The 288358-nt window shown below is 40.5% G+C and overlaps 7 protein-coding genes across 12 annotated transcripts; 5 read left to right on the top strand and 2 right to left on the bottom strand.

Moving 5' to 3' along the window:
- Positions 1-78608: 78608 nt before the first annotated feature.
- On the bottom strand, positions 78609-84069 carry LOC103464878 (protein FAM72A). Its single transcript, XM_008409254.3, has 4 exons — positions 83514-84069; positions 83248-83325; positions 82707-82831; positions 78609-81383 (listed from the first exon to the last, which is right to left on the bottom strand). Exons 1-4 carry the CDS (start codon positions 83663-83665, stop codon positions 81289-81291), a joined length of 450 nt encoding a protein of 149 aa, XP_008407476.1. The 5' UTR covers positions 83666-84069; the 3' UTR covers positions 78609-81288.
- A 2715-nt stretch (positions 84070-86784) lies between these two features.
- Positions 86785-148745, top strand: srgap2 (SLIT-ROBO Rho GTPase activating protein 2). Of its 3 annotated transcripts, none has more exons than XM_081607261.1 (23): positions 86785-87508; positions 116987-117179; positions 126415-126577; positions 130631-130693; positions 131937-132152; positions 132428-132556; positions 134755-134976; positions 135086-135187; positions 135304-135501; positions 136052-136136; positions 136701-136728; positions 136968-136998; positions 137635-137695; positions 138483-138560; positions 138650-138784; positions 138873-138978; positions 141143-141367; positions 142481-142560; positions 142836-143016; positions 144251-144385; positions 144495-144708; positions 145014-145124; positions 145210-148745. In XM_081607261.1, exons 1-23 carry the CDS (start codon positions 87442-87444, stop codon positions 145762-145764), a joined length of 3378 nt encoding a protein of 1125 aa, XP_081463387.1. In that variant the 5' UTR covers positions 86785-87441; the 3' UTR covers positions 145765-148745. The 3 variants fall into 3 exon arrangements, with proteins under 3 accessions (XP_081463387.1, XP_081463386.1, XP_008407473.2); XM_081607260.1 differs by having other exon boundaries at positions 142818-143016; XM_008409251.3 differs by lacking the exon at positions 86785-87508 and adding an exon at positions 115557-115792 and having other exon boundaries at positions 142818-143016.
- Positions 148746-150603: 1858 nt separating this feature from the next.
- Positions 150604-163958, top strand: ikbke (inhibitor of nuclear factor kappa B kinase subunit epsilon). The gene is made up of 21 exons (XM_008409250.3): positions 150604-150993; positions 152638-152737; positions 152937-153074; positions 153644-153773; positions 153849-154030; positions 155273-155433; positions 155524-155634; positions 155736-155915; positions 156853-157049; positions 157269-157327; positions 157433-157524; positions 157618-157719; positions 157916-157976; positions 158940-159052; positions 159136-159212; positions 160318-160357; positions 160469-160570; positions 161819-161915; positions 162106-162197; positions 163195-163266; positions 163337-163958. Exons 1-21 carry the CDS (start codon positions 150956-150958, stop codon positions 163398-163400), a joined length of 2208 nt encoding a protein of 735 aa, XP_008407472.2. The 5' UTR covers positions 150604-150955; the 3' UTR covers positions 163401-163958.
- A 2349-nt stretch (positions 163959-166307) lies between these two features.
- Positions 166308-199754, top strand: rassf5 (Ras association domain family member 5). 3 transcript variants are annotated; one of them, XM_008409249.3, is made up of 6 exons: positions 166308-167310; positions 184646-184785; positions 196059-196175; positions 196951-197242; positions 197343-197458; positions 197897-199754. In XM_008409249.3, exons 1-6 carry the CDS (start codon positions 166515-166517, stop codon positions 198038-198040), a joined length of 1605 nt encoding a protein of 534 aa, XP_008407471.1. In that variant the 5' UTR covers positions 166308-166514; the 3' UTR covers positions 198041-199754. The 3 variants fall into 3 exon arrangements, with proteins under 3 accessions (XP_008407471.1, XP_081463384.1, XP_081463385.1); XM_081607258.1 differs by lacking the exon at positions 166308-167310 and adding an exon at positions 174349-175651; XM_081607259.1 differs by lacking the exons at positions 166308-167310; positions 184646-184785 and adding an exon at positions 188950-189896.
- Positions 199755-203161: 3407 nt separating this feature from the next.
- On the top strand, positions 203162-217785 carry dyrk3 (dual specificity tyrosine phosphorylation regulated kinase 3). 2 transcript variants are annotated; one of them, XM_008409247.3, is made up of 6 exons: positions 203162-204166; positions 206824-206933; positions 211775-211977; positions 212066-212360; positions 213112-213528; positions 214511-217785. In XM_008409247.3, the coding sequence occupies exons 1-6, from the start codon at positions 204124-204126 to the stop codon at positions 215240-215242; spliced, it is 1800 nt and encodes a 599-aa protein (XP_008407469.1). In that variant the 5' UTR covers positions 203162-204123; the 3' UTR covers positions 215243-217785. The 2 variants fall into 2 exon arrangements, with proteins under 2 accessions (XP_008407469.1, XP_008407470.1); XM_008409248.3 differs by lacking the exon at positions 203162-204166 and adding an exon at positions 204197-204309.
- A 23350-nt stretch (positions 217786-241135) lies between these two features.
- mapkapk2a (MAPK activated protein kinase 2a) lies at positions 241136-270995 on the top strand. Its single transcript, XM_008409246.3, has 10 exons — positions 241136-241905; positions 257197-257336; positions 265256-265320; positions 265467-265546; positions 265652-265778; positions 266333-266408; positions 266498-266622; positions 267992-268077; positions 268202-268282; positions 269269-270995. Exons 1-10 carry the CDS (start codon positions 241693-241695, stop codon positions 269404-269406), a joined length of 1131 nt encoding a protein of 376 aa, XP_008407468.1. The 5' UTR covers positions 241136-241692; the 3' UTR covers positions 269407-270995.
- A 9254-nt stretch (positions 270996-280249) lies between these two features.
- On the bottom strand, positions 280250-282846 carry il10 (interleukin 10). The gene is made up of 5 exons (XM_008409245.3): positions 282228-282846; positions 282041-282100; positions 281369-281530; positions 280789-280851; positions 280250-280680 (listed from the first exon to the last, which is right to left on the bottom strand). Exons 1-5 carry the CDS (start codon positions 282528-282530, stop codon positions 280579-280581), a joined length of 690 nt encoding a protein of 229 aa, XP_008407467.2. The 5' UTR covers positions 282531-282846; the 3' UTR covers positions 280250-280578.
- Positions 282847-288358: the final 5512 nt, after the last annotated feature.

The raw sequence follows: 288358 nt of genomic DNA, 5'->3' as shown, positions 1-288358 counted from the left end.
ACTATTAGCTTCAGTATGAAACTGTAATAAACTCAACTCTCAGAAACCTCTTTATACATATATGCAAATATCCTTCAAGGCCTTCATCGTGACATTACGTTTAGATGTAATATTTTTTTTATTATTCTAAAGAGAGGCTGTCAAAAATTGCAATTTTTTTGACCCTGGAACTGCTATGAGAAAAAAAGTTTGTTAAAATGCAGGTTAATACATGTCGAAGTATGTTTTATATTCTGCCGACTTACAGCTCACTAAGATTTTTACATAAACGTTTACCACCTTTTTTTCCTCTTAATTGGTGTCTCAGACCAGTAATTAGCTTGAGTTAAAGAAATATTATCATTAAGTGTTTTATGACTGTCTCATTGTGATGGGATGTTTCTTAAGTTCCTATTCCGTGGTGCCATTACAGAGGGTAACTTGTTTGAGGTGTTTGATGTTGGTTCAGGGTCAGCCTCGCACAGTCAAACACCATTTCACCGTACATAGATGAGCTCTGTCGTCTGTCTCAGAGGTGACATCAGGGGCGTCAGAAGCATGTGTAGTGCTGGGGGGGTACATTGGCTAGGGTAGAAGTGCCGAATGCACGCGGCTCTTGTCTCTCCTGTGCAGCTCACGGCAACTTGACTGATTTGTCAAGACTCTCATTTCAATCGCATTTTGTGGAGTATGTTTTTTTTAAGAATAATATTTTACATCCACTTAATTACTGTGACAAATATTGGTAACATTCTTATGTTTCTTACGCAAGTTTTGATTTGTGAAGTTCTGACAAGCTTTGTTTAACTTCACTAAAATTCAAAGCAGAAGTCAAAGTCAGCTTTTCCAGAGGAACTTTCATCTTGTATTGATCAAACTTAAAGGCCAGTTTCTGAAGAAACCGACAGCCAATGTGAGGATGACCGAACACACTAAAAAACACTGTACAACATCCCAGTAGGCTATGTTACAAGCTGGAGTTTCCAAGCTGGATCTCTGAGCTTCAGGTTCACTTTACCACAGAACTTTAACAGTCTGATTCTGGACCGACATAAGGTCTTATAAATTAGCAGTTCAGTTGTGTTTAGTTGGAGCTCATTTATTTTTGTACTCTCTGATAAACATTTCCCTCCAACTTAATTCAGGCAACAAAAATCCAAATTCTGTATCTGTATAATAATTTATTTTAAGCTTCTAAGTGACACAGATGGAACTTTTTTTTTTATATAGAGAAAAGTTAGATCTCAATGTTTATTTCACTTTGACTTTCAGATTCAATGTCTCTTCATGTTGCTTTGTATTTTACTTTTGTTTGCTTTCTTACTCAATAAAGAAAACAGTGTAGTATTGGTAGCGCAATTCCTAATAGCTTAATACTTGATTCTGTTGTCTAACTCAATAACATGATTCAGATGCTTCCAGAACAATGAAAACTTATGGGCCTTTATCTTAGAAACAAAAGAGCACCAAAGGTCCAGGATTGCATAAAACATAAATCGAAAATTGTGCTCAGTCACTCCATCTGACATTTATGGTAATCTCAGTCAGAAGTCTTAATAATCTCTTTTATGTTCACTCTCACTGATTCTTAATATTAATGTGCTCATCTTACTGTCCATATGGGTAAAGAGTCATAAATATTGAGCTGATAGGACTTTAACAGCACCAGTGCTGGCCTTGACGCTGTCCCATAAAGGCACAGACACACACACTCACACACACACACACACTAAAGAGTCCAGTAAAAACAGTCCGGGGGGAAACGGACAGTCGAGTGCTCTTCTGCCAACGGAACACTTTGTTCCTCCAGAACGTAAACATACTGATTTATCTCAACAGCTCTCTTCAAACACCGCTGCCTCTCTTCCTCCCCTTCTCTGCCGCTCTCCTCTTCAACCTCTCTTTCTCTTCAGCTCGGTGCCCTGCTGCACCCCGCTGCCCTCCGCTCATTGGGAGCTTGTGATGTCTGTGTCAACGCTCGCTGACCTCACCTCTTACTTGTTTTCTCTCTCTTTCTGTCTCTGCATCACATGAAAAAAAGAAAAATGTATAAAAAGAAGAAAAAAAAATTAAAATGAAGAGCCTTCCTTCTCAAACAATCCACCGTTCCTGTCCCGGCAGGAGAAAGGAGGCGCCGTTTTGGTGTAAAAATGACAAACTAAATCCTTCAAACTCAGACAGACCACTCTCTTTACCAGATATTTTCCCGATGCTGCCCTTTCATTTTCCTCCACTATTGCCTTTTACAGTTGCATTAAATACATGCCACCTTACCCTCTTTTTTTTCCCCCAGCCTTTTTTTTTTCCTAAGGACAGAAGCTTGATGGCTTCAGCTGATTTGGACGTAGCCGTCAGACTGACAGTTGACATTCTCTTTTTTTTTTAAAAACCTGTCCTGTCCCTTTATTTTCCTCGCTCTTCTCAGATTGCCAGACTATTGTCAGACATATAGTTCGGAGGGGGAGCAGGGACGAAGGGTTGGGGACAGATAGCTGCTTTCAAAGTCTTTTGATTGTGTGATTTCACAGGTAAGTTAAGAAAATGCTTAAATACCGAATATTTTTCAGACAGACCAAAAGAGGCAAAGGTAACAACCAGAAGCAATAACATTTAGAGATTATTTGCTTTGTTTGATGTGTCAATGGTTATTTTTATTTTAAGAAATAGTAAAGGAATGACAGCTCAGCTAGAGATCTAAACCTGTTAAGACTAACCTTTTCCTAGACCTGTGGCTTTTCCTCTGTAAAACTTTTACATCACTTCTAACTTCTCTGCTCGGATTTTTTGTCTCTTTTTTTCTCCAACATTAAATAGTTTCCACCACTAATGATGCCATTATTGCAATTGAGTTTGTCCATGTGGAAAAAAAAAAAAAAACTTGATGCCTTGTATTTTGTATACATGTCAGATTGTATGATAGTAGATTTAAACTGGTTGCTGCTTGTGGGGGGATCGAGAACTCTAATAGAGCGAGAGAGAATCTGAGTGAAGAGGGAACATTTTGAGAAAATTAGGCCTCAATATTTAAATGTGTTACATGTAGAACGAATGCTTCGGTTTTATCTTTTGAAATGGTAATTGTATTTGCACCAAAAAACTTTCAAAAAAAAAAAAAACATCTGAGCAGCGATGGAAAGTACAGTCACTCCATTTTAACTCTTCCAGGGCTCCATTGCAGGTTGTTTACTATTGTTTGTGAGATTTATGCTGGAGAACCACTCAGAAATCAGCTGGTGACTGAGAACGTCACTTTTTTTTTTTTTTTTTACAGGTACTGTCCAGTTAGTAACTCAAAATTCAAATCTTGTATTTTTATTATATCTCATACAACACTAAGCGCTACCAGGTTGCACTGACAGAAGTGCTGCTACTGTATACTTTGAAGTTGTTAATGGATTAAAAGGACTTGCATTTGGCTGTTCTCGGGTATAAGTGCTGCAATTTAGTATTTATAATGACATCAATTCAGGTTTGGGAGAGGGAGAGAGAGCTCAAGATTTTCAGCAAACAGCAGGAAGGCTAAACAGAGTAATGAGAAGCTGCTCTATGTTAAAAGGTTAATCAGCAATGTGACTTTCAGCTCCATAATAATTTTAGTTGTTTTATATCTGCTTGAAAAAAGTGGTTACTCACTCACACACATGATGTGTTGTCAGCTCTGCTCTTAATTACAGGAACACAGGAAGGTTAGAAAAAACAATCTAAGTTGTTTTTATATCTCCTTGCATTTTAGTTAATGAAGAGTAATTAAAATCCTTTAAATTTGATATTGGCAGCTTAACGTATTATGAAAGGTGGAGATCTGGACTTATTTTGTTTATGGGACTATAAGACTAATTTTACCTAGATTTATTTTCTTAAACACAGAAATAAAAAAAAAATAGTCAATGTAAACTCCTGTTGATTTTATTAATGGATGTTACAGCGATTGAAAATAACAGCTGATAAAAGGAAGAAGCTATACTGCATCTTTTAAGTAATATGTCATAATAAAAACAAACAGAACAAATTTAACTTTAAAATCAACTCAGAAAAGACCCCTCTAAATGTTATATCTATATTTACATTCTGCACAAAGTAGATTTGTTTTCTAGATGAAGGGAAAGCACTTAATAAAAGGTTTTAGTTGCTAGAACACAGTTCTGAGAGATCAAAATATTGTCATATTCTATACCAGATAAATGAGAATAGCAGAAAAGAACGACTCAGTTAGGAATTTGTTTTTAACCCTCTAATGTTGATTATTTTGTCCTGCTCTGTTCAAGTTTGTGAAGAAAACAACAACCAAGTCACCAGGTGATCTCACTGCAAATAGCAAGGAAACCAAAAATGAGCTTGAATTTATAGATGTGCCATACATTCACAAACCCATATGGACTGCCAAAAATTGTACCGAGTTGCCAAGTTGTACTTCTGGAGTCATGTCAGTTTCTAAAGTCCAACTCTTGAGGAAAATCAAATGGAGTTTAAACAACGGTTTAAACTACAGACACTTTTAGAGCAATAAACTGCTGTTTAAGAAAAGCTATTGAACACTACCAAATTTGACATGAGGAGGGAGCACAATGCTTTAAATTGAGATAAAGAAAGAAAACTACTAAGCTGACATTTTGAGCTACACAGGTGCAAAAAAATCTACATGATCGCCTGACATCATTTGAATGTCGGATGACGTTTTGCTTTCTTGGTGAAGTAAAATCGACGTGCAATATTGTGCATTGGATGCCATTACGTTATTGCACAAAGGAATGTGAAAATACTTTAAGTTTTAACTTGTATAAAATGAATTAAAGGTTATGTCCAATTTTTAAACCAGCAGAAGAAACAAAACGTTTGTCCTTCCTTTATTGAGTGGCATTGTGCCTTGACTGAAAGGTACATAAAGTATCATTTAAGGTGTCAATCTTTTTTTTATGAAGCAACACAATATTTTTTTTATAAATAATGTTTGCAAAGAATTGATTTGCATTACAGCTAAGAAAAGTCTGAAAGTATTATTTATCACCTTCTGTAGAAGCAACAAGGGAAATAATGTTTAGCCCCATTTTTATTGAGCAGACTCAGTAATATTTGATTGCACTGATAATAATTATTAATTATTATTATTAGTAGTAATAGTATTATTACTACAACCAAAAGAATCAGTACTTGGAACAAAAAAGTTGCATTTTACCTTTCACAATCAAGGTCAAAATTATGCATTTTCTTTTAAAGTCCTTTTTTCCACTTTTTTTCATTTGGTTGAAACTAATTATTGATGATGATTTAACAGAGGATAACTAAATGTACAAGACGAATTGGTAGAAAAATATGATTTGAAAAATAAAATAGTTTAAAGGAAGGAAACCACTCCTCAGTCCCCTTTTTTTTTATTAAAGAAACATCTCTCAACCCCTCAATCCTGCTTTCCTTTCTCTGCCACTCATCCGTCTTTGTGATGTGTTTAAGCCAATCCCATAATAAAGGATGCGGTCATACATATTCATGATAGAAATCTAGTAATTAGTAAACCCCCCTCATGCACGTACATACACACGAATGCTCAAAGAAAGGCTTCATGCATATGTATGTTCTTAGCAAACAAAGGCAGCTTGCAGCGCGGGGCATTCTCTATTAACACACACATCCACATATGATGGCACAGATAGCAGACCTGCCACTCACTCACACATGCACATGTGCAAACCCATCCATCTGCATGTGCGCACACATTAAGAAGTGGTAGGGTTGGGATGGGAGGGCTTTTCCTCCCACATGAATAGAGAAGCTATAATTTCCCCTAGTTTGGGAAGGAAAAAAAAAAAAAAAAAAACCCTGCTCAGATCAGTGCTGACTCCTAACTCCTCACCTATTCACTGCCTGACACACAACATGAACACACACTGACAGCACTGCATCACTGTTGCATCATATCTAACAAAAGACAGGGAGGCATGTTAAGAATCCATCCCTGGTGGGATGCTGCCTCTTTAACTCCCATCACTGGCAAACACAATAACTCCCTCCCTGAATGTTATCTCTCACCGAACAAAAATCGCCTGAATGCAAGGGAGAATTGGAACAATAAGTGCAAAAGGGTTGCATCATGTGAAGTGCGTCTTCTGCTTTGAACCTGAAGGGTTGGTGGATTTGTGGAAAGGAGGTTTTATGCCATCTGACATCCCGAGCCTTCCAGTAGATAAGTTTTGTTCGGTGTTTTGCTGATTTGGATGATAGAGGAGTGAGTTAGGGCGGAGAATACAGAAATATGTTTTTGTCGGTACTGAAGAGAAACCGGTGTTTGAATTATGCATTCTGAAATTTCATCATGAGCTCCAAAAAAAAAAAATAAAAAAATTCAGTAAGACGCAAGATTTCTAGCACTCTTCACCGAAAACGATTTAACTCTTCCAACTTATATTTTGCTAATAAAGCTTCATGAAGCCACAGCTGATTGCAATCACAAATTCATAAGTGAGCAAACGGATTAACGTAAATTACTAATTCGAGAATTGGTAAATTACGGAGGGATGCAGGTTCATTTTTAAGGGTGTTGTGTGAACCATACCGGGTCAAAATGAAACATGGAGGCTTACAGATAAATACGCAACCCAACCCATTAGAAATTAGCATGCTTCTGTTATACAAATTTATATTTGGTCAATCTTTTTCATCCGAAATACAGGGCTAATTAATATTAGTTTGTTTTCTGACACAGACCTGGCCAGTCAGGGTTTTTCAAAACCTTTAATCCTGATATATCCGGTGCTTTTTATCATAGCCGTCCTTCTATAAAAAGGCAGCGATACATTTCAGTGATGTCTGAAGCTGTCAGTTTTGTGGATGGCAAAATGGTGCTCCAAAAGTTTCCAGAGAGCTGAAACTTGGCCACAAACGCAGATCTAATCTGGATCTGGAATAAAAGCAGACAAAAAAACCCTGACCTTAAAAATGTGTGGACTGTGCTCAAAAGCCAAGTCTGTGCTAGAAAACTGAATTGTTGAAATTTAACTCTACGAAGTGTCAGATTCCCTCCCAGATTTATGACAAAAGCTGACAATGTTTGCAAAAAGTTACTTTACGACATATTAGGAACATTTAACCAAACATTACTGGAGATGTATGGTTTATCTGATTTTTTTCTTTTTTTTTCTTCTTTTGGTGCATTGTAGGAAAGCCACAATAAAAAAAAATTAATTGAATTTCCAATAAACCATTAAGAACCCAGAATTAACATGAGATTCATGCCCATGATGAATGCACGCTAACTTAAGATGAGCCCCATGCACAGATGTGAATACAATGAGAACAAAAGAAGCATACCTTAATAAGGTTTCAAAACACCCACCACATTATGTGGATCATATTGGGCATTATAATGCCTCTATTTTTCCTCAGCGCTCTGCTGCTGCTGCTCTAAAGTATCTGAGGTAGAATCACAAAATTGTAGCTGATATTAAAAAGAGATGATCTGACCTTGAGCTCTGCAGGAAAAAAATAAAAATAAGTCATGCATAACATTGTGGGTCTCATTATTACTTTCCCCCCACCTTTAATTAATAATTCTTATCACGCTGTTCATAAAGCACATAGCAGGTTCACCACAGGCCTGGACTCGTGTGCTTTATTTTCCTATCAAAATCACAGAGAGAATCTTTTTCTCCATCATGATTTCAACTCCTAGTGAGGAAATGCTGTAATTTGAATCCCTATACTTCAATAATTTAGGACAATCTGATATAATCCAGACCATAACATTCTGGCAATTAATTTGCTACCAAACACAGAACATGATATGCTAATAATTAATACAATCAATAATATTTTTTCACACAAATGTACAGGTATACATCTCAAAAAAAATTTGAAGGTTTCACTAATTTCAGAGAGTGAAACTCAGATCCATTACACAGAGTGAAAATTTCCAAGCCCTTTAGTTTGTTTTTGACTATGGGTCACAAATAATGAAACGCCAAACTTCCATGTCTCAGACAATTAAAATATTACATAAGAACAAAGAATACCTTAGACAAAAATGTCAGGCTTTTTAAAACTGTTTATATCTAGGTGCTTTGATGCATGTATCAGTAGTTGATTAGTGTTTCTGCTGAGGTGTGGTGGAACCCCCCGTTACTTTGATGGCGCCCTTCACACCATCTGAAAAACTTTGTGTTTTTTGCTAAAGTTTTTGCTCCAAGATGAGCAAAAATGTGTGTATTTTGTATTGAAATCGGTGTATTTCACTAAACCGCAAAGAAAACAATTATTCCGCACCGCATGAGTCACGCCAGTTTGCATTAAAGCAGCAACATTCGCCGGCCTCCTTGGACAACGTGCAGCTGGCTCCAGCAGAGGTCTCTCAGCATCGCACAGCTCATCAAAAGTTGAGTTTGTCACTCGAAAGCATTGAATCCAAAGCGCTTCCGTAAAAATCGCTGACTACAGTTTCCCCAAAACGTCCCAGCAAAAGGCGCTTGTAGCTCCACGACCTAAATAAGATAAGAAAGTCCTCTCTGACAGATGATGATGAGAGCTAGTGCTGTGGCTGAAATACAAATATATTTCATTAAAGTGTTTACATCCGTCGCTGCCCTGTTTTTAATGAGTTCTTGTGTGAACAAATTATTCAGATGTGATTTTATTTGCATCTTATTGAACGGAAAGACAATTGTGTTTTCTCTACATTAGCAGAATATGCAAAAATTATGCACACATTTGTCTTTGTCGCTTGGATATTTCAGTTCAGTAGTCTTTCCAATGATTGATTAGCATACTGTTTTTAAACAGACCATTTAGATGTTCTGGAAACCTCTGAATGTGTTGAATATGGTGTGACACCATCGGTTTAAAGTATTCAACTTTTTCACAATAGTCTTATTTTCTGAGACACAGAACTTAGACTTGTTATTGTCTGCAAAAAAACAATTGTTAAAATTACAAGAAATAAAGGCCTGGAAATTTTCAATCTATATGTAATAAATATATGTAGGAGTTTAACTTGTTGAAAAGATTCACCAAAAATATTTGAACTTTTTCCACAATACTCAAATTGTTTTTACAGATGTGCCTCTACACGTCAATATTTTCCCATAGTGATTAAAACGAATGTTCTGTTTGACATTTTAACTAAATAAGTAAATCTTTAAGATTTATCAAATGAGTTAAATGTCAAACATCAGATGTTTCGCAGCCATTCTGCTCTTACTGTTGATGGGTCAGAACCAAAATAACTCCAAAGATACAACAGCTACAACAGTCACAGCACACGCAAGATGTCAAGGACGACGATGGATGAAGTAAAATGGTTATCTTCCTTTGTTGCATATTTGAATGCAGAATAATCAGATTTTCTGCTTTCGCTTTGCAAAATCTGCCGAAAATGACGATCGCGCTCAGCAAGTTTCTATAGTTTCATTTTTGGTTCAAATATTTGTTTCTTTTCCGTCTGAAGATGAGACATCCGTGTTCATTCATTCTGAATTGACCTTATTCAGGTTACAAACTGTGTACATCGTCTTTCAATTTGAAGCTTTTAGGAAGACTTTTATTCAGCTGAATCGCGACAAAGCAGAAGTTTTAATAATTAAAATAGTAATATTACTAACCTCTTTAGAGAAAGAACCAGAACGTAGATTTGGTTAATGTAAAAATCTTCACATATGCTGGGTTCTAGTTTAAGTTTTTTATTGAGACTGTGAGAATGTTCCCAAGATATTTTAACTCCTTTTGGTAATCAAGATTATTTCGTCCTAATTTAACCCTATTTTAATTGTAATTTTGTTGCACTTTGATTTTAATCTGATTCTTCAAAGTGTTATTATACTTAATTCTTTCTTTTTAAAATTCTGCAATTAGTGAGCCTGTTTGAATTGGAGGTATTAGTGTCCATATTGTCATATCTTTGTGACATTTGTATTTTGTCTTTGTACCTGCATGAGTTTTGATCTTTTAAGTGACTAAAGACAAGCATGTTTGGTAAAAAAAGAAAAAAAATGTTTTTAAAACTGAGTCTGAGGATGTGTTTGGTTGTCTGTGAAGGTGTACTCTGCTCCACTTCAGCTATAGCATCCTAACCCTCAACCATTGTCTACATGCAATGTAGGATTATTGTTGATCTAAATGTTTATCACTCCATTATATGTGAGGACATATAAAATTAACAAAGTATAGTATAATGAGTTTCATTAAAGCTCCAAACTGCCTTAGTCTAGCGTCATGTTTAAAAAAAAAAGTTTGCTTTTAAGTCAGAATTAGCTTCACCTAGAGGTTAAATGCGTTGTGTGATGCAAATAACACACATGGGCCCTTTACCAAGGTCTGAAAAATAGCTGGATTAGATTCCTGATACCTGAGGGTATTTGCTCAAGGTTTGCTCAGCAGAGGCTGTTCTGTTTACATCTTCTTTAATCTTTTTCTTGTTCCGGCTTTAATTTTCGTCTCTTTTTGAGTTCACTACGGTTCTCCTCCTGAAGAAAACACAATGACATTGCTCTACACTTAGTCTAGTTTGGGAAGGTGTTTAAAGAGGCTAGTCATGGACACATCAATATAAACAACCACTGGACTTTGTCAGTTTATGTCCTTGGCATGTTATTTGAACTGATCCCGTGACACTGTTGTCAAAGCTACCTTTCATACAGTTCTCACGCAATTTCATTTATTTCACGAGTGACCTTTATTTATTAGTAGTTGGACAGGACTTTTGTGTATTTCTCAAAACTGCCATGGAAACCATTTATTCACATCATGCCAGTTTTTATACAGCAACAACAAACTTACACTGGCCTCATTGGACAACGCGTAGTTGGCTCCACCAGATGTCTCACAGTATCACACAGTTCGTTAAAAGTTGAGTTTGACATTGGAATAAGTTGAATCCATAGCATTTAAGTGAAATCTCCAACTACAATGTCCCCAAAATGACAAATATATACGTAGCCTCTCCAAAGTATGACAGACTTGTCACTCCAACGCCTGAATAAGACTCCAACGTCTCCTTTGATGGCAGATGACGAGCACTCTACTCATTATATTTCAGTGCCGTGGCTAAAATATTAATTCCTTCACAGATACTATGTCAGATAACACAGGTATTGTAGGATATGTAATTACAATGTCTAGAATTCCCTCCAAATATGGAAAGTTTCTGTTCCTCCATCATCAGTTTCAGCCTTGTTTTGGAGGACCTAGAGCTCTTTGTATCTTCTTGTGCTTATAAGCCATATGTGAGGATCAAGGTCTCTGGGTTTTCTGTCCAGTGCACCACAGGACCTAGCTTTTCTGGACATTAAGTTCACTGCAGTGCAGCGCTTTGTCCCATATGTCTTGATGAGTATAATCAGAACAAATCTCATAGATTACTGAAGAAATAATTGTGTTTTTACAAATGATCGCAAGTTAATTTCACTGAGACTCTGGATCTCAAATTTGCTTTAATGAGTGCTTCAACATTTATTTTATTTTATAGACTGCCAGAACTGCTCATTGTGCTTTTTCTTTTTCTGTCTTCTCCACCTAACTTCAATGCCAGAGCTTCTCTTTCACAGCTTGACAGACAGTCAGTCTGAAAAGCTCATAGCTTTCTCCAGTATTCCAGTACCCATCTTTTGCACATTATGGAGGTTTGGGCCCTTCTCTCTAATCTCTATGCTAGCCCAGAGTAGGTGTGGTTAAGTTGTTACCCTGGCATTAGGCCAGCCTGGTAATCTTTCAAATTCTCTAAGGATCAAGCCATGTCGATTCTGCAACCAGCCTATTCCCTTTTATTGTAGCCAGGATATACGACGTCCTTTCAAAATCTTAAGACTAAGATAACCAGAATTAATACCAAGTGCATTTTTCAAATAACAATTTAATGTATTAAGGGATGAAACTATCTAAACCAACTAAAAAACAATATTTGCTCCCCAAGCTTAACTGCTTGTCCCACCCTTGGTTGGAATAAATATCGAGCATTTGTTTTAGATGGCAATAAGTCTTCTTTAAGTCTGGCAAACAACGTCTTTGAAAAGTTATTTTAATTCAACACATTGAAAGGTTTTTAGAAAGAAGGGCATGTTCAGGTCAAGGCCGGCCCTATAGATACTTATGGTGTGTGCCTCGGGCGAGATTTTAATTCATCTTCGCTCTAATATTTGATAGAAATGATTTTGATGATGGCATTTAAGAAAATGCATTGTTTGTTGCTCTCAACTGGTTATTGTGTTGTCCTTTTTAATCATGTAAAGCTCTTTGAACTGCCTGGTTGCTGAAATGACTTGACTACATATTGATTAGCGCCGTTTTTGGCTAGTTAGCTGCTACCGTTCAACATCAAATTAGGAAGTCGGTCATTTAGCATAGTGTAGCACTAAGTCAAACGTCAAATTCATCACATTAGTTTTACTGCTCCTCTGTCTCGTTTTTCCCACTCTTATTCTTTTCTCTTTTGCGTCTTTGGGCACCAGACAATTTGGGACGTTTTGATAATATGCTTTCCAAGGTCAGTCCATTAAAAAGATCACCCCCCATCCCCCCCCAGAGCACGACTGCGAACAGCACCGGAGCTCTGAGGGCAGGAGGGGCACACGGGGTCTAGGGGGGAAGCTAAGAAGATATCATTATTACTAGACGTAGTATTTTATATTCTTTGCAATGCAGCTAAGTTAACAGGATGCACAACTTCCAAAAATTATTTGTCTCATCAGTCCTCTCCTCTCCCAGATGCCAAAGTTGTGTGGTTTTTCTGTGTCCTCCATATTAATTTAGTTTTTATTATGTTCAATCAAAATAATCTGTTCTGTAAATTTCTTTATTATAAATTTTTAAAGGTCTACATGACGGTATTTCTTCCCAGGTTGGAGCACCTATGTTTTTCTAAACCCAAGGCTGATGCCTTTTATTAGCTCGAATTTGTTTACAGTCCTGACATTCATCTTTCACTGTTGCAGTTTGATGCAATATGAGAAAATAAAACACTTTTAAAGCCTTTCTGACAGAAAGCTCATGCACAAAGTCAGATGGCAGGAGAGCAAGAGGTGAGGAATGAGGATACAGAATGCAGCAAGAAAACATTTTTTACTTCTAACACCATTTTCTAGCTTCTTTTTCCAAGTTAAGAGTGTTAATGCCTTTGGTTCTCAAGGCATTAAAGCTCTTGCACTGAAGGAATTAGATTATTAAGCCCATGGTTACTTGACAGTAAGAGACTGCCAGATCATACAATAAACCTGGATATTTCTCTGGAAGCCAAGAATGAATCTATATTAAAAATTATGACTAATTTGCTTTCTTATTTATTAAAATTAATCAAATTTACAAGGCATATTTAAACAGTAACATGTTTTAGAGCCAATTAAAACTCACAGAGTGGCCTAATTAAGGAAGTAATTTATTAAAACAGCGTTGTTTTATAAAAACTCACTTTTTGACTCACCTGCCAGGTGAAAAAGAACCTATTTGCCAAAGACAAAAGCTACAAATTTACTTTTTTATAATTGCAGAAAGGAGAAGGTAGCAGAGAGTGGAAAAGGCAGAAAAAGTAGGTCAGAAGAACTGCAATGCAGCACACAAGAGACAAATGGATTATTTCCTCACTTTGTAAATGGGGAGAAAAAAAGACAGGTAGCTGATGAACGAATTACAGAAAATTAATTGAAACATCTTGCAAAGAGTTGGTATGCCTGTTTTCTTTTACTATGGGACTAATATTATAGAATGTGGAGCTAAATTCAGAACAAAACAAAAAAAATCGCTCCCAACCGATTCCTCCAAAGCTGTCACTCTTAATGCCTTGTTTCCACAGTTAAACACAATGTGGATAAACTCTTTCAACTTTCACCATTTTCATTCCCTCACTCTGAAGGTCATATAATCTGTGCTCCTCAGGAGAGACATTATAAACCAAAGGCTAAAAAGTTTGGGTCAGGAGGTTTTGCCAGAGCACTTATTATGTCATGTGTTCAGGTAGCAACAGTCCAACAAAAGTGTTAGAACAGCTGAGAAAGCTCCCTGTCCTTATTATCACATTGTACTTTCACTCACAAACACACACACACACATGCACACAGAGACATAGCCCCTCTGGGGAGACACATCTGAAGTTGCAACAGGTCTGGCATAAAGGGCTATTTTTTGTGTGTCAATCAAAAAAAACGGTGAAAGCCTATGAGCATGTGGAGAAAATGAGAGGTTTGCCACAAAGAAGCATTCAGGCCCCTAAAACAATACAGCTGAATATCCATTCAAAAGACTTACTTTTATCCTAGTGACGAATAAAGTTTCTAACAGTCGAGAGACATTTAGGTTAGATAGAAGACAGAAAAGAGTAAAAACTAAGAGTAGGTACAGAGTCAATGTTCAGGTATTTTCTTGGTTTCCTGCACGTTGGTGCACCTGCAGCCTCTGCTGGCTGCATCCAACACATAACACATTTCCCATTTTATATGTTGGGTAATCTTTTTAAAGGGTCTTAAAAGCCCATTTTTCACACCACGCATACAATGACAGACCCCCGCTGCTCCGAGTTTGTGGTTAGTGAAGTAAATAAAGCCGGAAGAAGCAATGGGTAGGAAAGAGAGAGAAAAAAAGAAAGAAAAAAAGATGTGAGGGCGAGGAAAAGGAGGAGGAGCAGGAAATGAACTAAACTCTGGTAAACTGCACCTGCAGGGATCTCCTCCTGTGTATAATGAGAGTGCTTAATGAGCACACACCGCTTAATGCTGCTGTGCTTCTATGCTGTGTGTGTGTGCATGTGTGTGTGAATGTGTGCGTGCGTGCATGCACGCGAGTGAGTGTGGTAATTGAAAAGAGATCGGGTCTTCATTCCAGCCCCCAGCGCCCACACAGGGAAAATAACTCATGAATGCGTTTTGCATGCCAGTTAGTTATTCCTGTTGTTCGAGCGGCGCTCTTTAGTTTGCGATGATGAGTGTGCTCATTCACAAAACGGAGAATAATGTTTAAGTGGGCTAATGAAAACTGGAAATATGAGTAGTTAAAACATGTTAGCTCATCTACAGTGCCTCGCAAAGTATTTGTATTCCTTGTACCTTTTCTCACTTTGTCACAAACCTCAATAAATGTTACATTGGGATCTTAGGTGACAGAACAACACAAGATGGCACAATAACTAAGTGGATGGGTGGAGGACAGACTTCAAGACCGTTTAAAAATTAAAATATGAAAAATGTGGCGTATGTTGTATGCAGTCCCTTTTACTCTGAAGCCTCTAAATAAAATGCTTGTCTATTAACAGGTAGTAGAAAGTATAGTTCAACGGTATCAGTAGAAATGTGGCTGTTCCGTTTGGAAAATAACTTCAAAGCTCTAAACATCCTCCTAAATTGACCGGCCGGGCAAGAAGAACATCAAACACAGAAGGAGTCCAGAGGAGCTGGAGAGATCCGGAGATTAGGTGAGAGAATCTATAGAGAGGACAACCTTTGGTTGTGTATTTCACAAATCTGGTTATTACAAAAGTGCAGACACTTTTAAAACATGGAACGACACCCTCTGGTCAGATAAGAACAAAATAAAACTTCTTACGTCAATCTGTCGGATATTATTTGCGGTGGTAACACACAGTCCGCCCAGTGAAATATGGTGGTAGCACCATCATGCAGTGGGAAAAAGCATCTTTACCAGGATCAGGGAAACTGGTCAGAGTTGTTGGGGGGGGAGTTAGCTGAGATACATTCCTAAGCAAAATGGTCAAACATTTCAGTCGGTACATGTGTAAATGTGGCACAGACATCACCCAAAGGAGGCAAAAGGTGTTTCTACAAAGTTTTAACTCATGACAATTGAATACAATTGCACATCACAGTTTTTCAGATTTTTATTTAAAAAGGAAAATTGAAAATCATATAAAATTTTAATTCCGCTTCACAATTATGTTTCACTCTGAGTTGAGTCTGCCTGAAAGAGATTGAAATTTGCAGCTACATTATGGCAAACTGTGAAAAGTTCTGGGAATGTAATGCCTTTTGTAAGAAACTGTTAATGCAGGTTGAATATAGCAGCAGGTTTCTTTCGTAAGCCAGTACGAAAGAAACCTGCAGAGACATTTTTAAGGGATCCATATTACAGCTTCCATGTATATTAAAGAAAAAACTATAAAATACACTGTCCCATGTTTTTTTTGTTTGTTTTTTTTTGTCATGGGACAAAAAAAGCATAAGGGAGAAGTGGCAGAAAAAGAAGATAAATAATTAGAGGTAATGAGTTGTTTATTGTGTGGAAGAGACCAGTATTTAAAAAAAAAAAAAAAAAGTAGCAGCGACAGAGAGACAAATAGCCAAAGCAGCAAAGCGAGCAGGAGAGAAGAGGTGGTGGGAAAGATGAGCAATTTATCAAATTCCTTTGCTAGAGGAGAGACTAATTAATTTGTTTCTGTGATTGCTTTTCCAGTCAGTGCACGCTCTCTCTCACACACACACTCGTGCACATCCCACTGTCACCTAACTGACAGATCCTTGTGCACACAGACAAAAAAAAGGAAAATCTCTTTCTTCATTTGCAGTCTCGTAATATTTAGGGCGCCAACAAGATCACATACTTCGCACATGCATCTTTTGGCCTTTTAGTCGTCTTCTGTGAATGCATGCGTTTTCATGCCAAATTTAACTGCTTATTAATCCTCCTAGTCTTTGTGTCACTTCTTGTGCTGCAGACAGTTGTTAATTAAATTGTATTTAGGTGGTTTTCACCGTGATTCATGACAAAAAGCGCAACCAGTCAAAACAAAAGCTTGAGGTGTTCCTTTGCACACACAAAGAAAAATAAAAAACCTGCAGAGGCGGAAAAAGAGCAAGGAGGAAGGAGATTGTTAGACTGATGTATTTGGTTGGTTCTTTGCTACAGCATGAAGTTAATATCTGCCAATGAATTAAGACACAGAATTAGCCATTTGGTATTAATCAAATAAACATAAAAATGGACCTAAGCGGCCAGGATCTAGAACACAGATTATAAGCATTGCAGATGTTTCGTTTTGGTGTTTCCTCAAATTTAAATACCGTATTTTCCGCACTATAAGGCGCACCTAAAAACCTTCAATTTCCTCAAAAGCTTACAGTGCGCCTTATAATCCGGTGCGCCTTTTATATGGACCAATATTGAGCCACAACAGGTCTAGCAACTACGGTAAGCAGCCGCCGACTTCATTTTCCCCCGTAGAAGAAGAAGTGCGCGGTGCATGCTGGGACAGTTGTCAGAACGCTGGTTTGTTAATAAAGTTTGATAATACATTTAAAGCCAGTGGGGGCGGGGGAAGAGAGACAGACTGTGGCGGCACCGTGTCGGTTGGTCTGTGTTACCCAGAAAGCAGTTGGGCACAATAGGGTAACAACACCAACACCGTGAGTGAAACAATGACTGGGGCAGCCTACTATATAAAGTACTCAGGGACCATTTCTTTACAATGTGGATGTGTAATAATAAGAAATTGGCAACCCAAACTGAAGCGTCTATTCAATGCGCCTTATAATGCATAGAATAGGCCATTCATTGAATGTGCATCTTATAATCCAGTGCGCCTTATAGTGCGGAAAATACGGTACTCTTAAACTGTTTTAAAGAATAATTGAGCAGCAGAGAACTTATCAGCCCACGTCAATGTTTTATATTTTAAACAAGATTATTAAATCTGCAGTATGCAACTTTTATTTTTAAAAAAATTATAAAATTTGATTTTATTATAAGGCACACAGAATAGACGCTGCTGTTAGGGTTGCCACCCATCCTGTATTGAACCTATACAGGACACGATTTGTTCCGTACTCCACAAATGTGGATGTGTAATAATAAAGAAGTGGTCCCCGAGTACTTTATATAGTAGGCTGCCCCAGTCATTGTTTCACTCACGGTGTTGGTGTTGCGATATTGTGCCCAACTGCTTTCTGGGTAACACAGACCAACCGACACGCTGCCGCCGCAGTCTCTGTCTCTCTTCCCCCGCACTCCCAGGCTTTAAATGTATAGGGGCTGGTCCCTTGGTAACCCTAGTCGAAGCACCCTGGATGAATATCTAAAGCCACTTTGTTGACATAAAGAATGTCAACAAAACAGTTCGACTCGGGTCGGTGAGGAGAGCCTTCCGCGACAGGGCTGGGGCGTGGCCGGACGATGGTCACCCTTCTCCGTTTGCGCACAGCATGTTCGTGGAGAACGTGGTGCTAAATGACCTACAGACAACCTGATTATCAGATCGGTAGGTAGATAGGTCAGTCAAACTTTATTAACAAACCAGCGTTCTGACAACTATCCCAGCATGCACCACACGCTTCTTCTTCTACGGGCGAAAATTAAGTCGGTGGCTGCTAACCGTAGTTGCTAGACCAGTTGTGGCTCAATATTGGTCCATATATAAGGCGCACCGGATTATAAGGCGTACAAAATTGAAGGTTTTTAGGTGCGCCTTATAGTGCGGAAAATACGATAGTTATACGTTTTGACTTTAGTTTAGCCCAGGGGTCACCAACTCCAGTCCTCAAGGGCTACCATCCTGCAACTTTTAGATTCACCTATGCTCCAAAATGTCTGAATTTCCTCACCAGCATTTATTCCTCTCTGCAATAGGCTGGAAATGAGCAGTTTATTTGATCCAGGTGTGTTTGAGCAGAGACACATCTAAAAGTTGCAGGACGGTAGCCCTCGAGGACTGGAGTTGGTGACCCCTGGTTAGCCCAACTAGCTAGCCAACATCTACACTTTTATTCACAATGAAGTTTTTTTTTCTGTTTCCTAAACTGCTTGATCAGCACTTTTGCTGATAAATAAAGACTGCTTGTCATTTAACAAGTCTGGGCAAACTTGAAAAAAGAAGTAGGAGTCATAATGGAATGGTACAAATATGCACATATGCTTGCACCTGTTTGAATGAGCTTTGGAAGTTCTTTGGCCTCTGGTCACACTTTAATTAAACTCATCATCTTTAAGTTTCACACAGATTTTCAACCAAAAATGTGGAAAAAAAAAGACCAACTCTGTACATCTAAATATGGTATGGTATGTGTTTATTTGTTTCTGTGTACAATAAAAGCCCTCATTTCCTCCACTTTGCACAATTCTAACATGCTATATCTTGCTGCCTGAACGCCAAAGTGCAGAAGTTTCTTCTTTTTTCTCTCCCTCTCTTTTTCTCTCATGAGGATTTTCCTGCAGAGCGGAGCAGCTTGTCTTCCACTGCTGGTTTGGAACTGGCAGGTCACACTAGGAGACTAAAACCTCCCAACCTCTACTTCAGATGGGCCACTTTTTTATCCTGACCTTCTGGATGCTCATCGAAGGATAGGTCACAGCTCACAGCAGTCTGAGAAGCAGCCAATTTAAAACAAGTCACTGTATGTATGCGAGTCTACGATGTCTAACGCCCAGTGCCAAGACCTCGACACCCGTCCTATGCGAGGAGATGTTATTTAATGAAAACAGCAGCGTTATCTCAGATCACACAAACAGGAAACAGTTGCAACCGTCACTTTTATCTTTTAAATGGTCAGAGAAGCATAAAGGCCTCTGGATCACCTGGCTCACAGCCACAAACAAACCGGGTTTAAACACACACTTTCAACATCACACACTTGGAGCCAGCGGTGCCTGGGTGAACTAGAGGGACAATAATTGAAAGTTGGCTCGCTTCAGGGAGCATGACACAAAACCAAGAGGGGAACCAGGAGTGGCTTTGCTCCGTTTTTATGCTGGAGTTAGTAAGTACTTGGGATAGGTCAGAGGGGATGATGGGCCCTGCCCAATGGCCAGACTCAGGGGTGGGGTAAGCAGCGCAGAGAGGGCAGCGAGAGGGTTAAGTCCTGGCTGCCATGGCTAATGCTTCAATCTTCTTGCCCCCCTTGCTACAACAACACAGGATCAACAAAGACAGGATCAACAAAGCTCCAGCCAAAATCCTCTGACGCACTGAAACAGAAAATTCCCAGTACTCCCTAGGCCGCAAAGGGAACGGCAAACACACAATTACACACACAGACACACACAGATGCACATATCTCCGACTGCTTAGGGAACAACAAACAATGGTTGTAAATACAGCTGCAGACGACTGGGCAGATAAGGGCCAATCCCCAGGAACCGACTTGTTCTGTGGCTCAGTGGCTACTGACTGCCCTCTGCAGCTCGATGCCTTAGCCATGCCTTTTAAACAGCACAAACACCTGCTGCTCAATGCTCTGAAGCATTCAACTAAAGCAGAATTTAAAATAAAAAAAAGTTTTTTTTTTTTTTTTTCTCTTTTGGTTATGTCAAACTTCTTTCCAGGTGAATCTATGAACATATAGAACCTTGGAAAAGTGTTAATACCCCTTGTTTGGGAGGTAATGTGGTAGACCAACACAATTCATATTTGTTAAAAATTAGAAGGGAAATGAAATACGAATTTCAAAAATATTTGCAAATAAAAATTGTCATTCGTTTTCCACTTCCTAAATTATGAAGTCCAATGACTACAACGCTACATTTAGTCATTCATTCTTACATGCGTGCAAACATTTGCACGGATGTAAGGTCAAAAGCTACTGGATGTGCAGAAGTGTGAAGATAAAGTGGATAGAGGACTGATACTGTTAAAATTTGCCACAATGAATAAATGACTCAATAAAGTAATGAGACAAATATTGCATCCAAAAATAAAAACTTTCCAAATGCATTTGATTACAGAGTGACATAAAGTAGTATTTTGTTATTTTCTACATCACTTTAAATTGATTTTTAACAATTTTATTTTTTTGTTAGATTCCCATTTTATTTTTAGTTTTTTATATTCTAAATTTATTTGGTACAATGCGTTTACTGCCACATTTCATTTAGTTATTTGTAATTTTTTTCATTTTCTGTATTATTATTTTACTGATACTTTTTTAATAAAACATTGATTCATTTTGTCCCCTAATATTTCCTCTATGGCTGCACAGTGGCGCAGTTGGTAGAGCTGTTGCCTTGCAGCACGAAGGTTCTGGGTTCAATTCCCGGCCCGGTCTTTCTGCATGGAGTTTGCATGTGCATGCGTGGGTTTTCTCTGGGTACTCCGGTTTCCTCCCACAGTCCAAAAAACATTAATTGGCCTTTCCAAATTGCCCCTAGGTGTGAGTGTGTGTGTGTACCTCACCCGGAACGTTAGCTGGAGATGGCCACCAGCAACCCTCCCGACCCCACTGAGGGACAAGGGTGAAAGAAAATGGATGGAATATTTCCTCTTTGAAATTGTTTTTGTTTATCCATTTGCCATTTATTTACATTTTTATGCATTTCCATTTCTTTTCTTCACGGTCTCTTTTTCTCCCAACTGACTCTTTGTTTAAGTTAAAGGGACAATACACACAGACACACACAGATGTGTAACGAAAGTAGATTTTAGGCTCTAGAAACTTAAAACCAGATAGCATTTTTCCTTATGTTGTTCTATCACATGGGTCTTCAAATCCAGGTCTTAAGGTCCGGTTGTTCTGCAACTTTTAAATACGTCTCTGCTTCAACACACTTGAGTCAAGTAATCGGGTCATTAACAGGACTCTGGAGAACTTAAACTGTGTACTGAGGAGGTAATTCAGTCATTTGATTCAGGTATTGGAACAGAGACACATCTAATACATATACTGAAGTTTATTTAAATACATTAAAGATAGTAACGCGACAAAATGGGACAAAGTGAATTATTTTTTAAGGATTTTAAAGGTTGTTTATGTCATTCTGTATAATGCCATTAATCCAATATCTGATTTTTAAATAAAATAAAGGTAGTTTTCAGACAATATGGAGCATGATGTTTGTGTGTGTGTGTGTGTGTGTGTGTGTGTGTGTGTGTGTGTGTGTGTGTGTGTGTGTGTGTGTGTGTGTGTGTGTGTGTGTGTGTTTTTTTGATGGAAAGGTGGAGACTCACTGCAGTTAAAAACATGAAGAAAAAGAAAAGCCAAAAAAAAAGTGATCGAGAGAGGAGGAGGTGGGAGGTTTTTAGTGCTCTGGTTTTAGAGGGGTGTTTGATGTAATCCAGGAAGTTAGTTCAGTAACTCCATCCCTCCGTCCCCACACCCCAACCCCCGTCTCAGTGAAGGACAGGAGAAGGAGGGATGAAGGAGGCCCTTGTCTAGAGAGCCAGGGGTTTTCCACATCTGTCCTCCGCATTGTAGGCAGCCTCTCTAAACAGCCCGGGAGTCTGTTATGGCTGGGAGAGGCACACACACACACACGCACACGCGCGCACACACACAGCAGCTATGTCTGAGGGAGCCTTGTGGAACGCTTTAACACTGATTGCAGTTAAGCATTAAATCATCCATACTACAGTTACCAGTGAGAAAAAACACATCAGAGCACAATTCATAGTCGGGTGATGTCTGTGTTTAGTGTATGTGTGGAGGAGTGTGTTTATGAAATGCCAGTCACGCAAAACTGATCTGACTGTTTAAGGAATCCTTGTTTTTCTTCTGCTTTTCCTTTTTTTTTTCCCCTGGAATTCTCTCAAACGCCAACTTAGGTTTTCGTTCAGTAGAATATTTGAGATGCATTTTCCTCAACCCGCTCTTTGCTCAATCCCAAATAACTCATAGCCCCCCCCTGCAGATCCTTCCACTAAGAAACCGCATCATTTTGAAACTTTCACTGGATAAGTGTCGGGCTCACAGCCTCAGCTTTGTGGTGGAGATATTCAGACCTGCTTACACCTGCCCCTTGTGGTCAAAACTATTATTGAAAATAAAAAAAAACGACAATTTGAGATCTAATTGGAGTCCCAATATAAAACTCATATATATATATATATATATATATATATATATATATATATATATATATATATATATATATATATTTCATTTTCCCATAAATACAATGTTTGAATTAAATGTTGCATAAAAAAGTCTGAACTCGAACTGTAGCATTTTCTTTTTTTGCAAGTGGAAACTTCACCGTAATTGAAAACCAGTATAAAGATGGCCGTTCCTTAAAGGCATCAGCGATGTTAGACAGCATTTATGAACAAACAGCATTATTAAGACAAACAAAGACAAGAGACGTGTCAGGGAGAAAGTTGTGGAGAATTTAAAAGTAGGGTTAGGTCATAAAACAACGTCCCAAGTCGTGAATATCTCACTTTTACGCCAATCATCCAAAGACTGAAGGAATATGACACAACTACACACTCACCAAGACATGTCTGTGTAAAAAGAAACTCTGGAGGAGCAGCAGTTATTAAAAAAAATCCATAAAGATATTCATACATATGGAGCTTGCTACAAGACATCAAGGGTCATCACCATAAGCAATACTATCCCCACAGCAAGTCCTGTCAGTGGCAGCATCATACTACGTGGATGTTGCTTTTGAGCAGGAAAACTGTTCAGAGTTGATGAGATAATGGAAGGAGGTAAATACTGGGCAATCCTAGAGGAAACCCTGCTAAGGGGAATGCTAATCTGGAGCATCAAAGTGCAGCTGGTCAGTTACCATGTGTCAACTGGCACCTCCAGTGCACATTGGATGCATCTCGCTTAAGTGCGCCTAGACAGGGCGTGACATTGAACTCCAGCCTTGCATAGTTCTGTCAGAAACATTGACACTCCTCAATACAGATGTAAAAGATAAAGGTTGGCTTGGTAGTTCACAATAGATTTTAGTGTGATAGAATTTAATGGGGGTATGTCTGACGCCACCGATGTGAATTGCCCTTAAGAGGCTGCAAAAGAGGCGGAGGTTCACTTTTCAACAGTGCAACAGTCCTAAAATGAAATGTGTTAAAAAGATCCGGTCAATATCAGAACCTTAAAATGCCTGAAAATCTGGGCTCTGACTTGAAAACGAATGTACTTGGAAAACATTCATCGACAAATTTCAGCAAACGTTTCAGTCCCAATGTTTGCAAAGCTAGAAAGGACAGACCCAAAAGGACTTGTGGCTATAATTACAGTGAAAGGTAATTATAGAAAGTGAGAAAACTGACACTGGTGTGCTAAATGCAAAAGCAATGCCGCACTTTATAAATTTCCATTCATAAAAACCACTGGTTTTGTGCTGGTTTACTGTATGAAATGCATAGAAAAATACACTGAATTTTGTAGTCGTAATGCAGCATAAGTTAAAAGGTCAAAAGGGAATGGATACTTTGTGAGGCACTCTTTGTCAAATGGCAAAAGCCTGTTAAACTGAACCCTTTACAAAAAACTAGACTTTTAATTTCTTGGCCACGATTTGTTCCGTGTCGGCTCCTTAACAGTGCAGTCACTCAATGTTATTTCTTTCATTCTCTCCATTTCAACACTTTTTGCCAATCTAGGCCGGCTGACATGTCATTGTAGTGGGCGTATGACAGTCAAACACATTTCCGAGTAATTGCCACCTCATAACGTCATAATTACCATACACGCTGCACCCCTCACATCAGAGAGGCTTGACAATAATGGAAAAGCTGTAATGATAGGTGCGTATCATGACAGAGACACACACAAGCGTGCACACACACACATACACATGCAGTCATACACACATGGTCTGAAAACAACATTGTTTCCACATGTCTGCCCCAGCTCTGGCACTGACTTTTTGCCAATTCTCCTAATGTAGATATCTCCCATTTAATTCAATTAAAAATGTTAAACAACCTAATTGGAAACAACTGGCTGCAAAAATTAAATTACATAAACAACACTGCTCTGACAGATTACGTCTAATATTAGACATCTGGGCCTTATTAGGCTCCAGTAATAGCAGCTTTACCACATAGGGAGGACAGGGCAGTGAGCTATTTTCTGCCGTTTTAGCTTCGACTGGACACGCAACAAGTAGGCAGCTTGTGTGGGTCTCTGAATGCGTGCGTGTGTGTGAGAATCGCACACCCGACAACAGAGTGGTGTTTATTTATCCTCTATTAGGGAAGGAGCAGACATTAAACTGAAAAAGGACCTGCTCCCCCTGTGGATTTTCTTCTTCCCTGTTGCTGGGTCTGATGAAGAACATGTGGGAATGAGACAATGTTAAAAGGTAAAAGAGCAAGGAAGGAAAATGCCAGTGAAGTACATATGTGTTAAGAAGTGTGATATAGCTTTTCACTCGGGTTGCATTTCAATCTCGTGCCACAAGCAACATTAAAATGCCGCAATATGTCTCACCAGAGCCAGGATGTGATTTTGTCAGGTCTGATAAGCCACAGTGGCGATTGTAAGCATTGGACAGGAAAATTAGGTCTTCGAGCAAGACACACTTTTTGAGATATTAATTTCTAAGTTTACATGGAAGTAGGCCTTTAATAATTGCCCTGTTGTATGGATGGAGGTGACTCTGTGGGGGCGATCGACAACCTTAAGTTTGAAAAGCATTGAGGAATGCCTTAAGCACAATTAAATAATTTGTGATTAAATATTTTTGGCTACTCAGGTGATCAAAATGACAGTGACAGAGAGAGTAAGAACAGTTTGGAAGCACTGATGAAATACCATGAATAGCTAACCGTTACCCTCCAAATTTGGCATCTGTTTTGGAGCCTCTTCTAAGTGCTAAAAGGCTGCTTTATAGTTTTATCATGAGTCTTGATTGCATTTAATCATCGGTAGTTCAAAATCTAGAAAACCTACGCTGAACGTGCTTTTTCGACCCTCCTCCTTTGCCTCTCCAACTCATGGTCTGACCCAGTGGCGCAACTACACATTATTCAGGTGGATGCGAAAACATAGATCGGCGCCCCCCCCCCCCGAGGGAAGGAACGTCAGGGTGAAGGAGCGACGCTCACTCGCTCCCCACCCACCCCCCACCCCGAGGCGACGGTACGTGAAGGGTAAAACTCGCTACATTTACCTCGTTATGTGCGCGAGGTGAAGGAGCGTAAGGCGCGCTGAAGTGTATGGGAAAACATCATCGGCGCGCTGCCCCCTCCAGACGGGGTTTTGGCGCCCCCTCTGGTGCTGCGCCCCTATGCGTTGTATACCCACTTTTTCGGCCACTGGTCTGACCGTAGTAACCCAAAAAGAAACTCTGACCTTAGGGGGTGAGGTTATTTGTGTTTTAGTGAAACTTGGTTTTTTGATGACAAAATTCTTAAAATTTGTTAATGAGAACAGACGTTTCGGGAAGCAAAGAAATTTGGACAAAATAAAACAAATAGTAATATTTTAAATATTTCAGATAAAATATGATAAATGAGCGCAAACTAATTCATGTTAGTAGTAAACTATAAAGATCAAAAAAAGTTTTTTTACCTTGCTGACCAAAACTTTTAACTAGTTCTTGTTAATAAAGATGGGACAGAACGCTGATTACGACACCAAATTTTTTTACCGTCAGAAAAAGTTTTCAACTTCAGAGGGTTAATTTTCACTTCTTGTGCAAAGAAATCTGATTGTGCAGCGGCATCCTTAGCGGAGCATGTTTAATTTTTCCCCTAACTATTGCAGGCTGTTCTGCATGCAGACTCCAGGAAGTAGAGTGGGTTGGCGAAGAGCTTCACAGTGACTGATCTGCAACAATAGGTCCAACTTCCATTCACAATATTCTCCGAGCTGCTACTGAAGCTGCAGTCAAGGTCAGCTCCCTGCCGAAAAACCCTCTTCCCGCCAAACTTTTCCTCTGATCTCCACCTGACACCCTGACTGTGTGTCTCTCTCTGTCTGTCTGTCTGTCTATCTGTCTTTCTCTCCCACTCACTGCTCTCATTCCCCTGCTGTGGTTTCAGCCCATGTCATCACATCACAGTCGACAGCTCTAATCACTGTGCAGAGCGGACAGGCTGTAAAACATGGCAAGGACTGACAGCGAGGCTCAACACTCGCACCTTTCATCTGGTAGCAACATGTTGCCTCTCACATACGCACACACCCCACGTGTACGCACATCCATAGGTAGCATGTTAATGCTGAAATATGTAGAGTATGTTTGTGTAAAACACATGTAAGAACAAACTCTCAGGTTTAGGTACATTTAAATTTTCTGGGGTTTTATCAAACAAAGCGTGGCGTTATAGCAGTTTCCTTTTGTTATGAATTTTGTCTACTCCTGAAAACTGCTGGAACACCAGTGTATCTGTGTATAGCAAGGTGAGTTTTTAACTGTCAAACAGAGAGACTGAGAGAGTGCTGACCAAGAGGCACCTGTTCCAATCGTCTGGACAAAAGCATTCACTCTGAAATTTGAGCCATCGTCTGTACTACTATGAAGAGAACATTTCAGATCCATCATTTAAAGGCTTATGAGTGTGTTTTTACCAATTGTGGCGATATGTTTCACACACATTTTGTTCTTGTCCAAGGGTCTACGCACATTATCCTGTTCAGTCTTTCTTGAGGGCATAGCCTTGGTTTTTATAATTCTGACAAGCCCTTGTGAGATTCTTACGTTTTACATACAGCTTATAGTAAATATCAGATTAAAACTGATCGTTTCAAGCCGTTTTTGTACTTGTTCTCCCAAAAGACTCTTTTGAGGCACTGGTTGCAATATCTATTCCAAAGAGCACAGTATAAGTCATTGCTTAATAATGATTTGGAACAATAAACCCTATTTTTAAAAGAAACATTTTAACTCCTGTCCTGCGGCATGTAGATATTATATCTACATAGAGAGTAGATATAATATCTACTCTCTATGTAGATATTATAACTACATAGAGAGTAGATAAGATATCTACTCTCTATGTGAAATGAAATAATGTAAATAAACTATACCTCTACTTCAACCTCTCCATACCTATAGAACAGATTTTAAAACAGCAAATTTCTGCTGATTGGATGCTGATTGCTTTTGCCAACAGTTTTGGCACCAATCTGAAACAGTGTTTGTACAACTTTTAGCGTTTAATTTTTTTCATGTGCAAGTATAAATTTGAACCAGCACTTGTGTAGCATTAAGGATTACAGTGGTTCTTTATTATTTTTTTAATGTAATGAGTTACAGCTTGATTGGGAAAAAAATGGAACGAAGGAAGTATTGGCAAACATCAAGCTCTGTTAATGTAACTGTGAGCCTGCTAAATATAGAAGGTGAATGAAGCCAAATTATATTTGATTGGATATCATTTACTATTTACCCTCAAGTACAGGATGACTGACCGAAATTGGTTTATTATTACAGAGACACTTAATTAGAAAATAAATGAGGGGTGAAGTGGCCTAAAGAAATCCGGAACTCACCGTGTTTTCTTTTTTCTTTCTAGATGTGTCATCAAACATGTTAAGTTGAATGAATTCATCATCTAAGCACGGCGCTGCAGATAAAAACACGTTCCCGCTTAAACTGTTTCATAAGAGTTTTATATGTTTAATGTTGCTTTATTGCTGAAAGTGAAACCGTTGCTCTCTGCAGTCTTTGACAAGCTTATTGCCAAAATTGCCTCCTTCATTGTGCTCATAACATGCTGCCTATTAGTTTTTAATCAAGCATTTTGCCACCTAGATGTGAAAAATAAGACAAATTTTTCTCTACAAATCTAGTTGTTCTTTAAAAATATTTTTCTACCTATGCTCTGCAGCTTTTTATTGATGCATTTATGTGTAGCTGAAGTGATTCCTGCAAGTGTCTTCTTCACAGTTAAGACGTTAATCAAACTAAAGCCAGGAAAATTGAGCAGATCCCCTCATTCCTAAAGTCCTTACACAAGCTCCCTATAGCTAAGAGAATACACTTTAACATTATTTTGTTAAAAAAAAAAAACACTAAGTGATTTAGCACCAAAATATATTAAAGATATGCTGTCGTTATATATAAAATCTCTTAGGAGGTTTAACCTGTTAGCTTTCATGTACTCGCCTTACTGATTGGTGGCGGTAATGCACCGTATTGTTGTTTGGCAACCGCCATTAACATTTAGTTGTAGAAGAAGAACCGATGGCGCAATATGGTTTAGTGTATTATTTGTTCGAACCGGCAAGAACATACGACTAAAATGTTATTTTTTCCGCTTCCCTAAATACACAAAACTTCTTCAGAAAAATTAGAAAAAGTCAAAGAGAGAGGAGGACGTACTCACCAGTCAACAAGACGAAACGAGGAACGTATCTCAAGCATATGGGTCTGTGCTGTACACAATTACCAGAATAGATGTACCTAATGATGCACTACGTCCTCAAATTGTACATTAAAAAGGTACACAGTTCTCACCATTCTCGTTCGTTATCCGCGTCTTCATGACGGTACTGATCAACAGAATCCAAATCTGAAGCGTTTTCATTAGACTGTGGACATTTGGTTGTCAGTTCAGCATCATATTTGTATGTTTGTATATAATTTACTCCCATAAAGCCTTCCAGCATTTCTTCATATACAAAAAGACACCTTCTTCCATTTCCAGTAATAAACAACCGGACACACTAAAGTCGTTTTTTGGCTGGTTGGGGGCAGTACGTCATAAAACATGGACGGTAACTCCGCCCCCTAAAATCCTCATTTATTGACAAAAATAAAGAATAGAAAACAAATTATTTAAGTTTTGTGTCACATGAAAAGTTTTGTTAAAGCGTGTCATATTTATGCAATATTCATACTTTGAATTTTTTAAGTAAGAACAATGGGAAACTATATACATTTTGTGATTAAATTTTCTAATGATATTGATAGCATTTGAAAATGTTAATATTTGTAGCGTGACTGTTGTATTTACATCTAAAGCACATTGAATTGCCTTGTTGCTGAAATGTGCCATGCAAATAACTTGCCTTGCTTTCTCCCCATGGTTGTGGCAAACTGTAAATGGGACTTATTGTGATATTCTGTAAAAAAAAAAAAAAAAATGGAGCGTGTAAGGAGTAGTTATCCTGTCAACAGATACACTGATATGAATCTCCACAAGTACTCCAGAGTCACTAAGGGTCGCCTGGTGGTTTCCAGATTAGTGCTGTTTTTTTTTTGTTTTTTGTTTTTTTGTTAGGTTTTTTTCAACCCGGCCTATGAGTTTATGTGGACAGCCATGATTCTCGCACTTTGTATTTTGTGCTATAATCTTTTTATTTCCAGATGAAGGCTTCAGATGCAAAATGTTCAAAGCACTGCAAGGATGCTAAAACTGTTTCTCTGACTCCCACCCAACCCTGTTTACTCTACCCTGCTATATATATCTCCACAACTTTTCCCTGTCTGCTGTGTGTTTGGGTCTCCAAACTGCTGTTTCCTCACTAATGTTTTGCAACAAACCTCCAGGCCTTCACAGAACACTTGGTTTTATACAGAGATTAAATTACACACATTTGGAGTCTATTTGCTAACTATGTAAATTAAGCGGATTGGCTGTACTAGATTTGATTTACCGGTATTAAAATGGATGTGCGACCCACGTTTCTTTTTATTGTAAATATCACACCTCTTCAAAGTAATGTTCCATTTTGAGTTGATCTCTCTCATAAAAACCAATAAAATACATGGAATTTACTAGTTTTCCATTTTTCAGCCAACAGTGATGCAACAAAAGTGTGCTTATGCAGAACACAAACAGATTTTAGTTCATGTGGAATTAATTTGCAAGGACAGTGATAAAATCAAGAGATTAAACAAAGAAAAGAGGGCATTAAACTGTTCTAAGAGAACTTGTAATAATCAGCAAAGAGGAAACGTTTTTATTTTATTTTTCAAAGGATTTGATCAATATCTGCAGAGTTTATCTAACTTGTTATCAAGTTTTTTCCTCTGCTTGAATAGCCAGTGTGTTTTTCCCTTAAAGCAGTGAAGCTCTTTGTGTGCTTGCACAATCGGCAGCTTCGGTTGGTGCTTCAAAGTAAGTCAAAGCTAAAAGAACCTCCAAAAAAAATTTTCTTTCAGTGTTTGTCTTTGCAGACAAGATTTTAAAGGCGGCAATACAAATTGTTTGGGTATTTATGAATTTTGTCATTCAAAGCAGTTGAATTTCATTGAGTTATATAGGTATTCAAATTATTTTTAAGCCTGGATGAGGAGAAAGGACCAGTGCTTCTCAAGGTTGTTCTGATTGTAGCTGAAGTGTGTTGATGTCCTTGCACTGTCCAGTCCTTGTATGGTCTCTAGTGTTTAGGAGAGCATGTGTGTGAGAGAGGCAGAAGGAGAGATTGTATTTGTGCACTTCCGTGCTTGCATGCATCAACACATTAGTGAAAGAAAAAAAGAAAAAAACATTTTTTATTGGTTGCCACTGTGCTCTCAATACAAAAGGAATCTTAGCTCCAAGTCTGGAATTCATTAAGAACATTTTAGCAAAGAACAAGATCAAAAACTGAATACAGGTTGTGCGCCTTGAGAGCTTCAACAGTTTTACACAACCAAATGGAGTTCAAAACACTATTCAAGTATGCAAGCAGACACAAATAACGGCAAATTTGAAAAAAAAAAAAAAAAGCCGCTATTATCTTGTCTCAGGCGCAAGTAAATCAGAGAATACCAAATCACTTCTGTATTACATAAAAGAAAACCACTGCAAAAAGTGGAGATGGTTTAAACATCTCAAATTATTTGTCCTTGAATCTCATTAGAAGCACTGAAAAAACACGGCCCACCCATCTAAATGTAGCCATGGGGGAAGATTAAGAAGCTTAAACCACCTGAGCACAAACATTTCATACCTTTCATGTCCATGAAACTACACTGCTTTGCAAACGGATTCGTACTTGTTGAAATCATTTTGTATTTTGTCATGTTGCAACCAAAAATCTCAATACACTTGTTGGGATTTTGTGCGATAGAAACACACAAAGTTGCTCATAATTCATTGTGTGTGTGTGTATATATATATATATATATATATATATATATATATATATATATATATATATATATATATATATGTTTTTTTTTTGTTTTTTTACCCAAAAAAAATCTAATATGTGGTGTCCATATCATTTTAGCACCTTTTCCTTTGATACCCCTAATTGCAATCCAGTGCCACAAATTGCATTCAGAAGTTCCATAATTATTGAATAACAAAATTAAATGTTTTATAAATGCTACTGTGTAAACATCAGAGATTAGAGATGAGTCTACTTATGAGGAAAATCGACTGGATGGTTTTGGTTCTGTTGACCATGAGATTAAGACAAAAGCAAAAACCGTTGACTTTGTGCTGTGCCTAACATTTTCCAATATTTTAATACATCAGTGAAAACATTAAATTCAAAGTTTGTAAGAAAAAACGGATTCATCTGGATCTGACTGTACTGGCAGGCCAAATCTCTGTAACTCTTGTCTTTTAGCCAGAGGCCCCAGAACAACTATTGAGGGCTGCAAACAGACCACACTTTTATGAGACTTGAGACAGGGGTGGAAGCTCACATGTTCCGCAGGTTAACAACCCAAAGCACACTGCCAAAGCTACAGTGGAATGGTTCAGGTCAAAGCACACTAACATGTTAGGATGACCTAGTCAAAGTCCAGACCTAAATCTAAATCAGAATGTGTGGTATGACACTTGAAAGCTAATGTTCATAGACACCCTGTACAATTTGATTGAGGTTGAGCTGTTTTGAGAAGGCAAAACGTTTTAGTGTTCAGATGTAAAAATAAAAAAAGACTGATGGAGACATACTCCAACACATCTGCAGCTGTAATTGCAGTGAAAGATGGCTCTATAAAGTGCTACGTCTGGGAGGATGACTACAAACTCTCTCTTTGCTCTTCAGCTTTCACTTGCAAAGGTTTTTGAAAATCCAGTTTTATTTTCGTTGTCATTGGTCTCATTGGAAATCCCAGTGAAATACATTGAGCTGTGTGGTGGCAACATGACAAAATGGGAACAGGTCCTGAGCGCATGAATACTTTTACAAGGCACCGTTCATCTTAAACTTTAATGATTACCATGGTGAAGATGTGACTTGTGTTCCTGAGGAGTAGGGCTATGTCCCAAACGCTAACAACACTTCTCACTTCTCAGACAAAGACCAACATCCCATTAAAACACATTGATCGGAGGAACAACGATTTGTGAGCGTTGTACGTCTGCGAGAAAACTTTTAACAAGGAAGAAAAACACTTAGTTTCACCTGGCGAGTCGGGACTCTAACAGCTGTTCTGGAACGCAACACGTATATATAGGGGACAGTTTAAGTGATGAGCGTATGTTTTTCATTGCTGCCCTAAGGGTTCAGTGGTTCCGAAGGAGTGAGAGGGTGGAGCTGTGTGTGTGTGTGTGCGCGTGTGTGCGTGTGTGTGTGTGTGTTTGTCAGGAAACAGGATGGCTTCAGAAGATTTATCACTGCTTGATCAGGTTGCGAGTGAGTTACTACTGTTACCCCTCTCCTCCCTCCTCTGCCCGGAGGCCAAGGTACTATATCAGCCTATATATGACACGTTCATCACACACACACACACATGCACACGCACACACACACACACACACACACATGCGTGAGCACGCACACAGCAGAGCAGTATATCAGTGTGTCAGTGACAGTCTCTGTGTGTGTCTCTCCCATCATCTGGCCATTAGACAGTAATGGCTGGGAGAAGAGAGTAGAGTTTCCCTGTGGGCTCAATACAAGAGCATTTATTACACACAACAGAAGCACCATCCTGGCCCTGCCATTCAGTGGAGATAGAGAGAATTAGGACAAGAAGTAGGGAAGAAAAACTTGCACCTATAAAGAATGAGAAAGATCAGAGAGATTGCATACTTCTAGCTTTGTGAAGTTAATCCGAACCAGCTTTGTGCAAAGGGAGCGTTTAAAATAAAAGTTAGCAACAAAGAAGTAGAAATTTTTGTGCTTTAAAATACACGAACGCACAGAGTTTTGTCTTTTACAATATGTGTACAGGAATAAAAAAATTAAAAATAGTTTTTAGAGTTATAGAAAGATATGGAAAATGATTTTTCTTTATTGTTTATTCCTGTTTTTCAGCCTTGTGTCATCAAAACAAGTTGTGACTAGGAGAAACGTAAATGAATGAGGTAAGTGAACACGTGTTGAGAGCTGTGGGGGAAAAAGAAAGTCTTCATTCCCTTTTCTTTTTCTCAGTTTAAAACATTTTCAACCAGAAACGTTAATACATTTTTGTGGGATTTTATTTGACAAAGCAGAAAATACAGCGTAATTGTCAATGAAAGCAAGTAAACTGATTTTATGTGCTTTTTACAGATGACATCTAAAAAAAATAGTCTTTAATAATATTTTAAGAATACTGTACAGCAAATTGGTGCAGTTAATAGCTGTTTTTAAAGTGCTTTATAAATAAATTGACATTGACGCCCCAAAATAAAACTCAGTGCATTCAGGCAACACATATTTGGTAAAGAAAGTACTCTGAATAGGACTGGGTGAGTGAATCACGGAAAATGACTGAAATTGCGTTTTGTGTGGTTATCTGACATTTCCAGGCCAGTTCTAGTGAAGCACCTGTCATGTGGACATGTTCAAAGTGGAAGGTGACTTTTTGGAATGTAGCTGCCACCCAGGTGAATGTCCATAAAGTTAGCCAGTGAGTGTCCATTATAACAGACATAAACCCAGTTCATGCAGACACGCAGCGGGAGACAGAAATCAAAATATGTAAATCACCAAAGAACCATTTGTGTCTTGAGGAAACCAGTTGGTGTAGAGACAGCCTTTGGAGAATTTAATAAGAGAAGGAATCACTTTAGGATATGTTCTAGGAAAAAGTTGACTTTCTGTTTAGTAAATATATGTTTGCCTTACTTTGCTGGCGGAAGAGGGCTGGCAGAGAGAAAGAAGAGCTTGAGGTGATGGTGGTTTGAGAGCTTTCAGATTTCCTTGTTGACTCTGAAGGTGATGGTTGGAGGTTAGAAAGTCAGGTGCGTTCAGGTGCTGTGACTGACCAGAGAGGAGGGTCTGTGGTAGACTGTGCCACATAAGTCTTGTGGGTTTGGTTTTAGGTTTAAGACTTCTTCACTTGTTAGATAAGAATCAGCAAAGCTTTACCCAGAGTTCCTGACAACCTGTTTACCACTCCTGTCATTTGACAATCCGAGTGTCAAAAGACCATTTTACTGACCCTTTTATATCGCAGCCTTAATGAATGAATTGGAATGAGCAGCATAGTGGAACAGTCCCACATTATCACTCAGATTGCCAAACGTCCATGAGAGGGCATTTCAGCAAGAACGTCATCAGTTGATGTCTTCTTCATTTGAAAACATTCGACTAGTCTGAAGTTTGCACATGTGAATCTGACCAAATCACTTACGATTTAATGGAACAATGAGGATTAGCCGATCCCAGGGTTGGACGAAATCAAACACAGTGGATCAGAAGAAATTCTTCATACCAATAGATTAAGAGCAGTCTTGAAGGGGTGATGAATTAGGCCACAGGACCTGACAACTTTGCATCTTTTTATTCAAGAAAACCAGATGAAAACTCGAGGTAGAACACAAAAGCTCTGCATTCAAGGCCTTCTAAGCCTACGTTAGAACTGGAGACCTTCTTGCCTCAAGGTGCCAGTGTTAACTGATACACCCCAATGCCCACCCTTGATGTAATACTTTGGAACACAATAGCAAATTTGATGGCACATAATAGATTCCTCCTTGTGCTCCTGATACTGTTGTGACTCCCTGAGCGAGCCTCCTCTGTAACCCCCACAGCAGGATTAAGAAGCATGAAAAATAAGGTTTTCACATGCGGGACACAGGGATCTACATCGTGTCAGCGTCGCAGAAAACATGAGCGGATGGGCTGTAATTCCCCAATTTAAGTCCCTTATTTCCATTTTGTCATGTCTGAGCGCTTGTCATGCTTTTGAACAAACATTGACATAATTAAAATGCAAATGCAGTGTGGTGGTGCTGGAGACAGACCGAGATCTCTGAGCTGATATGCACACAGAAACAGACGCACAGAAGGAGAAACACACAAACACAGGCAAATCCTTGCAGAAAACACATGCAACCCAACAATGAAGGTTAAGAAGAAATCTGGTGTTGGAGGGAAATACTACAGAGGACCACGTAAGTGGGTTTTTGTTCTTCCACTCTGAGAGCACTGTTGTACATGTTGGTATGTGTGAGTACGTCCATAGGCTGACACAGGGCTCCATGGGCTGCAGGCTCCCAAGGCCCTGGCCTTTATTAAGAGCAGTTGTTTGATGAGAAAAGGAGCCGGCCTTCACTCCAGGGCCTGGCAGAAGCCTGGGGAGTGGGTAAGTGGGTTAACCCAGAGGCCCAGACAAAGCCAGAGAAATGGATAAGTGGGTCACCCACCCTCACATGAACACTCAAAGGATCCACTCTTACTCCTCTCCCTTTTATTATTAGAGTTGGTCTAATGTGTGAAGGGACCTCAAGAAGGAACACAGCACTCATCTCTGCATGAGCAAAGAGAGCTTATGTGTGTGGGTATGTGCTCAAATGGATGCATGTGTGAGTCAGTGGGCATTCTTGAGGCTAAAGCAGGAGAAAGCTGTGGTCCTTAAAGACTCTCAGAGCCGAAGCGTACCCGGTTTAAGGCTGCTGCTACACCGTCAACAAAAAAGGAGGAGACTTGAACAGAAACAGGACCTTATATCAAGAAAGTGCTACATGTAAAAGAAAAAAATTATTAATTGTGGTTCTGTTTATCAGGCTTTGGCAAATATATATATATATATATATATATATATATATATATATATATATATATATATATATATATATATATATATATATGGTAGTTTTTTTCTGGATTTTTTTTTCACTTTTTTTCCATTGTACTTACTGTGTTTCCTATAGGCTCCAGATATTAGCTGGAGAAATAGATTAATGAGAAGAAAGGTTAAATCAAGTGACAAAAATCATGAGCTACAACTTTTGGGGAGAATCTTTAGCCTAGCATTGCTTTTGTCAAGATGATGGCCATCTGCTTCTTTTGGATTTTAATGTTGTTAATGACACCATTAGTGCCACCTGCTGGTGTATCAAATGCATTTCAAAATATTGATGAGAGATTGGCAGACAATGAGGTCACAAATTGATTTATTTAAAAAAATTCAGTTTGAGTAAATACATGGAGAAGTGTAGCTGGAGTTTAAGAATTGTGCTGAAGAGTGATGTGGCATTACCAGTAAAAAAAAAAACTACAAAAAACTGATATTTTTCAGCATTGTTAAGCAAAGCAGTTCATCCAATATTAATCTAAAAAGACATTCTAATAGAACAAATAGCATACAAACTATAACTGAGTTTAATTTAATTCATTAGTGCGGCATAATAAAAAAGGCAAACAGCTACTCTTTTATCTAGCTCAATTCCCTTTGGCATTCACTTTGTCCAAACAAGTCATTGTCTGGGGATTAAGCAACTGGCAGGTATATTTGTTTGGTTAAGGTTAATTCTAGCAACATGGAGAAGGTGTCCATCAAAAAATAAACGTTTGTTGTAATATTTGTGTTCACTATGTGAACAATAATTTAAGTGAAACGTCTGAGCTCGTCTTGCATAGTAGCTGGCTAAAGTTTTGTCGATCAATATAGGACACAAAGAGAGAAAGTTAAAAAAAAGTTAGAATCTGGACAGCCAGAGTCTGAATAGAATATTGTAATCATCAGAAGACCAGGTCTCCTTGTCTTTTCCCTGTTTAGCGTTTTACAAGACCCAGAGTACCTGATTAATACCCGTACATACATTGGGAGAACTTACAAGTGAAACACCAACACCAGCGGGATTGGAACCAAATACCTTCTAATTTTGAGATGACAGCACTAATTATTGTACCACCACACACAAATTACATGATGCAGTTTTACTTTTTACTGACATGTCCAACCTTTTGACAAACTGTTGCAACTAACAAGTTCTTTATAAGAGCAGGGACATGGTGGCTGCGTCCAAACTCATCACATGAAAAAATAAAAATTGCGCCTGCAATAAGGGAGTTTTCTGCTCTAGCTTTACCTTGGACACCTCAGTTCAGTTCAGCTCTCCATGGCATTTTTTATGCCCAACCCCACTATGGACAAAGATGTGTAAAAAATAAATGGATGGATGGATGGATATACCAAACAGTGTAACAGCTCCACTGTTTGTTGAAGATTTCTTAGTAGTTAGTGGAGTTAGAAGCTCATGAAATGGAGTAACAGAAAATATGTTTCCCTTCTATTTTCTAGACCATTATATTCTACGATATGAAGTTACATAAGCTCTATATACAATTTATGATTATGGCTTTAAGAAATGGTCCTTTGAATGGTCCTTTTTCTTCAAAATCTGAAAGGACCATAGACAAATATTAATAAATAAAAAGACTTCTGTTATTAAATCAACTGATGGACCAAGGCATTAACAGACAGATGTCGCCTTGCAAGATTAGCCAGACTGTAAAAATATTCACATTTTTCATATGTGATGAACCAATACAAATCAGAACGTTATTGTGAACTGGAAGAACACACACATGGACATTTTTGAAAGAGCATCATTGGAAGTCCCATTTACAGTTTTCCGGACACTAGGAGAACAGGATCTGGTAAAAAAGAAACCTGGATCATACAATTCCCTCTGTTGAAACATGGTGTTGACGGTATGATGCCGTGGGCCTATGGAAGCTAGTCAGAGCTAATGAGAAGACAGCAGGAGGTATAAACCGACCAATCCTGGAAGAAAACCTTTTAGAGTCTTGAAACTAGGGCAGGGGGTTTACCTTCCACCTTGACAAGCCTGCACATAAAGTAGAAGGCACACTGACCTGTATAAGACTTGCAGCTGCAGCAAAAAGTATAAATTCAACAACATGAAATACAAATGCATGGCATGTTTTTGGATATTTATCTGTAAAAGAAAAAAGCTATTAAATTTCATCTCACCTGTCATAAATGCAAAAAAAAAAAAACAAGCATGTTTTTATGTCTTTTTGCAAGTATGCTAAAGTATAAAAATTTATTTCAAAGCATTACAGCTGATTAACTGAATGTGGTTGAGTTTAACTTGTTTTTTTTTTTGTTTGTTTGTTTCACTTTCAATTTTCTATTAATGTACTGGGGTAAAACTGAATAGCAATATGCGGCTGTACACAACACCATGCATACGCACATGTACACACAGGCGTACACAATCACACCACAAAAAGCAGCAGATTCCAAGAAGATCAGCAAGAGGATCAAGTGTAAAGTCTTTTGTGTAATAGAAAGGCCTTTGATGAGGAAGAACACAAACAGTGTAACCACACCGACATAACACACACACACACACACACACACACACCCCCCCCCCCCCCACACACACACACACACACACACACAGAGCCACAAATCAATTTGCTGATTTCCTGCTGACTGTAATTATGTTCTCACCACAATCGCTATAAGATTTACTTCCATGCATCTGGTAGCGTCGAGTTTCCTGACATTCGTTAGATTAATGAATGACTGTTGCTCCTCTAATTCTGAGCGACTGGCAGCATGCATGTGCATGCACAGACGCACACAGGGCAGGGTTCCCATACAAACAAACAGAGAGGCTTTTTGTATTCCGGTGCACATCGCCACAACACAGATCAACAGTCCCTAAGGTAACGGCCAAAATAAAGATCTCATTACTTCACTCTCTGCCGCGCTCTCCGTGGCTTGTCAGCTGCCAGGCCCTGACGTCTCCTTTCATGTTGGCCAGGCCTCTAAGAGGAGCTGAGAGATGCTGAGAGGCGCAGAAAGCCTCCCAGGGCTTTGAGCAACGTTTGATTCCTGCTAGATAATAGCTGGTTCACTGTCAGCCGCAGGATGATCAGTTAAATCCTTAATCACTGCCTGTCCACTTGCATGACAGTTATTTTAGGGTGCTTTTCTGGACCCTCTTCTCTCACTTTCCAAGCGCTCCACCTCACTCCCTCTCTCCCTCCCTCCTTCCTCCTGCGAGAAGGGATCCCACAAGAGAAGCAACAAAAAAAAAAACAGCTTTCTGGGGACGGGAGGACAGAAGGAGTTTGAGGGAAGCACAGAATGGAAGTTCTGTAAAATGTGTTGTTTTTTTTAGCTGTTTCTTTCAACTTTGAGAGAAGAGAGACAGACAAATGAAAAGAGCGTTGCCACCAAAACGTGAAAGGCACAAAGGAGAGAGCAAAGAGCAAAATGAGAGGAACCTGTCTTTAACCTGTCAAGTTTAAGACAAAAAGAAGGAGGACTGCTCTCGTTCTCCTCCACCATTTCCGTATCTGCCTGTTCTAAAGGACATTCAAAGGCCGGGAAGAGAGACAGTTAAGGCACTTTCTGTCAGCCAGCTCTGAACCAGTGTCACAGGTTGAGGGCTTTGCAGAGATGAGCGCTCCGTGTTCATGTCCAAATCAGGGCCTTGATCAAGGCGGCTGCATGTTAAGGCGCTGCCACCCCTGACAGCCTCCCGTCCCACCCCCACCTGTCTCTGTCTGGAAGACAGAGGCTGCTTCAGTCTGACAAAGACAAAAGTTTGGGTGTTAGGATGGCATGGATGAAGCATAGCTGATGTACAGTTTGACTGCAGACGGATCACAGAAAGTTTTGGACAGTCTGGACATTGATGGCGTATAAGAGTGAAGGTGTAAGATCTTTAAAATGTGCAAAACTTCAGAAGCAAACGGAAAACTTTTTGGGGCACTTCGAGGATATAGCAGCATATCGTCGCATTGATATATTTTAATATATATTGTAAAAGTATTTTTAAAATGTTACAGGAAATTACATGTCTTAATTATTGAATATTTATGATATCTTATGACCCAGGGCTGCACAGTGGCGCAGTTGGTAGAGCTGTTGCCTTGCAGCAAGAAGGTTCTGGGTTCAATTCCCGGCCCGGGTCTTTCTGCATGGAGTTTGCATGTTCTCCCTGTGCATGCGTGGGTTTTCTCTGGGTACTCCAGTTTCCTCCCACAATCCAAAAACATGACTGTCAGGTTAATTGGCCTCTCCAAATTGTCCCTAGATGTGAGTGTGTGTGTGCATGGTTGTTTGTCCTATTTGTCTCTGTGTTGCCCTGCGACAGACTGGCGACCTGTCCAGGGTGACCCCGTCTCTCGCCCGGAACGTTAGCTGGAGATGGGCACCAGCAACCCTCCCGACCCCACAGAGGGACAAGGGTGTAAGAAAATGGATGGATGGATCTTATGACCCTGCACAGATAACTGGATATAGATAAGGCACTCTTGTAACCTTCCTGCTAACTATGACTTCAATTAAGACACAAACAAGTAAAGTCCTACAAGGACAGCTGAACTTTATTTCAAAGTGTTCAGATTCACCGTAGTTAATGTCAGGTGTGAACTCAAAAAGAATGAATTGAGTTGAAGAAATTGAATCTAAACATGTCACAAATGATGAAGGCGGGGACGTTTCCATTTTGGGCTAACGTTATTTAACGGAAACAGAATCTGCTAAACACACACGAAAAGAAAAGCAAAACATGAATACTAGAGCATAACAGAACCCATAGAAGGCAGCACAGTGAATACAGATGAGACCAGACATGAGAATTAGAGAAGCAAGAGACTAATTGCAACAAAGGCCTAATTTAAATAATATAGAAAATGACCTAGAGAAATAAAACGTGACAATTGCGAACTCAAACTGTGAATAACATTAAACCTCCATCCATCCATTCATTTTCTTTACACCCTTGTCCCTTAGTGGGGTCGGGAGGGTTGCTGGTGCCCATCTCCATGGAGCATAAAACCGCAAACACCCAGACATCATGACAAAGCATGTTTTGACAAAATTGTAGTTTACAGTTTTATCCTCAACAGAATTTTGGGGGTTTTTTTGTGGAATCATGGAGAATATGCTTCACATTAAAAATCACCCCCCCCCACCCCCCAAAAAAATCTTATATCACAACAATCAACCATCTTAGTATTTGTTTTCGTATTTGTGAAAGATATTGCATTTATTAATTCCTATTTTAAAGTCAAGAAAATCTATTCACATCATAGTTGACTTTTAACATGGGGGGAAAAAGAAAAAACACCAGTTGAACAATATTCTGCTTTTCCAGCCTCTATCTGTCATTGTCAGTCCCACTCTTTTCTTTTCATGTGCGCCACTGTGTGTGTACAGAATGACGCCATTGTTGCTTTGCTGTAAATGGCAGACCATACTTCATTGCCTCATTTCCAAGTGTCTCAGCCTTTGACCTGTTGATTCTTACTGTCAGCCCTTTGCTTCGCAGCACAGCGAGCCTTTCAGCCAATAGAATCGGAGCGCAGCTGGAGGTCAGGGGGTCACAGACGCACCATGTATGGAATTCCATAGAGCCGAAAAGGTCGAAGGTTGCTCTCAATCACAGTCAACACAGACCAGAGCCTCATGAGGCTCCACGAGCCACAACATATCAACAACAACAGGGAGAGGGTGGAGGTGGGGGATTTTGGGCTGGAGATAAAGCAATTTAAACTGTGAGAGGATGAGGTAAATCATTAAAAGAGCTAATGAAGATAGAGAAGAGGATGCATTTGCATATAAGCAACCCCACTTATCTCACTTAAGTAGTCATTATAATTAGTTAGATCAAAAGCAAGCTTAAGAGTTTTGGCGATGACGGATGCATGTTGCCTCTGTGTGTGCTTGGTTTTGCTTTTCCTTGAATAAACCTTCTTGTTTTTTAATGAGTCTGGAGGCTGTTGCCTCCAACATGTTCATTCAACACGTAGAGCAAATATAACCGAGTGCCTGTCCGCTGTAATTAGTTATCCCCAATATGCACCGTTCCATCTGCACACATCACCAAAACACCTGCTGAGTGTTGAATGGATGTGGCTGATGAGTTTTAAAGAAGTTGTTCAATCCTGCAGATGACTTACTCATTCATTGTGACTGATGACAACGTTTCTTCCTTAAGCCACGTTTATGTGAGTTGTATAATCTCACATCAGATATAAAACAAACAAACAAAAAATCCAACCTTTAATTTGACTGAATTTATTCAGTGAGGAAAAATAATACGATGTTAAGGAATTATGAACAAAATCGCTAACATTCCATTCATTACTTTCGATCCTCTCCTTTTGCCAAATGGACAACACATATTCTTCTACTATAATAGAAATGTTAAATTGAAAGAGAGGGAACTTTTATCATTGTTCCCCTTAAGAATAATCAATGGGTTTGAAGAGATGGCATAAAAATGTGTCTTCTGACCCATTTTTTTAATACCATTTGATAACTTTTAAAAACAAATAAATGCTTGAATCGCACATACAAACCTCAGAAATAACTTGTTACTGGAGAAAGTTTATATTTCACAATTTTTGATTTCTATAAATTCCCGCTAGAGAACTTTATTTGAGTTTTAAGTCAGTAATAACAGGTGTTTGAGCATATAGCACCTTTCATTAAGATCTATATCTTATCTTAATTTCTGAGTATCTGCCCGTTGTAGTTCCACAGAAGTTTGGGAGGTGTGGGTATGTATTTGTGGTCTGATGCATGTGTGTCTGGGTCTGTGAAGAGTCCCAGAGGCGTCCTCTCTGCCTAAGCCACTTCTGCAGATCTGTTGAAAGATCATCAAGAGACTTTTTCTCAGTCTAAGTGTGTGTGTGTTTGTGTGTGTGTGTGGGTGTGTGTGTGTGTGGGTGTGTGCGTGCGTGTGTGTGCGTGCTTGTGTGTGTGTAAATGTTGTCTCTGTGGGAGCATGCTGACTGCGTCTCCTGCTTAGCACTCACTTTCATCACGCACACGCTCAGAAGTGACAGTCCCTGTCTCTACAAAGGGATTTAGACTATCACCAAGAGACCTGCCATCTTTATCCCTTTCTCTCTTTCACACGCGCGCACACAGACAAACACGTACACCGACATCCCACACGCACAAACGTTCAGAAATATCCCCGCTCGGAAGGCTACAAAGAGATTCATGATGTCACCCAGAGACGCTACTTAGTTACACATAATTTCTCATTATTCCTCCTAATGAATCTTAAAACAAGATAGCAGCTGTTAAATTACACTCCTGTTCCATTCTTCCTCACCTTTCCCGTCAGCCATGGCAAAACTCCCCTCCGTCCCATTCCCTATTGACACATATCCTTAGCACGCACAAGTAAATACCAGGCCCACAAAGGGCTGAGAGTCTCAGCTAACAACCGATACACAAAAACACAACAACAAAGCAGTTGTTGTCAGGTTGTTAAGTCCCTGCCACTGCTTCCGAGGGTCGGGGAGACGGGCGAGCAGACAGAAAAAGGGGAGAACAGGATGAGATGGGCTTTGGAGAATAAAAGCCGGCTAATCCCTGCATTTGGATATGAGAAACGCAGGCCCGCAGGAGAACGCATCAAAGCCGCGGCTAAATTAGCCTACATACAGGGGAACGAGAGGAGGAAAGAAGAAATGGAGAGAGAGAGGCCGCAGACTTGAGACGCTGCACGGAGCAATGAGAGGCGCTCTCCCAGGGCCCAGATTAGCAACACACACTCATTATTCTCCAGCTCTGCTGCTGCACAAACACACACAGTGCCATGCACACAGATTAGAAACATACACTTATTATTCTGTCTCAGTGGGACACTAAACCCTAAAATCCTGCATGCTTGCAGCTAGCACTTGCACAGAGACTCACTAACTGAATAACAGGCCCCAGCGCTGCTTATGGAACTGTGCATAGTTAGCCACACTGAGCACTAGCACTTCATACAGAGTGTGTATATTCACAACTGTGTGTGCGCGAGTGTGTGTCAGTGAGGGGCTGATGAAAGCAGGCAATTAGGACCAAAAGAGGGATGCTGGTTCATTCAGCTTCACAAGTGTACCCATCCAAAGCACATTAACTAGGAAACTTGTGCAGAGACAGTTTAGGTTAAAGCCTCTCTTTGTGAGAGTGTAGCATTTGGGAGAAAAAGAGTTGGGACAGAGGAGAAGGAGGAAGAAACAACAAAGCATGACCATAATATGAACAAATGTGCCAAAATTGAGTAGAAAGGATGCAAGTTTGACAAGAGCTCAAGTAAAACAAGTTCAGAAAGCGCTGCAAAAGTATTCATGCCCCTGATGTACCTTAACTTAATTAAGGTACATTGCAATTTCACTGTACCCTAAATGTTTGTTTTTTTTAATAATTAGAAAATAGAAGAAAAAAAATGATTTTTGGAACTTTAAATCTTCAAAATGTGGTGAGAGACAATACTTTGTAAATCCACTTTTTATGGCAATTGCAGCTTGGCGTTTTGGGGGTTGGCCAAAAAGTTTTATTTTGGTCTTATTTGACTGAGGAAAGCTCTTTTCCATGCAGAACACCCTTGGAGGGCATGTGGCAAACTTTGAACAGCACTTCTTTCAACAATGGCTTTCTTCTTTCCACTATTCCTTAAATACCACATGTCAAATATGTAGCATTAGGTTTGTTGTTGTGCCATGCATCTTACATTTACAGATGATGGATTGAATATTACTCTGTGAGATGTTCAAAAGGTAGGGGTTTTGTTTTACACCCTGATGATATTTTAATCTCGATCCTTTACTTGTCTGCTCCTTCATCCACATGATGCAGTTTGCCTCCTCGTTTTGTCTAGCAGACCTCTGAGGCCTCGAAAGAACACTTGGATTCATGGAGAAAAATAGTGAATAATGTGCTACAGGACTACGTTTGCTAATTAGGTGATTTCTAAAGGCAATCGGTTTCACTTTTGCAAGGGACTCTATTCACTTTTGACACGTTTGGTCCACTTTAAACAGACCAGAGTTTATTTCCCCTCCTTTTTGGTCTGGACCTTTTATGTCTTGTTTCACTTTCAGACGAACTCCGGTGCAGTTTACGTCTGGTGTGAAGACAGACTGGCCTCGGTCCCAATTAAATAAAGAAAATATGCGTTTTTTTTAACTTCGCAAGCCACCGTTTTTTTACCATAAAGGTAAAAATGAGCCCTTCCGTGTTGCTAACGCTAATGCACGTACTGATTGTGCTAAAATCGTACTGGATCCGCCATTTTCTGCTTTCTGCTTGTAGATTTAGGTTTTCAAATTGTGTTACACAATTTTTATTTAGTTACCTATTCATTCATTTAGTTGCTTCTTTGCTATAATTTGCTTTAAGAAATGTGTTTGTTTTCAACCAGCTTTTTTACCCTCCTCAGAGGGAAGCAGGCTGTCCCAAAAGCTGCAGTGCCGTACCTCAACTTTTCCAGTCAGTCCTTCTCAGACAGTGCACTGAACAAGCTTCCTTTTCCTTTCTATCTCTCTCATTCACACAGACACCGACACACAAGCGTTTACACACACATGCGCACACACACACACACAGTAGCAATTATGGCAATCAGCAAGCCGACCCAATTAGCGTTTCCTGCTTGTTAAGCCCCAGGGGTTGGCTGCCTGACCACCTCACTTTGCATAACTTAATCTGCAATGACAGGGTGTGACACCCAGACTTCTGACCCTACCAGCTGCTTGTTTGTGCCTGTGTGTTTGTCCATATGTGTATGTGTGAAATTTAACTAGTTGCTCGCCGCATGTGGGGTTACAATTTACATCCACCAAATTGCTCCCAGGCTAAGGCAGCTTCAGAGGGAGCGGTGAGTTCTGGATCCAGGGGGAGGAGCTCCGCATCTGGAGGCGACGCTAGAAACCTGCCTCTGCTCTCCTGAGACTTCCTGGCCTGTCTGAGCTGGTTAAAGAGTGATGGACGTGTCCAGATATAAAGGCAGCAATAAGGCAGCCGCAAACAGATGTGAACTTACCTTACTTAAACTCATCACTGAAAAAAGAAACTCCCGGTGCTACGTTTCAACTCGGCACCTCTGAGCTAGTGTCACGATAGTTAAATTTGTTTTGTGGTCAAACACTTATGCCGTTATGAAGTATCCTCCCCTCCTCGGTGAGTGGTTGCCCCGTGACACATGTTGCTAGGCATTAAACCTGACAGAAACCATGGTTACTGAACACAAAGGAACTATTGTGGAGGTGCGTTTGATCTAGGCTAGTGTGTGCATGCATGTGTGCGTGTTTGAACTCAGTGTGAACCGCGTGGAGTCTGCGGAAGCTTTCAGCGGGGGGAACAAAAGCACAGCGGAGCGTGCGAGTGTGGCCATCACCCTGATTGCCAGGAGAGGAAGAAAAACAACAACTTCTATCTCTCTCGCCTTGCAAAGTTTCCCTCTTTTAAATTCCCTGTTTTCCTGCTTTCTTTGACTAATTGTTTTGTGTGTTTTTTTTTCTTTTTTTTTTTTTTTTTTTTTGCGGTGGAGTTCAAAACTGGCAGAAGCGAGGAAAGCATAGCGGGGTGTGTTTGTGCGAGTATCTCTCCGGTGCCTTTTCCATTAAAGGCAGACTGATAAACAGGCTAGGATAATTAAAGGGGAGTGATAAATAGTTCTCCCTTAATTAAAGGGGAGTGATGAGGACACGTGTCGAAATGTTTTGTTAGCGGGCCGACGGACAGATGAAGGAGGAGAGTAATTGCTTTGGATTAATTATTTGGATACGGGCAGCGAGAGGGTACACACATCTCTCGAGGGCTCCTTCAGGAGGAAAAGATGGAGAGGAGGGGTAGAAGAAGAAGAGAGAGGGTTCATTTCTAGGAAATATTCGTTCATCTCTTAAAGTCAAGAATGGCCTTTTGGACCAACATCACCCAAGAGGGCGAGCAAATCAAAATTAATGTCATGTTTACTCATGTATTTTCATCTACATTCTCCTAGGGAAAATTGATGAGCAAACCATTTTTTAATTTTTTTTTCAGCAACACCCCCCTCACGTTTACACAAGCGCATACTTTCACACTGGGGAGATGCCCAGTTCAACCACAGACATCAACTGGTGTGTGCTGAGCAGCTGGCACAGATTAATCCCCCCCACATCTGCAGCACTTATTAAGCACATTATCTAAAGTCCATGTATTTTTTTTTTAAAACAACAAAAAAAACGTTATCCTGGTTGTTTAATATGTAAACGTATTGACAAAATTCCAATAAAATGAATTAAGTATAAAATGTTGTGGTTCATCATTTTCAGTTCAGAGTACAACATTCGATTAATGTGGAATGGAAAATCTGAGATAAAGATAAAACTATGTTGACAAATTATGTTTTGGAAAATCCACCTATTCGTAGATTTATTTATTTATTTTTTATTTTTTGTAAACTATGTAAACATGCAAACTATATTAAGCAAAATGCATTTTGGAGAGGTGAAATGCAGAGGCGCAATGCTGCCTGATACTATTGGTTGGGGTTTGCAAAGCAGTCAAGCCAATAGCGGATTTATTTTCCTTGCTGTTGATTGGCTGTACCCTCGAAAGCAGAGATAAGGAAAACCATATAGACATTAGCTTTTGCATTGGTGTAAGACAAATTCCACTCTGCGTATTAAGATATTTGAACTATTAAAATTGGCTTTTCTAAGCATTATAAGAGAGGATTTCAAGTATTGCTGATTTTAGTTATTCGTGTTCAGCTGTGATTCCCAAACCCTTACAATTACTGGGGGTCCACTGTACCTGAAGGACGGTTAAACCTCAACATCCCTCATAATTTATAGAGCAATCCAGAAAGCAATGATCAAAAAATATTGATGCACTGTTTCTCCATGTTAAACCAATCACATCTGTCTATAGAAATCAGATGGTGAAAACTCGAGTTGAAGTCAAGGAACCTTTTTATGTTTGTAAAAGCTGTATGCTATCATATAATAGCCAATATTTCTAATTCTCTTTGCTGTCATCTCAGTGGTCTAAAGATGGCTCTGAGTGCAAATAAATTACATTGATTTGGACGTTGGACACTGAATTTTTTTACATTGACTTATTGTGCTGAGAATATATAATTGTGGTATCAATGGAATTAGGCTGAACACACTTGCGCCTTTAGAAGGCATCATTGTAACCCAGAACACTGGTTGGTCAGAAACTGCTACATATTGAAAGCATACAAGTTTATCCTTTGTTTCACCTTGTTGTGTCATTGTCTTTATAACCAGTTTCAAATGAAATGTCTGTATTACAGATTTGTCCAAATGCACTCAAAACTTAGTCCAGATCTTAGAAATGAAACAGAAACGGGATACAAGTCTGGGGTACAAGTACACATGTCATTTCCAGACATGTGTCTTATAACCAGATTAGTTTTCAGATCATATATTTTTTTCATTTTATTTTAGACAAAAATGCTTTATGCACACAACTTCTATTTTTTTTCTATTGGTTCTGTTTATCATGGTTATATTATTAACCCTGATGGCTGATGAACTGTTTTCCTGGAATGGTAAGTTGTTTCTCCACCATTAAGCACGTTAGGCAGTGTGTACATGAGGTTGATTGACAGCACTGAGACCTTCCTCCTGGCTCTGATTGGTTGTTTTGACTACTGGCAGTGCATTTCTTCAAATGGCAATAGCAGCACTGGGAGAAGGTGGAAGAGCTTGATTTTTTATTTCACAGATTGTGTCTTAAACTGCAAAGACTTGGTGACAGTTTTAACAAAAATGTAAAAAAAATAAATATTTTTTGTCTAAATTCTATCGAACTATATAAAAACACCTGGAGGTCAGAAGTTGGATTGTATATTAGAGCTAAATATAAAAAAAAATCTGTATTAACTGTACTGTCCCTGCATTTACTTGGTATCATCTTGAAGTGTCGCACATCCATCATACAGAAAAGATATTTTTAAAGCGAGCACGGACAGAACAACATTCAGGAAAAAGGCAGGCTAAAAGCAATTACTCAGCAATGAACTGTTAGGAAAACTACATAAACAATGATGCAGCAATTTGTCCAAATCTGTAAACGAGTATTTTTGGAAATTGTGCTCAGACTGTTCCGTTTTTAAAATTGGGATCTATTAAGTTTTCATTTTTCCAGTGCTTTTTTTTTTCCCACAAAGGCAGGAAATCAGGCATGCATGACCTCTGCTCCCAGCAGTGTGTGCGTGGATCTCACTGCTGCCTGAACTCTGATGCCTCTTTCTTTTTAACAGCAACACTAATGCCTAAAATGGACAGCACACAGACACACAGTTGACACAATAAACTCACACACAAAAGCCCACCTCCCCACATGCAGACCCTCTCTTTGTGTGTATGTGCAGTGCAGGTAGGGCCATCTGGGATGTAGATCACAGCCAGATGTCTTTAGCTCCACCGCCAGCCAGATCACCTTACATAAATACTTTACCATGTGAGGGAATCATTTAGCCATATTAATTGATGGTAAACTTGCCCTGGAACGAAGGCCCCAGACTTTTTTTTTTACGCACACACACAGTCCTGTATCACAGGTGGGTTCCTTCACTCACAGGAGCAGTGAGTGGGTAACTGGTGGTAACCGGACTCTGATCAAAAGGAAGATTGACATAAATAAAGAGCCTGCAGGAATGCATTGTGCAAACAAAATATGAGCTGGGCCCCAAAACATTCCCTGGAGGGGAGGTTGAGAAAGAGGAGGTGAGGGGGCCGAGAGAGAACGGGGGCAGCTGAGTAGCTCTCCTTTTGTTTTTTTTATTCCCTCCTGCCTGCCTGTCTTTCATTTCCAGACATGTGTCTTAGTATTGAAAGACAGATCAAAAACAAGTGAAGGCCAGGTGAAAAAAAAAAGAAAAGAAAAAGTGCAAGCAGGATGGTATGAGACAGGTCTCAGATCTTGGCAGTAGCAAGGCTCATAAAATTTAAACTGGAGAGATTAAAACAAATGTACTTCAGGGCAGAGCAGACTGGATTTCAGCCCTCTAGTGACGGTCTAATGTTCTGCCACCTATTGTTGCAACTTCTAAACATGAGCCACAAGCCTTCTTTAGCAGGGAAGTGATACTTAATCCCTGGTGGCTGAACCTTTGATATGTTAGCCTTCACCCATAGGCCTCCAAGGTTTGTGTATGCTAAGGCACAGAGTGACACGCAGATGTACGCACACACAACAAAAACCTGTCTGGGGAACTTCCATGTGGTTTCTGGTATCTGTTTGGCTCCATGTAAGGCTTTAAAACCTGGAGGGGGAAAATAAAGTGGCATGGCCCACATGGACGTCCGCACAGAGCACTGTACAGATGGCCAATAACACTACCATAAGAGGAGTTTGTGGCTGGCACTGTAAGGTCACTTCAAACCAACGCAGAGGGGACATTTTTAGTTTTTTTCCTTCCCAAAACAGAACAAGACATTTTGTTGCAAGCAAAGATTGCAGCTAAAACAAGCTACCAACGCACACAAACAGAAACGGATACAAACCGCTGCCATTTACCAAGGAAGTTTTCTCCTCTGGGCTTATGTCATAAGATAATGACTGTACACATACATGATTGCATAGTGTTTTTCTGCCTCCGAGCCCCAAAGCGTACAGTGCCAGGAGAGAACAGGAAACGCATAAAAGGCAAAACCAGCAATCGTAAGATTGAATCACACTTGAAAGCGGGTTGCGACCTCTGCTCTGCAGGGAAAAACATGCTCTTTCTCAATGGTGCCGCAGAGACTTCGCTCGCTCATTGGGGACCGGAGATGTAACAGTTTATGTTTTGAGGTTCTGCATATGTACACACACCCCACAGCAAGGTGTACTACCCCCATAGGTAAGGGTGAAGCACCCCTCAGGTAGAGGAATGGTGTTGAGGGCAGATTCCAATTCACTTCTCTTCCCCAGGAAACAAGAAAAGACTATAAAATAATAAGAAAAGAAAAAGTTACACGACCTTGAAGAAATATTTATAGTACTATAAGTTTTTCACATTTTGTCATCTTTCAACCTTTAATGACTCTGGAACAGAAAAAGTATTAGTTGTGGACTCCACAAATTTGGCCCATCCAAAAGAGCAGCAGGAGGAAAGTCATTGTTGAAAGAAAGGCAAAGTAGTATGTTTGCTCCTTGCCACAGACCACATAGGGGACACAGCGAACATGTGACAGAAGAAGCAATAGAGAGATGAGACTATGTATTAAGGAAGACCGACCTACAGAATAGACCATTCTCACATTGCAACATGGTGGTGGCAGCATGTTTCTGTGCCAGTTATCCCATCAGCACTGACGGGAACACTGATCAAGGATGATGTCTAGATGGGCGAGGCTAAAACATGACAATGAAGAGAACCAGTTCCAGAAGACTTCTCACAGGACAGCAACTCAAAATATGAAGCAAGAAGTACAATAATGGCTTAGATAAAAGCATTTTCATGCATTATAATGCTGCAAAGTCCGGACCTAAAGCCAAATTAAAACTCTGAAAATAGATTTTCCCACTTTTTCTTTGTACAATCTGAGAGAGCCAAGAAAAATTGAGAAAATCCTAATATGTGGATCTCGGTCTGTCATGTAAAAATCTCCTAAAATTCATTGAAGTTCGTCATTGTAAGTCAAAAAAAAGAAAAAAAAGAAAGGTGGGAAAGGTTCAAACATTTGAAATACTTTGCAAGCCAGCTAAATTAAAGCAAGAAAGATTTGATCAAACCTTTGTCCTCTGCAGGTCAAGGAAAAACAACGTCGATGGAGGATAGGAAAGAAGAGGAAAGACAAGAGCTCAGTGAGAGGAAAGAAAAACACAGCAAGGTAAATCTGATTACAGAACTTCAGATAGGGCATCGCTGTTAGTTAACACTGAGATAATAAATACTGCGCCCATGCAACCACACTGCTGCTGTGTGCGCGAGAGATGTTTTTTTCCATGTGAGTGATAGAGGCCGGAGGAGGGCAGCAGGGAAAGACGAGCTCGTGTTTGTTTGTACACGGCTGTTTCTCAGGCCCTTGACCCTGGCATTCCAGAGCTTACACACAAACACACATGCCAACAATTCATAACCTGTGGAGGTCAGATCCCAGCACATTTTTCACTAACCTTTGCCCATAATGCTGCGCCCTACGGAGACGCATAAACAAGACACAGAGACATTAATTATCAGTATAAGCTTTTATTTCCATATTTAGGGTATAGTGGCAGAAACAAACCAATGAACTGGGTCCTGCATGTGCGCCTGGCCTTGACATGTTGCACATAGCATCAGCAGAGAAGGCTTAAATTGACACTACATTTTGAGAAGTAGAATTAGAGAGCTTAAGTAAGACAGGACCTTAATGCTGCGGTCACATATTAATTAACGTTGCTTTGAAAAATGACATTTCCTGCTCGTTCCCGACACGCCTGCACAATGCTTCGTGTCATATTCCTCTCTCACACTCACACTCATCCAGCCCTTGAATACTTGGATGTGCTCGCAGCAGGCTTTCCTCAGTAACACCTACCTGCTTTGTGTGTGTGTGTGTCACATGTACAGACCTCTAGTCTAACCTAAACACTTGTGAGAGGAGCTTTTTATGCAGCCAGACATTCAAAACAAACCTCTGCCTCAGCTACTATCTGTCTCCACGGACGGGCGAGATGATTTTAAAAGCCGCTTTTAACGCACCACAGAAACCCCACGTCTCGCGCACGGCGTCAATCGCGCCGTGCGCGCACGCCTACAATCAGCTGCAGCACCTCCACTGGGGAGGTCAGGATGAGGAGAAGGAGGAGGGCAACATGCCATTGTATTAGTGCACTTTTACCGTGGATGAAGAATGGCCATAAAAGGTAAAACTATCCCGCTTGGACCTGCTTACTGTAAACAAGCGGAGAGGAAAGTGCAGCGGGTGAGAGATGCCGTGTGGAGAGGTGCATAAAACGAAGAAACCAGCGAGGAGGGGACGGGGAGGCAAGCTGCAGAGAGGCACAAGTTTTTACTTTGTTCTGCATGGGTAACATTAAATTATTCTTAAAGGGTGGTAATATGTAAAATCAACTTTTTTTTATGCTATGATGCTATTCCCTCATCAAAAACATACCTAGAGTGTTGCTTTAATTCTTTCATGCGTGTTTGAGAAATCCTCAAATCACCCATGGCAACCATTCGGAGATGCCTAAAGGCTTGCTCATACAAAGCAAAGTTCTGTTTACCCAAAGTTCCTCTATAGTCGACCTTCTGGCTCACAGAGCAAACCCGCTCCACCCTGCTCCACCTTGAGGCTCCCTCACTCAGCTTTATGAGCTCTTCACAGCTCCTCAAGACTAGCAGCAGCAATTAGCAAACAATAGAGGTCATCATACGAACACTTCAATAAAAAATGGCACAATCAATGCCATTTTATAGACTATAAAAAATACAATACTCCCTTTAAAACAAGGCCTAACACTCAAAATTATGTTTTTTTTTTCCTTTATAGATAATTTTTTTATTTTATTACACATCAACTTCAGTCATATAGCTGTTCATTTCACCTTTGAAAGTCTGGTATTACATCTTAGTTTGTGTATATTTTTCGAACACCTAACAATCCAAAGTAAAGGAAACAAGCCTTGATGTTCAGGCAGACCTGAAGGAAAATCTTGTAACCGGATGGACAGCCTACGCAGATAAACTTCCATAATTCAACTGTGTTTCCTCGTCTAGGTGTTCTACTCACATTTTTTACTCAACATAAGATTTTCATCCGTCCATTCGTGATCTAAATGTGCTCTATACAACTGAAGAACTCCAGTGTGCGTTGGTCTGTGTCTTGTAAAGAGCTTAAGTGTATTTTGTGAGTTTGACCATGAGTTTATAGACTGCTTGGACCTTATACCCAAGTTCTGAAAAAACAAATACTTTTATGCTTTGTTATTCCGAACGGCCTGTTGTTGTGAGTTAGTGTGGATTAATTTGCAGCTTTATGGAGGGCCAGCGATGGATCAGTGACAAGTCCTGCATCTCACAGTACATTCAGTGCTTGGAGAGGAAAGCTTGGAGAGGAAAACATTAGCTCTACTGTGTAAATGATAAATCAACTCAAAGCTTGTGGAAATAAATCAGTAAATGTCCTACAAGTTTGTCCTTCTGGTTTCAGCTTTAAGATAAAAGTTGCTCAGTAACATTGGAGCAATTTCAGTCTCATTTTGTCCTTACATACTGTTTTATGCTCCCTTTCTTTATTTTTCCCACTCTAATTTATTGTAAAAGCAGAATATACTGTAAATGTTAAGAGCTACTTGACTTCTAGAAGAGTAATACAAATCTGAATGTCAGAGATGGTGTTTTACATTGAGACCTGAGTTCTTTCATTTGTCAGAGCACATCGATGCACTTTAATGTCAACAGGGCGCCACACAGGGCTGAAGTGAATGGAAAAGGCCAACCAAACAACACTTCTGAGAGTTTTCTGAGAAAATGCACTTCTTTGTGTCTAGTGGGCAAGTAGTGGTTTCGGATATGTGTGCTATGGCTCTTCACCAAAGGAGCCACTATGTCCAGGGGCTGCAAATCCCCTCACGTAAAATGATCTATCAGTTGCCGCCCAGAACAAATTTTCTTTTGCTTATTGGGACAGTCAGAGTGTGAAAAACTCTTTGAGTTTTGCACAATGTCAGTATTGTAACGAAATATGGCTAATACACCACAACTGCATTATGATGCGTATGATGTGTAATCATTTAACATAACTCTTTATTGGGTTAGAATTTAGTCAATATGGTTTTCAATGTTTAACCTTTCCTCCTGTCTCAGCTTCTGTAATTCGTCTCTTTTTGTCCTTAGCTGTTTTAACCTTGAAACTGGAAAAAGATTCCGCATCTCAATCAGTTCCTCCTCACTAAATAAAAACATTATTAATTAAATAACCTTACTGATGTATTAGTACTGATATGCATGTTTTTCTGTAGTTTTCCTTTGAGAAATGCCAAACTCTTCAGCACAGGAGCACTGCATTGAAATTGACATCTCATTATTGTGCCGTAAGGTGGAATAAGAGTGTGACAATTACGACCGATTTTCACAAACATTAACAAACTAGGGAAACTAACTAGAGTCAAAAGATGAATGAAATTTCAACTAAATAGTTATCAGTTGGAATAATCTGACATATTGCTCAGCAGCAGGAGTTACACTGTACTCTAAACAATAATTAGTGGCTGCTGGATGTTTGAAATCTACATTAACAATCTAGGACTATTTAAATTGGTATTTTAGTTGCTCTTTTAAGTTAAATAATCAGTTAATGGTCAGCTCTGAGAAGAATTGTGATTAACTTCACATTTGAACACATTTACTTTATTGCGAAATGGATAAATATAACCCCATTCTTTTCATTTCCCCCATCTGGGCTCCACTATTCATATTTAGAGCGATCCTGCTGTTGTAAATCCTGAAAGGCCAAGTTGGAAGCTAATTCTCTCAGCCTTGTCAGCGAAGACACCTTGTTTGCGTGCAGCCGAGTTGTGTCTCTGCTCTCCAAAAGCTCGGCCGTTCTCATTTTTCTATTTGCTTTGATGTGTCAAGTACATTATTTTGTTATTTTTATTAACCAAAAAAGCCCGGGCTCTTATGCTCTCTCACCTGCAGGAGTATGAAAATTGAATATTTCAGTTAAAAGTCAATTTCCACGATGGCATTACGCAAATCAGCCTCTCCCTGTTTTACCCTTTTTGCTTCCATTCATCTATCAGTCAGCCTCCTCCACCTTGATGTATCTCTTCATTTGCTGTGGTTTACTCTATTCATTTACAGACATCTTTTGTCAGGCTCAACACAGAGCTGTTTTTTTTTTTTTTTTTTCCCATTTTGCATTGTTACGTTGCCCCCAGCCAACCTGAGCATTTGTGTGTTTTAGTGTATGCGTGTGCGTACATATGTGTGTACATAAATACCTTGTCCGTGTCTTTTTAACTTGAGGAGGGGAAAAAAAGACAAAAGAAATCCCTAAAAGCACTCACTCTTCTAGGAAGTAATGCTTTTGGTTGATGCAATTTCACATTTAGAGGAGGTACTTATTTATTTATCTTTCTGTCTTTTCATTTGCATAGATTACCTCTAGAGGTGTGGGAAACCAGTCAAATTGCGCTTGTAAAATTAGTTCGATTTTAAGGCGCGGTCACTGTGAGGCACTCATCCCAGATTTCTTTCCTCACTTAAAGTCAGCTGACAGTGAACCATAATTAACCCAGCCTGCACAAAATTATGATTTTTTTTTTGCCAACTAATATTGGTTATTAAATCTAAAAAGTTACATCAATATAAAACTCTAAATTCAAAATATGTAATGAAATGAAATAATTTTTTTATTTTCCTTTTTAAAATATCCATCACACCAAATAACAGAAAAGCATATTATATAGGATCTTTCACAGCATCTGTGGATCTCATGGCTGTCTCCATGAAAACAAAATGCAAATTTCAAACTAACTTTTTTTTTATCAGGGTGTGCTTCAGTGGATATTTACAATATTTAGTGTCAATTTCAAAAAAAAATATTATTATGAGCAGGCACGTGCAGGGGGGGGGGTGCTGGGGGTGCTTGAGCACCTGCCCTTTTTGCTCCTTGCCCTCAAGTGCCCTTTTGGTCAATTTGTTTTTTGTTGGTTTTTTTTGTTTTGTTTTTTTGGTATTATTATTTTCTAAGCCCTCTTCTGACACATAATAACATGTACTAAAATTATTTGGTTTTTTTGTACAACATAATAAGCCCTCCGGTCACCTTGTTACCTTTGACCTTTTGCCCGTGACGCATGACGCAGTTGCCTCTCGCGCAGTGAGATAAGGCGGCTAACTGGAGCTCAATGTAACGAACGTTCCAGATTACAGAACAGTTTTTGGTGAATTAAAAAAAAATAAGTTTTTGGTGAATAAAGTGGAGGAGACTTGCTACTTGTCAGATTACGGAAAACGTTGAAGTATCGTTTCTGCTTCAGCTCGGAGTCGCGGTTTAAGCAGAGAGGTAATGAAATACAACAGACACTGACAGGCCTCTGCCTTTCTCTGAAGAACTACTGAGCAGGAGGAGACAACCAGGTGAGGAGAAACTGTTCTTATCTATCGATTCAGTATTTTTATCATACAGACATTAGGCTGTTGTTGTTGTGCTATTAGCTAGCTGCTAGCTAACGACTTTGCTAGCAAAGCTAGATAACAAAAAAGCTTCTTCCCTGTGTACGAGGCACATCGCCCATCCAAAACTTATCATCTCCATCATGGATATATGTCCGATCTTCTAAATTTCTTTGCTGCATAATGTACATTGCATTTATTCTAGCTTTAGCTAAATGTATCTTGAAGGAGAATAACACTTAAGTAAAAGTCCAACAAGGATATTCATTTAGAATTAAAAATAACTCACCCTAAATTACCATGATAGATATAAAGTGTGTAATTAATGAAGGGGAAAAAACTCAACCCAGACTTTAAGTTTAGGGTCTGGTTCGCAGAGTATGCAGTTAAAAATTTTTCCCAATTATTCAATGGGGAAAAAAAACTAACCTCAGATAATCAAAACTTTTGGAATTGTAATGATTTCTTTTTTAAAAACAAATCGTTTTGTTTAAAAAACTTTTTTTAATTAAATAAATAATTTTTGTCTTGTGAACTTAAAATGTTATTTGCCAAACATAAACTTTTATTTGCACACATCAGAAATCTTTTGCCCATGACGTCATGTGAGAATCATAAGCAAAACTTTGAGTCAAACAAAAACTTAGAATATCAAGAAAAGATTTCTGACATGAACAAATAAGCTTGTTTTGCAAAAAAAAAATCACTTCATGAGACAAATGTGTGATTTAAATGTTTAAAAAAGTTTTTTAAGAAAAACTCAGTAGGCTTTTCTCATGGTGACATGCATTAACAATTAAATATTTGCTTTTGTTTTTTTCTTTTTTCTGTAGTTCCACCTTAAAATTTGATGCAGCTCTGTTTTCCTGAATGGACCGTCTTCATCTCCACTGCAGCAAACAGGCACCTCTTTTTATAGATTACAGTCACTAAAAGGTTGCATTGTACCCTTGTTTATATTTTTAATAGTGTAATTCTGCAAAGACAAAATATGTAAATCAGAGCTAGACCACCAGCTCTGATTTACATATCTTGCTAAATTGCGAGTTTGAATATGGCAATACTTTCCTATAACAAAATAGACCTGCAGAAAGAAATTACTAATAAAATTTCTTACATATGCATAGTTGTGTGCTCTGTATAGATATTTCCCTTAGCTTTGATTGTTTATTTCACAATTTTATAATTTATCATTGTTTATTAAACTCTGAAAGCTGAGTGGCTTTGTTAATATTCTGTCCTAGAATACGGTTGGATGTGCCCTTTTTTTTTGAGCACCTGCCCCTTTAGTGGTCTCTGCACGGCCCTGATAATGAGTCCCGAAAATTGAATAGTTATATAAAAAGATACAAAATTCGCTAAAATATCTAAATAAAGAGCAGGACGATAAATCTGTTTTATTAGAATGCAAAGATAGAAGAAGTGGCAAATTAGAGGAATATGACTTTCATTTTTAATATGTTTTTCATGTTGTGTTAGCATAATATAATATAAAAGCGGTGTGGTCACATTTGAGAGGCACTTTATCCACTAAGGTGATGCTGTCGGGTAAGCCTTGACAGTGATGAAAACCAAAGTGTGATTAACCGATACGAGGGATTAAGTTGAAACGGGTGTGTCTTTGTGTTGGAGACCAAATGCATTGGAAGTGATAGGCTGCTGAAGGCTCCTGCCAGAGAACAAAAACTCAAACGCAGGTGTGCTTTAGATAGTGCACTTTCACATGCTAGAGCGAAACGCCGCAAAGAAAAATACCCACACACACCGAGGTCCCACAGCTCGAGCTGTAATCAGTGTGTTTACATGGAACGTCAAGAAACCTGGGTAGCTCTGACAAAAAGCGAGGGGCTAAATGAAGAAATGCTCAGACAAAACTCTAAATGGTGTCACCCTCATCACCAGCATCGAAACTACACACACGCAAATACACACACACACACAGTGTTGTCCAGCGCTCCTCGTTGACGAGGACTGATAGAGCAAACGGAGATGAGGACGGAGGAGTCAAACAAAGGAGTGAAATATGACGACAAGAGGAAACAGAAAGCCCAAAAAAGAGAAGAGGAAGCAGAGGAATGGAGCACAGGATGAAGATGACAGATATTAAAGCACCAGAGCTCATGGAGAGACTTTTCCCTTCCTGAGAGCTAATATACAGAGATTAGTGGGTGGGTGGAAGAACCAAATACAATGACTTTCTTAAAACTTGGAAGGGGAGGGCAGTGCTTTGCAAAAAGTGAAATATAGTAGTGTCTTTAAATATTAAGCTGCTCTTATCAGTTCAGCTCTTATCAGTCTTTCTTTTCGTCTTTTTCGTAAGATTTTCAAAGCAAACTTTTCATGCTACTTTCGCAATTGGCATTCAGTGTGCTAAACGTCAACATTATTAATACTATGAAACATGTATAGCGCTATAAATTACTGCAAATTATTAAAGTGCCATTTAAAAAAAATCTGATTCAAGTTTCTTTGAAGCACAGAAACAATAGCAAAAGTGACGCACACCAACTTCCCAGTCAGAGGTCGCTTAATGCTTCGGCAGGAAATTCGCCGTCTGTTTAAACTACAGGTGAGTGACTTGTGGGGGAGGAGGGGGGGGGGACCTGAAGCAAATTTAGGACAAACCGAACATTTGTCTTTTTTCCACACGTTTCCACACTCACTGGCTGAATAGCCTCTCCTTTCCAGCATGTGTGGAGATGGGGAGGACCGGGAGGAGAGAAGAGGCGGAGGGGGAGGAAAGTAATATTTCTCTTGAGAGAGATTGATGTGATCTGTTCGGCACTTCATTGTTTGAGGACGATTTGAGTGAACAGCCTGTTCTCAGCAGACCTGGCCACCTGAATCTGTGTGTGTGTGTGTGTGTGTGTGTGTGTGTGTGTGTGTGTGTGTGTGTGTGTGTGTGTGTGTGTGTGTGTGTGTGTGTGCGTGGTGTGTGCGCACGAGTCAAAAGTACAACGTGAGCATTAAAGGAAAGAAATTGCTCTATTATTTTAGCGACTGCAACAAATCAGTTTGTTCACCTTTGTCCCCCCTCGATTGAGCGAGCATGGACAAACTCAGGCAGCACGCGCGGGATTGCCTGCTTGTCTGCGCGCCGCGTGAGCCTCGCCGAGTCAATAGAGTCTTTCACGTCCGCTGATAAAAGGAGCGATGGACAACAAGACGTGTATACTTTACTCACGCGTAGACTTGTGGTTGATCTTGTAATCAGTTTTTAACCATCAGACACTAGTTCGCGTAGATTCGTCAAGGAATAACTGCTTTTCGTTGCACTGTTTTTTGTCTTTTCTTCGGTTATTGTCTGTTTTGAAACACGCTCTCGTGAAGCCCTTTCAGAGCTCGCGGCTACATTCGGAAAAAGTTTTGCCTGTAGAACATGCATAAAAAGTGAGGTTCCGAGATCGAAGGTCCTTTTTCCACCAGTTACCAATAAATGGAAGGTGATTGTGGATGAGGAAGATAAACCAAAAACGATCACAAAAAACAAACAAACAAGTGTTTTCTCCTTTCGGTTTTTCTACAAAAACTCACAGGACGAAGCAGCGACGAACCGCCAGATAGGAAGCGTCAGCTTCGGTAAAAGGATTAGGAGCGCTGCTGCAAGTGGAATCAGGTAGGATTTTATGTTTCAGATATAATTAGTCAAGTTTAATTATTTTAATTAACTCAGTGATGTCCCAGTCACCCCATCCCTGTATTTTCACTTAAAAATGTCAAATGCACAATTACTTTGCTCTAGGCTGATTTTAGAGCATAGAAAATGTCAAATAGATACAGATTTAAACCGTATTTATTTATTTTTTTTTATCATCCATTACGTTGCACCTGAAAAACGCCTGCTGGAAACTCGACACAGCAAATTTGCAAGTGGCAGAAGATTGCTGTTGGGACATTGCAACTTTTTCAAGGTTAATCTGATGATGTTTTTATGGGCGGTGTGTAGTGACTGAATGACGTCGCTGCATGCTGGCTCAACGTAAGGGATCGCTGTAAAGTCAATGACACAACATGAGCGATTGTCCATGTGCTCCTCCAGGAGGACTGAATATGACCCGACGCAATCTGCTGGGTTTCCTTTGATAGGAAACGTTATAAACCAGTCTGAATACTAAACTGAACCTGACTGCATTGTTTGATAACTGGGATGAATTAGAGCGTATGGATAATTGGACTGAAATGACTTTTTACTGTAAAGACGACGCGTTGAGTCGGTACGATACAAATAAACTGGATTGAATTGACTTACAAGGCAGCAATCAGCCGGTTTTTATGGAAAACAAGAGCACAGCAATTTGCCAGGTTTCTCTTCCATGTGCTTGGAAAAGTCTTGACATTTGCTGGACGTTTTAACACTGAAAGAATAAACCTTATAACGTGCAGCTGTTTAGATATTACTGTGATAAATAAACAGCTAGTTTTACATTTTGTTTCTCAGAGCTGTTTCATAATATGAGAAGCTGCAACTTGGATCCAAAAATCTTATGGTAACTCCAGCTAAAAGCAATTACAAGACAGTTTTTTTTGTTTGTTTGTTTGTTTGTTTTCAAGCAAATATAATTAGACTATAGATGCAAAAATACCACTGCCATTTCTTTTGTGTTTCCCCTTTTTATTGCCTTTTCAAACAATAAACAATGCACTTATCCCCATTTTATTGCTACTCATTGTGTTTAATCACTCTAGCGTGTCAGTAATACTCCTTGCAACACATTAAGAACAATTACGCTTTCTTTAATCCATGTGACACAACAATCCCTCCAGCCCTAAGAGGGGAAAGCATCATTCATATATATATATATATATATATATATATATATATATATATATATATATATATATATATATATATATGAACTTCTTCATCAAACAACTAACAAGTCAAGTGAGGATTGGAAACTGAATAAACGGAGGCAGGAGTCGAATAAAACATTTTCTGCAAAAATGCTGTGCAGCGAGCAGGGACGTGTGAGTCAAGGCTGCTGGAATACTTTAGTGGCAGATCAGGTTGTGTTGTCCATTAGCTGCTGAATAAAATTTACATAGTCAACAGGAGCCTGATGTGAAACAGATGTCCTTTAAAAAAGTGCCACATCTCTGACTTCAATGGACTCCCAAACTGACTCCCTTTCAAAAGCATTAGATTGCCACATAATTGCACAAACCCTCCTCTTGACGTTGTAGCTCATAAGTGAAGCTTGTTCAATAGAAAGTCCTCGCATATAAAATGTCTAAACCCAATCAATAGCATTAGCCGGCACATTAACCTCTTTTTATATATTTTAACTTAACTATTTTGCAAATAAAAATAAAACCCATCATGTCTGTCGTTCTCTCTCTGCTGAAAAGTAACATTCTTGACCTAAAGTGCGACGGCAACTTTCTTCATCTGCGCTAAGTGAAACTGACATTAGATTTGTTAGCCCTCTGAAAGCATTTCGAAAAACGTGATGTACCACTTTCCGTCAACGTCCTCGTGAGATGTGCTCATGAGGCCTGGCGACGCCGTGCGCGCGCGCGGGCGGGCGCCGCACTCCAGGCAAAGTGTTGCTACTTTGTTCTTTCCTCAAACATGTCACAATAATGAGAAGCGTCAGGTTCCATCAAGCAGAAGAGGACAGGTCCACATTACAGATGCATACATCACTGCTCTCATTTCAATGTAATAACACCTGTCAGGCCTGATGAGAGGGGAGCCGTGATGGCTTAGTCTGAACAACGGATCTACACAGACACCCTCACACGTACGAACGTGTGTGTGTTCGTACGGCTTCACGAGATAATCAAGTCAATAATGCACGCGTAACGCACTAAAGAGACACCAAATACTTGTTTACCTGCACGCCAGTGGGATTAGCGGTCAGTTCGCTGCCCAACGTCGCAAATGCACAATGAGACGCATTTGGCCAGAATGTAAAGTTTTAAGGACCTTGCATTAAAAAGCTCCAAATCAAGTTTCTCCTCCTAATGAGTTGATTGATTCCATGTAAAATTTCAAGAGAAACTTGAATTTCAGTATTTTAGTCATTCTTAAGTTTTAATATTTATCAATTTTTTTTTATTTGCATATCTGTTTAGTAGTTTTTTTTTAGTGAAGTTTGTATTCACGGTGTTAAGTTTTGGTTCATTCTCAATTTGATCTACCATTAACATTGAATACCATGTTAATCATTTTTATTGTCACTATTTTATCAACAAATCTAACATTTTTTATTTCTATTTACTGTCTGTGTCATGTTATTAAAGTACACTTGATGTTTCAGAAAAGTAGATTCAAATGTTTGTCTATAATGCTTGTAGATTTCACTGGGGGTTGCATTTTTTATGCTATGTTTGCTACTAATAATTTCTTTAATTACTTTAGAGTTCAATATGATTATTTGTATACTTTACCCTTTCTTTTTAACTTAATTACTTGAAAAGCACTTTAAAAAGTCTAATTGTCTGATTAATGATGATGATCATTTAGTATGAATCCAGGTTGCAATTGCAAATTTGTCTTTTAGTCAGTGTTGCATTGTGAAATTTTGGGTTGCCAAAGCCCACTCAATATAACAATATGTGGAAATGTCTTAGCTTTGCAATTAGTGCCCATTTGCATTACTTTTAAAGAGAGTTGTGTTTTGAAAAAAAAAAAAAAAGTTCTTATGCCAAAGCAAGAGAAAAAATGAGTCACGTTTAATTACGAAAGTCATGCAATGGCTTCTCAAGCCTGAATTCATGAAACATTTGAGCAGGACAAACCCCTTCAGCTTGGATAAATGTGGATGATTTTCTCAAAACATCCAGGATAAAAGCAAATATGTTAGATGCTCTTTAATTCTGCTGTTTTTGTGTCGACCTTCCAGATCACTCAGGTCTTCTGGTTCTGGTCTGCTCTGCAACCCAGAAGCAGAACCAAACATGGAGCAAAACTCTGGAGCAAACTTCCAGAAAACTGCAAAACAGCTGAAATCATGGCTAAAGACCTAAAAAGTAATGTTGTAGCTCTTATAATTGGTTATCATAATATGCTTTTTATGGTGTAAAGCACTTTAACTGCTTTGTTGCTGAAATATGCTACACAAATAAACTTCACTTGAATTAATTTCTAATGTTAGCCCTAAGTAAGTTTTTTTTTTTTTTTGATTCCATGTACGATCAGATAACACAGTGCAATAAGACTCTGACAAGTTAATGGCAAGTTTAACAATGCGCGTGCGTTTTTAATGTTGAAAGAGGTCGCCGAAAAGTGCACAAAGAAACATCGACGTCTGAACGACGGGAACAAAGTTCTGCTGGAAACCGAAGTCCTACGCTTCATTATTAAAAGATCAGCGCTTGCTGTGGTGAGATACAGCTCTCTAAACGGTACAAGCCAGAGTTGGTTGCTAATGGACTTCTTACTGTGGCTCATTGGTTCACAACAGTCCCACATTTCTTGATGCTGTCACACGTTTTAAGCTTTTAACCAAGCTCTGCACCACGAACCCAACCCCCCCCCCCCACACACACCTCTTCCACCCCCAGCCACAGAAACATCAGAAAGCAGAGAAAACAGTGTGCGGTACTCACTCACACCTTCCACACACGCGTGCGCGGAGTCGACGCATACGGCAGCAGCAGAACAAGGCATTACCATAAATTCATTAGAGTGGTTGGGCAGTATTTATAAACATGCAGAGATGTTGTTTACCATGTCTGACTGGATGGATTACACATCTACACAGACTAGCGAAGGAAACACTCTCGGCACACACACTGTTTACACTGGCAGAGGGAGCGAAGAGAAGGGGGGGCTGAGTGCATCGCTCCGTAACGTCCCTGAGTGGCATGTTTTACAGAGTGAAATAAACATTCAATAAAATAAACACCCCTCAGCTGTACTGCGCTGCACTCCTCCGCTGCCATATTCCGAACCGGGACGACGGAGACGGGCCTCTGTCTGCGGCGAACGTCCGCGCAGGCAGGAGGAAGCGTGTGTCCGCAGGTGGGAAAGGACAGGAGAGGCCTGCTCCGTGTGGAAAGCGTTCGTAAATTTATACGTTTTAAACCGTACATGTATTAAATGGGGGGGGGGAAGAGTTCTGCTTCTAAAACTGCATGAAAATACTAAAGGTCTTTGAGTCAATGAAACAGCGCATCTACTTGGATTTATGCAGTCCGTGAAATGAATACATTTCTTTTTTGAAATCTCTCACAGTTAATAGAGAGCGGCCACAATACTTGCACAGCACTACTCTCAGTTTCTCACCTTATTCAAGTAATCTCATAAGGTATTGTTGCATTTATATGAACATCTCTCTGTCTAAGTTTAGTCATAGCAATTTTGACTCTTTTTAGAAGTTGGTGCCCGGTTTTAAAAACTGATTCACTTGACGTTCTGGGGGTGTATCCTTACCATTAGGGGGCGCAGCATGTTGCACCAACTTACTGGTGATGCCGTGGTATCCAACTTTAGAACGTTGTGTCATTTATTGTAATTGTTTAGGTAGATGTGATTTAAAAGTGTGTACTTAATATACATAACTTCTCAAAAGTTTATACATTTGTTTTTTTTCTTCCTTTTTTAAATATTTGTGATAGGCTGAAAGAAATAGTTTGAGGAAACTTTTAACACAATGGGATGAAGCAAGGGTTCCTCCTTTTACTCCCGGATGTGTTTTCCATAAGTCCTCTTTCTGTGCAACTTCACTGCTTAATCTAAAGAATCTTTCTGTACATATCTGCCTTGTGTTTCTATTGTGTATCAAGCTTTAAGTATGAAATATCCCAACTTTCTATGATTCCAACGCTGCTACATATAAGATTTGATATCCAATGCAATGTCATATCAAACTTTTAGATGCCATACACGTCACACATGGGCCCCAGTACTATGACATCTGAACACCCTACACCCCTTTTTAGCGTTATTTTATCAGATGCTACACTATGCAGACAAGCGGTCTGCACTGACGAAGGTTCACTCGCGCAACCTGGCTAGCAAAATGTTTGGAGTGGCTCACAGTCTTCTAATAAATTTACCTGGTACTTGTTTGATCACTTGGGGGATTTTTATTGACTGTGTAAAGAGTGTTGAACTTTCAGCTCAAAAAATGTAAATGTTATTAGGCCACAAGGGCCCCACAAAGTAGTTTATTTTTTAGTGATTGACCCACATGAATATTTTTTACAGCACGACTAGTTGTGCTGTAATTTCAGGGAGGCAGACTTGTAAACTGTTTATGTTTTCAGTAATACAACACACAGTCGCAATCACATTACCATACATACTGTATGGCGTTGTGAAAAATGATAGATGTCTGATTTTTGTTTTTTTTTAGCACATATAAATGTTTCAGATCAAACTAAGTTTAGAATAAGATGACTGAGTAACTACAAAAGTTTTCAATATTGAATCTTGAACGCTTGTTCAATTGTTGAATAAGTGTCCCGGCTCCTTTCGTGATCTCCCAGATGAGTCGTCAACCTAGTCTTAAAGTAATTATGGTTACAATTCATTTGTGGATAATGTCTGTCTAAGTCTTAGAAATCACTTTGAAACTGTTTCCAGTCTGATAGTTACTAGTAACGTTGTTTTTCATCTGTTTTTGAATGTATGTCGATCAGATACGTTGTTTTTGAGGTTTTTTTTAACCTACTTCATGTTGTCAGACGGATCCAATTTGTTTGGATGTATGGCGATTCCACAACCACAGTAGAAGATAATTTTACAGGTATAAAATGCATTTTGACCTGTTAAACAAATTAGGCATAAATATGCAGTTTTGCTTGTCTGAAAGAGATTTGGACCCTGATTGCTGATGAAGAGGATGAAATCAAATTAGCAATCACTGAGAATTATATTTAAAAAACAATATCAGAGAGGTTCATAGTCACCTCTCGACAACAAAGCCAACTCACATGAAGTACCTCGCAAAACTGTGCCACGGTAAAACAAAACCAAAAAGTTTCCATCCTTCTTTTATTGAAGAATAAATTCATAATGCGCAACATCTGATCAAACGGTGTGTATTCTCTTCAAAGGCAAAGCAGCATTTTTTTTCCTGACACCAGCCATAATAAACCACAAGAGGGCAAAGGGAGGCCGAACGGATCAGCAGACGATGTGATAAGGGTGTTGACGGAGCAAAAAAGACAAAGAGATTTGGAGATTTAGAGAGAAGAGGATGAATTTATTGCTCTGTAGAGACACAGATATTGAGGGGTAGGAAAAGGGCGGGGGGATGGGAGGGCTGGAGGAGAGGGAAATCAGACAGGTTGGACTTTAAGAGCACACACAGACGCACTCTGTTTAATGTCTTGCTGACATTTCTGCTCCCCATCTCCTCCCCGCCAAGCATCTCTCACTGGAGACGAATGGGCAGAGAGGAGAAACTAGAGCGGGGGGTGCACGGAGGAGGTGCGGTCTGAAAGGATGTGCAGCGCTCAGCCTGGACCTCACTCAAGGTCACAAGCCCCAGACAAAGTCAAGGGTCGGGGTTCATGGGAGGGCCAGCCAATGAGAAGGTGGCCCAGGTCTGAGCGGGATCAGGTTTCCCTGCCAGCGGGTCTGCTAGACGGTCCTGCCCAGTTCCAGGACATCTTATCCTGTCATATTTTTCACTTTTTTTTTATTTTGTCACCTTCTTCTTGAATCTCTCTACGCACTGCTGTCTCCTTACATAAATAATGTCCTTGTTAAGAGGCCGTAGCTGTACCTCGATGTGAAAAAACATCCTGCCCTGCAGAGTTTCCCCAGGCCAGTTGAAGGGGCTACTCACTCCGAACCCTTGACGAAATTCCTTCTGGATTCCGTCACTCCATTAACTTGGCCAGTCAGCGCTACATATGTGTGTGTGTGCATCAATGAGGCCTTCGTACACTGTCACTGCTCAGTGTCTGGTGCTCGTTGGATTGCTCTAAATCAAACCATCTGCGCATTCAATGGGTGGAATGTTCTCCTTCCCACATGCTGCCGCTGCCTAAACACCTCCCATTCACTGACCCACCGCTAACTGCTGGTGTCTATATCAGCAGACGAAAGATGTCAGCTACCAACTTCCTAGTTGACCCAAACATTTACATATTAACTTATCAACCGCTTAGTTAGCAGCAGCAAGTCGATATCTGCTGTTCAAACTCGTCCAACCTCATATTAACCAAAAAAAAAGAAAGACAAAAACAATCTGATGACCAATCAGTTATCACATTGACCCTATCAATGACTTGTCAAAGTTATATATTTATTTTTTTCTAATTAGTAAATGGAGCTGCCAACAGCAGTTTACTACAGTCAAACTAAGAAAGAATAATGCTCTTCATTGTTGTGAAAGTTAAAGTTTGAAGAAGACAATAGGTTAGCTATTTTGAGAATTAGTAATATTAGTAACACTGTTAAATTTCTGACTTTCAAAAGCAAAGGCAGACAAAATGCCAAAGGAAAATGATGTTATTGTCATGCTATGCATTTGACAGGCCATTATTGGATCGCCACAGAAGAAAAACTGCTGCTGACTCTTTGGACATGTAGAATAATCCCTACGACATCATGTGCCACAGCTCTCACGCATGTGTCCATGTCAACGGGCAAAGGTGTACCTGTACCACCTTTGGTACTGAGACTCAAACGTCAGAGATGGCTGAATAATAACATAACTTAATCCTACGCTTACCCCATGTAAATGCTCTACTATCCTCGGTATGCCAGAACCTTGAAACTGAAGACAAGACCTGTTATCTAATGAATTCAGCAAATAATCATCGATTTGGGACTATTGAAAGTATTGAACTTTAATTCCCAGATGGTCAGCTGATCTCAAGTAATGAAAAAAGGCAAATCAAATAAAACAGTAGCATCACAACAAAAGTAACTTAATATGTCCTGAAGCAGCACAACAGGGGAGAGAATCAAAAGACTGATACTTTTAAAAAGTAGCAAGACAATATGGTCCACGAAATCCCCTTCATTTCCAGTAACTGGAAAATACATAATGCCAGTTATGTATAATATCAGCTATAAGAATGCTAAATATGTCAAACATGACTTAAAAGAAATTTGACTACTTGGAATTGGCCTCTGTCTCTTTAAGAAGCTCCTATTCTTTTCAACACACTGCCTTCAGTGCGGCTTCACAGCGATGCTCCTCATTTTGACGTTAACAACCGTTCTTAGGTGCGTTCCTCTCAAAAATAGTTTGTATGACGAGCTCAGCAGACTCACAGTTCCACGTGGTGTTTGTCTGCCACTAGTCTGAAGGAGTAGGGGAGTCATGAGGGAGTGGTGCTCTGTGAGGTGGAACTCGGCCGGAGAAACTAGGTGGCTGTTTGTATGGGCAAGTGTTTAGGCATTGATTACTCAAACATGCATGAAAGAATTAAAGCAACAGTCCAGGTATGTTTTGATGAGGGAATAACATCCTAGAAAGATATAAAACTCAAAAAAGTTGATTGCGCTCAATCTGGAAATGTCAACTGCCTTTTCAAAACTTCCTGACTTATCTAAAATACCCAAAGAGGCATCGAATTTTGCTCTAATTTCTAACATAAAAGATCCTAATTACTGTATAAATTGTCCACTCTAGAATCATTTCTACTTTTTCTTCTCACTGCTCTCTCTCCCTCTCGCTTCGCCCACGTCAAGTGCCCAGCGCTGGCACGATCATGTCCACCAACTTTTGCTGCTCTTCTAATGGTGACAGACCATTTCCCTCTGCTCAGCGCTCAGCACAGCTGTTTAGACAGTCCCACAGAGGTTTGACCGGGCCGGCTGGCTTGAGTCGTGCAGTGCAGAGAGCAGCGAGGACAACAGGCAGCAGTGTGTCGACTTCTGGCCAGGCCTGAGAACACTTCACTAACCTGATCAGCACCAAGACAAATAGAGAGGTGATTGCTTCCCCGTGGCCCATCTGGCTTCTCTTAAGGCAACTGGAGGGGGGGAAAACAGAGGTGGGCTTACTGTGTGTGTGTGTGCGTGCGCGTGTATGTGTGTGTCTGCTCTTAAAGGCTGCTACTTTACATAGGGTATTTCAAACGCGGCGCTGACTTGCCGACCACTTACAGCCAATCGCCGCTGTCGGTCTGACTGCTTTCACCCGTCAATAAAAACATTTTTGTTGGGCCCGTTCAGGTCTCCCTGCACCGCAGCCTGGCCCAGACAAACATCTCACCCCGGAGTTTTTGGCATTCCGAGACGCGGCCGATGGAATGCCAACACGGCGGGATTAAAGATCTTAGTAATCTAAAAGAGGAAACGAGGAGCAGGTTTTATCCTGGAGAAAGCACCGGACTGAAACAAGCTGACCACGTAGGAGGTGTGAGTGGTTATGCATAACAGATGGGGATATTTTACTTACAATAGGAGCACTTTAATCAAATCCAAGCATTATGGACCACCTTTAGTAAAAATCTGAAAGTGACCTTCTGAATCAAATGCCTGAACCTTTATGTCAGGTTTAAGAGGCCTTTTGATTCCTATATTTCTAATAGGACTATCTCCACCTACTGGCCGGTCAGAGAACAGCGACTCACAGCATCTCTGCAGCTCCAGGCCATTAACTCGAATAAATTCTGGTTCAGACTGGTTCACTTTTATTTCATACAACTTTCTCTGATGGTCAGGGTGTGTGTCTTTCTGCTTCATTTTCTACAAAGTAACTTTAATGAAAGATTCTGCTGGACGGTCACTGCAATCAGGGCAGTAATGACCATTTTGTTGAGTAAACACTTTTAGCTAGCTTCTGCTAACCCTGTATAGCTGCTCACGTGAAAAAGCAGGTGTCAGTGGCGTCACGGTCGCATTTGGTTTATTTGTAGCAATAAATTTAAACCTACCCTATAAGGTGGGACCTTCAGCAAGTATCCACCTGCAATTCCAAAAAAGTTTTTTTTTTTTTTCCTCACTCTCCCATTTCGGTTTCAGTTTCTGCATCTTCCTATGCATGTACATGTATGTGTGTGGAGAGTCAGTGGGTTTGTGCATGCATGCGCATGTGCTTAGGCTGAGTAATGCCCTGCCCGGTTAGAAAGTGGGGGCCCAAGCTGGGTGCTTTAAAGAGGGTCAGTGTGTGCCTGTGTGTGTGCGCACGCGCATGAGTGTGTGTTTGAGCCAGTGGGAGCTTAGGAAGGGGCCCTATGTTTTGTTCTGTTCCACATCAATGGGACGTCAAGCCGAGTTTGGGCCTGACAGCACCCGGATTAAAGGTTTTCTACCAGACACTCTAACCACCCACCCCCCTCTGACATTCACACACACATGCATACACTCCCAAGTGGGCTGAAAGAACGCTTTAACTCTTGGAGTACTAAATTGTGATTTGCAAAAAAGAGGATACAAGAAGGGGGACTGGTCTTCACAAATGTTAAAAAAAAAAAAAAAAAAAAAAAAGGAAGTTAAGTTACAAGTGTCTGCTTGGTTGTGTATTAACCACTACAAACAGGCACAGCTAAATATAAAAGGCAACTCTATGGTTATTAAGTAAGCGTAGTAAAAACAAAATGTTGCTTAATCCCCAGATGGTGGTTTTTATACGGCCTAAAGAAATGTTTGTCTTTCAAAAGTTATTTATATACCTTAAATGAGTTCAGATTTTTGCCACACTTTAACCATAAATGCCCTTTATTGGAAAATAATGTGGCAAAGCAGCACAAAGCAGCGCATAAATGTGGTGTAGAGAGAGAGAATGATCCATGGATGAGCAATTTTACAATTAATCTGAAAAGCATGACATTGTACACAGGCTATTTGACTGCATAACCATGGAATAAGATTTGACACAACCACCTACTCAACCAACAAAATCCACTGATGCTGGTATGAATTCAGCTGTTCTGTAAATGGTTTTAGAGTTTGCTTGAGCACCGTAAAGAACAACAACGACCAACAAACACTTCCGACAGGTCGGAGATAAAGTTGTGGAGAAGTTTAAAAGATGTGGCAGGTCAGTAGACGGACGTGTCAATCAACAGGCCGGACAAGGAGCACATTAACCTGAGAAACAACCAAGAAGTCCATAGCGACTCTGGAGGAGTTACACAGATCCACAGCTCGGGTGAGAGGATCTGTTGACAGAACAATTATTAAAGTTTTATATGGCTTCAGTGAAAGAGTAGTAAAAATAAAGTCTAATTGACAGTTTGTCAAAAAACACGCAAAAAAAAAACTAAACTAAAACGTGTCTATACAGCATTGAGTAATGTGGGTAAATAAAAATGTGTGCCACACTTCTTAAACTTTCTTTAAAAATGTGAAAAATCCATACTTTTCCTTCTATCCTCTACTAAGTCTTTGAGATAAAAATCCTAATACGACACATTTGTCATGAAAAAAAGTGAAAAGTTAAAGGGTCATAAATACTTTTGCAAGGCACTCTGACTTTTTTTCTTCATATTGTGCTCTGCTCCTGAACATGCAAATAAATGAAACAACTGCATGTGTGTGTAGGACACACTTCACCATTTTGATCATGCAAAGGCTTCGCTGAGTTTTAAATGAATCAAAACATTCTGACTCCCAAGATAAGATTATAGGCAAGTGCTCTCTATGTGAAATATAAAAGAAACAGACAGAAGTGAATGAAAGAAGGCTACGTAGGAGCTCAAAGCAGACAGGCTAGCCCAAGGACAGATTGCGAAACTAGCCCACATGAAACAAAAAAGTATGTAACGTCAACAGCCTCATCCCTCCATATACTACTAAAAAGATAGGGGACAAAAAAATGACATATCATATACTTACAACACAGAGAAGGCAGAATTCTCAAATATTTTTGCAATACAAATGTGTTAACTTCACGGTGGGTTCATTCAGCGTCTCTGCTGAGGCAGGGAAACAAACAAAAGCAGGAGCGCTTCAGTCGTACCTATTCAGAGCCGGGATCACAAGCCATCCAATTAAACACTTTTAATTATAACGTATTGAAATTATATTTAAAACTGCACGTAACTACTCTGATACTAAGGTCAGGGTCGCAGGTTCAGGTTTTTTTTTTTTTTTTTGCAGTAAATAGACTCATAAAGTACCCAATTTCTTACAAGCATGGAGTGGAAAGGACACAGTTGCAGTTATTACACCCAAAATATCACCATGCATTTACTTTTAAACGATGCAAAAGAGTAAGCTGATGTAAAAAAGAAAAAAAAAAGTTGATATTCGGTGCTGCTTTCCTGGCTGTGGCGTGCAGGCAGTGGCAGGGAGATGGAGAGAAGAAGACGGGAGGAGAATAGACAAAACGAGGGAGAGAAGCCGCACGGCTTCTGCTTCTTCTCCCAGGTGGCGGCGAAGATCCAGCGGTTCGTGCCTCTACCGGACACTCAGCTGACAATAAACACCTTTGATGCTGACTTGCTGTTGGGCTGTAAAAAAAAAAAAAGAAAAAGTTCCCAGTAAACCCCCACGGTCCGGGTGTTTGGGGCGGGAAGGGGGAGAACATCCAAGCAGACCGCCTCATATCCCCCCATGACTTAATTAGTGCACTCTGATTCCCCACATTAGTTTACTGTATAGGAACAACTTTTATCCTTAACTGTAATCAGCTTGCCCAGAAGAACTGAGCACAATAAGAAGCCCCGTTTGAAGTTTTCCCTTTGTGTTATCTTGAGCACTTCGACAAAAGCCCAGTGCAGCTAGCCTCAGCGTATAATAATGGTCCAGTAGGCAGTCTGCCTGTTGAAAACCTGCAATGTTGCATGTGCCACCTGCAGTTACTTTTCCCCAGACTAACGCAGTTGTATTTATTATCCCTTAATTGCAGCACAAGCGCTTATGGCTTCAGTGGTTCCTCGAGGATTAGATGTTTTTTTGCGGGTAAGTGATCATATTGCATATAAAATTGATTTTGTTAAATTATTTAAGAATTCCAGCAGCCTGGTCCACCAATCTCATGAAAATGCTCTCTCCTGATTAAAGGATTTATTCCTTAAGTGAATAAATTCTGCCATTTATCACCATTTGCCCTCCTCACCCGCTGGAAATAAAATTAAAAAAAATGAGAAGAATTCTTAAGGTGTCATAAATATGCATAATCAAGGAAGACTGGACATTACTCCAGCTTTTAGGTCTGTTATCAAGAGACGACCATGACAGGCTGCAGAGCGTTTACGAAGCTCCTTTTAAATCACTCTAAAGCTCAAGGTCGTTCTCTACTTTGATGGTAACCTTCATCATCTATCACGGAAAACGCACGAAAAAATTCTGTTTAGTCGCAGAGTTTAAGCGTACAAATATCTAATTTGTTTAAAATTATAAATGGCTATCAGAATCTTTTGCTTGACAAGGTGATTTGGCGTTGATCAGACAAGCAGTCTGGGCGTATTTGTATCCAGGATGTTGAGTAATCTTTTACTTTGACCAGCATGTTTCTTCTGACTAGAAATAGCAGTTTCCCAGTCAGTGGCCTGACTCAAATTTGATGCAGTCTGTGGAGGTGGCTGAAGATTAGGGCAGTAGAAAGGAGGCCTTGCGACCCCTGAGCTTTGAAGTTTCTACATCGTCAGAATACTGGAGAAAATGTGCAAAAAAGATGGCCATCAATTAGAAGAGAAGTGTTAACTGTATAATAATAAAGATTTTTTGATTTGATTATTAAGAATGTAAGTATAAAAAAAAGATTCTGAACCTTTCTGTGTTATTAAAATGTAAAAATGAACAGATTAATATTCCCCCTCTGCACCGCTCCCAAAAAATTGATAGTCTCTTAACATCGTTTTATATATTATGAGATATATCAGCGTTCCAAAAGTGTCCCAGTTAAATAATAATAAAAAAAATATATATGAATCCAACTCTGGCAGATGTATGAACATTTTGGGGCTCAACTATTGATATCTCTGATTTATCATTTAAGTCAGAGGAAGATTTCTAGAACTAAAGCGGTGAAGGCACACAGAATTAGGCTTTTTTTTTTTTAATTTAAAGACCATTTGTTTTTTTTACTGCATTAGATTTTTTTATTGCTGAGCAGGTTGTATGTGTTGCAGCCGATTCATGGAAGTCTCTATTAACAGTGCATCTGCACCATCTAGTGTGTAAAGATGAAAAAGGTACAACTTAAGACCTGTCCAGGCACACGCCTCACACACGTTGATTTGAATTATTTGTCTGGAGACCGTTTTTCTAAGTAAACCAGAGATCCATAAGACGTTCTCACCTAACTAGACTAATAAAATAAAAGATTAAACTCCATCTTGTTATCATTTGAGCAGCCAATATACATTGCATATATACTGCAATACTGCCACCATTGGAAAAACTGCATTCTAAAGCCTCTCTTCCAATAATCAAAAACACAAATAGGAAATGGTTTTACTAATTAGCCTAAAATATGTTATGTTAAAGCATACAATATTTGTTAGTACTTAACACAGATCCCATGCAAATAAATAAAGTTGATAACACTTAATGGATGTGCAAAAAGCCTTTATGTAAATGAATCTTTTATGGCATGATTTGCACAGCCACCTTTTACCAAGAGGAAAGCAGTTAGTCCAAAGCACCCAGAGTGAGGCCCTTTTAATGATTTTGCATCAGCAATGGTACAACTGTGGCCTTTCAGTACAATTAGTTTATCACATGATACTTTTTCCAATACAAGCTCTTTTAAAGACGATGCTTTCATTTGGATGTTGTTGTATAAAGGACTACAAACACTCACTCCCTCATTAAAGCCTAAGTTTGTTTTTTTCTTTTGAGACACATACACAATTTTAGCTCAACAAAAGACTCAACATTTTTGGACATTATGTTTGGCATATTGTACAGGATGAACTCGGGTTATGATTTTTTTTCACAGTGGCAAATTGCAAATATTTTCTACAAGTCCCATAACTACTGACAGTGATGAGACGTAACAAAACAGATCCAAAATGTAACTATAACCCACCGAGGTCATGGCCAGTTTTCTAAAATACATTTAATCCCAAATGATTTTATACTCCTAACATATTTAGATTTAAAGTTATTCAAACAAGTTGTTTCCTAGACAGTCATCTTCAAAGAAATAAGGTTATGATTTTATTTTTCTCTCATTGTGGAAAGGATTAGGAATAGGTACATTTGGAGTTCAAATGAATACGAATTTATTATTTAAATTTCACGTTTAATGTGCTGCATGTTTTTTTTAAGCATGTGATTGCGTGTACGATCCAGCAGAAGGCGCCACAGTCATGTTTAGAGATTTCCCCCCCCCAACCTACGTGGCAAGCGTTACACTCTGTTATAAAATTATTACACAACACACTGGGTCTGAGAATTTTTAACTCAAATGTGAAAAGCCTAAAAAACTAACAAACAAAAAAACCACCAAAATGTTGACATAAAGACATCTTTAAGTGAGCGTTTATTTCTATATTTGTTCTATATTATTCCTATAGCCTTGTTATTGGCTTTCACCTGAGGCGGTACATTTTTGGATAGAAGAGGCTTTATCAAAACATTCATGTCTTAGCAGGAGAAGCTGGTATAATGAACATCAATTATGATTCATTTTCACTGTTGCTCAACACTGTGGCTCACAAGAGCATTCATGTGGAAAAATGTGTGAGGGATGGATGCTTCAAAATGCGTTTAGGATGGAAAAATACAACAGAGACGTTTTGGCCTCGCACACTGACATTACAACATCTTCATTGATAATAGATAAAAATCACAGCAAAATTTGACATTATTGTTTTTGCAGTCTTTGTAGATTATGACACTTTATTATTCTCTACTCAGAATAAATTTGCCAAGTGCCATTGGTTGTGTCTGAACTCACAGGACTTAAATTGCTGTATTTTTTTGTAAGCTTAAGCCGTCACAGCTCTTCAACTTTTTCCAAATTTTGAGACCTTACAATAACCACCTTACAAAAGTAAATCTGAAATGTTCACACAAATAAAAAATGGCCATTTCCATAATCATTGCTTGCTGCTATAGAGCTGCAAGTCTTTTATGGCATATCTCAACTTGCTTTGCACCATATATATATATATATATGTATACATGTGTAGAATGGAAAGATTCAAGGGATGTGAATACATTTGCTGGTTCCTTTTGTGCTACATTTATTCTGTACTTTAGAAACATCTGGAAAACATCCCCAACTTTTTTTCACATGTCAAAATGCTTTGTCTTTTCTTTTTCTTCTTTTACACAGATACATTTGGTAAAACTAAACCAGCCAGCTGAAACTATATAAACTTGACTTTTATTTTATCAAGCTGCAAGAGAGACGTGCAGGAATAGCTGCGAGACACTGCTCTTTCCCCATCTTCCCGATGCCGAGCTGCATTTTACAGCATCTGACATTAAATCCCATAACATCAGTTGGATTGCTCCAAAGGAATGCCAAGCCCTGCAGCTAAGCCAAGCCAAGCCATGTGAAAACACAAGAGTACAGAGTATCAAAATTGTAATTATGTCCATCTCCTGGAACTTCACCATCCTAGCATAATTTCAATTCCCTTTATTATAATATATATATATATATATATATATGCATAAAGTGAAGAAAAGGTTTCTATTAAATTAATAATTGTCTTTTGCTTTCCAGAGATAAGGCCATAGGGTTAACAGGCCCTGCATGGAAACTCATGCAGGGTTTCTATGCCCAGCGGCGCTCTGCAGCTCATCCAGAGGGATTTTGAAGGGATTCCCAGACCAGAAGAGACATTTAATCCCCAAGTGACCTCTGGGTCTGCACCGAGGTCTCCGTCCAGCGGGACATGCCCAAAAAAGAAAAACCTCCCTAAGGAATCCTGATCAGATGGATACACTGCTTTATCTGACTAAGATGTCATGTTAGGGCTTACATAATCACAGGGGAAGAATGCTGACTGGAGAAAGTTGTCCCACAGACAGGCACTGACCTCTACGAGGTGGGTCAGCCACAAAAATATCATTGCTAAAGACGCTGGATGTTTGTAGTGGTCCACAATCTCTTACTTTGGAAATCAAGGTCTCAAGGGGATGGAGAAACGCTGGAGAGGCACAGAATCCAAAGCTGCTGTGATTTTTCCAGTCAGTGGTGATTTAGTGAGTCATTTCATCTACTGGCGTCGGTAACACTGTTTTATCGAGGTCCAGAGTCATCCGTCTCAGAGTTTTAGAGTAAACGCTGCAAATAGGTAAAAACAAACAAAACCTGATGGAAAAATAATGGCATCAAGATCATTTGGGAAAAAAAACCAGTTTATTAACTTAACAAGCATACAAAACAACAAATCAATTTTTAAACTACCAGTGCAGTTTTAGTGCAATTCCAAAATATATAGATATATGCATTTTCCATATGGGCGTTGTTAATCAACCGTCAGAAACAACCGTTTAAGTAATTTGATTATCTTTTCAACAATTATCCTAGCCAGAGGAAATTCACACGTTGTACCATCTTGAGGTAAAACTGTACACATCCAACCCTTAATGTACAAAACAAAGCACTAAAGATCGACACGTTAAATATAGAACGGAAATATTAGCACAATACAAATCAATGCATTTGTTAGACTTAAAAAAGTTAAAAAAAGGAAAAAAAACAGTACTTTTGGTTTTTGAGTTTAATAAATATATAGGTAATGCACCATTTCAAACATACAGACAGAAATTGGTCTGAAAAGATACAGACTGTCAGTTTCTATTTAAAAAATAAAAAGATTTTTCTCATTAAATGTTTTTTTTTCTGAATTAAAAGCTGCAGCATAGATGAAAATGGGGGCAAAGTGACTTATTTAGTAATTGTTTACCCTCGGCCTTCAGGTAAAAAAGAAAAAATATATATATCAATAATAAAACATTCAATGTTCGATTCCTCAACAGCGATTGCAGACACAAGTAAATTTAATTAATTTCTCACTAAATGAGAATCTTACTGTAACTTTAAGACCGGATCATAGAATTACACGGCGAAGATGCGAGAGCAAAGAGCTCAAAGACTCAAAAAAAGAACAAATACACAGGGAGTACTTGCTTTTAGTTGGGTCCTGGTCACATCCACCTTTCAAAATTTCCTACTCTTGCAAGTTTCATGCACAACTTCACCGTAAATGAAATGGAGTCGTCTTTTTAAAAGGACCAGCCAAGTATCACTTCATATCCACCAGAGAACACTTTGTACCCATTTCACAGTTAATTTTATGGTCGTTTTCCATATTTTGCCAACTTGATATTTTCTGGTTTGTGTAGGAGTCAGTCTGTCAGAACCGCAATTAGTGGAAATGGGGTGTAATTTAATGTCTTCAATAAATATAAGTAATGTAAGATATTTGGGGTTTAGCATTTTTATGATTCCTCTTCTACAGAATTAATCAATTAATTACCCAATTAATTAAACTACTGCACAATGGCCAAGTGCAGGTATGAACTGTTTGCTGACAGGTAAAAAAATATACCTGTACGAAGGGAGAAAATGGCAACATGGAGGTACGAACTGGCCAAGGAGCGATTTGACCCAGAAGCCCTTTGAGTTTGAACTCTGACCTGCTGGTTCTTTCTGTCCAACAAACAGAATCGGACTGTGCTTCATTGTCGGCAAACACAACATGAAAGAGGTTTCAACCCTAAAAGGTGTAAGCTTCACCATTCAGTGTGTCATGCTGAACAGTTTCTCTAAAGAAAACATCTGAGGAGCTCTGTAGATCGATCTATAAATTGCATGACTAAGGCCCGTTTATAAAAGGCAAATATGTTAACGATCCATGATTATCCCCCTTGGCCGACTTGTTTTTCCCTCCTCAGGTGCTGCAGGTACGATGTTGCATAAATAAACTCATCATGGAACCTGACACCCTTGCAAAGCTTATGTTTTATACATTCCCTCCTTTCAGTAAATTGGTTCCCTCTCATTTATACATATAAATAGAAATGCATGTTTTAACTCAGCAGTTAATTCAGTTTCTTTTTTTTTTCTTTTGTTCAATCACATATTCTTCAAGTTAGTATGTTAGTAAGGAAAACTGCTATGGTCTGGTTTACCTTGGAGTAAAATACTAAATACACTGCCATCACAAGTGTACAAACCAAAAAATAAAAATAAAAACAATAAAATAAATCTATGCATGGTAACATCTTCCACTTGTATACAATTTGAAATTGTATGGTACCTTAAATACTATGTGCCCTTTGAAAAAGCAAGGAACGTGTACATCATTTAATATTTGTGCCATTTCTCTAATATGTGAGATTCAAAAAGCACTCGAGGTTTCATTCAGCACCAAGCCACACAGCGAGAACACATATAGGGCCTTTAAGACACAGCTCTCAATCACAGCATGTTATCTGTACAGATTACAACTGGGTGAGCTGTGGCCATCCTTTCACAGAGTCTGAACTAAATTAAACGCCATCTTGTATCGCGTCTTCTGCTTTACTCATAACTAAACGCAAAGTAAACTCAAGGTGTCGCAAAGAGGCAAGAATCTCCGATCTCCTCGGCTATATATTTCACAATACCCTAAAGAATGTATTTATGTTTTTTTCAATCTGTGCTTTAACTTTGTAAATTGAAGAAGAGAAAGGCATGGCCACAGCTTAAAGGGTAACTCAACAAAAAAACTTTGGCGCGCCTCTGCTTCACAGCCACGCCCCAATGACGTCGCAGCAGGTGTTCTCCGCTACCCGTCAAAGACGAAACACCTGCTGCAGCATCAGTTTGACGAATGATTAGAAGCTGCAGTCACGGCCCGCACAGAGGATTACAGCAGAGCTTATCAGCCTTATGCGATTCAGTGTTCAGTTACCCTTTAATGCTTCTCTTTTTGGTCTCCTCCCAGCATAGTCTGTACACTCTTCCAGCTCCACCTCCCCCACTAATGAATGTCGTTCCACTAGGTTCCTCTTGCATTGTCCGTGTTGCACTCTACCTAATGCACTCTTCCTCTGATGGGCTTTCCGATTCTTCGTTTTCACTGTCGTCCAACTCTGGAAGATCTCCCCAAAGGAGCAGGTTCAGACCTGCACAGATATTTAGGTAAAAAAAAAAAAAATAAATAATAATAATAATGAAATATTTAACAGCAAGACACTACATGTTTACAACAGCCCACATTGGCACCCTCTGCAACGATGAGTTAACAGTTAAACTGAATTAATCTTTCACTGCAACTGCAAAATTTCACACTGAAAATGTATTTAAATATCCAATTCATTTAGTGGGGGGGGGGAACAAAACGAACAGAACAGTGGCACAATCAATACTGCCAATGCTAATCAAATTTGAATAAAATCAGATGACTTAAAAAATATCAACTCATCTGTTGATATTTTGGTTTGTTGAAACAAAACTTCAACATTAAAAGGAAGATGTCTAGGTGTATTTACACAACTTTAAAGTAGAAATTCTGGAAACAGCAAGTCCATCCATCCATTTTCTTGCACCCTTGTCCCTTAGTGGGGTAGGGAGGGGTGCTGGTGCCCAACTCCAGCTAACGTTCCGGGCGAGAGGCGGGGTACACCCTGGATAGGTCGCCAGTCTGTCGCAGGGCAACACAGAGACACACAGGACAAACAACCATGCACACACACACTCACACCTAGGGGCAATTTGGAGAGGCCAATTAACCTAACAGTCATGTTTTTGGACTGTGGGAGGAAACCGGAGTACCCGGAGAAAACCCACGCATGCACAGGGAGAACATGCAAACTCCATGCAGAAAGACCGGGGCCGGGAATCGAACCCAGAACCTTCTTGCTGCAAGGCAACAGCTCTACCAACTGCGCCACTGTGCAGCCTCGGAAACAGCAAGTCACAATGAAAAATAATCTTTTGACAAGATGTCTGTAAGGATCAGCCATTGGTATGAACAACAAGTGATTGGAGCAAAAACTGCAGGTGAAGGCCTTCTGATGAAAACATAACCACTGTGTGCGATGAAATAAATATGGATCCTCATTCTGTTGCAATCTGTGAAACAAATATTACCATCTGGGTAACATGACATTTATACCCCAAGAAAACAGATGATAATAAACTGCTAAATATAAATCCCAAGAGACGCTGAGAAATTTAATAAAGTCTAAATTTCAGCTGCATTTATTTTATCCAAATAGTTGAATGCTACCGATGAGTGATTTCTTTGCATGGTAGTTTGTCCGACTGATGGAATGAGTGAAATTTCAAAAGGTTGGATTTTTTTCAACCTTATTCTTCAGCAGTAAAAGAAACGTTTATTTTAAGGTGTTTTGCACATCTTTAACAGCGGGGCCTAAAGAAAAAAAAAAGTACTTGGTAAAAAAAAATTATAAAAGAGGAGGAGGGAGGGGGGGGCTTATACTAACCCGTAGCATCAAGTCTGTTGAGAGTGGACACAGCGTCGCTGTTGAACATCCAGAAATGGCCGTTGTTACATGACAGCAAGCAGGGTTTGCAGGGGGCAACCACATGATAACCCACAACATTGCCACTGTGAGCAGGAGTTAGAGGGAATAAAGAAGAAACCACAGGTCAGCACTTTTCCTGTGGACATGTGTGAAAAGTGCTAACTCCACTAGCGGCTGCCCATTATCTGCCAGGTGTTTGTTTTTGTATTGTGCACAACAACATCAACAAAAGACTGGGAATACAAAAGAGGCTCGAACTCTGCTGCGATGTGAATTCACCTGAAATATACAGCAATGAAACTGCTTAGCAACTATTCCGATCATTTCAAGTGGAAACTCGCGGGTATTCCACTAGTAATTCGTTCAAGTAGCAAAAGCAAGTGGGAAATTAAAGCAAGTAGCTTTTCATTTATACAAGAAAAAAACATAAACAAGCCTAATTTCCGAGTTAAAATAAAGCCTATTGATATCCTGGAAGAAAACGAGACAGTGAACATACCATTTGAGACATGCAATGTCTCTCAGTTTGCATTTGCAGCTTTCAGTCGAGTAGCAGCTGGCCACGAAGTCAACAGTTCTGACGGGAGGAAACATTCAAATAGACACATAAGGCATTAAACACCTGTATAAAAATTATATCGAGACTTGCTACACATAATACTTTCGTGGAAATACTTTACTGAACAACAGTCTTTGAAGCTAATTCCAACCCAGCTGCGGACATAAACAGAGGCTAGCAGCTAGGCTAATCCAGTTAGCACCTACCTGTTTGGAGGTATATCCGTGGAAAAGAGCTCAACTTCGGTGTCTGCAAGAAGCACAGCCTTCATCCCCCTGGTGCACAACAGACTGTCACAGAAGATGCAGTTCACCTGGGCCACGCATTTGTTCTTAAAGCTGGCGTTGGACGTGGACATTGTTGTTTAGCTAGCAAAGATAAAACCCCTCTCGCTGTTCAAGCCGGTGGTGTTAAACCAGTGTGGATCGGGTAAATAGTAGACGATTAACGTTTACTGTGGATGCGGCAACGGCGACTGGTCTAACGTCCTTGTACAAAAACGTTAGTTGTTTTGTTTTTTTCTCCCCTCAGCACTAAAACGGAAGACAGGTAACGGTACCTAAGAGGAATAGATCCAGGGAATAATCGCAAAACGACCGCTACATTGAAACCGGTTAGCTTTATTATTTAAAAATAACTAATATCGCCTTTTTATTCAGCAATTTCGAGATCCATGCAGATATACTTAACAGCTAACTCAGTAGCTGTCAGCTTTGTTTACAACTTCCTGGTGTTTAACGGCACTTCCTAAAACCACGTTTAAAAGACCCTACATCGGATTCTCATTGGATGATTGTTGCAGGAGCTAATCTTATTGGCCAGTTTCTTTACAGGACCCGAATTTGATTGGTTGAAAATCAAAGTTGAAAAGCCCTCTGTGAATAATGTACAAATCCATTTGTTAAGTGAAATGCCATTTAAATCTCATGCCACTGTTTTAGGAGCTAAAAGCTGGTCCGCATCATTTGTCAGCCAACGAGACAGAAAGTCGTGTTCCGGGTAGGCGGGGTTTGCGCAACCATTTCATCCAGTGCATCCGGGGCATAAACGTGCAGATCCATCGTTGAACTCTTCTACCTTGTTGCTGAAATATAGAATAATAAAGAACATAAAAAAGTAAGTAACACGCGAAACATCGCTCTCTGACACGGTACAAGTCAAAACAAAACAGAACAAAGTTATGATCACTTAAGCGCTTCATTAAAGTTGTTTAGTGAATGGGACTATGCACACGAGAAGAACAATTTACTGTCATCTGATGATGTTTCAATCTTAATTGGTATGGTATTGCATAGTATGATACGGTACGGTTAAAGGTCTTGGTATTTGATTTGAAGAGTTGAGATTGCATTTGGTTATCTGTTGTTTCAGAATCCTACTCATGGACCGATAAGGCAAAGGCTGAGTTACAGTGAAAAGAGAATCTCTAAAATCCATATTGTGATTTTTTTTTTCTATTGGTGTTGACAACAACAGTTAATTTTCAACGTTTCCTTGATTAGAATCACATCAGACTGGGTCAAGCCAGATAAATAAAGTCTGGACTGAGTCGTTCTACAGTGGTTGCAAGTGGTTTTAACTGATTTTGTGATTGGGAAATCCTTTGCCATTTGGGGCCTTCATAGTTGGGGGGTTTTTACGTCTTATCCAGGGTGCCACTCATGCAAGGAACATTTCTGTCCAAGCTGTTTATTAACCAAGATATTATCTCTGTTAGTTTCTGTTGCTGCTTGCTCATGTTGCCAGCAATTAATGACATGATAAACTCTGTGAAGGCGCCTGAAGACTTGCTTCCCACCAAACTTGAATCAAATTAATTAAATATCAGAATATTTATGCTGATGTGCTAAAGCTTTCTTCTGATAATGTGATTAATGTTTGAACAATCGTATCAATAATTTAAAGATAATAAATTGGGGTATTCCTAAATACTGCATGTTCAAGTTTTGTACTACATTTTGAATTTTCACATAATTTGTTTTGGAAATCCCCACATGATAAAAACAAAAACAATTGATTTTATCATTGTGTCATAAGCAAAGTTTGCTTTGTGTTTTAAATGTATGTGCCATTCAGCAGATTATGTTGGCTCGCTAAGTGACCTTTGCCAATATAATGTTCTCCAAATGTGTGGCTTTTTTTCAAACAAAACAGCTGCTAAAAAAATTGTTAGAGCACAATTTATTCAACATATTTGCGCTATTCTGATCTCACCAATCAACAAGCCACCCACTAAATGAATAAATGTTCTTAGTCATTTATTAATTTAAACCTAGTACTGTCACCCTCAGTGACTGTAGGGGGCGCTGTTTCTGCAAAGGTGTTGTGCAATGTTCACCACTGAAACAAATATGGATTGATTAAATATTATCTAAATACCTATCTGGAACACGCATCCCCACCGTGACGTCAACCAGTGAAGCATTTAGAAGTGTGTAATAAATTGAAATTTAAAGGAATAAAAATTGAAATCGACTATTTTTTTCATGAGACATTACCATCGCATGTTCAAATGTCTAAATGTAAAAGAAGAGGAAACGACACAAACACACAACTGAACGTTCTCAAAGTCAAATAATCTCCGATCACTTGGATTATTTGATGTCATCCGTGCATGTGGAAGTTTGTTAGATTTTATTTTGATTTTTTCTATTATAAACAATGTCTTACTGCAAAAGACATTGTTTATGTTTTTGTTACACAAAAAGACATAACCAATATCTTTTGCTTATGTCTGAAGACAAAAACAAAGACAAACTGGCATGTTGTTGAGTAGCAAATTGGACTGTTTAGTGAAATGCTCCCTTACAGACTTCTTCTGCTTTTGTTTTCTCGTCGCAATTAATCAATCAAATTCTCAAACTAGAGAGTGCTGAACCAAAGTGCTTCCCATTGGTGCGGTAATAATAATAATAATAATAATAATAATAATAATAATAATAATAATAATAATAATAATAATAATAATAATAATAATAATAATAATAATAATAATAATAGAGATCAGGATAAAAACAGGTGAAAACAAAACAAGCAATTAGACAACGTAGGTATAAGAACATGAAAGTGTTTTGAGATTGTTCTGGGTTGTTTGTGATGAAATGTAATAATAATAATAATAATAATAATAATAATAATAATAATAATAATAAAAACTATAATTAATCACACATAATTCATAACTCAACAACATAAAGTTATATTTTGAGATAGTTTGATTAGAATAGCTTCCCCCCCTTAATAAATCACTAAAAACTGATTGTTGATTGCTGCTCCATTACCTCAAATTTCCTTGGTTTGATATTAAAATTAGCCTGAGAATCTGAAACGTTTGTTGAAGTGTGACAACAACGCATAAACAATAAAAATCTGTAAGGGTAACATAGCTTTTCACTGCTTTGGGAACCAAAAAGAGTCTGGCGGTTAACTTAAAAAAAAAAAAAAAAAAAAACACTTTAGACTGTATTTCGTCGTGGAGGTAAGTCGTTGCTCGCTTTGCCTGTGTGAGTTCCACCCATGTGTGCATGCAGGCATCCATGCTTGTCCTGCGCAGTAGAGCTGACCAACACTCCATCACCACTTTGGTTTCCTGCCTCTTTCTCTCTCACTTCAGGAGGAGGACGAGGAAGAAGAAGAAGAAGAACAGATCAGTTGAGTTTAGACAGGCGGGCGGGCACCAACGCGAGAGTTTTTCGCCATCAGAGGAAGTTTTAGAAGAGCTTACTTATGAACTCGATGTGTTAGGGTTGATTTTTTTTTTCTTTTATGAAGGGAATGCATATTTTTCCACTTGGAAGTTTTTTTCCACCACAACCGGTTTTAAGGAGGCGGTGAGGCAGGAGCAGCAGCAGCAGCAGCAGCAGCCGCGCCAAACTCACAATGCGCCCTGAGTGAGCCGAGGCAGGGAGACAATACAGACCGCACCGAGAGGAGCTGCCGTCTCTCCACCCGGGATCTCCCCGTTTTAGTTTTTTTTTTTTTTTTTTTTTTTTTTTTTTACTTCTTCTCTCTTCTGAACCTTGTTCTTGTTCCAGAAAGACTTTTTTGTTGTTGTTGCTTCTACCCACAGCCGGTTAAGCGAGCGGTTCAGAGTGGGGGGGGGAACAAGTGGGATCTGATCTCCAAAACTCAGCCATGACGTCTCCGGCGAAATTCCGAAAGGACAAGGAGATCGTGGCCGAATATGAAACTCAAGTTAAAGGTACAACTTTTTTTTTTATTTTTTTTTTTTTTTTATGCATTTCGCTGCACAAAGTGAAGCAATGTCGCGTTAACCTCCCTCCGCTTCCTTACTATAATATTTCCTATGGATCGGCGTGTTATTTTCTCCCTCTACCTCTGCGCCCTCACCTTTCATTCCTGCTCCTTTAATTTGCGCCGATCGTTTGCGAAAAACGAATTTGTCGCCAGGCAGACGTATCAGATGTCGACTATTTAATTAATTGGAGTCATTAAAGGGTAATTATGATGTCTCCAAGCGTGTGATCGCATGGGTAAGAGGCAGCGCATATGGCTAACAAAGGCAGGGGGAGGAAGAAAAAAAAAACGCGCAGAAATCAGAGGTGTAGTCCAGATGTGGCCTCAGCGGTCTGTTATAGGGAGAGAGAGAAAAAAAGCATATGCAAAGGTGATGTGTAGTAGAAACAGGAGGTGGAGGGGGGGGGGGGTTCAACACAAGCTGGGGTGTAGGGCGTTTTCTTCCCCTCGCTGCATGTCTCCTGCTTGTCTGCCTCGCTATTCTGCATTATGCTCCTCGTTTATGGGTTAAACACACATTGCAATTAGAAAAGGGGCGGCATGCTCATGGATTACAGCTCATCTACAGGTTAGGCTGGTAAGAAAAAGGAAAAAAAGCAGATTGTACTGATTAGGTTCTCTTTGTGGCTTGGTCTATGAGAGTTAAAGTGACTGCTTATCAGATCTGTGAGGTTATGTGGTTCATACCTCAAGCTGCAGGGGGAAAAAAAGGGAAAATAAAATCAGGGGTGGCTGGTAGAGGGAAGAGGGGATGAAGGCAGGATATGATCCTCCCATTTGAAGAGCCTGTGTACTCCAAGCTTTGCCACCGGTGCTAGATCACTTGATAAGATGGTCCATCATCATCATCATCACTTCTCACCCTCCGTTTAGGACCGGTCTGATCCCTTCTTCCTACTTGCACTGTCACCCCCTTCGCCCCCCTTTCCTCAGAAAGAAACTGCTTTCCACGATCAACTTGTTTTGCCAGGGCTGGATTAGTCAGCCGCAAGGGGAAGAGGCATAAATTATGCCGTTGGACTGGAATTTCTTGTGTTAAAGTACACAAATTAAAAGGAAAACACGAGGTGAACGTTTAGGTGTGGAGCCTTCGAACACTGTTTTCCTTTGGAAAAGGTTAGAGTCTTCAGAAGATAGACGCGCCGCTCTCAGACGACTCAGACTGATGACAAGAAAGGGAAACTCGATGATCATCGGTACTGATCGTAAAGGATTGCAAACTGGACTTCGTTTGGATTGCAAGTGACTAATAAGACTAATAAACGTGCAGGGTCTTCGAAATCTTTGACTAATAAAATCTGAAAAGTGTGGGTTGCCTCCTTTACTCTCATGACCCCTAGGCCCTAGGTCGATTTGTTTTTCAAGCTCAGTTTAAGATGGCTGTTCTGGGACGACCCCGGAAGGTTCTTATCGAAGTTATGGAGACGTCTGAGTGTGAGCTGGGTTCTTGGAAGAATTTCCATCTGTGTTGGTGCAAAGTTGGCGGATAGATGCTCAAACAGACTCCCATCAGCGCAAGGTGGTCCAATGGAGTCAAATACAAAGTCATGTTAAAATTTTCAGTTTATTTTTCTTGTAAAAACATTGGAGAACCATTATGTAAAGTTAAATAAAATATATAGATTTTTTTTTTTAGGCTTTAAAGTGACAAAATGGCAAAAGACGCTGAGGAGTGTGTTTACGTTTGCAAGGCTCTGCATGTTTCTCCACATTGGTTATTTGCTTCGTTGTCTAAACTATCCGTTCTAGTATAGGTTGCTAGTTTACAGGCGTTTCCTGTAAACTGAACAAGGCCGTAGGAGAATCTTAGCTGCAGTGACTCACCTCACTGTTAACCTGCTTCCTCTCTGCCTGTTTGAAAACTCTTGTGAAGTCGCCACCACTGTACCGTCAGTGTTTGTGTCTTAATCTCCCTCTGGACGGCTGTTTGAGCCGTCTTTATCGTCGCTGCATTGTGACGGCTGCCCGCCACGCATGTCACACCGCGGACTTAATGTTTGTCCATCGACCCACTGCATCGATTTCTACAGTCATTTACTCCACTGCTGCCCCGGTGATCAGCTGCACTGATGCTCTGCCTCCACTGTTTCTCACTGTAGCACTGCACATTTTTTACACATTCGTACTTATGGAAAGGTAAACCTGCACGTCCGCATAGTTGCTTTTTTTAATGTGCTCTATGTGTGTTGATTTGTTTGCTGATAATGCGTGCAGTCTGTCTTGGTGCAGGGGCAGTTTGTCATGCCGTTTATGGTTGTGTAACCGAGGGGATACCTTTCTGAAATGATAATGCTTTGCTGCAGCAACACACTGCAGCATCACAGGGGAAATAAATGCAAATCCTTCTGTGGATTCCAGATAAGTTTGCCGCAGAAGTAGCAGCACCAAGTATGCACCGGTCCTCACAAATAGCTTTCGCATTGTAAATTGACCACCTAATGAATCTACTTAGCCTGACTATTTAAGAGTTATGCTGTGGCTGTTGCCTCTTCAGCCTGGTAGTGTTTATATCGCCCACTATCACACTTTACTGCGCTATATATGTCCAGAATGCTTTCAGTAAGAGTGAAGTCACTTCGGTTTTCACTGCTTCTTTTTTAGATTTTCTTCTAGTTTTCACTTCCTCGTTTGTGCTTTATGTAAAAAAAATAAATAAATAAAAAACCTATAAATCCAGATAAGACAGTGTTGGCTCTAACAGATATTGTTCAGTTGCAGACTGACTGAAGATTGTTGCCATTTATGCGTTCGTGCACACGGATGCTTTGGTGCCCTCATCCCTCTCTGAGTCTACTGTACTTCACACAGATGGAGTGCTGATATGGGATTCTGGCTGAGGAGAAGGAATGTTCCTACTTGCTTAGGAACAGGGTGTGTTTGTTAGTGTATGCGTATGAATGTGCGTTTGTGTGTGTGTGTGTGTGTGTGTGTGTGCGCGCGCATTTAAAGGGACACAGATAGGTAAAAGAAAAAAAAAATTTGCAGAATACAGAGAAAAAAAAGAAACAGACATGGCAAGAACGGCAGTGAGAGGGAACGAGGGGAAATCTCAAACAGGGGATAAAATACAGACGACCTGTTAGAAATGCAGCCGAAACCGTTGAGGAGTGTGGTTTTTATTTTATCTGGTATTAGGGATTTACATTTGAGTTCGTCTTTTTGAAGCATAAAAAGAAACAGATTTGATGATTTTTCTTCTTATTTTCAAAAACAACAAAAAATTGTGAGGTACTTGTGTTCAGCCCTGCCGAGTCACTTTGTTAAACCCTGAGCCACTGGACTCACAGGCTTTTGAGGTATTCCTCTAACGACTTCAACCAAAACAATTTTTAACCCGATTGCTGAAACTCAGTCCAATTGGATCCTGAGTGTATGTGTGGATATACATTTCCAAGTCTCCCCCACAAATGACCAATTGGATTTGGCTCTGGACTTTCACTGAGCCATTCTAACTGATAAATATGCCTTGACCTAAAACATTTCACTGTTGCTCCGGCTTGCTTGTTTGAAGATTGTTGTCCTGCTGGAAAACGAATCTCCGCCCCGGTGTGGAATCTGTTGTAGCCTCTCACTGGTTTTCTTCCAGAATTGCTCTGCGTTTGGCTCCATCTACCTTCCCAGTAGCTTTGTCCTTGCTGAAGAAAAGCATCCCTGCAGCATGATGCAGCCGCCACCCTTTTCGTGTGTTAGGATTTAGGATGCTTTCTCCTTCTGTGCATGTTGGTTTTCTTGCTCACGTTGCAAAAACATATTGCACCTTCTCCCACATGTTGGTTGCCGCCTTCACATGACCCGTAGCACATGGGAAACAGGACTTTTTATGGCCTTCTTTCAGCAGTGACTGTCTTGTTTCCACTCTTTCATAAAGGCCAGGCTGGTGGAGTGGACGGGTCACAGTCACCATGTGTCCAGATTGTCCCACCTGGACATCTGCAGCTCAACCAGAGTTGCCATGTAAATGGTTTGTGCACTGATGTTGTTTTTCAAATCTCTGAGGTCGTCACACAGAAGCTGGACTTACACTGAGATTAAATCACACACAAGTGGATTTCATTCACTCACTTAGCGACCTTTGAGGGCAGTCTGTCGTGTTTTGGTGAATGACATCAGAATAAATTGAGATTGTTCAATGCTTGCCATCCATTGAACATTTTGGAAACACTTAATTTGAAGCGGTGTGCATAAGACTGGAATGACACCGTCATAAAGATGACATAGCACCTGTTATGAACATGAAGGAGACTTTATGAATGTTTATGACTGTTGTTATGCAATGTCATTCAGTAAATAATAACACTTTTAAAGCAAAGTTGTAATGAAACCTCCATTAAAAGTGTCATTATTTACTGAATGATACTTTATGACAACAGTCATAAATATTCACGACGACTCCTTCATGTCATAACAGGTGTTATGTCATGTTTATGACAGTGTCATGCCAGTGCATAAGACTGGCTTGGTTACAACTGGCTAGTGTGTAACTATCCATCCATCCATTTTCTTGCACCCTTTTTCCCTCAGTGGGGTCGGGAGGGGTGCTGGTGCCCATCTCCAGCCAACGTTTCGGGCGAGAGGCGGGGTACACCCTGGACAGGTCGCCAGTCTGTCGCAGGGCAACACAGAGACACACAAGACACACAACCATGCACACACACACTCATACCTAGGGGCAATTTGGAGAGGCCAATTAACCTGACAGTCATGTTTTTGGACTGTGGGAGGAAACCGGAGTACCCGGAGAAAACCCACGCATACACAGGGAGAACATGCAAACTCCATGCAGAAAGACCCCAGGCCGGGAATCGAACCCAGAACCTTCTTGCTGCAAGGCAACAGCTCTACCAACTGCGCCACTGTGCAGCCGTCAAGTGTGTAACTAAGATTTAAAAAAAAATAATAATAATAATCAGCATTTTCCCTCCCACTTCACAACCACTGTGTTGCTCTGTCCGATTAAAATTCCTAATGTAATATATTGAAGTTTATTTTCACTGCAAATTCAGGGATGGAGTAGATTTGTTTAGGGATTAGAGCCTGAACTGTGCGTCTGCCTGCTTGTTCGTTACTGAGCTCCGTGCTGACAAGGCAGCTGTGGAAACGTATGATTTAGGATAAAAGACCGCTTTCACTGCCACACAATGGGAGAGAAGTGGTGACACAGAGTGGGACTGTGGATCCGTGTCTTCGTCTCATTGAAGCCCCGTGCTTGGGCCATACGTTGAGGCGACAGCTGTAATTCATTAAGCAAAACAACAGTGGCAAAGATGTATACAACGGCTACACGTCGGCCGCGTGCGGCTGAAAACGCGCAGCGGATTCAGGCTGTGTTCAAATCGAGGCGATTCAGAGGGGCAGCCGTAAAACACATAGCATTTACTTCCTGTAGATCTGCGCAAGTGCGCTGATTGAAACTGCTGACATAGCTCAAAATAATCAGACAGGAAGGAAGGATGTTTGTGTGAAACGGGAACACACATGGATCATACAGAAGTGTGTGAAGCTTCCTGTTTAGGCCCACGGCTTTGTGTTTGGCCAAAGGAATCATCTACCTCTCACATAACACACACACACAAGCATACACACACACACACATAAAGCTGCAGGACTTTGTGGTCTGTGAGGTTTATTTTGACCCTGCAGTTACCGTTCTTGCACCCTAAAATAAAAAGGAATAGAATGAGACAGCCAGCCTCCTCCATCCGTGGCGTGGCAAAAAAACAGTAGTCCAAACCAGGTGTCCCTCTGTCCTGTAGGATGTGTGTGTGTGTGTGTGTGCGCGTGTGTGCGTGTGTGTGTGTGTGCTGCGTCAGCACTCGACCAGGCGCTTATTGATTTCCTGCTTCCTCCGCCTGTTTGGTTTCTTATTCTTTGCTGCTCAATATGAAAATTTACTGCCGCAGCTGAGAGAAAACACGCAGTGGCGCTACATCTGCTCTCTCCGTAAGTGCTGAGGTGGCCTCCTGCAGTAGACGGCCTGCAGCCTCACGGTGCAGTGGACGGCCTGCAGCCTCACGGTGCAGTGGATGGCCTGCAGCCTCACGGTGCAGCGCGTCGTTGTTGCGGTTTGATTGAGACGTCCAATCCACCTCTGTCAGCTCCACAACTTATAGAATATGCTTGGTGGCTGAAGGATGCAACACTAATGGCCGCTGTTACCAGTTCATGCCGAAACAATAAAAATAAGAAGGATTGTGAAATATAATCTAGTAAAGAAGAAAAGTGCATTCAAGTTGTGAAAGGTCAGAGTTCATCTGCTGTGCCAGGTGTTCCAGACGTGAAATCGATTGAGCGGCAGACGTTCGGCCCGCTCCGATTGGCTAATCCCGTCACTCCGATTGGTGCCCCCTGGCCCGCCCACCTTCTCAGGTGCTCACTGTTTAACGCGCTCGTGTGTGTGTGTGTGTGTGTTGAGCTACACTCTGGTTGAATAGGTCAGCTTTTGTGCAACGTCACTCAAACACGCACAAAAACTCAAATTAGTTCATGTAAGGCACAGAGTCGCTCACAGCTGCGCTCAGCCCTGAGGGCTCGCTGGATTTGTTGTTACCTGCCGCTGGATTCAATTTTATTTTCTTTTTGCATAATGTCAACTGTCGCATTCCTCTGAGACAGTTGGTTTATGCGAGATGATAAAGTGGTGTTGCAGACGAAGTTGCTACTACATGCATGTGTTTGTATTCGCGGGCTCTACGGCTAGGATGTTACGCCGTCTTCTCAAATGATTTTTGTTTCAAGGTGTAAGGAATGTCATTTATAAAACTATTTGGATGTTTGTAAAAGGTGAAAACTGAATTTGGAAAAACTGAAGATGAACTTTCAAGAGTACGTCTATAATTCAGTTTTGCTAGCAGCGACCAGGAAAACAGACCAAATTTCCAATCAGCCGTGGCGTCGTCGTCAAGGCTGCCGATCATCTAAAAAAATATATAAAAAATCTCCATTCCTCATTTCTGCAGTTTATTTCAGTCGACATTCAGTCAAAATTCACGCCATATTGTCCTCCTTTCTCCCCACTGTGTTTTCCTCCGTGGTGTTTGTCAGTTGTCGTAAAATATGACCCTCATCCTCCTATGACAACCCTAAAACCTATAATCTGCAACCCTTGATTACAGTATACGGCTCACGTGTGTGCATGCCTCACCCTCTCCTGCTGGACACCGACTCAAAAACAAGCTGGGATGTTTAGGTGTCACCGAGTGTGTGCCGGTGGACAGCAGCACTTGTAGGAGGACACAGATCCATACAAAACCGAGCAGGGTGGAGACGAGGCCCGGCCACATCCTCTGTAAGACAATCAAATAGGTGAACAGTCACCCAACTGTAAATAAACAGAGAAGGAAAGGAGAGAAAATACAACAGAAGAAAGGTTGCATAATTTTCCCGAGGGACGCCAAAGGAAACAGGTTGTGTTTGAACAGCCTTCCGTGCTGGACGGAGAGCAGGAGAAGACATAGCGAGGGACTCTCACCAAAGGAGGAAAAAGGGCAGGGGAAAAAAAAGGACTGGAAAGAGGAGGTGGATTTGGAAAACATGTGAAAGGAAGCCAGGATAGATTTTAAAGATGCTCAGAGCCGCCTCTTAACACTCTTTGTGTTGCTCTTCTAGCAGCCGTATCTGCGTCTCTTCCTCTCTGCTTCCCCCTCCATCAGCAGTTTCTCCCGGCGCCGATGAACAGTTTGGTTGCCAGGGTTACCGAATTGCCCCATTTTTTATTTCTGGGTTTGGGAGATGCAGAAGGGAAAAATGAAAAAGAATGATGTAGATTTGACTCCCCTGCAGGCAGAGCCTGGTTAATCAGGTTAGCACCAAACACATGCTTGGTTTAAAGCCATTTAGACCTTTGTTTTTAACGGTTGTTTCCTCATTTGTGGTTTAAACTCTTATTTACATTCATACCTTAATTTCTGCTAGATGCCAGTGCTGTTGTCCTTCTTTGTCCCCTTATTTTTGAGAAAATAAGGCGAATGAGAGATGAATCAAGTAATTTTTTTTCCTGTATCCAAGATTTGGTCGTGTCTGATATTTGCTTCACTCCAAAAAAAAGGGAATTTTTTTCCATCCAGTCTATTGATGCGTTACAGACCAAGTGTGGTGGGAGTTCTGAGTTTTGATTTATTCAATGTACAAGAATGAAAAACACATTTTTTCAGAATTTAACCCGCCAATCTTTGGTAGATTTATTTGTTCATCTTTAACAGAAAGATAACAATAATAATAATAAACTCCTGCAGCTGTTTCCCCGTTTAAGTCGCCGATCCAAACTAATATTATCTGAAGCTCGATGGATTTCTGGGAGCCTGGTGTTGCATTTTGAACCCTGTAAATAATTAGCAGAGAGAAAACAGGATGTTCTGGGACCGAGGGGAGAATCTGGCTTTTGCGACAGGTTTCTCTCTGTTGGAACAGAGCAGTCGCAGCACACTGGCCCTCTCTATTCAAGTTCACACCTCTCCTAATGCTGTTTTAATGAAGCCATTCATCACCTCTTCTCGGCTGAATCTGCATCACTTTTCACACACACACAGACTCACACACACACACACACACACCAAGCTTCCTGCTTTTTCTTTCTTCTATATGTGCGAGTGTGAGAACGCTGTGTTTCTCCCCACGGCCCCCTCGCTCGTTGCCATGTTGATGCACCAGTTCTATTTTAGTTTCTCCCAGATTTTGGAGCGGCTCTGGTAGGGATCGCTCCCACTTCGCCCTCCCCAAGTATTTTTCCTGAAACAGGCTGATTTAAAGCGCTGAGTCCTACCTTTTGCTTTTAAACCCGGCTGTTATACGGGAGTGCTGCAGTTTTGCTTCCCACGGTCAGCACGCATGCGCTCGTTATCCGCAGTAGGATGATTGAAAAAACATGCCGCACATTCCCTTCAAACGACCATCCCCTGGACCGTGATCCTTAAAACAGAGAGAGCTAAGCGTCTGTGTCTTTTCCCAGATCCTGCTTTCACATCATCTGTTGTAGTGGACGCACGGTTTTTTGCATCTAGATTAAAGTGTGTCTTAAACTTTTCTTTTTAAAAAGACTAAGAAAAAAATGTTACTGCACGCATGCAGCCACCAGAAATCTTCTCAAATCAAAGTCAAGGGTTAAAAGACTGATTATTACTGGAAATATTTATCTCAGGTCTGTCGGTTTGATATGTATGAATATAAAACCTGAACACATGCAGAGTGTTGATATGTGGGAGCTGAGTGTGAAATGCAATGTTCTGTATATTTTTATACAAATCGTAGCGACTCCCAGTGATCGCTAAGCTCTACATTTGGGAATATCAAGACTTCTCCTGCAGCTACAGTGGGAATAACATGAGATTAAGATTGTTCGTGAGACTCGAGCTTCAAGCCTCGACTCCAAGTCAGGTCCAGAGTCGGAGTGTAAGTCAAATATAAAGGGTTTTTATGATTTAAATGTTATTCTGACTTGTGCCACCATTTGGACCAATAATAGACAGCGATCTAGTTGCTTTTACTTCAAAACAGAACAGCAACAATCACCCTGCTGTCTGTGAAATAACACCGATTTGAGTCGGGTTCGTCACTTCTTGGCATTTATTTTGTTCAGATCGCAATATTTTGCCAAGCTCATCGTTTATCTTGCGCGCATATGATGAACTTTACGGGAAACTTTATCTAATGTGCTCAAGATTAACTCTGGGGGTGTGCCTGTTAAAAAAAGACGCAGCTTATGGGAACATTTTTGTTACTGTCATGTTATTTTGCATATAGCGATACTATTTCAGTTTACACTTTAAACAACAAACACACAGAGACAGAAGCCATTCAGGTTTGGTGAGTTTCTGTTAAATTCAAATGAAAAGGTGGCTGCAGTTTTATACTTAAAATGAACAAAAACAAAACTTGCTCAAAGGCGGCTTAAACACAAAGCACCAACACCGTTTTCCAATTAAAGCAGTTTATGCTTTTGGGTGTGGTTGTTTTATCTCTCAAGTTTCTAAATAGATTTATGTATTTGTTTTGGAACCAACATGCCACTGTGGCCCAGTGCCACGGTGCCGAGTTTTTGACAATCCCCGCCTTAAACTGCAGTTTACCTGCAGCCTGCTGCGTTCTCCAGCTGTCGGGTTGCGCAGGCGGGGAGAACCGTACCCACGGCCTGTTATTTACCTCGCTGCAGGAGCCTGTGGGCTGATGCAGGCTCTCGGAGTGCCTCTCACTGAGAATGGCCAGAGGTGCGGCGGCACGAAGAGCAGGCTCTCTCCTGCTCCTCTCTCATGCATGTGTGAAGTGTGTCCCGAGGCTGTGGGAGATGTGCTAAACCAGCCGTCCACAAACGGGAGGGAAAGAGAGCGGATGATTGTTGTGCCGATGCATTCCACGCAGTTGCACATTCCGGGAGGTTCTTTGGTGCAATGACATCATGGTGGATATTATATAGAAGTACGCAGAGACTTGAACGAAAGCCCTGCAATAAAAGATCATTATGAATCTTTGGGGATTTTTATTTTGTCTTCACTGTTACAGTTCAGACAGACGCATGCTGAATGAGTAGATGCATATCCACATATCACTGAGATTGGAGTTTTTGGTATGCTAAGCATGAGGACGTTTGGGGTGAAGTATGATTAGTTGACTCTGGAGTCTGTGTCAGCTTTTAATAGGGGCAGCATGACCTAATAAATGAATCGCTAATAAATAAAAGCTGTTTCACTTGCATCACAAACATTTTTTTTTTTTTGCACATGTGCTGAATGGGGTATTTTGCACAAATTAAGCACTGTTAAAAACACATGCTAATGGTGGAACAACAGCTTGCTGCTTCAAGAACTTTTTTTTCTCTAACTAGCCTGAACATTCACGGCAGGCTCCATTGGCGGGGAACAAGCCGTAGCGCTGCAGCGAGCAAGAGGGAGGGTGTGAGCAGCAGGTACACAAGGATGATTGGTAACACTAAGACCCTCCTCCTTTCTCTGATTGGTTGTTTCTGACAGGGAGCGACGTATCTCTGCAGATGGCAGCAGGACTGAAGGGAGGAGGCAAAGGAGCTAAAATTTTCACAGATGATCTGTCTCACATTATGCTGCTAGGATGTAGTGACAGTTTTAACAATTAATAAATTAAACAGCATTTTTTTTTTACTGCTACTTTAAATCCCAATCCCAAGGTATAAAGTAATCCGAACAGTCAGTATTTTATTTTATTTTTTTAGTTCTTTCTGATAAGGCTGAACAATTCACACCAGTGATTTATAGAGGAGTCTTTTCCTTCGGAGTGCCTCTCTTTCAGCGTTTAGCCCACAGAAGTGCATAAAGACCATGTGCCTGCCTGCACTGTGGGATACCCCTCTCAGGTTACTAACTTCGCCCACCCCATTCCCCTCCCTTTGCTCTTCTTCTCCTCCCCCGGCAGATTCCCGACTCCGTCCATGTGCTTCAAATAGAGTGGAAACGTGAACATCCCACCCCTTATACATGCACACACACATACTCATTCCTGTTGTTCAGTGGCCCATTTAGCACAGGGGTTACAGTGTGGCGGGTGGGTTATTTCCATTACAGATAATACACTTTATGGTCCGTTACATCTAATGGATAAAAGTGGGACGTTTACTTCTGTCTGGACCTGTTCTGAGCTGAAGATCAAGGGGTTTTTCGCAGAAATAAGAAAAAAGACAACTCCCTGGTGTCAGAGGGGGTGAAGATTTTCACTAAGAGAAGAATGAAGAGTTGAAAAGGGGGGGGTGGGATGAGGCTTAGCACAAAGACAACCTCCCAATGTGATCAATCACTTCATCACATTTGTGGCATAGCTGTTTGACACATGCATGTTCTTGTGACCCTCATCACTCTTTTTTTTTTCTTTTCTCAGAATCTCTTCTCTCTCTCACTGCCCCTCTGTGCAATTTCTTTCTGTTCGAGGCAGAGTTGCGTGTTAAAGGTTGCTGCCCATGACACATCTGCATACACACACACACAGGCATTGTCTCTGTGCGCAAAGGTTGCAGTGGGAGGCAGCGGGCGAAGTGACTGGAGAGTGAGAAGAGCTCTTGTTGTAAGCCGGTGGTGTTCCCTATCAGGAATCCGTTTTGGAATGCTGGATTCCATAGCATGAACGTAAAGCATTGGGAATCATTGTGGCCCCAGTTTGCTTGCTGAATTCATGGCGTCGTCTTGTTAAGAAACTGAACGGAAGCTATGTAGGTTTCAAGGAAATCACTGTTTATTTCAGGCTGATGCATCAAACACGTCTACTTTACACATCATCACAGCAATATCCATCCATCCATCCTTTATCTAACATGGTTGTCCCTGGTGGGGGGTGGCGAGGGGTGCTGGTGCCTATCTGCAAATTCGGCAGGATGGCCGGCGCTCCGTTTGCTCTGGAAGGGTTAAAGTTAAGCCAAATATATTCAAATTTATTTTTACCAACTTGTTTCTTAGGATTGAAAGTGGTGTTGAAGTTTTAAAGTGATCTAGTCAGAGTCCTGACCTGAGCTAAAGTTTAGGGTGTTGGCAAAAAGGAGTTCCAACCTCTAAGACTTGGACATAATAAGCAGACATTATTATTATTGTGGTAATCCCAATAAAGGCTTTTTAAGTAATTACTGAGAAGAGTATAAATTACTTTTTGGCATGCCATTTTCTAATGAAATATCAGTATAAGCAGAAAAATAGCTTCTTTCAAAAGTTGTGCTCCTTTTACATTCTTTATATTATGTTTTGAGAGCTAAATATCAGAAAAATCCTCACTGGTTAAATAGAGCAGTTTGACTTTATTGAACCTAGTGTAATAAAAGAATAAACAAAGTTATATGCAAACAAAATACATTTCAAACAAAGGCAAACGAACCAAAAGAAGAACGGCAGTAAAGGCTATTTACACATTCAGTGACAATCATTTACATTTTAACATAGATGAATACATTTGGGATTGACTGTAAATTGAAATGAAATTTCAAGGTGTGGATACAAAACAGGAATATGAAGTAACCTGACGTTATCTAATGAAACTGTTTAAATACATTTGACTGACTCTGCTGGTTTTGGATGGGAACACAGCTGTTGCACCTCCACACATCATGCTAACACTTACTGCCCATTGTTTTCTGCCCCCCTGCCCCTTTAGTTACGGCAAACAGCCAGGAAAGCTTTACAGTGTGTGCGTCAGGTTCCTGGTTGTATCCCTCTCCATTGTGCCATGCTCTCCTGGGGATGACAATGATGGCCACTGTGTCCTGAATGAAATACATCGCTGACATAGCTTGCATTCTGCACGGTCCACACGCAGCCAGCACAGCTGTCCTATGCACCGCTTCTGCTGCATTTTGAGTAAACGAGTAATTTTGTTGTTTTTCTGGAGGTGAAACAGCAGAATGTGTCTGATTTCTAACAAGAGGAGGGTGTGCGGGGAGGTGAACCTGGGATTTCTGTGGAGGTATAAGGAGAGTAAGTTCCCCTATTCAGCAAGAGAGAGAGGGAGAGAGAGAAACAGAGGAGTGTTCGCTTGATGTCTGGGAGCCAGAGAGTCAGAACAGCAGGACTCTGCAAGATCAAACAGGCTTCCTCTGCGGATAAGAAAGATAGCCTGGCGGGAAGGGAGAGAAAACACGAGTTGGGATGGGATAAAGGAAAGCAGGAAGATGGCTCTCAGCAGCCTTTCAAGCTGAGCATGACTGTAAGGCAGCGAGCAGCAACAACGCCAACCGCCTCACTGTAGCCGATCAGTCAATCATCTGTTTGTTTACCTAGCCAAGTTCAGAACAGGTGCAAACCACACGGCTCCTCCTCCGGCCTGCGGCCACCTTTGACCTCTCCGAGCACAGGCTCTCCCCGAATCAGCTCACGCTTGGCACCAACACGGCGGACGGTCACTGTGTGTGTGTGTTTTCCTGACTGCTCCGCAGACGAGAGAGGGAACGTGGTAATTACCAGGAGTTTCAGCTGCACAGGGGAGTTTCGTCTTCCCAACCTGAAACTCAAAGGGAGCCATCAATAATTCAGCCGGAGATTCGTCTGAGCTGCATCGAGCGCAGACGAATCTCTCTTGTTTTTTTGTTTTTTTAAATCGCCGCATTCCTCATTGTTTATTCTCCTTTTATCCATTAGCATACTCTCGTTTGTTTTTTTTTTTTTCTGTGCTTGCTAGCGTTCCTCAGACAGATCTCCTCCAAAGCTTTAGCGTTTCTTGCGTTCCTATGTCTTCGTTTTCAAATCGGCCATATTGTTGTTTCCAGTTTTAGTCTCCCTCCTCCACTCCATTTTGTACTTGAGGAGCCAAAGAAGAGCCTACAGGGAGGATGTGGAAGGAAAAGGTGTGTCCACCCACACCGTCGTGGTCCATTGTTTTGCTCTGATTCCGTCATGTCCTCACTCTGACCAAACACACGTTTACCGTCGCACGTTCAAGGGCTGCTCTCCACGTGGAGCCGCCAACGCCTTGTCCCGCCGTTCTTGTCCCGCGTATTCTCTTGGTATCAGGGCTGTCCATTCCTGAGCACAGATAGCTTTGTTTAAAGCAGGAATGGACAGCCCTGACACAAGAAGAATACTGTCTCCAGCGTCTGGTCAGTGATCTCATGTGTTAAAAACTCACTGACCAGGCGGCATGTGTCAAAGGGTCAGGAAGCCTGGGATAACGGATCTACAAATGTACAGAGTGGTTGCATAAGCGGCTTAAAAACAGACAGACGATTCAGCAGGAAGTTAAGTTGTTTTTTTTTTTTGTTGAGAAATTGGCTGGATTACATATTTTCACTGATCGGGTCATCAGAAACTCAAAAAATCCAATTTTTACCCTGTCAGTAAACATACTATGCCATAGTGGTAAAAGGTCATGCTAACCACGTCATGCTCGGATGCTTCAGCTGCCCGTTGCTGACTGAAGACGAGTAAGAGTTAGTTATTTTCACCATCAGTGAAGTGTTTGGAAAAATAAAGTCAGAGGAGGAGCAACAGGTGTTAGAAATCTTTAGAAAGGAAGCTGCATTTTCTGTTGAGACGTGTAAAAACAGGAAGTGGGGCTTCAGCAGACGACAGAAAGTTTGAGGGTTTTTTTTCTCTTTTCACTGTAAGCCTCAGCCATGGAACATGCTGCGTTAGGAGCCTTTTGGAGTTGGGTTTAAGGGGTAAGGATCTGCATCAGTGGCCTCAAAATCCAGGACCAATTACAGGCCTGTAGTTTTTAAATGTGTTACTGGTTCTGCATTTCAATCTCTAAAGGGTTTGCTAATTTTTAATACATAAAAAAAAAATCAAAGAAAGTTCATCGGACTTTAGGAAGATGTTTCCCAACTCACCTATCCTGTATTGAACCTGACAGCAGGGAGCGTGTGTCTGAACATGCTGCCGCATGTTCTGGTGAGAAGATGAAAAAACAATCTCCACATTAAAAAAAACATTAATGAGCCTGAAGGCTCATCAGATGCCAGGAAAAAAAACAAAAAAACACCCTCTGTGTGACAGGTTATACAACTTTAGGTGAACATTTTGCAACTCTTAAGTGGATGAATCACAGAATGTAATAGAACTGCATTTGCATCTCTGTGTTTTTCCGACATCCAAATGGAGGTAAATTTGTCCATTGGGCTCATAAAGTCAAAGTTTTAGAGTTAGGTCCTGCTGTCCAGAGGTGCAGAAAGTCACAGTGTGTGTAATGTGTGTTAGGACGTCCGCAGGCTGCCTCCAGGTGACCTGGGAGGGCATCACAAACCTCTCGTCCAAGAATGAACAACATGGCAGAGATTTATGGAAGCACCCCAGACATTTAATGTCCTTCTCTGAGTGGTGTTGTTCCACTTCATTGGTCCAAATATGATTTCTTGATAAGGTCAAAGGTCTAAAACACCTAGTTGTGAGCAAATCTTTAAATTTGCTAAAACAAAATGCAGTGCTTGCCTTCAGGGTGGATTTTGATATGGTGCATGTGGGCAGTTACTCAGGGTGCTATTAAAAAAATACTTCATTACTTTTTTGTATATGCAGTGCAGTTGGCATCCTGAGCTTGCTACTGAGATTAGGGAGACCAGGCGACCCCTTCACTGGCCCTCAGAATTTTAGATTTCTTGTATTTTAGTTAGTTGGAAGGTGTCAACTAATGCCTACAGGTGTTTGTTTGTGACCGTAATATTGATCATCCTAATTGATCACTGTTGCTGCCTTTCGTTTGGAAGAAGCTTTTATGTAAATTTACTAAAATATCTTAGATTTTTGTTATTGAAAAGTAGAAGCCATGTCTGTTTGACCTTCTTTAAAGTGCAACGACGTGTGAAAAGTTTCAGATGTGCCAGCCAATTCAACTTCCTGTTCTTGTTTTGTTCTTTGTTTTGTGAGGTAATCTGTGTTGATTTGGACAATTACCCACCTCTGAGTGCATCTAAACAATTGCTTTTCTTTTACTAAAGCATGAACACATCTGTCCAAGCTCACAAAAGCAATATTAGCTAATCGCTTTCTTCTCACATCACTGCATGTAGTGCAGAAGTATCATCCCTATAAGAAGTGTGTGCTACAGCCCTGGAGACAATTATTAGCGTAATCTGTTTCCCTGTCATATTAAGCTTGTTGAAAACCAATGAACTGTCTATAATCTTATTTTCTGCCATTTTTTTTTTGTTTTACGATATCCAGAATTCTGATATATTCATCGACAGGCCAGGGTTTTTTTTTCATTGACAATTCAGAAAAGAAACCACATCTGAAATGTGCTGTAATGTGAATTTAACTTCTCATTTCCCTTTCCACTGCAACCATTTGTTGTTATCACATGATGGCTTTTTACCACGACAGCTAATGGTTCAAGTAATATCCCCCCTCTGAGTATTTCTAACAAAACCCTGTGCATGTTTTTGGTTTATTTCCCGTTTATCTGCGACTGTATCTGTACTTAAGCTGTTTCACTTCTTTAAACAATCACCTTGTGCGTGAATTGACATGATCGCCACTTTCAGTTGCAATTTGCTGTTTGTCGCACTGAGTGAGTTGTAGAGAGCAGTATAAATAAAATGATCCGCAAACTAAACCATCAGAACACATCCATTACGCCATCTGTCTCTTTTGGCGTTATAGACGACTCTGTAATGTAAACCACTTGATGCAGAGTTCATCTTTTTATCCCTAGTCATCTAAAAAAAATGAGATATGCTTTATTTGTGTGTTTTTTTTAAAATGCATACTAGAAGCAATTTTAAAGAATTACTCAAAACCTTAGCTCAAGTGTAGTACAAAATGGACAAATAGTGATTGCTTCTCTGCTTTTTGAGCCACAGGAGAGCAAAGCCACTTTGTCAGGATGAAAGCAAAAGCAAACAAATGAGAGAAAAACAACAAACACCTGTAAAGTGAATCCTGCTCTTGGTCGGGTCTCTCGCACCATCTTTGTGCTACTCTATTGCAGTGTTTTTTCCCCCACTCCCTTATTTTCTGCTGGGTTTGATTCCCTTTCCTCAGAGCTTGGCCCAGTTTCTCCTTTCTGTTCTGTGCCATTGTCCCTGCAGCGCTCAGACAGATGTTTCGGTGGATATGTGCAGAGGTGGGAATGCTGAGTGGTCTGCTTTTTTTCTTTTTTTGTACAAAAGAAGGCAAAGAGAGAACTGTGGCGCTCACTCAGGCACATTCATAACTCTTTCTGGTGAGCAGATATCGTAGGCTGGAGCTCTCAGACTCCCAGACTTTCTTTTTCTTTTATTAAACTATTCTCCAGGTGCAGGATTATTGTATCTGCATGGATAGTCTGCCTTTGAATCCCAAAATGTTATTATATTTTTGAGCTTGGTTATGGAGTCCCATAAATATTGCTCAGTATATCTGAGTTTGGGTCCCACAAGCTGATCATTTGGAGACCTCCTCCAAACATGAAGACATAAGAAGAGTCCCTGTGGGTACACACTGTCTTCCTTTAAAGTAAAAACAATAAAAGGCCCAGCAATACTGTTCTTCAATGTTGACATGGGGTTGTAAAGATGGCTCTTGCTGTGTTTTTGTGACAGACCGCTGCCACGCTATACGTAAACTGCTGCCACGATACATTGTAAAAGTATCCGACAAAAGCATTTAGACTTATACAAAAGCCGTGTAAGCTTAACGGTACGCCTTTGGTGTTCTTGGCCGGCAAGAACGAGGAAGTACAGAGGGAGGAGAAAAGAGGGCAGGTGAATGTGATCTTGCTGTACCTCACCAGCTAACACACCTTTAGCTGCACAGTAATGATCCAAAGACGTGTGAAAAAGGTTTAATTCAGTTCCCAAACGGAAATGATGTGACCTCAGGGTGGATTTGCTGATGCTATCTTCTGTCCGTGGTCTCACCCTTCGTCCGATGCAACGCATCCCTTTGCTCTCTTCTCGTTGCCTCTGCGCTCGCCACTGGCGTTCAGATAAGAATCAGTAGCTATCAGCAGATATCGGTGACTGCCCAGCCTCCGTTCCAACTCTATCCTCTGTTTCCATCTTTTCTATTTCCCTGCAGTCATTAGCTCCGTGCCGCTCAAGTCTCGTGGAATGCCGAGATAAGAATCTGCTGTCTAAGGATGTGCATACCAGTCACGTAGGCAACGCTGGTATCGTTTATGTCCTTCTGTGTGACTTGCGTATGTTTTGTTTATGGTTTTACTGTCTGACTCTGCTGGCTGTGTCAGACAGCTGTCAGGCGATGCCGTTACACACTGTGCTCATCTTTAGACCACTGACCCAAATTGCAAATTGAACCCCATCTTGACTGATTTTACACCGATATAGGCAGCAAACAATTACTTGAATCTAAACCGATATCTGGACTAATATAAGGACAGAAATGTTCCAGTTGAAAGGTTTATGTGCAGGAATTATCTTCAGTGCTTTAGTGTCTGCATGTTGAAACAAAGCTTTCTGAGGTCTCGTATTCCTCCTTTCTTCTAATACCACATCTGCAAAGCTGCACGCTTAAGTATTTTGCAGTAGAAGTACACAATATCATCTGAAAGCACAATACATATACCCTTACCTGTCATTTATTGCATTATCAATAGACCCATTGATGTCCTGTTGGCTGCTCTGTGACCTGGCTGCTGATTTGCCTGCTAAGTGGTGATGCAGAAGATAGATTTTAATGCCAGACATGAATTATAGTTAGGTTCCTCTGTTAGCATCCTGTTCATCCAGGGTTAATATTAATATCACTGCTGCTGATATTTCCTCCAAGTCCAGACCTTGAGACCTGCAGCATACAGATGGATCTCTGCTCCAACACACCTGAATCAAACGAATGTCTTGTTACCAGATGTCATGATGTCATGCCGAAAAGGTAATCCAGTCGTTTGATTTAACTGTTTTGAAGCAGGGATCTACCTAAAAGTTGTACCGTTAGCTCTCAGGGACTGCGGTTGCAGACTCCTGCTGTGAAAGGCCCCTTATGTGGACAAGCTCAGCCCTGAGCAGTCATCAAGGTCACAGTGATTCATCGGCGATGACCAGAAAGATTCTGAGAAAAGAATGAAGAGAGACCGAGTCAGACCGATGGACTTTTCACGGCTGTTCAATTTAGAATAAGGGAGTCATCCAGTCACTGGAATCATGACAAGTACCAACCTCATAATGAAGATGGGATCGAACTTTGACCCAGCCAATGATGAGTCTCCACATACTGTCCACATTTACCCATCACTACATGCAGTTTTGGATAATTCTTCTGATGCCTGGTTGATCGAGTGTGCACAGTCTAAGACTTTTGAGGCTGAATTAACTTAACTACACACACCATCAGACTGCCTTCTCTTGCGGGCAACACACACACACACACACACACACACACACACACACACACACACACACACACACACACACACACACACACACACTCAGTGGGCTTCTTCACATGCTTGTGTTGTGGATTAGCCAAATCCCCCGACTGGTTGCTAAGCTGATTAAGGGAGTTGTTATGCACTGGCTGTTCTGGAAAACTAGTAAGGATGCAGACATACACTCATGGACTGGGACACCTCGGGTTAATATTTCCTCTCATGTTGGCCCAGGTTGCTGTATTCTCTTTGTCTTTGAGGGAGTTTGTCTGAAAGCCATCCGTAACTCCTCAGACAGATGGCATAGATCACTAGCGGTCATGGTTTGCAGCCCTGCAGCAAACCCGATGTGCATTTATGTGTGTGTGTGTGTGACAGAGCAAGAGAGCAAATGAGTTGAAGGAACGAGAGACAGAGATAAAGCCTGTTGGAGCAGACGGAGGCGCAGATGGCTACGTCCAGCAGAGACAGGAAATCGAGGTGACACCAGGTGGACGGCATCCTCGAGGATGAAGCGCATGCACGAGCGCTCACAAGTCAGCCCAGAGGCTGCTAATCCATCTTAATCAAAATGGCTGGTGACAAATCTTAATCGTTGGAGGTGATAAGCTTTACACTGAGATTCTACGCATTTGTTTAATTTCAGAAGTTTACGTTTTTTTTTCCCAGACTAAAAAAAAAACAAATCTGTAGTTTTTTTAAGTGCAAAATACTGACCTTGAGTTGTTTGAGTAGCAGCTTTAGATTCCACATCCGAAAACAATTCAATAGAAATAGTTTCGATTTTTTGGAATTTGAATTTAATCATTTTGCTGTTTTTTTAAAATTTTTTATAACTTTCACCAGTTCTCTTTCAAAATTTCCTAGATAATTTAATGTTGTGAATTTGGTACCTCTGCATTGTAAAACAAAAACATAAAGCTTCAAAACATAAGAGTTTGTTGTTTAGCATTTTAACCAGACCTAATTTAAGGACCAAAAGTCCAGTGTAATCTCAATAGCCTGAATAGTTCAGTCAAAAAGTCAACAAAGCAAAATACTGATGGATAAATGTTAAATTAAAGGAGCTTTGTGCCAAACTACAGACAAAAGATCTAATAGACATATACGTCAATGTAAAAATTGCTGTGAATATTACGGATCATTACTTTTTGATCCTTTTGAAAATTAAAGACGGGGGAGAAAAAAAATTTAAAAACTTTGATATGTCCCCATACCAAGCTCTATTTTTCCATAATCATCCAGACCTAGAAAACGGATTCCATGCATTTCCAGACTATTCCAAAACTGTGCAGGAAACCAAATCAAAACTGCGTGACCTTTTGCATAACCTACGAACACAGACCAAGATTGTACTGAAAACAAATTAGACACACTTACTTGCGAACAAACTTCCTCTAATTTGATATTGGTTTGTTGAAAACCCTTTACTTCTAGTTCCTGCAGCATCCACACAAACCCCCATCCCCCCAGTGTCCTTTTCAAGACTGGGTTAGTAGAGCAAGGCGGCTGCAAGTGGTTGTAAGATGAAAAAAAAAAAGACCTGGTTAACTTTTGATAAGCTGTATTTCATTATGCATGAAACTCCCAGCCCACCCCCACATCAAGTCCCACACCCTGCAACCCGTCTGCAACCATCCGAGATGGAGTCGGTGCACGCACGAGCCGATAAGAGCTGCTGGTGTCAGCGGGGGTGAAGGGTTTTTCTGAGAGACAAAGAGGGTGCTTCTAGATAGGCTTCAAGAGGTAATGTTGTGTCTGTGGAGAAATGAGCTGTTCGTCTTTCAGTGCTCGGTCCGATAGAGTGTTGTTGCAGGTGTTTCACTACAGTTAAGTGCAAATGTCAGATCATGCTGCAGAAGAAACCAGGCAGAGACAGAGATCCTTTATGACAAAGATGCTAATTTCAATAGTTTTTTTTTGTTTGTTTGTTTGTGCTGCAAATCAAACACCAACTCTGAGATCACTCAGAGTTGTAAATATGTCCTTCATGCTATGCCTGTCTTTCTCTTGTTCGTCTTGTTTTACTGGGTGCCAGATGAGAAACGTTCTTGCTTGCACCCTTTATGCAAATGTGCAAAGTAAACCTGATTCTCGAGAGAAGAATCAAGGCAGGAGTAGTGCTTTTTCCTTGAAGTAATGCTCCACGGAAAGAGTAGCAAAAGGGATGATCTGAATGTGAAAGTGTCCGATTCAAAAGTAACAGAGTGAAAATAAAAAAGAAAATAGCAATAATGGTTCATGTTTTTGTTACTGACTTTTATAGCACGTTGTCTTCCGTCGGATAGTTTACTAGAGGTGAAAATGTGTTGTGAAAATCTTGCATCATGTACCATGAATGGCAGTGACTATCAAATGTAACCTGTTAGCCTGCTTTTTTCTCTCTTAAAACATGTCACATTCCAGTAAAGGGTTAATGAATTCCTGAACTGGACGGGGTGTGAAGTTGTGTGGAGGAATTTATCCCTGCTGAGGAATTTATCCCTATGCACAGAAACTCCCCTCCCCTCCTCTCAAATGGCAGATCTACTGGTCAAAACCAAGCTGGAAATAATCTACGGGAATTTAATTAGTTTTGTATTAAATGATTGCGATATTTTTCCCTCCCGCATTGCCTCAGTTGGCTGTAATCTATAATCTCCACCTCTCCTTTCCAAATATTTTCACGCTTCAGATAAAATCTCGTCTTTCCGACTGATTTTTGATTGATTATTGGTTATGTTCATCTATATAGTTTAACTTTACATTAAGAATACTGTAACTACTCTTACAGTTGTCATAAGTGTGAAATGAAACAAAGTGTATATGGTGGATTTTATGGTCATTAGTGGTATTATTCTTCCAAAATCTCTTGCTATACCTTTGAAGAACTCCTACTGTTCTTAAAATTCACCTACTTATCGTCAAATCAAAGTTGAAAATGACAGAAATATTTCCAGAAACTATTATTTACTTGTCTATTTTCCGCCTTACCTATTTTATTACTCCTCAGATACCTCTTATGGAGTTGAAAACTGAGAAAAGGTCACGTTAAAGTGCTACAAGAGGCTGAATGGATGCTATAGAGAGAGCTCCGGATTCTCACAGACCCTAATCCCTTCCTGGTGGAAATCTTAAAAAAAATCTTACTGCCTCATCTATTTCATAATCCATTTTTTCCAGTGGGTACAGTGTTTTATTGCATCATGTTTGCTTGACTCGGTGCTTCCAAGCCGCCATCCGAAGCACATTCTTCATCTGCCTGTTCTCCATTAGGAAGGAACTTTGGTCAAAAGTCCTAAAGTAACAGAGAGAGGTCTGTAACTTTTCCCATTTTATAACTGTGTGTTCTTTACTTATTGATGGCACCGCTCAAAGTTTTTTTTTTTTTTTTTTTTTCAGTTACTTCCCTGCCCCTCTCGCTCTCCTCTGCTGCGCTGCACGTTTTGCGCAGCGGTTTTGGCTTCCACTGACTTTCCATGTCCTCCAGTTTGCTTGGCTTGTTAATTTGCATCCATGAGACGACACTTCTTTTCCTTTTGCGCCCCATGTGTGAGAAAGGAAATGCCAGCATAAGTTTAATGTGTATGTGTTTGTTTTTAGAGGAAACATCCCGGCCCAAGGAAAAGACTTTGGTTGGAATCTTTCCATTCCTGCAATAGTTTTCCCTCCAACACTTACTGTACTGTAACTCTATCTTTTCCTCTTCCCCGTCCTTACTTGGTGTGCATGTACGTGTGTGTGTGTGTGTGCGTGTGTGCGTGTGCGTGTGTGTGTGTGTGTGGGTGCGTGCGTGCGTGTGCGTGCGTGTGTGTGTGTGTGTGTGTGTGTGTGTCTGTCTCTGTGCACTCGAGCAGAGATGTCTGGAACCAATAGATTTCACCCTGATGAAGAGTCGTATTAGGAATCACTGCTTGCAACCTGAGGCTCCAGAACCTGCCCATTTAAATTATCTGAAGGAAAACACAACCTGCAGACAGGGGCGCTCACTCATTCATCCCCGTTCAACCTGCAGACTCCTGGCCCAGTTTCCCCCTTCAGTCTGGTTTTAGATTATGCTGGTGACCTCCTTTGCTGCCTGTTATTTTGTTAGGGCATTTCATTTATAGGCACTCACCTCAGTCGATCCCCCTCATCCTGTTCGCTCCGTCATACACACAAACACACACACACGCTTCCTGCAGTTGTTTTAGTGTAAAGCCCCCCCCCTCTCTCTCTCTTTTCACTCTACCATGTGCTCCCTGCTGGCACTAAACCGGTCCGGCTGACTTCCTGTCTCTCTGTCCTCTCTTCCTGCGTGTACGGGGATGAATGGCCATATTATTCACGCTGATGCAGGGCCTGCCCTCTTACTCACCCTTTACACTACTTTGTGTTTCTTTCTTCTTTTCTTTCTGCTTTTTTTTTAAAATTCTTTTGGGGACAATAGCATGAGCTCACAGTGGTACAACTGAAAACCATTCCCACTACTCCCCCCGCCCCCCTCCTCTTTTCCACAGCTCTGTAGTCTGTGCTGTAGTATCAGCCCCCGGAGCAACAAAGACCAGGCCTTGCTGCATAAACACGCCGGGTATGCGAGCTCGCACTCGCTAAACCACAAAAGAAAGCAAGAAGAATGGCTAATGTTCCACCGTGCTTGTAGCTACATCACCTGATCGGGTGTCTCTGATTCCTTATGTGTGTGGCTTTTTGCTACGGCTGTCGTTAGTTATTGCCTGTCAAGGTTTTTGCTCACTCGCACTCAGAGTTGGCAGATACTTTTATAGCGTAATCTCAGTGGATTAGATCCTGGCTTCCCGAGATTATGCTGAGAGCTCGGTACCTGGAGGAAGAGCTGGGCAGTGGAATGGTGTTACAGTGACCTGTGGCAGCCAAAAATCACAACAGCGTTGCCTTAAATAAACAAAGTGCTGTTAAATAAAGAAGTGCTGTGAATACCTCTACCCTCTGATGTCAGTGTTGGCTCGAAAAGGTGAAAACCGTTCGCCGGATTTGGCCGTTCAAAACGCTGTGCAAGACTCAAGCTGCATTCCCTGCTGTAAGTCTCAGGGCCAGCATAAAAAGGCATCTTGACAACGATTGTTTCATTCTAGCTGACATCCTGGAAATTACATCATTGTTTCCTCGTCTAAAAATAGTCTCGCTAAAGCATCGATGGGGACATTTTAATGAAGGAAAGGAACGAAAGAAGCCAGAAAAATGCTTTCCTGGTCCTGTGAAGCTGTTCCAGCCTTAATGCAGCCAAGGTGGCAAACATTTCCTCTAATGTCTATTGACGCAAATTCCACCCGTACTAAGGTTTGCACTAGAAGTATTTCTCTGCCATCTAGTGGCTACAGTTGTTACCAATTATGTCAAATGTTTCTATGTTGAGTAGAACAACCTCTACTCAACATAGCATCAGCTTGAAAGCAAATAGCCTCGTTGATTCAAAGATCTGATTCTAAAATTTGAATCATCTTCTCAGCCGTCTACTGAGTTCTCAAGGAACCTAGCAGCTAATTTATGTCACGAATATGCTAAAAAAATTTACTGATTCCAGCCATTGTGAAGGGATGTAACGCTTGGTCACACACAGAGGCGCCTATTGATACAAAGGTGGAGCCGGAGCTTCTTACAGAGAAAGAGGCCAAGCTAAAGGTGTCACGATGCGATGTCAAATTTCTTTTAAGTTATTGACACGTCCGTTATTTTTCATCTGATGGTAACAAAGCACCTTGACTTTGCTATAAAATGAAAATGCGTTGATCCCTTACCGCAATGACAAAAACTGAGACGTGTCAATAGGGTGACATCAAATTTGCGGTTCGCTCCAGCTGCCTTTTAAATCAGCCGGCTCCTCTGTTGTTTTCGCTCCGTCACATTTCCTCTGCAGCCAGTTCAAGCCATGCCTCAAACCGTTTTCACATGTAGTTGCAAACAGTCATCTGTGTGTTTCTGCTGTGCTATGATGTGGTTATAAAGAAGTCAGCTCGGGCTTCCAGGAGTTGTCTGGATGGGTGCTGTCAAACGCGGTTTTGCGTATGTGCATTGCACGGAAGGAAGCGTGTGTGTGACCTTATGATGTTCTTTAAGTATGATGAGACCATTGTGCGGCGTGTTTGTCTCCTGCATGTAGGCCAGAACCAGAGCAGAATCCAGGGCGACCGTCTTCACCTGTCAGCTCCAGCCGGAGCAGCCTGGAGCTCCGGGCGTAATATTTGCTGCAAAACTAAACCCAGCTAAAAGACGTAATGTTGCAGGAAAATTATTTTTAGCCTCGGCGTTGTGCTTGCCAAAGAGGGATGGATGTCACATGACTGACAGTGTTGCAGCAATTTTTTTATTTTTTTTTTGCTTTCTTTTCTGGTTTATTTTTTTGTTGTACCCTGGCCTTGCATCCACGTAGTTGAACACGGCCACATGCGAGGGTCTGGTTTGCTTCGAGGCAACGCAGGCGAGCAGCCTTGGAGCCTCGGAGCCTCAGCCCTGCTTCCAAAATTAACTGCAGTCATCATCACCCGTGGTGGTGATGTCACTCTGTTGTGGTTTGCTGTCTCCATCCATTATCTCCTTGTTTTCATCTTTATGCCCCGGGTGGAACTGAGAAAACAAATCCAGGTTAATGACATGAATTTGCGCTACACCTACACAGGTTGTCAAAAAAAGCAAAAAGAAGAAAAAGACAGGTGGCTGCAGTGAATATAAACAGGAAGATGACTGTGTCTTCTAAAGCTAAATGACTATCCTCCTTTAAATGCAGTTCCTGCAGAGATAACTAGCTGTGTTCAAGCTAAATCCTCTTTCCTATTGGTCTGCTCAGCTCCTGGCTGAACGGAGTGAGTAATGTATGCACAACTCTCCTGCAGACAGAGCCAGACAGCCTGTAGCTTCAGCTGAGAGAGGAGGTGAGACACTGGAAGGCAAGGAGGGAGGAAAGGGGAGAGGAGAGCATCCGTAAAGTAGATTCCCAGAGCTCGATATTAAGACCTGCTCTTTCTCATCTGCCTGGAAAATGTGACTGGACTGGCTGGAGGAGGTGGAGGCGTCACATTCCGGTTCGTCCCCACTGTGACTCGGTCAGGGATGATGGACATTACAGAGCAACAAAACAGAAGTTAACGGCCCGCGACGAGTGTTATCATTACTCTTTTTTTTTCTCATAATCTCTCACAAGTGTGTAAAAATATTGTTTCACCCTTATTTCCACATGCTACAGCATTTTTACTCTGCAAGTCAATAAGACATGGAACGACCGGGCCTTTTTTTTTTTTTTTCTGGCCTGAGAAAATTATTAGTTTTCTTCAAAATCCGTCTCGCCGATTCCTGTTTTGGCAGATTTTCTTTCCAGGAACTATGACTAACGGTGCATCTAACTTAGGAAATAAAACGGTGCATAATTTATGGTTCAGGCAAGATTTTAGTTGTGTATCTTGGTGGAAAACTGACAACCTACTATTATTTTTGTGTGTGTGGGTAAAGTAGTCAATTTCAAACTCAGTAAAAGTAACAACTCCAATCATACTGTCAGTTTTTGGACTTGCAAACATCATTAATCAGAGATTTATGTTATTATCACAGGGTGACTAATGCTTTCTGACCCATAGACACACACACACGCACGCACACACACGCACACACACACACTGATTGATGGGGAAGGCAAATAGTATTATTACATTATTTTATTGGACGCACAAAGACCAATAAACGTGCATCATTTATCGTTTATTAATATTTAATTTTTCAACCTGATAGTGCTGAGTGACTTCAAGCGAATGCATTGAATTTGAAAGTCGTCCTCCATATTTTCTTCCAGCCATCCTTCCACTTGCTCTCTGCCCCCCCACCACCTCCTGTTCCTGCTCTCCCCCTTTTTTTGGAGGGATTGTTTCCGTCTGAAGCGTTGTGCGTGTGTTGTTGTTGTTGTCTTGAATGGGCTAATTACAAGGCCACCGTCTCGAGGTTTTGTGTCACGGCTTGACGAGGTGGGACTCTGACTCACTCCCCCATCATTGGCAGTGCTGCGCAATGTAAATTACACACAAACACATACATGAACAGACTGTGAGACAATAACACATGTTGTCAAAGCAAATCTTCACACCAGGCCATTAGCACAAGACACCGGCAGTGCGTACGCATGCATGCGTTTACTGTGAGCTTCGCTACTTCTACAGCGCTACATCATCGTCGTCGGTGGCTTTGTGGCCTTTTAAACACGTACAAATGACCGAACAGCCTCATGGACACTAAGGTCCATGTCTATGGGGGCGTGAGAGAGCGAGCGAGAGCGAGAGAGGTGGGAGGAGCGGCATGGTCACAGACACATTTAGATATCCCACTTCTCTTTGTGGTTATGAGAAACTGCACTCTCAGCTGGTAAACACAAAAGCTGCATCACCGCCGGCGTGACAGGCGGCTGGCTCCTCGGGTCCCCGCGAGTGTTTGTGTGGCTGAGTGTGTGTCGAACACTGCAGCGCAGCGAGGATGGAGGCCAAAACTGTCCGATTTCTCTACAGCCAGCGGTGTAAAGGTAGGAGAAGACATGTGTGTGTGTGTGTGTGTGTGTGTGTGTTGTTTTCCAACTCAAGAGAGGATTCATGCTCCTCAGCGTTGGCAGACTGCGAAGGGAGCATAACATTAACCTGTCAGCTGTCTGCACTGATTCGGCGCTTGTGTGTCGGTGCCAGTGGCCTTGATTTTATCCACGTAAACGCATGCGTTTTGCAGCGGTCTCGCTCCCCTGCAGTGGACAGCGCTCTCCAGGGGATGTTTCTGTTGCCAGTGATTGAATGTGGTTTCTGAGTGTGTCTGCACTGAGTGCACTCTATTAATTTGAGGCCAGGAGGAGTGCAGGAGCGGGCAGAAGGGACGAAGGCAGGAGGAAAATGAAAAGTGATAAGCAGGGATAAATGGCTGCCTCTGGAGATGAAAGGGGATATCTGATCCCCTTCACACACACACACACACACACACACACAAGTACAGTTGGCTGTAAACATGAAGATGCACACTCATACTTGGGAGGTTCGTGCTTCATAAACTGGTGGGCAGGAGACAGACTTCCGCCAAGTCTTCCAGCTCCAGGTGTTTTTGATGTCGGATGTTTCGCACGCTGTAATGACAACCCGGCTTTACTCTTTGTCATAAGTGCATTCCCTTGTTGTATAGGTAACAATGTGTCATTGACGAGTAAATAAGCATTTATCTTAGAATATCAGGAAGCAAGTGTTATATGAAGCTCTGTGGATCATGTGACTCTTCCTGTTGGCTTAAATGTGTCAGATCGTCCAACAATCTCAGAGTCAGACAGCCAGAGTAAATTTAAAATACAGTTTTCCACTTATTATTTCATTTGTTAAGGGATTTAAAATATCCAAACTAACTTGGCTCGATGAAAACAGTTAGTTAACTGTGATGAGTCGTATTGTTTTGCTCCAAAACCATGCAAATGTAACTCGAGTTATATTTGCATGATATGAACAGTTTTGTTTGAGCAACTGTAACAAAAGAAATCTCAAAGTACTTTGTGTGTGTGTGTGTGAGAAATAACACACACACAAATGTAACTCGAGTTATATTTGCATGATATGAACAGTTTTGTTTGAGCAACTGTAACAAAAGAAATCTCAAAGTACTTTGTGTGTGTGTGTGTGAGAAATAACACCTGCATTACAGCTACCACAGCAAAGCTAACTTCATACCCCTCTTCTTTGTGCTTTCGCAGAGGTCCGAGCCCAGCTGGTGGAGCAGCTCAAGTGTTTGGACCAGCAATGTGAGCTGCGGGTTCAGCTGCTTCAGGACCTGCAGGACTTCTTCAGGAAGAAGGCAGAGATCGAGATGGACTACAGCCGGAACCTGGAGAAGCTGGCTGAGCGGTTCCTCACAAAGACGCGCAGCACCAAGGACCATCTACTCAAGTACGTACTTCAAGAGCCGATCAGTTAAGCGCAAAGTTAAGCAGAGCTGCAGGTCGGTACTTTGTGTAGGTTCGTGGGGCCGAAAATAGCCACTCTCCTTATTTAGCCTTTTTGAGCAACATAGTTTTTCACAGACTGCTGGCTTCCTTCCTGAAAGAATAGAGAAGTAGAGGCAGCAGGCAAGGAAATGAAAGAAAAAAAATTGCACAAAGAGAGGTGACAGATGTCCTAATTGCACTGTCGAATTTTCACCTAAATCACTCATTGCCTCCTGCATAGATTTACCGAAGCAGTGCACGATTCATGTTGATCTCTTTTTGAACATATTACGTCCCGTGAGAAAGGCTACACATGACAAAGGCAGAATCTGCTGCCAAAAATGTCCAGGTGGTGTTTCTGTGCTCTGACTGTTTTGTAGCATCTTGCCATGAAGGGAACCTTTGCTAAACAGGCCAGTCTTTTTCTCCATAGATGGGTTTTTCTCTGTCAGTGACTTGTATTTCCATTTTATTTTATTTTTTCTCCTTCCATCAGCAGTAGACGATATAAAAGATGCTCTCTGAAATTCCCCGGTTTAGGCAGCTCGGTTTATCTGGCAGCTTTTAATAGGAGGGAGCAGGCTGTTTCCCGGTGGGGAAGTGCTAGCTAATCATAAACCTTATGCATGCACACACACACACAAACTTGGCAGAGCTACTGCAAATTAAGGAAGCCAGGGGTGACTTTCTACTGACATAACTGCACCTATTTGCATCTGTCTGCTCTGACTTTTAACCAGTGACAGGGATTCAAATGTCACAATACCTTTTTAGCCGGCGTGTTAGCGGGCCTGCTCCACACAGCTAGGAGTCGTTTCTGCGATCTTTACGACCAGGACATTTATTTTTGTTTTTTTGGATGTCAAGACACATTTTGCTTTATGCGCAACCAGACAGAGCAAGGCCCAGAGGAGCACAGCAGCTCATGCCAAAAAAGATCAACGGCTATAAACATATTCATATTATCTGTAGGGCTCCTCTGTGACACAGTTGTTCTGCTTTTGCAGCTTAGCAGGAAGGTTCTGGGTTTGAATCCCAACTTGTGGCCTTTAGGCAAGGAGTTTGCATATTCTTCTCATGGAAGCATAGGTTATCTCCGGGTACTCTTGTTTCCTCCCGCAGTCCAAAAACATGACTCTCGGGTTTATTGGGTTCTCAAAATTACCCTTGGGAGTGAGTGTTCACGATCGTGTGTCTCTGTGTTGCCCTGTGATGGACTGGTGACCTGTCCAGAAGGGATTAGCAATTATATTAGAAATTCTACCTGGTGGTGTATGCTGAAATCTGTTGCGGTTGGGGTTGTTCCTTTGAATATCTTTCCCTCGGTTTGCTCAGTGAAAGCAGAAAAAAACTACCAGCATCTCTTAAAGTATGATTAAATGCCTAACAAGGCTAGTTTCTGGAAGTAATTTCTTTGATAATTGGTAAGTTGCACCTTAAGAGCAACATTCGTGATTGTAGGGCTGTCACCAGTTGGAAACCAGAAATGTTCACAGTTTCTTCAACCTTCCTGTTGGCCTCTTGGCATCCTCACTCACTGATGTCAGTCTAAACCAGGGGTGGGCAATCCTGGTCCTCGAGGGCCGGTGTCCTGCAGCTCTTAGATGTCTCCCTGGTCCAACACACTTGAATCCAAAAGCTGAATCACCTCCTAAGTGCAGTCAGGTTCTCCAGAGTCCTGCTAATGACCTCATTATTTGACTCAGGTGTGTTGAATTAGAGACACATCTAAAAGTTGCAGGAGACCGGCCCTCGAGGCCTGGAGTTACCCCCCCACCCCTGGTCTAGACTTTTAATCAATTTTGGCGAAATATGCAAGTTCTCTCATGTTCCCCTTGTTCTGTATTTTCTCCAGTTATCGGTGACCACCTTCACTCTTCATTGGATTGTACATGAAGCCGGAATTTGTTTTCACCTTTTCTCTGACAGATGCCTTTTTACAGTGTGAGCATAGTAGCGCCTGGGCTAAAGGGTGCATATTAGCAAATGTCAAGGAATTCCTACTTAGACAGCTGAACTTTAACTCTATTTAACCAGATTCATTGGCTCATCAGAGGTGTGAATTCAAGAGAACGCTGAAACTGGACAAAATTGTGCGTCAACCAGAAGTTAGTTGAAGCGTGTGCACATTTAATCAATGTGTACTATACAGGCGTTTGTATGTTTTTATATTTTGTCACATTATGTTGCTTTTGAAAAGTTTTGAGAACCACTTCTCTTATGCTTTTTAAATTTGCCAGAAAGCATTGACCTGTGTTGGTAAAGCTGTTAAAACAAAACCTGGAAGGCGAATGCTAACAGGTTTTAACTTTGAATGACTGGAGCATTGTGAGCTAGCTTGAACACTGGAGCAAGCTAGCTGCTAGCTGCTTGCTCCAGTGATCAAATAAAGCTTCGACCTGTTAATATATTCACTGTAGGAAGTTTGAACTGTATCATATATGTTCTTTACAGTATCATAAGTCTACTCGTGTGTTTTCACTTGTTTTGTTTTGGTGTAATCTGACTTTAGGGGGGGGGAATGCTAGCTTGCTTTACAATGAACTCGTGTGAGATGTGAATGGAATAATGCTTATTGGTGCATTTAAAATTTGGAAATATATAGTGAAATACAAAAACATGAAACTTAATTCAGATTAAGTTTCATGTTATAATTCATGAGGAATGAAGGTGTGTTTTGCATTAAAACTTTCTCTTCAGTCTTAAACGTGAACTCTTTGAACTGCAGTAATTCTCGTTGAAATGTTAGGGGATTAAAGTTTCAGGCAAAAGGAGCGAAGTACAATTTTTTATAGAGGCTTTATGCGTTTAATTAAATAGAGAGACCTTTTGGATGGAAACGTGTAGATGTTGATTAATCACGGGTGCAGATCTGAATGAGCCCAAGGTCTCTCTAAAAATCACAGCAGCTCCATAAATCTGCCAATAATCATCCCATGGAGGCATGAATAGCTGCAGTAAGTGAGTCAGGACTTTCTATGACAGCTGTAAGTCATCAGTAAATGCTTACTCTTTCAAAATTATAATTTGGAAACTAGTTCCTCATTCTTCATTTAGTCTTGCATGGAATCAGTGAACACCTAAATAAGAGAAGTGAATGTGTAGCTTGGAGACAGATTAGCTTTCCTCTGTTGAAACCAAGTTGCTTGTTGGTTGCTGCAACATCTCTGCAGTTCATGCGACATAGTTAAACTTTGCTTTGATGCTTGTTTGTGAACGTAACAGCTAAAAAATAATTCATAGATTTCAGTGAGAGTGATACAAACTTTTTGGTGACAGTGAAATAATATTTACCCCTTTTTCATTTATTTTGTTTTGTTAATGTTTTTGTTACACTTAAATGTTTCAGATCTTCAAATAAGATTTCATTTTTTTAAAGGCTAAAGTTGTAAAACCACACAGGCTCTATTTGAAAGAGCAATTGACCCACAAGCCCTAGTAATGGTAGTTGCTCCACCATTGCGCCACACACAAGATGGCTGCCATCTTGTGTGTTTTTGCATCGCTGTAAGGGAATTTTGGCCTTCTCTTCTTTCCTGAAATGTTTCAGTTCAGCCATTTAGCAATGTGTTAAAGGTTTTGCCACAGCATCTTAATCAACTTTAAGTCCTCACTTTGACTTCACCCCTTTAAAACATTCGTTTTTTTGTATGTTTTTCTTTCAGATGTGGACTTGCTGGTATTTTTGTATCGCTGCCTTGCTGCATGACCCAAATGTGATGTGCTAAAGTTCACAAACTAATGGCTGATTATTCTCCAGCATTTTCTACTAGAGAGCAAAATTTGTGGCTCCATCCAAGTACTGAACAGTTCTGGATCGCCACCATATATGACTGTCGAAAAAAGCTGTTGCAGTTTTACACCTCAAGCAACAGGACACAGAAAAGGTTCCACTTTTGACTGGTCCGTCCACAGAATACTTACCAAAAAGTCTTGTGGATCACAAAGATGTTTTGTTTTTGTTTTTTTCTTATAGAAAGTGAGATAGGCCTTTATGGTGTTCTTGTTGAGGAAAGATTTTAATGTTGTGCCCAGCTCTTTTTGTTGAATCATGAACACTAACCTAAACTGAGGAGAATAACATCTGAAGTTTTACATGTTGTTCTGAGTTGTGTTGTGACTTCCTGGACGAGCCATTATTGCGTCTTTGAGTAATTTTGAAAGCCAAGCCACTCTTGGGAAGGTTTACCACTGCTCCATGTGTTCTTCATTTGAAGATTATGGTTTTCACTGTGGTCTGCTGGAGTCCCAAAGCTTTAGAAATGGCTTTATGACCTGTTTAAGACTGATATTATGTCAAAGGGCTGCTGCACCTGCTTCATGTCGTCAGACAGGTTTGATTTGGGGACGTCGATTCTACGAATGAGACAGAAATTAGACCTGGGTGGGCATGTGGCATTGATTATTAGAATGTGTTTAATGTGAATCGTGTCAGTGTGACAAAAAAAGCTAAATCTGAAATATTTCACAAGGTGGAAAATACCCTTTTCACGTCACCGCATGCATATTTTTTTTTTCTTCACTTTGGAGATTTTAAAGGACTTATTAAGAAACAGGAAACTTTTGCTGGAGTTTCTGACCGGTCAGAAACTGGACTAAAGTGACTTCAAATCTTTTGAGAAAGGCCGGATCATTTGTCCCTTTCAGTTGCCTCGTTTCCTGTTTTTATTTCCCATCCACCAATGACCTCCTCAATTGTCACCTTCCTCTTTCTTTTTTTTTTTTTTAATCCTCCACTGTCGCTCAACTTGTTTCTTAACCGTCACACTAGGCCAGAGACACATTTTTCTCTGCTGGGGGGCAAAGCCCACATTCATGGGCCGTCTGATTCACAGGCGCAGACTAAAAGGGATCAATAGGTTCTCTAAACGAAACCCAATTCCTACTTTGAGGACATCCACCCCCCCTGCCTAGCACACACCCTCCAGCTCAGATCAATATACAGGCAGTTGAAGAGCATGTGCTGCATTTTGGGGAGGGGGAAGGAACAGTGGAAAAGAGAAGAGCAGTGAAACAGAGTAAATGCAGCCCCTCTGTTTGCTCACATGCTGTGGTCCATCTAGATGTCTTTAAGGAGAAAATATGAAGCCACTAATTACAAAGTGGTCAGTATTTATTCGTGTATTTATTTAGTTTCTCTCTACCTCCAACATCTGTGTATTTAACACTCTTCTTGCATCTGCTGCTGCTCTGTCAGAGTGCCATGCTGGAATTTCAGCTATTTTCCGTTTTTTGTGCGTGCGTGTATGCGCGCGCGCGCGCGCGTGTGTGTATCTGGCTGTTTGAATCAAGGCGAGCGTGTGTGTCTGTGTGTGAGAGAGTTGCCTGTGGCTCATACACTCTCAACAGGCCAGGCGTCAATGGTGCTCCTAACAGTGTGGGGTGTGAGGGTTGTAAGTATGTTGATCCCATGGAGATCCCTGGTATGTGTGCTATTTGGCAGACTGCACAGCAGTGGCTGCAGGGTTAAATGGTTAAACCGTATGGTGTGTGTGTGTGCGTGTGTGTGTGTGTATGTGCGTGTACGTGTGTGTGTGTGTGTGTGTGTGGTGTGTGTGTGTGTGTGTGAGTACCCTGATTGGTTCAGAGAGAAGTTTTCTGAGCAGTTCCGCTATAAAAGCCCCCCTTATGCCAAGTATTAGTCCAGTTTCAATTGTCTCTGTAACCAATACTTACATAGATTTAGGAGAACTGTAGTCATTGCTGTGTGACCAAAAGTGGCCTAAATATTTAGTTTTGCAACTGCTGTGCTTCTTTTGGTCTGGCCAGTGGCCTTTCTTGACCCAAAAAGAAACCACACATGTTTAAATATAATGAGGCAGTCACTTAACAAAGGACCTTGCACAGACCATGACAAAGACAAAAGCTCTCTTTAATCTGTGTTTGGTCACTCGTGCCTATTAAATAAATCCTGTGAAAAGAGGTAACTTCATTCAAGGTTTGAAGAAAGCATGGATTACCGAAAGGCGAGCTTCAGTCAAAGTGCTGGACTCTCGATTTGGACATTTTGCATGTCTTGTACAGATCTCCTGAGCTGACTCGAACATGTGCTCTAAAGACGGAAGACTTATTATAGATCTGCGCTTTTAAGACTTCAGGTCTGACTTAGATCGCAGCTTGCAACTTGAAGCTCATGAACTGTTTCTCACTTCATGCAATAAGTGATGAAATTAAGCGCATATTTATGCCACAGCCTGGAGTTTTGGCAAGATGTGACCCGGATCCCCGCCGCAGCATGTGTGGATTCACCTATTTGTGGATTTTTCTATGGAACGTAATGGCAAATTCTTCTGAATATATAAACATTCAAAAGAAAATGCAGCTTGGGAAGCTGAAACACGCATTGGCAAAATGCTACTTGGCACGCCAGTCCAAGAGCGCCATTCATTTTTCTTTGCACTGATTAGCTGTACCCACAACGGCAGAGATAAGGAGAATGGTTGATGTTCTGCAGTAGTGCTAAGCCAGTTTCCACTGTGCACATTAATGCATATTTAATATTTCCACAATTAAACCAGGCAGCTATGAATGTTTTTAGAAAGGGTTGCAAGTATTTGCAGATTTTAGCTATTTATGGTCCCTAAATCCTGTGTACTCTGGATCCGCTGTGTGCTTGTGTAAAATGGAGACTTTTATTTATTTAACAGAAATGTTTACAGCCTGCAGGTTATCGGTGGTTATTAATAATTATAACACCTTGCTCTGTATGCAGAATGACCAGGCTAAAAGAGGAATTATTAATAGGTGTTGCCTTATTGACACTGTGTTGTTGTTTTTTTTACTTAAGTGCTTTTATATTTATATTTCTGAGAGATAAATGTCACATCCTAATATTACTCTTTCTTGTTGAGTGAAATGTTCTAAAATTAAAAACTATATTTTAGAGCAGGCTATTGAAAAACTTGACATTCTCTCACTGCTAATTTCAGAAAACTTTCTTTTCTTTTATTTATTCATTTATTTTTTTTTACAGTGGAAGGATTCATTTAGAAAAGTCTTTTTCTCTACTCGTTGTGACCTTTGGGTCACCTGGCTTCTTGTCTCGTCTGTGAAGCATTTGGTAGCTTTTGAGTCGACTGGCATTGCTGCGGTGGCGATCACTGGTGAGATGAGGGTGTCGTGTCACCAGCTTCTTGAAACAACAGAGGAACTGCGCTCTCGGCTTTACGTTGTGCAACCGGTGGAGACCAGACGAAAAGCTGCCCCCGCTGAGGGAAGTGAACACACACACACACTCGAGTCCGCATGACTTTATGACACATGGAGGCTTTCGGCGCTCTTTGGCTTTTAATGGGAGCGTGTTTTTTTTCTTCTTTTTTCTCCTTTTGTCACGCCACGGTTGTTATTATCACAGCCATTTGACCTGTGACATCATGTACCACCCCGTCCCCCCCGGACACACACACCTCCTCACAGACAAAACCCCCGACTCAATACCCTTCAATCAAAGACTCTCTCTGTCTGTTTGACATTGCGTATGCTACGGTCTCAGCTCTACTTTTCCTGAACTCCCCCCGTGTGTGTGTGTGTTAGTGCGTGTGATGTAAATGCCTTGCAGCTCTTGCTCTCTCTATCCAGCTAAAGCTGCTCTTAACGACACAAAGGCCGTCTCTCATCCACTTACACTCACTCATAATCCATTTTACCCACTAGATCATCCATGGATCACCCATTACTCGTACTGTGCTCACACACGCGCACACTCGAACGGCCCGTGTGAAAGCAGTTGCACTGTTGCATAAGCAAGCGATTACCTACTACTGTGGCATTACTCTAATGGCACCATGGCCACTTGAAACAACGTCAGTGCTGTAGCATTGAGTTATTACCTGTTTGATAAAATAACTATGAGTGTTTCTTTCTTTTTTCCTCCCATTCTGGTTTCTTAGAAGCGGCAGCTGTGCTTTTTGCAGGGAGTGTTACCTCTTCCTGATGGCTTTTTCATCTCGGCCAGTTGTGTTTGGACTGGCTTTCGGTCTCTCTGTGTGTGTGTGTGTGTGTGTGTGTGTGGGGTGGGGGGGGGGGGGGGGGGAGTGAGTTCAAAAACGAAACGATTGCTAGCTTTTGCTCTGATCTGTCTGGGATTTTGGTTCTGTTTCTGAGGTTGAGATTGTATATTTTTGTTGTGTGTGTGTGTGTGTGTGTGTGTGTGTGTGTGTGTGTGTGTGTGTGTGTGTGTGTGTGTGTGTGTGTGTGTGTGTGTGTTTAAACCGCACACACACACACACACACACACACACACACACACACACAAAAAGCTTAATTTAGCAGCTTAGAGAGGAGCTTTAAATGGCAACATTTTCAAATATTACTACTGAAATACACACTCCACACAAGGTTTATTTTTTTAATTGTCAGGTAATGTATTTTTAATGAAGTTATTGAGTCTTGTTTTTGTCTTTTAATATTTCTAGTTATAGAGAATGTGTACTAAAATGCGGGGGAAACATATTTAATCCTTTGAACTTCCACCATTTTGTTTGTCTTTTGACGCTGGATGTTATTATCTTGTTGGTGAAAGCTCCTAACCATTGGAATGTGTTTGACTAATGACAGCCTGTGAATTAAATGTCGCATGTTTAATCTTGTGAGTTCAACAGTGTGTCAGAGTCCCACTTTCAGACAACTGGGTCATTTTAGCTCATGAACAGCTTTGATCTAAGTCACCCCACTGCAGCTCTGGCCTCCCTGGAGGATGAACCTCCAACCCCCAGCCTCAAGTTATGTGCAGCCTGTAACAGACTTTCTTTCACGACTTCCCTGGCAGCCTCCCTGTCCCGGCATGCCCACAGCATGGTGCCGCCACCTCTGTGTTTCATATAGAGACCAGTCGTTCAGGATGATGTTCTGAGCTGCAGGATATTTTTTGTCTCATGTTACCAGATCACACTCTTCCATATGTTTAAAGTTTTCCTGGCGGGAACTGATTAATGACAGATTAAACGTTGATCTTTGTCCCACCTCAAAATGGAGCACTTCTTTTTGTTTTTTTTGGGGGCGGGGGGGTTTTGTCTCAAAAAACGATGAAGTTTGTGGCTGTAACTTGACGAAATGGAAACAAATTGAAGCGAGTTTGAATACTTTTGCAGGTGTATAAGAATAGACTCGTTGGTTTTGGAAACCCTCTTAATGTTGCATGTCTTGTCTGTCTGTGTGTGTGCGTGCGTGCGTGCGTGCGTGCGTGTGTGTGTTTGCAGGAAGGAGCAGACCATCTCATCTCCGGTGAACTGCTGGAACCTGCTGCTGCTTCAGGTGAAAAGGGAGAGTCGGGACCACGCCACTTTGTCCGACCTCTACCTCAACAACATCATCCCACGGTTCGCGCAGATCAGCGAGGACTCGGGGCGCCTCTTCAAGAAGGTAATCGCATGCCTACACGCAGACGCGCACACGCGAAGCGAGGAACTCGAGTGATGCAGAAGAGATAGAGGGCATAATAAATCCGTGTCCTGTTTCAGGCACGTCCATCCGTCTCCCTCGCGTCTGCTTTTTGTCCTGACTGATTTATTGACAGCTGAACCATAAGCCTGGGCAGTTTATAGTGTCTGGGTTTCATACAGGAGTCTGCATTTATCAAGCCTCCCCCTCACCCAACCCTCCGGCCTGTGAGATAAAACAGATAAGAATAGAGAATTGTAGTGCAAGAACAGAAAAAGCAAAGGAACAAGATAAAGATGGAGGGTGAGGGGGAGGCTAAGCATGATGAAGCAAATACCAGAGCGCAGTTCTCCCCTGGGAGACGGCTGTTCATCTCCAGGAAGGACGTCTCAGACTATTTGTTCAGCAGGAGTCCCGCAGAGCGAGTGTTGCTGCGGGATGAGGTCATTTTTACCGAAAGCCGGAGATTCACCAGATCAGGCTTTGCTTTTGCTCGGATTTAAAATTACAATACATTTCAGGTGGAATAGTTTTTTTTGTTTTGTTTTTTGTTTTTTTTTATGAAAGCAAAGAGGGCTGGAACTGGGCGTACCGCAATAGGGGAGAAGAATGTGGAGAATCTGAAACCCTCTCAGGTAGAGGAAGATAGCTGTTCAGTACAAGTGTGGAGCGTGAAGGGAAGTTGTGTCTGCGTGTCTGGAATGTCGTGGCAACGGCGGCCGATTTCCATCCCGATAGAAAGTCTTTAAATGGCATATACACTCTGATCCCGATACCAGAACAAAGCAACGAAAAAACTCCATGTTTTTTTTTTTGTAACTTTTTTTCTCTCTGGATTTTAATGAGACGTCGTTAATTTTCCTTTTTTGGGGTATTTTCCTTGTGTTGGTTGTTCTACTGAAGGGTTGATTTCATCTGGTCTGGTTCGTAAACAGCCTGCAAACAACACACCCACACAATGCTCTAAAGTCTAATTAAGCGCATAACGAGTCCATTTATTATGTTTCCATTCAGTGGCAGTTATACTAGTAACGCCAGAGGCCATGACGGTCTCACCACAGCTCATATTTGACGAGGCAGCGCTGAAGGAGCTGAACAATGGCAGCGTTTGACTGAAAGAAGCATTGAAATCAACTGTGCTGAACTCATCCGCAACTATAAAAATCCCTCAACAGTGACATTTTTTTTTTTTTTGTAAACTATCTTTTTTTTCTAAGTTTTTCTTCAAACTGCAAAATATTCAGTTCGGATAGATTGCTACATAGAAATTGACCCAATATTGGGTCGGATATAATTTCAAACATTACAAAGTTACTGCATGCTTGGAGAAAAGAAATCAGACAAGAACATTTCAAATACATCAACGTAGCTGATGTTACAGCTATGTTGTAATTACTAAAGTTGCATATAAACTTCAGATAAACGATGCAGTCTCAAAATTATTCGACTTCTTGTTTACAAGAATCATTCATAATTAGCGGAACACACTTTAAATTTTATGGCCTTTTGTGAAAATATGATTCATGGCCTCCAGCTTCTCCAAACTCTCATTTTGTAGAAGCCTTGATTCACTAGTTTTCTTGGGTTTGTGTGCAACACCCTGTTTTGCTTTCAAATAAATTAAAAAAAGGTTTTCAAAGAGTCAAAGTTAAGGAATTCTGGTGGCTATTTTAGTATCTTCTAGGACTTCTTTTGAAACCAAGCCTGGGTGAAAATTTGATTAGGGACGTCGTCACAGCTCTTGTTTGTTTACATTGGTCTGAATCAGTTCATGAGTTTAACTCGTAACCTATTTTTGGTTCAGTTCTTCTTATCTTATGCTTCTCCAAGCACACCGCTGAGCCATAGATTTGAAAAGTTTTGATTCATCGCTTCTCAGAATAGAATCCCAAAAGCTTTTTAGCTCATTTTTGTTGTTGTGAGCGAATTGGAGCTGATTTTTCGGTAACACTTAAGTTGAAGGGGGTGTGCATAAGATTGGCATGATACTGTCATAAACATAACATAACACCTGCTGTGAACATGAAGGAGTCTTCATGAATGTCTGTGACTGTTGCCATGAAGTGTCATTTAGTAAGTAGTGAAATTTTTAGTGCAAAGTTGGCTGTTTTAAATTGACTTTTAATGCAACTTTTAGCACAACTTTGTTTAAAAGTGTCATTATTTACCGAATGACACTTCATGACAACAGTCATAGACGTTCATGAAGACTCCTTCATGTTTATAATAGATGATATGTCATGTTTATGACAGGGTCATGCCAATTTTATGCACATCCCATGAAATAAAGTGTCAGCGATTTTTCTTTTGCTTTCGCATCAGTTATAATAACTTCAATCGAGCAAATTATTTTTCCAGCTACATCTCTAAGAACACCTTTAGATCCCTGGCAATTATATATTTTCTGAACTTTTTAGACAGTTCACTTGACTTGCCACATTTCTAACATGCAATAAATCCTTACTGTCATTAGTCTATCTTTGTTACGTTTGATAAGACAAATGAAACTCTTGATTAATTACATCAGGCACGCCTGAGACCACATTTGCAAACGCGTGCTCCCTCCCACGAGGAATTGAAATGAATAATTTTGAGACATTGAAAGTAAAATTTTGTGCTGGATTCAGATAAAACAGATGTATTGCAAACACGCGGGCAATTTTGAGTGAATCACTGTTTTCAGCAAAGATGTTTATTCTGGCACATTTTTAAACAGTCTCTCAAAACGTTTCTTTACTCTCAGTGGCACGATATGATACATAATTAAGCTGCTTGTTTGCTATGAAAAAAAATTTGATGTCACAATATTTCCTGCTTTGATAAAGCTCAGTAACAGATCACTGACCCAGCTTTCTACAAACGAAGATCAAACAGATCTGGGTCTTGTCAGTTTGACAGCTGAGATAGTTGATGTTGATTTAACTCTCATGTCGGCTCATTAAGGAAATCAACAAGAGTGCCTTCTTATGTCTGCAGTAAATGCATTTGTTATTCATTTAATTGACGTTTTGAGGTCTTTCTCCATGTTGGCGACGACAATGTTTGAAATGTTTTAAATAAGCCAAGCCAAATCTATTGGTAAGCGCTTGAAAAACAGCACAACTGACCAAACAGATGAATAGATATCAGATGTAAGCATTACATCGCAACAGGTTAGCATTAGAGGCTCTCTCGTTCTGTTCAGCTTGTTCTCAGGAAGAACAACGCTTACGATTTCCTGGTGAGAAAAATCAGCTGTAATGTCCACAGTAGCAGAGCGACATCAAAGTCCAATATGCATGATCAGAAAGGCCGGCGACAGCTGTGGCAATAGGCAACTTAAATGTACACTGTACTGCATCTCTTTGGTTTCGCAGTGTTTGAAAATGTAAATGCAGGCAAAAACTTCATTTGCCTGCGCTGCTATTGATAGTTGGGCCTAGTCGCTGAGAACAGCAATTAGCAAATTTCACTGGCTTTTCCACACATTCCTATTGGTTGTGACATCATTCCAAGATCCAAGTTATCCCTCCATAAACTCAGCTGGATGTCCCCCACATATGACATTTGGTTGAGCCCAATAGACTTTTCAGGACTTTTTTTTTTTGTGGTCTGTTTCCCTTTCGCTTGAACTTTATCATGCAGTCTGCCCTCGTGGCAAAATATTTTTGCGTAATTGTCTGCGCTATAAAAGGCTTGAGGAGTTTACATTCTGCGCGTGTTATCTTTCTATTCCAGCCTTAAAGACAGGAAGCGTCACACGGTGTCCGCTCTGTGAAGCTCACTGAGACAAATCTGTGTTGTTGGGCTACAAAATAAAAATGAACTGAGCTGACCTTCATCCCTCTCTTTGCGCCAGCAGTCGAACCAGCATGGGGGGGAAACCATGAATATGTCCTCGATTGCTTTGTTGCCTTATTTACCTGGGTTCGACATATTTCTGTCCATGCTAGATAGACTGTTTAATCTTAGATGGATGGACGTTTGTTTTGCAGACTATGTTAATGTGTCACTCGGAGCACTTTGTTCACGAAGCCTGTGTTTTTCTCTGTTCAGAGCAAAGAGGTTGGAGTGCAGCTGCAGGAAGACTTGATGAAAGTCCTCAATGAACTTTACACGGTAGGAAAACCGCTCTGGGCGATCATCACACACGATACTCTGATTGTGTTAGGATTAGAAATCTCTTCCTTAGAGGTGGTCACTGATGCTAAAACAGCGTTATTTTTGACCTTTTATTTTAATATCACCACACAGAACTAAAGTATTTTACAAAGGGTATCATCAGCACCAATATATATGATGTGGCCAACCCTGGCTATTAAGATTCTTTAAGAGTCTCAGTACCACCTGATTTTACTTATAATTTGGTGACATAGTTAAATATTTCTTTACAACTCTTTAGATTTTTTTTTATCTCTCTAAGCTGACACTGAGGACAACCTCCTCCTTGACAAAATATAAACAAAACTGGAGTGGTGTCAGCTTTTAGTAGCTATCATCAGCACCATTTCTCTCTCTGGTGCTGGACTAGCGCGCTTGTTTTAGTTGCATTTTACCCAGAATGCCATGCTTTGTGGTCTGCTTTCGCCGCTTTTGGAGTGATCTCCGGTCCACTTGCGTTTGCATATGCATTCGAACTGTGCCAGAGTTCATTTCAACTGAACTGAGACCAGAGTAGTTTTTTTTTTTGTTTTTTTTTGGTCTGCATCACAGTTTGGTTGCGCATTCACACTTCCCAAAATGAACCGGACTTTCCAGCGTTTGATGAAAGTGGACTAAATAGGACTGCTGTGAATGCACCCTAAGAAAGGATCGCATCTCTAAAATACATTGCTGTTTTATATATCTTCCATTTCACAATGGCTATGATAGTAGACATTTCATGCTCTAATCCTCACTCTTGTTTTTGTTTTTGGGTTGTTGTTTTTATTTTTGCACAAATGCATTATAATATCTAAATGCCCCATGATACTACCAATTGACTGAGGCAATCAGAGGGTATTTCTGGACTTTACACTAAAGCACGCTACATATCTTTAGGTCTGCCAGACCCATAAAGGCAAATCCTATTCTATAATTACAGCGTATAGCAAGAGATAGAAATAGATCTGGTTTGAGTGACGCTCACATGTATGCTCACGCACTGGAAAGTGTGTTTGTCTGCTGTTTTGAGGGGCTGAGGCTCTGAGCAGAGCTGTGTAATGACGGCTCTGGCGGTGGTCAATGAAATACAGCTGACCCTGCACATAAACGCTCACTTCGACTGTTTTAGCCCTTTAACGCAAGCTCATATAAGCTCAGGAGAGGGCAAAGATCTCCTGAGCCGTGCTCACCGATTAAAGCACCAGATTCCTGCTCACAGGTGATGAAGACGTACCACATGTACAACACTGACAGCATCAACGCCGAGTCCAAGCTGAAGGAGGCGGAGAAGCAGGAGGAGAAGCAGATGGGACGCTCCAGTCGACAGGAAGACAAGCAGACCCCGCGCTCCCCCGACACGCTGGGCAACATCAGGACCGAAGAGAGAGTTGTCCGCCGTTCCAGCGTGAAAAAAATCGAGAAGATGAAGGAGAAGGTAAGTGGGTCGGGTCGGGGTGGGGGGGGGTCACAGAGGCATGTCTGCGTCTCATGAATGATTTATAGCCGCGCGACAGGCTTACTGCTAACCTTGTCTGCCAAAGCGGCAGCTTGTCAGAGTAACAAGGGTCTGCACCTATTATCCCCTTTAATCAATACCGAGGCGTTTCACTTTAACACATATTACCCCCAGTCGTACCTCCACACATCCTGTCATCAATGTCCCCCCATTTACTGATTCTTTTTTTTTTTCCTTTTTCTTCTTCTTATCAGAGACAAGCTAAGTACACAGAGAACAAGCTGAAGGCCATCAAGGCCAGGAATGAGTACCTGCTGGCGCTGGAGGCCACCAACAGTTGCGTCTTCAAATACTACATCCATGACCTCTCCGACATCATTGATGTGAGTATAAACACGCTGCTACCCTGTGATGCGAGCTGGTGTCCGAGGACGTCGCCGGTCTCAGCGTGTGTCCTTTGTCGTCCGTTTTGAGCTCGCGGTTTCCCCTGGGTTCGTCTCTTCACATTAGCTTCAGCGTCTCTAATGAAGGCTGCGAAGCGGCCGCCCTTTGTGCCCGCGTCCCTTTTTTGTCGCAACAATCGGCGGCAACAGCTTCTATGTTAGGATTTATGTGCCGTATTTTCTCCCCCGAGCTGAACCACAGAGCACAGATGTGCCGCAAACGCGTTTGTGAAGGCTTAGAGAAACTGTAATGGTTCATGGTTTACTGGGTAAATGCTCTAAAGGAGACATCCAGTTGTTTAGTTTTTACAGCATACGTTTAATATAATGTTGACATTAAAGGCTGGGAAACAGACTCGGCTTCGTAGGCCACTGCAGCTGCACGAGAAAGGTGTCCTACGCAGCCTGGGAAAGTCTGGGATTTAATTTAATTCTTTGGAAAATATGGGGGCGGGGGGGATTCTACCTCCTGACTTAATTCTGTATTCATTATCCAAACATTATTATTTCCTTGCATCCAGACTTTCTCCATCTGTCCTTTTTCTTGTATTTTCTTGTCCTTTCTTTTTTCTTCCTTCCTTCCCACTTCTGTTTTTACCTTGTATCTTTGTGGCCTATCTCCCATCGTTCTGTTTCTTCTTTCTTTCTCATATTTGTCTTTCTTTTTTTGCCTTGCTTTCTTTCCTTCTCCTCTTTTTTACACCCACTCCTTCCCCTGTGTGTCGGATCCACCTTTGTTGCTCCTCGGTGTGATGCACGAGAGACTGCAGCAGAGGTAGTCATAGAGCCAAATTGGTGTGAGCGTGTCATGTGGATGGCAGCATGTACAGCACACCGCTCTAATGAACAACGCTGTTAGCACTCAGTGGATGCTGGCCGGAGTGTGTGTAGGCATATGCCAAGGCGCGGAGGTGCATTTAAAAAAAATAAAAAATTTTGTGTGTGTGTTTATTTTGCTACACTTTGCTTTGTAGCGTATGTCTGAAAAAGTCTTCCACAAACTGGTTAAGGCTGGAGCAAAGGCCCATTCTCAGGGTTATTTTAATTACTATTTGTGCCACTTGTCAAAATGTCACAGACCAAAATGAACAGTGGCTTTCAAAAGGCTACACTTTGAAAAAAGGCAATTTAAAAAATCATGAGATCGTGATAATTTACTGCATAGCATTTTCCCCCATATAATGTGGCATTTATGCTGAACGTAAAACAAGTGATTTTCTTATCAGAGGAATTAAGCAGCTTACCAAGAGACACCAGAAGCACAAATTCATCCAGCTTGGTGAAAACCGAAGCTCAGTCTGAAGAAAAGTAACCTCACATCATATAAAGCTTCTACCATGTTTTAAATAGGAATTTATAGTTTTGAGATGGAAGGAGGATAGGTTTTTTCATGTTATTATCCACAGCATGCCACTGCCATTACTGTGTTTCAGCACATGGATGGTGTGTTTATCGTGAACTGCAGCATTAGGTTTAGTTGATACATTTTTCGATTTTTATCATGAAGGCTGATCTGAAAGTCAGTTTGAACCGAACCAGGCTGTATTTTTGTTCGCTAGCTCATCAAAATCTTAAAACGTGGTCAGAGATGCCTTCCATGACCTCAGTGGGCCAGTGTTATGTTGCTGCTGTCAGCAGCGCAACGCACGTCGTCACAAAGCCTCTATTATCTCAGGTTGTTTACTAGAAAATAACGAGTGTTCGCTGGACTCAAATGGGCTTCACGTCCACCGGCCCTTTGGCGAGTTTGTTTGGGAAAACTGCTTCTTAAAGCCACTCGTCTAAAATCTGCAGAGACTTCAGTGGGTCAGAGGAGGAGGTTTAATGAATGTTTGTTGCATGTTGTTGAACAAGTGGTACAAATTATAGCTGTCCTGAAGAGAAAAAAGGGCAAAAGTGTCTGGATGAGTGGGGAGTATCTATATTCATCTATGCTACAATATATGTGCAAAAGTGTAGATAATGAGTGTATCTGATTGTTGCATAACAGAATACTATTTTATCTCAACTTTCCTGTTTCATCATGTCTCTCGCCGTCTCTTTTTCTTTTTTTAACTCCCCGCGAAACTCAGGGAGATAAGACTACTTGTTATATATCATTCAGAGTATTTATCTTTATCTGCATGTATGTGCGGCAGTGCTGCGACCTGGGCTACCACGCCAGCCTGCATCGAGCCCTGAGGACCTACCTGTCTGCGGAGCAGAACGTGGAGACGTCTAAACACACGGGTCTGGAAACACTGGAAGGAGCGGCAGAGAGCCTGGAGCCCAACGGGGACAAGCAGAAACTGATGGAGACCTACAACAACGTCTTCTGCCCACCAGCCCGTTTCGATTTTCAGTCCCACATGGGGGACACGGTATGGATCGTTTTCTTCTTTCTGATGTGTCAAAGTGAGAGAATTTCATTTTAAAAGGCAGTGGTATGCTTACCTGTGTGTGTGTGTGTGTGTGTTTTTTTTTTTTCAGATGGGAGTGATGTGTGCACAACAGCCGCTGGAAGTGGACCTCCATCAGAGGTGTCAGTCTCTGCAGTCGCGCCTCTCCACTCTGAAGATCGAGAACGAAGAGGTCAGGACGTGTTTTTGCTTTCGTTGTCATGTTTCTTCTTTTGTTTCTTAGCTACAAGTTTAAATAAAAAAAAAAAATAAATAAATGTTTATTTTTTTCTTCTCACCGTCCACCAGGTGAAGAAGACCATGGAGGCCACCATGTCCACCATCCAGGACATGGTGACGGTGGAGGACTACGACGTCTCCGAGTGCTTCCACCACAGCAACAGCATGGAGTCGGTCAAGTCCACGTTCAGCGAGTCGTATCTGAGCAAGCCGAGCCTGGCCAAGCGGCGTGCCAATCAGCAGGAGACCGAGCAGTTTTACTTCACGGTCAGTGGAGCGGATTGAGGAACGGGCCTGGTCTTGACCTGGTCCAGCAGTTCTTACTAATTAACATAAATATCACCCAACCCAGAGGTTCCCAAACTGTGGGGCGCGCCCCCTAGGGGGGAAGAATGTTACTGTTTGACATTCTTCGAGGTTTAGACATCTAACATTTTCAACAGATGCATCTTGTGTCTGTGCTGCCCCTCTCCAACTTGTTGCTGATTCAAAGACGAATACTGCAATTTTCCTCTCTTTCAAAAAAAAAAAAAAAAGACAAAATTTTCTTCCATTTGTGAAATTTTTGTCTGGTTGAATTATTTTGACTTTATTTTTCAAATGAGAGCAATTAGATCACTTCCTGCAGTTTTGTTTAAAAGGTTTGAAATTCTGGCATCTATACTCAAGCCTATGATACGGTACCATCATTTCATATCAGTCCATGCTAAGGTTTGATGCTGTTGTCTTTTTAACCACAGTAGCAGTGTATTTTAGTAAATCAACATAACCAGCAGCTCTGGTGACGCCGGCATTTGTACATTTGAATGTTTTACAGAAGCTAAAGGAGTTTCTGGAAGGCAGGAGTCTGATCACCAAACTGGATGCCAAGCATGACTTAATCCAGAAGACCCTGGGAGAGAGTGAGTGTCCTTCATACCTTTTGCATTTTGTCCTTTTTTCCAGTCGCGTGGGTCCGGTATAGGGCCCAGCCCCTCTGCCTTCTTCCCCACCTCCAGCAAACTGAAGAGAGGGAGGGTTGGGGGGTGTCAGACGGATGGGGAGTAGAGTGGGGACACATCAGGGTCACAGCAGTGAAGCAGAATGACTTTAATATATCTAATAATCACAGGCTGTGTGCGAGTCAAAGGGAAGGTCACAGCAGCAGCGCTGACCATATGACCATATGTGGATGCAGCTGTGTTCTCCAACATGTCTGTTCGGGGTGTGTTCCTCCTGGTCACATGTGTCGGTTTCCACGGCCTCAGAAACATCTTCTGCATTGTATCTGTGTGTGTGTGTGTGGCTTTAAAGGGGAACTTTGTCTCCCTGTTTTCATCTGAAGCCATTTCCTCATGGGTCTTGTTCCTGCTATAACTGCCTATCTCTGTGTCTCTCCTCTGTCATAAACCCCCCCTACCCCCTCGTCCCTCTTCCCCTCCCTTGCTTCTTCTTCTCCTTCTTCTTCCTGTTTCTCCCTCCTATAGGTCAGAAAACCGACTGTTGCCTTGCCAGGTAGGTGTGGCAAGGGAAGGAAATATGCTCTCTCTCACGCACACACACTCACTCATAAATGTGCATATGCATCGCAGCCAGTGGTCTCTGTGGTCGTTTATAGACCTTCTCGAATGTATTTGTGTGTCTGTTAGGACAAATAGAGCATTACAAGGGCTGTGCATATAAATAGACGTTCTCTGGTGACATAATGACAGAGTGCTGTTACCTCTTTTTTCTTTTTTTTCCCCCCTCTATAGTGGAAGAAGAAATTCAACCGTGCGGAAGCAGGTAATTATCTGAGTCAGGGTGTTTGTGTCTCTACTTTTAACTCAGGCCTCATCTTTTCTCAGAAAAATCCAGCATCTGCAGGGTGAACTGGCGCAGTTGGGTTGTTAACTCGCATACATAGACCATTATTCACATATATGGGGGCTTTCCTGTGGCTAAATAATCAAAACGAAACTTCAGAAGTGGAGAAACACATGTTTGTAGCGCCCCCTTGTGGCACCACTTGGGTTATATTTGACATGAACTCACTCCTTATAGAGAAATCGGTTTATTTCCTAATCTTAAAATATACCTTCAGCAAATAAATTGCATTTGTGTTGACATTGAACTGACTATCAGTATCATACAGTATCATTTGTAGCCAAACCTCATCAGATTTCTGAAGAAAAAAAAAAAACACGAGACAAAGGGAAATTGAAAAGTGTGGTTTCCTAGCAACAGCTGCACCCATCATGTCTTCCTCATGTCTGATATGTTTTACCCCCTAAATTGGTCCATCTTTGCAAATTGATGTGCAAGCATGTATTATGTAGGGGGAAAAAATGTGTGTGTGTGTTTGTGTGCACATATTTTGTCTACCAATTTCCTGTAACAGCATTAACTTACCACTGTTCATTTCTTATTTCCCTATTTTAGGACTCAGGTGAAGCCATTCCGCTGATGGTCGAGAGCTGCATCCGCTTCATCAGTCGCCATGGTGAGGAAATCCTCCCTGTTAGGTGATAGGTTCGGCCCCAGCTCTTTGATTCAGTGATTGGTTGTTGATTTTCTCTCTCTCTCTCTCTCTCTCTCTCTCTCTCTCTCTCTCTCTCTCTCGTGTGAAGAGTTGGATTGGTTGAGATTTGACTGAATCAAAAAATTTTCTGTGTACTTTGTATCGTAAAACTACAAAAGAAAAAAGAGAAAAATCCAGTTTAGGCATTGACGGCTCTGAGGTTCTTACAGTAGGTGAACATTTAGAGGAAATACCACTGTTGAATAGAAATTAAAAACAAAAGAAAAATGTTATTGTGATGGTAAATAAATGTGGAGCTGTCTCATCCCTCGTTTTTCATGTCTCAAAATGTTTCCAAGCAGTAAAATTGATCCGACTTTCAGCCTGGTTACTGGCACTTTGCAGTGCGTCGTTCTGTGTTACACAAGTGCAAAAACATTTAACTTTAGAACATCATTAACTTGATAAAAGTGAAAGGTGTCACTCCTTTAGTTTTCACACTCTGACTGATTTGAGTTTTGTCCCAAGTGGCCACATTTGTCTCAATTATATGTCACTGACAGGCAGTCTGCAGTAACAGACTGTGGACTTAAACACCAGAGGAAACCCCAGTTACTTTAGCATTTAAAAAAAAAAAACATTTAAATCACAGAAATAATTGTTTTAAAAATTTATTTTTTTAAAACCATGATTAAAAAAAAAAAATCTCAGTACTCCTACGAAAAGCTTAGAAACTACGAGGATAACCCGTATGTGTGCTTCTGGGTAGGTCTGCGGCACGAGGGCATCTTCAGGGTGTCTGGATCGCAGGTGGAGGTCAACGACATCAAGAATGCCTTTGAGAGAGGTAACGTTACAATCAAAAGCGAGACGTTGCCTCAAACATGTTGGTTTTGGTTCGATTTGTTACTTTCCTTCTTCTCCGTCCCCACGTAGGCGAGGACCCTCTGGCGGGAGACCAGAATGACCACGACATGGACTCTATTGCTGGAGTCCTGAAGCTCTACTTTAGAGGCCTGGAGCACGCCCTCTTTCCTAAAGAAGTCTTCCATGACCTCATATCCTGTGTTTGTGAGTATCACTACTTCAGCCTCCATACAGAAACCTCTTACTCATCACTGATTTATTCATGTTTGGATTTCCCCCCCCCTCCCCCCAGCAATGGAGAGCCTTCAGGAGCGAGCGGTCCACATTAGAAAGGTTCTGCAAGGCATGCCAAGTAAAACGCTCGTCATCATGAGATACCTGTTTGCCTTCCTCAACCAGTGAGTAGCAGCACACTCAGAACCTGAACGTCTCCTGCATCAATTAGTGGCTGCACATTACAAAATAAAGCTGGACCAGATAAAAGCTGCTTAATATTAACGAGCTCTGAAATAATCTGCGGTTAAATCACAACTGATACGTCCCACTGCTTACTTTGTTGTGAGCTTATGTGCCACAGAGTTACCATTATAAATAATGAAACCAATGCGTCTCATTAGGTGGGTTTCCATTGTGCTATCCTGAACCTTTATCCCCTTGGATTTAACCTCAAACTCCTCTGGGCTCCTTGCCAGATGTACTTCCTGCAGAAAAACTACAACTGATTATTTTGTCACAGAATCATTAGTTTGTATCTTATGTAAAGTCCTAATCTATGCTCAATGAGGAGGTAAAGCTGCACCAAACATTATGTTCATATTACAGATGCAGACATCTGCTTTCACTAACGGTTACCCTTTTAAAAAATTTTAAATCATCTTAATTTTTAAGAAGGGTATTAAATTAAGTCTGAGTTATGTCTCTGGAGAGTTGTGGTTGTTGCTGCAGCAAAATGTTTTTTTTTTCTTTTTATAAGCGAGGGAAAAGATCATTTGGCCGTATCTGGATTGGACTTCATGAATGCAGTTTATGACGTTCTGCATTCATGAAAACAACATTTGGTTTGACTGTCCCTGTATTTACTTTGAACAAATAGAGGGACTAAATAGTTCTGCTATTACTGGAGTGAAAACTGAGATTGTCAGAAATTAGCTTTATAAAAACAACAACAAAAAATTGCACAACAATTGGGTGTTCAGGTGTTTAAGCAACCCTGTTAAGGTATCTAAAATACAAGAGCCAGAAATGGCTCTTGTATTTTACATTTTGGTAGCTAAAGATCTTTCTGCACTGAGTTTTCCACAAACACCAGATTATTTTTGGGCCTAACACCAGGTCAGTGTGGGCTGTCATGAAGTATGAAGCTGCAAACACAGGAAATGAAGACTTTCCAGATTAATTATTACCTTAATTTCCTCTTTCAAATCAAGTTTATTTTCATAGTTCATCGCAGCACATCATAGACCCTTTTTGCTTGGACATCAGCCACAAACCAAAGCTTCCCATCAAACAAATCCCCATTGAAGCATATAAAACTATACATTTTGGTTAGATGGAACAAAAAACATTTCTTACAACATGTTTGGATACACACGTCTGCATGTGGAGGAAAACCAATTTGTCTCATTTTGACCTTGAAACCACGACAGAGGCCTCATGCGAAGCAGAAGGCAGGTTTGGAGAGCTGAAGAGGGAGCTGACATTTAAGCCTCCTGGGTAAACCAAGCAGCTCATGTGGAGACAGTAAAGATTCCTCTGACTTGACTGATTTACTGTCAGCCCTGTGTTCCTGTTTCTTCTCACTCCTTCAAGCACACATCACCGCTTTGCTCTGGATCGCCGCAGGAAGGGGATGTCCTTCTACCCTGGACAGTTAGCGACTCAGATAGTGGGACATGTGTTTTATCAAGATTTTATGTAGATTAACACAAATTGTGCATAACTGTAAAAGAAAGAAAATAATACAGTTTCGTCGTCTTTTTTAACATGTATTTTTGTACTACTCTGATGCACTGTAATAAAATGCGGAGGACCCAATACCCTTCAGAAGACACAGAAGCACTGTTTTTATTCTCTATACACACATACAGCTGTTCTGTGAAGCCCTTAGAGGTTTGTTGGAGATTATTAGTGAAGGAACAGCGTCACAAAGACAAAAATGTAGATTTTAAACAATGAATAATGCTCAGAAAGTTTTAGGAAAGCTTGAAAATTGCTGTTCGCTGAACCAGTCAGACTAAGAATGAGCAAAAAATGTTGATCCGGTTGAGACAGACTTGCAGCTGGGATCGCAGTGAAACTTGTTTCAGCAAAGTATTTCATTCTGGCCAGGTGATTACAAATGCACCCCACACTTTTCAGGTTTTTATTCACATAAAACAAGGCGTGCTTTTACCTCCACTTCAAAGTTACTTTGTGTTGGTTTTCAGAATATAAAACGTCAATAAAACTTTGTGACTAAATATAAAAAAGTTCTAAATGTGCAGAGCATGTTGTCTACTTAAGATAGAGGAATAAAAATAATGTTAAAACCTCTGTGTTTTCTCCTCACCCCACCCACCCCAGTCTGTCTCAGTACAGTGAGGAAAACATGATGGACCCCTACAACTTGGCCATCTGCTTCGGCCCAACCCTGATGTCTGTCCCTGAAGGCCATGACCAGGTCTCCTGCCAGGCTCACGTCAACGAACTCATTAAAACTATCATCATCCACCACGACAGCATCTTCCCAGGCCTGCAGGACCTGCCGGGCCCAATGTATACAATCCCTGGAGCCGGAGACGACTTCTGGTGAGATACAGTTAAAATATCAATGAGTACAGGCCCTGGGATGGTCGGTACAAGTCGTTTCAAACGGCTGCTGGAGATTTGGGAGGGAAAGAATTGAGGAGGGAGTGAAGGATTTATTTAAGGGCTGCCAGGGAGAGATTTAGAGCGGGAGGCTACACAGATCCAGGGGGGCCACGGGAATCAGCTTACTGTCCATCAGATGGGAGATTAAAGCCCCACCTGACCACATCAGGCAGCACACAACAGCGCAGGCAATGGTTAATTTTACAATCTCACTCTTGAAGCTTGTTATTGTGATTACTGCCAGTCAGTCACTGTGAATGGGCTTAAATTATGTTATCACACCGGCAACACCTGGGATTTGTTGAACTTCTAGCTTTTGATTGCAGAATAAAAGGACACTCGTGATTTAATTTAATTTAGGGATAATGCGACCTTCAACCTTCCTGTAACTAGATGTATGCCTAGGCCACTTGGATTTATTTTGGTTGGCTGACCGTAGAATTATGAGAATAGGCATCCTGTAGGCTTTTGTCCCGTTTCCCCAGGACATCTTTAACTTTAACAAATATCCTGTGTTACTGTGTGTGTGTGTGTTTTACTGTGTAACAAAGTATAAAGGGGAAAAAAACAACTCATGTCAAAACTCATCAAACCTGACAAGAAAGATCATTTTAAAACATTACCATTTCTTAAAACGCAGACTTTTTTAGCCCAGATGATCCTGGAAAAATCTGAACTACTGTGCGTTGGCAAATTATTAACGAGCCTTAGATTTCATGACATTCTGCAACTTTATTTGGGGATTTTATGTAAATGCAATTTACATTTGAATTTTAATTTTATTTTATGTAAATTCAGTGTATCTCACATAAACTAAAACAAAGTGGTGCGCCACTGTGACACATAAGGAAAATGACAGATCCACACAACACTTTTTCAGATCTTTTTTTTTTATTTCTCCTCCACTTCACAAGTAAGCCTTCCTTTGTGTCAGTCTATCACACAAATAGAGTCCCAATAAAACACACGGGGTATAAACTCCTTTGCAAGGCACTGAGACTGAAACCTTCACCTCCTTCTTGAACATCCTGTGCTGTGTGTCTGCTGCAGCGACAGTCCGCAGTGTGAGCCCCCCCTAGTGGAAGAGCCGGCACCTGACACCGTCTCAGTCAGGCACAACAGCGAAGACGGTGCGTACTTTCACTCTGTTCTACTTCAACAAACCCCGTTCTGCTGCTCACTGGCTATAATTTTGTCATCGTAGCTCCCGACCTGCTTGCTTTAACCTATTAATAATGCATTTTTATCATCACCGTAAGGCAGCAGCACTAAACAGCTTTGCACTAATGTGGCTCTCCACCCCTCTCTCTGTCTCTCTCTCTTTTCCCTTTGCACCCTGCTTTCTGCCGCTCCACCTGCCTCCGTTGACCCTCCCTCTGAATCTCAGGCACCTTGGCTGTTTCAGAGTCTGAACCGGTCGAAGCCGTCGCCAAGTTCGACTACACGGGCCGCTCCGGTCGGGAGCTGACATTCAAAAAGGGCGCCTCTCTCCTGCTGTTCCAGCGAGCCTCCGACGACTGGTGGGAGGGGCAGCACAACGGAGTGGACGGTCTGGTGCCGCACCAGTACATCAACATCCAAGAGACGTAAGATCTTTTCCGGCCTCGTGTCGAACGGCGGTGTTACAGACGTTTGTTTTTATTTCCGTGCCTTTGTGAATGTTCGGATGTTTCACTCACCGGACAAAGAGCCCTCTGTTCAAAACCTAAACAGGGAAGAGGTCAAACACATGTTTGACATTTCTGATCAAACGTCAACAGTTCTCGCACTGTTGGAAATCCCCCGTTGCTAAGCGAGTTGAGCAGCAGTGATTCAAGCTGCATGTGATTAGAGATCAGTTTCCTTCTCAGCTTAAGACGGGCAGACAGTAGTTTGTAACCTTTTCAGAGTTGTGTTAAATTTGATCAAAAGAAAGGTTCAGATTTCCAGATTTTCTCTCCAATACGTAAAAATACGCAGTAACACAATATTGTTGTCCAGCTGTGGTGCAGTTCTTGTAGGATTTGGAAGATTACATTATGTTCATGAACGATGGACACCGTACCTTGTAAAACTTTTAATACTCCTTTTAGTTTTCCACATTTTGTCACCTTGCAACCAGAATCTTTAATTTATTTTATAGGAACACGACAAGGAAGAAAACAAAGAGGTCCATCGTTTTGAACCGCACAGAAACGGTTATGATAATATTTTGCAGATGCACATCTGAACTGTTAGAATCCCCTTTAAGTTTTGCGTTCACTTGTCAAAGCCCAGAACTTAATCTGATAGCAAATTTGTGGCAGGACTTGAGCAGCTTGAATTGTTATGCAAGGAAGAACGGAGTAAAACTACAGTATTGAGAGGAGCCAGCCTAACGACAGATCCACACAGACTGTATGCTGTGATTGTAGCCAAAGGTGCATCTGCTAAATACTGACATCACTTAATTTGTGGTGAATATTTTCATTTTATTTATTAAAAATCTGCTTTTACGTTTTTTTTGGACATTTATTTTGTCAAAAAACAACAACTCAGATCTTGTTGATCAAGATTGATTTGTAAAAGCAATAAAAAGTGTAAAACATCCAAGTGGTGAATACATTTTATACAAACTGTAGCTAATCTCCCCATCAGTTCTGATCAGCTTCCCTGTAAATGTCTGAAAAAAACCTACATCCCCACAGCATGATATTGCCACTAAGACTGTGTCCTGATTAATTTAAAAAATCTTCCTTGACTTCCAAACACGCCGCAGGGTTGTTCACATGTGTCTTCACTTTCGGCTGTTTGTTGTGCGATTAGCGCGATCAATGTTTATTTTTCCCCACAATTTTTCAGATCTGATGCTGAACGCGGCAGTCCAAAGCCTGAAGTGGACAGCAGGGAGCAGCTGGAGGAGAGGGTGTCCACTCGGGGCAGCGCACCGTCTCCCACAGGAGGCCACGTGGCCGACGTCTATCTGGCCAACCTCAAGTGGGTTGCACGTCCGCAGAATATCACCATTTCAACTCTGTGCGTCGGGGATTTCCTGCAGTTCCCCGCCAGGTTCAGTTAAACTCAGTAAGCATTTTGTGTCTTTTAGGCTGAAGAAACGGCCTGAGCCCGGGAACATCCGGAGAGCGTTCAGGTCGGAGAGCGACAGCATAAGTCCGGCGGCCAGCAGCAGCGGGGCGGGAGGCGCCAGAACGGCGCCTCTCACCGGTGGACCTCAGGTGAAAGACTCGGGAGACAAACGTCCCGTCAGCGCTCACAACATCCTCAACTCGGTCACTCGGCACTCTTCACTCAAAACAAAGGTTCGGTACATGTGGTGTTGATTCTATTCTTCTTCTTCTTTTTTGTTGCTCCAGAGGAAGACGTTTTCTTGCAAATACTGACACATTGTCTGATGATGCAGAAGTTTGTAAAATAATCTGTAATGTTTATTACTGTTTAATTTTAAGAAGTTGTCATCAAATTCTACTTATTCATATTTTAACAGTTAGTTAATTGGTAGTTTTATCAACACACTGTGTATTGACAACCAGCCCTTTGAGGACATTTGTGAGTGTTGGCCCGAAAATGGCCCGAAATTAAAATGAGTTTGACGCCCCTGGTTTAGGTGGAGAGTCCACAGTTACGGAAGGCGGCCCCCGCAGGACGCTCCAAGAGTTTCAGCAACCACAGGCCCCTGGACCCTGAGGTCATAGGTCATGTGGAGCTCACCGCACAGGTACGGCTTTTTCCTGCGTTGGAGTTCGGTTCCTTTCGTCCTCGGTGTTTGCTTGCTTACATCGTGTCTGCCTGCTGCGTTGCAGGACACCCAGGACTCGGCCCTGAGCGAGCTCAGTAAGTTTGAAAGACAAACGCCCTCCAAACACACGCACACCCCCGACGTGGTGCTGGACACGCTGGAGCAGCTGAAGGGCATGAGCGGAGGCGGCGGAGGAGGAGCTTCCGAGCCCTCCAGCCCGCTCCACTCCCGTCTGCTGCGGGACGGCGAGGGCGGCCCCTCCTACGTCCACCCGCTCCAGCGCAGCGCCTCGTCGGCGAGCGACGTTCCCTCGTCTTTCCGCCCTCCTAAGACCCAGCCGCGGAGCCCGCTGCCGTCTGCCACGTCCCCCTCCCTGTCTTCGTCAACCCTCTCCTCATCCGTACCTTCCTTTAGGGAGCTGCGTCCGCCGGCGACCAGACCGAAACCCGTGGTGTTCCCAAAGGGAGGAGGGACCGGGAGCCCAGCGATGGGCTCTCCGACCTCCATCGTCCCCCCAACGCCACCTCCTCCACTCATGGGCCACGCGCACTCACTCGCCCATACACCCCCTCCTCCTCCACCCCCTCCCCAGTCTAATGACAAATCCTGTCCCGCTTAATTTTTTCCTGAATTCCTTGTAACAGTCCTTACAGCTCTTTCAGCAAGTGCAAAAAGCACTTTGGTTGTTTCACATAACCCCTCTACTCACATGTAGCAGTTTCTTAGCAACCTCTTAGGTGTCATTGTCTTTAGCAGGAACAGTGTGCCCTCTGCTGGCAGCTCTGCTTTACTGCAAGGAGAAGCTTGGATTTTTCTTTTCCTCTGCAGAGAGATCTCCAAACAACGCTGTATTTCAAAACCTCCAGCAGGGGAATAACATCTGGAGCCTACACACACACACATTTTTTTTGGGGGGGAGGGCGGGGGGTAGCGAGGGTTTGCATATGAAATTGTGTTTGAGTGCGGGTGTAAGAGTTATTTGCCTTTGCGAAGGAGCTCTATGTGTAAAGAACAAAAAGCACTGTTTAATTTTTGTATAATAGACATGACAGGGTTTGTTTTTTTTCTTTTTGACAACCCTGTGTTGTGTGGAGAAACAGATGGGAGTGTTTGATTTACGAGAACAGACTGTGAAAGCCAAGCTCCCCACTTTGAAGAACCGAAACACACCGACTTGCTGCTTCATAAGAGGCAGATGGGATTTTTTATTTTCTCTTCGGAACGATGAGAGAAAGGAAAAACTTGGCCAAATATCAGTGTAAATCACGTGATCAAGAGCTTTATTTACCTCTCCTTCAGTGTTTTAGTGCATCTGTGTTTTTTTTAACTACATAACATAAACATGTACCTAATATGGCCAACAGTAATTCTGAATCTAACATAGCAATAAAACAATGAAAGCAAAAAGTTTGGCGGTATGAAGCTGCTGTAGTGCAGCAGCTTTGCCATGTGTCTGTGTGTAGGGGACCACTGAAACCCAGCGTCTTTATATGGCATATTTTTATTTTTTGGACTGTGCACACATTTTCCCCTAATGTGTGGTGATTTGAGGCAGCTAAACGCCTTTCAGGTTGTTATCATGCATGCTGGGGCCACTCACAGTACCAACTAGCCGAACTGGGGATACCAGCTGTAACACAAGTTCCAAAAAAAAAAGTCAATAATTTATAAGTAAAGAAAACATCTTGATCTTCTGTTTTTACTATTTAATAATCATGTTGATAACTGGAAAGCATGCAGCTGAGGATCTTCCTGAGTGTGTGCACATGTAAGCACAAAAAAACCACCTCATCTTCTGTGTTCCCGAGTTAATGCCAAGAATCGGTTGGGTGGGGGAACTTATGGACTGTTATATCTATCTATATGCATGTGTGTAAGTGTGCACATGCATGGATAGAGAGTACTTTATGCACCTCCCCGGCCTGCACATAAATGAATGCCAACTGAAACCTACATTCAGGAGATGCCAGTTCTCAATATCCTGAAAATGTGTCATTTACAGCTGCAAATGTATTTCTATTTACCTTTAGGTTTTTTTTTTACAAATTTTTGCCACATTAAAACCATAATGTTTAATATATTTTAGTGGGATCTTATAGGATCAACTCAACACAAAGTAGCTCGTAATTGTGAAGTGGAAGGAAGGTAGCAATGGGGTTTGTTTTATCTAATACACCTCATCAGCATTCAGTTTCCTTCAGTAGTCACCTAATTACTAAAGAGTCTGAGTGCAGTTTCAGCTCAGTATAAAAACAGCTGTTCTGCAAAATAGTGATGGATAATTGTTGCATTGTAGAATTGCGACTTTTGATTAATATCAGATCTAACTGATGATGTTTGCAAAACAAAAAAAAACTGACAGTATGGTTAGTTCATTTTACTGTTTGCAGAATTATTTTCCCTGTTGACTCCAGTATATATCAGTACAAACGAATATATGATTAATTGCAATTACAGACTTTACAGTCTACGGACTTTCAGCAGTGATTGCAGCAGAATGTGGTTCTACGCAAAAGGAATACAGGAGACTGAATACAAATGCTCACCATAATTTTCAGATTTTCCCCTGCAAACTTTTCAAACCATTCACCTTTGGCGTTATGCACCACTTTGTGTTGGGCGATCACTGTAAAATCCTACAAAAAATAAAATAAAACACTCAAGTTTATGGTTGTAGCGTGACAAACTGTGAAAAAAATTCAAGGGATGCTATTACTTTTGCAAGGCACTGTAAATGAGGAACAAACCAGCTAAGATAGCTGATGCGTTGTCTTCAGTCATTGTAGCAACCCTAGCAGTGGCAGACAAGCTTGCTGTTATTAAGAAGACAATGCGAAAACTGGCCTATTTTTTGTCTATTTGCCCTTTGCAAAAATGAATTTGCATTATGTGAAAAAAAAAGAAACTCACAGTAAGAGAGAGCACAAATCCATGCCTTTTCAGTGTAAGTTACCGTTTTTGTTTTTTTTTTTTGAAGCTTCCCCTCTCCCCCCCAGCTCTACAGCGCGGTATGCATTCCTGTAATGAACTGTATCTGTCAAGTCTCTTTGAAATCTCTGTATAGTTTTTGTGCATACCTGGTGTATTTGTGTTGCTCTTACCTCAATATCACAACTGGAGGGACTGTGCGATGCAGAACCATTCCTGTTCACGCGTACAGTACAAACATGCATGTGGGTGGTCGGTGCATTTGTGAAAAGGCGCAAAAGACCTTCTGTGAACTCTAATCAGTCATTGTGCACTTGGCTTGCATGTGGACTAACTTGTGTGGGGATGATGTGTTGGAGTTGAATATTGTTGATGAGTATGCATTTTTTTGTGTGTGTGCATTTGGGGGGGCGGGAGAAAAAAAATCACAGAACTAAAAAAAAGAAAAAAAGACAATAATGTCAAATCTATTTATAGTTGTCTCTGTATTACTGGAGAATCATGTGCTCAGATGTACTTTGTATATACAATGTTGTACATTACAGAGGTACACTTTTGGTACAGTATTGTACAGTAATAGCAATAGTAGTTTAATCAAACAGGCCTTATATAATTCTATGTGTAGTTCTTGTAGTAGATCTGTTTTTTTTTAATAAACATGGCTTGCTATAAGATTTGTTGATCCACTGAAAAACACACACACAAACACACACACACACACACACACACACACAGCTGGAACACACAGGTAACGTATAGTTAGACATATCTAACTCAAAACAGGATAAAAAACGAGCTCTCAAATGTTTTTTGTGTCAAGAAAATGGTTTCACCTCATGTAGGACTTTGATATCTCTAGCAAAAATATTGCACTGGAAAATTTTAGGAAAACTCAACCTTTAATTTGAGTACACATATGCATACGTACCAGTGAGGAAAACTATTTGCCTCTTGTTTTTACTTTTTTAATTACACTTAATTTTTTTCAGATGAGCAAAATTATGACAGTCATAAACTGAGTAAACATAAATTGCAATTTTCAACTACCGATTTCCTTATCAAGGAAAAAAAGATATTCAAACCAACCTAAGGCATCTTTGTGGTAGCCAAGCAATGAACAAACAAAAGCAAACAGCTGTCTAGCTAACACTGATCCAGTGTCTCTACCAGGAGACAAGATGACCACGCCCATCGCTTCTGGCACTACATTGCTCACTATTGACATTGTGACATTTAGTGCGGCCTTTGTCTTACAGACATGTCTCTTGAGGTATAGAGTCCACTTTGGTTTTGCAAATCGTTCCAGCTCGTCTGGTTTGTGTGGCACCTTAACCCTCCTATTATGTTCGTTTCTGAGGTACAGCAATAATGTTCGTGGGTCAATTTGACCCGGGGAGTGTTTTATCATGTCATAGTGTCAGAAACCAAAAAATTCCTCAAACATTTTTTTATCTGATTATTAACTCTAATACTAACCATCTCAATCAAAATTTGTGCAATTATGTTTTTTTATTTATCAGAAATTAAGGATTAATGACGACAACTTACTCAATTACTCATTTGGACATAAAAAATGGGATTAAAAAATTTGAGGTATGCTTTGGGATATCTTTGTTGATAGAAACCCCAAATCTGCCCTAATCTGACTTGCAGCAGGCTTATTTAAATTATTTTTCCAAATGCCAAAATTCTGCTGTCGTTTCCATGATCCCACCAACACAAACAAGCTTCATAGTGCCTGAAGTAGCAAACCACCACCAGGTGGTGGGACTTTATGTTTTGCAATGGCGTGCAGCTTTCATTCACAATAAAGGTCTGCTACTTTCTTTCTGAGATGAACGCTAACTTTTTTATTGGCAGGATCAGTTTACTTCTTACAAAAAGTCTCAGTAGTCGAAGCGTTCAAGTAAAGAAAAAGAAGGTAAATCTTTTTGGCCTTATTGTTTTTCAATTTTCATGTTGCAATTCAGCACATCAATAAAAATATACTGATCAAACTCTATGGAGATTTTGACTTTGTTCTTTTGGAAGCAGTAAAAGTATGAACAGGTTTTATGATGGAAACTTATATAGAAATTTTAAAAGTGTATGATTTCTGACCTAAACTGTTTTTGTTTTTTTAACTGTGCTTAGAATGACAGAAAGCGGTGTGTGGGGAATATGTGTTTGGGTTAGAGAACATACACTTTTCTTATTTTGAGAGAGCTTCATCTGGACTCAGTGAGACCAATTTGAAAAGTGTCAGCATTTACTGTATCATTAATTAAGTGCCTGAAACAGTTCATATTACCAAAACTAAAATAATCTATGGATAATGTTTGATCGACTATTTTCCACATATCAGATTTTGTACGTATGACTAGTTTGTGAAAACTAAACAAAACAAAAAAAACCCCACTAAAATTAATGTAAAACATGCATCTATTCATTGCATGATTCAGTGATCTTTCAGGCTGTGACTGGTTATTTACACAGCTACGGTTTAATAGGCAAGAAGTCGGAAGTTCCCTAGTTATTTCCGCTGTCATTACCCAAAGAGAAACGTCCGCCCCTTTTGAAGCTTACACACTTCCTTCATCACACACACCACAGTTCAGCCATGCACAGAGGCTGTTGCCTTTCAGGAATCTAATAAACTTTGAATCCTCGTACAAAATTCAGGACGCCTGCTGCTACCAGCGAGTGTGTTTTCTTCCCCGTGTCACCCGCTGAGACCGCAGCCATCACTCCGGCATGCTGTCACTTTTTTCTGCGGAACAAGTTTTACACGCTGGCGTAATTTGTTTCCAGTCAAGATAGTTTTGTCGCAGCGCAACGCTGTGAGTGGCGGACGGACTGAAACGGGCTGGAGCCACTGACCCGGGTTAAACAAAACGCTATAGATGAATAACAACTCGGCCAACTCCAGAACCGGAACCAGGTAAGCTAACATAGCTGCTAACATGATAACTTCTTAACATGCTAACAAACTTAGAGAACTGTGTTTTAAATGACCAGTCCGTATAGCTAGCTAATTATTATCGTAGTGTTTGGTAATAAATAAATACACATTTATTTGTGTGTGTATTTATTTATACACAGGTAAATAAATAAGTGAATCTGCTGTCACCGTAACGAACCTTCAGTGTTTCGCTGTGTTGTTGCAGGTATGGGATAGGAAAGTTGCCCAAGGGCTGGGAGTGTCGAGACATCTACCTGTTTAGAAGAACAGTAAAATGACAGATTAATGTGTCAACTAAGTTAAAAAAATAAATAAATAAAGCACGCCTATTCCCATTCTTTTAAATCCAGATGAAAAAATGAAATAAAGTTTGTCTGTCTGAATGTTATTTAGTAAAGAAAACAACCCACTGTGGGATTCCTGAATGCAAAAACAATGTTTTTAACAGCACTGTTGAAACAGAGAATTAAACAGTGAGTTTCTTAAAAGTGGTTTGAGTGTGCAAACAGTCTGGCACTTCCCCTTGGGGATTTTGAAGCATACCTTTATGAAATCATAAAGTTGCCAAAGGGCTGTAAATGATTTACATGCTGATTTTTGTTGTTGTTGTTGTTTGTAGCATATCCCAGTCTACTGAAAAGCATGTCCATTTCCAGTCATCACTTACTGTGGAAATTTCACATTCGATCTCTAGCAATGTGGATTCTGTTCTTTTCTTACTTCTTCCAGACTATTGGAAATTAATTTCCAAATTAAATGTCATGTTTAGTTTGGCAGAGCCTTGGTTCAGACAGCCGTTTGAGTGATTCATAAGAACTATACAAAGATAAACTTACAGGTTCTGAAAATGAGCCACATAAAAGAAATAAAAAACAAGGGAATAAAACTCAAGCATTTAAGTAGAAGGTGGTGAACAATGAAAAATCAGGATTTTATACTGAGGCAGGGTGGAAAGTGACAGAAGAGCTAGACAAACTAACTAGAGGAAATGTGGTACAGCTGCGGCAGGGAGAAATAAATCAGGAAAACTGACAGAAGAAAGTAACAAACAAAAGAAGCTGAACTCTGACGCCAAAGTTTTTGGAGCCAAAAAGAGAAAATAAAAGGCCCCAAAAGAATAAGAAAACAATAAGAACAAATTTACAAGGAGAAGAATAAACTAAGAAACTAAACATAAAGGAAGGATATACTATGGCAAGAAACAATTATAAACACAGAACATGACAGATCAGAATATGGCAAGATGTATAGAATATAAACAACCCATATGAAGAAGGATCACATACAAACCAAAACCCAAACACCGATGCAATATGACATGAAATTCAAAATGTATTTGAATTTGTAAAGATGAAAACTGGTTCCCGTTTCTCTTTAGCCTGGGTAAAATACTACTGGTTCAGAGGTAACAATGTAAAAGATAAATCGTAGTGAATCAATAAAATGTGTTTTCCTTTTTGAACTGAAAGACTCAAAACAACTTTTGAATGAGGTTCTAATTAACTGAGATGCACCTGTTCTACTTCTTTGGCCACCTTTTCCTCATATATTTCAAATTTTGATTTGTTTGTGATCTGCCATGTGTTTCTGCTGCCGCATGGCTCTTCTCTCTGCTTCCTTTAGTATGTCGGGTATAACAGGAAGCACAGCAAACTACCTGTGGTCTATGCATGACGTCCTCGGGCAGGGGGCCACTGCCAGCGTCTACAAAGCGCGCAACAAGGTAGCCGCCACCGGCAGAACCACTTCACATCAATAACACTTCCCTGCGTCATTTTAGCCACCATCTCATACAGCGTAGCCTTTGCTGTTGCATCTTCAAAAGATAAGGAAAGGCTGCGGTTTCAGTGATGTGGGCTGTCTGACGCTCTCCTGTGATGCTCTGTGCTGACGATTTTGCCGCAATGTGCGTATTTGTGCAGAGATCAGGCGAGCTGGTGGCTGTGAAAGTGTTCAACGTGCTGAGCTACAGCCGCCCCCATGATGTCCAGATGAGAGAGTTCGAGATGCTCAGGAAGCTCAACCACAGCAACATTGTGAGGCTGTTTGCTGTCGAGGAGGTAATGGAACCAGAGGAAGAGGAAACCGAAACGGAGTGACGTGTTGCAACTGAACGTGTCGCAATAAGCGATAGATCAATTGATTTGCAGGACAAATTAAATCGAGCTCGATCATTTCCATTTGTGTGATAGTTTTTCTTGGTTCTCTCTCTCTCTTTCTACCAAAGATTGGATGACAAAAGGGCTTCATCGGCCTCAACTAACCTTCTGCTTGAAGGACAGTTTTGTCTACAGACACTTCAGCATCCATTTTATCTTTTGTTTTGGGTGCTTCGTTTACTTATTTTGGATATGTAAAATGTCTTTTAGTTCCACGTTTATTGATCATTGAGAGGGTGTACTTGCATAATTATGCCGTTATTATTATATTAGTGGAAAATTATATTAAAACCACAATATTGTCAATTATCAACGTCTGGAGCAATTTATCATCCAGCAAAATTTGCCTCTGTGACAGGCCCAGTTGCAACAACTGGAATATTTCACATAGATTTTTGTTTTTTAAAGTTGCTACTTAAACTTTTCTTATGAAGGAGTGCAGCTGTCTGACTCTGTTGGTTTTCTGCCAGCTGCAAACAAAGCAGAAGGTCCTGGTGATGGAGTATTGTTCAGGAGGGAGTCTGCTCAACCTGCTCGAGGACCCAGAAAACGCCTTTGGCTTGCCTGAAGCAGAGTTCCTCACTGTCTTGCAGTGCATAGGTAGGTTTGTGGGTAGGATTTTGCTCTACGTTTTCGTGTGCCCACGGGTGACCTCCGTCTTTGTTTTGTCTGCAGTGCAGGGTATGAATCATCTGCGGGAATACGGAGTAGTGCATCGGGACATCAAGCCGGGGAACATAATGAGGCAGGTTGGAGAGGACGGCAAGTCCGTCTACAAGCTGACGGACTTCGGAGCGGCGCGAGAGCTGGAAGACGACGAGAAGTTTGTGTCCATTTATGGAACTGAGGAATATCTGGTATGATTTTAGTCTTAGCATCAAACTTAGCTGAACTGTGCAGCAGTGCTTTTTTCCTCTTTGAGAAAAGGCAGTTGAAAAATTACAGGTACTCTAATTAAAGATCGAAAAAAAACTTTAAAGTGGTGACTAAGACAGGAGCTCTTTACATATAGCATTTTAGAAATAAAGATAAAATTCATGTAATTTTACAGATTTGAGTAAGTATTAAAAACATTGAGTTTGGACTTTTTAAAATCTTCAATTCAAGAGCAAAATCCCAATAATTTTTCTTAATAAATGCACTGGATTTTACATTGATTTATAATTAAATACCACAATTTATTTTTGATTTGCAGCATCAGACCTTGATGTAAGCAGTTTACTTATTAGTATTTTAGTGTTCAACGCACACAAGCTCAAAAAAAAAAAATCACTCTTTCTAAACATTTTGGACATTAGACACCTTCAAATTCAGGTTGAACTGGACCTGTGGTTCTTAGACTGACTCTGGTGCCAAAGTTCAACAATGTACTAAAACTACTAATTTTTGTAAATTTTTTCAGATAAAGGTACCAAACTTGACCAACCTCATTGCAGAATCAGCATTTTTTTGCAGAATGCGACAACTGTTATTCAACAAGTGCAAATAGTTAACAGGTTATAAAATAGAGTTTGTCCGTATGCAAAAAAATTTAATAAAATAAAGCAACAAAATGGCACTGTACCACAACCTGAATGGAAAATATAGGGCAAGCATTTTCTTCAATGTAAAAACTTAAGTCTGGAAAAGTACAAAATGTTTAGGATCCGTATAATTTCCTGACTTCTTGTGCAACCTGAATGTCATGTTCTCCGGTCTCATTCTGAAGTCACTATGTTGCATTTGGACTAAGAAAGAAATCTCAATAAAATACACAAAGGGTTTTAATTGAGTGATAAAATGCAGAATGAGATGAACTTTGAGATTAGAGTTGCAGCTTCTTATATCTAGGCGGCATATTTGCAGCTTCTTTTGTCAACTCTTCCCTCTGATCTCTTTGTTGCAAGCGGTATTCTGTTAAGAGTAGAATGGAAACATGTCTCGGATCTCAATATCTAAATCAGATTATACGTTTTCTGACTGAATGACCTTCTTTCAGTCAAATGAGTAAATATGATGACATAGGTGCTCCTGACTATCTGTATTGGCAACAACAGATTAAATAACAGAGAAAACAAAGCATCGCTTATGTCATTTTCTTTTTCTCTCCGTATGAGCAGCACCCAGACATGTATGAACGCGCTGTGCTGCGCAAGCCTCATCAGAAATCCTACGGCGTGAGCGTAGACTTGTGGAGCATCGGTGTGACCTTGTACCACTCCGCCACAGGGAGTCTCCCTTTCACACCTTTCGAAGGACCCCGTAAAAACAAACTCACCATGTAAGCTGCGGGCTTTAACTCTCTCCTAAAAACCTGTCTGGAGTTTGAAACGCTGAAACCCTTCCCTTCCTTGTTTAACTTCCCCTTCAGGTACAAGATAACCACAGAGAAGCCCATGGGAGCGATAGCCGGCACGCAGCGGGTGGAAGGCGGTTCTATAGAGTGGAGCTACCACTTACCTTACAGCTGCCACCTTTCACAGTAATTCCTCAGTTTATAGGAGTGTGTTAACTAGTGATATGTTTTAACCTGCGTTCACATGTTTCCTTCCGTTTGCGTCCACACCCCGTGTCTGTCTGCAGGGGTCTGAAAGCCCTTCTAGTTCCCGTCCTCGCAGGCATAATGGAGGCCGACCAAGGCAGGTGTTGGGGTTTTGACCAGTTCTTCACAGCCACTACAGACGTATTGCAGCGGCAGCCCGTTTATCTGTTCTCCCTGCAGCAGGCCATGGCTCACAGTATTTACGTCCATCACTACAACACGTACGTCTGCGCTGGTCACGATGTGGACACACACTTTGTGATCAAACTAAAAACGTACCTGTGTTTTATTGTGATTTTGAGTTATCTTATTAGAAAAATAGCTCATAGACTTTCATAGCTTTTTGGCAAGTTACTGAGTTATTTGTTTCTAAAGATTTTGTAGGGTCTAAGTCAAATTGATGAATGGGGAACTCTTAGTTTGTGAATTTGTTGGACCATTTTGTTGTGTCTCGCCTTTGTCTGACAAAGATTTACAGCTGCAGTCCTGGTGAAGTAGAAGATGAGCTTTCTGCCATTAACTGTGCTGCAGCTATGCAACTAAAACTAGTAAAATAGAGCTACCTCAGTTCTAAGGTCTTTATGTGATTTACTGCAGCTTAGAAAGTAGACTTTGAAATACTTCTGTTAGTTTCTAAATCACTAAATTGATTAGCACCAAAATACATTAAATATCTGTTGTTGGACTGCTCAGGCCTTCTGGTTCTGGGTTGCTCTGCATCCACAGAAGCTAACTTGGAGAAGCAATATTCGGTTTTTATGCTCCACTAATCTGGATTAACCTTCCAGAAAACTGCAAAAGAGACAAAACACTGAGTTTCTTAAGGTCAAGACTAAATCCCATTTCTTTACATTTACATTTGATTAATAAAAACAAGGATGGATTCATTTTAGGCTTTATTCTAACATTTCATGAGGATCATTTTTGATGATAGCGAAATTACAATGTTTGTTGCTTTATGTTTTCATCATGTGAAGCACCTTGAATTGCCAGTTATTGAAATATATTTTGCAAATAGCCTTACTTCAACTAACAACAACAAGAGTTGCAATATGTTTGCCTTTTGCGCTTTATAGTGTGAAATATACAACATTTGGAAACCAGAGGGGTAAATTCTTGGCTAAGATAAACCTGAAGTGTCTCCTTTGTGCTAAGCAGAGTGTCGGTGTTCTTTGAAGAGGTGGCAGCTCAGACTGGCATCGGCATCCCGCAGCAGCAGCTCATGTACCTGGGCCATGATTTGGTCCTGGAGGGCGGCATGAAGGTGGTGAACCTTCCCTGCACTTCATCTTCCCAGCCTCTCATTCTGCTCAGCAGCACGCCGGAGACCAACGCCAGCCTGCCCTTCAGAGAGCGTAAGGCAAACAGAGACGACCTTAATGTTTTTTTGTTTTGTTTTCTTTGGCTGTCTCCCCATCTCGATAATTTAATAAAATCTGTCTGAGAGCTACACCAACAATGTGTACACAGCAAAGAAGGAAGTCACATCTAGAATACAACATGAGTCCTTAGTTATTTAGTAAAACCTAAACAATGTCATGAATCATATTTCTTTGGATTTCTGTTTTTTGTAGCGGAGACGCCTCCCTTTCCATCCAAGTTTGACGTAGCGACAGATTACAATTTCTCCAAGGTACCGTTACTCACACTATTTTCTACCAACTTCAAGTTTATTTCTGCATTGTTTAATTAGACATTTTTTTATGATGACCTGCTTGTTTCCTTCTTTTTTTTTAAGGTAATAGTGGGAATAGTTCACCAGTACAAGAGAATCGTACTGTTGCTTCACACATACAGAGAGTTGCTGCTGCAGGGATACTACAGCTACATGTGAGACCTTTTTCATGCAGAAACAGATAAATTCTCTCTCACCAGGTCATCTTATCCTTCTTACTCCTTTCTTTTTCCTCTCTGGTTTCTCAGGATGAAGTTGCGTCACGAGTGCACAGAGGCCATGCACAGCATTGCAATAATCACCATTAGACTGCAGTCCTACCTCAGCGCGCAGCACAGGATTCACAAACTGTACGTTTAGTTGCGGCTTTTAGAAGCAGTTTCTCGTAGCCACCGTGTTGTAGCTGTAATTTAATAAACCTTATAAACCAGGCATTAAAATTCAGGTCTGTATTTGTTCCCTACATTGTAAACATCTCTGGATTCTCACAGTTGGATTTCCATTACTGTCATTATAATCTCACTCTGTCTACTGCTGTTGTTTTAGAGCTTTATATTCGGCTGAAAATCAAGGCTCCGTTGATAACTCCAGTCAGAAGCTGCAGCTGGTAAGCGCCTCCAGGAAGCAACACCAGAGTTCAGTCTGACTAATGTAGGACTGCTTTTACCCCCAGGCTGATTTAGTACAGACTGGCCGCTTGCAATATTTTCCCCAATTTGAATTGTACATTATCAATGCACAGTCATACCTGCTCACCGTGAGTCATGAAAATAATATGAGAACTGTGTGCTAGGCTAAATACCTGAAGGTAGTTTTGGTGGAATATTTTTTTTTAATATCTTTTGTCGAGGAGAGCTAACTGGACTCAGATTTTAACCTCTCTGCACTGGCTTTCTTAGTGTTTGTGGATAGCTTATGTTTTTGTTTTTTTAATGCCTTTAAAGCTTCTAATAATTTACTAATTTTTGTCTGATTTTCTTCTGACTTGTACCACCCCCTAATTATTTTTTTATCTTATTAATTCTTTCACACCAAGTTTTTGGTTTTAAAAATTTTTGGTTTTACCTGTTTGCAGTTTATTTCTATCTAATATCAATTGACACTTATTTTCTGTTATTCCTGTTGCTGTTATGAATTGGTCTTACTTGTTTTTGCCAATTTAATATATTTTTATTTATAACATTCTGTTAATTTATCTTAATTTTATTTGCCTTTCAGATACAAGCCTCGTGCTCATTTAAAATCTCTTTGCGTGAAAATGTTTCTGTGGGTTTATGTTTGTGGGGCATCATATGTTTTTTTTATTCCTGCATTTTCTTTGGTTGGTTCTTTGTAATGTATTTTAGAATTTGATAATTTATTAAGATCTGCATGGGATTTTTAAATTCACTATTATTCAAGTAAGTTGTTGTTTTTAGCGGAGCAGAACGTCAGTAGGAGACAGAAGATGGTCATTAATAGCTTAAATCAAATAGAACTAATTGTAAATGCAGGTATGTGAGTAATAACAGCAAACAGGTTGTTTCTTTTTGCATAACGTAACCAGAATGTGTTGCTGCTGTCGTCACAGGTTCATCAGCATCTGCCTATTTATTCTGCTGGCATCCGAGAGTTTCAGACTCAGCTGGAGCACCTGCAGATACAGCAGGCCAAGCTGGCGGAGACCCTCACTCATGATAAGGGGTATTGTGGGAGAGCTGTGTTGTTTTTTTCATTAGGATTAAATACATTTTTGTTGTTTAAATTTTTTTTTTTTTGTCCCACAGCTGTCAGAAGATGCAGATGCTGCTGGAGAAGATAACAGCAATTCATCAGCAGTATCGCAAAGACAGACTCACAGGAAGTACGAAGGCTTTTATAGCTACATGTTTTTTTATTTTTTTTTTTTATCTCAGTTTATTTTAGGTTTTACTAGATTTTTTTTAAAGCACAGATTCCCATTTTTAATTTGGGTAGAGATACAATGCTGTAAAAAAATATTACAATTTATTTTCTACTTTTTTGCTTTTTCGTCACCCATTGAATGTTACAGATCATTAAAATATCTGCATCAAAGATAACCGGAGATGATACAAAATTCAATTTTAAATGAGGCATTTTTTTAAGAGAAAAAAAAAATTACCTTGCCTCTGTGGAAAACAAGGATATAAGGAACAAAACCACTACAATATATTGACATTAAAGGATTACAGTGGCATTTCTAAATTTATGGGACTCCACCAAATCACAGTAAGAACCAATATCAGCATATAGAATATGCCTGAAAACCTTCCACAAAGTGACTAGACTAAATGACTGAAATGACTGAGAGCAAATCGACGACTCATACAGGAAGTCATAAAAAAACCAAGAACAACACACAAAACATGACAGGCCTCCCTTCCCACAGTTAAGGTCAGAGTTCATTATTCAGCAGTTAGAAAGAGACTTGGCCAAAATAGAAGTCATGAGTGACGTTTAAGATGAAAACTATTGGTGAAAGAAATTTTAAAAAAAACACACACAACTTTCTGTTTCACATTTGCCAAAGAACTACTCGATAATCCCGAAAACTTTTACGAAAGATTCTGTGCACTGAAAACACAAAGGTGGAACTTTGCTGGAAGGTCAGCGTCTGTTTAGAGTTTTTGAGAAACGTCAACAGAGTTTAGGAAAAAGAGCAGCTTACCTACAACTAAACATGGGAAACATGGGAGTTTAATATGAAGAGGATATATTTTTAATCAGTTTTTGACCTTAAGCTCAAGCTCACCTGGGTCAAACAGCAGGTCAATAATTCAGGGCAAATATGTTTTCATAGCATTGTCCCAATAAATCGATCCTGTCAGTTTTAGCCCTTGTGGATTGTTTTTAATACCTTGAATACATTTTGATGAACAACTAAAAGCAAAAACTGCCATTAATCCAAATATTGACTTTTCTGATTTATTACTTTGTTTTTTAACCAGAACTTCTGTATAACGATGAGCAAATACACAAGTTTGAGAAGTGAGTTGACTCTTTTTTTTTTATTTTTTTTTTTTATGCGGCTTTATGGTTCTACCTGATTGAGGCCTCGGCGTAGGAAGCATCTGAACTTGTTCGCTGTTCTTTTCCCAGAATCCACCTGTTGTCCCACATTAAGCGGGTGAAATCTCTCTTCAGAGAGGAATGTGTGCAGAGGTATAAAGAGCTCTTGGCCTCAACAAGGACGTGGAGCAGGTCAGAGCAGCAACACGATCAAAGCCTGCTTTAAGGAGATTACAGATCTTCACATTGCTTGTCTTGTTTAACTTTTTGAAATATCTTATTTTTAAGATAACACTTGTGTTTTAATTCCTTCAGATTTTTATTTTTTTTCCCTTTATTTTTAAATAATTAGAAATTAGGAATTTATTTTAGTAAGTTCAAAAATCTTGATTATTCCCAGTTACTTAAGGGTATTTTTTATTAAAATAACATTGGAAAATTAGTTTTCTCATGCTTTTCTGTCTCAATTTTAACTGATCTGAGCCGATAGTTAAAAAATAAAACATCTCAAATACCCTTTCCTGTGAAGTCTCCCGTTTTGGCCCGGCGTGCTCCAGTAGTAGTATTTTCCCATAAATTTCCCGTCTTGGAGTCATTACCCCGCATCCAAATACAGGAACTTTTATTCTTGTATTTGTGCAAGGAGGTCTGTGTATGTAGAAATCTGTTTTAAGTTATTGCGATTAAAAAAAAATGGAGGCTAAAAGGTATTTAAAAACTTCACAGTATTTTTGGAAACTGCTTGGAGTCAGAACATCAGAAATGCAGATAAAACCTTGTCATTAAATAGGCGACTTCAGGAAACCCATTTTGTAACACGCAAGAGCACACAAAAATGTAATTCAATCATCTTTTTCCAATATATTGATATTTGTAGATGATCCCATGAAACCAAAAGTAGGAAAATGTAGCTGTACAAAAGGCACAACCTGAATCTTCATGGGAGACATCAATAAAATTACTATGATAAATTTAAATTCTTATCATGATTACTATTTGCCATGATCAATGATACTGTTGCCTATTCCTAGAATAAATGCATTTCGCAGAACTTACCAAAACACAGAAATTATGAAAAAAGCTAACAGTGTCTCTCTTAAATGTCTTCACAAATTGAAGTGCAAAACTCAAAACTGGCAGGAAATGTATTCAAAGGAATATTTCGGGAAAATAAAACTGTCTTAAAATAACATATTAGGGAAATTTTATGTATTTAATGAGAGTTTCAAGGAGTTCTTCAAACAAATATTTAACTTCATAATGTTACTGTAGTAGAGACACTGGAACTTTTCTAGGTTAATTATCTCTCAACTTCAGAAAAACAGATTCAAGTAGGTTTAGTTTCTTTTTGGGATCCAGTCCCACCTCTGTATTGATGGTGGTTGTAATGGATTACAGTAGCCGTGAGTTATACATTTCTGCTTTCACTTATATTTGCAGCATTTTGCTGAACATGCAGACTCGACTGCAGGACTTCACTTCTTTCTCTGCTGGCTTACTGGGAGACTTGGATGTTAGCGAGCAGCAGCAGAGTAAAGTAAACATGAGTTTTTATGACTTTCAGAGTTTTTGTTCTATTAGAAGCTCAACCTTCTCTCTTTGGAAAGGTCAAACCTTTCTCTGTATTTATGAACATGTGCTCTTGTACTTTAGATTCTTTATTTATTTTTTTTTATAAAATCAAAAAAGTCTCTGAAGATGTTTCGTCTCGTGTGTTTCTTCCACAGGCCATGGACAGAATCCTTAGCTCTTCTCAGTTTGGTAGAGCTGAACAGCAGCCTGAAGTCACACCCAGGGACAAATCTCAGATGGTCTTCAGGTGGGTTTAAGTTTAAACCTTTTGTAATTTGTTGGTTTTGTCTCAAGGACCTGTTGAATTTGGATAAAATCGTAATTGTGGAACTTACCTTGAACATGGATATATGCTCCCCTGTACAGTTTTAGATGCCGAAAACAATCATGACAGTCCTGGTTGCCAAATAATAATAATAAAAAATATATGGAGACAGCTGAACAACATGACAACAAATGTTGCTTAAGGCTGGAAATTTAGAGAGGAAAAAGAAAATAAACAACTTCAAATGCAAAGAGCAGAGACAGGAACACATGGAACATTTTAAATGTATTTTATTATCAAATTTATAAACATGGCAAGAATAAGCCTTATATGAAAGACGATTACAAAGTTTAGTGAGTTTGTTGGCAATCAAACTAAAACCCAATCCTTCATAACTGGGAAACACTGTAATCTGTCATTTTTTTGTAAAGGTTGTGCTTTGTGACGTCACTATTAGGACTGAGTGGAAATGTTTTAGGCATTCTGTTCATAAAGCACTAAAAATACAACAAAAAACATTTAAAAAATATTCATCGTTCTCTAAACTATAAGTGAACAGCAAACTCATCGGTGTGTTATTGTTAGAAAATTTAGAAACAAATTAAATCCGGTGCTACATATTCGTTTACTGCCTGAATTTGTTTACTTTCTTAAAAATACATTTAAGTAAATTTGTGTTCTTGCTGTCAAAAATATTAAGAACATAGCAGTAATTTCAGCGTAATAAATAATTGTAAATCTCCGTTTATTATGCGTCGTTTAGCATAACCCCAGCCACTAGATGGCAGCAGAGTGTTTCTAATCTGATCTGTGGTATGTGTTGAATCTTAGTAATGTGCCATCTTGTTAGTGTGGCGGTTTGAGGTGAACTTGCAGCAAAAGAGCTTAATAACTTGAATACCCATTCAAGTTATTAAGCTGTGTAGCTGCAGATGCAAACTCTCACAGTTGCCTGATTTCATGTGTTGCCTTGTTGCAGGATGCATCATCTGAGGGACGAAATGGAGCTTCTGGTCAGAGAACTACAGTGTAACAACAGCATCATAGAGAGGTGAGTTGTGTAAACAGCTTTAATTCTTTAAGCTCTTCCTCAGTTTGATGATATTTCTTGGATCTCACAGCCTCGGCGGAGTGAATTCTTCAGCTGCTCTGGAGGCCGGTCCGACCAGACCGTCCACACTGTGACATTGATGTGCAATCTTTTGGAATTTTTTACCTCTCAAATCCACATGCAGCTTCTCCTGCAATCACTGTCACTGATGAACTGCGTGGTGGAGCTCCGATCTATGGATGGCTGTCATCAATATAAAAGGAAGCAGTCAGAGACGTTCAGTAGAATGTGAATCTCAATTTAAGATGGAGCACGAGGCTCAGATGAATGTTTTTAGGCGTTGTGTTTGTGCGAGTGTGTGTTTGCTGCCTGAGTAAAGCAGTTCAATGCAAACCTCATTGATGCCTTTTGTGTTATTGTATTTTTAATAGGCTGCCGTAGCGATAGACTGTGGGCATGAAACAAAACAAATGCTCTGTCAGCAGCTGGAGTGTTTTATTGGTTGCATTTCCTGTTTTCCCTTCTGCCAGAGAAGCTCTCGAGAATCCAAACATTCTGCCTGCGAGTGCATTTACATCAATTCTGGTATTCTAGAGTTTATGATAAAAGGCACCGATTTAATCCATGACATTATTTTTTCCATGTCTTTGTTTTCATAATTGTATTTAGTAAATCCTGATTTGTGATCATCAGTGTGCAGTATTGATTTTTTTTTTTTTTACCGTTTTATAAGTGGTTTGACATTTAAAGTGATTAGTTTTCATAGGAAATGCATTATTCTGGAAGAGGAAGTCCGTCGCTTACAGTAAATCAACCAGGAAGTAGAAATTAGATGGATACAGCGACTGCTTGGTCATCTCTTAAAATCCTAATTGAAGCCTGATTAAAATTTGGGGTTTTGTATGAAATTGACAAGTTTTAATTGTTCTAATTGAATAGCTCCAGGTAATGTTAATGCAATGATTGTGAAAACAAATCTCAATATAAACTGTCTGAGTGAATCACAGTATTCATGGCAACGTTGATGGCCTATTAAAAACATTTTCATGCCCCATTACAAAAATAATGCTTAGTACACTTTACTGGGATTTTGTGTGATTCACCACTAAAGTAAAACGGGATTCAGAAAAAAAGCATACCATAGATCTGCTCTTATAGTAATAAAGATTACTATATTCGAATATACAATATTTTAAAATATTGTATATTCGCTCCATTTTGGTCTGGACATGTTTAAGGGGTGTCAATACTTTCATCAGGACTGTATCTGAAGTAATGTTCCTGTTTGTGTTTTTTTTTTTTGTTACCATGTGATTTCCCTGAAAAGAGAGTAAACATGGTCAGGGGAAACTCTACAATGACCCTGCTGTGTCACCTCACTGACAGTACATTAGGGTAACATTAAATAATCACAGTAGCTGTGATCAACACTGCAGGGGAAATCCAGGGCATTGTTGTTTGTGGTTGAAAAAGGGTTTTCTCAAAGAAAGGGTTTTCTCAAAGGAAAGGTTTTTATAAGGTCAAATGAACTTGATCCTTTCGCACATGCAAAATTTATTCCCACGTTTACTTTTTTTTTTTTAATTCCTTGAGATTGAACACCAGATGTACGTTTCTCCATTGTCAAACACGGCCTTCATAAGATCAAATAAATTGTAAGTTTAGCATAATTTCAAAGTTATTACAACTTGGATTACAGGAAATGTAATGTTTTCTCACTGTGTGTGAGTGGGCGTGTTTGAGAAAGCCCTCGTAGTTTCAGTTTAGTTTGAGAGGGGGAAGAAGCGGGGGTAAATTCAGATGCCTCTGTGGGTTTTTAGCCGCTCATATGACGCGCTTTTGGCACAGTGGAAAGTTTGATGTCCTTTTCTAGCCCACACTAACAAGGTCGACATTGTGTTGTTTTTCATTCTGTTGAACATCTTTCAGTAAATACAGACGGCAATCCTGCTCCAGAGGCGTGTGTGTGTGTGTGTGCTCCAAAGTACACTGCTCAAAAAAATAAAGGGAACATTTAAACACTTAAGTGTTCCCTTTATTTTTCTGAGCTGTATATTTATAAGACAGGATGTCTTGCTGAAATACTGAGGTCTATCTGTCTGCCCTTTTGTTGTGGTAGAATTTGTTAAAGATATAATTCATTAGTGTTTTTTTTATTGACATTGTTTGTGGATATTAAAAGCACAGAAACGTTCAATTTCAGTTGCAGTCATAAAACACAAAGTATGAAAAACGCACAATTTGACTAGAATAACCCTGAAACCATTAACTGTTAAAAATCTGTTTGGATTCCAGTTTGAATTTTTTCCATCTGATTGGTTTCCATACACACAATATTAACCACTCCTGAATCTATTAATTTTTTCTTCAGCTTGTACTGTGTATTATGTGTTTTTCCAGTAAAGTTTTTCATTCTGAGTTCATTCTGCTTCATTTTAACCTAGCATATCATTACATTCTTAGAGCATGGTATTTTCTTTCCTACTTCTCCCCTCAGATGTTATGCTGGGTCTGCTCCGATTGGGTTTTCTGGCAGGACTGGGCTCATAATTTGGGTTTGATCATTCATGGTGGCAGCATCCGAACCAAGTTGACTCAGCCAGTTTGGCAGAAAAAGATTGCTGAAGATTCTTTGTTCATGAAACCTGACCATTATTATACATGTTTATTTGTTGTTGTGCATGTGGACCATGAATCTTTTGAATAAATCAATCATATATAGAGTCAGATTTTCTATAATTAAAAATCTTTCCAAGCGCCTCTCTTGTGTTAGGTAAATTAGAATTACCCAAATAATTTCTGTCTGCTAAATTCCACAAAAGTTAGCGAAGACATTTTTTTTTTTTTAGATATTTTTGTAGCTTTCCTCTAAAGTTTAAAAAGATAAAGTGTTAACTCGGGGAGGAGGATAACTTCTACTTTCAGCATTAGGAAGTAATTAAGCATTTCTGCTTGTTTTTGTCTGTGGGAGAAAAAAAAAAGAGGCAAAAACACAAACCAAATCGTCTAGTCGAACTGATTTCTCTGAAAGTTTCGCGCTCTCTAGTGAAAACCTCAGCGTGAACCGGTGTGAGCGAGAGCGCGCTCGCGACGCTCCGAACTGGGGCGCGCGCCCGGCATTTAATGCTCCTGATTCCCTCGCGTCACCACAACAGATTTGTCACTGGCTGCAGCTGAGTTTACATTCAGCGCACGGACCGAAAACACTCAGCTGCCAAACACACAATCATTACGGGGAGCGCAGCGTAATGGCGTCTGTGAGCGTGGTGGGGCAGCAGCCCGGTCCACACAGACTGGACTCGGAACCGCCGATACTGCTCTTCAAACTGTCCGGCACCAAGAAGAAAATCACGCTGCCGAGGAGGTCGTCCTGGGAGAAGATGATGCTCGCCAGGAGCGGCGCGGAGAGCGGCTCGGACGCTGCTGAAGAGGAGTTGCGAACTCATCCTTTACGGCGTCCAGGACCAGCTGGAGGGACGATGCCCGCGGGAGGTTGCGGTGCCTCAGCCGGCCTCCAAGCGCCACGTAGCCCCACGCAGAACGGACAAGTGGGCAGCTGCGGCGGCGTTGCCCGAGGGATGGCCGGGCACATCACCAATGGCTACATGAGGTGTGACCCAAACCAAAACACGAGTTGTCGCAGGGGGGGATCGCTGAAGGAGCCCGGAGTCTGCGCCATGCCAAGCGGCGCGACTAACAGACCGAGGAGAGCACACCGACACCGGGACGCGTCGCACGGGAGACGGGGCTCCCGGAATGGAGACGGTCACAGCGGACAACAGAGCGATTCATCCGTGGTCTCGCCTCCCGGAGAGCGCCGCGGGCTGCCGCTGGAGCGGCTCACTCAGGGCAAGACTGGGGTGGTGAAGCTGGCCCGCACCGAGCCTCACCGCAGGGAGGCCTGGTCCATCTTCCCCCGAGAGATGGACCCCCGAGTGAGGGCAGAGAGAGGTGAAGGACACCGGTTCGAGACCAAGCCAGTGAAGCAGGACTGGTGTGACGCCTGCAGCAGGCAGATCACAGCGCAGGGACTCAAGTGTCAAAGTAAGTGAAGCCGTTTATAATAAAAACTGAAGACTGTTTTAGTTACACGTGGTTTCTAAACCTGCATTTCACTATATTGAGAAAAAAAAAATGTATCTGGTTGAGTATAGGATTATATGAGTGAAGGGCATTCAGGGCAAGATGACAAACTGATTTCTGCTGATGTTTGGCCACAGAGGCGGTCCAGATTCGCGTGGGACGCCTTGGGGAATTAGATTTAAGCTCAATGCTGATTCAAATTCTTCTATTAAACATATAACAGCGCACAGTTGTTTCTTGCTCACGCCACAACTTACTCTTGTTAGTCTCCATTTATTGTCCACAAAATACGACTCGATCAAAGACGCATGCAGGTGGCAGCACAAGTGAGTTCCAGTAAATTTGCCATTTGAATTTTGCACAGCTCTGTTTGTAGAGGAAAGATTGGATTGCGTGGCAATTTATACTTAAACCATGCTCAATACAAGTTAAGAACATCTGAGAAATGTTGCTTATATACATGACCAAACTTGGCCACTTTTTGGGCATAACAATGTCTTGTTTCCATCTGTTTTAATGTGCTATATATATATATATATATATATATATATATAATCGTCAAAGACCAACTACAAATTTAAAGCTCTGACTTCCGCAGTCAAGGCACTTTTTGGGGCCCCCTGTTGGGCTGGGGGCAGCAGGAGGAGATTCGCTGAGCTCCAGCTTAGGTTTTGTGCCTTGGGTCAACTCTGCTTATACTCAAAAAAAAAAATGGAGCATGTCGATAAGTGTGTTGGGTATGGATTTATCCAACCACATTACGCCTCTGACTGAACCAGAATCCCTTCTGCGCAAATCCCTTTATCTTGCCCAGCCAGCTCTGCCTCCCAGTGTTCCCACTCTCACCAGATAGAAACTGGAGGACAGAGACTGGAATTCATACTGCAACAATAAAATGCTGCAAGTAAAGAGACGTTTTCTGTGGCTTCGTTTAGCTGCAGGAGAACATCAGACCTAATGACATGTTGGGGTTTAGTTCGCTGATTGTAATGGACGATCTGAAAGGTGATGGCATTTAAAAAAATTAAAAAATCACCTTCTATCTTTTAGGGGGTGGGGGATCCTATTTTCTGAAACAAAGTTGTCGTTTTTAAGAAATAAATCGAAATGCCAGAACCCCCCCACCCCCATCTGATAAATAAACACATTGATTGTAATTTAAAAACCCACTCACAAAAGGGGGAAACCCTGGTTTATTTGACTCATTTTGTAGAAAACCAGGCCACCGCTTGATCTCTACAAGGGACAAAGAAAGGTTTTAGCCAGGCTGAGTTGTCCTGGTCATGACTTTACATGTTTACAGGCAAACACGCCGCTGCTGTTTTGCCGCAAACACTTAACACCAGCAACCTTTGTGAGCTCCACGCCACCCATGTACTGTATGTGTGAACGTCTGTGTGTGTAAATGTGTGGTTGCTGAGCAAGCATTGTGTCAGCAACAATCTGTGACAGGGAGGCTGCGTCTGCACAGCGGCGTGGGATAAACCAAATAGAGGACTGATTGAAAGTGATGAAAGAAGGGAGTGGAGAAGGGAACAGATAACGAATCAGTGGGAAAATAAAAAAATAAAAAAAGAGAAGTTGAATTCTCTGAAAAAGTGTTGCTAACTTGACGGGAATGGAGAGAGACAAAGGATCTGTGAGAGGAGAAGAGAGATGCGGGGATGGAAGAAAAGAGCGCGAGTCGGTCCAGCACTGCGGAGCTGTCTGATTTAGTGTGTGTGCTATCAGCAGGAGCTCACTGAAGCAAGAGCGGAGGCTACTGGAGCATTAATCGCACGGACGGACACACAGTTTCCTTCACAGCACAAGAACTTCTTTCTTTGTGGATCAAAGAAAGTCGTTACAAATCCCTGTAGAAGTATTCACATTTCCTCAGGTTGAAACAGCGAGCTGGAGTGTATTTTATTGGCTGTTGACGACACAGACACTTTGTTTCAACACGGCCCGAGTCAAATAATGAGGCGATTTGCAGGACTCTGGATAACTTGACTGGATACTGAGGGGGGGTAAAATGTTGTGTTGGAGATAACATTGATAAATATTGTGATGACACTGTCAGTTGCCACGTACTCCCATTTTCTCTATTCCTCTCCGTCTCATCTGCGGTTGCGTCACTCGGTGGCTTTTAGCATTTTGGGCTGTGTCATTAGCGTCTGGTGTGAGCATTTTCTGTGAAGCGACTCTATCCACTTGGATAAATATCGCATTAACATGTAAAATGCAAGTTAACAACTCCTGGAATACAGTAGCCAACTATTACTGCGCTCCAACTTGCTATGTGAATATTGCACACTGATAAAGTGACAGTGAAATATTTATGATAGTTTTGTGCTGGCATAGACCATTAGGCAACAAGCAGCATTATAAAGACCAATGAACACAGCAGGCAGGTCAGTGATGGTGCGCTGTAAAAACATCTACAGCCGGATTAGAGCATAAACCAACATCCCAAGGTCTGAGCTTCTCAAACAGTGAGTTACTAGTCATTCACGCAACAAATCTCATGTCAGAGTAGCAGGAAGGCAGCGAATTCCTGCTACTCTGACAACCATATGTTCAAAGTATATGGTTGTGATCTGACAAAACATTAAAAAAAAAAAAAAACCCTCCAGGGGTGTGAGAGCTTGTGGAAGGCACAGCAGCCCAGCTTTGTTGCCAGCTGCCAGTGAACCTCTGCTCTCCTCTCTGTGACGCTATCAGAGGTGAGAGCTCTGCAGAGTCCCAAGGGCAACAATACAAAGTCTTGCCCTTTCGGGGGTATGCTCAGAAAAGAAAAGCAAACAGACGTGTCAAAATAGCAGCAGCACACATGGACATGTAATTGCCTCTCCTCTACTCCCATCAAATAACAGGGGACGGGAGACGGAGATTTGTAGCCATGAACATTATTCGGCATCTTTGTTTTGGTTGCTTTGCTCCGTTGGCACTTCTCGGATTTATCGCCTTCCCTCAGTTTGCTGCAGCCTGCTTGCAGACGAAGCCTATAGAAGCCGGTCCCACTGGGACTCCCGTGGCCTTGTTCCCCCCCAGAGGAATCTGTCCGTCTAATGTCTTCGCCCAGCCTCGTCGTCTGACTTTCATCTTTGTGGGTTTAGCTTTTTTAGTTTTTATTTTCATTCCTCGTCTTGACAGTTAGATGAGAGTGTCACGGGTGATATAGCGCTCCCACTTTAAAAACGCATGACAGGCACTGCAGAAAAAAAAAATTGCGCCATGTGTTTTAATTTGACTGTAACTGGGCAGAAAATGAAGCATAGCTCACTCAACCCCATAGGTTTAACGGTTATAATCTGCTGTTGAGTCACGAGGCAGGCAGACTTATGTTGAAGAGAAGATTTTCAGCTCTATAAACTGAACAGAACAGAACATGAGCAAACTCACAGACCCCAGCCATCAGTCAGACAGCAAACAATGCAAGAAAAAAAAAATCCCACTAGCACAGTTCAGAATTCAACCTGACACCAAGTTACTCGCAGAAACAATCCACCGTCTCACGGAAACTTAAACCGAGATACCTCGGCGCAGTGCGAGTTGACACATTATTGGCTGGCGTTCGGAAAGCAGCCAATCCAGGAGGGCCATTCATTTTTCCTGGTGCTGGTTGGCTGCGTCTCCGAAGAGCGGAAATAATTAAGGGTGTTGATATTAGCTTATGTGTAGCACTGAGGCTGTTTCCACTGTGTGTATTAATGGATATTAATTTATATTTGTCATCCGAAGTATTGAAACAGGCAGTTAGATGTGTCTGTAGAAGGTCTTTAATGTATTTGTGGATTTTAGCTATTTGCAGACAGTTGTGACCCCTACACTTTGTGAACACTAGGGGTCCACTATATTCTGATGATTTATAGTCATAAAAATACTAAAATTAGATGTAGAATTGTACTTAATTTTATATAAATTTTTTGTTCATTAAACCCCATTTCCGTCAGTTGTGTTTTTTAATCTCCATTTGGGCCACATTTTGGACTCTTGTGAAATATGAGCAGTTGCCTTTCAGCAAGAAGGTCCTTGGTTTGAATCTTGAGCTGAAACGTTTGTGCATGGAGTTCGCAGGTTGTCCTAGTTCAAGCATGGGTTCTCTCCAGATATTCCAGCTTCCACCCAAACATAAATGTAGACACTTTGCCTTGGTGTTTTTTTTTATTTTTTAAATGCATTAAAAGTCTAATGTTTAATGGTTTGCATACAGTACAACATAAATCATGTAAAAATTCATTAGTATAAAAACTCTTTATCTGGGTTATTTAAATGTCATTTAACATTAAAAGTGTGTTTCCTTGATTTAATTAGTTGATTCTTGTCATCTCGAAGATTTGAGTGGGAATGGTCTGGGAATGGCAGCCACTTTAATCCCAGCTCTGAATGTCTCCTGTCTAGCATTAAATCCCAGGAATAGAGTCGCAGGGATTACAGTCAGATGTCAGATTAATATGTGATTTAATGTTTTCAGGCTCTCATACTGCTGTGGATCCAGAGCTTTGACTCCTGGATTTGGTGATCTCCTTTGTTCGGTCTCATGCTTCTACACAGCCACATGTTAAGCAGTAGCTACTTGAAACCTGCTGGTTAACAACGGGGCTTAGCACCCAAGCAGCAGAGGAAGACATTTAATGATCAGTTACGTCTTAAAACGTGCATTAAGAGTTCGTTCGTGGATAATTAAGCATGATTATATATATTTTTCACTAACCATATTTAACAACATTCCAGACTGTAAAAGTATTTCAAGTGCTTTTTCATCATGACCACACAGTCTGTGCCTAAAAGTGTTCTTTCTAAACCATTTCATATTTTTTTCAGCTGAAAACAGCAGACAGCAAACTTTGTAAGTGATGACCAAAATTATTTCAGTTCACCATTTAAAATCTGCTGCACTAAAACATATGCAAACTTCATATTTTTATTAATATTTCCATTATTCATAAAAATACATCCCACTGCCACCTAGACTTTTGTTCATATGAAGATGTTGATAGCTAATGTTTTTTTTTTTTGTAAGGAAAATTGTATGTTTAGTGTTTTTCAATTAGGATTTTAGTGGAATCACTTCACAACCAACTTAGCCGTATTACAGTTACAGCTATTAAAACCTGTGCAGTTTGCTCTGTTTCTTTTTTTGTGGGGGGTTGGGGGGAGGTGTCACATAGACCCAGCTAACAAATAGAACAACTAAATAAGATTGTATTTTTGGGCATCACGTGGAAACTCATATTGGTTTTGCATAGTATTGAGTTTAGTAGTTAGTTTTTATGCAGACAAACTGGATTTAAAGTTAAATATTGGAGTATGTTCCATTTACCTCACAAGTTGGAAATGAGATCTTGGAATGTCATCAATCAAAATTTATCCATTTTTCCTTGCAAATTGAAAAGCCAGTGGAGCTTTGTATTTGTTGTGCACAGTCCAAATAGACAGTATGTTACAGCAACTATCAATACCTGTTATACATATCTGAGACATGTTGGAATTTGAAATGCATGAAATCTCAAACAACACTCTGAATTTAACATCACCGCATGGGAAGCTCACACACTACCGCAGATCCTTCATGGTTTTCTGCCTCATGTGTTCTCTCTCTGTGACTTTCCAGATATCTCTTCAGGGAGTTTTCAGTGTGATTTTCTTAAACCCCATCACCTCCTGATCCAACCGCTTCCTTTAGTTTGCACAGTGTGGGTCTTGAATCAAGAACCTGCTCGACTGCTCCACGCTCAGAAATCCCCACTCGAAGGGAAATATGGGCGTAGGGGAGGTGTTAAAACGGCACGTCAATCTCACGTCTAGAGAAACTGGAAGGCGACACACATTTCAGCCTGAACTTTCCATCAGAGCTAATATGTCTGGCAAAATCCGCTACCTGATTATTCTACTGTTCTACTTTTGCGTAGCCACATTTATGGTACTTTTACAGTATTCTAGTGCAAAATAAATGATTGCAAAGTGGATGGAAAGTGAAAGAAAAATCTGAAAACAAGTAATGTGCATTGATATTCAACCGCCTTTTTCTTATATAACATAAATAAAACCTAGCACAGACAATTGCCTTCAGATATCAGTCAATTATTGTTGGTGTGTATTTTCATCTCGGTATAAATCCAGCTGTTCTGTGAAGGCCTGAGCGAGCAAACAGCATCATGAAAAGGAAGGAACACAGCAGACAGGTCAGGGAGGAAGTTGTGGAGAAGTTTCAAGCACTTTTAAATAATAAAATTATATATCACCCTTTAGGAGTCTTGCAGAGATCTGTTCAATCATTTGAAAATGAAAAGATCACAGCACATCTCAAAGCCTGCTCAGAGATGGCTCTAGACCTAAACCTACTGACCCGGCAAGAGGAGCAAAACATTGCAGATGCAGCCGAGAGGCGAATGGTAAATCTGGAGGAGCTGCAGAGATCCTGTTGACAGGACGACTCTTGAAGTTCACAAATCTGGTTCTTTATGAGACAGAGGCTAGAAGAAAGCCAGTGCCAGGAGAACCCATGTTTGGAGGTCGCCACACGCCGCTTTAAAACATGATGGCGGCAGCGACATGCTGTGGGGATGTTTCTCTTAGTAGTGGCTGGAAACCAGGTCTTTTAGTAGAACCATGATTCTAAACATACAGTCAGAGCTGCATAGTGATGTTCTAAAATGACCTAGTCAAATCCTAGATCTAAATCCAACTGCAAATCTGTGGAACGTCTTGAAAATAGCTGCTTAAAGATGGTCTGCATCCAGTCTGACTGACCATTTTGCAAAAAAACAGGCTGACACTTCAGTCCCTAGGTGAGCAAAGCTGGTAGAGACTTCTATAAAGTGTTGACAGAAAAATATTTTTCTATCCATGTCAGAATTGGGCACTCCTTTGGCCTATCACATAAAATACAGAAATACAGAAATATGTGGTTGCTGCTTTACAAAATTTGTATAAGTTCAGGGGGTAAGAAGGTTTTCTTGAGATCTAGCTCGTACAGAGAGCTGCCTCTGCATTGAAGAACAGTGGTGACTTTCAATGAAGCTTATTTTTAGGATGCCCTTGGCTGGATACTGTTCTGAGGACTGCAGAGCTGACTTACACCAGAGATGGCAACATAAAAATAATGCATTTCCTCCACCGGGCACACAGATTTGGACAGCTGCTCCATCGGCGCAAACACCTACTTCTGACGACCTTGCTCTTGATTATGTAATAATAACCGTGAGTCGAAGCGGTGAGCACATCGTCCTGTTTCTTCTGCTTCAGAAGTGGGACAGGAGAAGAAGAGCTCCATGTGGCTCTTCTTCTTTCCGCTTCACAGAGCATATTAATAACCGACGGAACGCGCGTCAGCTCAACCCACACGATGCGTTGGCTTTGCACAGACGAGATATTTCACTGTTGTGGTGCGAAACAGACTGGCTGACTCACTTCCCCTCAGTGAGGAGACTGAAAAGAGGGATAAGAGACGAGACAGTGTCAGTGATCGCCTCTCTGGAGTCAGAGAAATGGCTGCTGAGTAAAAATCGATCACTGACAAAGAGGAAGATATTTTTTTTGTTGGGGAAAAAAAGAGGAGAGAAAGTAGCAGAGGAGCTTCGAGAGGAGTGTTTGTATTTGGGGGCGTCTGTCTCTTTAAGCTGGCTGGTTGGTACTGCAGAGTGTGTGGGTGCTGCAGCAGACAGAGAGAGAGGATGAGGGAGCAGTGGCAACAGCAGGACGAGAGAGGAACAAGCCATCCGGCACAGATTCAGGTCTCAAGTCTCCACGCTCAGGTGTGAGGTGCACCGTTCACGAGGTGGGAGCATAGGGGACTTTGTGCGGAGAACAGGTGGAGGGGTGGCAGAGCGTGTGGAGAGGGGGCTGTTTATTCGGAGCGTGGCACCGGTGGCAGAGTGGCTCCGCTGGGATGGCAGAGGGGGGCAGCTGGTGGGCTGGCGCTGGGGCAGCCCACAGAGGGACAGGGTCAACCGGCGACAGGACAGGAGATCCAGCGACGGCTACGCACACCGGACGGTGCCCACCGGATGGTGTCAGCATGCTCCATCCATGGCACAGATAGCACCTCTCCACCCAGGGCAGGAGGAGGGGAAACGGGAGGTTGGGGAAGGGCTGGGGCGAGTCGAACCGGTGGGGAGGACGTTTCTGGGCCAGGTGTCCTTGTGTCTGGAGGAAGTCACGGGGGAATCAGAAGTGGATGCCGGTAGCGCATGCTTCGGCCATGTGTCACGGCGGCTGGGCCGGCTGCTGAAGAGGCTGCCCAAGTCTCGCTCCTGGAGCGACAGCTTGAGGATCCTGCGAAGATCGTCGTCTAACGGATCCCTGCTTACCAACTCAGGTACGAAAACGGCAAATAAAAATCTCCTCGGGTTTGTCATGATGAGAACGGGAGTCGGTACTTTGAGGGAAGAGAAAAAGTTGATGAGTAGACAAGTTGAGCTGCGCTGGCCTCAGAGGCCGGCTGTAGGCCAAAATATTTCTGTTTTGTGTCGACCGTTCTGTCCACTATTGAACAGCCATGCCTCGAAACACCGTGTTAGCCTTTGTCTCCAAAACACTACTGACTGATCCATTCCTGTTGCTTTTTGTGTAAGAGAAGACGGCATCTACTCACCACATTCCAGAATCTAATAGATATGTCATTGGATCAATAAATATTCACTTATTTAAGAATTTTGATGAAATTGGAAATAACTGTTAATTAAATACAATTATCGATAGTTACAAAAATAGGATTTTTTTGTAAATAAATGTAAAAATTCACATTATACTATTTTCAATCTATTATGTGTTCATAATTATATAGTTTATAATTATTTCATTATTTCATCATCATACGGGGGTTAAATTGCAGGAAACCATTTTATGACCCATTTTATGTTATTTAATATAAAATGACTTTTTTTTTTTACATTTCTCATATTTATTTATTTTAAGAAAACTTTAACCAATTTAGGCATTAATTATAATACTTTGCAATTTTATTGAAGTTATCACATAAAAGGTAATTAATTTCAATATGACACTTTTGGCCTCCCATACATTTCACCCATCATGAGGGCCCGGCCCACAGACTGGTTGGAAACAACCAAGTAAAAAAGGTCAGCTGGCTGCTGCAGATGCTTTTGCACCTCCAGAAAGTCGCCATCTCATTCAGACGGATCCAAAACACACTTTCAGTTTGAGCCTCTAAAATCCCCTGTAAGTGAATTATGATATTGACTTTGTTCTGTCTGGCAGAAATTTGAGAAAAAGATGGATCCTACCATAGGCTGCTCCGTATCGATTTTTCCCCATGTTTTACCCAAATAAAGGACTGAGCTAATGTGTTTTTTTTTTTTTTTTTTTTTTTAGAGGACGATGAATACATGATGTAACATTAGCCTGAAGTGCAACCGGGGTGAAAAGAGGCAGGGAGCGAATAATGGCTGGATGCTGCAGATTCATTGATTCACCCACAGACACACATCTTTAAAACAAAAGGGTGGCTTCAGCCCTTTAGTGTGTGTATGTGTGTGACCTTCTGTGTGAGTGCGATAAGACCCTGACCAAACATGACTCAGGGAGCACTTCTTCACCACCAGTCAACCTGAGTGACGTCATGCTGCAGCCTCAAAAGTCTAAGAAGCAGCTTCACCAGCGCAGGCTCACTGCAGACTGATGAGGGCTATTTATAGACGGCCTTCCCTGGAAGGAAACCCAGTTAATCCCTTTAAAGAATAAAAACCGGGACAAACTGGACACTTCACTTCTTGAATAGTTTATTCCATTAGGATTTCTGCATATTTGAGTGTTTTCAAACGTTTACAAAAGATGTGGTTCAGAAAGCTTTAACATCATGTGGAGAAATTCCAAGGTTACTTTGAGCGAGAAAGTAATCCCTTTGATCTCATAAAGTGCTAACAATCAGAAGCCCGCTGACACACGCGCGCGCACACACACACACACACACACACACACAGTGGTTTGTTAAATGCGAGCAGAGACATTTCTGCTGCAATCTAAATTGTGCTTTTCCAGGAAACACAGTGGTCTAGAGGTTTTCTTGGGGTTTTCAAGTTTCTTCTGTACGAGCATGCGCGGGCTTCGAGGCTAACTTTAATCGTCTTTATAATATCCTTTCACTTCCAAGCGTAAACAGTGAGTTCAAAAGGGATTTCGAGTAAAGGTATCTCATCCCTTAAGCCTAATCCCAAAGCAGTTCAGCTGCAGGTTGGGTGTCTGAAGCTTTATGACGACCAAGAACTTTAAGAGTGAAGCTCGCTGCTTTCACAGTATAAGACGAGCGCCATGTTTATTGGCACTGCAGATGCAGAGAGAACTTGGCTGTCAGGCATCATTGTTTTCGGCTTGGTCCTGCCCCTGACCCTGTTGACAACACTCATCGGTGTGGACGGGGTAACTGTGTGAAGAAACCTCAACTTTTAAGTTAGAGGAAACACAGATAGGAAAGGAATTTAAAAGTTATTTAATTTTATACAGTATAAAGACTGAGGCTCATTTAGAGTCTAAATGAGCCTCACAAATCACAAATTCTCAATATGTGATTTTCTTCCCCAGTTGAGTGAAGAAACCTCAAATTGAAGGTTTAAGGTTGAAGTTTCTCAGAGTGTGCTCATGACACTGCAGTGAAGGATTCATTTATTTCATATGTCTTTAACAGTCGTACCAATGAGTGTAAAATCTACCAGATCTATCTGGTTGACCTTATCATCGCATGTGGTAAAAGACCCAAGAGTGGCCAGCCAGAAGGTTAATGAGGAAATACCTTAAAATGAAACTGAAAACATACAAAAGAAGAGTCGAGCCTTTAATGAAATCCAACTATGGGTAATATAGAGTGTGATCCAAAGCACAGACCTCAACAGGAGACTGCTTGTATGGCCTGGGAAAAACTAAGCAACACAGGAATGACTCAGAATGTAAATACCAAAAACACCAGAATACAAAAACTACAAAGAACTGACTGAAATAGAAACCACAACACAAGACAGCCAAACTAAACCAAAGTTCTTTCATTGTAAAAGGCCAAATCGTCCCTGACTTGACTGTTTTCAGCTTTTGTTCTCTGTTGGTTAATCTGTCCCAAGCTGGAAACAGGAAAAGTAGAAGGAAAATTGGTGACCAGCAGTTTTCCCAAGGCGGACCCTTCGTTACGGCTCGTGTCATCTGGACGGGGCGGTCTTTGCTGGCTCTAAGGTCGATAAGGTTCTGTTCATGGGGCTCAGTCATTTTCAGCACAAAGTCACACATGTAGCTATTTAGATATGAATGGATACAGTTTTCAGTATGCTTGTGTTCACATTTGTGAACTTGGATGGTTTAGCAGGAATTTATCTAATTGAGTTATAAATGTTTGAATATCTCTCTTTGTATTATTCCCGTATTTTAACGGGGAACTTTTGCATCAATTTATAGGTAGGTAGTATAATTTTTATTTTGGCATTTGAAGCAACACAATTTACATTTTAGTCAAACTGCTTGATTACTTTTAGCTTATAAGCTGCCAACAGACAAGCAGCATTTTCGTGAACACAGTTTACTACTTTTGGGGCTTCCAGACCTTCTTAGATTGGGTTTCCAAGTTGGTTGTGGTTTAGATGCCAAACAAAGCAGTCCAATTTTTTTTATGTTTATGAACACAATAAGGGTATCACAGATGACAAACTGCACTGTGGCAAAGCTGCGTTTAGCATAGATTAACCCAGTCTAAATTTTGACATTTCATATTTGAAATAAGAGCTGATCTATATTTGTCTAGATGGCAAAAGAGGAAGTGAGATAGTTCTTTACCACACTGCCAAAACCAGAAGTAAACTTCGCCATTATGTTGGATCAGGAGCTGTTAAAAAGATAGTAGCACACAAATAGGTAAAATTTTGTACTTAAATATCCAATGTTACAAAAACTGTAAAATAAATCTTGAGATAGAAAATGCATTGGAGCCGTACGTTTAATTGTACAGCTATATTTCTGAATCTCAATGATGCCGACATTTCTGGTGCATTGTGGGAGCATCTGCATCCACGCAGATCAATATTTAAAGAACGAGGAAGAAGACAGACTCGTCATTATCAAATATGAAGCTACAGTGCGGATAAACAAACACAGATGTCAGGAGGAAGGGGGTCAGATTTGACGGCGCTTGAGGATTACACTTGTGTGTTTGTGTCTGGCGGGTCCTCACACAAAGGGATTTTTTTTCTGCAAATATGTGTTTGCAAAAGGATCAGAGACGGATGCGATGCTGTACGTTTAAAAATGGAAGCAAGTAATACCTTTAAATACTAAGAGTAGGGAGAAAAAAGGAGTGTGTGAAGCGTGGCATGTCTGTGTATACAATTCACACACGGGAGAACATGAATAATAACTCCAAATCAGCTGTGATAGGATCAGACTAGTTAAACCTCCCCCCAAAGACCCTCTAAGCTGCTTTCAGGTCCTTCTTAGACCGCTTAGATTCAGTAGCGTCGGTGTTAGTAGCCCTGCTCCTTATGTTAAAGCTATCTAACCCCACAACCTCTCCATCCTGAACCAGACTTGCAGTAAGTATAATAACCCCCCCTCAACTCCCCATCTCTATCTGCAGCCACGCAGACATCCTCTTTAACCTGAGAGACACTGCTAATCTGTCCCACACCCACTGTCTCAAAGGAACAGAAAAACAACCACCCGCATCCCCCGCATCTTGTAATTCCCATCTCAGCCCATTCAGTGATTGCACACAGCGATGTTTCAAGTTACTTCAAATGAAGACGGATCTTTGAGCTTCATGGGAGACTGGAGAAAAAGAGATGCATTTAGGAATGCAGACAAGACATGCTGCGTCTTGTACGAGGGAGACAAAGTTCCCCCGGTTTCCCATCTTCCAACTGATTATCGACCACTGCCGCAGTTGAAGTTAACGCAGCCTCCACAAATGGATCTTTACTAAGTGCAGGTCGGAGCTCCCTTCCTCTCCTCGCCTGCACTCATGCACATCCCTGAAGACGTGCCTTTCTCCTCGCCCTGCATCTCACTGTCGATGCAAGGTCAGTCAGGAGGTATAAACCCCTGCATGTTTTTTTGTTTTTTTTCTGCGAAGCAGAAACAAGCCAGACCGGTTCATCAGAATGACACACAACACCAGAGTCAGCAATCATGTTGGGACAACACACACGGCTCTTGGCATCAGCACTGCACAGGAAGATTGGATGCTAATGATTGCTTATGGTACAAGTGCATTACAGCCTCTGTGTGACCTGTCTCACTTACACTGGACCATAGTGGAAAAAAATACATGTGTACCTGTTCCCTCACCTATGGTCACAGCATATGCATCATGTTCAAACCAACATATGTTAAAAATCATGCATCAAGTCACTTTAAGCAGACAACAGGAAATTGGCCCAAAATCTAAAAAAGGAAGCAAGAAATTAATTTGAGAATAGACAAGAAACTAGGGGTGCATTCACACCAGTCCTGTTTAGTCCGCTTTAATTGAACTCTAGCTCGTTTGTCCGGAAAGTTTGATTCGTGACAATGCCCAATCAAACTCTGATGCGGACCAAATAAGCAGTGAAATATGCTTGGACAACATGCATGTACAAATAAATGTGTATAGGTTGTCTTTAAATGAAGAAAATTGATGGAATGGTGAATTATTTGGACAATACGGATCTAGTGTTTCAAAATGGTTCTGGTTCTGATTGGCCACTACTGGATCAGTATGAACATTTTCTGGCTCCGCCACTACAAGGGCAGCTTGGGATCCACCAGAAATAGTAGGAGTGTCGATGGAAACAGGAACGTCTGGGTGTACCTCCTGGACCTGTAACCTCTATGACCCGACCTCTAATAAGCAGAAGACAAATAGCTGGACTGGTTGATTTCCAAAGGGACTTCATAATCTCATAGGTGACACTTTTTCAGCTGAAGAAAAAGCTGAAACGACGAGGAGGCCGTCTTCCCTATTGAGGGGATTTCTTTCCCCCCGAAAACAAAAGTAAAAATATGAAGTAAAATGTTGTTCTTGGCCCAGTCTGTAAAAAAATGAAATAAATGTCAGTAGTTCCTGTAAGTGAGTCAGAAATTCCAACTTAACTTCTCTATTTGACAGGGGGGGTTAACTATGAAATTTCCACTGAAGTGAAAAGGGAAAACCCCCCTCTTCTCCCAACAAACGACAAACGGCAACAAACTAACACACATTCACTTAACAAGCTACACAAGAAGAACAGCCTTCTCTCTGACTCCATCCCCACTTCTTCTATTTCACATTCTTTCACTTTTATTTTGCACTTCGCCCACATGCATGTCGTCATACCGTGACCGACTGAATGCCTCCCGGATCACCTGCTGTGGCTTCTCCCGTTCGTTCATCGCACTCTCTCTCTAGAGTACAATGTAGAAAGTCTTCATACCGTCACACCACTGCAAGCAAGCAATGTGAAGACTGTCGCTGAGTTGTGCAACGCTCACGTTTCAGGGTTGAACTGATACCAACGGAGGCAGAATGGGTTAGATGCCTGATGCGTTTTGGTCGGGTTGTTCCGTCGGCTGCGATAGGAATACGAGTGTAACCGTTAGATGTGGAGGTGACGCCAGTGTAAATATGGATGAGGGAAAGCCAAAGACAGGAAAAGGAGTCTCTCTTTTCCTTTCCCCCCTGTCAGCTTCCTTTCCTTCTGTCTCCCTGCTCTGACCTTCAAATGTCATGAGTGGAGCATCCTCTTATCTGAACTCTTCCCTCTGGTCGACACATCCCCGCCTGTCAGCGAGGCGGTCGCGTTTTTTCCTTCTCCCTCTTTATCTGCCAATCCAGTCGCTGTCATTCACACATACTTATATCTGTCCTCCTGTCCCAGTGCAGGCACCTTCAGCTATCAGTGTATTCCTTATATGTGTATATTATACCATATATTGTCACATCTTTCTTCTTTGTTCCTCGCCAAAGCTAAATAGTTGAAATACAACTCTTTACAACTCTTTTGTCTTTATCTGAAGTTTATATCTTGGGTTAAAAAACCTCATTTAAGTTGGATTTTAACCAAAGAGATCTTTGTTTTCAGTGCAAGTCACCAAGTTATGCTGCTATTACGTTCTTCCTAGTGGAAAAGGTCACTGATGTTGGCAGAGAAAGGGGGGAAAAAAAGGGCTTATCTTATTTTTTCAGGAATTTATTTGTTTTAATATTCATCAGATGGCTGAAATATGAGTTCTTTGTGATGTTCTATCCAGGCAACTAATTTGTTGGTACTCAGCTGGCCAAAATGTACAATTTCTTAGTGGGTTTTTTTTATACATTTTAGATTTTCTTGACTAAATATCTTATTCAAGGCTGTGAAATGGTATTTTCCACCTTGTAGATTTCTTTTGTTTCTGTTTTTCTGTCCTGCTTCAATGTTTCAGATCACAAACAAACAAATGTTAACATCAAAGACAACTTGGATAAATACAAAATAAAGTTTCAACTGAAGATTTCATTTGTTTAAGGAAAATTGATATCCAAACCAACAGTCTTATTGTAAAAAAAAAAAAAAAAAAATTCCTTCCGTCTAGTTAAATCATGAATTACCTGTGATGAGCTTTATTTATTTATTTATTTATTTATTTATTTATTTATTTATTTATTTATTTATTCACCACACCCAGGACTGGAATAACTCAATATGACTCATTAGGCAACAAAAAAAATGGCTAAATGATCTAAAAAAGCAACAAAGCATCTGTCATAATGAAGAGGGTAACAAGGCTGCTGTAAAACAGCTGAAACACTGAGTGCCTTTAAATCTCGACTTAAAACCCACATGTTTAGTGTTGTTTATGGAACATAAACAACAATTGGGATTTGAATCCCAACCACGGGTCAAGCGCTAAGGAGAAAAGGGGGTTAGAGCGGGTTTAGAGTCCCCACTGCGTTTTTTTTTTTTCCTGCCCATTTAAATGGCAGAACTTCGACTCGGCAGAAAATTTTATGCATTTGATTGTTTATTCAATGTTGCATGACTCTGTGTTTTTGTGTTTAACGATGTAAAGCACTTTGAAATGCCTTGCTGCTGAAATGTGCTATACAAATAAAATGTGATTGATTTGATTGAAGGCCATTTGCGCTTGGACACATTGCTGTAGTGAAGCCATGCATTTTTCTATATCAGTTTACTGACCATTGGTTAAAGACATTAAGCTCACAAACACAAACCTACCTAGAAGCATGTTTATCCATTTAAATAGGCTGAAAAGCTTGAAGACACCTTTGGCGATTAGGGTTAAATATGAGGTTAATGCAAGGATTATAGTTTTTAATCTGTACCAAACCTATTCTGCTTTAGCATGTTTATGAAAAAAAAAACAGCAAAACATAATTTACTTCTGCTATTGTATCTTTTTTTTAACTCTTTCACATTCTGTTAGTTATACAGAGTTACTTGCTTTTGATTAAATTACATTTCTGAAGAAAAAGGCCATTTCAATAAATGATAAGAGGAAGCAACAAAGTGTTTCTGAGGACTATCTGACTCCTGTTTCCCCCTAGAGGAGGGCTGTGCTTGCCAGGGTAATTTTATGGTCTCTGTTTTTTTATTTATTTTATTTTTTTTCTGCCGTTGTGTCATTGAGGAGAAGTGAGATCTGAGGCTGGGAAAAACCTCTGACCACAAGAAAGTCTTGGAGACATAAGCAGGCAGACCCACACATGTGGAGCTCGCCTAAAGGCGGAGAACAACAGGCAGCTATTTTAAGAGGTTTTTGTGAAAGTAGCCTGATCCATGTGTTTTTTTTTTTCTTTCTTTCTTTACCAGAATCAGATGAGAGTTGAATATTGCATATCAGGGAAACCGCTTTATACTTTATCACTTAAAAGCTTTAAGAGTCAGTTCATTGCCGTAGTACATTAGAGTCATTTAACGCAGCTCTATGTTATGTCTTATAAATCCATTAGGAGTTTTTCAATGGACCTGCATCAGAAGAGACTTGTAGGAGATGTTCACTTACAAAATTGACTCAACATTAACATTTATTACGTAAGTAATATTGTTACTTATTTGGCTTTCTTTATAATCTGTGTGCAGGCATCTGGGGTCAAACCTCTTTTTGCACCTAAGCACATCTTATCATTTAAGGTTTGGGTCTCCATAAGGCGAGACTGCAGATTGTATATGTGAGTCTGGCTCCAACCACTAGATGGAGCCATTTCCTCTTTATGAAGAATCACGTTTTAATTCTGGCCTACTTTCCTCATCTTGCACCGCTGCTGGTGGGACTCCTCTGGGGGAGCATTAATTATGTTATTTTATCAGTCCTGCCCGCTGATTGGTCACCGCATGCACTGATGTGTGTTTTTCTGTCCCATCAGACTGCAGCTACACCTGTCATCTGGAGTGTGAGAGACAGGTCCAGCTCGACTGCAACCAGAGGGACAGAGAGACGGAAGACAGCCCAGGTCCCAAAGGCCGCTCTTCCTCCTCCTCCTCCTCCGCAGCTCCTCGGTGCAAGGTGATATAATCTGGATTGGGTTGGAAGAGCGAGGTGAACATGACTCAGTTCTTTATAGTTAATAGGGTTGCCTTTGCGTCATCATTCCAAGCCTCCACTGTTACGTAATCGTCCTCCGCTCCAACAATAGGCTATCCAGGATCACTTCAGGATTTATTTATGTGCTCAGATACCCTTTTTCGCTCACAGAATGTTCCCAGAACCGGACGCTACATTAAATCAACATCTGCCTACCACCTCCTCTGTTGCTGACTCTCCAGTTCCCCCACTTTTGTTGTTTTTTTTCCCTTCTTTTTTTAACCTCCCCATCTCCTTCTCTCCAGCAGCAGGGGTTCACTTTATCGAATCAGTTCTGGCCCATGATGGCCTCACTTCCTCTCTTCCTGTCAGAAGGAGGAAACCAATTAGGTTAATCACTGTTTCTCCCAAGGGACATCAGTCACGGCAAAGCTGCATTATCCCAACATGTTTTCTTTGATCTCTGACGAAGCCCCCCCACCCCGTCACAGAACGACTTTAGTGTGAATGTTGGTCAACATTTTCCTTTAATCTCAAATCATTTCTAATAGTCAAGATGTAATTATGTCAGATTAATCTTGAAATAATCAGCCGTGAAAGGAGTTGTGGTTAATTATGTAAATCTGTTCTATATCCATTATGAGTTAATGTTACAGTGGACTGTAGGATCAATGTTGGTGTAATCTGCATTTTGCTGGCAGAGATGAGCCTATTAAGATTACTACATTTTTAAGGGTCTAGATAACACTGCTTAGGGTTCACACAGATGCAAAAAAAAAAAAACATCTAATTGGCTTTTAGAGTTTTCCAGGTTTCCATTTGAGTGGAAAAAATTAAACCCAGAATTAAAGAGGGTTTGACTTTAGAGACTTTTGTCCTTCTTTTATCTTCTAAAGGACAAAATGCTAATAAATAGTATTTTGTAATAAACAGATTTAGATTAATTTGACATATTTTACCCGGATCTGACAAATCTCACGCTGATTTTTATCCCTTTACTCATCAGTATTTTAGTTTAAATTTAATACGGTCCATTTTACTGCCAGGGCCTGAATTTATGGAGCCCCCAAGGAAAATGGGGGATTTTTTTTCTTTTGCATTATTTTTGCAAAAAGTATTGCATTCCTTTGCAATAAATTTGAGAAAATGGGGGTTTTAGATGCCGGGGTGGACACGCAGACAATCACTGAAGCTCGGATTCAGGAGAACTTCTGTTTTAGAGATGTCAGTGTCTTTGTCGTGGAGAGAAGCAAAGCTGAACAGATGAAACTGGAAAACGCAACAATCTTGAAAACTAATGATCTCAATAATTTTAGACATTCTGTAAGTGAAGCATAATTTAGTTATATTTGACAAACCCATAGTTTTTATGTAGCTGATTTGGACCCCACGCCAAGGAAAACACTGAAGATGCTCCCTAAAGTAAAAATGTATGTAATTTGAAATGTGTTTCAAAGAATCTTTTTCTAGGGGAATTTTTTTTGGTTTGACCAGTTCAAGTAGTTTAGATTTTAATCTGCAGACAATTAAATGGAGGTTAAATGACATAGTTCTTTAGTTCAGCAGCTAAAGGCAGCTACAAAGCAGACGCAAACTTTACTAACATCACATCTAAAAGGTGCATAGCAATTAGCCAGTCAACGTATTCTCATCATCCACACAAATCATTCGTAATCAGAGTGTTTTTTCCATATATCAACTCAGCAACTCAAAAACTGTTCAAGTAGCAGCTCCATACATATTGGTACAAGCTAACAAGCTAAAAGACCTTAGTGTCACATCTAGGGCCCATATCACCAGCGCACACTTCACCAGATAAAATCGCATGCTGACAGAAAACTAATGGTGCTTTGTGGCACACACATCCCTTTGACCAGATACGCTGTGACATTTTAATATCGTGAGATCTCATGGCCCAAGATCAATACCTGGAGAACATATGGGACTAAAGGTGACGTCACACGAACTGCATGTTTCTAGAAATGAATAAAAGCGTGGAGACTGACCGGGGAAGCCATCATCAACAACAACAACAGCAACCATACCAGAGGAGGTTTTTCATGAGAATATCAATGTAGGCAGATGGCAATCACAATCTAATTCTGCCCAAACCTGACGTGTATTTCTAGTGGCTGGGATGCTAACACTTCCAAAGAGTTACGGGCACAATGTGATGAAGAAAAATTAAGAATAAGGACAATAAAATAGGGGTTTTTCATAATTACTATCCATATCACATTATTAAACCACACTATTGTAATTCCTTTTTTTCTGATTTTGTGCAGCCCTTGTCTGGACTAAGGAGTAGTGGTGCAACTTTTTAGTTATTGTGCTGGATATAATGATGTTAATAGATGTGTGTTTCTCTTTAAGTTCCTCTGTCATTTATGGCAGTGCACACCTCCCATAAAATGTTGTTAGCTGAATTTTGGAAGCAAATGAACAACAAGCTCGTCGAAATAAGCTATGCCTAAAAGAAGCAAAACAAGGGCAATCTCTGTTTTGCACATATTTGTGAGACTGAGGTTTGTCTCTGTGCACACTGTGGTTTGGCGCAAAATATCGCAGCAGTGCTGCAGACCTGAGAAAAGACGAGTGTTTATTTCCTGCTGTCCCCCTTTTTTCGTTTGCTCTGTTTTATCGCTGTAGCTGTGTGTCTGGTGGCTTTTTTTCGCCAGCCCTTTGTTACATTGTGTATGTCTCAGCAAAAATTGATCCCCGCGCGCCCCGACGTGCCCAGATGCTGCTGTGGCTGCAATCACAATTCAATGCACTGACCACGTTTTATTGATCGGAGACGCGCTCGCGTGCGTGCGTGCGTGTGTGTGTTGTGTGTGTAGTTTTTGCATCCCCCTTCTTGCAGTCTTCCCCTTTAGCGTTTATAGAGGAACAAATTTGCATCAGGTTCCCTTTGAGCAGAGCCAAAGCTTACGGACAGATGCCGACTGAAATGGTGAATCAGTTCTACCGTAACAGAAACCAGTTCTGCATTGGTGAAGATTCAAAAGGAGCTTTACCGAAACTTGTTCAGATGGAATCAATATCATGGTTGAGGGGGGCGGGGGAGGCTTTGGCTCTTTTCTGACATGGGAGGTCACCAGCAGAGAGAAAGGGCAGATCATGTGTTCAGTGAAAGGTCAAAGGTGTCCGGAGTCGCCTTTACTGGGTAAATGATCAATATTTTATTCCTCTTAATCGACACAAACCCATCTCTTCAGCAGAAAATCAGCAGACGTAAGACAGAAAGATTGGGGACCTCTCAGCTTTTAAAGGTGCATTTCAATAAATTACAACGTAACTGAAAAATCCATTTATGCCAGTAATTCTTTTAAACAAGAGGACCTTATGCAGGCTCTTATGTAGGTTAGTTTCACAAAGGGTGACACAACTGAAACATTTTTATCTGTTTTTTTCAGATGGTTATGGCTTACAGCTAATGATTTCAAAATGAAATGATACATTTAAGTAAATGTATCATTTACTAATCAGAAAGATCTGTAATCAGTTGTCTAGATCTTTTGCTCATTTTGTGCACCTTTTTTTCTACCTTGCTTTTTCCTTCCACTCAACTTTCCACAAACATACTTAAAGACAACACTGTGAACAACTAACCTCAGTAGTAGTAGTTCCTCATTATTGCCTAGACATAACCGTGACATAACATTTCTCTATTAAAAATGATGAGTGATCCAATTGAGCTGTCGGTTTTCTCTGTATATAACGTGATTTTCACTTTCCCCGTTGAACTACAGAAACAATTTCACTCTTTAATGACACTCTAGTCTACCGGGACACACCTGGCTGGGGGTCTTGCTGGTTTTCGAGTCAACCGTTTACACGCATTGACAGAATTTCAGCAATCTAGCAGCCATCTTTCCCGGCCCTGCTACTTCCTGTCTCCGCCGTTCGAACATACGGCGCACACAAGAGCAGCGAGGCTTCATATCTCCAGCTTATCACAACGTTTTTTTCTTTCTGTTTACTCATGTCTCTCCCCCGTCCACCCCCCACCTCTCTGCTGCTTTCGTCGTCTTCTGCGAGAGGAAGTGGCCGTGCTCTGCAGGGTGCAGTTGCCTGCAGGAAGAGAGACGGAGGGGGAGAGAGAGAGAGGGAGAGTGGAGGGAGAAGGGGGAGGGCGCTCTCCGCCTGATAACACGCTCAAACCACAGATGGTTGAGGGAGGCTGCGAGAGACCGAGGGAGGGAAACGATCGCAAAGAGAGGAGGATTGAGAAAGAGAGGCTCTTGTGTGGGAGGAATCAGTCCAAAGCGATGGAGAGAGGAGGAGAGCGTCTCGTCTTCTCCGCGGAGATCTCTTCTGCTACTTTGGGAGTGGATGGGGATCACTGAGCTCCTCCTTTACTCCGCAGCCAGAACTTGACCCCAGCTGCCGTTTGCCCCCGTCGCCAGTGCGACGCAGAGCCCGGTCTTGAAACAGGATGTGGTTTTGCCTGCATGCCTTCATTAGACTGCCGGCTTAGCAGGTGCCATCAGGTGAGCGGGGTTAAACTTGACACCAGGCTGTAAGCCGACTCTGAACCGACGCGGACATGAAGGAGTCCCGGCCTGCTGCGTGAGAGAACGTCAGCCGCCGGCAGCCAGGTGCTCTGCAACCCGTTTTGCCACAGCAAGCACCAGAGCTTTCTCGAACACAGGCTCGTGAGGAGGAAGTGACACGTCTGTGTTCATTCTTGTATTTCCTGGTCTCGTTCTCCGGCGGAGCTTCACGGTGCCGGATCCGAGCCGAGCTCAGCTGCCCCCAGCCTGTCGCCGGCCTCCGTTTGAACTGGAGCGGAGCGGCTCTGACCTCTCCCGGGTGAGCGAGGGACAGTTGGACGCTTTCAGACTCTTGACTGCGCCTGAGAGTCCCTTCAGCCGCCACGCTCCAAGACAACCCGACGCCCTCCTCAAGCCGCCCGCCGCCCCGGTGTCCTGGAAGACCTCTCCATGACCGTCAGCACGGTGCTGACCCCCTCCATGACCAGCAGTAACAGCATGAGCAGCGGGTACTGCAGCCTGGACGACGAAAGCGAGGACTTCACTTTCTTCACCGCCAAGACCTCGTTCTTCCGCAAGCCCAAGCATGCACCGAAGGTACAGATCTGCATCGTTGTCTCCGAGATGGATTAAGATGTTGATTAAAAAAAAGAGGTGGAGGGGAGACTCTTTGATAGATAAGAAGAACGGTTTGATTCAGTGTGTCTGAGAACAACAAAATAAAAAGCAAACTGTCATTTATATGAAAAAAAAGCAGCCTGAAAGCAGAAGTCTGGAGAGGAAGTGGTGTTGTTATTCAAGCAGGCCTCTAGGTGTGTGTGAGAACAGGAGGGAGTTACTTTCACACATCTGCACTGTTTGTCTATGATCTACCTTTAAAAAACCCATTTCAACTCCTTCCTCTGTCATCTGAGGCGCTCAGAGTTGAAACTGAACTCCTGCTTCTGCTGCTGCTGCTGCTTCTTCTCCTTCTCCAGTCTCCTCAGCCCAGCCGGCCGGCGGAGAAAAAGTATTTGCAGAAATGCTAATGATCTGAGCCAGCCGCCGTAATGGCTTCCTCTCCACTGCGAGTGGGAGAGGTTTCTGTAGAAACGCCGCCGATGCCCGTGCGTCGGGTTTACGCCGTCGTTTGTGTGTGTGCAAGGTGCAGATCACTTTACCGGTACTTTGCGGTTGCCATGGCAACTCTCAGGTTTTTGTCAGCTCCGTTTGCATGTTCTGAGAAATTTCACTCTGCTTTGCACTCGGTCACTTCACACAGAGCTGTTTGATGGAGCAGCAGACATGCGGCGCTGCTCGCCCTCTAGAGTTCTGTGCATGTTCGTGAGTGTGTGTGTGTGTGTGTGTGTGTGTGTGTGTGTACAGGGGTGGGATGCTCGGCGGGTGACTGTCACTGAGGCACGGCGACATGGACGGCTGCATTAATGAGCGGCTCCTCGGGCTGCCTCACGCTGACCTTGTCCTGGCCTCTCTTTGCTTGTCTGAAGGTTTATTCTCTGAATAATTCACCAGCTGCGCAGAGTTAGGGTTGCTGCCACGCTGACACAGACGCAGGGGTTTTAAGGTGTCAGCTCTGTCAGACCTGTTAACACAGATCCACAGACAAACAGTGTGGCATTAATTGTAATAAAACTGAACTCCTGGGTGCGAGGATATGGAAGGGAGCGACTGCACACGTTCAATCAGGAACTGATTGCGTTCTGCTTTTTTTTTTTTTTTTTTTTTACCTGTATTTGAAGATGAAAAAGAGGGACAAACAGATCCGAGTGGCGTACTGTGGATACACACAGCATCCTTTTATTTTTAGTCGTAAATCGCTAAATTTGTGTCAGTGGGTTGTTTTTTTTTTCTTCTTTTTTTTCTTTTTTTAGTTGCATCCGCACCGTCACATCCACACAGAGATGGCAGATGCTCATCTCAGTCCTTTATGAATTATTTCCACAGCTCGTCGTTTTTCCTTCAGATCAGCCAGTCTGCGTTTATGCATGTATGTGCCAGTGTAGGTGGGTGTGCAGCTGCTGAACGTGGGATACGCGCATGCAAATCGAGGGCTTATATCTCTGCAGCTTAGATGCATATTTGCATGAAAACTTTGGCGACATTCACACAATTCACTGCAGTAACTGTAATCTTTATGTAGCTGAATTTCATCCAATATAATTTAATTAGAAAGCATTTGGTTACATGATCCATTGATTGCAAAACTTTTCACATTCCTTTACAATTACGTACCCTAAATATAAGACCCATTTGTATTCAGCCCCCTTTACTCTGATACCCCTAATTAAAACCTAATGTCACCAAATAACCTTAAAGAGTCACCTAATTATTGAAGGCAATCTGTGGGTAATTGAATCTGACTATAAATACATCTGTACTCTATAAGAAGTCTCTACACCTGTCACGGCAAACAATTAATCAATTAATTGCATGATAAATTAAAATCTAAAATGTTTTTAAAGATACATCATAATCCATTATACTTATGCGTTCTGTTGTATGAGGCTTTTATTCCCACTTTATTTAGTGGTTTTGGTTGTCAAGTTTTATTTTGGATATTTAAGATATCGCTTCCAGTTCCAGTGCAAAGTGTTCTTCACAGAATTAAAGCTCATTGGTCTTCAAGAGAGTAAACTTGAATTTATTGTGCCATTATCAACATATTACTTGAAAATGGCCTCCAAACAACAACAACAACAACAACAACGCTGAAATCGACACCATTTTAAAAATGACATTAAAAATGCAGTATGTCATTGAAAATATTTAAGCATAATTATGTTTGTTTCTGCTGAAGGATATGTTGAATGGTGTTGGAGGGTTCATATTACAAAGAGTGAAATTTACCCATAGTACTATATTTCTATGTTTTTTAAGGATGTGAAGAAAAAGCATTTCCTTATTCAGTAATCAGTAGTACTATATGTAAAAACTATCAGACTGAATTTCCAGGAAAACAACACAGCCAGTGTTCTCTGAAGGAATAGAAACAGGATTTTGCATCTTCTAACACATTTACATACACACTCACACACACACACACACACACACGTGAGAAAGCCTGAAAGCTGTGAAACTAAATCTGCATGTGTTCGTGCAAACGCTCTCTGCCGGCACCCTACGTTTACTGTACACAAGCACAGGCAATCTATTCTCACACGGAAACACAGATGGTGTGATTTGGCATTGACTGTCACAGGTTAAGGAGCAGCTGGTCAGATTAAGGAAACATGGAGCATGCTGCAACTCTGACATTTCAAGCTGTCCTGACCTCTCTTGTCTCATGTCAGCAGCGCAAGACAGACCAACGATTACTCATTTCACCCTCAGGTTCTGCATGGCTGTGTATGTGTGTGTCGCGCTTACATGGCCGTCAAAGACATCCTACACATTTGTTTTCACCCGACACCTGCCACACTAACACTGATGGATTAGATAACATGGCATCTGTCTGCTCTCTGTCACCTGCAGTGTTATTATCTTCACCGGACAGGGACTGAACATCCAGCTAACAGATGCTGGACTCTCAGCAATTAGGCTGGGCTTTTGTAGACTTAGTCGGGAATCACCTGTGTCGTCAGCTGTCATGCCTTGCTCTGAGTTGAAAGGGATGGAAAATTTTCCAAATGCATGCTCACAACTAAAGAAAAACAACTCTCCGTGTTCTACAAGAGATTGAAAACACAAGCTGAAACTACTGTAAAAGCGTTCATTGTACTTCTTTCATAGGTGGCTCCACAAACTTAAAGATTGTATTTTTTTGTTTTTGTTTTTTTTAGATTAAATGTGATACATGAACTCAAAGTATTCCACAACATGATGCTGCCACCACCATGTTTCACCATGGTGATGGTGTGTTCTGGGTTCGAAACGGTAGATTTTAGTGCCATCTGACCAGAACCCTTAGTTGAACGTTTGCGTGTCACTTACAAGCCATTCCAGATCCAGGCGTTGACAGACGTTCACACCTGAGCTGTGGATCTCTGCAGCTCCCCCCGGGTTACCGCGAACCTTTAACTCCCCAACTCGACAAGGTGACTCCCTCCAGGAGGAATCAGTTGCACTGAATTATTTTAGGGGTGTCAGTTTAAAACAGGTTGTGTGCTAACGTATGGCCCACTTCTTAGATTTTTATTTGCAAAAACGATCATCTTCACTGCTATAAACTCCTTTGTGCTGATTTTAAAATCCCAATAAAACACACTGTACTTTACAGCGATAGTGTGATAAAATATGAAGATTATAAATACTTTTTCAAGCCAATGTAAAAACAGATAACATTCTGTGTGTGCATGTTACTTGAACGGAAAAGTACGTCCTGAACATGAAGAACATGAAGCCCTGAAAACACATGACCTCCTAGTTATTACCGCAGATGATTTTTCATCTTTCTGACTCTCGGTCAGCAGCTCCGAAGCGACCCGGGCAAACCGGGTTGCTTTGTGGGACTCCGAAGCTACACCCACACCGTCCTGCTCCATTGTGCTCCCATCACTCTCACTGGTATGCAGAAAGGGAGGGCAGGGCACGGCCTCCGTTACATTTAGAAACTCTCATACAAACGCAGGAATTCCTGCAAGGCTCCTTTCACTCTGCTGCTTTCGACTGTGAGGAATTCTGGAAGAAGTCCGACTCCTACATACAATAACCCTCAGATTATTTTCCCAACCCTGGAGCACTCGGCGCTTGCTCAACATTTATGCCGCTTTATTGTGTTTTGTTTTGTTTGTTTTTTTTTTATGCTAGAGAACAGGTCAGTAAACTCAATAGGTTATGGGCCTGTAAAGATAAAGACAAAAGGTCAGAGGTGGAGCATTTCTACAGTATGTCTCCTGTTTTATTGATTATTTGTTTAAAGTTTTGGTTTTATCATATTGCAAAAGGGGAAAAGTTAAGCAGGCATGAATACATTTGCAAGCTACTTTACTCTAATAACATGGTTAATATATTAAGTTTGGATATTTTGCTGGGAAGTCAAGCAAAGTGGAAGGAAAAATTGCACATGGGAGACAGAAATTTAAGTCCAAGAATCATTGCAACATATTTGAAGCTCAGTCAGGTTAGATGTACAACATCTGTAAGAAAAAACAAATTTTTTTTTTTTGCTGAGCTTGTTTGGCTCCATCAATTCTTTTCTGAAGAAAAGCATTTCCATTCCCGCAGCACGATGCTGCCGCCACCACAGGTCACCATGGGGATGATGTATTTTATAAAACAGGAAAACACGCAGCTTGCAACATCGTTGAATGTTGCAGTGACAAGGTGCCGTGCAACCATCAGATAAAATAGACTTTCAGTGTTTGCTGATGGCGGCTTCACTGCAGACATGGAGGCCAGATACTGAGTAATTTATGCAGAAAACTAGAAAAAAATTAATTTATTTCTTTCCCAACAGAGTTTTATTGTTGCTATTTTTGGTCATGAAATTAATTACTAGCAAAACATCCTGATGGCTCCCAAAGTAACATCAAATCCATTCCCAGCATACAAGTCTTGCATGATGCATTCAACTGAGCCGAAAATTATTCACACACTGGGATGTTGTAGATGCGCTGATCTGACTTTTACTGTCTGATAGAGAATTCTTGTTTTTTCTGATCACCGGTCAAGAAAATGTCTGATTTTATTAGCTACCCTGAATATCCAAGCTGTTCTTTGCTGAAGCAGCTCAAACTTGTGTCACCATGGTGATAACTTTCAGCCACACAGAGCGCGTTACGTGAAGTCCAAATAAGTCTATTTCATGTCCCCAGGAAAAAACATTCATAAGATATAAAGAGTGTGTGTGCTGCACAGAGTAACGTTTGCCATTTCACCAAGTTGCGATTGAATATTTCTGAACCAAACTTAAGAATCGCCCTTAAACTTTATTCGTCACGACGCCGGGGGCTCCTCTTGCTCTCCTGTCCTCCAGGATTCATCGCAGCCTGTCTGTCTGTCTGTACTTCAGGCACAAACTCACCCTTCCTGCAGCCGTGACCCCGTCGTCCCCCCGTTCTCCTCCTCCCCCGCCCCCAACAATGTTTTCTCTTCCTCCCACGCTCTCCCACTGCCTCAGAAAATGCAAATAAACTGTAGAAGAGGGAGAGGGAAGTGGTGGTGGGGCTGACGGGGGGGAGAAGAAGCTATTGTGAGATAGAGAGGATGGATCCCACTGTACTATAAATAACCCAGTCAAACTCTGTGTTGCTAAGGCTTGCTCAGCAGCCATTCTTTCATCATTTCTCATCCCTCACTCAGGGCCTCCCACTGTTTGACTCCCTCCATCCTTCTCCTCCTTTCATGCGTTTCCTCCCTCACTCCCAGTCTCTCTCTGTCAGAGGCATGAATAAGAGCGAGGGGGGGGGCGTTCTTCTCGTGTCGACTGTGTTATTGGCTCCATTCACAATATTTCTTGACTCCAAATACAGCTGGAGTATTGAGTCATCTCACTGCTGAGGATGGATGACGAGCAAAAAAAAAAAAGAAAAAAGCAGCTTTTCTATGTGGGGAAGAGCATGGAGACTCTTCTGCTTGGGCTTTTTAACTCCATTATCAACATTATCAGTTTAATATTTACTTCAAAGACTAAACAAAATAGAGGTTAAAAAGTCTGTGCTCATTCAACTTTTCCAATCCTCAATGAGATTTTTATTTCGTTTTTTTTTTTTTTTTTTTACTGGGAGAACTGTAACAGCGCCATCTGCTGTTAAATATAGAGCACTGATTCGATCATGAGAGTCCTCCACTTACTTACTGATATTTCCTTTCTCCTTCCAGCAAAGTGAAACAAAGGAGGAAGAGGAGAGAGGAGGCGCTGAGGAGCTGTCAGAGGAAGAAGTCCGGGCCAAGATAGAGTCGTACAACGCTCAGGTGTCTGAAAATGGCATGAATCTGGTGAGTTCTGGAAACCATCAAATCCAATTATAGATGAATGCTCTGATCAGAAAAAAGCAAGATATATATATATATATAATTTTTTTTTTACATTTGTTGTGAAGGAATGCAAATGGATAAGTTAGAAAAACATAAAAGAGCATATTGCTTTAGTATGTGCTAGAAAGTAGCATTGTGATACTGTCGACTAATAAGGTTGATTAGAATTGTTACTTTGTGCTGTTTAGCATCACATTTGCACTACTTGATGTAAATACCGGAGGAAAGCAGTTTATTTTTTGTGAGGGAAATTAATAATACTATTATAAATTGGTAGTATTTTTGGCATTCTGACACAAGTCAAGTGAAAATCAAATAAAAATCTGCACAATTTTAAAACTTTGTTAAAGCACCTTTAGATTCGGTATATGCCCTTCTGGAGTCAACTTGGTAATATTTGCCAAGTCTGCCTTGCAGACATTCCCCAAATTTGTCAGATTAGGAGGACGACTCCTGTTGTCAGCTCTCTTCTAGGGACTCCACAGACTTTTCTTTTGTCAGATTAGTTCTGAACTTTGACTAGCCCATTCCAAAACTTTTCTTTTCTTCCCATCAAGTCTTTCATGTGTTGGAATGAGTGCTGCTGGTGCTACGTAGCAGAAGTCTGAACAGTCTGAAAAGATTTGGATTTATTGGATCTTAGCACAATTTCTATGAAGGTTTTGGGAGACTGTACTGTATTTTAGTTCTGAAAACTCTCTCCTCTTTGTTGTCGTCTTTCCATTATGTGCTTCAGGCTGCAGACGGCTCTTTCACCGGCTTCATCAAGGTCCACCTGCGGCTCAGTCGGCCGGTCACGGTGGAGGGCGACCGGGGCCGCGCCTCATCAGAAGACCAGGATGGAGAGCAGGGGGAGCGTACAGAAAAGCGGACATCCTTCTACTTGCCATGCGACTGTGTGAAGCAGATCCACATCGGCTCTCTGACCACCACCAGCGAGGTGATACAGGGCCTGCTGAAGAAGTTCATGGTGCTGGACGATCCTCGCAAGTTCGCATTGTACAGGCAGACGCACAGAGACGGACAGGGTGAGGAAAAGACCTCCCACGTGTTATTTAATGCACAACATGCCCAACAAATCCCTGATATATATATATTTTTTTTTTTTTCGTTATTGTCCCGGTACAGACTTGTTCCAGAAGCTCCCTCTGTCTGAACATCCTCTTGTCCTGAGGTTGAAAGCAGGACCAGATCCTGAGCAGCTCACCTTTGTCCTAAAGGAAAATGAGACCGGAGAGGTTGAGGTGAGGGAGCCTTTAAACATGTCCAGTCATACAAACATAATGATTTCCAAGAGTAGAGCTTTTCTCTTTTTCACATTTTTGTTACATTACAACTGCAATAGTTGCAGTATTTTATTAGGATTTTGTGTGACAGACCTTTGCAAAGTAGTGCAATAGTTTAGAAAATTCTGGAATTCATGGTCTGCTCTATAATTTAATAAGATCCTAATTAAGCACATTGAGATTGAGATTCGTATACAACGTGTGGACTATGAACACATTTACAAAGCTGTGTACATGTGCATTATTTTTTCATGTATAGTTACATGACAAGTAAACGGGAAAGGGTTACAAGGCAGAGTTTTATAAATTCAAAGTAAAAAAAAACAAACTGTGCATTAAAAAGAGGCTGTAAGAGTGAACTCATGTCCTTCTTTGATCTCACTCTTCGTCCCACAGTGGCACGCGTTCTCTGTCCCCGAGCTTCAAAACTTCTTGGTCATCCTGGAGAAAGAGGAGGCGGAGCGCGTGCGAGCCGTGCAGCAAAAGTACACCATTTACCGACAGAAGCTGCAGCAGGCCCTTCAACAGCACAGCCCTTGACCCCTGACCCTGTCCCCCCTCATGTCTCCGACCCCGGGGATGCGTGGACCTTTAGGACACCGTGTGATCTGAATCCAGAGAAGCGGAGCCTGAGCTGAACTTACCTTCGGACTCCTCGTCGGCAAACATTCAGACACGGACAAGAGACACGCTGATGCATATACTTTCTCAGGTCGTACGCAGGCTCCCTTACACAATCCTATCAAACCCACAACTGGATCCGGACAGCAGTTGTTTACCCCTGCCAAGGAAGATCTGGAACTGCAACCTTCTTCTTGAGATCTCGTTTATGACTGATGTGAATCAGCGATGGTTTTTAAACTTTTCCCTTCTCTTCTGCTACTACAACAACTACTGCTGCTGCTACTGCAAGTGTTACTTATGCATGAGTCTCTCAGCTCATCTGCCCTGCACATAGGATTAGGATTAAAACAGAAGGCATGATTACTTTTAGCTACATCGAGCTGGAGCTGAAGGACAATCATACGGTGTGTTTGGTTTGTTTTTTACTGTCCACCCCAGCAGCATGATGCTGCCGCCACCGTGTTCTTAGTTTGTGTTTATATATATTAACCCATACATGAAATGATCTGAAAGTAGGAAAGATGCTTGTCGTTTTTCTCCTCTAATTCACTCAGTCCCACCATGTCCACGGATGCCAGATGTGGTTAGTTTTTTTTTTTTTACTGCCTAAATGCACAAATAAGAACCCTGGAGAGATGATGAGTCAGCTTTTATGCCTTTTAGTTGCAAGCAAACTCTTGCTGTTTTGGGAGTTGTTTATGAATGAGAGAGGACGTTTACACCAACGCTTACCGACTGACTTTTTCAAAGAGGATTTCAATTGAATTGGAGGTAAAGAAAAACAAATAAACCAATAAAAGAATTGGAAAAAAAAATCATCTTCTTGTTTTGCACGTCTTGATCCAGGCCACAACTCTGAGGCTGGGCATGCATTTTAGCTCATTTCCTTACCCCTAAAAAGGAACAAAAAAATATGTAAAACTCATAATAATGGCTATGATATGTTTGCAATGCATATGAATTGTGTAGACACTGGAAAAAAGAGTGAAAAGATTTAACGTTGTTGCTAATATGATATTTTTTTTGTTTTACATAATTTTTCCACTAGTGTGTGTGCGCATGGTCATCCTGCGTAGTAGAGACAATCCATTAGACATTCTTACGTTCGTTCTAATCCTCAGATAAGTCAGGCCTGCTGTCCATGAGCACATACCTCCCTGTAAAACCCACACCTACCTGTGTGTTTCCACCCGAGCTGTTCCTGCTGGCAGTGCCTTTTGTCCTATGCGTTTTCTGCGTTAACGTGGGTTTCAGCACACGTTCAGGTGCCTGATTGAGTTATAAGTGTGGATCCTTCTGCTTGCGTGCGATTTTCTGGAATGACGTTGGTTTTTATTTTTATTTTTATTTTTTTTTTCCCTTTAATCCCCATTTTCAGAATGCTCCCTATTTTCCCTCAGCGAATCCCGTGTGTGTGTGTGTGTGTGTGTGTGTGTGTGTGTGTGTGTGTGTGTGCGCGTGTGTGTGCGTTTTATTTATTTCATGGTTCACAACCATCCATGTGAAATTATGTAAAGGGTGTTGCTTTATTTTTGCAATTTATTTAGTTTTACTTGTACAACTGTGTATAAATATGACTAGGCCTGTACAGAAATTTAAATGAAATAAAAGGGTAACCTCTTTATTGAAATGCTGTTATGTGTTTGTTTAAACAGTTGTTCTGCTTCACATTCGTATGAAGTTGCATACAAAAATCCCTGATTAAGTGTTAGTATGTTTATTTTGGCAGGTGACACAGCTAAGCACCACCTACTGGACCCCTGGTATGAACACAATGTGTAGTTTAGTCATGAACCTCAGAAAGTGCTGATCTGCCTGTGTCACGATTTCCTTCTGAAAAGTCCACTTGCGCTACTTTCAAAGCACCAGCAGGTGGCCAGACCTCATCTAGACCACAAGCGCCATCTGTACATGCTGCATGGAAGCTACAGCTGTTCGTCCTACTTTGTGTTTTCTTTTTTTATCTGCTTACAGAGAGCCCTATAGCAGCGGTTCTTTTTACAAGTGCCACCTTACAACGCACTAAGCTTTCCAAATTACTGCTATCATGTCAAAAGCTGATGTGGCTCTCCGCCCAGGGTGGCGTGGCTTTTGTAGGAAGAGCTGACGGGGGATGGCTGCAGCGTCTCAGCGTTGTGCGTGCTGTAAGAACTGTACTTAAGGACCGACTTAAGATCATGAAACTTTTATTCTGTGAAAAAAAGAGACTTTTATGAGCATGAAACGCACAACAGACAAGCAACTCATTCATAAAATTATGTTTGTAAAGACAAATCAATATATTTTAAAACTTATGTTATAAAACGCAATACTTAACTGTTTTGCAGACTGGTGTGACAGATTATGGCCTTGATCAAAGCATCATAACTTTGAATGACTTCTTGCTGGAAGGTTGGATTTGTTTAAATCAAGTGAGCACTTTATCTGACAGAAGATTATGAAAAATTCCCTTGAATCTTTCCTTTAAATTTTTTACACAAAACATTCCCCTGTTCAATATACACACGAATGGTAAATGTCCCACGATATATTACTTCAAAAACTACATGGGTATGAAGTGGAGACTGGGTGTAATAACCAGCACCTGGACATTTCCCATTTCTTGTGTTCATGATAAAAAGAAACATTATTTAATTGCACTGCATGTTTTTATGCAGAAGTGATTTATAAATTCCAAGTCAGAAAAATCAATAGAAATAAAATTCAAAGATTGAAATATGAAAGTTATCAACCAATCCTCACTGTAAAATCCAATATGTGTTTAACATCAGCGATAACAATCGTGATTAATAGTTTAATATCGAACCTGAGTTAAATAATTAAATCTGAATTAGCTAAAATGCTACATCAGAAGTCCCTGTTCCTAGTGTTTGAACAGCTCATATTTTTTTATTATGTGGGTTATTTGCGCTACATTAACGTTGGCTTACCTTGTATTTAATTTTCAATATAGGCTCAAACAAAATTTCCTCTAAGTATTACCGACGCCGGCCTGAACCGCAGCCTGGGTGCTCGTATCATAGCAACAGTTTGGTTCCACAATGAGTTCCCCTTTTTTTAGGGTTGGGTTAGTTGAACTCTGTTTTCACTGTCCTTTTAGAATATGGTGTTAAAGCAATAAACTAACAGGTGTCAATGTCTGTCACGGGATTTATGACCAAATACAGCTAGAAACCCCCACAAGGACCTATAGGTAGCTTTTGCACCTGGCCCTATGTTTTGCTGTAGCTGTAAATTCAGCAGCTGGGGTTAAATAGGGTGCCTGGCCCACACTCTCACATGCCCAACCTACTTTAGAAGAAAGTGCGAAAAGCGTTTCAGTTTATAGGCATTGTCACATACACGAGCTAAGAATATTCAATATGGTGTTTAAGGGTTGGCTGATGGCCAGGAGCTAACTAAATCTGTGTCAGCATGCATATTTATGGAAGCAAATATAGACAGGGCCCTCTTCTCACCTCTGAGAAAGAGCTATGATTAGCTTTACCCTCTGTAGCCGCCATGTATCACTTTCTGAATTTAGCCCCGGTCCCCTTCTCATGCCGGCCCGGTCTTACTCCGTCTGTCCTATTCGCTGCCTCCAACTATTTGTGTCTCAGTATGGATCTTCGTGACCTCTCAAGTTTCAGTTCGCAGTTTTCCTCATAGGGTATTTGGAGTGAATGACCATTAGCGACGTGTGGCCCTAACAAGTTCTGCACAAAGCTTATGCTTTAAATAATTAAAGCATGAACGCTGCTTTTCTTTACTCTTTGTTCTGACAAGCAGAAAGAGCCGAGCTGATTTTGCAGAATAAAGAAGTATTTCTAAAAATGTGTCAAATATTGCTTGAGATATTAAATGGATATGGAACGATTTCTTTAAATTAAACTTCATAAATAGCTGTCAGAAGTCAATATCTTCCCTGTTATAGGCATCTTGATTTACTGTTGATTGAGATTAGTTCCCAGTGGCTCAAGCTATCTAAGAGATGCCAAGAAAGAAGATTTCTATATTATAAAGCAAATAGATCATGAAAAAAAGAGATTTAGTAATATTTATGTTATTGTGATGTTTGCCTTGTATGGTTATTTTCACACATACAGAGAGTGGAACATGTAAAGCAGTTCCGATTAGACACTTCCTTTCTATTCCTAAGTGAACTAAGAGTGTAGGAATTCATACTAATACAATTCTGTTTTTATATTGCTTTTTTAAAACTCACTTGAAAAACCCTGAACTATCCATTTTTATCTCTCGTTCAGATTTTTCATTTGGCAATGAAGAGAAAATAGAATTGCTGCAGGTTTTTACACATTTTTACAAATTCAGACGATAAGAAAACACGTGGCATCTTGAAGAAAATGCTTCCATAAGTTGGTTGTCATAGTCACAATCTTCTGATTTGAAACACAGTAGTTAAAGATGCAGCTGTTAAACCTATTTACTTGCTTGCTTTCTGAATTGTTTATTACAATACCTACACAGACTGTCAATTCCTGATTTTTTTATATGTTAATCAATTTGACATAAATGCATCCGTCACACTGCATACACAGGTCTGTCGCAATAAAGAACAAATCGGTTAATCGCTCGATAATTTCCATTCTGATTATTACTATTGTTTTGAAGGGCGATTTTATTTACGGAGACTTCATAATCCATTTTATTTATGGTTTTGTTTGTGTGTGGGTTTTATTTCCATTTTATTTAATGTTTCCTGGTTGTTGCGTTTTCTTTTCCATATATTTTCCAGTTCCAGTGTTAAGTGTTCTATACAAAATCAAAGTTTATTGTTTTTTTAGAGAATAAAATTGCTTTATTATGCCATGATATATTACTTCAAAATGGTCTTAAAACAATATTACTATCATTTATCGCAATAACTTTTAGGGCAACAAAATTTGTTATCATGACAAGTCGATGGATACACATTGCCAAACAAAACACTCCTACATACATCCCCACTAATTGTGCAGATGACAAAATTAGATTATGCCAGTTTTTGCTTGAAGTGTTAAAATGCTTCAAAGAAATGCGGTGCAGTTGAATTTTGTGATAATGGACTCGACAAACAGCCCAAGGTTAATCTGCAGCGCTCGAGTGACCGCTAGGGGGCGCCCTTTCTGCATTCTTTCGGCCTACCCAGCTAAGCGCCGCCCCGCTCCCTCCCTCAGTTTGCCTGCTGACTCTGGGCTCACTGAAGACGCCCTTAGCAACAACATTACAGCTCAGAATAAGATACTCTCGCCACGCTCAAGAGGGATTTAACAGCACCGACTTCGGCTGAAAGCTTTACGCGAAGAGGACTCTCCGCTTGTTTTCTGTTGCGGACATGGAGCTTATGTGCGGCTCTTGCTCGCCTGATCATTTGGCTAGCTTCCACTGAGGAAGAGTGAAACAGCCCTGAGCTGTCCCAAAACAGGACGAATCTCTGGGGGGCTCAGCGAGTGGCAGCATCGCTGTTTGCTAACTACCGAGTCAGCTAACCGGGACGGGAATGGTGCTCTGGACCGACTCTTTGTCCTGTCAGAGAAAGGCGAGGGGTACGAGGGCCAAGACACCCAGCTGTGATATTCGGACTCAAACTGTTTTCATCGGAGGGAGCGGCTTCGGTCCGGACGGGTGTTTTTGTGGCTGCTTTGAAAGCTAGCTGGGCTGGCTAGCTGCGGGTAACGACCCCCACTGCCTGTTGAAGTCTTTCCAGACTGCAGGCGAAGCTAATGTTAGCCAGAAGTATAAATACAGCAATCTGTGTTTTTAATAAAGCCGGGAATCACTGTCAAAACCAGAATAAATAGAAAGAGTAAAACCCCCCTCAAAAAGACAACAACAAAAAACTCTAATTTAAACTTAAACTAAAGCGGGGAGTGTTTTAAACACTAAAAAAAGACGTTTAAAACAAAGTTTTTTAGATGCTATTAGCTGAGTTTGCTAGGTGAAAACGGTGTGGAACCTTTTCTTTTTTTTATCTTTTTTTTCCTCTCTTTGGATGCTGGAATCACGTTTTCATTGCAAATATGATGATAATAAGCAGAAAACCAGAAGCCCCGCTAGCAACAGGTAACCACAACAACTCTTTCTGTCGTTTGCTTTTGTTTGTTTTTGAAAACGTTAATTTTGGTCGCTTCATGTACGAGTTTCCATCTTTTTTTGGGTTGTCAACGAAACATCCTGCACCAAAAGCGACTTTAATTATGAGCTTGGTTAGTTTTCCTTCTTTCAAATGTTTTTCTGTGTCGTGATGCGGGTTGTAAACATGCTTTGTGGTGCTTATCAATTTTAAGACCTCTGTGTGCTGTTGAAAGTTAGTCCAGGAAGTACTGCGTTGTTTTTTTTTTTTTTACATCTGTCCAGTAAACCCTTCTTCTGTTTATGGCCGTATTATTAGATGTATTTGGAATTTGATCGGGTCATATCACGATAGTTATTATTTTAGTGCGTTGATTGCAGGTTTATTGTTATGTGTTCCAGGAAATAGACGGTTTATTCTGTCTATAGAGACACTGTTCAAAGTTACCAGGAAGCAAAAAGTCTGACTTTACAACACTTACAGCTCCACTTACACGTTTTATGATAAATGAACTCCTGTATTTGTTTACTTGACTCCTGTCGCTACTTTTTGATTCCTACGAATGCTTTACAGGTGTACTGATTTAAATTCTCCAGGTTTACTAAAGTTAGATATGCACCTGTTGATGATTTATGAACTTTAAGATTTTAAGACAAAGGCAAGGGGCAAAACATCAAATCCAAATGTACTAGTATTTCTTTTCCTTTTGCATTTAAAATGGCATTTATCACATTAATTCCTCTTGTATGAGTTCTTGTCCTTTGGGGAAAAAACTCAAGCTGAGGAAGTGATGGCATACATAATATAAGTTCTGGTTGGCACATATGGAGGTCCAAATTAAGTTTTTAAAAATCTCAACCTAAAAAAGTTTTCTTTAAACGCAGCAGGAAACATCTGAAAATCTGGATCAGTGTCAACAGAGCTTGAGATTTCCTAAAGGTTTATAGGAGTTCCCAATCCAGCATGGGCCATGACAGACAGGGGTTGAAAGGATAAAATTGATTAAATGCCCTTGAGACGAGTGTGAACTGAGGTCCTGAGGCAGAGAGCTTGATTTGTTTTTGTTTTTTTTACCTTAAAATGTTGAAATGACCAAAACTTCAGAAATGCAAAATGGCAAAGTTAAATTAGTGGCACCTACTGGTCAAGCTCTGTTCTTGTTTCCTGAATAGCTAATGAGTACGCTCAGTTTAAATAGCGTTTTGGTTTTTATATACATTCCTTTTTTCAAATGGCTTCCTGAACTCTTTTGCTTAATGGTAAAGTGTCTTCACTCAATAACAACTCACACACCGAAGCATGTCGTTAGGTCACCACGTAGCATTTTGGTAAGTTGTGTTCACTGATTCCCAAAAGATAGAATTTTTCAGTTGCTGACCATCTAATCACCGATTTGAGTCAGTCAAGCTGAGAGTTTCTGGAGTAACTCAAAGATATTTTCACTATTGGATAGCTTTGTGGTCGGACAAAAAAACATCAGTTTCTTAGCGAAGGCTTGCGTGGACGAGTAAGTTGGGCCGTCTGCAGAAGCTGCCGATTTCCTGCGGAGTAATTAGGAGCTTGAAGACGGCTAATGGAGCCCATGCTTGCCTAATATTTTGTGTGCGCGGCTTTAATGCGGCTGGTTGCTGTGCTGTGCAGGTTTAATGCGTCTGTATCCAAGCAGCAGGCCTAATCTGTTCAGAAGCCGGTCTGTTGACGGAGTTGCACGAGGGACGAGGGCCCTCTGACGCATCTGCTTATGGTTACAGCATTCTCAAGGCCCGGTCGGTTAGAAGATCAAACGGACCAAAACTGAAACCTTTTGTCCGAGCTCGGGGTTGCAGTTTCAAATTTACACAGAATTTCCTCTCGCCTTTCTTCTGCTGAACCAACGGCGAGTGTAGGAGCTTAGATGACTGTTGGCATAAACAGCCGGCGGATGGTGGCTTGCCACTTCGGTAACTGCCTTCCCAAACGCTCTCCTCGCCGCCGTGTCCTCCCACCTGTATGATCTCGGGTTACTCTAGGTGTCTGGCTCGTGGCCACAGAGGTGAGCGTGAAACTCAGCAGTTATTGAATGGCAAGCCCACGCATCCCCCCATCCATCCATCTATCTACAACTCCCAAGCACACCTGGTGTGGGCCTTAAAAGATTTGGCCGAATGGGCAGATGGACAGATGGAAAGATGCTGTCGTCACTGAGGCATCTGTTACCCCCATTAGGCCAATAATACCACTTGCAGCGCTAGCGATCTGGGACCCTAAGCCCTATCTAAGCTGTTCAGGTCAGAGCCCTGGGCTCGGATACAATGTATGGCACACAATAGGTACAATGGTGTGTACCTGCTAATAATGGCCTTTTCACTGTAAGCGTGGGCTGGGATCTTGTGGCAGGCAGTGTTCACTCCACAGGAGGAGGAGGGAGCCCTGCTGAGGTTAGCTGAAGGGATTTGTCAAGTCCTTTGTTTTAGTGATATAAGGTAGTTTTTTTTTTTCTTTGGAGCTGTCCAGATGATTTATGAGCTAATCAATAGGACTTTGCCTGGTTTTCTCTGCGTAGAGTAAGATTATCACCTCTTATCGCATCTTTATCCTTGAGTGTTGCAGATGTTAAGGGACCCGCTGCCGTCGCACTGATTTGTTTGGTCACTTTTGTCCCCCGCAGCGCGCCATGGTGACGGCCTGTACGACTCCTACATGAGAACAGACCACATTCTGAAAGACGAAGCAGACACAAACAGCCCTTCTGGACTGCCCCCGATGCCCAAGCACACAGTGAGTAGCGCACGGAAAAACACAAACACAAAGAGCTCGGAGCTAGTTAAAGCTCGTTTCCTGTGCCGAGGCTCTCTGTCTTGAGACATCCTGTTCCTCAAGAGAGACGTCCCCTACAGTCTGCCCTGTTTCTGTTCGTCTTCGTGCGCCTCCTCCCTCTTCCCCCTCGGTTTTTTTTTTTTTTTTTTCCCGTGTCGATTAGGGAAGCTCTTCTCCTGCCTTATCTCCAGTGTTTTGAACGTGGACAGTTTTATGCCCCTCAATGAGGAAGCTCTGATCATGTGAGTAATATCGATTAGTTTCCTGGAGGCAAATGAAAACGATGAATGCTTAGCATCTCAGTGTCACAGCGAAACGTGCAGAGTGAGTGTCCCCCAGAGATCCAGCAGCAGTTATTTATTTTGTCAGTTTAATAGTGCAGGGAGGACGGAGACACACTGTGTACAGAGCAAAACTATGCACGCCCCTTGAACTCTTTCGCAGTTTGTCGCAATATAGCAACAAACACATTTTGGGGGGGGTAAGGGGGTTTAAGGTGACAGAACAAACACAAAGTTGGATATTTGTGACGTGCATTTATATTTATCCCCCTTTACTCACAATTACAGTGGAAACAGTAACTTTCAGAAGTTATAGAATTGGTAAATAGAGGCAAGCAGTGTGTGTTTTCACATAGTGTGCAGCACAACTTCAAAACTACCCAAGATATGACCGTCTACCTAAATTGACAGGTCAGGATATGGCAAAATTAATCAAAGAAGCAGCCTAGGAAGCCTTTGGTAGCACTGGAGGAGCTGCAGAGATCCACAGCTCAGGTAGGGGATTCTGTTGACTGCACAACCATTGGACATAAACTCAGATCTTGTCAGGATAGAACAGTGACAAGGGAAAAGTCATTATTTAAAGAAGGCCATAAAAAAGTCCTAAGAAATTTGCAGTTGTAATTTTACAAAAATGTCTTTATCGTGTTCACTCATTGAGCCTGAATGTGTGGCTCTATAACACAAATCCCAATAAAATAAATTAAAGTCTACTAAATTAAAGTTTGCAGGTTTAATGTGAAAGAGTTCCAGGGAGAAAACTAGTCTTACTAGAGTCTGACTACTAGTTAAACTCCTAATCTGCTGGTGGTGCCGATTGCGTGACTGAGGAACCAGTTTCACTCTGATTTATTCTGCAGGTTCTGCATGTATTAATGCACATTATAGAATGCAAGACGACATAAAACATATACCGTCTCTGTTCCCCTCTCTAAATGTCCCCGTCAGCAGAAAATGCATGCTCTGTTTTACACATTCCAGCAAAAAAGAAAAAAAAAGGCTGGTTTGATACATTGTAAAGATTTATTGGACTTGAAAATGTGACCCACAAACCAAATCACCGATCAACATCCTCCCTCCCTCTCCTGTTATGCCCGCCGTCGGTGGGCTCGCTCAGAGGTTAGGCCTAGTTTTCTATTCTAGTCTGACTTTTCTTCCTTTAGTGGGTTTTTTTCTTCTTTCCTGGCGGCGCTCGCAGAGGTACCGTCCTCTGCTCAGAGTGACTGACAGGAGCTCGTCCCAGTTCGAAAGCGCTCGGAGAGAAGCTCTGTCCTCTGTTATAGGAATGGAAAATTATGGAATTTGATTTGATGGAAAATGCTGAACTTTCCCTGCTTTTGCAACCTTTAGTGGCTTTGTAAGCAGATTCTATTAGTTTAAGGGGAAAAAATTGGAACAAATTGTCTGTTCAATTTATTGCTGTAATTGGTGATAAACATGAATTATTCCATAAATACTTATGGCTTTTACAGACAAAATAAATGTATCACAAACCGATATAAACTAACTAGATTTTCCTGGATGTTCCTAAGACTTTGAAGTAGAGTTGAGCGAGATGCCAAAGAAAGATGTTGATTGATGTGTAAAACCCGCAACTAATGAAGTCTCATTTTTGGATTCTTTTAATTTCTTTGGCTTATCTGTTTGTTTAATCTCAAACATTTAAAATTAAACAAAAAATATTCATAATTATGCAACACAAGACCGAGTAGCTTCAAGTTTTCTTCCCGAATTAACAGAATGTTTTTGGCAAACGGTGAAAGTCTTGAAATGTGAATGTGGAAAAGCACTCGGTCATGAATGGAAAGCGTGGATCCGGTTTAAAGCCGACTGTGACCAAAGGTTGCTGTGTTTGTAGGTGCTACACAAGACGGAAACCTGCGTGCGCTCAGGAGCAAAATAAAAGCGCCCTTAGGTGTTTCTGACAGCTCAGCGATAAGCTCTTCTCCATCTGTCGGAGAGCACAGATTCGCATTACCCTCAATAATACCTGCGTTAGAAATCTGCTTCCTGTTTCCATTTTTGTCCGCGCTTCAAAACGATTTATGTTGTTTATAACACCCGCGGCCCGGTCAGCTGGTAATCCATTATACTGCGGCACGTGCATGAACCCTTGATTATTTATTTATTTTTTTTCTTTTTTTGTACGTGCACGTGTTTGCCTGAGCATAAGAAAAAGCAAAGGGGGCGCGATCGATGACATTCACTGTGACTGCAGAACAGCTGCGTGAGACACTGCTTCAGCAGAAAGGCTCGTAATAAGTTCAGGCTATATGGCGACATGTATGGAAACCAATCCTGCATACCTCGTCTATTTTCGGGGTCTCAAACTTACAACATAAACACTCTCCCGACTGAGTCCTCTGTCAAGGGAACATGTGCTTTTAAATCACAACTCCTCGTTCTGTTGTCTCTGTGAATTAGCACGGCTTCGGTCATTTCAGCGTCGAGGAAAGACGGTTTCCTCCTCCCAAAACCACTTGGCGATTAGAAGAGGAGCTTTTCAAACGTGAAAGAAAAGTCAGCCCGACTTTTTTTTTTTTTTTTTTGTCTTTATAGCTGCACTGCTTCTATAGTTTGGGAGCGTAATCTGACTTTAATGACTATTATTTCCTCTGCGCTCCATAATCTTGCGGAGGGTTTTTCCGCTGGTGAGAAAGAAGAAGGTCAGACAGCGTGGAAGAAGGAATTCCTGGCGTTGCCAGAAGGAAACGCTTTACTGGAAAGGCTCGAGACCTTTTTTTAGACTTTATGGCCCTATTCTCCATTTGAACAACCAGCGATATCTCACTTTACGAGTCTACGAGTATGTAGTGTGATATTTTGATCTATATGCACACGTAATCTCTATTGTTGACAGTATCTTGTCTTTGTCGTAGCACAGAGACAGTCGACGCTGAAGGTCTTGGCCTAACAGAAACATTATGATTACCTCGAGGAGTTAAATACTGAACTTTATGAGTTACATGTGGCTGTAGTGCTTTGAGGTTGCTTGCTTACAGTGTTTGACTACATTGCGTAAAAGTCTTTACACCCTCTTTGTGACATCTGGTAAGGTTACAGCCAAAAACCTCCATGTGACTGACCAACAAAGTTGCATGTGGTTAAATTCATCCACCCTCAATCTTTCGCTCCTACGTGAAATACGGTGCCACAAAAGTTACTTAATTGGCAAAAGAAGGAGGCTGAACACACTATCCCAGCATTGACAAATAGTGGTGGCAGCATCATGCTGTGAGGATACTTTTCTTCAGTATGGATGGAGGGAAGCTGTCATGTAGTTTATTATTTATAAATGTCTTATAAATATGTTTTTTTTTTTTTTATTATTGTTGTCATGATAAGTTCCAGTAAATGACGCTTAAAACGTTCAACACAGTCCAGGCCGCTGGGATTGTTTTTTTTTTTGTTTTTTTTTATGTTTTCTTCACTTTTTGTTCAATAAAAACACCAATAAATATCAATAAAGTTGAAAAAAATGATGAAATGCAGTTACGACTTACAGTTCAACGATACAAATCACACTTCTTTATATGACTGGTGTCCTAAAAGAAGCATGTTACAAATTGGAATGTTTCTGAAGAGCAGCATTTGAGTTTGTGGGGCTAAAATAGCTGCGGCACACAGCCGTACAGTTACAGTAAAATAGTTGTTAGTGTCACTTTTATTGTTATCACAGTAGTGCTGCAAAATATTATGATAAAACTTCAAGTCCATATCACCCAACCCTGTGGCCTAGTCAAAGTCAAGACTTCAGAATTAATGGCATGACTTCGCTATTGTTTAAGAAGAATGTGAGCTGTTAAGAGAAAAGCCGCGAGTAGCTGTCATCAAAGAAAAATGTTTGTTCCACAAAGTTGCTGCTCCGCCACATTCACCAGCTACGCAATACTTTGTGTTCGTCCACCATTTAAAATCCCCCAAAACACATTTGAGTTCCTGGTTTTCCATGAAGAGGTTAAAGGGGTAATACATATTTCTACAAGTTTGCTGTAGATGTTAAAAAAGCTTGTAAACACAGAGGAGGGTGTGGCGTAGCTCATTTGCATGGTTTTCCAGTGAGTGAGGTGTTGGAGTTTGTCACGTTGGAGAGTTTTCAGTCGGACCGGATCCAGATCCAGTCTTGCCAGTTTACCAGCTGCAAGCTGCAGCAAGGCTGCTTGGCTTTAAACACTCCACTCAAAAGTCGGTTGTTTATATTTCTGCTTTTCTTCATCAAAACCTGACCTGGTTCTGCTACATGCTGAGCTCTCTGTTTTTATTTGCAGCAGTTATTCACATCTTTAATTTTTTTTCATCTTTGATTTTGCTTTTGGACGCATTAAATCGAATACATCACCCTCTACTTATCACATAAATTATAATTCAACATTTAGGGTAAGATGTTTCATGTTATTTTGGTTCCTTTTGAAATTAAAGAGAATCAGAGATGTTTGTTTGTTGTTGTTTTTTTCCCCCCAACCCTTTTGCATTTATTAACATGCAACTGTTTCTTTTTTTGTTTTTTTTTTTTGCTTACAGGTTGTCGGTAACAAAGTTGTAATGAGGGATCAGTTGAGCGTGCGAGGTGGCCAGCTGAAGGTCAAGTACCTGTATGAAGACTCAACCAATAACCGGAAAATCAACGCTATAACCACAGCTGTCATTCAGAACGCTGGGAGCACTGGCCAGACGCCCACCAAAACCACCGTCTCCACCCTGTCCAAGGATCACAGTGCGGACAGGTGAGGAAAACACACTCTGGTTATCAAATGCGTCCTCAAAAGCAAGCTAGAACTCAGCGTTTTTACCTGCCGCGTTTATTTGCCTCAGCTCTGACTCCAGTAAGGGCTCCACTGAATCGTCTGGATCACAAGGAGCTGGGAACGGCGGCAAACTCTGCAACACCCTCAGTCCCGAGCAGGCTCTGAGACTCTACCGGTCCCAGCTGACCACCCTGGAGCACACCGAGATCCAGGCATACCCGGATATCTACTTCGTGGGACCCAACGCGAGGAAAAGGCCCGTCGTGCCCGGCGGAAACAACAACTGCGGCTACGACGACGAGCAGGGCGGCTACATTCATGTCCCTCACGACCACCTGGCGTACCGCTACGAGTTCCTGAAGGTAACTTACATGAATGTTTTTGGGTCCAAGACCTGCAAGGGATTATGCACTTGAATTTTGCTTTAAAATAAAACTGATACTGCAGCCAAAAAAATTCCAAAGAAATCCCTGGAACTAGCTTGATTTAAAAAAGAAAAGAAAAAAAGTAACACTAACTGGTGACACTAATCTTCAGATTAGCAGCTTCCCTTCAGCATGAGTCACAGCTACAAAAACTTGCTCTCGTCTCACGCTTGGATGACTCTGTACCTGTTAGACTAGACCACGCCCATTTCCACCTGGAGTTTCCCTAGGAAAGCTTCATTACAAATAAGGCAAATGATGTCACTTCTGATATGGTTGCACGTCAGAAAACGGCGGCATTTATTTTTTTTGGTACCTACAAACTATGAACAACACAAGTTAGGGAATGGTTAGGGTGCTAAAGAGTGCCTAGACCAGATCACTACTTCGACATATTTTTACTCAAGTAAACTGAAAAGTAGCCATCCAAGAAATTATTCAATTAACAGTAAAAAAAAGTACCTGGTAAAAATGTTAAGTAACTTCTCAGACATCAGTCATTTAAAATGTAAAAATTTGTGTGAAAATGTAGTTATTTTAAAGACCAAATTGACAACAATTCATATAAATAACATAATTACAAAATAACAAAATTAATTTCTTTCAATAAAACACTAATCCGCGTATCCAAGCTTCTTATTGATTTAGTTCGTGCATGAATCTAAAGTGATTTCCTCTCCCTCCTCAGATCATCGGTAAGGGTAGCTTTGGACAGGTGGCTAAAGTCTACGACCACAAGCTGCAGCAGCACCTGGCCCTCAAGATGGTGCGCAACGAGAAGCGCTTTCACCGGCAAGCGCAGGAGGAGATCCGCATCCTGGAGCACCTACGCAAGCAGGACCGCAACGGCGCCATGAACGTGGTGCACATGCTGGAGAACTTTACCTTCCGCAACCACATCTGCATGACCTTCGAGCTGCTCAGCATGAACCTGTACGAGCTCATCAAGCGCAACAAGTTCCAAGGCTTCAGCCTGCCCCTGGTCAGGAAGTTCGCGCACTCCATCCTGCAGTGTCTCGAGGCGCTGTACCGGCACAGGATCATCCACTGCGACCTGAAACCTGAGAACATCCTGCTCAAGCAGCAGGGCCGCAGCGGCATCAAGGTAGCGCTCCTGACAACTTCACACTGATATGATTTTTTGGTTATTATTCGTTCAGTCAGTCATTAAGCAATTTGTTAAGCACGCTCCAAAACACGGCAACAATGTGAATAAGTTGTTGCAGACAGAAACACGGGGCTTATTCCTGTCCTACGCTGTCTAATGCTTTCTTTCTTATCATCCATGATGTCATCAGTCTGCAATTTAATTCCAATTTTTATTTATTTATTTTTTACTTTTTACCTTGATTTTTAATTTTTTTTTGTACATTTATAAACATGCCGCATATCATATTTGGATTTATGTAAGAAATGTTTGCCACCCAGCTGGCAGTAAACGAAATTTTTCTCTCGGCATCATTTGTATTATTATTAAATCATTAAATTCCATGATAGCAGACTTAAGAAATAACATTCCTTAAAGTTGAAGTACGTAACATTTCTTAAAAGGTTTTTACATATTTGTTAAAACTGCCTCAATGTCATCACAGTTTGCTATGAAACGGATCATCTGTGAAAAGATTGAACTCATTGAAATGCACCGTTTCGGCCAAAAAAACGAAAAATCACAGCCCTCCTGGCTTAGTGCTGTCAATCAAGCATGTGTACGCGCTGCTCAGTTTCCTTATTGCAGAGAAACAACTTACCGTTATCTACCTTCATCAGTGGCTCTGCTAACTAGCTTTAGCATTAACAGCAGACTCTTCTGTCAGGAAGAATCTGTAGTGTAGCTTGGAGAAAGAGAAGAGGGCGGGGGGAGGCGAGGAGCAGCGTGTATACGTGTGCATGATTGACAGCGCTGAGACACTCCCCCTGGTTCTGATTCACAGGTTATTTGTCTCATATTGTACTGTCACAACATGGTGATAGTTTGAATAAATACGTATTTTTATACTGCAGACTTTTTACAGCTTTTCCCAACCTGATGCTGACTCCTACATTTTTTTTGTTCTTCTCTCCCCCGCCCCCCCATCTGTTTTTGCTAGGTGATTGACTTTGGCTCCAGCTGCTTTGAGCACCAGCGGGTCTACACCTACATCCAGTCCCGCTTCTACCGGGCTCCGGAGGTGATCCTTGGCTCGCGCTACGGCCTTCCCATCGACATGTGGAGCTTCGGCTGCATCCTGGCCGAGCTGCTGACGGGCTACCCGCTGTTTCCCGGCGAGGACGAGGGTGACCAGCTGGCCTGCGTCATGGAGCTGCTCGGCATGCCCCCACAGAAGATCCTGGAGCAGGCCAAGAGAGCCAAGAACTTCATCAATTCCAAGGGTCAGCCTCGCTACTGCGGGGTCAGCAACCTGCCGACCGGCGCCACCGTGCTGACGGGGTCGCGCTCGCGCCGCGGCAAGATGAGGGGCCCGCCGGGCAGCAAGGACTGGAGCGTCGCGCTCAAAGGCTGCGAGGACCCCACCTTTACTGACTTCTTGAAGAAGTGTTTGGACTGGGACCCCTCTTCCCGCCTCACCCCTAGCCAGGCCCTCAGACACCCCTGGCTGTACCGCCGGCTTCCCAAGCCCCTCCCCGGGACGGAGAAGAGCCAAGGGGCGCCTGTGAAACGGCTGCCCGAGCACCACAGCACCTCCTTCCCCTCCATCATGACGAAGGGCGGACAGGGCGTAGGCACAACAGCTCCCGGCAACAAACTCAAGAGCAACATGATTGGAGATTCAGGGGAGACCATCCCCCTTCGCACAGTCCTACCTAAACTTGTCTCCTAATAAAAAAAACAATGAGAGAGAATCCTCTGATCTCCGCTCGTTCCACCCACTCCTCAGGAGGAGTCCACACACGGAGGACGTGGTTTTAAAACTTGTTTGGTTGTTCTTCTATTTGTTTTTTGTTTTGTTTTTTCTACTGAGGTGTCGACACCCCAGTTTCTGGTTTTAATATTAGCGAAACAAAGAAAGAGAAATCATGACGACAAACGAACAAAAAAAACAACAACAATCACATAGAGGTTTTTATACAGAGGATTTCCTTTAATGGCTGTGAATGTTTCAGTTTACAGCCTGTTGATTTTTAGATTATGCTTTTTTGGGGAAAAAAAAATGTTCCTTGTGAGTGGACAGCTTTTTATTTGTTAAAAAGAAGATGTTTTTAGACCTCTGCTTGATCTCTCATGAGTGTTGTAGCGAAATCGCACTCGAGCACACCTGCACTGTCACTACGCTCACTTCACACAGGACACCGCCATTTTGAATTCTCTCTTTACACGTGCAAAACTTGAAAAGGGCTGTAGAGATTACTCCTATCAGGTTAGAGCTAGCTGGGAAGAAGGTGCTTGCGAGGCCGACGGAAGGTGACGGGAAAGAGAAATGCGACACAAATGCGAATTTATGCTCACAACGATTTTAAAGAGGTAAAACAGGACTGGCTTTATTTGTGGGGAATAATTCCAAATTGCAGTGCCTTGTAAAATATTCACACCGCCTTGACTTTTTTTTTTTTTTCCACGTTTTGTCATATTGCAACCTCCAATCATCCGAGCTGGGGATGTGTTTAGCACGGCGGGTTTCTCCCTGACCCGTCTGGTTTGGTCCTTGGTCTTCGTGACGCTGTTTGTTCAGCGACGCTCTCTCTCTGGAAAACTTCCTCTGAAGTCACAGATCAGGCGCATTTCTCTGATTTTTAATGCAAAAATAACGGAAACCCAGTCAAAATGATCAAACGACCCGACTGCATCCTTCAGCTATCAATTCTGGGGAGCTTCCCTGCTGAAGAGAAGCGTTCCCATAGCATAATGCTGCCACTACCATGTTTTACAGCATTAGTAAAGAGGAACGGGGGCAGTCGGACAACTCCAACTGTGTCGCCATCACAATCTCTACTTCTGTGCTGGTTTACCAAGGCAAACCATTCTGCATAACTTTGTAAACATAGTGAGGGCAGTTGTGGTGGAGATAAATAAACTTGGGGCAAATTTTAAGGATATTTGAGAATTTGTGTTACTTTAATAAATTGGGTTTCCGTTATTCTTCACTGGCCTTTAAAGTGAAGAGTTCCCAAACCATGAAGCTTCGTCTACCTTCTTCCACTTTAAGGGATGATTCTCGGCAAGTTTGTGGTTGTAAAGTGTCAAAGTGTTTAAAAAAAAAAGTTCAAAACGTCTGAATAGTTTTCCAAGGCACTTTCCTTCCTGCCTTTCCTTTTGCCTTAAAGACACCAGCCTGCTCTCCGACGTTAATGTGTGTGTGCTTTAGCCGAGAGGGCAAGGGGAAACCTATTTACAGCTTCTCCTAGTTTCACCACACTGGTGGAGAAAAAAAAAAAAAAAGAGGAGCTGGTGGAACGGACAGTAACACCACTCGGCACTTCGCAACTGGTTTTACGAGAGGCCGCCTCACGTCACCTGGTAAATATGTAGAGAGAGAGAACCAGGGCAGCGCACACAAAAAGGCGCAGGGCGTTTGTTACGACTGTTTGGGATGTTCGACACGCGCTCCGCCCTGCGATGGGCCGCTGTAATTGTCGGTGGGAGATATTGTGAGGTAACGTGAAGAGCAGAAATGTTTTTAAAATGAGCCCAGATGTAAAAGATGGCGATAAAGTAAGGATTACTATGGTACTGAAGATCGATGTGTTTCTCAGGGAGACATGCTTGATGCATCCTTTTCATTCACTGTGCTCCTCACTCAGTCAGTCACCGCGGCAGCGGGTGAACAGCGCATGCAGGTCTGTCCGCAGAGAGCGAGAGACTTCATTTCTGATTTTTTTTTTTTTTGTTTGTTTCAAACGGGAGGGCGGGTTGTGTGCATGCGCTTCAATCTGACCTAGATTCATCCCCCTCTCTTCACCCAACAACTATCTCCTCTCCTCTCTGTCTGGTGTAGAGCAGGGAGCCTCTCTGACACACAGACAGTGAAACATGGTGCTGTCCGAACACTGAAACCCGTCAGGTGCATGTTGATTATGGACCACACCGTTTAAAGACTCTCAGCCCTCGTTTTCTAAGCGACTCTGTCAGGGATTTGTACTACTCCTCCGTTATATATAAATATATATATAGGGGTTTCTAATTGCTTTTCACATGAGATTATCAAGAGGATGTAAAACCTGAAAGTGGAGAAAGAGAAAGTTGTGCACTGACATGTTGCGCTAGAGGTGTGCGAGTTGGTCGGCCGGGTGTTTGGTGTTCAGCATGAAATCACAACCTGTTATCAAGACGGAGCGACTGACATAAAATAGAGAAATGTACAGTAACCAAATGAAGTTGTGATAGTTTTTTTCTACAAAAAAAAATAAAACTTACTGTTAAGTGAAATTTGCTGCTCTCCATTCTTTTTCCTTTTTTTTTCTTTTTGCAAATCTGATCACATTAATTTGGGCTTAGATTACAATTCAGAAGTTTTAAGCACAATCATTACTGGTATTAATTAGTTTTGGGCTTGTAGTGAAGCATTTGATTATTTTTTTTTGTCATGGGATGAAACAAACATCCATCCATTCTTAATGAGATCGGGTCGCGAAGCGGCCAGCAAGTTCTGGGTCTCCTCTCAGCTGGACATGCCTGGAAAACCTTCAAACAAACAACTTAATTCATTTAAAAATATAAAACTCATTTGAGATTTTCAAACAGTCCTAACTATACATACTATGGATCAAATATATGGACTGTTTATAACATTTGGTCCCTTTCCAAGTCGCAAAGAACCCACTCACATTTTCATCACTTTTCTTATAGAATTTGTAGTCTCCATTTAAGCCTTTTTTTTGCACTGACTGGTTGAAAAAGGTAAAGGTTGAAATCATTCCTAAATGATAGTCAGTTTAATCCATTCTGAAACCAGTCTGGATGTGTGTTTGGGCTCCATGCTCAGCTGGATTACCAAACTGAAGTAAAGTTGGTTAGGATGTTCAAAAACAACAGAGGAAGCAACAATCCAGTCAATAAACTACGTTATGCTGGACCACCAGTGAGGTGTATATGGACATGGAATGACGCAGTGCTGACTGAAGAACAGTCTGGTCCAAAACCAACAACCTCAAGCCTCACTGACATTTGCAGCTGCCCATGTGGACGAGCCAAATGCCCTGTGGAGAAAAGTATTTTGGTCAAATTTTAGCTGTTTGACCATGATCAGAATGTCATTATATTAGGAAAACACGTTTTATGCGGTGAAATTTCAAAGTGACTTTTTATAAATAAATAAATACTTAATGGTGGTAGTGTTTATCTTGTTTTATTTGAATGTCACGTCATTACTTTCTTGGAAAGATTGAATCTGTAATACTTAAATATTACCGCAGAAACCTCGGTACACTGTATTAACAACAAGTTTGGTAGATATTGACCCACAATTATAGGTACCACTTTAGAGCTCTGAAAAAAATTAGGAGACCTCTTAAAATGATAATTTCTCTGATTTTATTGCTTATAAAATGTAAAATGAACATTGTTATTTAATTCTGTGAACTACTGACAACATGTCTCTGAAATTCTAAACAAAAATTTTGTATTTATCTGCAGAAAATGAGAAATGCATATTTTTTTAGCAAAAAAAAGGCCACAAAAACATTTATTTAGCATATTTCTCACTTAAAAAGTATGTTTACAAAGACTCATCATTCTTACAAGGTGGTCTGAAATGTTTTGTATAACAACTCTAGATAAAATGTAGAACAGACCTGACTCACTATTTAGCAAGACACCAGTAAATGTTGTCTCCTTCTCACCCTTTATTAATGCACAACAAACTGTTCTTAATGATTTATAAAGTGTTAATAACACATCTATAAACTACACATTAATGCGTGTTTGTGAAGTCAAGTCAACATTAAGCTACTGGAGTTCCATGACAGGAAACCAGTTTAAATGACCTCTACCTATTCCGGTAAGAGGGGTCAAATATCCTGCCAGAATTACATCAGAAGCTTGTCAGTGGCTACAAAATTCCCGTAGTTTCTCTTCAACCGATGACAGGATATTTGGAAAAATAACAGGGTTGTATGTATGTGTGAGCACATGTGTACAATGTCGCCTCTATTTTCATTGGAGTGAATCTCAAATTCAAATGTATTTATTTAGTTCCTGCTTGGATTTCGTTGGAGTCGATCGCTGTCAGACCTTACCGCTTTTGCTGAGACAAAGCATCACAAGCCCCAGATGAATACACCGTTCACTGCAACAATGAGCGTTCGGTAACTTCTGACTGTTTGAAGCAAAAACTCGTCATTGTCTGGTATTCCACACCGACCTTCTGCATTGTGACACAAACTGGTTTTGATTCACTATTAAGAAGAATTCGATTTCAGTCGGTGATCAAGTTACAGACTCAATGAACACGCAGGGAAACTGATGAGTCACTGACCTGTAAAACTAATACTTCCTTATTATTAGGCAACTTATCTAAATAACTGATAAAAAAAAAAAAAAAAACACGGCCACATGTCAATTATTCAGTCATATAGGAAAAAAAGATTGCTTATCAATTACAAAGAACATTCTGATAATGTTGGTTCTTACAATCAAATTACTTTCAACGTACGTATTTCCTTCATGTGGAAGATAAGCCGAGCCATTTTGTACACTGGGTCCACAACTTACTAGATAAATAAATAATCTTTCCTGTTGATTGCTAATTTCTTTCCTCATATGCTTTGACCTTTAAGTAGCAGCGCATACGCTCCTGTCAGCCCTCGCGTCTTACAATTATGAATTGAAAAGATAATTAAAACCCATCCTTCAAATTGATTATATTCATCCTTTCAGAGAAACATTTCACATCACAGAACCATTACGTTTTAAGAAAATCGTCCCAACCTTTAGATGAAACAGACCGAGGGATGGTGTGTTACATTTGTCAATCTTTTAGCTTTTAGTTTGTCTGACTGGTATTATTTTTATTAAATTTTTTTATTCTCAAGGTTTGGCAATGAGTCTGAGAATGACCCATCCACTGTCCTTAAACCATAAAAATATTAATGTTAGACTCATGAGGGGCAGCGATTACTTTTTCACATAGCAACAACATTTCTAATTTATTTTATTTTTCTTCTACAGCCGACCCTTGCAGAAACAAAGCAAAAAAACCCAAATACAGCCTACAAAATTGAAGTAGTTGCTGGATCTCCGTTGGACCGCTGAGGTCATGTTTGTTGCTGCAGCTCCATTTGACCTGCAGTGACACGTTGCAATGGTGGAGTTTGAAACAGCGAGCTCAAGTGATGCATTTCTAGGAGACGACGGTCAAATCTAAACATTCACCGTGAAAATCTGTCAAAAGTCTCTGAGCGGCTGTTCTGGTTAGCAGCCCTGAAGCAGATCTGCAAGTCTGAAACGGTTCTCATCCGGATTCCTTTTACCTCTTTCTGGCACGGTTCCTTCTGTGATTCAACTCTCGATTGACTTACTGGAAAGAAAAACAATGCCAGGTGTTGCATATTTTTCCAGACTCAGTATAATCATGTCTGTAATAAAGAAGCAAGTTGATCAATCTATCCCGTCATAAGGACACCTGATGATCCACGCTTGTGATTCATGGGTCTTCCTACTTGCAGGCAGGTTCCCGGAGACAGGAAAGAGTCAGGTACACACGCAATAAAAAACAGAGGAGGAGGAAGAGGAGGGAGAGGGGGAGGAGGAGGAGGAGAGGGAGAAACCTGTTGGGTGACATTAGCTAATGCAGAAAACAAGATAATGTGAGTGTTTTACGGAGAGAGAGACGGAGAAGGAGGCAGTGGGTGGTTGGCTGTGTGTCAGAGAATCTTGGCTCATGTCTTTAAATGCCAGCTGGTTCTTTAAAAAAAAAAAAAAGGTTCTGCATCATTTTCATTCTTTCTGGGTGTTGTCTCTGTTTGGAGTCGTTGTGCTCTCGCTGTCGTCATCATTCAAATAAGAGGCCCAGCAAACAAACAAGCCGTTCTGGACTCTGTTGATCTTACTGGGATTTGAATCTTGAAGTAGCTCTGTTTTTTACTCTAGTAACCTCACTAACTATAATGACTAAACTCAATGACATATTTCTCCAAAGAATGTCACCTTAATGGGTTTCCTGAGATATTTATTGTCAGGATCAATACACAAGCAGTGAAGACTAATTTAAATGTTCACCATTTCCCCCAACGACTCTTTCAAGTCAATGCAAAAGCAGATTAGACCAATCCCATTACCGACCAACCCAGTCACCCTGTGACCATATGGTCTAAGGATCGTCCTCTTTGACACACATTAAGTTGGCCTCGCACTTCTCTCCCCATCCACGCAAACGTCCCGACGTCTGCAGACCTTTTGGTGCCACAGCAGGATCTCGGGTCCTGGCCGTGGACCGGGAGGGGCTGCGTGCTGACAGGTTTCTGATTACCACATAGATTAAGAAATCTGGACCTGGCCGTCGCTCCGCGTTTGGCTTGAAGAGTTGACATGTGTCTCTGTCTCTCTGCGTTTCGCCTCTGTTCCCACAGCCGTCCTGTTTGGATTCTGTCATGTTAGAAAAACCCCACAAACTATGATGTATTTTATTGGGACGGACACCTACAGTAGTGGTGGTTGAAGGGGGAAATGGATGGAGCAGGACAACACCAGAAGTAAACCTGTTACAGGCTAACGAAGACTTAACAGTGAGGACTAGATTCACCTTGCAGGACAGTGCTGCTAAACATACAGCTCATTTAAGTTAAACCAACTTTTGATGGATTTATATTCTACTTTTCCAGAAAAAAAAACACAACACAAAACATAAACAACTAAAAGACCCCCAAAAGCCATGAAAAATATTCCACAATATCAACTTTGAAAGCAAAAAATAATGTTTAGTTTTATTTGACTTTATTTTTTTTAAGCCCAGCGGTGAATTTCCCATGAAAGCAGAACAATTTAATCTACATTTAGAGATGCCAGAGAGCGACCAATGCGTCTGGCCAGCGCTGCAGAATTACTCTGAGGGCAGGCAGTTCTTCTATTGTGTTTTGCTCATTCATATAATGACATGCATTTGCATTATAGGGATGTGGCTTCTTTTGATCTCGCTGTTGTGATCCGCCAGAGAAAATTGTCCTGTCTGGACTGAAGCGTGGATTGGCATTCTGACTCACCTCTGTGCAACAATTATTTTTTTTCCCCTTTTTGGTTCCCCCAGTGAAACAAGCCTCTTGTTTTGGTTTATGCCAGACAATATGGTCAAGTACACAGACTCTCAGGTCACAGAGTGCAGACACACAGTGAAGCTATGTGTGTCGTCTGGCTTTGGTCCACAGGGACAGCTGAGGGTACGGACCAGGAGTGGAGGCAGAGAAATGCCACATTAGTCCCTAAACACACACACACACACACACACACACACACACTCATATGCACAAACACAACACATGTCCCCGCTTGCACAAAAACAGACTGCAACCCACTGTTTCTTAGTCATACACTCTCAGTGACACGCTCACAGCTGAGCCCACACCAGGCACACATGCACATGAAGCACATGTCAATACAGGCTGAACAGATGCAGATCGTTGGGAGAGGTGGGGTACTGCTCCAATAACACAAGCCCACCAAACCTACCAATCTGCATTCCACCTCAGGGAAGGGGATCTACGCATATGTTTGTTCGTTTTCTTTGTTTGTTTGTTTTTTTTATCCAATGCCTGTGCAAATGTTCTCAGATTAAACTTCTCCCCTATTGATGCTGGTAAAAAAAAATCCTCCAACTTCATCTTTTCTTTTTTTTTTTTTTTTTTTTTGCAATATGTATCACCTGCCTATATGCAGCCCACCTCCTCCATATTTAGGTCTCAAGTTTCCCCGTCTTGTTTACATGACACGGACGGGACACAGCTGGGACGGAAATAGAGGATGAGTCACTCTCTGTCTACAGAGATTAATCCGACTGTGCGTCTGTTTCTGTGATAAGTGCGTCTGCAAGTTTGCATGTGTTTTTCAACTCCCGTGTCTTCCCAGCTCCCACATAGCCCGAAGGTAACAGGTCTGCATGGCAACACTCCTGGAAGAAGCTCCGAGCTCATCGTCGAAGCCATATCGTTGCGCAAGATCTGTAAACCCAACCTCTGCTCAGAGCTCAGCAGAAGATATTTTCCACAGTCTGGTTATGCTAAGGAGAACACAAATGAGCAGGTAGATTAATTGGAGGCCAGTCCTTCCTCACCAGAGGACAATCTGGATATTTTATCAGTTATAGTTTGAAAACTCTTATTCAGACTTAATTACAATCATTAAACTTCAGGTTGTACTACTGGCAACCATGTAAGCCTAAATGAAAGGCAATGTTCCCTTTATTAGTCTTATGCTAGCCTGCTAGCTTGTGATTTTAACAGGTTTTTACAGCAACAATAATGTAGACTTAGCTATTAAACAGTAAAAACACTTTATTTAGTTAGCTGAATTTTAAATCTACTGAGCTTAAAAGCACTTTCAATAACTTCAGTGCCGTATTAGACTTGGGAACGTTTAGCTGGTAATGATGCTAGTTGTAAATAAGTGTCATCCAACTGTGGTCTAAATCATAATGAGATATAAAAGCAGAATCTGAGAAATGTTCAGTTGATGAAATTCTCATTCTTATTCTTGTTCCGCTTCGCAACGCAGAACGTTACTTTGCATCAACATTTAGCGCCATCAAACATGGAGAACCAACACTTAATCTATCCTTTTTTGTTTATTCTTTTTTTGCTCTTTCCTTTGGTTTATTGTTTTGTTTTGTATTTCCTTCTAATTCACGTAAAGCACTGCCTTGTTGCTGAAAACGTGCTATATAAATAAAATGATCTTACCTTACCTCATTGACTTATGAAATGTAACCATTTTGATTTCTTAGAACGGTTTTAAAACTTTTCCTTCAAGGAAAAATTAGAAGGGAGGAGCATATTTCTCCTAAATTACATAATCTAATTGAGCCGTTTTGGTGCGATTCCAGGACAATTTATTCCAGTGACATGTAGAACCATGAGGACAAATCATTTTGGAGAATATCTTACTGGATATGAACAACACAAAGCCTTGACCTGGGGATCTTTATTTGATCTCCTTGAGGTAACTGCTGCAGTGCCTGCTGGTCTAACCCAACATATATGGTATTGCAACAATCTGGACAAAAGATGGTAAAAGTACAAATGACATTCTCCAGATCACATTTCCAGAGAAAACATCTAAAAAAGTCTTCTGATGTTCTATTTTCCATATCCCTCATTTAAAAACTTGCCTAGATTCTGAAAAATATTTGTGTTTTGGGAAGTTAAGGATTTTGCTGCTTGTGTTTATCTGCACTCAGCAAGCTAATTTTCACATAAAGTAGCATGACTGATCTGCTCTTATCACTTCTGCCCACTTGTTATTTTAACACTTTCTTCTTAATCATCACGCATACGTACACTCCCAAACTACTAGGTTTCTGAAACCGTGAGGTGAAGAGCGTCCACTTCGAGCGTGTTTCTGCAGCCAGTAGATGCTGTGCTGGAGACTCTCGTTTCCTGGTGAAGCACATTCTGTGGGGTTGTTGCATCCTTTCTGTTGCCGGGTAAATTGGATATTTGTGGTTGGTTTCAGATTACCTTGACAAGACAGGGCAACCTATCGCCGGGGGAAAGGTTTAGGAGACAGCTTCAGCGCAGGTCTAAACTTTTAGTAGGCCACCATGTAGTCACGATCAAATAAGACACATTGCCTTGAAAAAATAATCATGCCTCTAGAGATTTTTTTAATGTTTTGTCAATAACTGCTAAACATTTAACTCTAATTGTATGTGATAGACCAACGGACGTGGTTTATTTATCTTTGGGCCCCAGTATTGTGAAATCTCTGAATGAAACGAAGTGTAGACAGATTGCTTTCATCAATCTCATATTTAGCTGATGGACACTGCCCATCTCTCCATGCCTAGGTGAAACATAGTGATGGTCAGTAAGCTGGTCAGAGTTGATGGGAGGGTGGATGAAGCTAAACACGGGATAATCCAGCGGAAAACCCTGTAAGAGGCTGCAAAAGACTGAGGTGAAGGTTCACCTTCCAACAGGACAACAACCCTGAACATACGGCCAGAGCAACAAGGAAACGGTTTAGATTAAAGGATATTCGTTTGGTGCAATGGCCCATTCAAAGTCCAGAATGTTGTTGCAAAACTTAAACCGTATCATTTCCTTCCATTTCACATTGACACGTGATTCTGTGTTTGTGTATAAAATATCCAGCGCTTACATTTTAGGCTTCTGGTTGTCGCGTCACAGAATGTGAGGTTAAAGGGGGTCTGGATGGTTTTGCGAGGCGCCGCATGTGTGAGTTTCTGCATGTGAGTTTATGCACAGAGCAAACACAGCCCTATCAGTTTCTGTCACATGTTCTGCCTTGTTTTTACTTTAGCTGAATCTACATTTCTGAGTACAAAAAAAAAAGTCAATATGAAACAAAGAAATTCTATGAAATTACCATTTTTGTTTTTCTGCAGGCCAGCAAGTCCAAAGATTTAGCGAATGTTAGGCAACTGTTCTTTGAATGCTCTCGTATCTGCCGGTAATTCTCTATTAAGTGGCTGCTTGGAAAACCACGCCATTACTTATTACAGCTAATCTAGTTTAAGGGGCACATACTAAATTACAGTGTTGAAAGGGACAAAAGTCCCACTGACATATTCCCTGAAGATATTAAAGCAACCAATCTGATGCAATCTTTCCAGGGCACGGTGGCTCCAGTAACGCACACATCTCTGAATTTGTTTACAAGTTTTGGTTTGCCGGGAAGCCCCGTTTGCTCTATTCTTTCCACGTTCCTTTTCTCTGATCCCTCTCCCTCTGTTTTGTCTCAGCTGTTCGGGGATTTGTTATCCTAAAAATGTTTTCCATGGTGGAGCTTGAAAAGCCAGTTCCCGTCCTGCTCCTGACACAGAAGCGCTGACCTACTGAAGGAGACGAAAGGAGAGTTTCCCTCTGGAGCCGAAGTGACAGTCATCAGCCTCCATCTCGCCGTTTCATTCAGCACACACACACACACTCACACACACACATTCAGATTCAGAGGGGGATTAAAAAAAAAAACACACACACACTTTCAACATGCATCAGCTGGGCATCAATAATTTAGTCACACTTCATGGGATTAATGTTTGAGTTTCGCTGGTGGCTGGTAAAGCCACCACGGCTATTTTTAGCCATGAAGCGTGATGTTTAGAGACAAGCTAGCAACAATCTAAAACATTGTGATAAAACCAACCAGTTTCAGACACAGAACTCTGGCGCCGCCTCAGTATTTGTTGTACGTCATTTGGGAAAACGGGAACGAATTCAATTCAACTCATTCCTCCACTTCAACGTTACTCTCATGTCATCTCTGCAGAGTAATCTGTGTTAGGATTAATGCTGGTTATGCTGGTTCTCTTCAGCTTCAAACCCTAAACACTTTTAGCCACAGAAACAATGAGACATAATGTAAGGATTAATGTATATGGTCTTTGCGATGTGCGTTGAGGTCAACATAAATATGCTCCAGTTTTAACGTTAAGATCAGAATGTAGATTACGCTTCCGACGAACGTCAGTGTGACGATTTGCATAGGCAAAAATAACTGATCAAAAGCAAAACCAAAAAAAAATCCAGAAAGTCCATAAAGTGAGACCTAACCCTGTCACACTGTTACGTCTCTGCAGTGAGAAAAAAACAACAAAAAAAACAAGATGGTGATTTCCCACCCTGAAGTAGAGAACCATCATAAATGTTCATGTTTTCGTGTTCACACCCACGTAAAACCAACATGAAGACGTAACCAAACTGCATGGCAGCAGTTTTAATCTAGTGCTGAATCAGTTCTTGTACTCGTGCAGTCTTTGATATGAAAATGTAGCTTCTATTTGCATACATTGTTTGTGTGTGTTGCTGTTGAAAGGACAAAAATAAGATTCAGGTTAAATTTCTGAATCACATGCTGCAGGAAGTAATACTGTATCGAGGTCACGCCAACTCCCTGCCAGGGCCGAGCAACACGGAACAACATGGCGGTTTTTACAACCGTGTTGATAAGCAAATGTGGCTATTTAAAATTTCACACGCTGTTTATCTGCAGGGGACTTTTTCTGAATCATTTATTGTTTTGCCACATCAGTTGACAGCTGCCTTTCAGTGCCGTGTTTGTAAGTCCAATAAAATGTTTGATTAATCCTCATTTGGACTGAAAGATTTAATCAGGTTTCACAGATGCTTAGCTCCAAAGGACAGTTTTTTTTTTGTTAAATTTCTCCATCAACACAAACAATGCTTTGTGAAAATTTTTATAGCCATGATGATCACATCATAGCTAGAAAAATTATTGTATTTGATTGGATTTCATATGACAGACCAGCAAATAAGTAGTTTTAAGCAGCAGCTAGTCGGTTTTCCTTCAGAACTGTCTCCTTGTTGTAGCTTCATCCATCTCTCCATAAACTCTAACAACTTCCTTGTTGAGGAAAAACATGCCCGATGCATGATGCTGCCATCATCAGACTTTGATTTTTAAAGGAACTGCTTTGAACTGGATTTCATTTCGTGGTGACCTCATAAAAGAGGAATGAAAACATTCATGTCAACATCATATTTTCATTTAAAATAACCGGTGAAAAGCATCTGCAATTACATTGCAATGATTCGTTTAATTTCAAAATTCAACTAAATGCATTTCAAAATATCCACATAACCATAACTTAGTGATTCTAAAATACTCGTTAGTAAAAACAACAAGTAACAAGTTGACAACATTTAATAAATGATCTTTTAGTTTGGACATGTGGCACTACTGAAAACATGAAAAGATCTCTTGAAACTGAAACATCTGCAGTCCTGTGGTAATAAAACAGGATTCTTGATCCTTCCAGGACCTGACAGAGGTGGCAGCAAAGCATTCACACATTATGATGCAGCCTACACCGTGTTTCCTTGTGAATAATTATATTTAAACTCAATTGTATTGCCACTGAATGACTAAAGCCAAAGTTATGAGTTTTAGCCAATCACTAAACAACTTTGACATTCTTCCCTCTTCATCACTATTGAAACTACTGACCTTTACAAAAACACGTTTGTGGAGAAATATTGCCAGCAATGTGGACATAAACATAGAAAACGGTGGAGGATTTTTAGCTTTCAGTAGTTACTAATGGTCATAATTTTCCAACCAAAGTTCTGCAAGACCCATCACCAAGGTCTATTTCCTGAATTTACGGTAAAGGTCAAAACAAAACAGGGCAGCGCAAGGCCTGATGAATTTTATTTCAGTAGTAGTGCTGCTTTAATGCACTGAGTCCACGAGTTCACGAGTTCAGCTCTTAATATTGCTAATCCTGTCATTCAGTGAAATACCCATTGGAAACGTGAGGCTAGCGGCGCAGCATTGTGTGTGAACAGCAAAGAATAGCGAAAGTCCAAATTTATCCCTGCACATCACTTCAGCGTAAATGACTTGGGCCCGTGTTACAGCGGAGCAGGTGCGTGCATGTGGCATGACCATGTGAACACATTGTATGTGCGATGGGAGCAGGGCACCTACGGGGCAGAAGGCGTGACGGGACACGATAATGGCCGAGAGGAGTGTGTGGGCACCAAGAATGGAAATCTGCGTTCGTGGGGCACGGCTGTGTGTGTGGGTCACACACCGCCATACAAGGGCAGCGGAGAGGCGAAGGATCGTCACAACCAGCCTCGCACATGCACACGCGCGCAGGCATACTACTGTATGTGGATGTGTGCATCTGTGGAGCGGGGTGGTGGTGGTGGTGGAGAGTCTAAGTGCCAGCTGGGCTGCTTAAAAATAGTGCAGTGTGGAAGATTGCCAACACACGGGACTCTAGGAACACATGACGGCTGGTGCGGCAGTAATTCACGGCAGATTTCTTCCAGCTTTTGTGACGACTGATGAGCAAAAGAGATGATGCTTAAGGCCGAGCTGTCTCACAGGGCCGTCACCGAGCCGTCTTGTTTCTGTCGAGAGCGCGGGCGGAGGGGAGGGAGCTGTTTGTAGGTCAAGGCGACGGCGAATGGCTCCACGGAGCCGGCAAGCTGAAGACTATGGAGTCCTCTCAGGCGAAGCTGGCCAAGCAGATATGCAAGGGCAGTGGGGCAGTAGGCTGACGTGAAACGTGATGAGGATCAGACTGCTAGGATTTAGAGAGCACCAGGCTGACCCCTGCTAATGCACAGGACACAGTGGAAAGATGATGAAGGGAGGGAGGCTGCAGGAACAGCTGCTCTGCCCCCTCCCCGCCACCCCTCCTCGTTATCTCCCGAACACAAGATGAAACGCTCGGTCTGTTCAAGATACGGGCACGTGGGTGCTTGTGCACATAAACACGAACATGACAAACTGTACGACTGATTTAACGTTGTGGACAAAGTGGCTCTTTCAACTCATGTAATCCCAGTTTCGGTTGAACTTGGATCCCCGGATTAGATGGGCCTCCTGGGAGGTAGAGAGGAGGAATGGCAAATGATGGAAATATTTGGACAACAGAAGATTTATGTGCAATATATCATCTCAGTATATCAACTTCTCTGAGCATTCCCATTCAAATCTCTGCATGCTATTATTCCTAATAATCCTCTTTTTTTGGTTTGTTGTGTTTGCTTGATTCTTCTTTTGAAGTTAAACATTTATTTTTTGCATTCTTGCAGTGAGTGGGTCTTAAGTTGTACCATGTACCACACCAATGAAATGATTGATTGTAAAATGCTCTATTGACTAAAGTTTAATCCAAAGTATCTGAGTAATTCTCACAAAATACACAGTAAAGTATAAAATCATTTAGACAACTGCAGCAAATCCAAACTGCCTGTGACCTTTGACATTGTTTAGGACCAGAGCTAAACAACGGCAGGCAGCAATTAGTTTCTATCATTTCATTCTGTGGCAAAATACCAGAAAAACCTAAACGTGCAGAAACGTCTGGCTCCTTTAAACAAGGGCTGAACATTTGTATGTTCACAGCAACTTTTCTATGGAGGTCAAAGGTTGGATTATCAGGTGGATCCCAGTGCGTGTGTCTTCTTTTTGTTGTTATCTTTTTGTTCTTCTGATGTCATGTCAATCTTTTAATGCCAATCTTTTTAATGCTTTTATGTCTTGTAGTTTTCTTCTCACCTTTGATTCTGTATTTTTAGCACTTTGAAGGCTCTAGGACTGAGGATTGCTCAAGGGTTCATAGATTTGTCTGCCGGTTCGAAGACCACTTTGACCGTCTCAGTCATTGTGTTCTTGAACAAGATATTTGCCTGCTAGTAGTCCTAATAGTTGTCTGTCACCCACATAGGATTTTTTATTTTATGTTTCTGTTTACGTACACCAATACTTCCTTATCTGAGAGACATTCAGCAGCATTTAATCGAAGCATCTGTTTTATTCGACTTAGATATTAATTGTACTAGATTGGTCAACTTTCTATCATCCTAAAGCAACACCATTCTCAAACCTCTCATTTCAATTGATGTGAGTATTACTTATACAATATAATACAGTCTTGTATAGACACTTTTGAATCTCTTCTCTTCAGCACAGTAGAGGTTTTCTACAGGATTTAGGTTTGAGGACTGAGATGGCAAAGGAAGAAGGCCGACTTTATGTCATGACAGCTCGTTTTCAGTCCAGCTACATTTTTACATGTATGGTTTTCATAGCTTTTCCCCTTTTTACAAATGTTGTATATAGTTTTTCCCAGTGCTGCACACACCCAAAATATAAGCATATATATATTGGGAATCTGTATTCCTTCTAGACCCCTTGCTATCTTGCTTATGAACAGCACATTTAATAGTCTGTGTGACTGGGTAGGTGTTACTGTATCTGCTCAGGCCAGGGTCGGTGGCCTGGAGTGAATGTGTGGGAGAGAAAGCAGTCTGACATTGTTGTGTCTGTTTGGAAGCAGCTCCCGTGCCAAAGGCATCAATAACTGTACAGACTCTCTCTGTACAGAATAACTGGAGCGTCCTGCAGCCACGTGTCTCCGGGTCAGCAGAAGCAGACCCGTGCGTCTGCATGTCGGCAGAAATGTGACTGAAGAAACAGAAAACAAGGGACAGAGACAACCGTACGAGTGACAAAGCAAAATGTGTGTGAGTGTGTGTGGCTGCTCATGAGCAGAAGGGAAAGTAGGGCACGCTTCACAGCTGAGTAGAGAGCAAAAGAGGCGTTGGCACCAAAAGTAGGCTAAATAATCATCTCCAGTAATCAAGCAGTCTCCTGTTTACAGCACTGGGCTAGAGAAAAGATAGGAATGTCCATGTGACTAAAACGCTTACAAGTTGGTGTCCCACTGACCTGAAAAAATTACAAGAAATAAAGAAACATTTGCTTTGTATATATATATATATACATACAAAATTATATATATATATATATATATATATATATATATATATATATATATATATATATATATATATATATATATATATATATATATGTGCATAATCTTTTATTTATTTGTTTATTTTTTTTCTGATAACTTACTGAAAATGTCAACGCTTTCCGTTTGTTTATCACAAGGGTTTGGTGACAGTCTCTCCTACTGCATGTCCTTGTCATAACGCTGTGGTGGATCGATTTGAAAAGGCCAGAGCAGGCGCCCCGCTGAGGTCTCTCTGCAGCCTGGAGAGACAGAATGATGTGACTCGCTCTCTGTTTGCACATGAAAAGGGGATTCCAGTGGCAGTCACATGTGTCCTGCAGGGCTATGGAAGAGGCCAACCATTTTACGGGTGGCACACCGTACGTGCTTTTCTTTTGTGTGGGATATGCAGGACTGCATTTTGCAGCTTTGTGAGTAAAAGGCAACGTGGGCATGTCACGGGCCTTTTTTTTTTTTTTATGTACGGCGCCAGATGTACATGTGTGTTTGAAAGAGAGACGGAAAAACATGTAGAATTATTCATACCCCTTGAACTTTTTCTCATCTTGCAACAACAAACCTATTAAATGGGGTTTTTATGAGATAGATTAGGCTTCCACTTCGTCTAGGTATTTCCAGAGTTTCTCCAGAGTTACTATGTCTGCTTCTCTAATTCTTGCTCTAAATGTAAAGTCTATTAGTCAATTTCAAGGGTGTTCAAAATGGGGACTGAGTAATTTACAGTCCCTTAACTAATTTTTTGTGGCCTCCCAACACCAATTCAAGAATGAATTTTTACAAAACTACTATTTTCAAATTAAAATGTTAGATGCAACACAAAGTGTTGCATCTAAGCTGTCTGGTTTCCTTCTATTGTCTTGGTACACATCTACTCATTGACTTATACTCTTTAAAGTATAAAGCAGGGGTTCCCTGCTTTATAGTAGGGGTTCTTTGTTATTAGGGGTGCTATTTTTATTTATGCTAATAAAAATAGCATTTATTTAGCATAAATGCTGCCTGACACCTTTTGACTTGATAAATTTAGCTTGATAAATTTGACTCGACGCAGGTCAAAACGATGAGCATGTCAAAGATTTTAATACATTATTTTAACTTATATTTTATAGTAATGATTGAAAAACATGTATTTTGATTAAAATAAAACTGATCTAAAAAATTTCTCATTGAAAAATGCAGTAGGTTCAATTTTATTGTTTGCATTTTCTTCTCATCTTCCCTCAAGTTTTCTCTTGCGCCCCCTGTTGCCTCCCCAGTGAGTTGCGGCCCTCACTTTGAAAAACACAAATCTTCTTTTAATTACTATATTAAAACGTGACTAAATACAGCAAGTGTTTTCAAATGAAGACTGGCGTAGATCCTGTTTTTAATTACTGAAAAAATATTTTCCAGGTTTCTTCAATCAAGCCCAGAATAAAAAGCAAACTGGATTCCTTTAATTAAACAAGAAAACAGAATTTGAAGTTTTGGATCTACAATCCTGTTCCTTCCAAAAAAGAAAAATAACTTTATTTGTTTAATTAAAATATTTTATGTTTAGTTTATTGCAGAGTAGGTTAAAAAAAAAATCGCAACATTTTGTCGGGAATATTTTTGAGTTAGCACAAACGTGACAAAAAGTTTGGACACACCTGGTTTAGGTGGATCACTGTATCATTGTAGGCTTACAGTCGTGCAGTTCTTTGACATTTTGAGTGAGATTTTCCAAGCTTGGGATACTGCTCTACCTTGCTCTACTTTCTCTATTCTTTTTTTGCAAATTTATATTAGTAAAAAAAACATAATTGAAAACAACAAATCCCTTTCATTTCACAGTTATGGGCCACTTTGTGTTGGTCTGTCACATAAAGTCTCAAAACCTTATTGAAGTTTGTGTTTGTAACATAACAAAGTGCGAAGACACGCTCAAGGAAAGCAGTGCAACACAGCTTTCCAGCTGTCTTTGAACAGTGTGCGCTAGCAGGCAGATCTGCTACATGAGAATAACTTGATTGAACTGCTATTGCGCTAAAATATGCATGAGCTGCATTAATAAGTTATAACCTGCAGCATATACACACAAAACTCCATCATCTCTTGTTGGTCGGCCATTACGCACTTCCCCCTCGTGAGGCTCGTGCTGTAGAGCTGAAAGTAGGACGGCCTTTGGACTTCCCATACTGACGCCTTTATTTAAAACTTTAATTGATCTTGAGCTGAAATTGTTCGAGTCGAGTCACTGGAGATGAACACAGTGTGTTTGTGTTAATCATTTAAAGGAAGAGCTGAATATGAACTACCGGAAAGCAAGGACAAAAGAAGAGGGAGGCGTCGGGAGACTTCATCTCCAGTGTCCTATGAGAGCGATTTTTTATTTTGCTTCACTGAGGTAAAGCAGGTCAGGAGCAAATCCCAGTGCAAATAGTCCTGAACGTAAACAGGTTTTTACTGGCAAGTCGGGGGTGATGCGCTTCCAAGTTCTACAGACAAGCTTGAGGAAACACAAATACAATGTAAAAACGAATCACATAGGTTCTGACATGACTTTGGTTCCTCGTCATGACTTCTGCAAATTTGAGAGAAAAACAAAGAGTTTAAAAAGGGCATTATGAAGTGTGTGTGTGTGTGTGTGTGTGTGTGTTTCTGTTTCCAACAGTGGGGGTGAGCCAGTTCACCAGGTTCCATGTTGGACTTGCAGGCTTTGAGTGTCCAGGTGCTAGAATCCTATATCAGGGCCAGTACTGACCATGGGTCTATATCAAGAGCCGGCTTAGGTTTCAGCCCCCGGGCAGAGGATTATTCTGAGAAAGAGGGGTTCTGTCCAGCCTGAAATAACTCCTCCGAACTTGCTCTCAGTTAGGCAACACAAATGAAGAGCAGGGTAACAGGGGATGGAGGTGAAGAACATGGGTGGATCTGCACCTCATGCACCCCAGGTTTCCTGCCAGTAAAGAGCTTTTAAAGCAGCACTTTGAAACAGGAGAGAGTGTATCCGGAGGGAGTTCTGGGAAGGAGCAAAAAAAAAAAAAAGAAGAGAAAATGTCAGCGTGCCAGACTGTGGAGCTCTGCACACAGGCCGATGCATTCCTCATCCTTGTAGACCAAGACAAACTTTGGGACATAAGCACATAACTCTAAGTCAGAGCCAGACCGTGGTGAAATATTAAAAGAGAAAGGTTGCAACCCTTTCAGATACATTTTTTTTTCAAAAAATGAACAGAATTAAAAGTATTCTCCAGCCCTTGTGTAATACTTTTGGTTTTTTGATCCCATTTTATGTCATAATGTTTCAAATGTTTTCAGCTTTTCTCAGTACATATAGTAAACCTGGATCTAAAGCCTGCGTAGTGCTCCAGCACATGCCCTAAAAGTATTTAAAAGTACCTTTCACGTTTTAAATTAAAAAGGCAGCCATACATTGTCCTCATTACATCTTTATTTAACCAGGAACCGTGGCGCAAAAAAAGTGGGCATGCAGCGCATACAACTCATAGGGGCGCTGCACCAGAGGGGGCGTCAACACCCCGTCTGGAGGGGGCGGCGCGCCGATGATGTGTTCGCATACACTTGAGCGCCCTTACGGTCCTTCACCTCACGCTCATGACGGGGTAAATGTAGCGAGATTTACCTTCACGTAGAGCGAGCGTATGTTGTCTACGCATCCACCTGAAAAATGTAGCGCGTGTGCTCCTTCACCTTCACGCACCTTCCTTCGGGTGGGGTGTGGGTGGAGGGGGCGCCGATGTATGTGTTCGCATCCACCTGAATAATATTTAGTTGCGACCCTGACCAGGAAGTATCTTTAAGATTAGAGACTTCTACAGGATGACAGCCACTTACATCAGAATTAAATAAAACAATTAAATATGACAGAAACAGTGACTGCTCAAGGTAAACAATAACATTCCTCTTTAACTTCTTTTTCTATTTTTTTTTTTTTTTTTTTTTACAATAGTCTGAACATCATACTGGATAAGAACGTTTTGAGTTTAATAATCTTGTTGAAATACAAATTCAGTCAACACTGAACTGAGTCCTCATGCAATGTAAGGATGGATTATGACATAATAAACATTTCTGGTCCTACAGAAAGCTTGGCATTGAGGATAAAGCTCTGTTTGTTATACTTTATAGTAAAGTCATATTTAAGAAAATAAAGCAAGCAAAAATATTGGTACTGCTTCTCTGCTAAATATTTAGTGCAAGGTGTACAAAAAAATAAATTCTACTCAGTTCATTTGGATCTTAACTCTAAGGGTGTTTTTGCCACTTTGAGTGCAGAAATCTGTGGGAAACTCACATCTTTTAGAACATCTGATAACATCTCATTGCTCTAAACCTGAAAAATCTCAAAATCACATACTGAAAAATGATTCAAGTCTTACTTTTCGACCACTTTTGACCAAAATCCACCCTCGGAAAGAAACCCAAGCACTAGACTGAAGTGTGTGAGTTCAATCCTGTCTTTCTAAATCCCGTTCATTTGGATCTTAACTCTAAGGGTGTTTTTGCCACTTCAGTATGCCCTGCTCTCCCAGTTCACTTTCATTCAGCGTCACAGTCTTGAAACCTTGTTTATTTTGTCACACAAGTCAAAGCATTGTTGAGAAATTAGAGTTCCGGACATTTTTTGCATTATGATCAGAATTAGCAGAACATTGTCTGACCTACACAAACTCTGTCACTGTCCTACATACTCACACAATTAACCCATTAAATAAGAACAGTCGCAGACGTGGCAGAGCTCCAAAACTGGAAATATAACAAAAGGTGCGAGGTTATGGAGAGAATCAAGCACATAAAGAGGCAGCACTAGCTGTGTGAAAGTCTTCTTTGGGCTCATGTGGAAACAGCGATGAGCGTATTTCAGCATGATGCAGATATCAGCACACTTAGTGTATTAAAAAATTGTAGAATTATATTAACACAAAATTGTGGTACCTTATTGTGGGGCGGGGGGAATAATCTGAAAAGTTTGACATGTATTTGTATTAGCTCTCTGTGCACTGACTGACCAAAATATAATTACGGAGAACCTAGAAGAAGCGTTAGGTTACACCACACGCTTTGGACATTTTATGTTGTTCAGTCTTTCTTCCAAAAATGGAAAGAGAATGGCAAAACTGGAAAACAGATTCATTAAATGCATAAATAAAATGCCACATAGTCCCAAAACACATCCACTCTATGGTGACGTATGGTGGTGGCAGAATCATGTTTGGGGCTTATTTTTGTCAGGAGGACTCGTGAAGCTGGTCAAAAGTCAATAGAAAGATGGGCGGAGCTAGACACAGGGCTGTCATGGAAGAAAACCTGTGAAAGACTTGAGACTGGGGCAAAAAGTGTTTCCAAAAAGATATTGATGCAGAGGGGACTGAATGCAAACACACATCACAATTTTCAGATTTTAATTTGCAAAAACAAAATAAAACACAATATGTTTTATATTGTATGTCAGAGTACATACATTAATCCATCGCAGTAATGAACAACATTGGCTGAAAATCACCTGAGATTCTTCAAAACACAGTCTCCAAGTCTTCTCCACAAACAAAATTTATATCAGTCATCTTTATCTTTATTAAAATACTCTTTGGTCTGTCTTTATGTGATATATTGGCCTGCTGTCCTGTGAGACATTCAACATGTTTAACTCTGCGAACCTGAGGCAATAATAAGGGGTCTCCTGCCATCTAGTGGTCAGTGGCAGCACTGCATTTGGGTGACAATAAATCGAGGTGAAATTAGAAGGGAAATAAATAAACAAGGGTTCTAATTAATGACTTCTACTGACACAGAGCTGATGATACAACTCTTAATTACATTAGGGAATGTAACACTCTAAGGCGCACTTTATTATGTTTGTTAATGTTTTATAAGTGATTCTGCTTTTTATAACTGGACAATGAAGCAGGCAGCAACTCTATAACATATGTTTCTTGAATGTTTTGTTTTTGGGTATGAATTTGGAACAATTATAGAATAGAATAGAATAGAATAGAATAGAATAGAATAGAATAGAATAGAATAGAAAGCCTTTATATTCTGATTAGAGTTGTTTTTCTTTATTAATATGAGAGCTTTCACCTAATCCTGCTCAGCTAAAAAAGTCCCATTCACTCCATTTATTAATTGAATGCTATAGTAATTTCCTTTTGTTCACACAATCAGTGTAATAACTAAGCAGGATCATACCACTTGGTTACATATTAGGGGTGTGCTGATGGAATACAAAACCCTTTTTATAATAGCAGTCAGTTGTCTACATGTTGTCCACTTCGATAAGAACACAGACCAGCCCAGATTAAATACAATCCTCAGGGTTTATACCTTAAAGCGGTGTGGCAGGAGAAGCAGAGAGGAGAGATGCTGCTGTCTGGTCTGGTGAAGCGCCAATGTTTGCCTGAAGAAGTTACATTTTTGGGCTTTAAGAGGAAGCTTTGTGTTGGACAATGGTGAGGATTAGGGTGTGATCCATTGGCACACGGAGTAACGGCCAAACTTACTTAGAGGAGGATCGTTGCACCATGCCTGCGAAAAATACAGTATAATATTGTTTTGGTAATCCCAAGACTGAGTTAATTTGGGTCCCAATGTTGTTTCAAAGTGCCTAAGAACTTGTGACTTTAAAGTACAAAACCTTGCAGGAGGATTTATGTTAGGGACCCTTTTTTCTCTTAGGACTATGACATGAGCCATTTCATGGTGGTGGTGTTTTGTATGTTTTAGGAGAAAAGTATGTGGGTCTAAGAAGCTGATTAATTAATGGTGTGTAATCCAAAATGCTGAATTTTAAAAAGTAAAATACTTTGGTTTTACTCGCTTCTTGCTTTGTGGTTCTAAATATTACTATAGTCACTCTTGAGTTTTATTAACTTCCATTAACGCTACTTCAGTGAAAACCTCTGGATTTTGTCTCGCCTCATGGCCAATCAGTGAACAGCAGTCTGTTCATGTCACCTTTCTGCTCTGCTCAGCTCTAATGGGTCCTGCTCCTGAGTAAGAACCAAAAAAGCAGTTGTCAGGCTGGAAAAACCAGTAAAAAAGCGGGCTGTGTAGAGTAGAGCCAGTGACAAACGGCCTTTTTCTAATCTTCCCTAACCTCTTGCTTTATAATCCTCTCGAGGGTTACATTTCTTTCCAGCTGGTTTTCCCTCCACCAAACATTTCTGCAACCCTCTGTGGCACGGCGTTGCCCTCAGGCAACAAACCACATATCTCTACCTCACGTTGCTCCTTTATTTTATTTTTTTTGAGGGGTGGGGGGATGATTTAAAGTACCACCAGACATATTTTTGTCCAAATAAAAGAGGTACTGAGGTTTATGTGACCTTTTACTTAGAAGAGGAGCGGTCCTTTTTACGAAGCAGAGTTGCATGCTGCACCTTGCCTTCTACTTCATGTTTAAATTTTGGGTAAGTCTAACTAAAAATATTTCCTTGTCTGTGAGTATGTAAAGAAGCATTGTAGATCATTTCAAGACAACTTTTTTTTAAATGTGTATGCTAAAACTGTGTTTTTTTTTTTGTTTGTTGCGTCAGAGAAACATTGCACAGTTAGGGCCCTATTGTTCAGACAATATTATTCTAGTGCATTGATATGCAGTTGGTTACAGAATAATTATCACAGCCAATTTTTTTTAAACTTTATTATTGACTAACAGCAACAGGAGATGGATGCAAGATCATTTCACGGACAAAAGGTGCACATAAGCTGGGGTCATTCCCGATAAAAACATGAGGATCCACTGTATAACCATTATTTTATTGTTTGTTTATCCTCAAAACTAACTTCAGTCCCTAAGGGTGATGAACTGGTCATCAATGAACAAATGGCCATATTCCAAGGCAGGCAAAGACTGAAGCAATACATGCCAAACCCAAAAATATGGGTCTGCGGGGTACTTCATATGGCTGGTGTATAAGGTGTTCCGGACAACTTGAATATCTACACAGGGCGAGCCGTGCCACCACCAGATCTACCAGATATGGGAGCTGGTGGAAATGTTATCCTTTGTTTGGCTCAAATTCTACCAAAATAATCAGAACTACAAACTCTTAAAAAAAAGAACCTGCACCCCTAACTATAGTCACTGATGTGAATCTGGTTGCTACAACCCATAGATAATCAGATAAACAGATGGTGAGTCCCAAATGCGCCAATAATCAAGTGCCAAAAATGTGATATACACTCTTTTTCACATCAGCAAGCAATTCCTTCCTGATGTTTAACATATAGTAGGGAAAAAGACTGATTTCAACATCCTTAGTGATTCTAACTCTGCCAAACATTACACACGTACAAAACACGCAAATGCTCATTTTAGTAATTCAGGAAGATTTTTCAGGGTCCAATTTTATGATTGATATGAAATTAAGGGCCACCAAGCTCCCAAAGAATGCAGAAAAACATTTTTTCCCCAAAAAATAAAAGGTCATGCCATAGAGCAGGGGTGTCAAACTCCAGTCCTCAAGGGCAGCTGTCCTGCAGTTTTTAGATGTGCCACAGCTACAAAACACTGGAATGAAATGGCTTAATTACCTCCTCGTTGTGTAGATAAGTTCTCCAGAGCCTTGCTAATGACCTAATTATTCTATTCAGGTGTGGTGCAGCAGAGGCACATCGAAAAGTTGCAGGACAGCGACCCTTGAGGACTGGAGTTTGACACCTGTGCCAAAGAGGGTTCCTCCACAAAACATTTCTGTAATATGCTCATACAAAGCCGTCGTGGGCAGTCAGCTTCTTAAGCAATACCCTCATGTGACTCAACTTTCTGTTGGACAACTGTCAAACAGATAGTCTTTCTCCAGATTGTGTACACCACAGCAGAACATTTCACATTGAGAATTTTTTGTCCCTTTATGATCCATAATCATTGAGCTTAAGGGAAATAGAGAGTTGAAATACTTATGTCCATTATATAACGTGTACACATGTAACTTTTTTAGCAGAATTATTCCAACAATTTATTGAGATGGACCTGTAAATGGCTGGACTTCTGTCTCCTTTGAAACAGCAGTCTGAATTATTAGAAAAGAGCCCTAACCTTGAGGTAACCTGCAGGCCTCTGGTCAGAGATTAGTGCGTCTATTTTTGTCCCCCCACCCCTCGTTGGTACCATTTTTTGTTAGAGGGTCTCTTCCTTTAGACAATACAGCGACGAAATAAAGACCAATTTACAAAGAATACCACGATACACAAACAAGACATATAGAAAAAGACTCGCTTTACTTTTTCTGGTTTTAAATAGCTGGTAACTGGCTCTAAATATTGTCGTTTCCTCTGTCGTACTTCTCCTTTAAGAGCCGAAAAAAAACACAGCTATGACGTGAGGAGTAAAACCTGCTGGCTGCCTGTCCACTGAAAAGTGAAGTGTGTTTGACGAAGCATTGGGTGTCGGACTTTCTCTGTTTATTTGTCCTTTCTCCATTGGTTTCTGTCGTTTTTATTTTCATTTTTTAGATTTCGAGATTTGTCCATAGTGAAACCAAACATTGTAGCTAACTTATCGGATGTTTTAGAGAAGTTCCTCCAGCGTTTTTTTGAGGAACCGGTGGAAGGCGGATACCACCGGAGATGGATAAGCTAACCTATAGCTCACTTGTTAGCCGACACTCATAGATCACAGAATAGACTCGCGCTAGCATGCTAACAACTGTCTAATTTAGCATTTATCGGCTAACTGAGGGTCTTTTCTCAATCCTAGCATCAGAATTATTCGCTGCTAGACTTTGGGTCTTATTTTTTCATCGTTTTTAGTCTGTCAGAAGCCAGCGAAGTCAGGAAGACTCAATTTCTGGTCAAAAAAGGAGAACGACGGCGCGGAATTGTCGAGAAAGGACGGCTAAGTTATCCCTCCAGCTCAGTCAGACAAGACTGTGGACATTATGCTGTCTAACGCTCAGAACCAACCACTGTTTCCGAACCCGGCGGGCCAGCAGAACCCCACGGGCCACTTCAACGCCAGACCCCACCTACAGATCAAGAAGAACGCCATAACAGACGAGTACAAGATCACCGGCCAGGTGCTGGGACTGGGGATCAATGGCAAGGTGGTGGAAATCTTCCAGAGGAAGACCGGTGACAAATATGCGTTAAAGGTGAGCCACAGTGGTCCGATATGTCACCCAGTTAAATACTGTAGTTGACACCACTTGAACCGCCATTATAGATAATCTAGTTAGTGTGAAATCATTAATAAAAACAAAGACAGATCTATTTTTTTGCCTACCAACACTGATATGGATATATGTTCGCACTGCATGTTTGCTTTTGTTTTTTCAGCTTTTCACCGGGCGATACTGTTGTTGAACGTCTCAAACTTAGTTTAATACGAGCCATAATATTTTGCTTTTCTCTAAGGCCTTAAAAATATAATTTCCAGCCCCCCAAATATTTCATTTTCCACAAGAGGCCCCTCCAATGGATGTATCAGTGAGTTAAATGCATAACTTCATTCATTCACTGGCTGCTGTATTTTGTTTTCAGTGATTTGAAACTGGTTGTGGAATTTGGGTGGCATTGTGTTGTGACGAAACTACTAGCTCTGTGATGCAGGAAAGCAATTGCTGCTGTCGAAATAAATTTATCACCAGGCATTTAGCCTTGCCCATAAACATGCAAAACAATTACTGGTTTAAAATTGAATTAAAACCCAAACACTCTTGTTACCAACCTCTACCATGGTTGGATTTCACAGGATAGTTTTCAATAGTTGGCCAAACCTTTCATCAGTAACATAAAGTGATCTAAAGTTTACTTTATACTATAGGAAGGTGCTGATGTAAGGAAACCCAGATGCAAAAGAACATCTAATAGCTGAAAAACAAACGTATACATTTAAATAACATTTGTATTTAAGTACTAAGTAAAATATATTTATTTTATTAAGTAATCTGTGTCCTGGAGTGAATCTGAAGACCTGCAGAGACCCTAAATGTAAGAAGGAAATACTAGAATATTTTATATATAATATATAATCACATTGTTGGAGCTGCTTCCAGTCACAGTCGCACAACAGAGTTTTGCAAATATTTTTAAGCAAGCCTAAGTGAACATTTTCAGCCTGTGTGAACATTTTCAGTTGTCAAAGTATTATTCAATGACCTCTGCAAATACACGACCAGAATTTCTCAAGATACCTAAATTAATCCCTTCTAACATAAATTAATGGTGTTCCATCACAGAAACTTAAAACTGAAAAGGATGAAACAAAGTAGCCTTGCTGTGCCAACTGAGCTGGTGATGATTAAAACGCAGTTTCACATATCTTCTCACATCTCTGTACTTCCCCTGACTTTACTTCTAATCACCTCCCTGACTCCGAAACTCTTGGCAACGGGTAACTGAAGTGCTGATGTTGGTGATGCTTGTTTATAGTATTTTCACTAATTTGGAAAAGAATCGGATCTTAGAGTTCCACCAGCTTATTTACTGACTCATTTCTACACTACAGGTCTAAATGCATTTTTTTAAAAGCACATCATCGACAAGCGTCAGCAACTGCATCCTGCTGAAATGTCATGTTGGTGGCTGGAAACGTGCCATGACTAGCTCTGATTACTAACCTGGTGATAGAGTAGATATCTGTGAATTAAACGTCATAGGATTGACGTTTTATTGTGTCATGTTTATGCTTGAACATAATTACCATTCCAGCGCTGTTGAGGAATCGATTCAGAACAGGTTCTTCCTCAGCTCACCTTGAAATGTTGACACTTGCTTACTGAGCTGCACATATTTGAGTTAAATGGTGATAAGAATCAAAACCCATGCAATGTGATGCGCTGCATTAGGTTCAACGCCTGAAGATCACTTTCTGTCTTGATCAATGATTAATGAGGGGCAGACGCCTTTACAGATAAACTCACACTAGACTGATGCATGTCCACATTTGGCAAAGATCTATAAGGATGAATGAACTTTTTCTGGGCTGCACTGAGGCGCACTGTGTGACTTTTGTTTATGTGTTAAAATCTCCAAATTAGTCACACTCTGGGGAAACCCTGATCATAACTTCTCTTTTGTGTTAAACAAGATAAATTCCTATTATTAAGATTTATGTAGGTCTCTCTGCTGATCTTGTAGAGATCAGTAGCATCAGAGTAGCGTTTTCCTCAATTATTTCAACATAATATTTTTAGTTGCCCATTGTAAGTACTAAGTTTTGTGTAATCTGCTGTTTATGGGATTTTAAATGTAAATTCTAGTGATGCTCCGATCAGGATTTTTGCTGCCGATTCCAATACCGATCATCCATGAGGCTGATCTCTGCCGATCACTGATCACTGCCGATTGCCTGGACTGGCTGTTGATTTTTCACTTTAGGTAGAAATTATACCATGTTATCTGGCAAAATGGAAAAATTATCTGGCAATAAATTGACCTAATTTAGACATACTTGACATAAAATATTTTCTTTCTTTTTTTAAAGTTACATTCTGCAGCTTTAAGTAGACGTTCGGTGTGAGAGTTCACTATGGGTGGAGGTTGAGTAACGCTACGTCTGAAATATCACTACCAGTAGCGCGGTCCAAGAGCGAGAGCAGAACCAGCGTCTTTCACCGCCAACTTGAAGACTTGAATAATTTTTCGGGTTAGTTGTTTAGCTTTCTGACCGTGATGCTAATCCTGTTGAGTGTTGCGCTGCTTTACCTGCTATCCGCTCCGGATGTTCTCCTACACTGAACCTCGATGTAGCCAAACTCCGTCAAGTGCTTGTTTTTTTTTAAATGCATATTATTTGTTGTGTTGATGCATTTTGAGGTGCTTCACCTCCGAGGTAATTTCCTGCCGCAACATGCAAACTTCCCCATTCACTCAGAGCGTTAAAGTTTCACACGACAAGATTTGTTGTCGCGCTGCAAAGTGAGATAAATGTGATTGGTTTTGGTGATCGGCAACAAGAGACGGTGATCACCTATCATAACACTTTTTCAAAGAAATCGGCCGATCGATCGGGAAACCTCTAGTGAATTCTCAAGAGTAGATTAGTTGGGTCACTAATAACCTACTTGCTAAATGAAGAAAAATACAATAAAAACATGGCAGGTTCTGATTTATAATTTCAATGCATGTTAAAAATCGTTAAACTCTGGATGTATTATCTGTATGAACTCAATATTTTACTTCAAAATCTCAGTTGTGCATTTTATAAAAAAAATAACACCATTACAGTGCAAGTTGAAAGTTGGCATTGAAGACACAGGAGGAAGCAGAACTTAAAAACTGAGCTTTTATTCCAAACACCAAACTATTTGAATGACGGCTGCCTTAGTCTCCATTTCAGTCCCTTTACACATAAATGTGCTTTCCCATGATGGTTTGACAGTAATGGGCCGTAATGTTTAGAAAAGGTTTGCAAAAGGGGAAAAAAATTATCTGCTACTTTAGACCTTTTGAATTAAGGAATCTTATTGTCTATCATGTTAAAATAAAAACTGAATACAGTGCATCAAATACTAATATTTATGTTTGAGTTGTGTTGTCCCTTTTTTAAATACAGTTTATTATTATTAGCCGCTTCATAGTGTTGTGGCCACGCTTACTAGTCATTTCACAGATGTTGCATATATCACATCTCTGCCTGATGACACTGGTTCTGCTCACTGGAAAAAGAACCAAAAAAAAGCAACCAAACAAGAAACAGATACCTGATTTGAGAGATTGCATCAGTCCCAGTGATGGAAAATTTGATTGATAATGCAGTTTATAGAAGGAATGGCTCTCTGTGAAACTCTGGTTTTTATTCCTAGACGCACAGGTATATTTTGAAACTTGGCTCATAAAGAGAGTTTCCAGTGACCTACACAATCCAGCTGCGACGTGTTTGGACAGTCACCAAATAAGGTCATAAAGATACGAACATTTAACAATGTTCACATCAAACAGAATGTAAAAATATAACTATTTAATAATTTTTTGTTTCTGATGCAACCCAAGTGTTCCTCAGGGAAGCGGGGGGCTGTGCATGATAGAATATTATAAATATTCAGACAGTGAAGTGGGTGTTATTCCCTATCATGGTGTCCAGACAGCATAGGGAAAAAAAAAACAGAATTGACCCAGTTCTTTCATTTCTAAACTCTGCATTACCCAAAAACTGCATGAAGGGATGAAACGTGTAAGGCAAGAGCACATGAGGAATGCTGCTGCGTTTTTATCGGCTCGCATAAATTCTCATAAGTAACACACACCAGAAGAGTCATGCATGTGTAAGTGTACAGAGACATCAGACTTGTCTCTCTAATATTTTTAGTTTCTGTTTGTGGTTGTGATAATGTATGAAAACTCAAAGGTGACAAAAAAAATGTCTCGACGGCAGTGTGTCATGCTGTGAAATACTTTGCAAAATGTTGCTTTTTTTGTGCTAACTCAGTCAGGTCTAATCCATTGTGTTCATTGAGAGTCCAGGATCAAGTACCTGTAAATTTAACATGGTGACGTTATATTGATGCAGCATGTGCATTTCTTGGACTACATATTGTTCTGGTTTTGCAGAATAATGCAATCTTTTTATCTGGAAAAAATCTGGTTATATGGACATTCTCTTAGGTTTAATAAACCTCACACACTATGATGGAAACTTCTTATTTAGTCACTTGCGTCTAAACCTTATTACCGGCAAATGTTTGGCAGACTGACGTTTCCTTTAAACTTAATAATTTATGGCCTTCTACTGTATCGCACCTAATATAGCCTCTCTAAAAATCAATAACTTTTTGATTGACCTTATACATGCTTCCTGTGTTGATTGGTCTGCCCGTAATGCGTCCTTGTTACGGAAATGTTTTTAGATGTCTGAAGCTCTGCAAAATGTTGTCGTAAAGTGAAAAACAAACAAACAAAAAAAACAACAAAAATCCTAAACCAATTGAAAACCAGTTTCTTTTATGTGGACGATAGACTTAATTTGACTAAATTAAAAAGGATCAGTAAAACAAATGTTGCTGTCTTATATATCCCTAGCCCTTATATTGGCATAAAGATGAAAGTAATTAGTTTCTAAAATATATACTTCATAATATTGGACCCTTTTTGTTAAAAATTCGACATGTATTAAATTTGGACTTCAGGAAACACCAGGAATGAAGAATACTGCATTTTATCGTGAAAAAATAATGGTCAAACATTAAAAAGAAGATTTCAAATCCATTTTGTATATTCATTTTCTTCAGTCGAAATTTTAGTCATCATTTCGGCTCCTCTAAAATATTAAAACAACCACAATTTATTTTTGATTCAGATTTTTTGGGAAAGAAGCATCAAAGCTTCAGATTAGCAACGATATCGATATATCTACCTTACATTACATTTTTTACATTTTACTAAATTTAAAAGTGGGATTTTTTTCCTTTGCTATTTAATACAAAAAGTAATTAAAAGTTAAATATATTATCCATACTAATGTTCTTGTTTCACTTGTTGGTTGTGTTTTTATTACAAGGAAATGTGACTTTTTCATTATTCCTCCATACATTTTGTTCCAGATTTTTCTTTTAAATAACCACCAAAAACAGTGAAAATATTCAGCTTTATCATTTAAAACTTGAGTTTAATTAAATATTTTAGTATTTAAGCTGTTTACATTAGACCATAAAAACCCAAATAAAAGGTAACAGGGTTGTTCCACATTAAGCCCTGGCTTTATGGATCTTTGATGTGATGCATAATGAAAACCTACGAGTGCAGCTGACGCATTTACTGTTGGTGTTTGTATAACCTGGGCTGGTTTAACATGCCATGCAGCGGGACTCTGTCGTACTGTTTGGGCCTTATCTGTTTACCAGAGCTATGGAGAAGGGATCTAGAAGTATTTGGAAAGAACATGGTGTTAGATTGAGCTGAGAAGCTATGCGGTGTGACGACTCTTCAGGGGTAAAATGTAAATACATGGGAGGGCAGCAGGAGGGGAATGGGGTGTGACTGGGCTGCCTGAAATAAACGGCTAGGAAAACAACCTTCAATCTAGCGTCTATACCTGCTGGTTCACATGGGATTGAGAGAGGGGCTGCCGCCCGTCTCTTGTAGTTAGAGACGCGGTTCACCGTTTACAGGTCCCTAGTCTGTTAGAACAGTGTTTTTCAACCTTTTTTGAGCTAAGGTACATTGTTTTAATTGAAAAAATCACAAGGCACACCACCAACCAAAAATGTAAGCAAAGATACTCTGTAGCCGCCTATATTACATATATAGTCATTCTTATCAAAGTGTCTTGAATAGGAATCAAACACAAAAATGTATTTTTATCATATTTTACATTTATTTCAAATTGCACTTAACGTGCACTTAACTTCAAAAATACAACTGAGCAGTACCACAACAATGTGGTCTTAAATTTAAAGTTGTAGAAAACTTCAAAGTGTTTTACAAACTAATCCACAAGCATTCTTTTAGCCGGAATACAGAAAATAATTCTTATTCTGAAAGAAGCAATAATATTTGGGAAAGATTTCACTTCATATTCACTGTTACAATATGAAGAGTCGTACAAAATGTCAATATCTCTAAGAAAAATACACAGAAAAGCCGCATGTTCAAAGTGTAGGAAAAAAGTAGCAGCGGAAAATACGGTAGGTATTGGGTAATTTCCACGGCACCCCTGACGATCACTCATGGCACCCTAGTGTGCTGCGGAACAGTGGTTGAAAAACAGTGTTGGAGGACAACACAAAGACAAACCATGCAGAGAGACCAACCCAACAGTGACTACAATTGTTACAATTTATGTCCAACACATTTAAAAGTTGTGAAAGTCACTCCTTATAGTTTTCTACCAACGTGTACACACTCCTTTTAAAAGGTCTGGTTTTTGTGATGTAAAATGAGCCAAGTGCAGCCTTCTGACGTTTATCCTGTACAATTTAACTGAAACCTAAAAATTTTTAAAGGTGTGATAAAGGGTCAAAAATCGAGTTGTATTGGTGAATCGACCTTTAAACTAATCCTTTTATTGAGCATCTTTTGACTCAAATTTAGCATCCAACCTTTTGTGGTGAGTGTATTGGGATCCCGCAACTTGTTAATATTTTCCCACTTCACCTTTAAATGGTTCAACAGATCAGATTGGGATTGTGGGGACATTTCTTGTCCAAAGCCATCTTCTGGTGATCCCACAGAATAGGTTCTTATTCCTAAATAGGCAATTTTAAACCGTTGAGTTCCATCTTCTGTTATTTTGGAAAACAACTTGGACTTATTGTAATGCTGAAAAAGCAAATCTATTTTCATCTTCAGCTTGTTTGCAGACTTTTGATGTTTTGGTGTTGAACCCTATTGGTATTTGGAAATATCAGTGACTTTTCCCACCTTGACAATCTTTAATTAAAAAACTCCAGACTTGATTAGGCCACCTCCATGTTTCAGTGTCTATATGATGTGCTTCAGTAATGCACAGCACTATTGATTTGACAAATAACACAGCTTCTGGTTCAAAAGTTCAACTTTGCTTTTATGAGATCATAAAAGCTACAAGGTTTTGGGAGATTTTAACCAGGTCTGGGTGTTTTTCTCTGGAATAGAAGAATCCTGCATTGCAACTTTGTTTCTTATTGTGGACACATGGAGAATACAGCAGCCTGTTATCACATGAAGAAAAATAACACTTGTTGGAAAGTTTTGCAATTCCTCCAATGTTGCTGTTGAATGTTGAAGCCTTCATCGCCAGTTTCTGGCTCATCTTTTTTTTTTCTTTTAAATATATTTCTAGTGTTATTTCTCCCATTAGAGGTGACTGGTTAGCACCAAGCTGGCCCTTCTTTTGACTTGATGTCTTGTAATCTCACTGATCCAATGTAACAAAATGCCAGCTGGAAAATATCAGGTAAATCTTAGGTCATCTGAATATTATTCCATTTTAACTCAATTTGATACAGTTGAACTAAAGAAGATTAAATGCTGAATCTGAGTCAAAGTTTAGTTTAGTTTTAAGTCTGTTCAAATTTAGTCATCCAGGTTTTTGTAGCTTCATAGTTGTTGTTTTTTAAAATTTTTTTTACATAAAGTAGTACAGCATAAATATCACATGTGGAAAGGTTAAAATGATAAGTCTCTTCCGATATTTTTTACATCACAGCAAAACTGGCATTTGAACACGGTTGCGTATGCTTTTAAGCGTCACTGCAGGTAAACATGGTAAGCCGGTGTAAAAAAGAGGAACTGAATATTAGGCTGTTTAAATTTATGACCACTAAGCCTTTTGAAACATGGTAGAACTGATTTTACCTAGACACTGTTTTATGAGGACTTGGCAGTCATAACAACGTCCATGGATAATAAATCTATCTGAATTCACACTGTTGTCTGATTAAACATTAACATGATTACAGTGAAGTAACTGTGGCAATATATCACTCACAAAAAGAGGAAAAATCTCCAGAGGTGGAGGTGCTATGTCAGCCCTCCGAACAGTTTTTCACCTCTGTTTTTTCATATGTGTAAAATCGTAACTCCATTTATCTTTAATAATCTGACATTTCAATTTTTTCTGTCCCTAAAGGGGGAAATCCCCGTCTTTTGGTCATAAAACATTCATAGTTTGGGAGAACGAGGTATTTTTCCTTAATGGTTCTTCAAGTTATTATCATCAACACCTTTTTTTTTTTTTTTTTTTTTTGTGCTATTCATTATTGACACGATTCCCTTTAAATCGTTTTCTGTTAGAAACAAGATTTAGTCAATGCTTACTGACGGTAAAAACAACACTGCCTTTAAACTTTAGGGTTTGTGTAATTTGCATTCGAGTATGGTTTTTATTTTCGGTGTTAGGTTTTCACAAACTTTTCCATCTTGAGGTTAGATTGACGGATTTGTAAAATCTGATAAACACCACTTCGTTTTTTAAGTTAAACCAGGTCAGCAGATGTAGTTTTCTTCTTGACACCAAAGTTTGGAATTCAGGATGATTCATTTTTTCCTAATTTTATTTTCCCTGTCCCAAGTGTTTAATCTTCATTTTATTTGAAATGTGAAGCTGGTGCTTGAGGCCGCTCTGCCTTTTGTAACTAACCCTTTACTTTTCAACTCCCATCCTTGAAAACTAACGGTGGGAGTTGAAAAAGAATACATTTCTTTTTCTGTTTTACATATAAATGTGTCACTTTTATATGATCCTGACGCATCACTTTCCTGATGTGTCAGGAAAGTGACACATCAGGAATTGTCACGGTAGCAAGGAATTGCTACTGTATTCTTTGAAGCCTCTTGTTCAGATTTGCAAAAACTACATGATGCACAAGAAGAATACCAGTGACACTTTCACAGACCTACATAAACCTTACTAATAGGAATTGTGAATGCCAGTTGATTGTAGACAATTAGTAACTCTTATTAGTCCAAACTGAGGCCATGCTTGTATTAGAATCTGGATTTATCATATGTGTGACTTCTAGAGGAGCCACTCGCACACCTGCGCAGACCACCACTTTCTATGTGGGCGGACGTGCGATTGTAAGGATGTGGTTTGATAGATGGATAAGAAACTTGCTAACGGGTTGTGTGGCCGAGTAATTTCCAAGCTGATGCAATGGTTGTACTATAAAAAAAAAAAAGAAAAAGAAAAAGACCAAAACACAACTCTTATATAATGAACGCAACTTCTAGAGCAAAACTTTATGCTTGTATTCTTTAGCAAGCCCTTCTCTGCATGTTATTTGCTACTTGGGATTAGTTCCCCATACGGAAGCAATGTGGTTAAATTGTGCTGAATGGTGCCAACGGTAAAAGGAAGCATTTTGTAAAGGCCATTTAACCAATAACCAGTCTTGCTGCTCTGTTATGAATGGTAGCCAAAGCGACCAATAGTGAAACTAACTTGAAACTTGTTTTTTCAGGAAGTCTAACCCTCACCTCAATATTTAACTGAAGTAGTTCAGTCGTAAAACTAGAAGTGGAGAAAGAGAGAAAATAGTGAGATCTTGACTTGATAAGTTTTTAATCTAACTTTTTATTAAATTTTAATCATTATATGGCATGCATTAAGTATAGGTGCCAAAACTTTTCAGTAGTTTTAGCAGAACATCTTCGTTTGTTTTTTTTTTAATACCCAAGGGAGGCTTTTTTTAGTTTCCACTTAAATTTTATTGCAAGAAAAAAGTTGTGGCATGTTGCTTTTGTTTTAAACATTTCCACAAAACTCAACAAATAAAATAATTTTTTGGAAAGTGCACAATGGAAATGGATTGACCTGCTTGGTGCTGTCCTTTATCTCACAAGGAATGCCTCAAATTATTGAGATACCTGAAATGACTGCTGTGATTAAGCAGATAGTAACTCTGTGAGGACGACAGATTTATGTGACGTCTGTTATGCAATCATTTTAGTGCTGTCTAAGTAGGAAATAATGAATTACTGATCAAAGGGAGGTGGAAGGCTTTTTATTTTTCCTTTTATGTTGTCTGTGCTCGGTATTTGCACATGAGCACTACGTCTACAGTCTGAGTCAGGTCAGCAGTTCAACATTTAACACACATGCTTTTAATTTGTACAAGTGACCCATGTGTGGTTCACTGATATAGTTCACAGATATTGGTGACAAAACACGGTCCACGCCCTGAATCATGAGGTCACCAAAGGGCCGAGTTAGTGAGGTCCGACCAGATCGGGGGGTGGAGATTGTTTGGGTCAGAATTATATCTGGTACCTTTTATTCTCTGTTTCACTTCCATCAACAGCATTATCTATTGTTTCTAGTTATCCTTATCCTGCACAACCTTGCATTTGATCTTCAAAGACTCAATAACGCCCACTCTCTTTCCCATTAGGAGCTTTCGTTCTGTATCAGGAAGTGAGACGACAGAAAGTGTTACAGCGTTGGCTCTAAAACAACACATCCGTATCATGGAGATGATGTAGACTCTCACTTCCTCCTCCGTTAGGACACTGGCTAAGGGAGCCTCGTTTTGAGCAGCTGGGAGCAACTGCCAGTTGTTTAACAACCAAGGCTGCAACACTTCCCGTCATCTCGCTTCCTGATGCAGAACGAAAACTCCTAATGGAAAAGAAAGTGGGCGTTGTTGAGTTTTTGAAGATCAAATGCAAGGGTGTACGTGATGAGGATAACTAGAAATGACAGATAACGCTGTTCGTGTTTAAGCGGTCAATGTTCATGAGGTTATTTATTTATTTTTTTTAGTTTTACAGTACAAACCACATGTTAATATACACATTCTCACTGTCTTTCCTTTAAAGTCTAAGCTAAAACACTTTGCCTGTTTGCAGTTAAAGCTTGGGTACAAATTGGTATTTCCGGACACAGTGATTGCAATCGAATAGATACGAAACGGCCCTGATTTTTTTTCACTATGGAAAATTTGTGTGCAGAACTAAAACAGTGTTTGAGAGCATGTCCCAAACCTAACTTGGTTGCATCAGTTCCATATTGAGGAATGGGACAAAGGTCCAGCAAACTCTTGTGAGAAACTTCTGGGAGGAGACCCAAAACATTTGGTCCTGGTCATACAGCATAAAAGTAAATGCTTGTGATCTTATGAATTTGAACAAAGTAAACAAAAACAACTAATTATAGAACAGGAAACGGTTTGATTTATTGTCTGTGAGAAAAGAAAGGTAATGTTTTTTTTTTTATTTATTTTTTTTAGCTTGTGTGAACACCTGGTTTCTGCTGTTTGCAGTTAAAAAAGATCTTATGTGGCTTAACAAATGCCTTTAATACCCCAACGAGACGAACACATTTCTGGCTCGTTCAGTGTAGACTGAACAAGCTAAGAGGACAAACTGCATCTTCCTCTGGCAGCTCGTTGTTTAACCTCTTTTTGTCGGCATAAGAAGCTTTTCTGATTGAGACGAGCTTAACCCGTCACCTTTGTATATTCTTAGTTCCTCACACGTTTTCACTGCACCTTCACCCATAGTGTGATTCTTAACTAGCCGTTTTGTGGCTCAACACAGCGAGTGGAGGAAGTGGTGGTCTTGCGCTGAACTGTCTCTCACCTCCTGCTGTTTTTGGCCCGCCCTGGGGAACTTTTGTTGAGGCTTGTGGAAGTGTATTGTGTGTCCATCTGCCGCCATCTTTTCCCGCCTTCTTAATAAGCTTCACTGTTTAGCTTAAAAGGGCAAACAACAGATGATAGGAGGGCGGTGGTGAGGGGGGGCACGCTGCACAAACACCAGCAGTGAGGTCACAGCAGTCTGCTTTCATATTCATTGCAGGTGGCCTAAGGACAGAAGGACTGTTTTTGTTAGATTTTGTTGACATTTAAGTTTTTTATGTAATGGGATATTACTTTCACTTTTAGGTTGTGATGGGAAAACAATTTAAGAATTTTTTTTTTTTAATGGAGAAAGATGGTGCAGTTCTGGTCAACATGGTCGTCTCACTTCACTCTATTTTAAGCTGAAATCTCACATTTCAGCTTAAAATATCCAAAGTGTCAAATATCTCGCTGTGCATAACCGTTTTTTTCCTAAACAACGTATCTGCCTGTGGTTCAATTGTTTTTATTGTGATGTTTTGTCATACCAGCACTTGTACTGTGTTTGATTTGGGTGTTAAGTGAATCCACAATGTTGTCGTGACGAAAATTACCCATAAAGATGGTTGTAGACCAAAGGAAGTTTGGATATTTGCTAATGCAGTCTTTATTATTATTTTTTTTTATGAAGCTGCTTTGATCGGAAAATGGTATGAGGTTTTTTTTATAATGCAAAGCAAAAAAAAACTCAAACCCAATATATTCAGAAATACATTTGGAACTATAAAGACAAAATAATTGATATAGGAATAGATGTTTAGTGCTGTTTTGTTTTTGTTTTTTTGGAGTGCATTTTGCTATATTTATGTCCAACTGGATTATGTATTTGTGTTTTTCCTAGTTACTCTGTTTAGAAGGATGCAAGCCAAATCTTTCTTTTGTCCTACCGTATAGATTAGAGGGACGTTTAATTTAGTTGCCACCAGAAATTCTTTAACCAGCGGTTAAAGATATTTTAGGGATCTTTGGCTCTTTTAAGACTCATTTGTTTTAATTGGCTGACCAGTTGAATTAATTAAACTGATTTGAATAATTCAGGGGTCTTCAGCTCCACTCCACCAGTCCTGCTTACTTTGGATAAATCCCTGCTCCTGCACACCTGAATCAAACTAATAGTTAATGGGGATGTAATTCAGCTTTTTGATTCAAGCCTGTTGGAGCAGGGATGTTGGTTTTTCTTGGCAACTTGTCCCAACAATCCATTTTTTTAATTTATTTTTTTACGGGTTGGTAATAAAAGTAAATATTTCACAATTTTCTCTAAATCATTGGTTGAGATGCAATTAAATGGTTAAATAAAAGATGTATAAAAAGCAACCACAGAATGGCTTCTAGATTTTAAGTTGTTTTAGGTACTGAACTGAACCTTAGACCACCTCAAGAAAAATTTCTGTAAAGGAGAATGTTTTCATTCTTGTACGGGTTTTTACATGCTCAAGTCAACAGACTGAAGGTATACCCCCAGTGGAGTGGATTACATAAAGTTTTTTTTCTTTTAATTCATGATTTACACTTTTAACAATGTTCATTCTGTCTGAATTTAGATAAAATTTTGCTTTTCTTTTGTCTGTTGTTCTGAATACAAACAGACTACAATGCCGGTAGTCTCCGAATGTTTCAGATTATTCTGAAAACTGAATTCATTTGTTAAAAACTAACTAAGCTGCTGGGAAACTTGTGGCTATTGGAAAATGACTTCTAGTATATTCAGCATGTAGCAAGGATAGAAATGCATCCCTAAAGCCTCCCTGGCACAGTAATGAAGTCTAAAACACAGCTACACTCTTTTGGTAATTCAGATGCGGCTGCTTTTTTTTGACTGCTTTCTGCTTGTGACTACAGCCTGCATCTGATTGATGTTGAATTAAATTTTAAAAATAATTAATTCTAAAGAGAATTTAAAGGCTGTAACTCGGACTTGACAGCACCATTGCCACTGTTTTGAAAGTAATTTATTTCAGGGTTAAGAAATATCCCCATAATCGTTAAAGCTTGCTTTTAATCTCTGAGCTACTCTGTAAAGGTAGATATTTAGCTCTTTGTGTGTGAAGTTTCTGTTTTACAACATTTTTTGGTGTGTTGTATCGACCTACATTTAGTTGAGATTTTTTTGTCAATTAGTACAATAATGCCTGTAAATTACCCGTATTCCTTCCTAGATGCTAATATTTTTGTACTATAAATGCTAAAACCTGCAAACTATTAAAGCTTTAGCTTAAGTCGTTTCTTTTATTCTACCGTTTTGGACAGCCACAGCTGCTTTCCTCTGTAAACTGCTTACTTAGCAGCACACAAGTCCACTGACGGTGTGTGTTGTGAAGCACCAGAGATACTTTTTGCTCAGAGGAATGACGCTCACTCTATTGTATTATGACAGTGGGCTGGGCTGGGTTGGAATGTAACATAACAAAGTAGATGGACTGTGGCTCATTGTCCACTCTCCGTTTTTTCTTTTTTCTTTTAATATATATATATTTTTTTACTCATGAGAATAAATAAGTGTTAATTGCAGGACAACATGATGTCTCTAATTGAAATATGTGCACACACTCATTTCTCATTAGTTTTTTTTTTTTTTTTTCAGGTACACAGCTTATATTATAATCACTATCTGAATTGTAAGGAAATAATTTTTGGTTAAGAAAAAAGTCATGTCATCTTCACTTACTTTTAATAAATTGATTAGTTTATGCATAAAATTACCAGACTAGATGGATACACATGCGTGATTGGTGTGTGTGTGTTTTGCAGGTGTTTTTAGGTCACATGCTTATTTGATCAGTCAGGTGTTTTACTGCTACGCAAGACACAACTTTCTCTGTGTGCTGTTGGTTGTTTGAGCTGATGACTGTCCACTGTTTACTCTTCAGCATACATGTTCTGCCAGTTCATATAAAAAAAACTCAAAACATTATGCCTATTTAAATCGTTATTGCATCAGACAGTGTTGTTGATTGTTAGTGTTGCTGTTTACAAACATTCAATTAATTGACTGCTATTTTCATGTAGACGTTTTTACAAGGATTGTGACAGAAATAAAGTCAAAGACGATGTGCTGACAAAGTGTCGCAGACAGGGGGCGCCACCTGCTCACAAGTCTAAATAAAAAAATACTCCTGTCTATTTAACATTTTGCCATCTGGGGGCAGCATAACATCTCCAGGTTGCTGCTGCTTCATGCTACGTGCAACATTCTGTCATAAGATGGCAATTTTTTTTAAAATGCCTAAATGGAAGAGAAAAAACAGAAAATAAGTTCACCACTTTGAGTTTAGTCTTTTTATTTGTTGTCTGTCAGTACTCTTATGTAATCCAGGTTGTTCCATGTTCAATATAAATAAATATTTACATATGGTACACGTATTGTTCGTCACACTCACTCTTTTTTGTGTTTGTGCTCAGATGCTGCAGGACTGTCCCAAGGCACGCAGGGAAGTGGAGCTGCACTGGAGGGCGTCCCCATGCGCCAATATTGTGCGCATCATTGATGTTTATGAGAACCTCTATCAGGGCAAGAAGTGTCTCCTTATTGTCATGGAGTGGTGAGTGCACAGTCTGTCTACACAGACCCTCATTCAACAGAGGTTCTCCTTTATAGATGGTGTGAAACACTTTGATTCAATTTGTTCACTCATCAAAATAGCAATATTCTAAGATTTCTGTTCCTGTTTGAGCTGAAAATTCAAACATCTTCATATTATGTCTACATTATTTATCGTTCCGAGTGTCTAAAGCTTCTCCATGAGAGCGCCTTTAACTGGTTCCTCCCCAGTCAGCCCTGTCCAGACTCGACCCCAGTTGCAGATCCTGCATGGCTCTTCCTTGCTACCTTTACCACTCTGGGGGTAGAACAGACCGCGCCTTGCCGTGTATCATTCGCAAGCTAATTTTATTGATAGCAGATTGCATTTGCTGATCGGCAAGAGATGTCACCAGGCGAAGGCCGGACCTGTCAAGATCCAAACCGCATCGTCTCAAACACTACTGTGTGGACTGGCGGATATGCCGTCTGCTATCAGAAAGCTGATAGTGTGGAAAGGTGTAATCAGAAGCAAAATCAGAAGCACATGCATCAACATCTGGAGCGAAATAACTGTGATTTCAAAGCCCTGCAAGCAACACGTGACTCTGGAAAAACGAGAATGCAATGAAAAGACGAGCAACCGTGCAGCTCTGGTTGACGTTCTGTCAAATCAAGTTTTGCACTGACTGTCTTGAAACACCGGAACTTAGTTTGACGTGACGTGCGTTTTATTCTTTGTTTGGGTTTTCGTTTTCAATAATGTTCGTGCATGGATCTTGCACTGCATCGTTTGACTTCATCACCTGAATTTAAAGCTTGCACACGTCCATAAAAATGAAAATAAAGTGCTGCAATATAGATAAATTTGTACATTTGGCAAAAACAATCAGCTAACCTGAATTGTTTTCATTATGTTTGGCCAGATATGAATTTCTATAAGATAAAATGAAATATCTGTGTTTATTTGAGTCCATGCAAACCACAACCTCAAGGTTTTCAGTTGCTGAATGTTGCTGCTAACAGCCTCATCGGAGCGCCAACCACAGCTCCTGAGCTCTCATGGCTCGCCCACGTTCCTGCTCATAATCACAGCAGCAAAACGGTGAGGAACACGCTGCCAACAGAGACGCTCCATGTTTCAGTAGAACCGAACCAGACATTCACCAGATAGAGTTGAGCTTGACAATGGGGAACGGGCTTAAACTGTCATAACAAAATACAGGAAAATCTATTCTGGGAAAAATATACCACATCCGTAGCTCTTCCGACTTGCCCAACATGCCCTCCTTCACTGGAGCCAAGGGTCAAGTTCATGTCATTCTTCATTTGCTACAGTAAGAGTGGAAGTGGAAGCAATTTGTTTCCGTTTTTCTCACAGATGTCAGGTTTTTGGCACTTTTTACAGTATTATTTCAAATATTTTTTTCAATTTGTACTTTTTTGACTTCAATGACAATCTGACTCCTGATCCAGTTTCTTTTATTAGGATTTTTCTCATTTCTATATTTTTTAGTTAATTATTTAAAATTAAAGAGTTGCAAGTTGATAATGAGGAAACCCCCCCATCAATTTTCCTATTTTAGTTTATGTTTCAACAATTTAAAGGGACACTAAAATGGACTGTTTTGAGCTTTACGTCATTTTTTCACGATATTCCCTCATAAAAAACATTCTTGGAGTGTTGCTTTGATTTGAGAAGTTTTTTAATCTCCAGTGGCAAAACAGTAGGTGCCTTTGAGGTGCAGCTCCTTTTCAGAGTTGCAGTTTCCTAGCATCCTTCATGCGAGACTCCCCCACTCTGCTCCTTTTAACTAGCCAGCAGCAATTGGCAAACACCTGGTGGAGCTGTACATCTGCTGAGCTCATTATATGAGCCACTTCTCAGTCCAATGCTTTTAAAAACATTGTTAGACTTAGGAGAGAAGCCATGTTGTGATGAAGTTCTGAAGACGGAGATTCAGAAAGAACAGGCGTTTATAAAGTGAATTATGAAGTCAAACATCTTCCAAGTCTTTTGATTTATACAGTATTTTCATAACAACCGAATGTAACGGAGTTACTTTATTGTGCTATAAAATAGCACTACGTGCCTGGAAAATGCATTATACTGCCCCTTTAAATCGTACATCAGAGAACTTTGAGACACAAACTGATTTTTGCCCTATTTAGCATTTCTTTTTCTTTCACCTCACACCTTTGCCAGCTTCTGTTTCGCTTTGCTTTGATGAATTTTCGCAGACGTCTTTAAGGTAGCCCAAAATGACTCGCCAACTAACTGTACCCATCTGATTTGTTCCCATTGAACATTTTATATTGTAATCACTTTCGAGAATTTACAATTTCAAAAGTGTAGATCAGTGGTCCCCAAACTACGGCCCGACTCCGGCCCCCCACCAGAGAAGGGAAAATTTATGTGGCCCTCACAGGAAAAAGTTCGGGGACCCCTGGTGTAGATGGTACTGACAAGTTTCGTCACATTGTCGGTACCATCTTTGACGATTTTTTTATTTGAATAGAATCAGAACAACTTTGTCCACCAAGTGTTCTGTGGACGTCCACCGTCATCTCCTCTGTCCTGAGCGGGTTGAGCTCAAAGTGGTTCTGACTGCACCAGTGGGCCGGCAGGTCCACTTACTCTTAGCATCCTGACTCATCGTTGTCCTGGACCAGACTGGTGATGGTGGCTTACTTTTATAACAATTAATAAACATATTTCCTGCTATCTTAAGAACGTTATGTTGCTTACAGTGAGAGAATATCCTAAGAAATGTTCATTAAAAATCTAAAGCAAAACGTATCCAGTCTTTGTCTGAAATAATGACCGCCCACACATGTGGTCGGTGAATAAGTCAGTTTGTACTACGTGTTATCGGAAGTGCTTTGCAGGCTGACTTACAAACCCAATTTTGATCATAAGTCATAAAAAGCCCAAGTCCGTAACACCTCATGCAATGTGATGCTGACCAAACGATCAGTGAGTCATTCTTTTCAATTGTTTCGTTTTTACCCATTTAATGTTTCTACTTCCAGAAGGGATGTGCATGCTAAGTGTGATTAAAGCTTAGCATTTCATCTTTAGTCTAAAGTTCTTGTATCTTTCTGTTTACAGGTCAGTGTGGTTTAATGTGCAGAGTAGGGCTGTCGTAAACGAATATTTTAGTAGTTAAGTAAGCTATCAATTTTTACAATTAAAGTAATTGGATAAAAAAAAAGATCAAATAAAATATTGGTAAATCTGGCACAACACCGGTGTTGCAAACGGATATCAATATCAGTCCAATTTTCATATTTAAGCATCCCTAACAGTTACTTCTCCGTAGTTTAGAAAACTAACCTGTAACAATAATAGCTCACTTTCTAAGTTAACCTGAAGAAAAGTTATACAAAAATCTGAAATTCTATTCAATTTAATGATAAAGAGGCAGGCTCACAAATATGCTTATAAAAAATGTCTATGATCCAGCTTTTAGTTTATGTATTCATCTTCAGTGAGTTTAACAGATGATCTCTCACCTTGCCCCATACCTGTCGAGCTTTGGGTTTGAGAATATGGGAAATGTCACCTGGTGTGGGGGGCAGGCGAACGAACGAAAGATGGGAATAGAGGGGAGGAAATGGAGCAGGGGACAGCCGAACGCGAGTCAGGGGGAGAAAGACGAACGGTAGACCAGGGGATGAACATAAGAACGGAGGGGGGAGCAATACGGGATATTTACGGCATCTTCGTTCGTCACGCTCAGAAATTCATCTACCAGTCATGTACCGCCACAATGCGCTCCGCCACCCGTTTGTTGAGACCGGGATGATATGAAATTTATTGTGCTGTTCGTCCGTAAAGCTACACTTGCACTGTAACCATCAATACTCAGCCGCCCGCTGTGTTCAGTCTATCCGCTCACCTGTGTAAATACTCCTCAGCGCTCTTCCCGCTGTTCGCTCTGAACCAGCGGCTCCGGGAGGAGAGAGGCTGCCGTACTCCAGGCATCGCGCCGGTCATTTTAAGGATGCTTATTGATCCCCAAAAACGATGACAACCTGGGCATTATCATCAATCAATAAAATCCCCACGGGCCCAACTTGAAAATTGTACGTTATGCTGCTAACCGTTAGCTTTCGTCAACAACTCGGAGGCGGAAGTCAGAGCTGCGTGCGAAGCAAATAATGTTCCGGCTGGAACAAGGTGCGCTAAATAATAAAAAGTAACTCAATGAAGCTTCGAGGCAGGTAAATTTTCCTTGAGGAATTTTAATGAGCGAGGTTCTCGAATCAGTCGAGGAATCGTTTCATCCATATAGTACTTTATATTGTGAGCTTCCCAGAAATACATTGGATGTTAAATAAGTATGAAAATGAACTAAATAGCAGGAATCTGTTTGGCTAGCTTATTTTGCTACATTTATCTGTGAAAAACACACAAAGTAAAAAACATGGCTTCAGCAACTTTGTATTTGTTTGCATGATGTTTAACATATAAAAACTGAGGGGAAAAAAGAACAGAATTTATGTGGAAAAATATTCTTTAATACAGACACTTTATATTTAAATGTCTTTTTCACAGGCTTATTATTTTACCATTTAAAGCTAACTTAATTTTATTTACTTATGGAGTGGGTGGAGGCTGTTTTTATGATAAATATTAGTTCATTAGTAATGCATTGTGATGACTTTTCAGCTTAGGCTGATCCTTATGGTCTGAGTTGAATCATTTAATTAAGATTCACAGTTCACTACTTTATTTCGCGAAGCTGTCATCATTGTAATGATTCAGTTTCTGTTTATATCTACAGCCCACAGGTGCTAGTGTTAAGAAGGCAAAGTTTAAGCCTACAAAGGTTAATTTTATTCAGCTTTTATTGTAAATTTACTCAGCATGACCTTGGTGCAAAATGACCCATTTCCTCTAAACTACTTACTGTTATTTCCTTTCCATTTCCACTTTGTTGCATTTTAAAACCGCCAAACCCCCATAAAGTTATCACACGTGCATCCTTTTTGCTGTGTGGTTGTCCTCGCTGCACAAAGGCAGACGTGTGAGCTGAGGTGCTCATGCAGTGGTGTAGCAAGTGATGAGTAATTTCCTTGAGAGATTCTGTGACAATTAAAGAAAAAGGTAGGTTTTCTTATGAAATCAAAACATTTCCTAGAATATTACACTTGGAGAACTATCTTGATGACCTGATTGTTCTGCTACCTGATACATGAGTCATTGAGTCTGACCTACATTAGGCACTTTGAACAATGGACCCATGTGGTGTAAAGGGTCACAATGCCAGAGTCTCTACAGAATTTCCAAAATTAATCCCTTCCTAATTAAAGTAACCTAGACAGGCATAGATATGTTTATCTTAAACATATTCAATTACAAATAGTTTAGTTGAGAACTCCTTAATCCAACATTTGTAATTAAGACACATTAATGTATAGAACACAACAAATTTAAATTTGATTCGGTCTGCATTTATTAGAAACAGTCGTTTGAGATGTGGAGTCAGTCTCTATCGTTTCAGATGATTAAACACGCTCACACTGCTGATGGGATGTGAAACAGTGTAGGCTGATGTGTGTGTAAGAATGCCGTTTCCAGTTTTTTTTTTTTTTTTTTTTTTTTGCTGTTTCAGTAAGAAATATGTACCCGTTCTTCACCGTTAATCAAAATCATCATGGCTTGTGAAACAAAATTCATGCCCTCAACAGTTTTGAGAAACGTAGAGGAAGAGGGTTGGGCCGAGACACTTTGAGAATACCTCCTTTCTCTGAACCATGTTTGGAAGAAGAAAAAAGAGAGAGATTGAGTTAGATTTGTATGAAAGACGGCCTGCATTGCTTAAAGGTTTCCGCCGTCCGTTTCTCAGAATGCAAAATTTAACACGTGCTGCGGTTCTGGAGGGGGTCCCTCTGCTCTAATTCTGAGTCTGCCTCTCCTGAAACCACTCGTATGCCTGAGGAGCCGATCCTCAGCGACGTGAGCCGTTCAGCAGATGTGAAATTGGTATTGATGATTTGATCTGAAACTCGTGCAGTCATAGCGAGCAAAAAGACTAAATGAAACTTATGGAGTAAGTTGGAGAGTTTTCTCATATGCAGGAAGTGATCATTAGCTGCATTTTTGTCAGTATTTGCTGAGATACTGCAGAACTTTATAGAGGTGTCCCTGTGTAAAGTTGTCTTTATAAATGACAACTCATGTTGTTGGTAGTGTTGAGTGAAAAATATGTCAATATAGATTTCCCCTGAGAAGTACACACATTTATCATGGGCATGAATATCACAAGAGAGGGTTGTCTAACTCCAGACCTCAAAAGTCAGTCACCCATGGTCACTGCTTTTAAACTGGCATCCCTTTGGTGCACAAGGTTGTGTTGATTAAAGAAACCCAGTCTAAATAATATATGCAAGCTCAGACAAATGCTCGCACACTCCCAATAACTTTAGATAATTGTACTTTAGCAAGTTGCAAAGTAACCACACTTTTTGTAACTTTTAAGTCAGTTCTGGGAATAATTCTGTCTGCACATTTGAGAACTCTCTCTGTCAGACTTGGCAGACCTTATGTATGTTAGTTGACTCTGTCACAGACTCTGCTCTGAAGATTTCTAGGGGTTCGGTTTTCTGACCGATCACCAATCGGTAAAAAGCCTGACCTGACGACGCTGATATTTTATTTTATTTTTTGTCTGAAAAGTCACTAAATATAACGAAGGTCATTAAACTGGCAACGGTGACATGAGCTGATGGCCACGATCCCTCAAAACTAAGAAAATGAAAGCCGATGCATCGTCTGACCCTAAAGGTTGCTCCCCTAACGAGGCCCCGTACTGCTCAGGCTATTCCAGAAGCTACATTTCTGCCTGTCATCTGTAAAAACAAAAACTGTCACCCTCAATGAAAGAAAATTGGTTCAAAATGAACCCTTAAAGCTCCATGTTAATCTGGGAATTGCTGTAACACCATAGTGGGTGTCCAGAGTGAAATAAGTTCAGATAAGCCCTCACTCAAAAATTGGCATCTTTTAAGACTTTAGTTGCAGCTGACCTCTTGGACAAGCCAAATATCTTCAGCTTTGTGGTCAAATGATGCCACTGAGTCATAATATTGATGATAATATAATAAATATTTGAGTCAAAATGGAGCTTTCAGTCTAAATAAGCCTGCACCACTAAATACATATTCTCTTACTTCATGCTCTACTTCTCATTAAACCATCTTTTCTGCTGAGGACTCAGATGTGTATGTAAATGTACAATTTTCACACTGTTTTAATGTCAAAAACCTCATGCTGATTCAGAGAGAATGCGCTGCTTTAGTCATCAGTATTACTGGAACGGACCACACTTCTATTGGCTGCTATATTCAGACTGATTTTATGCATCTCACTTCAGAGCTCTGCATTTTATGTCTCCAGAAATTGGATTGAATTTTTTTTTTAGTTCAGATTTGATTTCTGACAAAGACAAAAGAGAAAACGGAAAACTCCAGTTTCTAAACGGAGCTAACCCCATTATCACTTTTTTTTTTTTTTTTCCCCCTTTTGGTCACCCGACAAACCACAGACCACCTGTTACAGGGAAAAGGAAGTTAGAAAAAAAAACGCTCGTCTTGTCTATTCTTTGAAACTGCTAGTATGCTGAAGTAGGGCTTGCTTGAAAAATGAGCAGAGCATTGCCATATTTGGAATTTTTAGATTCATTCAAAAGGTCAGCAATATCTGCTTTTCAGCATTTATCTCCTGTTAGGAACACCGAGTAACGAGCATCCTCTGCTTATAGTGCTAAATCACTCCTTCCTGCAGGATTTCCATCATCTTCAGTGGTATCCAAACCCAAACCCTCTTGATTTCACCTCTTGGATAAAATGTCATTCTTGTGCAACTCCTCCTAATGAAGATGTTCTGTAGATCCATGTATGTTATTAACGCCGCTTGTGGCGTCTCTTTTACAGTATGGACGGCGGTGAGCTTTTCAGTCGAATCCAGGACAGAGGAGACCAGGCCTTCACAGAGAAAGGTAGAGTGGTTTTTCATGAGGAAGACTACCAAATGCTACAATCACCTTCACATTACACAACTGGGTTACTTTATTTGCTACAGTTGCAGTGTTGATGTGCATGTTTGACCACTTGTAATATTTGTAAAAAAATATCTTCATTGTAGAGGCCTCTGACATCATGAAGAGCATCGGAGAAGCGATCCAATTTTTACATGCCATCAATATTGCGCACAGAGATGTGAAGGTTTGTTTCTTATCTTATTGTTATGCTCGTTATTTATCTGGAATAATAATAAAAACAAAAATGACACCTGCAGGTTGTAAAGTATCTCTGTGGTTCTTCCTTCAGCCAGAGAACTTGCTGTATTCCTCGAAGAGGCCCAGGGCTCTCCTGAAACTCACAGACTTCGGCTTTGCCAAGGAGACGACCTCACACAACTCTTTAGATACTCCCTGCTACACACCTTACTACGTTGGTAAGAGTCTGCACCTGCAGCACTCTCACGTCAGACCGTTGGTTGTTTTTTTTAGCCGCTGCCTGCTGTGAGATTCTGACAATATGAGTAAAAATGACAAGTTTTCACGGTATTGCACAGAAACGTGATCCAAGTACCTTTTTTTTCATAATAGAAAAGTGACAATTATTTCAAGTGGACATTTATAGTTTTATCTGTGAGATTCATTTATTGTTGTAAGGGCCAGCATTCCGTCAAACAACACTTTGCTCAAATAAACCTTAAATTGCCTTTGTTTTTTAAATTATTATTGTCACATCTACTGCGCTTTATTGCCTCATTGTTTGCATTTTATGTATTTTATGTCTTTTTGTTTTTTCTACTTGTCTATCATGACGTGTGCTGCTGCCTTTTTTTTTTTTTTCTTTGGCCAGATCACTCTGGTGAAAGAGGTCTAGATCTTAGTATTTTTTTAATCTGGTTAAATAAAGGTTCAATAATAAACAAAGAAAATGCTGGTCAAATAAATTTATTAAACTTTATTTTTCTTTCTTTTATTCAAATTGCGTTTACAGCTCCAGAGGTTCTTGGTCCAGAGAAGTATGACAAGTCATGCGACATGTGGTCTTTGGGCGTCATTATGTATATTCTGTAAGTCGCTCATTCTGGGTTTTCTATCCCTTCACCTCACTAATTGTTAGTTTTTTTTCTCTAATCTTACCTTTTAAAATACCCGACAGGTTGTGTGGATACCCTCCTTTTTATTCTAACCATGGCCTAGCCATCTCTCCTGGGATGAAGAAGAGGATAAGGATGGGCCAGTATGAATTTCCCAACCCTGAGTGGTCAGAGGTGTCAGAAGAAGGTAAGACTAAAGCTGAACTTTCTATTTTGCTTAAACAATTTATAGAAAGTGCTGTAAAAATAAATATGCAATAGTTTTGTAGTGTTTAAATGTTTTTTTTAAATAAATCTCTGTATAGATTATTGTATATTTCTAAATCGTGCACTTAAAGCTCTGACACAGGTGAACAATTAATTTTTTTATTATGGTTAGAATTTGATGATGTGATTATTAAACTCCTGCTGGTGTTTGAAACTTCCCAATACACCATGACAGATTGCAAAACTGATCAAGAAATTGAAACTGATGAAGGTGTTTCACCTCTAATGCTGCCGCCGCCCGCTAAGCCGAAAGTCGACTCTCGTTTCATGAGTAATATGCAAGTTTTAAAAAGAAAACTGAAGCTACGTAGTGATGTGTAACTGTACAGTTTCTCTCCAAATAACGGATGCGGCAGTGGATCGTCTCAATAGTTGAACTCACTTTAATTCACTTTGGAAAAATCTATGCAAGTGTTTTTTTGTTTTTTTTTACCAACAATGTTTCAAAGAACTATGATTTTCTTGAACGCTGCATAAAAAGTACTTTGTTCTATTACATAAAAATAAAGTGAATCCATTAATGCATTGCCTCACTAGTATGCAACAGGAAGAGCCAATCAGAATTGTGTATATCTGTGTTTGGTGAAGTTTTGTTATTCCAATGCAGGTTGTAGCCAATTGGAGTTTTAACATAATAAAGAAGATATGAGAACAGCATTGAAAGTTTTTGAAAGCTGAGGCATTTTAAGCTAACATCTTATAGTAGCGATTAGCCTGGTTAGCCTGACTAAAAAAAATTACTACATTCATGTATTCATCCTGGGGAATATAGACCCATATCTTAATCTTAATGATTTACAAAATCCTATAAAAAATAGAATATGTCTGTATGGAATTGTGTGTCCATAGATCCTTAAAAAGTCTTAAATTAATGTATCTAAAATTAAAGCCTTAAAATATTTAAAATTCACTACAAAAAAGTAAACTGGCTTTAAATCACAGATCTTAAATGTTGTATTGGCAGGACTACTTAATTGTATATTCTATTTTTTATTTTTTCCTCGCGGGTCATTTCTGTCAGGTAAAAGGTTGAGTCACGCGCGACATCGTTCCATGACTCACTGCTAATGTATCCTAGCTAGCTAGCTATGTAGCTTTTTTTGCATTTGTCATGGGTAAGTGTAATTTTATCGCCAGTTTGCTGGACGAAGTGTGTACATGTCTGTGGAGATATAGATCTTAACTTCCATAACGGTCTTGGAAAGTCTTGAATTTGAGTTGGTGAAACCTTGAGAGAGAGCTGAAGATATGCAAGTGAAATCATGGACATGCACGTCTTCTTTCCGCAGCTAAACAACTGATCAGGACCCTCCTAAAGACCGAGCCGACCCAAAGGATGACCATCACAGAGTTCATGAATCATCCATGGATCAACGTGAGTGAACCATAATGTTCATCTTAATGGTTTTGTAATTTCCTACTGAATTATTTTGGTCAGCATTACTGCTCTAACCTTAGAGTTGTTGTTTATTTTTCTTTTTTTCTTTTTTTTCCTGAAGCAATCAATGGAGGTTCCCCAGACCCCTCTTCACACCAGTAGGGTTTTAAAGGAGGAGAGGGATGCGTGGGAGGAAGTCAAGGTGAGGCATTTGTTTTTCTCGATCTGAAATGAGATGCAACACACACTTGTGTAAGGAGAAGGTGTTCTTATTTAACTGAATGATTTGCAGCTCTTTCATGGAGGATATTCTCAAAACGTGTTAACAGTTGCAGCATTTGGTTTTGGCTTGTCTTGCGTTTTCTGTTTTGCATTATCCTGGCACAGCACTACATTAGTGCATGGGAGGTGTTTGTGTACTAATCTTTACATCTGGTCTGCAGATAGGGGAAGGTTGTAAAGAACTGTGCAGAGTTATTTCATAAAGGTTTGCACTGCAAGTTTTATTGCCACCCAACACGGGGGTGTGGTAAGTCTCGACTTCAGCACCTCTGCTGACTGACTTTCTGTCATTGATGGCAACAACTTTGAAGTCATCTGGTTTGAAAGTAACAGGAGTTGCACCAAAACATCTTTCATTTTTCGAATATGTGCCAACGTAGGTATTATAAGTGCACCTAAACAAATAAGAAATTAATTGAAACATTGATTTGTTTCAGTAATTTAATTCAAAAGGCAAAATTTTTTATGTAAATAGTCTTTACACACAGAGTGACATACTTAAAACTTTTATTTCTCTTAATTTTCAGGATTATGGTTCAGAAATAATTAAACCTCATTATTCTGTTCATCATAAAATTACGTAAACACATTAAAAAGGAGAGAATTTTAATGTTAATACACTAATGTATGACCAGACTCTATTTGTAAAGCAGAGAGTCATTGTCAAGGAAGGTAAGCTACAACAGATTTTTGCTAAGAATACTAGTTCAGAGTTCTGTTTCTAAAAATAATGAAAAAGCTGCACAATAGGGATCATTTTAAGAGTTTAGAGGAAATTATCTTTAATCGGAGCTTCAAGAGAAACAATACCCGGGTCATCTCCAGGGCAACGACCGGAGACAACTCATGAAATCTTTTCATTTATGCTCATGCTATAGCCTAATGTCTCGTTGTTCTGTTTCTCAGGAGGAAATGACCAGTGCCTTGGCAACGATGAGGGTCGACTACGAGCAAATCAAAATCAAGACCATTGAAGACTCGACCAATCCACTGCTAACAAAGAGGAGAAAGAAAGCCAACAACCCAAACTCTGCTGCTCACTGAAAGAGTCAGGCTTGCATGCACATACAACACAGGTTGAGAGGAGAAAGCAATAATTTGTCGACACGAGTCGTACTGCATGGATTTTCTCAGTGTTTTATTTTTCTTGGCAAAAGTTTTGTAAAAGTGTATTTTTTTCCTTTTTTTTTTTTTTTTTTTTGTTACTCAGCCATTTTAACAAGCTCATCACGCTGCTGCCTGCAGGGTGAAGAGCGGGTACATGTATTTACACCAGAAAAGAGATTATGAAATGCAGGAAAACGGAGGAAAAGGGTGTTTTGGATCTCTCTCTCTCTCTCCTTCTCTTTTCAAGATATCAGATTGTGTAGTGAGAGGGGCCGCGATGTTGGAACACAACACAAAGCCTTAGCATTAGCTGTAGTTGAAGTCCCCCCCCCCCCAACCACAGCCCCCCTTTACCTGTGAATGTTGTATCACGTGGCTAATCCCCAAAAACGGAAACAAGCGAAGGTTTCTCTCTGTGTACATGCAAAGCAAGCAGATGTATTTTGAACTGACGGGAGGAATGTAAAGACACTGTCTGTGGGAATTGGGAAGAAACGGATGCTGATTTCTGGGATTTGGACAGGAAGTCTCTGTCAGGTTCAGTTTGTCTTTATGAATGTTAAACTGAGGCCTATGCACTCAAACAAGGGAACTGTGCCACTGACACTGCACCTCACTCGTAGCCCTTCTCTCCTAACTAAATGTGCGCTTGTCAGACAGAGACGGAGCGAAGAAAGACACCCCAGAGCGACTCTTTCTTTCACATGTAGCTCACTGGAGAGGAGGCGACAAATACTGTATTTTTTCATGGATTTTTATGACCATTTTAGCCTAGACCTTACTGAGTATTGCTTATTAGCATATAGCTTTTAATCCCTTCTTGGCATTTGATTCAAGCTTTTACCAATGTTACCCTTCTGATTTGAAATTATCGGCAGATTGTATGTCAGGTTAAGCCTATGCAGATGTTTGTCAGCTTGGAATACCGTTGAAATTGTCTTTTTTTTATTATTATTTTTGATTGCAAATGTGTTGGGAAGATGTTCTGCATCAATAGGATGGATTTCTGTAAGGAGCAGCATCCTGTACGGTACACACTGGCCCTTTAGAGGTTCTGTTAGAGGGCAGTAATTGGATTGATGTGGATTTATGTCACTGTATGTTCTGCCATTTTCCTGAAGTTCTGAGTTGAATTAGAAAGAACTATGGTGCACAGTCTAAACCACCAGCAGGTTACCACACTGTGTAACTCTTCCCCATCCTTAAGAGTTCAATCAATCTGCCAATACACTTCCTAACTCACTTGGGATCGTAGAAAATGATCAATTGTCATTTTGGTCTTGTCACTTTATAAAATGACACCCACGTTTCCAATTGTATCACATCTCTCATAGTGAGAATGTTTTTTTTTTTTTTATATTATTATTATTTTGTCTTTCCCCGTCGTCCCTCAACTCATCACATCTTTGTAGTGGAAGCACAGATGTGTCTGTTTTTTACCCTCGTCTTTCAGTCTGTTCAGCTCCACCTGCCATACTTTTTTGTCTGCTTCAGCTTTGGATTAAAAAAACCAATGTAAAATAAAACTGGCTCTTCTCTGTTTTTGTGAATGGGAAATCGGAGACGAAAGGCGCCGCACAGATATCACACGTCTTGTAAATGTGTGAACATTTTATTTTGTTTTTAATCTATAGAAATTGGTTTTTATAAGGATTTGGTTTGATAAGTATTTACAAAAATTTATATTGCTTTGGAAAACTATTAATTAAATGCTTTTGGGGGATTTTTTTTATTTTGTGCAACTAGTGGCTTTAAACATGCAGCAAAGGAGTGAGATCCTGAGATTTGTTGCATCAAAATCATATGAGGCGGCTTGAGTTACAGCTGCACCAACCGCATGACACCCTGCTTCATTATGTTTTATTGGAACTTTTTTGCGATGGATCAGTAAGAAACGAAAGGGGAAAAAAAGTGAACAGTTATGAAATCAAAATGTCATTTTTCTTTTTTTAATTTTCCCAGTCTGAAAAGTGTGGTGTGCATTTGCATTCAGCCCCATGACTCAATACTTCACTACAATTACTAGTGATATTTTCCACCACTCTTTTATTCAAAAAAATAGCTTAAACTCATTGTAATTAAAATTTTCAGGTCTTAAGATTCTCAGTTGGATTCGGATCAACCATCACTTTCGTACGTTGAATCTCCAAGCAGCACTCGTTACTGGTTCTCCATAAATATCAGCCTGCAGCTCTGGAATGTCAGCAAGTTCGATGTATAACTCCACCACATGTCCTTTTTTCATCATTCAAAGATGGATTCTTGCTCAGGAAGCGGATCTTGTCAGGGGCCTCAGATCTACATACTGATGCTTCCTGGCTCCTGTAGTTTCAGGACAGACACTCATGTTCTCACAGATGAACTAATACCACAATGTAAGCATGCCAGTGCGTCATTTATGCAAATACAACCTGCAAAGACCAAGAACTGTAATAATCTTCTCTTCTAACATGGATCAGCTTCCTTCAACTTGACAATTATGCTTTACTTTGTGTCAGTCTGTCATGAAATTCCAGTAAAACAACGGTGGGATCAGCTTCAAGGGCACTCCTGCTTAATAAGTACTACTTACAACCAATTTTGCAAACCCTTATGAAGCACTGAGTCAGCCAGTAGCATAAAGTCTTTCTTGACCTCTATGCCCACATTCAGTTCTTTTTTCAAGTCAATCGCATCTTCAAATATGACTCAGTTTGTTGTGTCTGCTCGGGATTTGTGGGTTTTGACACGGGGGTGAATAGACTCAACCCATGACAGAATTGTATCATCGCTCTTTAGCATGAGTGACTCCTGGAATATACACGTTTACGCAGCAGAACGGCCCTGTAGCATTGACTCAACACCCGTTTGCCAACACTGGGCTGTTCAGAGCAAGTTTCCCGCCAGCGTGCAGGGCTGTTTCTCTGCAGGTACGGAGGCAACTGTGGCTTCCGAGCTTCCAGCTCTGAGTGTGATGAAACCGATAGTCATCTCTGTCTCGTACAGGTCTGGCTGGGTAAAAGAAAAGACAAAGGGGGTAAATGGGCCCAGAGGGGAGTCCCTATGGTAGACCTGCAGAGGCTGTGACCCCTTACTATAAACCCAACAAACCACAGGACACCCACCAGGTTGGTTTATGCAAAAAGGTGAGAGGAGCATTGCCCCGCTGCTGTTGAAAGGGGGTAAATGGTCAGGGGGGAGAGGAAGCTAAAACTTGTAGCAAAAAAAAAACAAAAAAAAAACACACAAATATGTTTTCGTTAATTATTTATTATTGTTTGGAAACGGCAGCATGTCATTGTTGTGTGCCGAGTTTAAAATGTGAGAGGAAATGCGGAGGATGGAGACTTCTCAGCTGAGGCGGTGACATACAGTTCTTGTCGCTTTGAAGTGGCGTGCCATCCTGCCAAACACACACATCCTCTTTCTGAGTGACCCACGGCAGACGAGCCTGCAGCGGCGCGCCGGGCTCAGCTGAGCAAACTTTAACCAAGTTTGTCAAACGGAACAGCGCGCCTTTATCACTTTGACACATTTCACAACGAGCGCTTATCTTTAGCTTGTTTTGGAAATCTGTTCGGTCTTACTGTGAAGAGCTGTAACAGTCACATCAGGTACACCTTTACGGACATGCTGCGGTTGCTGCGGTTGCTTTGATTGAGTTTGCTGCTTCAGATGTTGCCGGGTTACTTTAAAAGCAGGCCTCTTTTATAGGAACTCTGCGCCGTCTTGCTAGAACAGCAAGTGAGGAAGACTTGTATTGTACTTGTATTGCAATAAATCACAATGTCGTCAAAAAAAAAATTGCCGCGACATTTCAGCAGTAAAAATGAAAAAAAGACATTTCACACACACTGAGATATTAGTTTCTGTTTCTATAGTTTTCAGGCTTATAATTTTAAGATAATGAAACTCCTGATATCTAATTTTTCCAAAAATGTGTTAAAAATACTTTATTGATCCCAAAGAAAAAAATAAATGTTGGTGTAACTCATTTACTTAAAGAGTTTTAGAAAGTACTAAAATGTTTAAAAGCCAGACACAGGTGCTCCTCAAGGTTTAGTCATGGGGCCCTTTTTTTTCCCCTTTCAATTTGCAGACATATTCAATAAACTCATATGTGTCCCAGTGAAGTTCGTTTGCTAGATTAAATGTACCTTTTCAAAATAAAAGCATTTAAGTATAAAGCATAATTTTCAGAAAGCCCATATTTAAAAAAAAATATTATCCATTAGTTGAATCAGGAAATTGTCATAATTAAAGAGAAATAATTACTTATAATCACCAGTTTGTGTGAACTTAATTAATACAATATGTTTTATGAAACAGACTGTTTACACAAATACACAGTTATTCCCGTAGTAAGACCATATATCCATGTAAAATAAAAGCTTATAATCAAAGTGGCACCTTAAAGTATGAAAAATTCGGATTCGTCTGGCTCATCTGTTTCTGCAAAGCAATACTTCAATGATAAACTGTTACAATGAAGTCTTAACACTTGCAAACTGTAACTTTATGGCAACACTAAGATGGACACCAAGTCTACTCCTGGCATACTTTTACAACAAAAGCTAGAAAGGCAATTCTCTCTCTCACACACACACACACACACACACACACACAGAAAAGTAGTTTTCTTCACAAATCACACTATACTTTCACAGGATACCAATATTAGGAATGTTTTAAGTCTGAATAAAATAAGTCACATAAATGTTGGCTACAATTTCCCCAGATATTATTCTGTGAAGACGCATCTCTTATGATTTTAAATTGTCTTAATTTCATTTAAGTTATTAGTTTGACAGGGACACTGCACTCAAACATAGAACAGGATGAGTCTGTAACTGATGTGTTGCACAAAGAGCGTACAGCTGCAGCCAACTCACAACTCCAGTTCCTGGCTTTGCATTTCTATACATTAAAATACATACAATTTATAAATCAGAATACAGTAAGAATACGTATGTATTCCCTCCTGCATACTCATGCAGACAGACCGCAGGACGGGACTCAAACCCAGAACCTTCTTGCTGCTGCAAGGCCAACGTTCTACAAACTGTTCAAAGTACATAAACACACTTTATGTCCTTCAAAGCCTCAGAGAGGCCTTCTTCTCTGAGTTACTTGTATTCTTTGGAAGCCAGTAAAAATACTGGAGAGATTTTTGCAGCTTGTTAGCCGCCAGCTATCATCTTTCTCCCTAGTGTCCCAGATTAAATGGTAATTGGCCTGTTTGAACCAGCAACCCACCTACTGCAGAACCAAACCCCTTCCTCCTGCCACACAGATTTAACTTGAGATTAACTCAGTGAGGATGACATCATGTGTCTCTTGGAGTTTTAACAGAGACTCTCCTTGCACTGCCTTATCTGTAAAGTAGTAGATTGTGTAGTAGATTTCTGTTTGAAACTAATCTAAACAGAGGAGCCTGACGTGTCTTCACCTTCGCTTTTCGCGACTATACATTACGTGTTGATGAACATCCCTTGACAGAGTTTAATTGTCGTCAGTGTTTTATTAAAGATTTGGTCCTTGAAAACCCTTCAGCAAGCTGTGAAAAAAAAAATACCTAAACCGTCAAAAAAGGGGATCCACGTGCACATTGTCATGGCCTGTCAACATCATGTCCATTTTAAGAAAGTACCCAGAGTTCCACTGGTTGCACAATAATGTGGTTGACTTCTTCTGAGTACTGACCACCGGAAGTACTGGTCTGTCGCTCGTTTTTCAGAGCCGATAAGTTCTGTAGAAAGATACAGGAAGAAAGACACAGGAAAAACAGCAGGAAGTGAATCTGCCGATGCCACTAAATACCCACCTTGCATCAGGCAAAGTGGGCTTTTACTCATAACCATTCGGCGAAGCTCTTCCTATGACACAATCGACTCTTTTCAGGTTCACTATAGATACTCAGGGCGACGGTTTGACTACTTCTGACACATTTCATTATAAAAACTGGCGTTTTTGCACAGAGCGAGAGAAAGCAAGTATAGTAATCATATCTTCGGGATCTCACATTTGACTCATGATATATTGGAAATTTGCCCACAAAATCTTATCTCCAAAGCAATGAATCATAACGGATGTTGCTGAGTGTTTTTTTTTGTTTTGTTTTGTTTTTTTATGAGCTTGCGATGTTACATTTGCATAGTTATGGCTTTTGGGGGGAAACGTAGAAATTGTGAATCTGAAAACAATGCATATGACGTCAAATCTCCCACATAAGTAAGAGTTCAGTTGTAGATGTTAATGCCTTCAGCCTTTGATAAGGTCCTTTTTAACCTCGGTTATCTTAAAAAGATAACGCAAGTGAAATTTTGCTGAAGGTGCATTGTTTACTTTTTTTTGTCCAATTATGACTACCAGAGCAAACCCTTCCTCTCAAGGCGAGCAAACAGTTCAAAACTGTATTTATTCAACTCTTTACACAGAATGCAAATTGGTCCAAATTCAGTTCCAAATTAATATTTTCTTTCCAATAATAGAGTCGCATTTGGATTCAAGTACACACAGTCCAGTATGATCTTAGTTATTTTACAGAATAATTGACAAGTCTTCATCATGGTAAATGGTTAAAATATTGTCTATCTAATAAAGGCCAGCTGATTTTAATGTCATATTGACTTAGCAGCAATCCCTCTTCTGTGAAGAGTGGGACGACAGAAGAAGAGAGTAAAAAACTTCCAGCTGCAGGTTTGAGGAGAACTCAGATCTGGAGCTCTGCATTGTTACTCTTAACACGTTAAGTGACACTCCCACACTGAGAGCGTCATGCTGAAACCTGCTGAAACATAACAGATTTCTGGGGGTTTTAGCCAAATGAAGTTATTTTCACCAGAAGTCAATCTTTTGAGACATCAAGCGCCAATTTTCCATCAAAAAGGGTGCCGCGTTAAAAACGAGGACGAAGGTTTTGAAAGGAGTTTTTAAGGACAGAAAACAGTTAGAACTTAGTAACTAGTGGACACACCTACTGGAGAAAAGAGATAACTGGACTTCAACTTAAAATGATTCATGATTTATCTTAAAGGTATTTTTTATTGCATTTATTGTGCTTAAGATAAAGTCATGAATGCCAACGAATCTTCCTTTAAATCTGGCACATTAGCCATACAAATTAGCATTCCTTTCCTAATGTACAATACTTAAAGAAAAATTCAAATACCCTACTTTTTTTTGGTATGTATTCCTAAATATAAACTGTCTGACATTTAGAGATACACACAACATTTTTTGATTACCCTTGCACTGTACTGCTAAGGACATCAATAAAAAGTAGCATTACTGAAACCAAATATGTATTTGTTGTTCCTTTTTTAATGCACCAGGTGCAGCGTAGAGCAGCTGGGTGTTACAGGTAGTGAGGAATGAAGTTGTTTTCATCACTTGGCAACCATTTTGGTAATTGTTGTGGCTGTGTCACCTACCCTCTGTACCCACTTTGTCTAGTGCTTACCTCCAGCAATCATCAAGTGGAAGGTAAGGTCCAATGTACTCATTTAGAGAGACCAATTAACCAAACTGCATATTATTGGACTGTGAGAAGAAGCCAGAGTACCTGGAGAAGGGGCGCGGTGAAGGGGTGAAAAGTGATGACGATTCTAGACTAACAGGGAGCCCTCCACAAGTTAATTATTTATATTTTGTTCATAGACATAAAATAAAAAAATCGGGGTCCTGTCAAATACAAAATGAATCATATCGTATTTTCAAAGATTGTTTTTAGCAGTAAAACTTTAATTTTTCCCCTCGCAGACCAAAAAATACACATCCGTTTTTGCCCTGAACTCCCCAATGGATCTGCATGAAATGGTTCGTTCCTGCTTGGAGCTCTTGAGAGTGAGGTATGCAGCTACAGTCAGTAGAAGCTGCAGCCACAAACGACTGTGCCCAGTTACTATGCTGCTAAGAAAAGTTATAAAATCAGGTTTTCAAAAACAAAATAGAGAGAGAGAAAGAAAGAGAAAGGCAAGAATGTTAATTTTTAACACAGTTTTTCTCCAAGAGAGGTGGGTAGACTGTGTGAGATTATCAACCATTTAGCATAGTTAGCTTAGCTACAGACTACCGTTTGCCTCAATTTCACTAGCATTTAATGAATTAAGGAATAAAATTACCAACATATTCATATATTTAACTTGAATGCTCAGTTTAGTTAGAAACCATTTATCAATGACAGCAGATAAACGGTTTCTTGTAATGATAAGTTGTTTCTCCACCATTAGCACATTTAGCAGTGAGTGAATGAGGCTAATTGACAGCGCTAAGAGCGTCCTACTGTTTCTGATTGGTTGTTTTGGTCAGAACGGTGCATTACTTTAACCAGTAATAGTAATTCAGGAAGGAGGTGGAGGAGATTGATTGTTTTCACAGATTATCTGTCTCATAACAAACTGCTATGACACCGTGACAACTTTAACAAATATGGAGAAAACATATTTTTTTATTAAAGTTATGTACTGCAGCTTGAATAAAATGCAACTACTAGCATTTTTGAGAAGTCTGGATTGCTTTATGTGTAGTTGCATGTTGCTTTTGACTGTTACTCGTGGGGAGAGACATTTCAGCAATCTAAAACTAATAGAAAAAAAGTAAACAACCTACTTGCATACTGGATGTGGACTGTTGGATTTTAAATTCATGAGCAGTAAATATTGTGTATTGAACCAAAGAAAGCAAGGCAGATGCAAGCCTTTAAAGTTGTGACACTTTTTATGGGTCAAATAAACTCAAAAAATTGTAACAGCAGTAGCGCGGGCGGCCCAAACAAATCTTTTGTCAGGGGGCCCACGATTCCTGGCAGCACCCCTGACCTGGAGAGAACCTTCTCACGAATGACAAGAACATGAATATTGTCATACGGAAAGACCCTCGTCTGGGGAATTTGAACCGCAGACACTCAAGGTAACACTGCTAGCAACTGCTCCATTGTTCAAACTGCAATAAATAATATTCTGGAAAAGTTTGTAAAGGGGACAAGGCTGTAAAAAAAAAATAAGGCAACAAATTAGTTTTTCTCTTCACTACTAACTATTTACAACATTATGTAGAGTTTATTTACGTTCAACCCCTCTGAGCTGCCTTACTTTACAAGATAAGTTTATCCAATGAGACCACTCTTTAAAAAAATACTTCTTTTTCTTCAGAAAGACAACAAAAGTTGTTGTGTGTAAAAATCTTTTGGCTAAAGTAAAAAGAGATAGTATTCTTGCAGCATCTACCAGATACTTACAGACTATCATGCAATGGTGAATTGCAGGATCCAAATGCAAAGAGGGGGCAGGATGGTAAAACTCAAATAGCTTACGTTAAAATAAAAAACTTACAAAAACTGAAGTCCAAAGATAAATCCAAAATAATAAAACACAAGGAAACTGAAAGGAAGCAGGGTGGCGGCATGCAGGAAGTTAACAGGATGAAGAGATATTTATGCTGGACGAGGAGCAGGTGGTTGAAACTGAAGTTCAACTGAGGTACTGGGAAAAATGACTGTTAAAATACACAAGGAATGTGGGAAACAAGTAAACAATCTAAATACTCAGACGCAGATGTATCCTAAACCCAAACAGCAGAATCCTGACACTCTCCACCGCTTCACTTTTAAGATCCAAGCCCAAAACGGGAAAGCTGCCATTGGAGTTCAGATGTAACGGTTCCCTTTGCCGCACTGTGCACAGTTTCACATGACCAGCTCTAGTTTTTCCCACCATGCTTTGGTGTCTGACTAGAGATTTACACTCATTCCAAAACAACTGCATGTGGCCATATTGAATACGCACACCGCTCGTTAAATTCTCGCTATGTGGTTGGGCGGTAATGAAGCGGTAACTACTTTTAAAGATTTTTTTTTTAATTACTATTTGTAGTGGAATCAACATTTATTCGTTTGACCAGCTGAAAAACGCTGTTGTTAACGTGGGTCAAAACAGAGTCCTGGTTTGGAGGACTGATGTTATGAATGATAGCTTTTTCGTAAGTACTGTCATTGCTGGATTGATACTATTCAAATCCTCCCACACTGACTCAGCATATGACTGAAGAGGCGCCTCAGAGTAGTTTCAGTGCAAAGCCCTGAGTCAAGTATGGAGTCATGAGCTTACAGACCCTTCTCTGAGAGCGATACCGCTGCGTAAAATTTAAACGATTCTTCTGCAAGCTGCATGATGAGGCTAAAAGCAACGCGGCTTCTTTTGAGTGGCACTAATTATTCACGGAGCAGTTTAAAGTTTGCAGAAGATCTGAAGAATTTCATCAAGATATTTGCATCCCATACAATAAAGGTAGAAAAAAATCAAACTTAAATCAAGTGGTGTGTTATTATTGGCAATAATAATACAGTAAGTGTTCATTTTACTGTGCACAGATTGTTTGGAGCTGAAATAAGAATAAGTGCAAGGCGACTCTCACGTTTCAATACACGGTTGATTTATAACCCACAACACTTCTGCTCTACAGATGTGTGTGTGTGTGAGACTAAGCAAGATTCTTTATGCATGCATGTGTTTTTTTTGTGCAAGTGTGCATATGCCATGAGGGTGAGGCTGGCTAGTTACAGTTACGGTAAATCGACACACAAGCTCGGTCTGCTGCTGGTAAGTGATGTATATGGGTCATGTTTGAGGTTAGAGGATCAGCATGAAGAGTTTACACATTAGTTCTGCATGTACTTAATCTGCAGGATGTGAAAACGTATGTATTTCCTTGTTACTCATTCCAACAAGCAGTCACATGATGACAGTTTCATCAGCTTGGTAAATAACATCAACCGAGGAATTTTTTTTTTTTTTAACAATCTTTATTTCTATAAAAAAGTAGAAAATGCAATAAATATAAAAAAAATACATTAAATGACACTTAGAAGTAATAAATACACTCTGCACTGAAAATATACTTATTCTATCTTTAAGCACGACAGAACACGGTTCTCAAACAGTAAACTTGTCCTTGGGACAAACGACTGTCTGTTGTCTCTGAAGAGCAGACAACACTTCTGCATTCATACATTACATTCATAGTTCTGGACATTACCAAGTAGATGCATGCTAGTCTCAAACTCAAAGATTGTCCATTTTGTTTCCCAAAACGCACACAGCAATAATAATTTTCATTAAAGTCAGCTGGTCTTCATTGAGAGTTTCTCTTCCGCTGAGACGCCAGGTACGTCTCGATGTAGTTGAACAACAGATCCAGCTCTCCCATGGCCTTGAACACACCTTTACTCTCCATCTGCGAGCAAATACACATCCTTCATTATCACACTTGAACAACCGATGCAGAAGGCAATTTTAGGTCTGTCACAATATGCAATGATGTAAGCACTGTCCAAACACTCACCTCAGTGTACGTTGAATTTAGGTTCCTGATATCAAACGGCTTCTTGCATTCGAAGACTTTTCTCTGAAAACACGACAGGAAAGAAGTTAGAACTTGAGTTGGATGCCCGTCCTACACAACAATGAGAAAAGTTTCGTAAGCAGTAACTATCTGCAGTAAGAAAGCTAAAAAAGGAGAACCACTAGACCACCCCCCCCCCCCCTCTTCCACTCTGTGTGCTTCTGCAATCACTGACTAAGATTGTGGCCAAATCCTATGAGCCATGGCTGACCTCTTCCTCTCTTGCAGCCGCATAGTGCGTGGAGAAATTATTACATCCGCCGGTGGAAATGATTAAATGTAGTTTTTAACGGTCTGGCAAAAATAATTACATTCCAAAAAGTTACAACAATACACCTGCCAACATAGGGCAATTTTGTGATGTAAACATGACGCATATCGACCACAGACGAGCTTCAGAATTTTAAAGCGGGGACATGGCTTATTTTTTAAAACTTCCACAACCACAGAAAAGTTTGCATTTTACAGTCCAACGCTCTGCAGCCGTTGTAGGAGTAGAACACGTGTTTGAGCTACTTACACATCTGTGGACGTCCCTCTTCAGCTCATCAAAAATCAGCTGTATGGACTCCACATGGGTTTTCAGACTGGTGTCGATGGTCACGCTGGCCACCGCAGTCGGCAGAACCGTGCTCAGGTAAAACTCTAGGATGCTGTTCATGGCTTCACAAGCAAAGTGGCTCTGCAGGGCGGGAAACAAAACAGAACAGAACCAGTCTGGTTACTGGATGGCAAGTGCAACATATGGAAAGCCACTTGTGCCAAACATCTTTTATAACGCATCTGGTAAAGAAAACAATATAGAAATAGATCGTTACATAGCTAGGATGCCGTAGAGAAAGTTAATATTATGTACTTTATGCTAATGAGTGACAAAAAAAAAATGCTGCTTTCTGGTCTTGAAGTGCAATTGATGCCTTTTCATAGCTAGCAGGAAAAATAAACAGAAATCTACTTGGTCATAAACAAGCATCGATTATGGTGCTGTGTAGCATAATTAAAACAACAACAACAAAAAAAAAAACGTTCAAGCGGTTTTTAAGCTTTCTTACCAGACAGGTTAAAAGTAGCTGTCAAATTTTGGTCCTAATGACTTGCCATAAGCAGCTGCTTCTGCTGCGTTATCGTGCGCTCTGGTGTGTTTCCTCATTAAAAAAGGTCACTAATCCTTTTCGTTTGAGTTCAGGCTCACCTTAAAGGCATCCTCGACGCTCTGGTCCAACAGTGCCTTGTCCAAGTCGTCGTTTGATTCCTGGGGAAACAAAAACGTGTTGAGTCGATAAGCGCTTGCACCTGCAGAGGCGACTAAAGCGCAGCATCACGCGTCGACCTCCAGCGCACCAATGATGCTGCAGAGCACGGAAATGCTCGGTACTCACATAGAAACCTCTGATCCTCCTGTAGTCCTCCCTGAGCCTCTGCACCCTGACGGGGAACTCCTCCACGAAGCGGCAGCACTGGTCGTGGCACACTGGACTGCAACATGCAGAGAAGACGGAAGACAGCAGGACCAAGACGGACAGTAGTTGAGGACTCATGCTGCTGGACAAGACGGAGAAACGCTGCAGGAAAGTGGACCCTCGGGGAAGTTGAACGCACGGCCGGCTCAGTGGATTTCCGAGTGGACAAAAAACACAAAAATGCTCCTTTGGAGGATGTTTCTTTAGAGCTGAGAAGTGCATGATTTGGGGTTCATTTCTGCTGTCATTATATAGACAACAGGGAGGAGACTAGGAGACTAACCGGAAGGGGTTAATCTATAGGGGATTTTTTCTTCTTCTTCTTTGCAGTAATGTGCTCCTCCCATGAACTAAACTCAAGGAAAAACCTTTAACCGCAGGGATTTGATGACATAATATGTTGTTACAAGAAACCCATTGTATTATTATTATTAATAATAATATTATTAATAATATTATTATTATTATTTATTGTAATAGTATTGGTAATATCTGCATAAGTTGAGATATTGACCCAATTTATTTTAAAACCCATTATTACTATTATTTATTATTATTATTATTATTATTATTATTATTGGTGCTGTAATAACTGCTTACAAGCTCTAACATTACAACTTTTTTAATGGCCTGAATGTAGTCGATTACAGTTAATTATTTCTGAGCATTTTCTCCTCAGTGCCAAATGAAACTGAACCCCCCAATATGGAAATAATATCGAGTCGTGGTTTGACTACGATGACGCTGTGGATTCTCTCTGTGTGTCAGATATACGTAAGAAAACTGACAGAGGGTGGGGGAGCGTGAAGATGCCAGCTCTCTGTTTTCTGTTTTTGTAATTCCACTGTCGAGGTTTACTTAGACTAGTACTGCACTGATAAGCCACAGAGAAGTAACCGGGTACGATCAGAAGACATGGTAAGAGGTGTTTTCCCCTCAGAACCTTTTGGAATGTCCACTTACCCTCAGCTGTCACGTGCCTGTCGGCCCGGCTCATGATTAGCCTGAGTCTATGCGTTAGGCAACCCATGGTTTTTCAAGAATTTTACCATTCAGCTGTAGTGGTAAACCATCCCCAATGAAGATCTTCACAATCTGCAGATGCGTTTAGGTATGATTTGTTAGGGTTAACCATGAATTGTGTGTAACTTATGAAGATAAAATGGTGTGCTCTTCAAGGAATTAGCTAAGCAGAAAGTTTTAGTTGCACCCTGAACTTTTTGATGGCTGCAGAAAGTGATGCATGTCAGAACAGCCCACAGAAAAGACAAACATGAAAATGAAAGAGAACAAATACTTTTGTAGTGTATCTACACATTGGAAGAAAAGTGAGCACGTCCTTCGATTTGTGCTGAACAGTGAAAGAACATAATCGTCTTCTGTCTTAGTATTGTAAGATTGTGGGTGAAAAGTGAGAAGACGTTCACATGAAGACGCCTGTTGGAACTGTGAGACTTGGGATGGAGGGTCACAACAACCAAAAAGATCCAGGAGGACCATCAAGAAGTACTTTGGATGAAAGCACGTATTGGAATAGTCTAGTCGTAACCACACCCTCTCTGCGTTGTGCTGGTTTCATTTAAAAATTAGGCCATGACACAGGATTTTTTGGGAATCGTTGGTTTTTCTACACAAAACAAAAGTACATAATGAAACTAAGGTTAATTCCTGCTATTTTGCAATTGTAGATTCACTTAAATATTTACAGCACAGAATGGATTCATTTATTATAATGGTGATAACAAAAATTAACTTAATGAATCTCCCGCAGGATAACATGGCAAAAGGTGAGGGTATAAGCGGGGCAAACAATTTAACAACAATACCATAGAAGAAGAAATAAAGAAGAGGGCTTACCAATCTTAAAGTTGCACGATCTAAACAATGACAGAGTTTTTAAAGGTGTTCAAGTCAGGTAGAGAACAATACAAATAGCCAAAAATAAAAGACATTTTGTGCAATTATACCAAAAGAGAAAAGCAACCCGGTTACATAGTCAAAGTCCAGGCCTAAACTGATTGAGAGATTTTTGTTACAAGTTAATCATTCAATACAAGTAGGTTTAGATGCAGAAAAAGATCAACTTTTTGTTAAATTATGTTGTATATTTTTGATGGTAATGTGACAAATTGTGAAAACGTTAAAAATATATATGGCTTTTATGAAAGACATTGTACACAAAAGCTTCCATGAGTACATAAGTGCTTGAAGTCTTTATTTATTTTTTTTTGGTTAAGAAAAAAAAACAGTTTGTCCTTAGTGAAATAGTATCAAAATTGTATTTACTTGTACCTACATTTTTAAGAAAAGTTGTTATTAATCACAACGACATCCGAATACTGCGTCTGTTTTCATGAAGCCTTTCTGTGGGAGACAGCAGCCAAAACAGAAACTGTTCAGTTTCGTGTTGTTGCGTCTGCAGTAAATTCCTCTTATCGACGGAAAACTGACACTACTGATAAAAGTCAAATTAAAATGTGGAAAACAATAGCTTCAGCAGATTTCAATTCAGATCAAAGCAAATGTTATTCAAATAAAAAAAGGACTTTTCAAATATGTGTCAATAATTTAATTAGTCTTAATATGACATGGAAAAAAGGAACTATAGGGGGGAAAAAAAGGCTGATAAAGCTGTTTGTATTTCATCTTTTCATAAAAATGGAATCTTTTCAAATAGGTTCAATTTCCTTATTGCAAAAGATAAGATTATAAGTGAGATTTTTATTCAATATCCAACATGTTTCCCCTCCCCATCTTTTGTGACTGTCGAGCATCTAATACGTATAAATTCCCGCCAACGTGAGTTGTCTAAACCGGGGTATTTTAAGAATGAAAGAAGCAGCTGTTGATAGGTGACTGATGTGCGCACACACCAAATGACCAGATGAACCAAAGTGGGCTGCCACCACATAATTCAGTGAGTCAGCTTTTAGTCATCTATTTCACGGAAATGCCTGTCATCAGAATTTTTCGTGTTGATGTGTTCGATATGCAGCGGCGTTTAATATTAGACCCCGACCGTTAGGTAATGAGGCACTTCTTCTTTGGTTTTCTTGTTTCACATCAACAGGGTGCCACGCTGATATCAGTCCAATCTTATCAGATGTCTGACAGTTTGTCATCTGTGCAGCAGCGTTTCTGATCAGGTGCTGATGTGGCGTCTCATCGTTTGACCCCTTACCTTCAAACCGGTTTCTAATGGAGTCACACCAGTGCCAAGAATCTGTCGTCAGCACTTTTTGAGCTCATTACACGAAACCAGCCGATATCACACTCAGCCCACCACTTTGTGCCGCTATCACGGGTGGCAGAAAATGTGTGAAGGCTTTACAGCAAACAGCTGACAGCTCTCTCTTTCTCTCTCTCTCTCTCTGCTTTAGGTCTCCTCGGTGAGATTCCTTTTGATCTGCAGAACCGAGTTGCACGATGTTCTGCAGCTGTGCCTTTACGTTTCCTCAGCCACCAACATCGCAATCTCTGCGCTTGTGCACATCGTTCTCCCGCAGTCTATTTGCAAATGTCATCTTTAGAGGAAATCGATTTGTCTTTTACCTACAGAGTCACCGCATTCGTCTTTCACTTTCACACTGTTTGTCCATTGAACTGTTTCGGTGATTTGTTTATGTTGAGTGCTTGGTGGCGCAGAACACAAGCAGAGACTGCAACGATTGTGTAAGCGTGTGTAGTTTTTTCTTCCCTAGTTTCTGTTGCCAAATCTTCAAAGAAAAGAGGAAACTAGTAGAAATGCATTTTCTGCAGGGCCATTACAGTTGGGTGACTCCCAACACTGACCACTTGCTCTCTGACAGCCACACACATTCGCGGGTGTGGCAACACGCGTTGTGACCACACATTTTGTAATTCTGGTAGACGTGTGACCGTTCACAGTATTATGCAGAACACACACACACACACACACAAAAAGAAGCAGCTTTTATAAGAGTTTCATTTATGTGAACAATCACTTGGACTTCCGATGAAATCTTTAGTCATGTCGACTTCCTCTCTGTCCCATCATCATGACTGATATGAGCTGTTGATTCATTACCGTTAATAACCACAACACTCAAATTTTTTGTTTGGAAATCTCTCCAGCATAATCTGCTAAAACCCCTTCAGAGATCTCTTATCATCTTTGCAGAACTGAGCCATAAACGTTGTGCGAACCTAAAGCAACACTCTGCTGAGCAAGCATATGTGGAGTAGAAAGATGAAACTCTGAAAATTTCCTCTGACCTTAACTTTCACTTGACCCCGGTGCAATCGATGGTGCACTTTTAAATTGGTGTAGCCAGTTCCGATTCTTTTGTTGCTTAATGCAAGTCAAATGCTTTGCAGAGTTTTCCATGCTAATTTTAGAGCTGGCGCATCTCAGTTCAATGCGTAAGCAAATTCATGCATAGGGCTAACTGCATAAAACGGTGTTAACCGCAGTTAAGTAAGCACTGTTCGTTGTGACAGCTCAAATTTTCCCAAGGTTTTTAAACATATGAGTTCTGAATCAGTGAAGGTAAAAAAAGAGCACGGTTTCTAAATGCAAATCAAACAATGAGTCACAGATTTTTGGGGTTGATATGTATTTTAGCAGTGCAATAATTGATCCTCACTGATAGAACTTGCTGCAAAGTGAAGGTCAAGTTTGGCAGAAAGGACACAAATGTGAGGCCTAATGTTTTCACCTCCACCCTTAGGTTGTGTGGTTAGAGAGTCGGAGCGTTTTGTTTACAGTCTCCTCTACTGAAACACCCTCCCTCAGTTTTAATCCAAAGCAAAAAAAAAAAAAACAAGCATCCTGTTTAATTAGCGATTCTCTACTGGCTCCTAAACCATACTTTTTGATTATTGCTAGAGGAGCTAATGTTTTCCTGAGCTATTTCTGTATTCATACTACTCGAGGACCTACTACAATTTTTTCTTGCTTTGCTGACTTTACTCCCTATAGTGTCACTGATAAGTGACATTATTGCTCTTGTTGACTTTGGGATCTCTCTATCTTTATTTCCTCTAATGGAGGACAGTCGTGGCTAAACTGTGTCCGTGTCCTGCAGATACTCAATGAGAGAGCTACTCCCACCATCAGGCCTGTGAACACTTTATTTTACTCAATTCTCAGGGAAACTTCTCACAGCTGTTTTGTGCATATCTTGATGAAGTCACTAACAGAGCTGTTACTGTGGACCCTGGTGAACAGCCAAAATAAGCAAATATTCAAGGCCCGCCATTAAAATGCTTATACAGTTCAAGACGCCAAGTATATTCAGTCTGCTTTAATACTGTGGAAATCATTTTGACGCCAACGCAGAAGCTAAACGTCCACAGTCTCCCTTTATCTGCGCTCTTGAGGTACAGCCAATCAGTGCCAAGGAAAGCGAGTGACGCTCCTAGATTGCTTTGCAAGCAGCAATTTATAATGTGTGAAGCAGCATTGCACTGCAAAAACACAAAATCTTGCAAAGTATTTTTGGTCTGGTTTCCGGTGTAAATATCTGAGTACACTTGAATTAAGTCAACACTAACTTGCAGGTAACTTTTCAGCACAAAAAAAGGAGTTTAGGTGAATAATTCCTTAATACTAATGAGAAAATACTAGTTATAAGTGAAATAATCTGGCAGTGGAAAAAGACATTATCCCCATAATATGATTTATAATATGGGTCTTGTAAACTAGACCAAAAGTACCTGGCAAGACTTTGTGTTTTAGCAGCTTCTCAAGCTGCTTCTTCTTTATTTCAGATGGGCTCCAGAGAACAGGTGAGGTGAATTCTCTGCAAATAATTTGGAGTCACGTACCACAGAAAAATCTGCAAACAGGTGAATCTGCGAATACTTAGTCACAAATAGGTGGGGGCCGCTGTAAGTACGAATACTCTGCGGAGAAAGTACTCCTGGATAACGGATTTTGTATTTGGTTGCGTCTCTTTCCTGGACAGAGTCCAGTATCTTTGTGTTTCTCTTTGTTCTGTTTTTCCCTGAATCACTCCACTGATAAGAGGCACTCTTTACCATAGAAAGTAGTCCTGGTTCAGTGCTTTTTTTTTTCTTCATATTTT

The sequence above is a fragment of the Poecilia reticulata genome, chromosome 5 (genome assembly GCF_904066995.2).
Source record: "Poecilia reticulata chromosome 5, P_reticulata-male-v2, whole genome shotgun sequence".
Taxonomy (NCBI): domain Eukaryota; kingdom Metazoa; phylum Chordata; class Actinopteri; order Cyprinodontiformes; family Poeciliidae; genus Poecilia; species Poecilia reticulata.
Note: the sequence above shows the minus strand (reverse complement) of the source record. Positions and strands in the feature narration are given on the sequence as shown.

What these genes read in the sequence shown, in the direction of transcription:
- LOC103464878 (XM_008409254.3), bottom strand. Translation starts at nt 83,665, where the DNA reads ATGTCCACGTCCAACGCCAGCTTTAAGAACAAATGCGTGGCCCAGGTG. An exon ending in ACGGATATACCTCCAAACAG is followed by an intron (nt 83,326 to 83,513) that starts GTAGGTGCTAAC and finishes TCCTCCCGTCAG; the next exon opens with AACTGTTGACTTCGTGGCCA. An exon ending in GACATTGCATGTCTCAAATG is followed by an intron (nt 82,832 to 83,247) that starts GTATGTTCACTG and finishes TCCTGCTCACAG; the next exon opens with TGGCAATGTTGTGGGTTATC.
- il10 (XM_008409245.3), bottom strand. Translation starts at nt 282,530, where the DNA reads ATGCACTTCTCAGCTCTAAAGAAACATCCTCCAAAGGAGCATTTTTGT. An exon ending in AGAGGGACGTCCACAGATGT is followed by an intron (nt 280,852 to 281,368) that starts GTAAGTAGCTCA and finishes TCGTGTTTTCAG; the next exon opens with AGAAAAGTCTTCGAATGCAA. An exon ending in TAAATTCAACGTACACTGAG is followed by an intron (nt 280,681 to 280,788) that starts GTGAGTGTTTGG and finishes ATTTGCTCGCAG; the next exon opens with ATGGAGAGTAAAGGTGTGTT.
- dyrk3 (XM_008409247.3), top strand. Translation starts at nt 204,124, where the DNA reads ATGATGATAATAAGCAGAAAACCAGAAGCCCCGCTAGCAACAG. An exon ending in AGAAGCCCCGCTAGCAACAG is followed by an intron (nt 204,167 to 206,823) that starts GTAACCACAACA and finishes TGTCCCCCGCAG; the next exon opens with CGCGCCATGGTGACGGCCTG. An exon ending in CCCCGATGCCCAAGCACACA is followed by an intron (nt 206,934 to 211,774) that starts GTGAGTAGCGCA and finishes TTTTGCTTACAG; the next exon opens with GTTGTCGGTAACAAAGTTGT.
- ikbke (XM_008409250.3), top strand. Translation starts at nt 150,956, where the DNA reads ATGAATAACAACTCGGCCAACTCCAGAACCGGAACCAG. An exon ending in CAGATTACAATTTCTCCAAG is followed by an intron (nt 157,328 to 157,432) that starts GTACCGTTACTC and finishes TTTTTTTTTAAG; the next exon opens with GTAATAGTGGGAATAGTTCA. An exon ending in CAGCACAGGATTCACAAACT is followed by an intron (nt 157,720 to 157,915) that starts GTACGTTTAGTT and finishes CTGTTGTTTTAG; the next exon opens with AGCTTTATATTCGGCTGAAA.
- mapkapk2a (XM_008409246.3), top strand. Translation starts at nt 241,693, where the DNA reads ATGCTGTCTAACGCTCAGAACCAACCACTGTTTCCGAACCCGGCGGGC. An exon ending in GTGACAAATATGCGTTAAAG is followed by an intron (nt 241,906 to 257,196) that starts GTGAGCCACAGT and finishes GTTTGTGCTCAG; the next exon opens with ATGCTGCAGGACTGTCCCAA. An exon ending in TTGCGCACAGAGATGTGAAG is followed by an intron (nt 265,547 to 265,651) that starts GTTTGTTTCTTA and finishes TTCTTCCTTCAG; the next exon opens with CCAGAGAACTTGCTGTATTC.
- srgap2 (XM_081607260.1), top strand. Translation starts at nt 87,442, where the DNA reads ATGACGTCTCCGGCGAAATTCCGAAAGGACAAGGAGATCGTGGCCGAA. An exon ending in CAAGAATGCCTTTGAGAGAG is followed by an intron (nt 138,561 to 138,649) that starts GTAACGTTACAA and finishes GTCCCCACGTAG; the next exon opens with GCGAGGACCCTCTGGCGGGA. An exon ending in GGAGCCGGAGACGACTTCTG is followed by an intron (nt 141,368 to 142,480) that starts GTGAGATACAGT and finishes TGTCTGCTGCAG; the next exon opens with CGACAGTCCGCAGTGTGAGC.
- rassf5 (XM_008409249.3), top strand. Translation starts at nt 166,515, where the DNA reads ATGGCGTCTGTGAGCGTGGTGGGGCAGCAGCCCGGTCCACACAGACTG. An exon ending in CCGCAGCTCCTCGGTGCAAG is followed by an intron (nt 184,786 to 196,058) that starts GTGATATAATCT and finishes TTCTCCTTCCAG; the next exon opens with CAAAGTGAAACAAAGGAGGA. An exon ending in CTGAAAATGGCATGAATCTG is followed by an intron (nt 196,176 to 196,950) that starts GTGAGTTCTGGA and finishes TATGTGCTTCAG; the next exon opens with GCTGCAGACGGCTCTTTCAC.